General features: G+C 42.8%; 3 protein-coding genes across 8 annotated transcripts in view; all 3 read left to right on the top strand.

The window, feature by feature from the left end:
* The window catches only part of pkp4 (plakophilin 4), a 109,832-nt gene extending 62,375 nt beyond the window's left edge, over positions 1 to 47,457 (top strand). For all 3 annotated transcript variants that reach the window (XM_079518251.1, XM_079518249.1, XM_079518250.1), the window contains exons 8-22: positions 15,619 to 15,792; positions 19,689 to 19,899; positions 21,850 to 21,982; positions 23,645 to 23,858; positions 30,389 to 30,572; positions 32,004 to 32,121; positions 33,991 to 34,179; positions 37,127 to 37,300; positions 37,724 to 37,874; positions 39,312 to 39,504; positions 40,000 to 40,084; positions 42,231 to 42,348; positions 42,627 to 42,767; positions 44,761 to 44,840; positions 46,298 to 47,457. In XM_079518251.1, the coding sequence (XP_079374377.1) occupies positions 15,619 to 15,792; positions 19,689 to 19,899; positions 21,850 to 21,982; positions 23,645 to 23,858; positions 30,389 to 30,572; positions 32,004 to 32,121; positions 33,991 to 34,179; positions 37,127 to 37,300; positions 37,724 to 37,874; positions 39,312 to 39,504; positions 40,000 to 40,084; positions 42,231 to 42,348; positions 42,627 to 42,767; positions 44,761 to 44,840; positions 46,298 to 46,543 (2,411 nt within the window). In that variant the 3' untranslated portion in view covers positions 46,544 to 47,457. The remainder of the gene's footprint in view (positions 1 to 15,618; positions 15,793 to 19,688; positions 19,900 to 21,849; positions 21,983 to 23,644; positions 23,859 to 30,388; positions 30,573 to 32,003; positions 32,122 to 33,990; positions 34,180 to 37,126; positions 37,301 to 37,723; positions 37,875 to 39,311; positions 39,505 to 39,999; positions 40,085 to 42,230; positions 42,349 to 42,626; positions 42,768 to 44,760; positions 44,841 to 46,297) is intronic.
* Positions 47,458 to 50,278: 2,821 nt separating this feature from the next.
* dap1b (death associated protein 1b) lies at positions 50,279 to 55,987 on the top strand. The gene is made up of 4 exons (XM_079518543.1): positions 50,279 to 50,437; positions 51,408 to 51,507; positions 54,197 to 54,260; positions 55,446 to 55,987. Exons 1-4 carry the CDS (start codon positions 50,371 to 50,373, stop codon positions 55,563 to 55,565), a joined length of 351 nt encoding a protein of 116 aa, XP_079374669.1. The 5' UTR covers positions 50,279 to 50,370; the 3' UTR covers positions 55,566 to 55,987.
* A 3,312-nt stretch (positions 55,988 to 59,299) lies between these two features.
* On the top strand, positions 59,300 to 213,329 carry LOC306935277 (protein TANC1-like; the record flags this gene model as incomplete). 4 transcript variants are annotated; one of them, XM_079518246.1, is made up of 27 exons in its annotated part: positions 59,304 to 59,532; positions 73,033 to 73,126; positions 101,624 to 101,827; positions 116,190 to 116,294; positions 135,918 to 136,054; positions 139,869 to 140,070; positions 143,521 to 143,877; positions 161,036 to 161,158; positions 165,406 to 165,687; positions 166,978 to 167,135; positions 177,783 to 178,014; positions 181,797 to 181,963; positions 185,030 to 185,308; positions 185,632 to 185,960; positions 189,840 to 189,948; positions 190,263 to 190,385; positions 191,776 to 192,012; positions 192,649 to 192,834; positions 195,319 to 195,397; positions 202,656 to 202,789; positions 203,633 to 203,756; positions 203,961 to 204,136; positions 205,809 to 205,941; positions 206,982 to 207,073; positions 208,625 to 208,771; positions 210,078 to 210,178; positions 211,102 to 213,329. In XM_079518246.1, exons 2-27 carry the CDS (start codon positions 73,066 to 73,068, stop codon positions 212,630 to 212,632), a joined length of 5,808 nt encoding a protein of 1,935 aa, XP_079374372.1. In that variant the 5' UTR covers positions 59,304 to 59,532; positions 73,033 to 73,065. The 4 variants fall into 4 exon arrangements, with proteins under 4 accessions (XP_079374374.1, XP_079374372.1, XP_079374373.1 ...); XM_079518245.1 differs by having other exon boundaries at positions 59,305 to 59,532; positions 101,621 to 101,827; XM_079518248.1 differs by lacking the exon at positions 211,102 to 213,329 and having other exon boundaries at positions 59,300 to 59,532; positions 101,621 to 101,827; positions 210,078 to 210,182.
* Positions 213,330 to 238,429: the final 25,100 nt, after the last annotated feature.

A 238,429-nucleotide genomic window follows, 5' to 3' on the forward strand; every position in this document is an offset into this window, starting at 1 on the left:
TAGAGACGTACAAATAGACACTTCTATAGACAGAACAGGAATTCATCATAAAGGAGGTAAAAAGGGAAAAGAAATATATACAGTGAGGGAAAAAGGGGGAGGGCGGTAGGGGGGGATTCAGATTTTACGGGGGCCAGTTTCGAATTGCAGCCGTCCGTAGGTGCCCTTTGAGAGCGGTTTTGAAGGAGTCAAGGGATTTGCATGTCTTAATGACTGTTGGTAGGGCGTTCCACATTTTGGTGGCATAGGAGCGAAAAGAATTTAGTCCCTTGTTTGTGCCGAATCTGGGTTGTACATGGTTCGTTGCACTCCCTCTGGTGTTGTGGGTGTGGACTTCGTTAACATTAAGGAAGTATCTAGACAGGTACATGGGTATCTTGGTGGTGTATCGAATCTTGTGGACCAGACCCATTGCAAGATGCTGTACTCTGTCGTCGACCCAATGGGAATTTAATGTTTGTTTAAGATGAAGTTTGTGGACGGTAACCAAAACCCAATGGGAATTTAATGTTTGTTTAAGATGAAGTTTGTGGATGGTAACCAAAAGCTGGATGTAGGAGGGGCTAGCGCCCCTCAAACATTGTGAAAATAGACGATCTAAGCTCACAACCCGTCATGTCACTCATGACGGGTTAGGTTAGGGTTTGGGGTAGGGTGTCAGACTAATGACTGTTAGTATGTCGGAACTTATGCCTGTACCCACCCAGACGTTATATTTGGGAGACACTGGGCTACTGTATGTCATAAACAGATCCCTCCACACAATTTGATACACCCTCTTCTCCTTTAAGGATTTTTATAAATAGGAGTGCCTTTCCACTAAAGTTGTAGGAAAACTGTCAACAGTTATATTGGGTTGACATTATTTTTACGGCACAGATCAATTGGGTTTAGTTTATTTCGGTCAATTTTGTAGTAACAAAGTGTACATTTCATAGATAATACAAAAAAAAACTAAATAACATTTCTGACCAAAAAGGTATATGAAGCCATAGCTTAGTTATTTCGTCTGCCCTAGGTAAATGTATGAGTATGACAGCCCTTTAGAAGTATGCCCACAAGACAAGACAGTGGGGCAGCGATATGTTTTTGTTCCCCTGAAAGTCATTTTCTTGTCTCGGTCTGAGCTCAGTGAGCATTGAGCCCAGTTGTACGCTCTTGGAGTTAAAACACTTTGACTGTCACCCACGATTCAGTCAAATGTCCCTCTCCGCCAGCCATAGAAAAGGTGACTTTTTATTTTGAAAACCCATAAATTCTGCCCAAATTGACCGAAAGTAAAGATTGGCCATTACTAATCTGCCGATCGATACTACATCAGTGTTCTGTTCAATCGCCTCAATCTGAGTCTCAATTCCAAGAAAAACGCTGCTAAAGATCGGCGCTATTACAGGAGTCTATCCAGCAGCCATCTTGGTCAGGTCAAAATATAAAAGAGGCTATTCTGGATTCATAATAAACTAATAACTCTGTGACTTTGCTTAAAACTCATACAAACTCGTCCTAGGCTATCTGTGACTTTGCTTAACACTCCCAACGCGGATCGCGTATCAATACGTTATCAATTAATCAAACGTCGGGTGCGGATCACGTATCAATACGTTTCAATCACTTTTTTATAGAATACTTTCATTCATCTTTTTACCCACCCGGACAATGAAGAACCATCGCCCTATCATTGCTGCTTACTCCCGCTCACGTGATCAGAAAAAAAAACAAAAACCCCCCTCCCCTCCTGAAAACAGGAGGGCTGGCCGCTTTACGTGTAGAAGCCAGTTGAACGCTGAACGGAACGCTGCCTATTGCCTAAACACATATGCACCAGATCGGCATTGCAATGCATAACATCTGCAACACACATGGACAGATGCATGTTTCCTTCTTCATACTGTAGCGACCAAACGATCCCCGAGCCTACAATACTACGAACTAACCACAGTATCTATCGAGGGGCCGCCACGACAAGACAGTGTTCCGTTGGTGGATCACGTATCGCCATGCAGAGCCGTCATAATCGGAGATCGCTCAGACGTGTGATTGTAACGCTTTTTTATTCATTATAATTGTAGTGATAAGACCGCAATGAACGCGTCGGGGACGTAATCGACCCGGGTGTAATGTATAACGAACTTTTCCGCGACCTAAACCGTGGTGTTGTCATCTGTGGAAGTCATTTTTTCCTTCTCGTCGACATCACAGCCGGGTGACGCTTTTTTTCCCCTCCATCGCCCCCAAGCTGCATGCCCATAGCCTGGCTTGGCCAGCCTCATAGCGGGGATTCACTGAAGATTCTTCCCCGGAGGAAACATCAGTGAACCCTCGCTATGAGTCTGGCCGTGCCAGGCTAGCATGCCCAGGCATGTTCCCCTACACTAGCTTGAAAAACAAAATCAGCTGATGACAACGCGTCTCACCGTAGTTCTGAACCGAACGGTGGAATGGGACTTTTTATAGCCGTACGGATCAAGACTTTTGCTGCCCAATGTGCCCATGACCCCCCCCCCCAATGTTACTGCGATCAAAACAATGAAAGCAGTGAGATAGATTAGGCGAGGCGGCAATCATCATCAAAAAGAAAGCATAGTTATGAAGGTTTATAGTCAGACATTGACAGGCAGATATAACAATAAACACAATAAATATGCTATACATCCTATACATCGAATGAAAGCCCTGAATGTGTACTTTTACGAGGAAAAGGGTAAACATTGATCCCATGTACAGTTTGTCATAAATTGGATACTGGGTGGATGCACATTGCGCCCACCAGATATAACTGCAGAGAAGACATGGACCCGAACTCAATATTCACAAAATAAGGCCTATAGCGACATATAAATACTATATACCGTATGAAACAGAAGACTCTCTGCTTTCATAAGGAAAAAAATTGTACTGTAATAATAAAAAAATCACACCCCTGTGAAGTGAGCAGTGCAACTCTACTTCTCTACTTATTCACTACAGCTCGCTATATACGGACTGAGGCAGAAAGTCATGTAAACCTTTTATTTACAGTTTGGTCTGTAAACTTCTACTGTAATAATAAAAATCACACCCCTGTGAAGTGAGCGTTGCAACTGTTCTGTACTTATTCACTACAGCTCGCTATATACGGACTGAGACAGAAAGTCATGTAAACCTTTTATTTACAGTTTGGTCTGTAAACTTCTACTGTAATAATAAAAATCACACCCCTGTGAAGTGAGCGGTGCAACTGTTCTCTACAGTTGCACCGCGCAACTATAAAGAACAGTTGCACCGCTCACTTCACAGGGGTGTGATTTTTATTATTACAGTAGAAGTTTACAGACCAAACTGTAAATAAAAGGTTTACATGACTTTCTGTCTCAGTCCGTATATAGCGAGCTGTAGTGAATAAGTACAGAACAGTTGCAACGCTCACTTCACAGGGGTGTGATTTTTATTATTACAGTAGAAGTTTACAGACCAAACTGTAAATAAAAGGTTTACATGACTTTCTGCCTCAGTCCGTATATAGCGAGCTGTAGTGAATAAGTAGAGAAGTAGAGTTGCACTGCTCACTTCACAGGCAGGGCAGGAATTTAACGGCGGCCACGGCGGCCATGGCCGTCGTTGCCCCTCTCTTTGGCCTTGTGCCCCTCGAAAAAGTATATGCCCAGACGGCCACAGTGGCCGCGGTGCCCATGTGCCCCGACCGGCGCCCACAGCAGTTCATTTTACCGTTTGTCCTCTGCGCAATTTTCCAGTCATTACGGTAACCTTCCCCAAACGTCTCGCGCAGACTTGTATTGTCTGTAGGCTATTGTAGTTGTGTTGCCATTTGCCAAGTGGTTTGATTCTTTCGCGTTACTTTGCCTCCTCCCTCCTCCTCCTCCGCTCCATGCACGCATACACGCACTGACAGCTCTCACTCACACTGACACTCAGCGCTTCAGGATTATTATCACACAGAGCCCGTGTGTTAAGACCAACGTGACTCGTCTTCATGGACATATAAACTCACAAAACAACACCACGCAACAGCATAGACTGCAGGACTCCTCCACCATTTACCACGCTATCGTCTGCTACGTTAGTTGACAGAGTAAATTGTTTAAACAGCCAACGCTGGCCACTACACGGCTAATATCGCTAGCCAAACGCTAGTAGCCAAGCACCAGAGCGCGCTCACTGTACACCACGCGTCGCTCGCTTAATAATCATTCATTTCTGTATCAATGCGGACATAACGTGGTAAATGTTCATAAGCACACAATTGTACAAAATGCTTTTTACACTTGACTTATCTCCAGAGTCCTCAGTCCTGCAGCCCCACAATGCCATATGCCAGTCTAGCCTTAACATCTACATTTATATGTTATTCAATATATTACTTTAGCACAAAATATAGGCTTTTCTAAACCAAGCCCTCATTCAAAAGTTATGTAAGTAATTAAGTAAATGTTATTTATAAAGCACCTTTTGAAACAAAGTTAGAAGGTGCTGAACAATTTGCACAGTATAAACAATAGAAGAAAATTAAAAACAAGGAACATATCACACAGTTGTGACTATAGCAGAAGAAAAACAAACAAGGCAGAACAGAAACATAGGGCTATAAAAATGAATGTAGCCTATTTAAGAAGAACTATTCTGAACCAATGTTCGCCTTTAAATTAAAAAAAATGTAATCATCCTTAACCTTTAAGCTAAAATAATGATGACCGGGGACTTAAAATCATTGTTTTAATTGATGGCCAGTCTAGCCTTAACATCTACATTTATATGTTATTCAATATATTACTTTAGCACAAAATATAGGCTTTTCTAAACCAAGCCCTCATTCAAAAGTTATGTAAGTAATTAAGTAAATGTTATTTATAAAGCACCTTTTGAAACAAAGTTAGAAGGTGCTGAACAATTTGCACAGTATAAACAATAGAAGAAAATTAAAAACAAGGAACATATCACACAGTTGTGACTATAGCAGAAGAAAAACAAACAAGGCAGAACAGAAACATAGGGCTATAAAAATGAATGTAGCCTATTTAAGAAGAACTATTCTGAACCAATGTTCGCCTTTAAATTAAAAAAAATGTAATCATCCTTAACCTTTAAGCTAAAATAATGATGACCGGGGACTTAAAATCATTGTTTTAATTGATGGCCTTCATGCCCTGGCACTTGGCCTTGTGCCCTCAAAAAGTTGACCACACTAAAGGCCAAGTGGCCTTGCCCCTAAAAGGATGAAATTCCAGGCCTGTTCACAGGGGTGTGATTTTTTTATTATTACAGTACAATTTTTTTCCTTATGAAAGCAGAGAGTCTTCTGTTTCATACGGTATATAGTATTTATATGTCGCTATAGGCCTTATTTTGTGAATATTGAGGAGTTCACGTCCATGTCTTCTCTGAAGTTATCTGGTGGGCACAAGCTGCATTCAATAACCAATTACTGTCTAACTGTAGATGGGATCAATGTTTACTGTTTTCCTCGTAAAAGTACACATTCAGGGCTTTCATTCGGTGTATAGGATGTATAGGATATTTATTGGGTTCAATTTTATATCTGCCTGTCAATGTCTCTGACTTTAAACCATCCATAACTCTGCTCGCTGTTCAAGATAACCACTTCCAGGCAAATGCAGGTGTTGCAAAAAGGTCAATATCTCCAGAATGGAACATGGTAAAATCAAAATGTATTTTTTTAATTGAAGTGGACAAGTTCAGCTTTCTTTTGATGTAGGCGTGTGATTCTCGCTATAAGAGAACATTTTACTGTGGGCCCCCGAACAAGGCCTTTGTGCAATGTTAAACGGCAGCAACATCCAAATAGGCCTGTTGAGATCTTGCAGCAATCAAAGTGTTAAAACTGGTCTGAACACTGATAATTGTACTGTGTGATGTACAATAGAACCCATCCTATGCGCTAGTAGCTGACAGGTCCTTTGGAGTAATTCACATGTCCTGCAGTTGATTGATGGATGTGTTGTAGTTTCTCTGCGTAGCACTTGACATTTTCAAACTCGTAAATACGAATCGTTGTCCTTTTTGCATTTTGTCTTCCCACTCACTGCCTCCGAAATCAAGTCTCCATCTTAACGCTTCTTCAGTTATCTTAATTTTTCTGCTGGATTTTTGTCACAGTGGTGCCTAGGCTGTAGCACTAAGCAGTTATGAAATTATCTCTTCAAATATCTACCATAGCCTAAATCCCCTCTTAACAAAAATTAAATATGCGTGCATTTCTGGCTTTGAGCACAGAGTGTTTTCACTCACTCACAATTCTAGGATGGTGAGAGATAACAACAGATCGAAATGAACACCAGTGACCGAGAGCTCTGGAGGTCCTTAATTTGTTGACAGCCTATACCCAGGGGTAAGGGTTTCAGGCATAAGTAAGTAAGAATCAGCAAACCCAACATCCAAGATTGTTTCGATGTGTTCCAGTAGGTGGAAATGTATATCGACTGCTATAGTAAGTGGGCTTATTAAGACGTGCGTGATACTGATAACCCCTCATTAGTCTGGTAACTGCTGCGTATATATATCCTATACAGCACTGTTTCCAAAACAGTGTGTCGGGACCCATATGTGGGTCTGGGTCACAGACAGATTTGTATAGGTCGCGAGTAAATACCCCTTTATTTTTTTGTTTCCTACATTTTGTTTTTAATTATCATTATTTCAAAACATTTTCAAAAATTCCCCCAAAAACAAAGAATCTTTCATAAGCTAGTAAAAACAAATTCACTGCAGCTCACATGTTGTGAGATTGTAGATTGGCTGTAGAAGACATTTGGGAACCACTGCTATACAGTATACGTGTAATGCATACAATAAAAATCTTTCTGTGGTGGCAGGCAATTAAATGATACAACAAAACTGTACATGGAACAGTGTTTGGCCACCGAAATGTATTAATAGGACCCGTGTTCTCAGAAAGCATTGTTGTCATGGTTGAGTGCGTTGGACGTCAAACATGTGAATGTCCAGATCGTTTCCAAAGTGGATGGAGCGCTTATGTGTGTAGGTTTGATAACCTACCTAGCCTGAATAGCTAACGGATAACAACATAACGGTACACTTGTCTATGTCAGAAACTAAATCCTTGCGATTGGTGGTCCTCAATGAATATCCCACTGCCTTGAGTAGGGCTTGTGAGTTAGTCTGGTAAACCATCCCGGTCGAGTGAATTCACATTTTCATGTGTCTTACACGAAAATGTGAAGTCACGCGACCGGGATGATTTACCAGACTAGATAGGAGTGGGCTGGTGGGTTTGTTTGTTCGTTTTGTTTTTGTTGTTTTTTTTATACTGTTTTAGGCATTTTTTATTATGACATAACTTCAGAATATCATTGACAGATAATGAGTAATTAAGTGACATAAAATGAAAAAAATAATAGCGACAGGTAGTGTAGATGTTCCAAATACAATACATAATAAAAAAGGTACATAAATGTGATAAACAAGAAAAAACAAAAAACTGTTAAACAGTGACAAATGTGAACAGACAAACAAAATAAAGACAACAGGACAGACACTCTTGCTCTCAAACTTTCCCAACACAACATTTTTCTTTTTAAATGAGAGAAAGAAAATAAGAAAAAACACTCAGTTCCTTTTTTTTTTTGGATTTTTGATTGTTATCTATTCGTTTGTTGATCTTTTTAGTCCTGATTGTTCCTCCATTGACCGGTCAAAAGAAGTCAAGTGACATTCCTCTCTAAATGTTGAACTATTTTCTACGTCTGACGAGACCACTAAAACCCGAGTGCACATGGCAGGAAGGTGCTGGCAGCTCAGAATGTGACACAGCCTTTTATGCTGCCTTTTATGGTGCCAGGCATAAATATTTTGATGTCTCTCACTCCAGACTTAAACGGAACACTAACAACCAGAAGCATTCTTCATCTTGTGCATTTGCTGCTGGTACAGTACCATTGGCCAATAACTAATATATATAGGCTACTACTAGCTGTAATTATCAGCATACTGACATCCAGTATGCACATCCAGTATTCACTCTTTGCAAGTTCTCAGCCTATCTGCCACGAAGCTAATTATTGGCTCTTTAAAACATTTTTTTTTGTATCTACCATAGATAACAATACAGGTCAGGTAGATTAAGAAAATCATTGTTATTGCACACCAGGCGGATTACAAAAATTACACAATTGTTCCCATTTCTAGGCCGCTTTTTCAGTGGAAACGGTAAGCCTGGAGTGGTTATTTTAAAGTTTGCGTGGCATCAAGGGCTTCACCCTTTAAACAAGCAGAATGAAATGTCTTTCTCCCCTCCACACGTTGTGAGCCATCAGCACTTATCCACCAGGTTACCATAAGGTTAATTGAGTGCTTGTGCTTAACTTCAATGCTGCCGTGGGATGCCTTCACAGATGCCCTGGTAGACGACGACCTTCAAGGTGAACTTATTATGCTGTTAAACACCATTATTCTCTCCATATCGTTGCTGTTGGGTGGAAACCTCCAAATCTGTTACTATTCAGGAAATAGGAAAAGAAAATGACCAAAGCCAAAGTTATTATTTAGTCACAATCTCTTAATACTTTACATTGTCTCAATATTTATAAATCCAGGCAGACAGACTTGGAGAGAGACTTATTATTATTATATATTAGGGCATTAATACAAAAAAAACTACATAGAACTACGGAGATGCAAGTTTCTGCCCGTCAGTGAGCATATGCTGTGTTTGGTCTGTGTTGTTGTTGCATCAGTGCATGTACTGTGGTTGTTTGTGGCTACCGCTACATCAATCAGAGCTGATTTCTTCCTATTTGTTGTGACTCGCATTAAACCCATCCAATTCACTCTTAAAGGGCCACAGGGAAATGCCTTGCGCTAGATGTGCATCAGCGCGCCGTTGCGTTGTATTCCTCTGGAGACCAAATGGCAACTGCTGTGTGTTTAACCATTTCTCTGCTGTCTCCGTCGTTTGCTGAAGTCAGTTAGGAATAATCATCTCGGGGAGCCCATTACTCCACTGCCTGGTGTTGGCTCATCATTACACACACTCACATGCACGCGTGTGTCGCGCGCACGCACGCACGCACGCACGCACGCACGCACGCACGCACGCACGCACGCACGCACGCACGCACGCACGCACGCACGCACGCACGCACGCACACACACACACACACACACAGAAGATATGACTGATGATATCATCTGCAGTCACAAATGGGCTTTCAGCAGTGGTGGAAAGCAACTAAGTACTATACTTAAGTACAATTTTGAGGTATTTGTACTTGAGTGTCAAATCTTCAGTGCTTACTTCTACTCCATTACTTTTCTGAGGCAAATATTGTACTTTTACTCCACTACATTTATTTGATAAGTTTAGTTACTAGTTACTTTGTAGATTTTGATTAGTATTACAAAACATACATTACCATTTCAGCCCTATATACATTTTGAAATAGCAGATCTACAAGCTCACAATGCGTGCGACACATTGTGCGCTTGTAGATCTGCTATTACTAAGTTTTTATACATTTGAAAATTTGTGAAATGGGACATTCTGTATAATGAGTACTTCTACTTTTGGTTCTTTAAGTACATTTTGCAAATACCTTTGTACTTTTACTCAAGTACATTTTGAATTTCGGATGTTTACTTGTAGCAGAGTACTTCTACATTGCAGCATTGATACTTTTACTAAAAAAAGTGAGTACTTTTTCCACCACTGGCATTCAGTTGTCTTTCATGCAGCAGGCAGAGATGCTGGGCAGTTCCAACCCAGCCAAGCCAGATGTGCACTGCTCAGCCTCTCTGCATAGTCACCTGTCTGTCTGTACGCAAGCTACTGTACACAAGCTCACAATGCGCTGCGGATGCGACATGCTGTGAGCTTGTATTGTTATTATCGTCACGCGGCACAGTGCAAGAAAGTAGAAATCAGGCTTTCCACTTTCCCTCCCACTGCTCTCTCTGTCTGACACAAACACACGCGCGCGCACACACACACACACACACACACACACACACACACACACACACACACACACACACACACACACACACGCTTTCTTCCTCACTTTATCCTTGCCTCTGACATACAAGTGGTTTTCATCCCTGGTGCTTGACGAGGCTTCACTGGAAGTATCTGGACAGGTCACATGGCCAGCCTCATTATTACTATCACATCATGCTGTTTACGAATGCCACTCAAAATGCCCATTTCTCCTTCCCTCTCTCTCTCCCATAACAATATAAAAACGTCCTCCTTGGCTCTCCTCTCCCTCTTCGCTGATCCGCCTCCTGTCTTTCCTTCCCGTTCCCTCATCATCTCTCCATCCTACCTCTCTCTGTCACCGGCAGGGAAAGGCCTACCTTCCTCCCTCTGTCACTGAAGATGAAGACAAATTGTCCCTGTAATTTGGTCATTATGCCTCGTGTCCATTTCGGTGCACAGCAGAGTAGAAAAAGAGAGTGTCTGCGCCTATGGCTCCATTTTGACACTCTCTTCAGTAAAATGATCACTCCAGACTTTCCGGTAATGGCCATGAAGCCTGTGTGTAAAAACTTAACAGCACCGGCCTGTGTTTTTGCAGGTTCAAAATCTTTTCTTCACTATATTTTGATAATCATTTTCCACAGCATGTAGCCAACCCCCACACTCAGACACTCAGTTTGTTCTTAGAGAGCTCTTTTTTCCTTTTCAACATTATTTTCGTTGAGGAATGCAGTCAGCTGTATCCATTTAAATGTTTGTTTCTTCAGAGCAGGAGAGGGCGCGTGCGCACGCCAAGCCGCCACCGCCCTTCCCTTTCGCCTAGCCTCTGCCAAGTGCAATCTGTTAAAGTCACACACAGAGAGAGAGAGAGAGAGAGCCGAGGGCAAGAATTAAACGACTATAATGCATAAGGAATGTTGTAAGACGGTCTTCTATTATTTCCTGTGACAATTTGCAGATTTGCCTCTTAGAAGTGACTGCCGCATTTTCTTCTGAGGGAGGAGAATAAAGGAGGAGGGGGTGGGTGGGTGTGGGCGATTTGTCTCTTGAGGCTGTTTTTAATGTGCTGCTTGAAGGGAGACTGAGAGGGGAGAGACTCACGGAGGTCTCCCTGCTGCAGCTGGGGCACGACGGTGTTGAGAGGCCTGACGGTGTCACCAGGGTTTACTCAGGAAGAGGAGTCTCTGATGTGGCTCGATTTTGTTTCATTATCTCCCCCCCCCACCCACTACCCCCCCAGCAACCCCCCCCTCCCCGCTCTTATTAGCCCCTCCACCCCCTGAAAAAACGCAAAAGCTTTGAACAAGAGAAGCTGATTTCCTGCCAAGCTGCTCCTGCTATTGGTTATTGTGTGCTCTGTCTTTACATTGAAAGGCTGCCACGGCCATTGAATGAGCCGCCGGGTTGCGCAGCACACAGCAGCGGTCCCTGTCTAGTGGGGGAGAATTGCTTCCCCTCATTTACTGCTCCTTGCATGTACCTGTCAGGAGGATGCATGCCACCTCTTTCTCAATGCTGCCAGCTTCGCTGTATGTGTCACCAAAAACGAGAAATATTCTTCTTTAAATTCTTGTATAATATCTTTTATTCCATTTAGCTACAGTCCATAAAGCATCCCGTCACTCACATTGAACCCATTATACATCACAACTGACTCAGTCACGACTCCTTGACCTGTTGATTTTTTTTTTTTTAAGATTTGTTTTTGGCTTTTCTGCCTTTATTGATAGTATCAAGTGAAGATGGACAGGAAAGAGGGAGAGAGACATGCAGCAAAGGTCGTCATGAACGGGACTCTGACACCTGTTGAGTTGTTTGATAGTGTATTCTGTCTCAGCTCACCATTAGTATCATGCATGTCACAGATGGCGATTTACATGGTCCCTTGACCTAAAGCTGCCCACAGAGAATAGGGTTAGGGTTAGAGGTACGAATAAGGTATATAGGCTGCTTACGGGCGACCATAGCTGAGTGCTTTGTGAGCCCGTCTGGGGTGCCAGAGCCCCTGGTTGTCCCAGGTACAATTCCAGGCCAGGTCAGCAATGTGTCGATGTGTGTCCCTGAGCAAGACTCTTAACCCCGAATTGCTCCCCTTCTGCGCCGGAATGGCTGCTCACTAGTTGTTATAGGATGTGTGAAAAGCAGAGGACGAATTTCACCTATGTGCATATATACTATATATACATGTAAATGTAATGTGACAAAAAAACACCCCAAAGGAGTGGGGGTCTGGGGGAATATTCTTTTTTTCCCCTCTTATCCCTCTATCTTTTTTTGTAGATCTCCTCGCCCTGGCCTCACCTGTCCACTGTACATGGGTATCTGGGGTACGCCCTGGCCTCACCTGTCCACTGTACATGGGTATCTGGGGTACGGGGCTCCTCGCCCTGGCCTCACCTGTCCACTGTACATGGGTATCTGGGGTACGGGGCTTTTGGGGCTCTGCCTTAAAGCCGAGGAAAACTCACTCATCCCACCACCGCCCAAGAGGCTCTCAGATCTTTCTCTCAGGGCAAACGGGCTCCTTTATTCCTTACCTCTATGTTGAAGTGTGATAAGGATCCCTCATTTAGTTGCTGTTGGGGTCATTAAGCACATACCTGAAATTCTGCCCGGGGAGCAGTTAGGGGGTTAAGTGCGTGTGTAGGGCAGGGGGAGGGGGGTCTAGGGCTTTGTAGTTTGTTCTAACTGGGGCTAGGGCTTTGTTCTGACTGCAGCGAATCCCATTTGTTTCTCAAGTACGAGCTTTAGAACTGACTGTTCAACACTGTTATTTGCAAGTGATCAGATCAGATTTGTCATTGTCAAGCGTTGGTCATTGGTTGCTGTGGTAATGACATACGTACATAGGTGTGAGCTTAATGTTTACTCTGTTATATGATGGTCGCTTGCCGAAAATAGCAGATCTACAAACTCATGACACTTGTGTCACGACGTGTTGAGTTTGTAGATCGGCTGTTGTCAGTGAGCGACACTTTTGCGTGATGAAGTATAATTCAAGGCCTCGGTGTCTGAGTGTCCAGACTGAGACACGCCTGTGGAAGTCGGATTTCAATCGCATTTCAAACCACCTATGAATGTGATTCAAATCAGATTTTTTTGTTTGTTTGCTGTTCACACTAAAACAAATCTGATTCCAATCTGTATAGGCCTAAATGTGGAATGCCAGTCTGAACTTAGCCAAAGTGATGTTTGGAGGCTGGTGAGATGAGCACTGAGCAATAGGGTTCCAACAGTACCCAGATCCACTAGGGTTCAGAAATGTGAGGTGACACACATGCACTTACAGTACAAAAACACAGCATGTTCTGTTTTAATCAAACTGAACTTAAAGTCTCATCTAGTTCTTATTAGGTAGGTCAAGGGAAAGAAACCCCAGCTGTCTTGCATTGACCTTACAAGTAAAACTATTTGTCTGGTTTACTTCAGCTTTGATGGGATCACTGTCCACGTTCCATTTACACTTCCATCTGTCCTCAGAAATCTGTCAATGTACAGTGCGTATGGTCACCATATAAAAAGAGCTTATTAAAGCAAGATATGAAACGCATTGGGCCTGCACTTGTCCTTGAGCTTGCTATAATCTGAAACTAATGTAATCATGGGTAGCCTATACATTAATTTGAAAGAAACCATTTGAGCCCTTCCTACAAATGCTGGAAACTAATGTGATGGTTTAATGTTTTGTCTTGAAAGAGGGCACTATGTATTTCATGTTATGATCTCATTATACATTTTTTATAAAAATGTTAATATGTTGAATTTTATCAGTAAATATTATAACCTAATGGACTCTGCAAACAGACGTTATGCAAAGAATCTGAAGTTAGCCAAATGTATCATTCACAACATCCCCAAATAAAACCATAGCAATGAACCATAGCTTCATTATTCTGGGATGATCATTCTCTGTGAAAATAGACGATGATTTAATGTTTGGTGTAGAGGGAAAATAGGAGGGAGCCAGTATAGACTCCTGGGGAGTCGGGGACACTGTTTTTGTACAGTATGTGCAAAAAATACTATCCAACTTCTCTGAATGGCTAAAACAGACCATAACAACTTAGAACACACACACGCACGCACGCACGCATTCACACACACACACAAAAGCAATATGTCTGGCTGAATAGCCTCTGAGCTCTGGGGATGTGTGCAAACTGTGCATGGTAAGAGCCTCCTAACATGATTTACAGTATGTTGCCATACACAGAGCAACAGATGTTGCTGTTGACTCGATCACAGGCCCGTTATTGTTCCACATCTGGACTGCCTGATCCTGAGTCAGACGGACTCGCCACCACAACATGTCGTCATAGTGACCCGTTTGGCAGTGAGGTTTAATTGAAGGAGTCATTTCTCTGGGGTTTCCTACCCCTGGCAGGTGTACATGTGGTTCACAACAGAAGCCCAGACTGTTCGCCGTGCTGCACAATGCCTGACATCTGCTCTTCCTTATCCAATTGGTCCCTGTCCTTGTCTATCTTAATGGTGTAATGGGGATATAAACCTATCAGAGCTGAGGTGTGAACTTTTTCATACCAAGGACCCCCCAAAACCAAGTATTTGGCTAAATGGAAAAAGCAGCAGTCCAAATTAAAAGATGCAAGACTGGCTCAGATGCAATTTCTCATGTTTCTCAATGTTTATTTTGAAGTGCCGCTTTTTCCATTTAGTTGACTTATGAATTAAGTCATTTTCAAAGCTGAGCACCCACTGCCTCAACCAAGGGCAGTTTCCAGAGGAATCGCTAGAGGCAAATTAGCAATTTGCGTTATAAGCAATTTGCGTTATATTTATGAGTAATTTCAGTTATATTTCCTGGGGAAAGCTGAAATATGCTTATTGGAAGAGGCTCATTAAGGTAGGGAAAGAAGAAGTGAGAGAGCTTGGTGGAGTGGGTAACTATAAACTGCCTCTTTAGCTTTGGATAGAACTAGAAATGACCTATAAATATATTTAAATTAAGTCTTTAGAGTGCAGTTGAGCTGTCAACACCTGTGTTGTTTTAGTGTTTCATTTCACTGCATGTTCTCGTGCATGTGATGAATTAATCTGTTGTGTATATTTAGCACAGGTGTCATAACCCTAGTGACATCAGTCTGCAATGCAAATGTCACACCGAGAAATTATTCTGTGGATAGAGATGACATTTTCTAACCACCATATGTCTTACGATGCCTTCCTTTCTCTCCCATTTTCGTTTGTCATTGATCTCACTCCACCTACTTGTTCAGACTATATGCCAGGGGTCAGCAACCTTTAATGTCATTAAAGGTTGCTGGACAAAAATAATAAATACAAAATCGGTCTGGAGCCGCAAATATATGTGAGCCGTATAATGAAGTCAACACTGGCTATTAAGTATATCATTAGCCTATCAAAATACATGTCCAACTATTACATTCTGTTTTCCTCAGTTATCTTAATTTTATTTTTTTTGCATTTGGATTCACCGGTTTGTTTACACAAGCCACATGTCTGATTGAAATGAAATGCATTCATATTTACTCATGACCCATAAAAATGTGTCTGTGACCCAAACATGGGTCCCGAGTCTCCCGACCCACTGTTTGGGAAACTGTGAACTAGAGACACTCACCAGTTGTTCGGTTCGTTTGGGCTAGCACTAGCGGGCTAACTCTGTCTTCTGGTCTTTCCGTCTCCAGGACTGCGGACCTCCTATGCCAGTCAACACAGCCCGCTGGGTCAGGACCTGAGGTCGGCCATGTCACCCGAACGCCACATCGCGCCCATCTATGAGGACCGGACGTACCACGGCCCGCTGTATCACGTCAGCCCCAATCACGCCCCACAGGGCACCCTCTATCGGAGTGCTTCAGGTTGGTCCTGCTATTTTACCATGTCATACACCTGCCGATGATTTTTTGTATAAGTAATCATGAACCTATATACGGACTTAATTGGGTGCCGAGATCGCCTTTTCAAGCCTTTTTTAATATCAATTGATTACGGTTCACAATTGTGTCCTGTACACGCTCATAACATTCCGGTTCTGGTGCGGTGAAAATAATCCGCTGGCTTATGCAGTCTATGGCGACGAAGTTTATAGGATCATAATATTCTTAATACATAATATAATATTAATATAATATTCTTCTGATTCTTCTTTTTGGATCATAGCAAGCTTGATTTGCGTCTCATTACTCTAAAACAGGGGTTTTCAACAGGTGGTCCGTGGACCACTGGTGGTCCATGGAGGTATTGCATGTGGTCCCTGACCATGCATTTAGTAATGTAGGATTTGTTCTTTTTTTTTAAATTTCTTTCCACTAGTTGAGAAACTGTGAACTGAATAACCTGGTGACCTATGATGGCCGTCCATGTAGTAATTTACTGTTGGAGGTCAAGAAATTCAACAGAAAGAGGGAGTTACAATCTCAAGAGGGGGAAAGAGCTGGTTCTCTGGTTGAGTCATAATTATTAGGAAATTCTTAGTAGTCAATGGACCATTGGTTGACAAACTGTGGGATGTATACCCATGGGATGCATAGCAAGTGTTACAAAAGCACTAATCTTAGCCCATGTCCCCACCCAATACAACAGTGGTCCCCAGGTTGATTCTTAGTCATGGTGGTGGTCCCTCGTTCACAATCAGTTGAAAACCCCTGCTCTAAACAATATGATCATCCCTTACAAAAAGTATGTTTTGGGTGGATTAAATGACAATCGCTGGACATCTTACGCGGCAGATTTTTACTTCCTGACTTGCAGTTTCCGGCCAAATCGGCTTTCAATCTAAGAGTCTCGCCCATAGAGTTATGTGGACGGCGCTCTGAGCCACCACTAGATGGGGCTGTTGGCGGTAAATGAGTTAATCAGTACTGCTGTAATTGAAGTGTCGAGTCTGGAGAGAGCTTTGACTTGGAGTGAAATAGCATATAGCTGACGTGTGACTCAACAAATCCTTGGTTTTCTAACTGTTTATTAGTTCACAATCCTACTATAAATGCGGCATGTCTCTGTCTGCGTGTGTGTGTGTAATGCACGTAACTCGAGAACCGTTTGCCCCACCGACTTCAAATTCGACACACACGTTTCACCCCCCCGCAGTGCCCCGTATCGAGTCGGTCGGACCCATAGTTGTCCAGAACCACCACAAAAGGCTCTGGTCAACTCCCCTCACCTGTGCAATTTCCATCCTCTGCCTCAGCCAATTGACTGCCATGGCAACCCCACCATTCCACTTTTCACAGTTATATATAGAACAACAATGAATAAAGAAAATATTCTTTTAAATGAAATTGCTCTTACTGGCCCAATCCTACCTGTGGCTATTGTGTCACTTGCTGTTTGCCTGTTTCACAGCAGAGCACATAGAAAGCAGTGAAGTGGAGAGGTAGATGATGTCTCTTTAGCAGTGAAGTGGAGAGGTAGATGATGTCTCTTTAGCAGTGAAGTGGAGAGGTAGATGATGTCTCTTTAGCAGTGAAGTGGAGAGGTAGATGATGTCTCTTTAGCTGTGAAGTGGAGAGGTAGATGATGTCTCTTTAGCAGTGAAGTGGAGAGGTAGATGATGTCTCTTTAGCAGTGAAGTGGAGAGGTAGATGATGTCTCTTTAGCAGTGGAGAGGTAGATGATGTCTCTTTAGCAGTGAAGAGGAGAGGTAGATGATGTCTCTTTAGCAGTGAAGTGGAGAGGTAGATGATGTCTCTTTAGCAGTGAAGAGGAGAGGTAGATGATGTCTCTTTAGCAGTGAAGTGGAGAGGTAGATGATGTCTCTTTAGCAGTGAAGTGGAGAGGTAGATGATGTCTCTTTAGCTGTGAAGTGGAGAGGTAGATGATGTCTCTTTAGCAGTGAAGTGGAGAGGTAGATGATGTCTCTTTAGCTGTGAAGTGGAGAGGTAGATGATGTCTCTTTAGCAGTGAAGTGGAGAGGTAGATGATGTCTCTTTAGCGGAGAGACTGATGCAGACAGCACTGAGGTCTTAAGTGGCCTCTCTTTTAGAGGAGCACTTCATGGTTAATACAAGACTTCAGGTATCGCTTGGGTGTTTGCTTTCTGTCTGGATCCAAGGCTGCTAGTGTCATCACCAGGGACGTGCATACATAATATATACATTGTATAACGCACTTAACGCAGGCACACACACACACACACACACACACACACACACACACACACACACACACACACACACACACACCAAGTCCAGTGATACTGTACATGTGCTATTGATGCTGTGATGAAGCCCCAGCGACCCCACGGTGTGTATTGGTGGGATGGGGTGCATGCAGTGTGGGGTCTTTGTAAAAAATAAAAATGAATCCAATTAGATCCCAGAACATTCTTTGTTATTGTTTTGAAATGACAGGGCTATTTTCCTTCGCTCAGGATCCATACATTCTTTATCCTCCTCTGGAAGCTTGTGCTGTACTTTGTTCTTCTCGTAATGTGAGTGGGAGAGCCATTCTTTAATGTGAGTGGGAGAGCCATTCTTTAATGTGAGTGGGAGAGCCATTCTTTACGTTCAATGGAAACGTTCTAGAATGCAAATATGACAATTTACTATATATCTTGTGGCTCTGGCGACCACCTCTCTCCACCATGGGTAAAGGAGTTGAAAATGTTTGATGAAATCAAATTTGATATATTTAGGAATTGACCTGGTGTTGCTTGGGAAATTGCAAGCACTGTTATTAAACTGCAGACGTAAGCACGTAACCTTGGCCAAACGCAACGACACATAATCTTTTATTTAGTCTCACCCAGCGTAGGATCACTGCCATTTATGAGATCCCTAAAATCACATTGTGAGGCACAAAATCACCCTACCCTCCTATCACAGGGCAGTGCCATTCAGTGCAAAGCACAGAAGGGCACTGATGTGAGAAATAGTCTTTTTTGGAGCAGGGCTGCTTGTTGACGTCTTGGTTTCTGGTAGGGGGGGAAGCTTCATACGCACATGCCCAGTCTCTGCTTGATGGTAGATAGCAATCTGACCAGAGCAGCAGTCACGCTGCCTCACAGTCACGTGGCTTCTAGGAGCAGGGGAAATACACCAGCTTGTGTGTGTGTGTGTGTGTGTGTGTGTGTGTGTGTGTGTGCGATGCTATGTCACAGTATCTCTTGGAGGAGAGTAATAAGCAAATAGAAGACATTGGAAGATGGCAGGCGGGAGATGCTCTCAGATAGGATGTTTGGCCGCGTACGGAAACATATCCTGTCTCTGTGTGTTGTTTGTTTTCTGGATGGGATTCCACCTGTGGGGAGTCACTGCCTCTCGGTCTGCCTTTTAGACGCGGTTTCGGTTTACTGTTGCTGCACTAGACAAAGTTGGCCTGAGCCTACAACAGTGAGTGGAAAGCAGTGAGAGAGGTGTGAGTTTGAGGGATAAAGGAAGGGATTTTGTGTGCATCATCTTGCTGGTTGAGGCCACCAGCCCCCTTCTGTAAACCTGCAGGATCCTACTGGCTTGTAAAACAAACAACAATGCAAATGGGCCTTTGAAGACGGGAGGCTTGTGCACCGTGGCATCATGGGAGCTGTGTTTTATCATCATCATTAATTGGTTCCAGACGGGCAGGATTTGCTTCGCCTCTCAGAGCAGGCGTGAGTGTGTGTATTTTCTTGTATGCCCGGTGTTTAGCTGAGAACACAAACCCTCGCTGGTTGGTCAGTGTTGTTTGCATGTGTCCTTACTTCTGCCTTAAGTTTCACAGTGGAGGTTTTATTTGGGTGTTATTGTCCTTTTCTTTTCGTCTCTTCCGGCACTAGGTGTGGGCAGCCTCCAGAGGAGCTCCAGCCAGCGCAGTGCCATGACCTACCAAAGAAGCAACTATGCTCTCAACGCGGCGGCCACTTACGCCGATCCCTACCGATCTGCGCAGTATCGGCCGCCTGACCCCACCTACGCCCGCCAGGCCATCGTGATGGACGACAGCGCCACCCGCTCACCCTCCATAGACAGCATACAGAAGGACCCGAGGTAAGGAAAACAATTTAAATGTTGGTGTGTCTCTAAGCGGGCAGGGGATTTAGTCAGGCAGCCAGTGCGGTGTGGTGTAGCGTGAATCAGCCATCCATGAGCGCTTCTTAACGCTTACAAGGCGTCTCTATTCTGCTGGGTCAACACTGGTGTCCTCTTACTATTAAAACAGTGAGCCATCCACAGCCTTAGCCATTAAGCTGCCCACACTACGTCTGGACACTTTACAATGGATTCTCACATGCACTAAAGTGCTGCGTCTGTTTCTGTCACATAGCCATGTGTGAGTGTAGAGAGAGGGGGGGGGGGGTCAGCGTTGACTTAAGAGGTGAACTCCTGACCTTGCACATCAGGAGCTCTGTTGTTCACAGTCTTGTATGTTAGTGTAGAGTGGTAACACCAGTCCAGGGGAGAACAGTGCTGTTGTCCTACACAGTAAAATCCTGAGTGTTCAGAGTGTACAAAATGTACCAATGAGGGGTAACATTCAGGGTTTTATTGTGTATGCTGTGTCTCAAAACATTGAAAACACTACTCCCTACTCACTATCTATAGGGAGTTCTCTGTAGGTGAATATACTGTAGTAAACTCATCTGAAAAATGAAAAAATATGCGTACACTACTTGGGTTGCCATTACTTTTGTCACTGCTGCCACACAGTTAACAGCCCAATCGTCCAGGACAAAGTTTATTGATATGAAAACCGATCGCATCGCATCGCTCCACAGCCTAGGAGCGCCTGTTGTGCAATACTCGAACAGTGGGACGTCATCGAAAGTGTTCCCCCCCTGTTTAGCCGACGAGAACGAAAATCTTAAAACGTTAATAACATGTGTTAGACAGCCCCCCGCTGTCCAGTCATTAGTTGCGGTAGATTTAATCTTACCTCCCGTTGTTGTCGATCGGCTCTAGAGTGTTTTGGCTACATTTAGCTGCTACATCCACATCCGGGATAACATCCGGTCTATCGGTAAAAGTGCTCCGCTGCTATAAATCGCTTGGGCGCTATGATTTAATGGATTAAATAACCCCGGGCTATCGGAGTGTTAAAACATACCAAAACGATGCGCTCTCTCCTCATTTTTCTTTCAGCGCAATACGATACAATATGATGAGTGCTTGGATTCATTACAATAATAATAATAATTCTCACTATACATTTGGTCAGCCTTGCAAACTGTTGAACTCCCTACGTAGTGTAGTTCACTACAGACAGTGAGTAGTGAGTGATTTCTGGCCCAGCATTTCCCAGCATTTGAGGAAGCATGGGCAAATACAGCAGTGTATTTGTATTGTTGATTGTCAAAACTGGGTGTTTTTTTTGTTTTGTTTTTTAAGAGCTGATCTGATTGGACTACACTCATGCTCCATACATCACGCACTGACAAAGGGCAATAGAATATCTGCCCACGCGTTAAACGTCAATACATCCATTTCTGTTTTCCTGGGATATGTTGATGCTAATCTCTCTCGCTCCCTCTTCAGACATCAGCATTTCCCCCATTATCAAACCATGGGACCAAATAGAGAAACTTACACAGTTCACATCCCAGTAGCTATGCAGCACTACTTCCATGTGGACAGCTTTTGTCGGTAAGACAGTGTTCTCCTACAGTACATGACAAATAACTCCATGTACCTGAACCTCCAAATGCCTGAAGTAAACTTCCCTCCCTCCTTTTTTCTAATAAACTGTGTGGAGGGACGGCAATAATTCAACTGTAACGCATGTGGGATGTAATAACAGGATACGAATATCATTTCCTGGGATATACGTACGTGCATGGGTCGGCCCTGCGGGGCTGGAGTCTTACGGTGGTGGTGGGTAGAGGGGGGTGGGGGGACAGGTGCGATGCTTGCCAACGCTGGGGTCGGTGCGGGTGGAGGGAATTTTGTTGTTTCGTCTCTGCTGTCACGCTGATAACCTCTGTGTGCTTTTTGTCTTGGCAGGGAGTTTGCATGGCGGGACCCGGAGCTGCCCGAGGTGATCCACATGCTACAGCACCAGTTCCCCTCGGTGCAGGCCAACGCAGCCGCCTACCTGCAGCACCTGTGCTACGGCGATAACAGAGTCAAGGTCGAGGTGGGTATTAACTTTCGCCGCCGCTCAACCAGTGGTGGAAAGTAACTAATTACATTTACTTAAAGGAGCATTCAGTGATTTGGAACCCCCCCCCCGGTCCGCCCCGGTAACAAGATATGCACATGCACACGCTCTACAGTGGGGTGACACGCAACAGGCCAACAGCACGTGCACGTGCACCAAGGCCCGCCCCGCTCGATCCTGATTGGAGGAAGGCCTCCTCTATCCTGATTGGATGAAGGCTTTCTCACCCACCACCAAAGCCGAAACTAGGGTTTTTTGACCCCTGCGGTTCACTGGGGATAGGGAGGAACTAATTATGGTCAGCACACTAAAGTAGGGAGGATTATCACAAAAAAATAAAAAAGGTGATATTTGAATTAAGTGAAATCACTGAATATACCTTTACAATTTTGAGGTACTTTTACTTTACTCTGGTGTATTTCCAGCGATGTGACGCATGGCCGGCCTGTAGATCGGCTATTATGAAATGGTTCGTTATCCATTTGAAAACTTGAAATGGGACCTTCTGCACAATGACTACTTTTACTTTAAGTACTTGAAGCCAATACTTTTGTATTTTAATGCCGGACCTTTACTTGTAAGTAACGGAGTTTCAGTATTTATAGTAAGTAAAAAAAAAAAAAAAAGTTTTTTCCACCACTGCCGCACACCATGGTCTCTGACCGCGCACCTCTCTCATCGGCACACACACCAGCAAGCACCTAACCTTTCCCCAACACCTCAACCCCTCCCCTGCACTTCCCGCTACGCTCTACTCTTACTGAGCACGCTGATCGATACCCATTATTTAGTGCTTGAGGGTTTCCACAACCTCCCTTAAAAACTCTATTCATCAGTAGCCTGCGTGTGGAGGTCCATTTGTACGATCTCACCCTGGGGGGTGTATGCACGAGTGTGTCCAATTGTGCACCGAAGACTGTAAACCTTAGCGTGGCCACTCAGTCCCCCTTTACCGCACGGGAGTGGTCTGCTGGAAAGAAGAAGACGAGGGGGTAAAGGGGGGGGGGGGGGACCACCAGGGTCCTCAGAGCATTCATAGAATACTGAGATACGGCTGCAAACGCAAACAAACTGACACATAGATAATCACACACAAACGTTGTATTTTACGCAATGCCGCAGATGCACATACTGTATACACAAATGCACACACGCGCTCAAACACACATCGCTATTCGCTACAGCCCTATTCTTGTGTGTGTGTGTGTGTGTGTGTGTGTGTGTGTGTGTGTGTGTGTGTGTGTGTGTGTGTGTGTGTGTGTGTGTGTGTGTGTGTGTGTGTGTGTGTGTGTGTGTGTGTGTGTGTGTGTGTGTGTGTGTGTGCGCGCGCGCGCGTGCGATTTCTCACAAGAATAAATACTTGCCTTCACTCATGATTGGGGAACCTTTTTTTTTTTTTACATTCCTACTTACTTCCTAATCTAAATGCCTAAATTGTAATCTATGCCCAATTCTTATGTGAGAATACAGTATTGATTCTGAATTACCGCCCAGACCTTTATCTCCTGCCTTTCAACTCTCTGCGCCGTCTGCAGTGTCTGGGCGGGCGGCCAAACCGCTGCGTTGGCAGTCTGGGTTCTGTTCCCTGCATCGATACCAGTGTGTGAACTCATGGCTCTCGTTTAACCCCGTCCCCAGGTGTGCCGATTGGGGGGCATCAAACACCTGGTAGACTTGCTGGACCATAAGGTCCTGGAGGTCCAGAGGAACTCGTGTGGAGCGCTGAGGAACCTGGTCTACGGCAAGGCTATGGACGACAACAAGATATCCGTAAAGAACGCAGGGGGCATCCCTGCCCTGCTCCGCCTGCTGAGGAAGACTGTGGATGCAGAAGTGCGAGAACTTGTCACAGGTAAGGATTCCTGCGTGCGACATGTGATAACGGTGGAAAATGAAACCATCTCTGAATGTGGCTCAAGTCGGATTTGTAAAAATGGGATTCCATGTGACTTGTTTGGGTTCAGACTTCATAAAACAATTGGGATTCCAATCTGGATTTGGCACAGATCTGATTTAGACTGGATTTGGCTGCCAGTCTAAATGGGGCCTAAGATACGATTGTCCTTGTGTGTGCATGAAACATGCATGTGTATCTGTTAAGCATGCACACTGAACTCTCTCCGAGTATCAACCGTGCCCTCTCCTCCTCTTTGAATATAAATAAGTGAGTACAACGTTCACATAGTTCCATAAGCCCATGTGGAACCTCTGTACTGTGTCACCACTCTGTATAGTAGTATCTTCCCTTTCCATCTGGCGCTGGGAAGTGAAGTGAGGTCGCATTCCAGCGCACAGCTATCCAGCACCATCTCACTGTGCATTATTCAGAGGCCTGTGCCCACATCCTACTCCAGACTTCTGCCCACGGGGAGTGTTATGCAACCTGGGCAGGGGATGACTGAATTATTAACCTTGCAGAAGTGCAAGTATTAGGGGGGGGCTGCCAGCAGGTTAGAGCCATCACGCTTTAGCGAGACAGTCATGAATCTTGATTCTCATTTCTCGGTGCAGCTCTTTGAGATTGTCATGTTGGCCGTATCGTATAATGGTCTACTCTGGACTAAATCTTATGTGATACCTCAGGTCTCATCACGTCCTCCATGATATCACCAGCCGTTCTTCCTTCCCTGCATCAGCTGATTGAAATCATGCCAAGCAGACAGCTTCTGCGGTCATAGGGAGTACATGGGAAAAAAGCATGTGCAGCTCAAACAAAGTTGGCCATGGAAGTAGTTAGGAACAACACGTCGATGTAAGCAAAACATGCATCCCTTTTACAGAGTTTAGAACTGTTGATTCAGTTTGGGGCAGTGGTGGCCCAAACAGTGGGTCAGGACCCATGTGTGGGTCATGGACCAATTTCTATGGGTCACGGACCAATTTTTATGGGTCACGACTCGAGTAAAAATCCCATTTTCTTTTCATACATTTAAAAAAAAATCACACCCTTGTGAACTGAGTGGTGCAACTCCCCCCCTTACTTGGTTTTTTTAATATCTATGGTCCAAGCTGCTTCTTTTCGCCTGACAGGGGGAATTTCCCTGGTTGGACGTAGCACGTGGAAGGAACACGTTATTCCAACCAGTTCCTTTCCCCTCCATCAGGCGTCCTGGCTGGCCAGGGGGAGGTATTTTAGAGACAGACAGACAGATTACTGCATGTTTTTTGTGAGGTTACCTAACCTTTAATATAAAGACATCATTTAGTTTGTTCAAGACAGGATGTTTAAATTTAGGCCAAAAAAAAGCTTGCCACAAGCTTGTATGATATGACTGTAATTTCTAGTTATATACTACTGTCTTTATCATTGCTCATATTATTTTCAGTAATTTTCTTTAGTATTGTTCTCATTTTGTGAAATGCACCGAGCCGCGGTCACTCGCAGTGCCTGTAGAAGAAGAAAGAAATCACTGTCCTTGTGTTTGTGTGTTGTCTGAGCTCTGCAAACAGCGTGTAAATCAGAGTTGTTTAGGATTGGGGTAGAGAGTTACAGAAAATAAGCCACGCCAAGACGCTTGGCTCCCAGGTGCCTGAGTCAGCTCTTCACATTTGGCTCCGGCCTCCCTCACTCTAACATGGTCTCAGATTACAGCCCAACAATCCCCGCAGGCACACATAATACAGTGGGAGCACGAGCGCAGGGCAAGAGGCACAACCATGTTGTTTGTTGTGCTAGTGTAGCATCGCATCCCCTCCCCCCCGGTCTCCTGTTTCAATTAAGTTTCTGTTTTCTCCAGCTTGATGCAAGCCAGAGGAAAGAAATAATCGACTGACACATTTCCAGTGAACACATGCTCACCGATTTCAAAGTTGGAATGTCACTGTCTTATAATGAGAGTTCATCACAGTCGATTGATTATTGCTCCTCCTTTCCTCCAAATTCTGTCTTTTAAGGCAGAGGTTTAAAGACTGAAACGCTTCACATTGTAAGCCGATGGCGGCAAATTCTTCTCTCCTTCAAAGGCCACTCGAACAGAGGGATGTTTGTAGTAGAGTCAACAGCCGCCCCGCCCCTCCCAGTCAGTAGCCAAACTGTGGCTAATTGGTAGTTTGAGACTCTGAACAATTAGGAAAAGGTCAGTGCCGCCACATCACCTTTGGATAATCGCTAGCGATGAGAACAATTCACATGAAGAGTTTTCAGCTGGCTGATGAGGGGTGTCCACCATTAGAGTGCTAATTAAAACAGACAGAAATCACTCCCCAGTGCCCCGCCATTGTCTCTCCCGTTGTAAAATGCTTGTTTGGGCCGTTGTCGTCTTTGAAAATGAAACATGCCTTTGGGCAGCAAACACTGTTGTACAAGCCTAACCGAGACGCTGTCTGTTGTCCCTGCATCACTGGCCCTTTTCCTGCTGCCCCGGGTTCCTGAGTTCCACAGAGCATTCGCTACAGGAGCAGTCTGTGCCTGTCCAGGGCTCTAGGTTAGGGGGTCATGTTGTGGGTACTTGTGACACACTCTCGGGTCCTGCCCCATTCAGCTGCTGCTGTTGTTGTTGTTGTTGTTGCACTGTCCTTACAAGCACCCCCACCCATTCCCCCACCCGAGATCAAAAGTTCACACCACCCTGTGCTGTCATCAGCTGTTATGCACGGTACACCTGGCCACTGGCCAGTACAGAGGGCCATATATGTCACCGGAGGATGACACACACACACACACACACACACACACACACACACACACACACACACACACACACACACACACACACACACACACACACACACACACACACACACACACACGAGAGTGGCTTCACTCTCAACAAACATAACCAACCACCTAACCAAGGTGAGATTCAATTTAGCTTATGAGAGCCTATTTGATTGTGGGACATTTCTGCAGTGTGAGTCGTTTTCTCCGCTATACTTTTTCTATATAGTCCTTGGCCGCAGTTAGATGAGGCATGTTTTGGCAATTAGCCAAAGGACAAACCTTGTTTTGTGTGTATTTGTGGATGGCCTGTGGGGAAATAAAGCCCACAGAGCTAGGCTCAGTGTTTGGAACAGAGTGTAGGTCCTGAAGCGAGACGCGCTACAGCCTCTGCAAAGCCTCATTTCATTCTCTGCCATACAGAACATCTTGCTGATTGTCATCTAGCCTCTCTCTGAGTCTGCATTAACCATAAAAATACTCCAATGCACACACAGTAGAGCCAGACCCATATATACTGTATGTGCCAGTAATGTACTTTTTTGATCTGCAGTTATGCAGCCGATGTGTCCCCAATTTTGAAACACTTTCAATTTAGCATCCCTATTTTGGTCATTTTTGGTGAGTTTTCAGATGTTTCCAAAAAATAGCTGATCTACAAGCTCACAATGCTCACGTTTTTATTGTTGAATAAAAAAAGATTGTGTTTATTTTATTAGTTTGCTTATAAATTAAATGTTGTTAAATTACTTTAATCAAATGTACGTTTCTAAATTGTGTAGACAATGTTGCACTTTTTGTGGGCTAGGTCAAAATCAGGATCGGCATGGGACCCACAAATCTGGCATGACTCAGGCTCCAACATGGTTACATTTATACTGTGCTACACCCTAAAGCAGAGGTTCTCAAAGTGGGGTCCCTTAACGGGATTCCTGGGGATCCACAGCTAAATTAAATAATTTGACATCAAAATAAGATAAACCGCGTCCTATGTACAGACATAGGACGCTAATGCGAACAATTTCGGAATATTTTTGAAACAACTCATATCTTGTATGGGTGGTCCCTGGCATGAAATAGTTTCAGATGGGAGTCCACGGCCAAATACATTGGGTGTCCGCGACAGGAAAAAGAAGCATTGCGCTTTAATAGGTAAGAAACATTTTAGTCTGCACCATAGACGCCAAAGTGACGCCATTGGTTTCTACAGAACCCGTTTTGAAGCCTGTTTTTCAGCAATTTCAAATCCACCATCTTTCTATGTCCGGTCAGAATTGCAACCGGACGTTAATAATTAATGCTATTGGCTTCAACTGCAGAGGGGGCGTGTCTTCACTCACTAGAACCAGTAGAAACCCTAGAAATATACCCCTACTTAATCATACATTTCAAAATGAATGGACCAAAATTTACTAAACGCATGATAATTCATGTTTTTTATCACTTTAAACTAGCAATTAAAAACATTAAGTGTTAATGAAAAGTTGTGTTAAGGTAATACCAAATTACAGTATAAAGTCAGTCCAATACCTCATTGACTTCTTTTGAGATTATAATTATTGTGACTGGCAGTGGTGGAAAGTAACTAAGTATATGTACTCAAGTACTGTACTTAAGTGCAATGTTGAGGTATTTGTACTACCTACCTTGGGCCAAAGTACCATTGTACATTACAACACAGAGCGGCACATGAGAGCATGCGCTCTCTCCCGCGTGCACACACATGCATAAACACTAGTACACAGCTGTACTCCATCTGACTGTCAAATGTGACTTGCGGCTACTGGCGACTGCTGGTGTAGCACTGCAGACATTGTCAGTCACATGCGTTTTTGACTGGTGATTTGTCTCCTGCGGCGTACGACAGCCTCCGCAAGCTGCAGGAGGACTTGTTTGTCCCAAGTTTAGCTTTTAAAAAGGTGGTACGGACCGGAAGATCTTTTAAAGAAGTAATTGATAACAGCTGGGAAATTAGGAAATCTTTGCACAGAGAGGCTTTGTATTATTATCACTGCATTAGCTGTGTGTGTGTGTGTGTGTGTGTGTGTGTGTGTGTGTGTGTGTGTGTGTGTGTGTGTGTGTGTGTGTGTGTGTGTGTGTGTGTGTGTGTGTGTGTGTGTGTGTGTGTGTGTGTGTGTGTGTGTGTGTGTGTGTGTGTGTGTGTGTGTGAAAATAAGCGACGGTACAGTCGACAGCCAGAGTCATGACCAAGGCTCCATCCCATCTGAAAGGTTTGATTGAAATGAATCCCACAGCCTGAGTGGAGACGTTAGGCTGTGCCTCGGCCTGCAGCCCTATACACACACTTACACATGCGCACACACCGCTGTTAGGCAGAGATAAGAGGCACATGCTGCATGTTAACTGAAGAGAGCCAAGTGGCATTCCTTTCCGTTTTGATATTCTCGTCAGAATGAAGACTAGGAATCTGAAGCTTTTTGCCCTCGTTTAAGCGATTTTATTTCTCTTATTTCTCTGGCCCACAGATATCCGTCTGTCTCTGGCATGTTGTTGGCACTGGGGCTGAATGGGGCCCCCTGAGCCACATTAGGGACTCTTATCATCTCTATTGGTTTAATTAGAGAGCGTGGAGAGGAAATAAACGCTGAGGGTTGAAAGAGGACAGTTCAGGAAGGCTACAATTCCTTTAGGATCTCTCTTAACAGACACGTACACGCACACAACCACACACAAAGTGCAATGCAATAATGTGCCTCCACCCATGCTATACTTTCTGTATTTACAACAAGGCCAGGTCGGCAATTGCAATAGAACGAAGGAAAGAATTCGAGATCTGTTTCTCCCTCTCTCTCTCTCTCTTTCAAAACCACATGCGGGTGTGTGGAGAGTCGAGACATTACTGTGTCATTCTTTTCATTTTGCTGTGGCAGCACTCGTGATTAGCTCCGTGGCTGTGCCTGTGTACCACACATCTGAGCTCCAGCAGCATTGGCGCCTGCCAAGGTTAACTTGTGCCCGGCAGGAACCTTGCCTGCCTGAGCCTCGCTATCAGCTGAGAAGCGTGGTGCCATCTAATTAGAACAACATGCTACATGCAGGAGGCTAATCCCTCACAGATGCAGAATAAAAGGCTAGTGCCTGCCCTGGACTGTGTGCAACTATCAGTGTTTGCTGTAAATGCATTTGGAAAATGAATGAAATTATTACATGATATTGGGGAGACTTTGCATGTTTCATTTAAAATGTCTGAGCCAACACCCCCTTTCTATTTTCTTCTTTTTTTTCTCCATTTCAAGTGAATAATATTCGCCTGGTCAGGGTATTCTGCTAGCATGCTATTTGATGCAGATGCCTGGACCTGGACGCATGCATGCTGCATTGCTGCAAGACTGGTTTCATTTGGAGGACTATTATGTTCCCCAGGGTTCAGTTTGTGTGTGTGTATTATGTGCTTTTGCACGCACGCACGCACACACACACGCACGCACGCACGCACACACACACACACACACAGCTGTAAAAGGACCCATCTCTATTGAGGTCTCAACTGTGTGTGTGTGTGTGTGTGTGTGTGTGTGTGTGTGTGTGTGTGTGTGTGTGTGTGTGTGTGTGTGTGTGTGTGTGTGTGTGTGTGTGTGTGTGTGTGTGTGTGTGTGTGTGTGTGTGTGTGTGTGTGTGTGTGTGTGCCATGTATGTGTGAATGTGACGGTTTGCGTCCACGTGCCTACCTGCATGTTAATGAGTGTGTGTGTATGTCTTCACAGGGGTGCTGTGGAACCTGTCGTCATGTGACTCTGTCAAGATGACAATCATTCGGGACGCCTTAACGACCATGACCAACACTGTGATTATCCCTCACTCGGGCTGGAGCAGCTCCACCTTCGATGACGACCACAAGCTCAAGTTCCACTCCTCCCTGGTGCTGAGGAACACCTCGGGCTGTCTGAGGTACGGCATACACACTGGCCTGGCCTCTAGCACCCCACTGTGGACAGTTGGAGTAGTTGCATCCACGTACAGTATGCATGTGTGTCTTTTGAGACACGCATAGGCATCCACGTAGGCAGTGTGGTTCCCAAACGTTTTATTCCGTGACCCAAAAGAGAAATTACTGTACATGTTTGCCCGGGTCCCAAACTAGTGAAAATAGCAGATTTAAAATAGTTTTTTTTTCTAGCATACTAGCACACTTGGCTTGTTTGTAGTATACTCAACATCATGCATTATGACATCAAATTACATTGGACCTTATTGCGCAAAGATGGCGTCTACACCAGACCTTGTTAACACCCTGAGCGGCATAAACGGAGTTCTCCGTCCTATCAAATAGTAACGCTCGACGCTCAGGACGGAGATTAATAAAAGGACGGAACTTTATTGATATCAAAACCGAGCGCATCGCTCCACAGCCTGGGAGCGCCTGTTGGGCAACATTCGATGTCATTCCGGTTGGGACGTCATCCAAAATGTTCCCCCCCATTTTAGCGGATGAGACCGAAAATCTTAAAACGACGGGCCATCGCGGTCCCGTCGCTAGTCGCGTTAGAATTAATCATACCTCCCGTTGTTGTTGATCGCCTCGGGGGTGTTTTGGCTACATCTAGCTACTTCAGCTACATCCGGGATAGCGCCTGGTGCGTCGCTAAATGTGCTCCGTTGCTGCAAATCGCTGGGTGCTCTGATGTAATGGTCCTAAATACCCCCGGGCGTTCGTGGTGTTACCAGATGACTGGTATTGATGACTGGTGTCATATTTTAAAGCCACCATTCCCAGAGAAGTACCAATACAGTCCTAGTGCAGGAGCCATGCTAAGGACAATGCATTGGGCCAGCCAGCCAGCCTGTCTCCTGGGGCTCTTTCCTTTGAAGACATGTGCTCAATATGGAGCTCAGCCGCCTCTAATTGATAACAGTCAATTGAGCTCTGTGTGTGTGTGCGTGTGCGTGTGCGCGTGCGCGTGCGTGTGCGAGATGAGCACGCTCAGTTAGTTTCTCATTTACTCAGCAAAGCGCTTATAATGGCTTCAGTCCGACCACACACACACCTCATGTATTATGGATGGAGCCTTTGGATAGTAAAACCCACACCACACTCTCCGGTGCTGGGTTAGGGGAAGCACACACGCACACAGTACGCCCACACAAGGTCTGTTTCATAAACAATTTGTTTATGTACATTTCAAACATTTTCAGACTGTTTTCTATTGACAAACGTTGACGTGTGTGTGTGTGTGTGTGTGTGTGTGTGTGTGTGTGTGTGTGTGTGTGTGTGTGTGTGTGTGTGTGTGTGTGTGTGTGTGTGTGTGTGTGTGTGTGTGTGTGTGTGTGTGTGTGTGTGTGTGTGTGTGTGTGTGTGTGTGTGTGTGTGTGGTTTTGAAGGAACCTAAGCTCAGCTGGTGAGGAGGCCAGGAAACAAATGCGTACTTGCGAGGGTCTCGTGGACTCACTCCTCTACGTCATCAAAGCCTGTGTCAACACCTCCGATTTCGACAGCAAGGTACACAAACAACACATACACGCACAGCAAGGTACACACACAACACACACACGCACAGCAAGGTACACACACGCACAGCAAGGTACACACACGCACAGCAAGGTACACACACAACACACACACACAACCAGTGGTGGAAAACAAGGACTCAAAGTTTTCACTTAAGTAAAAGTGAAAGTATCAATACTGCAATGTAGAACTACTTTGTAAGTTACTCAAGTAAAAGTTTACTTGAGTAAAAGAACAAAAGTATTGAAATGTACCAAAAGTAGTAAGTACTCTTCATGCAGAATGTCTCATGTCAAGTTTTCAAATAGGGCTGAAGTTGATTTGTGTTTTGTAAGTAAGTAACTAGTAAGTAATTGTAGAGTAAAAGTACAGAAGATTTGACATACTCAAGTAAAGTACAAATATGTCAAAATTGTACTTAACTACAGTACTTAGTAACTGTACTTAGTTACATTCCACCACTGCATACAACACATGCACAGCAAAGTACACACACGACACACACACAGCAAGGTCAGTGCACGCTCTCAGCAAGGTACAAAACGCACGCTCTAAAGGTACGCACAGCACAGCGCATGCACACACACACACACACACACACACACACACACACACACACACACACACACACACACACACACACACACACACACTACACTAAGCTAAGCTAAGCTAAGCTAACAGGAAAACATGTTTCCACATGATGAAAGGATTTGGGGAAACATCCCGCCCAGCCAGTTTGAATCATTGTTACCTCTGGCTAATTTGCCCGCCTAGCAGCACCAGCTATGCGATGTCTTTTGTCACCGCAAACTTGCAACCCGTAGACACACCGTGGTAAACATTCAGATTCCAGATAGCTCATTGCCCTACCTTCATACATGTATGTGTCCCTGGGCTGGAGGTAGAAATTGAAATCTCCCAGACATGCACCCATGAACAGTAAAGTGACAAAGGAAAGAAAAAGGAGGGGAAAAAAGCGTTATTTGTAATATAGAAAGCGACCATATGGGAATTGGCCCTCATAACTTTGTCATGCCTCTATGCTCCTAGACGTCTTGTGAGGCATACCTACATGCAAAATTCAAACGCTGTGGAATTAAATCCATTTGTCATGGTCCAGATCCTCTTTTCTAAGTGGCTGTACATGCTGTGGTGTACTGGGCTGCATTCACACTGTAGTATTAACCTCCTTAAATATACGAGTGGTCCCCAAACATTTTTGGCTGTGCACCCCTGTTAACTCCTGACCTAGCTGACGCACCCCCAACACTCAGTCTTGTTGTATTTGACCGAAAATGATGTAATATTTATTTTAATATGATTATGGCAAATAATCACAGAATGTCACTGCACTTAGAGACAAGCAGCTGCTGTATACTCCCGCAGCTGCTCTATACTATACATCTCCTTACAACAGAGTTTTTTTTACCGGATTTTTCCATTTGTGTTAAATAACACCATTAAACCGCCATTACCCTTTTCATGTCACACCCCCCCCAGAGGCCTTTCCCACACCACAAGGGGTGCACGCACCAGTTTGGGAATCCCTGCTAATTAAACTCATACTTAGTTGGCTGGAGTCAGCCACTGCACTTGTAGCTTGGAGATTTGCTATTTTTGGCGAATGTTCCCCCAAAACAGGGGTTTTTATATTAATGCATCTTTTATTGTTTTGTCTTTGCCTTTTTTGTATTGCCACCTGGCTATTCTACGTTCTTCTATTCTAAGGACCACAATGGAAACAAGCTTCCAGGCTTTATTTTGTTTTTATCCTTTGGATTTTCAAGAAAATGTTCAATCAATCTATCAATCAATAAATCAATCAATCAATCGCCTTCTCCACTTCCCTGCCCTCAGATTGTGGAGAACTGTATATGCACTCTGAGGAACCTGTCGTACCGTCTGGAGCTGGAGATCCCATCTCGACTGACTGGGGGCCAAGAGCTGGACGGTCTGATGGGCAACGAGTCACCCAGCAAGGAGTTGGACTCTAGCTGCTGGAGCAGGAAAAAGAAGAAGAAGAAAAAGAGTATCACAGAAGACACGGTGAGTGAGCCTACCGTGGTGTAGTTTAGACATGAGTGAGCCTACCGTGGTGTAGTTTAGACATGAGTGAGCCTAATAGTGGTGTAGTTTAGACATGAGTGAGCCTAACAGTGGTGTAGTTTAGAGATGAGTGAGCCTAACAGTGGTGTAGTTTAGACATGAGCGAGCCTAACAGTGGTGTAGTTTAGACATGAGTGAGCCTAATAGTGGTGTAGTTTAGACATGAGTGAGCCTAACAGTGGTGTAGTTTAGAGATGAGCGAGCCTAACAGTGGTGTAGTTTAGACATGAGTGAGCCTAATAGTGATGTAGTTTAGACATGAGTGAGCCTAACAGTGATGTAGTTTAGAGATGAACGAGCCTAATAGTGATGTAGTTTAGAGATGAGCGAGCCTAATAGTGGTGTAGTTTAGAGATGAACGAGCCTAATAGTGGTGTAGTTTAGACATGAGTGAGCCTAACAGTGGTGTAGTTTAGACATGAGTGAGCCTAACAGTGGTGTAGTTTAGAGATGAACGAGCCTAATAGTGGTGTAGTTTAGAGATGAACGAGCCTAATAGTGGTGTAGTTTAGAGATGAGCGAGCCTAATAGTGATGTAGTTTAGAGATGAACGAGCCTAATAGTGATGTAGTTTAGAGATAAGCGAGCCTAATAGTGGTGTAGTTTAGAGATGAACGAGCCTAACAGTGGTGTAGTTTAGACATGAGTGAGCCTAATAATGGTGTAGTTTAGAGATGAACGAGCCTAATAGTGGTGTAGTTTAGAGATGAACGAGCCTAATAGTGGTGTAGTTTAGAGATGAGCGAGCCTAACAGTGGTGTAGTTTAGAGATGAACGAGCCTAATAGTGGTGTAGTTTAGAGATGAACGAGCCTAATAGTGGTGTAGTTTAGAGATGAGCGAGCCTAATAGTGATGTAGTTTAGAGATGAACGAGCCTAATAGTGATGTAGTTTAGAGATGAGCGAGCCTAATAGTGGTGTAGTTTAGAGATGAACGAGCCTAATAGTGGTGTAGTTTAGACATGAGTGAGCCTAACAGTGGTGTAGTTTAGACATGAGTGAGCCTAATAATGGTGTAGTTTAGAGATGAACGAGCCTAATAGTGGTGTAGTTTAGAGATGAACGAGCCTAATAGTGGTGTAGTTTAGAGATGAGTGAGCCTAACAGTGGTGTAGTTTAGAGATGAACGAGCCTAACAGTGGTGTAGTTTAGAGATGAACGAGCCTAATAGTGGTGTAGTTTAGAGATGAGCGAGCCTAATAGTGATGTAGTTTAGAGATGAACGAGCCTAATAGTGATGTAGTTTAGAGATGAGCGAGCCTAATAGTGGTGTAGTTTAGAGATGAACGAGCCTAATAGTGATGTAGTTTAGAGATGAACGAGCCTAATAGTGGTGTAGTTTAGACATGAGCGAGCCTAATAGTGATGTAGTTTAGAGATGAACGAGCCTAACAGTGATGTAGTTTAGAGATGAACGAGCCTAATAGTGGTGTAGTTTAGACATGAGTGAGCCTAATAGTGGTGTAGTTTAGAGATGAACGAGCCTAATAGTGGTGTAGTTTAGAGATGAGCGAGCCTAATAGTGGTGTAGTTTAGAGATGAACCAGCCTAATAGTGGTGTAGTTTAGAGATGAACGAGCCTAATAGTGGTGTAGTTTAGAGATGAACGAGCCTAACAGTGATGTAGTTTAGAGATGAACGAGCCTAATAGTGGTGTAGTTTAGACATGAGTGAGCCTAATAGTGGTGTAGTTTAGAGATGAACGAGCCTAATAGTGGTGTAGTTTAGACATGAGTGAGCCTAATAGTGGTGTAGTTTAGAGATGAACGAGCCTAATAGTGGTGTAGTTTAGAGATGAGCGAGCCTAATTGTGGTGTAGTTTAGAGATGAACGAGCCTAATAGTGGTGTAGTTTAGAGATGAACGAGCCTAATAGTGGTGTAGTTTAGACATGAGCGAGCCTAATAGTGGTGTAGTTTAGACATGAGCGAGCCTAATAGTGATGTAGTTTAGAGATGAGCGAGCCTAATAGTGATGTATTTTAGAGATGAGCGAGCCTAATAGTGATGTAGTTTAGAGATGAACGAGCCTAATAGTGGTGTTGTTTAGAGATGAGCGAGCCTAATAGTGATGTAGTTTAGAGATGAACGAGCCTAATAGTGGTGTAGTTTAGAGATGATCGAGCCTAATAGTGATGTAGTTTAGAGATGAGCGAGCCTAATAGTGGTGTAGTTTAGAGATGAGCGAGCCTAATAGTGGTGTAGTTTAGAGATGAGCGAGCCTAATAGTGGTGTAGTTTAGAGATGAGCGAGCCTAATAGTGGTGTAGTTTAGAGATGAGCGAGCCTAATAGTGATGTAGTTTAGGGGTGAGTGAGCCTAACAGTGGTGTAGTTTAGAGATGGACGAACCTAATAGTGATGTAGTTTAGGGGTGAGCGAGCCTAACAGTGGTGTAGTTTAGGGGAGAGCGAGTGGCTGAACAGAAGGAGGAATAATGTTCTTACAAAGTATGATGTAGGACATCATTGCTATTGGGAGGAAACCACCTAACTCCACATCTGTGTGTTAAAAAAATATTGAACCAATAAAAAGTAGCACAAAGGGCTTCGGACAAAACCTCTTAACTCCATTGGACCCTCAAACTGTCTGCTAAAGCAGCTAACTCCACCTCTCCCCCCCTCTCATGCACATAATTGACAATATATAAAGTCACAATAATAACTCTGATGAGGCAGTATTGCTTTGTTTTAATTTCCTGAAAAATGGGTTTCTTCCCAACAGCCGAGATATGTGCTATGCAAGTAAACCTGTCTTGCAGGTGTAAGGCCAATTAGTCCATTTTAAACGTCAGATTAACATAAAATACACACAGTGAACCCACAGTCCTGAAAAGCTACAGCAACCGCCATCAGATTAATTAAACAAACCATTTGTTTCGTGTCATCCAGTGGGATGGGGTAGGGCCAATTCCTGGCTTCTCCAAGTCTCCCAAGGGGGCAGAGATGCTGTGGCACCCAGCGGTGGTCAAACCCTATCTGACTCTGCTAGCTGAGAGTTCCAACCCAGCCACTCTGGAAGGCTCTGCTGGGTCACTGCAAAACCTGTCTGCTGGCAACTGGAAGGTAAGCATGCCCTTTTCATTTAGCAGAGGCTTTCATTAAGCTCTGTTACATTGCACTTTTCAAAGTTATATTCGACATCTTAAGTCGAAGCAAATGGTTTGAAAGACTTTGCAAAGGACCAAAAATGACTCCATAACCTAATTTCATGTCAAGCACCAAGTATTTTTTTCTATTCTCTATTTTCTGACTTGTCTCGTTAATCTGTGCACTGCCATAGCATTGAGGCTATAATGACATGCCTAAAATAGCAACACCAGGTTGAAAGTGGTTAAACGTGTACGCCTAAACTCCATTCTCAGCAACGTGTGTCCCACATGGCCTGTGGACCTTTTTGACGTTTTAATGCCCTCTGTGCGTGTTCTTGTGTGGATAAATATGTGCGGCAATGTGCATTTATTTTCCGGTTTGTGTGTGCGAATGCAGTTTGCATCATATATTCGAGCAGCGGTGCGTAAGGAGAAGGGACTGCCGATCCTGGTAGAGCTGCTGAGGATGGATAACGACCGCGTGGTGTGTTCTGTCGCCACTGCCTTGAGGAACATGGCACTGGATGTCAGGAACAAGGAGCTCATAGGTTAGTGCTGCTGTAGGCCTACTGGTTCACTTAATTTGAGCCGAGTCATAAGTTAGTGCTGCTGTAGGCCTACTGGTTCACTTAATTTGAGCTGAGTCATAAGTTAGTGCTGCTGTAGGCCTACTGGTTCACTTAATTTGAGCTGAGTCATAGGTTAGTGCTGCTGTAGGCCTACTGGTTCACTTCATTTGAGCTGAGTCACATGAAACGCCAACATATTGATACATATTACATTACTGACATGAGTTGCCAGACAATAATAATTTGCTATTGCCATTTTTGAGCAGTGCCTCACGCAGCTATGTGTGTCCGTATGTATGTACAGTATGTGTATGTGTACGTGTCCGAGCATGGACACCCCCACACCGTAAAGTGGCCAGTAGAGTACAGTACAGTAGAGTACAGTACAGCACAGCGTAAAGTGGCACAGAGTACACTACAGTACGAGCCTTGGGCACGTTCTGGGGGACTGGATGCTCCGGGGAGTGGACCCCCCGGGGACCCCCACATCGGTATTTCTCGACTGTTTCGGACACAGGGCGACTCGCCGGAAAACCAGGCCAGCACCCTGGGTGCGTTCCTGGGGATCTGGATGTTCCGGGGACCCCCCCCCCCCCCCCCCCCCCCCCCACACACACACGTGTATGTGTCCGAGCATGGACAGCTGCAACACCTAAAGAGGCCAGTAGAGTACAGCACAGACTAAAATGGCACAGAGTACAACCTGTGCAAGTTCAACCTTGTAGGGACGTTTTTCCCTTCTTTTTTCTCCCAATTTAGTCATTCTGCCAATGGTATCAGGTACCATCAGCCTCCTGTCTGTGCTATGCTCTCATTCTATGAATGAAATAATTAATTTGGAAGTCAGAGAACGCATACAGAGATCTCCATATATGGCCATACAAGGGACACGGACAGACAATATTGATAAACCTGCAACCTAATCTACCCTAATCTCAATCTGTCAGCACCACTGCCCCTAAACATGTACAGGTATGCATCATTCCTGATTCCCGAGTTGGCTGGTGACCAATCTAGTTATTAAATTTAAAGTTTAAATTGAAAGAAATGTAACTTCTACTACCAGCCTGAACATCCAGACCCCGGCAGGAACGCACCCAGGGTGCCGCCCTGGTTCCGGCGAGCTGCCCCATGCCCGAAACGGTCGAGAAAGAGTTACCGTGTGGGGACATCCAGGAACGTGCCCAGGGCTCGTACTGTAGTGTACTCTGTGCCACTTTACGCTGTGCTGTACTCTACTGGCCACTTTAGGGTGTGGGTACACATACGCGTACATACATAAGGACACACATAGCTGTGTAATGAAGCGGAGGCACCGCTCAAAAAGCAATAATTATAAAAAACTATGTATGCCACTATAATTCACGTTCGTATTATTTCGTATCACTCAACTCTCTCTCACTGTCCCTCCCTCAGGGAAGTATGCAATGAGGGACCTGGTCAACCGCCTCCCGGGAGGAAGCACCACGCTCTTGTCTGACGAGACGGTGGCGGCCATCTGCTGCACGCTACACGAGGTCACGAGCAAGAACATGGAGAATGCCAAGGCCCTGGCCGACACGGGCGGCATCGAGAAGCTGGTCAACATCACCAAGGGCAGGGGGGACAGGTGTGTTACAGCAGCACGTGTCAGTTTGAGCGGAACCCTGGTCCAGAGGAGAGCTTAATGAATACACAGCAGACGTTGATAGTGCTCCGGCGACATTGCACACTCTCACACAGACATAGGAGCATATGCATTCACGCACGCACGCACGCACGCACGCACGCACGCACGCACGCACGCACGCACGCACGCACGCACGCACGCACGCACGCACGCACACTCACACTCACACTCACACTCACACTCACACACACACACACACAGAAGCCATAGCCAGAGGGAAGGTGGTATTATGTATGCTGAGGTTACACCTCCTAGTGGAATGGTGGCATGGTAGCTATTTCTGGCCTCCTATGTGTTCAAAAGGACTCCGAGTGCAACCACTCTTCCAAATTCTTCCTTCCACCACTAACATGCAATGTGCTTTTATGACTGGAAATGAGGCTCATGTGATTCTGGAATACCTAAAGACAACTTGTTATGTATCCGTTTGCTTAGGTACTCCATGAAGGTGCTTAAAGCAGCTGCTCAGGTGCTGAATACACTGTGGCAGTACAGGGACCTGCGTACCATCTATAAGAAAGTAAGAACCTTAACCACACTGCAATCATGCAATCTGTCTCCCTTCAACAACATATAGACGCACGCACACACGCACGCATGCATGCACACACACACGCCACATGGCATAATTACCAGCCCAGTGGCTTCATGGTTTGTGTGTCCGCCCTGAGACTCGGAGGTCGGGGTTAGATCCCCGGCCGGGTCATACCAAAGACTCAGTGCCTCCCTGCTTGGCACTCAGCATCAAGGGTTGGATTGGGGGTAAGTCCCTGCGACATACTAGTGGCATGTCCAGGGGATGTACTACCAGGGGGTGTACTACATCAAGCTGCCTCACGCTACAGAAATGAGAGATAGGCTCCTGCCCTTTATTCTTTATTCAGATGTGGGCCTCATGGCTCGGCAAGGCTTAGTTGGCATTATGAAATCTTCACGTGTGTGAGTGGTGCCAATGAGAATGGCCAATGAGAATTAACATGGAGCGGAAAATGATCAGCATCCATGCGTTAAATGACCACTTCACCACTTTTCAACCTATCTTCATATAATAGGTCCTCACTAATAATCATGAAAAAATGGTGAAATTGTTTTTCTACTCGGTCTGTGCTGTGGGCTGTTCAGAAACCGTCCTCCAGTGACATCATCAATGGGGAATGCAAGCTAATAGAAACTGCAGGCTTTCTCGTCCTGAAAAGTTGCAATGCGAAAATGGAAGCCATCGTTCTCACGATAATGGAAATCTAATCATTTTTGTAAAAAAAATCTTGTTTAAAACAATAATCTGCCTAATGATGTCACTGGAGGACGGTTTCTAAACTTCCCACAGCCCTCCTATGAGACACAAATCGTGCCATTTTATCATGATTATTAGTGAGGACCTATTATATGAAGATAGGTTGAAAAGTGGTGAAGTTGTCCTTTAATGCTTGCGCACACGTTAGCCAGCCTAGTTGTGTAGTTGGTTTACTGTAGTAAGTTGGTATAGCTGTATCCTACCAAACAAAAGCAGATATTATAGCTTGTAGATAAATCACTCCATCCTGACTACATAAACTTTGTTTTGGTAGATGGGGGACATTTTTGGGCTACCAAAACAAACAATGAACACACCGAAATTCAGTGAAAGGGCAATGGGTTTCTGCCAGGCCGCAAGAGCGGCTGGCAAACGTTGAAATGCTGAGAAACGTTGAAGCCACCCCACCTACTGGCCAAAGCTGGAACTGCAGGCGGGTGAAGCACGAGCAAAAGAGCTTAACACAGATCGCTCTGGGGTTCAGGGGTAGAGTGGCCGGATGGGAACCGGCCCAGTTCGATCCCGGGATCCCCCAGAGTTAGTATCGAAGTGTCCTTGAGCAAGACACTGAACCCCTAATTGCTCTGTATTACATTTGTTTTGCTTTAATCCCTGGGTGCTTCAAACGCCAGTATGCAACTTCCATTGAAATGAATAGATGGGAGTCCGCCCTCATAACTCTATGGTTTCTGCAAGTAAACACCATAGTACTCCAGTAGGCCAGTCAATCTAAGATAAAAAGGGGTGTTGCCCAAAGGAAATAGGGTCATCCAAATAACATACTTGCCCACATGTGATGACCTCATCACATTTGTGACTGGCCGTTTTTCGTGCAAAATGAATGCTTGCAATTTATTCAGAATCATGAATAATCCCTAGTTTGTCATGTCACATGCTACTTAAAGCATAATTCAAATTAAATTGAATCGTTTTTAGTTTTCAGTGGTACCCCAACATTCAACCCCTGAATTTACCATGTTCCAAAATGTATATTATAATCCATTTTTAATATTATTTGGATGACCCGAAGGATCATAAAAAACCTTGAACGATTACTATTGCAATTTCTTTTTGGTCCAATCTTAGATTGACTGCCCTACAGTGCCTGATAACGGCTGGTATAGAGGGAAATGATGGCCCTTGGGTAGAAGAATATGTATTGTTCAGGACAAACTTACACGATACTATGCATGCCTTTAAATAAATTGCATGTTAGAAATCGGGGTGCACAACAACATGACGGTGTTGCTGCACACCTCTGCATCTCCATCATAGCGATGTTCCAAACAGTGCTGCTTTGTACCAAAAACATAAGGAAACAACTGCAACACAGGACTAACACATAACACGGTTCTTCTCTTACTCTTAATAGGATGGATGGAACCAAAACCACTTCCTCACTCCAGTGTCTACATTAGAGCGAGACAGGTTCAAGTCCCAGCCCACTCTGCCTACTGGCTCCATACAGATGTCCCCTGTCAACAACCCTGGTAGGTAGAAGAACATGAGTTAGAGATGTAACGAGGCGGTGCTCAGCACCTGCATATCCAGGTGAAAGTTTAAATTAAAACTAGCTATATGACATACAGTACAAGAATGGGAATGAGACTACTAGGGCACAGATGAAGATCAGCAGCTTAGTCTGAGCAATGGGAAGTTGGTCCGGCTCTCGTATTTGAAATTCCTGGTCCACTGTTTCCAACATTCCCAGATCAAGTTGTAAATGTCCTATAAAGGTATAAATTGTGCTTTTTGTTTCCATCCACAGCTGGTAGTGCCACCTCGTCTCCTGCCATATTGGGCATCAAAGAGAACCGCTCAGATTACCAGAGGGCATCAACCAAGTCATCAACTATGCAATTTTATAATTACCAAGGGGACAACAGTGTGCATAAAAACCAATATACAGGTACAGTAATCTTACTGCGCACATGAGCTGATCATTGAGCTGCGTATAGCTTGCATATCAGTAAAGTCTTTGAAATATGATTTGAATCACATCGGCCATGTGCACCAGACTGTAAAGAGGATGCCCTCAGGGTCTGTGCCTGTGAAGGCTGTAATCCATTTTATCCCCCCGCTACATTCCAAACAGACCCCATGCCCTCTCAATATCCCCCTGTACCAACTCTGCCATCACCGACATATTTTACTCCAATACTAGGGCCTGCTAGCTCTTACAGAGTCTACTTTGAAAAGAAGCATTCACATTCCAGTTCCATTTATTGTGATGGAGGGTGCGTTACTTGCGGCATAGTCTACAAGTGTTAGGAGTCTCTTTGCTGGGCATTCTCTAATCTCTACAACAGGGGTTCCCAACTTTTCTATTATCACGGACCGGCTGACAGTTAATTAAGTGTTGCGGACCGGCATGGTCCGCAAACACCTAACCCACAGAAGACAGTTGACTGGCCTAAGTAGCCTACCCGCCGCTATCACAATATAATGTTACATCATTGACCCAAAAGGCTTTATATCAACAATGACAAAAAAAAATGTTAGGCCTATGTCTTTTTCAGTAATGACATTGGAGTCTGGACATGTGGAAAACTTTAGTTAAACATGCAGTTTAAGTGCGTACTTTACCTAGGTTACATTATCTTCTGATACTTGAATGTTTTGAAATGAAATTACAATCACGTACCGTGTAGTGTTTTGTTTCATTAGCGCGAGTGTGACAAAATAGGCTACAGCTTGTTGTTATGCTGCTGGTGCTGCTCTGAACACGTGAACGGTAAAGATACCAAGGAATCGACAGTGACGTCACTGTTATGCTACGCAACACGGAAGTAACACAGACTCGCAGCAGTTTATAACCTACAGTCAGTGACACGTCGCTGACGAATCCTTAGTATTTTCATTCGACCGGTCTGAGTAAACTTTTCACCGCTGTTTGGAAAATCCTGGTGACGGTTGTAGGATTCCCTTCTCGTGTACCGGTGGGACATGTCCCGCGGACCGGCACCGGGCTGTGTACCGGTGGGACATGTCCCGCGGACCGGCACCGGTCTGTGTACCGGTGGTTGGGAACCTCTGCTCTACAACACTGCCACTGCAGGCCCAAAGTGGACTATGCGGTCGGGCGCAGAAAGGGTACCTAGACATACTACAGCGGCACAGCCACATGGGGAGCTCTTTATGAGCCACCTGCTTCGAATGTTATCAACCGATAATCACCAGTATGTTCTTATCAGGACCATTCAATGTATGGACATTTCCACATACTGCTTAGGCGACTAGGAAATGCGGAAGTGAAATTACTGCGGCTGAAGCGAAAACATCATGAAACTGACTTACAGGGTCGGTTGTTGATATGAGTTCATGGGAATTACGGCTGAGATTACGGTTAGGGTTAGATTTTGCCGTTACGGTTAGTAATAGTCGGACAACGCGACCAACGCCAAGTCGGACAATGGCTGACAACAAGGTCAGTATGTGGAAATGTCCATACTGGCTGCATTGAATGGTGTTCATAAGATAACTGCTGATGACGGAGATTAAATCATCTGATAACATCCAAAGCCGCTATCTGAGCTACCCAGGCTGCCTGGCTATTGGCTGGGTCAGACACTGGCAGGGCAGACTAAACTAACTGAGCTGCACCCTGGGCCTCAACATTCCCAGCCCCACACAGAGAAGTGGAGAATTGAGTTTCAGGATTCCACTGCTTGGAAAATGTGCAAAAAAAAGAAGAAAAAAATAACCATGACATGTGTTTTGTAGATGACAATGCATTGGTAGCTGGCTTCATAACCTGGTGTTATTCTTCTCCCCTGGCAGTGCATAGAGCATAGCAGTGCTTTTTCCCTCTTTATCAAAATGCAGACACCAGTCCTAAAGGGATTCATATCATGGATTTGTAAGAGCATTTGCTGTGCATTAATACCCTTTTTCTCTTCTAGGGTCTTTAAAACCTCAACCTTCTCCGTATTACATAGGGTCCTATTCCTCACCCACAAGGGAGGAGCCAAGAAGAACACAGGTACAATATAAACTCAATTTATACTCCCATCACACCACTGTGTCGTTTTCCGACAAGATCCGTTTCCTTTCAGCAAGTGACAGCTAATTAGGCAATAGCCATTGGGACACAGGCCCATTTTTATGCGTTGCAAGTAAATATCCCTTTTTTACACTTTCCTGCTGTTATTTAAAATTATCCCCTCTCCCTAACTTAAAAGAATATATATATATATATATATATATATATATATATACACACACATTTGTCAAAAGAATTTCAGAATTATTATTGTATTCCTTTTTATTTACAAGCTCGCAATGCTTTGCGATACAACCTTGTGGATATGCTATTTTGTTAACAGCATTTTGAGGTTTCAAGATAGTCATAATCTGTTTATGTATTCACTAAACCTGTGTTTGACCCAGGGCTATGCAGTGTCTAGTGGCAATTTGATCAGAAACCAAAAATAATTCAAAAATCTGTCTGTCCGCGGGTCTCAATGGACACACCAAATATCTGTCTGTTTGGCTTCACTGATTGGCTGAGCTTTTCATCACATTTGTGCTGCTTCGCCAGCATGTTTGTGGCCGCATGTTTAATGGAACAAGCACCAGATCTGTGTTCATGGGTGAAGGAAGCCACAGCGAACGAAAGAAGTGGTGCAAAGCAAAATGTGTTGGTTGGTAAACATTGCTTGCTCAGAGCGGGACAATGTCTCTGCTCCATTATGTAAAGTGTCTTCAGACAACTTGTTGTAATTTGGCACTATAATAAAATTGAATTGAGCAGTATTGCTGGTTGGGGTGAGTACTTACGTGGCCCCTGAGTAGGGGGCACGTCTAGTTTTAAGAAAATCACACCCGTGTGATGTGAGGGGCACTCTTTATTTATCATCGTACATCATCAATCATGACGTAACATGTTGATTTGCTCAGACACATATGACGTAAATTCTCCATTCATTGTCAATGGGAATTTAACAAAAATACCGATTTGCTCAGACACATATGATGTAAATTCTCCATTCATTGTCAATGGGAATTTAATTTTGTGTAGGACGAAAATAGCCGATTTGCTTGTCTACATATGGCGTAAATTCTCCATTCATTGTCAATGCCATTAAATGTTTGCGTTAGGACAAAATAGCCAATTTGCTCGTCTACATATGGCGTAAATTCTCCATTCATTGTCAATGACATTTAATGTTTGTGCTAGCACAAAATAACCGATTTGCTCATCTACATACTGTATGACGTAAATTCTCCATTCATTGTCAATCAATGGCATTTAATGTTTGTGTTAGGACAGAAATCTACACTACAGCTGAATATAGAAGGGTCTAGCGCCCCTCAAATGTACAAAAAAACAAAAAAGCTGTTTTCTCTACATTACATTCTGCCTCACGACATGCCTCACGACATGCCTTATGACATTCCTTTTGGACATTCCTAAAATCTTTGCTTGTCTTCCTGCAGCCAATGTACTACGGTGAGGAGCCAGGCAGGAGGAACTATGACACCTACAGAATGTACCTTCAGCACCCCTATGGCTATGATGAGCCCTACATGGATGAAGTCATCACCTACCCTCCCACGGCAGACTACAGCTCCCAGCCTCATGGACTCAAATCCACCACCAACTACGTGGACTTTTACTCTAGCACACAAAGGCCTTCATACAGGGCAGAGCAGTACCCTGGCTCCCCTGACTCCTGGGTATAGACCTAGGGGAAACCCTGGGGGGGTGGGGACAAAGTGCTTTTAGGTTCAGATGAGAAGACGTCGAGATCTGTATCTAGAGGGACATCTTCGACTTGTAGTAGAGGTGTGGGGTTCACAACCCACTCTCCCAACAGATGAACTATTTCATGAACTTTTTTTTTTGTGTGCGAGTTTATTCTAAAGTGAGTGAGTGAGTGCGTGCGTGTGTGTGTTGGGGGGGGGGGGGGGGAGGGGAGTTCAAACAAGCGAAAGACAGATGGAAAGAGGATGTGAGCCAAAGAAGGAAATTTAGGAATGTTTTTTATTTTATTTTTTATTTTTTTGAAGATGGAATAATGCAGTGGATCTGTTGATGGACGTTACGGGACACTATCATGAGACATGTGCGCCCTGCTCTGTCTAGATGTTAGTTGTTGTTGGGTTTTTTCGTGGTTTCTTTTTGAAACCCATAGCTGTGATAGCATGGTGAAAGATGTCAGTCATGTGAGGAAAGGTACGCGGCAAAGAGTCTAGGTGGGGAAAGTGTATGTTGTATGTGCAGAAGCCAAAATGGATTGTGAACTCATACAGTATCTGTAAAAAAAGAAAAAAAGGAAAGTAAAATTATAATAGTAAACTAAAGATGTTAGTTTGTACAGAGGGATCAAACTGTATTCATACGTATTGTCAAAATTGTGTATGCCATAGAGTCGTGTACATTTCCTTCATTTTATTGTAAATACAGAACAAAAGAAAACGTGTTACCTGGTTTACGCTCATCAGCACTGGTAAAAAAAAACAATTAAACAAATTGTGCCATGTTAAATCTCTATAGATATATAAATATATAAAGAAATTATGAGATGTGGAGAAATATGGCATCAAAACTCAAACGTGCAAAGATAATAAAGGTTCACTTTTGTTTTTTAAATGAACTGTGTAATCGCACAATTTTTTGTGACTTCACAGGTACACATTTTCTGTCTCGCTCCTCAACCTCTTATTCACATATTGTAATAAGGGACCAAGCCAGAAGGGACTTCTTGGTCCCTTATTGTATTTATTTGTCTGTTTTTTTCTTCTTCTCCTTCTTCTTAAGCCAAAAATAGCAGTTCTAACTTAACCGTGCAGTCGGTTTTCGCAAAACAATATGGTAGAGAGGGCTATGCCAACGGTGAGGATGCGAAGCCCACGACCAAGGGTGGCGCTTTAGCACTCAATTGAAATTGCAAACTTTGTACAGGCATAGCTCATGTCATGAACAGTTTGACCATTGGTCCCTAATATATACATGCAGAGTCACATGTTTATGAAACTTTACAATATGGTAGAGGGTCATGCCAAATAGCGCTGAAACCAGTCTTACTCCAATTGGCCAAAGGGGGCGCTATATCAATCGCTTGAAAATGAAAACTTTGAACAGGCATAATTCATGCCTCGTTTGGTCAAAATCCATGGACCTTGTTTACACATGTTTAAACATATCTCACTTTGGCCAGTAAGTTCCGACCATCATTTTGAGCAGTTGAAACTTTGAAAAACAATTAATACCCGATTTAACCGTGCAGTCGGTTTTCGCGAAACGCGGCAATATGGTAGAGGGCTATGCCAAACGGTGAGAGCCCACGACCATTGGCCAAAAGGTGGCGCTATAGCACTCAATTGAAAATGCAAACATTGAGCGTGCATAACTCATGAACCGTTTGACCGTCAGCAATGACACTTCGATACACATATACCGGTATGTCTCCTCATGCCTCATAAGTATCGTGTTTTGACTTTTGACCTCTAAACTTTAGATCACCTGCCATTTTGAATTATATGAAAAACAGTTAAAATCTATCTCCTCCCGGGATCTTTGATCAAAATACACGAAATGTTCTACACGTGAACTTTGGACCTATACAGACAAAAAAATCCGAAGTAAAAAAAATTGAATTGGAAAAAATGTAGGTTTTATGAGCCAATGAAAATTGCTGTTTTGTGAAAATACTTCTTCTGCCCATAATACATACTGTCACTTTGACCAGAAAGCTCCGCCCTCAGAGTTTCTGCCATTTTGAGCAGTTTGAGAAATACTTAATTTTCTGCCTGGATTTTTTTAGCAATTTGCGTGAAACGTTCTACACACAAATTGCAATCTATGGACCATTGTCTGAAACCCAGTTGAAGAGAAGTTTGTACGTGAAAACAAGAACAGCGAACATACTGTGGTAATGCCCAAAAGCAGGACACACATAAGGACACACATAATTGTCGTCAAAAACACTGAATGATTTTGCTGTTAACAAAGAAACAACAGATTCTGTCTAGCTCAGTAGGTAGAGCTCTTGCCTTTTGAACACAAGGTCATGGGTCCAAATCCGGGCACTGCCAATTAACTCAGCATATGAGTCTTCAAGAACCCCCCACACACACACACACACACATACACACACACAATTAAAACCGACCCTGTCACAATACAATTACATGGTCTTCTTTTTCTCAAGTTCAGTCTTCCATGTTTCTATGCCTTATTGTGCATATTGTTCTTATTTAGTCAAAGACTAGACTAAAAAAAAAAACAGTTTGAAAGGATCATGAGGACAACAAAAGTTTGAAAAACAGGATGTCATGAGACCATTACCTCAGGCGTGTGTTTATGTTAAGGAGCTGCTGAGATGTTACACTTCTCTAGACAGAGCATGACATGATTTATGATTATAATATATATTGACTGTAGGCCTACTTATTTTTCCTCAGGGGATATTATTAACTCAGGAATATCTTTCACGTTAATCACCAGATTGTTAAACCTACACGGCCTACAATGTTTCACTTTATTTTACAGTTTTCACGGTTCCTTGTCATAATCATTGTATTAAGTTGTTAGTGTTTTGTACTTTTTGAAAAGCATATTGTATTGTTTATCAAATAATGTGAAGTGTGTTGGTATAAAGTTTTATCTCACTATCAGAATAAGTGATATCTGGTTGCTAGGGCCGAACTTACCAGTGCTCCACTTGCCTCCACACTTCCACAGACGATAAGTACTCTGCCATAAGGTTCTAGAATTATTATCCAGCCCTCAATGTCTCCATATAATGTGTACAGTTAATATAAAACGCATTATTCAGGCATATTTCAGCATTTTTTCCATTAGGACCATTACGCAACATCGTCAAACAGCAACGTGCACCCTATGGTAAACATCATTCTACAGGCCACAGGTTTCTGCTTTACACTTTTTTGTATTATTTTTCCCGTGCCATGGCGGCGCTACTTGTAGTTATCATGATTTAAGTGAGGGTGTGCATTATTGTCAAGTCAACCTAGTAGCCTAACCTACTTTAGGCTACTAGTCCAATAACAATCTTTTGGACATTTTATGTCTCAGCTATACGGTCGCCTAACAACCAGCGCTCTCGGGCCAGTGTCTAGCCAGTAGCCAGCCAAAAACGCTTTGATCTGGGGTGCTATGGGCTATAGTTCCAATCATTGGAACTATCCCATTGAGATAGAATGAGCACTTCCGCATCCTTAGGGCGCATCGCTCGGCGAGCTCATAGTGGGCGAGCTCGCCAATCACAGCACGATCGCTCCTCCGGGCTATGGGATATATGCCCTACCCTCCTGCCGCCTGAAGCGTGCGAAAAAGAACGCTGATCTACAAGTTAAAAAACGGGTCACGTGATCCATAGATCACTACGGGCTCGTAGCTTGCAGATCTGGTGTCTTTCTTTTGTTTTCATTTCAAGCGACGGGACACTCTCGCTGTGACGTCATGTTTGTATTTAGGATAAAAACTAGCGACTGTGGGCGTTTGAGATCGATGTTGAGCTGTTGTTGTTGAAAGAAAGTTCAAAATGGTGCAAATGTCAAAGTCTGGTTTGAAGGAGAATCCTTTGCTGAAAGCTGGTCACCCTCCTGCAGGTAAGATTTTATTCCGGACGGTACATTTATACACAATTGTATAAATGTGTATATTTGTGTATATTTTTTCAATCGAACGCGAACGATTGCTGCGTGTTTTGTTCTCTCCGGGATAACAAACAATGGGTTCTCGTCTAATAACCTGTTTGATCAAATCAGCGAAATTATGTTCAGCACAACATCATGAGTACGTGCATGAGAAACATTTTTTCCCGTGTATTGTTCAATTGCTTTTATTCGGTAAATTCTTCTTTTAAAACGGATTATTTTGTTGTGTTGCACGACGCGAACGATTGTAATTTAAGTTAATTACAACAGTAATAGTAGTGGTTTGGTTTATTAGCGTACAACAAATTGCTCTGCAGTATTCGTTTTTGGAAGAGCATCATTGTGAGAACGACTGGCTGGCTTTGTGGCACAGATCCTCCTATTAAGTGCAGAAATAGTACACTGTGTGCTCGCATCACTGTCAGAGGGAACAGATCTCTGTTCGGTTTTCAACTGATGCCCATTCATGATAATTCGTGATTCTGTGCAATAAATTGCTTGCCCACAAACGGTGTGTTCATCGTTTGGGGAAATATTCTAACGTTTACAGCGTTTTTCCTTATTTATGAGCCCCTTAGCCTTATTTGTAGGCGACAGTGCAGGCCAGGGCTGCAGGGCAACATTTCTATCCTAAGTGGCACAATATATGGCCCCACCTTTGAATGGTATTGCACTTCAAACTTTATTTCATACATAAATCAAACCCGTTTTCCAGACAAGTCTTGTATGTAGGCAGGCAGTCAATCATAAAGCTTGCTTCACTTTCCGGTAATCTCAGTTATTAAGCCTGGGTTAGATGATTTGCCTTTACATCTTTATCAGCACTGATTGGATTTTTTTTATACTTAAGCAAAATATTGGCTAATATTGTGCGTTTTGTATTTTAATTAACATTTTCTCAACTCTACTCCTTGATTGATAGTGAAGGCTGGAGGCAAACGAGTGGTCAAGAGAAACCTGGAAGATAATTCCTCCCATCATGGAACATCAGACAAAGTGACCAAGAGCCCTGATAAGCCCAGGTAAAGTATACATCTCTAAACAGTGAGTGTTATAGTCATGTCACTCAACAAGTCCCAAGTAAAGTCTCTGGTTCACAAGTCCAAGTATCCTCATCTCAAGTCGACATTGAGTCCCAACAAGTGTCCAGCACACAAGCCAGGGTCGCACAATCAATCACCATTGGTTGGAGATTAAAAAAATCACACCTGTGTGAAGTGAGGGGCGCTCTTGGTGGACATTTGCCAATCAGAATTTGCGTCCTCACCTTCGTCTTCAATTTTTGTGTTATGCAATGTTTGTGTTTACACAAACACTCAAAATTGTCCAATGTCATTTAATGTTTGTTTTAGGACAAAATTTGGGGTTCACACACACCAAAAGCTGGACATAAGAGGCCCTCAAAATCACTGTAAATCACTCATGTGAGGGGTGCCTGGAAATGTTTGTTAAGGGTGCTGTAAACCAACATTAAAAGTACATAGATTTGGCTGCCACATGATGTCACATTTAGTGCTCTAAACAAAGCCACTCTCTGTTAAAACTGCTCTAAACAAATCCATAGACTTGGCTGCCACTCTCTGTTAAAAGTGCTCTAAACAAACAAACGTCCATAGACTTGGCTGCCATATGACCTTATTCCGAAAGTCAGATGTTGGAACCGAAAAACCAAAAAGTCACACAAGATTGAGTCAAAGGCAAGTGATGGGTTATAGTAACTAGTCAAAATATGTCCTGGATTCAAATAAGAAATGTATAGGATATTGAGGCCTGGATGAAAATGCAGCAACAAATAAGGCAACAGTAGAAAGTGGAACATACACAGGACGGGTGCAGTACTCTAAGATAAATAAAAAAGGTAATCATGTAAGCAAGCAACCGCTTTTATCAGGATATAAAGGTAATAACTTTATATTGAGTTGAGTGATGAGTGTGTACCCAAACCATTGCAACCCTACCATAACATCCCTTTCCGCATGCAGTTATTGAAGCGAGATCATGGGACTGTTGACACAGTCTGCTCACATCCTGCTTTGACATGCTTAGCAAGTTGAACAGTCTTTGTGACTGAGGCGCTTGCCATCCGTGCTCTATTAACTACCCTCTTTTATAGTCTTGGATCTTTTCCTCTTGCCTTCTAAAAAAAGGCATTCCATGCTTTATTACAAAAGGGTGAGTGTAGCAACATGGGAAACAAGGGCCAGAGAGAGGGAGTGCAAGGCAAGACCAGACAAGACAGGGGTTTGATCCAAACCTAGGTCATCACGCACACTAGTGTGCGTGATGTATATGGATTGTGAATTAACCGGTATATGGATTGTGAATTAACCGGTATATGGATTGTGACTTAACCGGCTGAGGCAGCAGGCTCTCCTTTCTCTTGCCATCTTGATCCATTTTCTTTAATGCCACAGAGCATCATATGATGTTAATTGTGGAGGGAGACTGCTGTACAAGGCAAAATAATCTTACAGACTACTTTAGTGCAAGTACAAGAACTCTTCTTCAGGCAGTAATGTGAAATCATGTCTTGTCAAGCCTGGGAAGGGTTCACATTAGAACACATTTCCTGTCAAGGACATCCTTTTTAGGTTTTCATTGATTCAGAATGGTCTCGCTGATATCCACTTTCAAGCAGCGTCCCTGTTGCTAGGTAAAGCTCGGCTGCCTGTGGTCTGTCAATGAAATGATTCCCTGCCGTCCACTGCCATGTTAACTGCAATCTTAAAACTATATTAACGCTTCGGATGACTTGTAAAAAGACGGTAGCTACATTATCTTTAGCTGATTTTTCTTCTGGTTCATTTTGGGGTGAATATTGGGGTCTTCAGTCCCGGCTGCATCCAGAGGCAGTGAAGGGACTACAGACTGACTCAATGCTGGCAGTAAATGAGATAATCACTACAGTGGTCTCCCTCATCAATTGTTTTTGCATTGGATTTATCCCCTTAATTGTGCCATATTACTCCAGTTGATTTTCCACTACGCTACTTTTTGGAGACAATTTTACTGAGGTTAAGGTTAGGTTGTTAGGTGTAGTTGCAAAATCCCCCCCCCCCTCCCCCTCTCTCTCATTAGCAGGCAACAGTGCGGCAATATCTCTCTCTGTTTCTGGCACAACAGTGCCACTTTTGCCCCTACTGGTACTCATAGTCACACACATGGGTTAACACGCAATAGGTTAACACAGACATTGCTGTTCCTTAGAGTGGTTGCACCACTCAAAAATGCCTTACTGGGTCTTCCTCAAATTAGTGGTAACGCCACTAGTCTATTACTACAGTATACAGCGACTATGGGCCCTATTTTCGTCACTGCCTTACTCCTAAAAGTTTTTATTTTACTTTTTTGAAAACATTTTTTCAAAATATTGTTGTAGTTGGGGTAGATTGGCTAGTTGTAAAATGTTTTTCAAAAAAGTAAAGGCAAAGAAGTTTCGGGATAAGGGGTATAGGCAGTGATGAAAATGGAGCCATATATCTTCCATGAGGTAGAAGGAATACTGGCTAAAGTGGATTCCATATAATGTATAGTAAAATACCTCATTAATTGATATATAAAAGGTGAGACTGATTTGACTCATTCTTGTTTGATTTTACTCATACTTGTTTGAAAATGTAACTGTCAATTTGTGTCAAACGGTGATTGACTGTCTACTCTAGGATGAGTGGAAAACGTATTGTCGTCATTAAACCTGTGATTTGGTTGTAGGTCTCTTGCCACTGCCAACCGAATGCAACAAGTCAGCATCCTTGTAGCAGGAAGCTTGGACAAGGTAAATATAAATTATATTTATATTGACTGCATGTGTTTTTCACTAACCTTTGAAGAATCACCCTCATGTTGTACGTCGTTCCATTCCACCCACGGGTGCCTTAAAATAGTGCACACTACTGTCCTGGACTCGGAAGATAATCCATGATCGATCGGTGAAAAAAAAGTTAGAAAAACTGAGCTGATCGTATTGCGGGGTCCATTGTGGGGACTTTTTGGGGTTTTTTTCGGTCATGTGATCCAAACATGTGACAAAGAACCTGTAGAAAACGTATGATTTCTCATAAATTATCAAATGTGCCCTCCAGGCTCAATAAAACAAAACTCAGGCTTCTCTTATTACGCAGGGAAAGACTATAAAATGAACTCGGGGAAACTTTGGTTTAGCAGTCTTAAGTGTTGAAATGAAAACTTGGGATGCACGATTAATCTGACAGTCATCATAACTGCATTAAAAATATCAGTATCGAACCAATATTACTGATATTTAGACCCTCCAGAAAACGCAGGCAAAAATCCTTGATTATGCAAGCTAAAGTTCTTTATTATGGGGGCTACAATCCTTGATTGACAAGAAATATGCAGCCTTTTAAATTGTGAAATATGTGTAAAGTTGTGAAATATTCTAAATATGCAAAAAGTAGCAAAATATGCAGTTTTGCATGATTTTAATGTGGTGAAATATGCAGGATTATGCACCCTTTGGGAAAAAACGGACCCCTGCATAATCTGTGCCAGTTTGGCTAATTATGCTGTAAATTCTGCCATCGCATAATCACATTTTTCTGGACATTCTAGATATTTTATAATGTTTGACTGTGAAGTGGAAAATGCCTTTTGAAGGCTACATATTCAATGAGTGTTTCTAGGAAAGCTTTCAAAGGGGTCAACAATTTGGAAAAATGCTACATTTAAGTTGTTTGAACTAATGTGTGCATCAGTAGGCTTAATAAATCGGGTAATAAGAATCCACTGATTTACTAACCTGTGTAAGTTACAAGTTTCCTACTGGAAATTTGTATTACATAATTGGTAATCGGATATTGGCCAAAATGTCAAATCGTGCATCCCTTATGACCTTCACAGCCACTTCGCAGAATGGGTTTTCTATGGTGTGTTGTGTGACACTTCACTTCACTTTTGTGTCCTAATCTCTGTTAAATGAGTTTTGTATGCATCTTTGCAGTTTGGCCATGACTTTCCAGAGACACCAGTGAGTGTGAGGCACAGCAGAGTCCGCCCTGCCATGGAGAAGCTTCACTCTCCCAGGGCTTTCCCCATCCAGCAACCTAGGAAGTTGTGTTAAGATGCCCTGAGGTGGACCAATGTGATGTAGTGTGACAGACAAACAGGAAGTGTTAGACATGAGGGGACTGATATGTTGTCTATGAAGAGTTAATGTTAATTCTGAATAAAAGGAGACCTAAAGCTTTTGTCAAGCATATTTGTAGACTTTGCTAATTTTACACAATATTAGATAAGCTTTTACAGGGTTGCTTAACTTGTTTTTCTATAAACGAGCATTTAATGTGCCTTGAGTCTTACTAAGAGAACCCTGTTTTTGTAAGCACCAGTGGACTAAAACTATATGGGCATTTTGGTATTAAGTATGTTGCTTGAGGAAAGTAAAGCTTATGAGTCTGTACTCTGTACTGTTTCAGTAAAGTCTTTTGTAATCAATTTCTTGGCACTTGTCAGTAGTTTGAATAAATGAATGCATGCCAGTAACAGGCAGCTTGTATTGTTTTCTTTTTCATGGAGAAACTAATCAATTTAGCCTTTCTCAGTAACCCATCATATCCACTGGGTGGCGCCAAATGTTTAAATTTGAAGCATAGGTTTGAAGGTCCATGGCTTCAGAAATTACTACACCTAGTAGTAGATATGCAATTATACTTTACTGCTACTTTTGTGTTTTTATCCCCTTTAGTACTTATGTCACATAGTATCAAATAATTGTTCTAAGTTAACAGTATTATGTAGGTGATTATAGTCATCATTCAGAAGTTACTGTATTCTATTTACCAATGTCATCACGGTAACTTTGTTTTTGTACACATCTTTGAACTGAATGCGTCTTTGTAGTTAGTCTCTGCAGTCTGCATGTTCAGGCTATTATTCAGACTTGCCACAAAAAAGACTATTTTGAGATGACTATTTCAAGTTAACCAAGCACTATAGACGCAACTCTTTGAGAACTGCCATTCAATAAAATGTGGGTACAAAATCTTAGCCTGGCTAATAAGCCAGACCGAAGGTGTCATATTAGTCTGGCTTATTAGCCAGGCTAACAAACTCTAGCCATTCGGACCCATTAACCATGGTTTATTATACTTTGTCTGGGTCTTCCAGACAGAGCAAGTTCACGACGTAACTTCGTAACATGGTAGCTTCTCTATCCTGGTGTCTGAAAATGACCTACATAAATCTACAAGCTCAATGTGTTCTGGATGCAATGCCTTGTGAACTTGTAGATCTGCTAGTTTTGGTGTGTGACACCGTATATGAGGAATTCTAAATTAGGCATGGGGGGGGGGGGGGGGGGGGGGAAACAAGCATTTAAATTAAGGTGACTGAGCACTGCTCTGCTTGTGGAATGTAACAGCTGAAGGTTGGTTGAGAGAGAAAATAACTAATTTACATAAAAAACTAGTGCTGATCTGAGGTCATATGGCAGTTTCTCGTCACATTATTGCAGTTCTGTTACTCTGCATATTAACACCATTTGGTTTTCTAACACTGAACAAATAGCCCTATGTGTGTTTGGTTGAGCAACATGAACCGACTAGCCTGTCATCTTCCCAGGACTTTTGTTAAAGTTGGCTAGTACCAAATGTGGCTTACCAGCATGCTTCTATAATACCCATATAAAACTGAACAGTGGGGTGCACAAAACATGATGGAAAATCACACTTTGTGCCAGTATTGGTGCAGCACTGAAAAAGACACAGTTGTTCAGCTCACAACAATATAGGCCCATAAGGCTTACAGCAGGTAAACTAGTCCCATGTCTGTAATCATCTTATAGGAGGTGCTTTATGAAAACTACTGGAATGCATTGTAAATGATGTGGGAACAACCCAGAGGTCCCAGACAGAGGACTGAAGGAGGCAGACCAGATTATAAACAATTTCATCTGCTCTCCACTTTCCATGCTTGGGCCTACTTGTATTTCACCTTTTGTTCTGTTGCCTGTGCTGTGCCATGTTGTCTGTGCTACAGAATGAGCCTAATGGGTAGCAAGAAACACAAAGATGGACTATATATACTACCCCGAGGCATTTTGAAAGATGGGGAGGTAGAGTAGAAAACTGAAACAGACGTTTTTCAACAGCTGCCAGACTCCAAGCCAACATCCGTTTCAACCATATGGTGGGGTTGGATAAACTAGAGATGCTGTTGCCTTTGTTCTTTTTTTTGTCCAGTCTATGCGTGGAGCTCTTTGATCTGAAAAGGGTTGAGCTATCTGTACTGGACAGGTATAATGAATTCAAGCAATGCTACGAGTAGGGCGCTAGGCAGACTGCATAATATCACCAAATCGTAAGTGTTAATATACTTAAATGCTATATACTGTAAATAGTTGACTGGAGGCCCCCAAAGGTCTATACTAGTCTAGGCCCCATCCCTTTTCCCTCTACACTAAATATCTTCACCAAAATAGCAGATCTACAAGCTCACAATGCGCCATGTGTCGCAGCGTGTCACATGTTGGAATGTGAACAATTCTGAGCTTGTAGATCTATTTTTGGTGAATGCACACCCCAAAATAGGAACGCTTGGGTTCATGTTGTTAACTCTGACAGTGTAACCAAATCGACCGGGTTACATTTGTATACTGGTAATTAAAATAGATACATTAACCACAGGATTTTACTGCGCAGGTATTGACTTTGCTGATCATCCCAAACATTGTTCTGTGTACAGATGGAAATGAGCTTCTAGCTAAATGTTTACATGATGTGTTCAATTGATTTAATTATTGTACATTCTTGTGTATTGTTTGGCCAAAATGGTCACAAACTATCTGTTTGTCTTAATGCCAAGAAAATACTTGATTTTTACATTGTAAACAAAACACGCTGACCCTAAGTTGCTGTGAAGCCTGTTCTGTTCACACGTGCCTTTGAGACCATCTGTGTGTGCAGCACAGAGGCCTTAGTTTGCAGCTCTATTTCAGAAACAGAGCAGTTGGTGGTCTTCAGAGTTGCAGACATGGTGGATTTGGCTGCCAATGACTGCCCATCCAAGCCATCTGAGGAGCTGAGAAAACACTGAAGACCCACTGCACAATCTTGCCTCACACAGAGAAGAGGTGGGGCCCTTCATTGCCTTCAACAATGTACTATAATCAGTACAATTGAGCTTATGTAGGCTGTGAAGCCATCCTATTAAATGCTATAAGGTTATGTAAGTTAGATGTTTAATAATACTGGTTGTTTAAAAGGGCAAGTTAACGATGACTTTGCTACATCAAAACGTGTTAGTTTCATGAAAAACTAGCTAAAATCTAATTGACAACTAAAGAAGCTGCAATTGCCATAAAACACTTTTGCCTCGTGAGGGCGCTATAGACCTTTGAGCCAAGTTTATATCAACAGTGCACTGTGTGGTCAGTGCCCGGGGGATTCGAGGCGAATACAATTAATCCAGTTTATGTGTCGTATAGTTTAATCTAGTGTATGCGCCCGCCGGCCTTGGATAATGTTGTATTTATTTCAGAGAGGTTACAATATTTTTCCGTAATGTATAATTGGTCGTTTGGTATCGTAATTGTTGTGGTTAGTTATGTGACCACAAAGAGACAAAGCAGTAACACAAAAGGCCTGTATTGTACATCCTTGGACTGGAGTGAGTCCTGTCCTTTCACACATAGGCGCGCAGGACGCGGGGAGGGGAGGGGGTGGCTGTATTCCCCAGCCTTGTGTGTGTGTGTGTGTGTGTGTGTGTGTGTGTGTTGATGGGCGTGCACGGCGCATGCATGGAGGGGGGGCAAGTTGTGGTTCCCCAAGCCCCCAAGTGTGTGTGTGTGTGTGTGTGTGTGTGTGTGTGTGTGTGTGTGCGCGCGCGCGCGCGTGCGTGCGTGCATGCGTGTGTGTGTGTGTGTTTTGGGCCGGCGCTCCCTTCCAGTCCCAGATGACCTCATGAAGTTTAGTCAGGAAGGAGGAGCCCCGGCATCGTCCAGCACCTTGGGTTCATCAAGGGATTCATGTGGAGATAAGCGTCGGGGAAAGTTTTAGTTTACTTTCTTGGATATCCATGAAATTTATCAGGTAAGACATTTACTTGTTCATTATTCACAGTTGTATCGACATACTCGCCTCTGTCGCCTTATCTTCTTTTGGTCTTGTCCGCCGGGCTTCACAGTGTAAAAAGTAGAGGAAACTCGTTAAAGAATTCCGCCTACAGACTCCAGAGTGTAACGAAGAGAGGAATGTTGAGACATGTCTATCGAGGAAGCGAAAATCACTGTCTGACAGCAGCGGTCACTGTTACTATTTTCTGCATTGTACGTGTACAATTATTATAGAGAGTCGGGTGTCGCGTTATCAGTTATAAAAACGTGTCAACTTCCAGAGTTTTTCCAGTTACTGTTAATTTGCTCTGAGTGTACAACTGTAAACAAAATATGACTTACATTTGTAAACTCCCGAGAGTTCAAAATGGATACATTGCCATTTGCCAATGGATACATTGCCACTTAATGCTGTTACTGTGTAGCTTTACTAGCTTATATACCAAGGGATGTGTTTCTTTTAAAGCCACAATGCGTCCAAATAGTTATAATAAAAGTTTTGTGAAGACTGCATTGGTCTTCAAAATGTCCTGCATTGGCCTCATAATTGTCTGCTTCCAGACTGCCAATCATCTGGTAGGCAGGGGTGCTGTATTGGGGTGGGGAGTCGTGGTAGTGAAATGTTATCTGTATAAACATGCCATTGTTGAATGCCATTGTTGAATAGTCTACATGTGTCAAGCTTGTTGCTTCCTTTTGTAACATTCAAAACAATGAATAGGCTTCACTCAAGAACTTTGATGACAAATTCTACTGACCGTGGGGGTAACATCCTGCTCCATAAAGAAAAGTTTATTACACTTTTAAACGATACAGTCTTTTTGAAGCCTAAATTAGGCTGTATTTCCAGATTAGATGGATAGTGGTGGTTTTGAAATCAGGCTGGGCCCTGGGTCCAGGCTAACCTACTATAATCATGTGCGCCCACAGGATTTAGTCATTGCAATTTGACCAATGTTTACATAAGATGCTTTAATACTTAATTACAGTATTGTGATGGCTACATTGAAAGCCTCTCTACCCCTGGAAGTCTTTACCTGACACACTGCCCCAATCACTTGTCTGAATCAGGATACTGGCTGAGTGTCTTGTCTTCATATGTTTACCTGTCCTACACGTATGCTGTGTTTACATGTTCAGCCCATCCTCAGCTTCAGATGGAACCTATTTTGCTGTGCAGACAAACATGTTTTTGGATGCTAGCAAGTTGCAACGTTACATTCCTAACAAATCTATGCTGCTTATGGTACCATTATCACAGATTAATGTGCTTATCATGTGCCAAAGCATATGGCTACTTATAGTCGTATCAGCTGCAATGATGTAAGAAGTTGACATTGCTCAGCACTCATCCATTGAAGTGACACTGCAGGGCAGGCATGTTGGCCTTAATGGTTCCCAGCCTTTTTCTTTTGCCAGTTGGCCAGTAACAGGTGCTGCTGCCGGCTTGAGAGTCTGAGTCATATTGTTATGGCTGAAGAGTGAGTCTCATTGGAGCCAATGACCTGACAGCCAGCCCTCACACAGTGTTGGTGATGGATATGTTCTACATCTGACTACTGTCACTCAAGGAAGACAGTCAGTACCTGTAGCATGGAAGACAGGTTAAGAAGAGAAGTGTATAGTTCAGTTTAGGATTGTCATCAGCATAAATTGATGTAAATCAGGCTTTCTTTTTGAATATGTAGATGGTATTGTTTTCAAAGTAAAGACATTATGCCCGGATGGTGGTAACATAAGCTGACCATTTTTCAGAGGATCTCTCGGCTACCAGAAGCTTACCAACCTCTGTTACTTGGAAGTAGAGAATTGATGATGTTCCGCATAACACTCAACGAGGCTGTTGGAAAAGGAGACCAAATGTATTTAATAATAAGTGGTTTTCCTGCATCATTGCTGAGCCATTTTCATGTCATCGTTGTCAGAGTGGTTTTAGGGTACTGTTGTGAAACGGTTTAATAACAGAAGCAGAAGTAATTGGCCCCCAGCTCTTGGAAATGGAACAAAGCAATGACTTGTTATGCACTGTTATGTGTGTGTGTCTCTCTCTCTCTCTCTCACACACACACACACACACACACACACACACACACACACACACACACACACACACACACACACACACACACACACACAGACTACTGAAATAACAATACTGATCACAATAACCTGACATGGCTTCAGTTGAAAGAAAGGGAATATATTTTAACCATATCTGGTCTAGTTCACTACCACAAGTGCTTGTATCAGGAGAGAGGACATACTTGGAGCTCCCAAAACTCCAAAATGACTAGATGCTACTCATCATGCCTTACAACCATGTACTTTGCTTCTTAGCAGTGGCTGTTTTTGTTGCCAGATCATACACATTAACCGGTGTCTAGCCTGTTGGCTATGTTGCATTGTGTAATTGCATTAGTGCCGTTTTCTCAAGGGATCAAGACCGTCTCTGTATCAAAATACTTGCCTTACCATTTAATTGCCCTGGTTCACCCCCAGGCCATCTATTAAAATGTAACAGAATGATAGCCATGCATATTGAGTTCCATTTGTATTTGGGTGTGGATTTGAGGCTACGTTCCGCATGTGTGCAGTGCTTGAGTACAGACTACTGCTAAGTACAAACAATGCTGCTATATACCTGCTATACCCTGTGAAACGTAGAGCGACCTCATTAGCTCCAATGAGAAAATAGAGTTTAGCAGCACTCCAGTTATTTTGACCTGCCAAAGATGTTTTATGATTACCCACATACACAGTTTAATTAACCTATTCTCAGCCCAATGAGGCATTCCGCTGAACTGACGCGGCAATAATTCATTCACGAAAACCACTCCGTTTTTGCAACAATGTGTGTATATGTGTTGGAAGTGTGTGTGCTTGGCGCTTGCTTGTCCTTGTTTATGCATTTGATTGACACATATGTATTTTAGAAATACCTTTTCATAGCGGCTGCCATTGATTAACATTTTTTGTTGGGCCTTTTGAGAGCCTGGAGAGCTGCAGACGTCAGAGCTTGGAACTTGTGTTTATGTTTATTCAACTTTCAGCATGATCACAGGTTTTAGACAGAGGTGCCATTAAAAACACTGAATTATTTTGCCGATCACAAATGTAAAACTTCAAATCCAAATGGTGTAAAACTCAAATCTAAAATCCACTATCATTTAAAAGTCTGCACATATATGGATTGGTGATTTTCTGTATCTCTCAGTTCTGCATGATGGGGTGTCCAGGTCGTCTCTATTTCTAGTTTGACGTCCAGAGATCTCTTTTCCTGAGGGGAGGTAGCCAGTTCCTGAAGTTAGATTTGAACAGATTTGAACAGGATCTGTCCCGATAAAACCTGCACATGTGGAGGCTGGGCTCAAATGTAAAAAAAAAAAAAATACAAATAAATGCTAGCAGGATTCACTATACAATTCTGATAACTGCTCACCAACTCTGATGTAACCTATGAGTTAAAAGTGACACTGAGTGTGTGCAGTGCACTCATCCTAATTAGTTCTCATTGGAGCCACATTTTCTTCTTAGGTTGTCGATTAGACATATCTAAACCTAAGTTGTTTGTACTTTTTGGTTGCCTAGTCTTCCTCTTCCATACTTGGCTGTCATTGCTATGCTGTCAAAAGAACACTTTCTATGAATGAATTTGCCTGTAATGCAATGGTTCTCAAACGGTTTGGGCTCAGGGCAGCCATTACATATTATTTTCATCCTCGGCACACTACATTTTACTGTTATTTTTGTTGTTATTGTTATTTGACTACTTTGGCATTTAGCATAACAGTATTATAGGCTCTACTATACCCTTTTGTACAAGTCTAATGACTAATATTATTATTATTATAAGATGATCATGGTGACCACAACTGTGACAAGCAAAGGGTCACACTCAGAATGACAGGATCAAAGTTTATTTTATTTCTCCGTTTCATCTCTGACAAAGGCTGGAAAGCTGAAATGTTTGTTAACGGTACGAGATGTAATTACACTAACCGGCGGTATCATTGTTGAAGGTTAGCTGTCTTGCGCATGTGCCTGTATACTAGTATATTTTATGTTTTCCATTGACGGAAACTAAGCGGTACTGATCAATTCTCCAGTGTTTGAAAATGAGAGCTAGGCTAATAATAAACCTGTACCCTGGCGTTGAGTGGTGGTGAGCCCTTATCTGTAAACTGTCTGGACTGAACACCTGTGGAATGTTTACCGGCCAGAACCCTGGAGTGATTTACTGGTTATGCAGTATGCACATCTGCTTTGAAAATAGTCAACGGGTTCAAGACCCCATGTTGCCGGCGGAGTCCTATGATTTTATGACTTGACTTTTTCCCCAAGTCTGTTTTCTCTTGTTAAGATAACTCATTCAAAGACCCTACCGTCTGACCTACAAATCCCAGTGTAAGAAAAACTGTTTTCAAAAACTTCCTGTAGACTTTGAACCATGCCTGTTAATGTTTTACCCCTAGTCAAATAGTAGACTACTGGGCTGCAAAACATTGACTTGTGTCCAAAATATGTACAACACATTCAAATACTCTATTACTTTATTTGTCATATACTCATACTGTATATGGATGAGCTGTATGCTATGATCCTATGCCCAAGTTAATTATTCAAATATAGATTATGATTATCAGAATACTTGGCATAAGACATCAATACCATTCAGTTAGGAGCAAATGAGTAGACTCTTCCAATGAGTTATTGTAGCTAACCTGTTGTCAAGGAGTCTGACGTCATAGATGAGAGGATGTAATTGTTGTCTAGTCTGGTAAGGAGGATTATAAGACTCCCTGATTATCAAGGAAAGACAATAATGTATTAATAGACCCAGACAAGTTGAGATAGAAAGAGGCTGGGGCTCATGAGAATTTATAAGGCAGACCTACTGTGTATTTAAACTCATAACCTCACTCACTTGATAATGGTGTTTTTCTTTGGAGCTAAATATATCAACACATGAGCTTGTGTCGCATGTTGATTTAATAGGTGTGAAATAGGCATGGGAGGTGTTTAATGGGTGAAGGATGAGCAATGTCTTGTCTGATTCCGACTTTCTCAGGGATAGACAATTATGTCAGTCACTTTCCACAGCCTCGGGTACAACTGTAAATTCAGAGTAATGGTTGTCTCTCTCAAACATGCCTCAACGTTGAAAAGCTCCCGGGTAACCCTGGTGGAGTAAAAGACAATGTTGCTCTTGCTCACATCAGAACTGCTGAGCCAGCAAGTTCAGCAACACTGTTTAGCCTAATTTACTACATTTATTTTGAAAATCAGTTATTTATGTGGTAGGCTATATTACATATTGTTCTTGTGGTGGCAAAAATGTAATAAAATCACAGCTAAGCTAAGTAATAAGTATGACGTCTTTTTAAGAAATTGGGCCCCTGTAATCGGTCATTTTAATTTTCTGATATGAGAATGTGTTTGAGAGCAGTAGTTTAGGTAGGAACCAAAATTCTCTAAGGCGGAATTCTCTACTAGTCGTTCGTTTCCGCCCGGACATATTTGCGGTCCGCACATGCATCAGCCAATGAGAAAACCATCTGGCCTAGAGGACTACTGGACTACCTTGCACATCGATTATAGATTCGGCTTGCTATTCGGCCTAATTTAGAAATTAGAGTCTGGAATGATGTATCACTGTCAATGTCATCTCTTTTCATATCTTTTGAATAGCAGTCATTCTCCCATGGTCACTACTGTACTCGCTAATTAGCAGCTCAGACATATTATCTGTGTGTATCTATAATGTGAATATTCAGCCTTGATGAGAAACTAGGTTACTTTGCCCCAAGTTAAGGAATCTACCTGGGATTGAATGACCTCATTTTGCCTCTAGGGTAAAGGTGAATAAGCACACATGTCTAATGTGTGAGAATGACAACCTGTTTCCCTAATCTTAGACAGATCTGAGTTTATGTAAATACCGCTCAAAGCTTTTTTGTTAGATGTGCCCAAACTACATGGATGAGCAATCAGTGGTGTTTATATAGAGTTCATGGTGATCAAATGCCACATCAGTCACCTGATTTTAATGAATACAGAATGGCATTATTAACACTCCCAGGATTAGGTGCCTGGGTCCACACACACATTAAGAATGAATGCAATCATGGCACTTTAATGTGGTTTGGGAAAAGAATGTCAGCCATATGGAATATTCTAATTAAGAACCCTGACGGGTAAAGCAGAATTTTGGCATGAAGAGGTACTCTCTTTCGATGGTCTGATGCGCACAGTTAGCTATAGTATTATAACGGAAAAGTAAAACATTGGCCTTTACTACTGGAGACTGGGAGAAAATCATTAAGCACAAGAGTACAGCCTTTTTTGCTCAGTTAAACATTAGGGCCTACAGTCTGTGCCTTATATGGACGACGGTGTCTTAGAGAGAGAGTATAAAAGTGAGTCTGGTTATAAAACCGGGACTACCTTTTTTGCAGAGCCTGGGTTACGATGGGCGCTGATGGGACGCTTGTTGTACAGCGCCTGCTACAACTAGTAGGGTGGGGTTATATAACCTCACAAAAACTATGCCTAAACCTAACCCTAACCTCACAAAAACTATGCCTAAACCTAACCTCAGTAAAACTATGCCTAAACCTAATCCTAACCTCACAAAAACTATGCCTAAACCTAACCTCAGTAAAACTATGCCTAAACCTAACCCTAACCTCACAAAAACTATGCCTAAACCTAACCTCAGTAAAACTATGCCTAAACCTAACCCTAACCTCACAAAAACTATGCCTAAACCTAACCTCAGTAAAACTATGCCTAAACCTAACGCTAACCTGTAAAACAAGCGCCGCCTCAGCGACCATCAACACCCAGGCTCTGAAAAAAAGACTCTCCCTAAACGTCTATTCATTGCCTACATTTGTAAACAACATGACCGTGTACAATGGCTGAGACATTGTTACTCCATACCTGCTCCTCCACTCGAGCCATGTTGTTCGCTAAATTCCCATTGTTTCATTGAGCTCTTAGTCATGGGCAGGCCTCTCTTATGAATGGACCACAAAAGAATGGATGTTGTTAACCTGTCAAAAGTTCATGGGAGAAATCTTTTTCATCTTTGCCATCTCTTCAAATTAGAACTCATCAGGCATTCTTTGTGTGATTCTGGCTATGCTTATTAAACAAAACTTGAAGGTCGGGCCCTGGCGTGAATCTCGATGTCGCTATGACAACAGTGTAGAAATTTGAGAGCAATCATTCATGCAGAATCGGTTGGTCGCCAGGGCTGTTACTAGGCAAGACAGAGAGACAAGAAAGTGGGGAGGGGGAGGGGGGGTGGGGGGCTGTAAGCGCTTCCCAGCTATCGCGGACAAGTGGTGAAGTCAGACGATGTTGAAGGTTGCTGTCCCTATTGTTTGCCATTCGACAGAGGACAAAGCAGCTTCTAAGTCTCCCAACCGCCAATATATGTTTGTGTGTGTGTGAAACTCTTCACTGCCAGAGGCAATCAGGAGAAACAATCCCATTTCCGTTCTATATATAGTCAGGGTTCTCAGATGACAGCTGTATAGCTACATGGCCCCATTAACCGCATGTCACGTCCTGCATTGTGCAGGTGAGGCTCTTTTTTTCTCTTCAACCTGTATGGATTTGAACTCCATCAACTGATGGAAGACCCGTTGATAACCTGAGCACCCCCCCCCCCAGTATCCAATTTCTCTCAGCTGAAAGAGCACTTTCACTTCTGGGTCACAGGTCATACTATCATAGACTGGAATAATCTCCTTTCTATTGTTACAGCAGAGGTACCGGTCATCATGGTTCTAAAGGTGGACACAGGCCAAGTTGAACAACATGGGGATGTGTCTCGTGACCCATTTGTTGTATTGTGGTCTTTGGCACCGTATGGAATGGAACACATCCTATTTATTTCAGTTATTTTCTCTATTTAGAAGCATGAATGCAGTGTGCCCTGTTGCTCTTCTCCGCTGCGGGGGGGACCTATTACTTTCTCTGGGATCTCTCGCTGAGCAAACGTGAATATTGAGCGCCTGCTCTCTGTCTATTTAAGCAGTGTGTCCACAAAGCTCTGTCAGCTTCACTGCGACTTTGGCTGCTCTGTTCCAATATGAAGAGGCCCCTCCGAAGGGGGACTTCTTGCATTGAAGCAAATACCCAAACTCGACTTGGATGCCACGGAATGGACATGCTCTGGGTCTTGATGCCTCTCCTGCCACATGCAACGGAATGGACATGATCTGGGTCTTGATGCCTCTCCTGCCACATGCAACGCAGGCCATAACTTATCTCTGAAGAGAGTTTCTCGCAAAGGTCACTATTATAATCCCCACCACGACTTATCGCTGTTTGATGTTGATTTTGCCCCTTTCTTCTGGTAAGAGCCACACGTTGATTTCATTAGCCTAACTTTCTTAGGATCAGATGTCCAGGGGAGCTCAGAGGGTAAGGAATAGCCCCTGCTGCATGCCTCTCTCATCCACCTCCAACAGAAGTAGCCTGAATAGCCCCTGCTGCATGCCTCTCTCATCCACCTCCAACAGAAGTAGCCTGAATAGCCCCTGCTGCATGCCTCTCTCATCCACCTCCAACAGAAGTAGAATAGCCCCTGCTGCATGCCTCTCTCATCCACCTCCAACAGAAGTAGCCTGAATAGCCCCTGCTGCATGCCTCTCTCATCCACCTCCAACAGAAGTAGAATAGCCCCTGCTGCATGCCTCTCTCATCCACCTCCAACAGAAGTAGCCTGAATAGCCCCTGCTGCATGCCTCTCTCATCCACCTCCAACAGAAGTAGCCTGAATAGCCCCTGCTGCATGCCTCTCTGTCTCATCCACCTCCAACAGAAGTAGCCTGAAGCTCAGGATGCATCCAAATACTTTGCCCATATGTGTTCTTCAAATATGTCAACCCTGGCTGCGTAAATAAAAGGCTTGATTGGGGAAACTCCAACTAAAATGTTAAGCCTGCATGGCAGGTGTGCATGTCTCTGTTTGACGTGGTCTGTGATGAATTCCAGCGTGGTACATTTTGCTCTTAAGTGTGCCGGCACAATACCATACAAAGGAATGTGTGGATCACTGATTGTAAACACGTGCTGTTCGCTTTCCTTTACAGAATAAGGCTGTTGGGTAGGACAAAGAATTGATATGAACATAATATTGAGCCATGAGAAATATTATAGTTATATTATAAGTACAGTAGTAGTATTTAAATTCTTCTCAACTACTTTAGATTTCTGACATCAAATCATACTTCTAACAGCGTCACTCATTTCCGCCATGAACACTCTTTTAGATGTGGTGGTTTAGGAAGATTGGATAAAAGAGGAAATGGGCAGAGATATCAATGTCTAGGATCAACGTTCCAAATTACATGAAAGCTGAAACTTAAAAATGATCTATACAGGCAAGCTTGGCTGGCCAAGGCTGTCATATCCATCATTGCCTCAATGCCTTCTTCCACTGTCATTGTGAAGTCTTATTGAAAATGGATAGGGATAAAAGTATTGAATTTCATTCAGATAAAGACTCTGGGCAGGTGGGCATACTCTATACAAGAGATTATGCATATCTCAGAAAGTAAGTGTGCGTGTGTGCGCGCGCATGTGTGTGTGTGTGTGTGTGCACTGTGCAATGTGCAGGGGAGTGAGGGCAGGAATTTGTCATGTTGGCTTTTGGAATAATGGGTAAGGCGTTTCTCATTTCCTATGGGTTAACACGGGCTGTGTTTATTGTTGCTGTGGTGATGAGCAGCGAGCTCCCACACAGCAGGCGAACTGGACACACCATTACGCCTGACCAGGCCAATGTGCTACACTGGGTGATTTGAGAAGACACTGTAGGATCCTCCTGTATGGCTTTGGTTAGTAGCCTATAATTATAGGCTACTTTGTTGAATAACCATGTCGTATGACAAAAGCTGTAGAAACTAGAACATATTGATTGAATCACATTTTAAGTTAGCCTAAATGACAAATTAGCCTGATGACAAATTAGACTGATGATTCCTAAGTAGGATTTACTCATGGCACATTTAATTGATGACTGTTTGTCCTGACTGTCCTCATATTGTGTTTAGAAGTGGTTGCCAGATGGTAAGCGACTAAGCGTTACACATCCTTGTTATCTATGAGCAGACCCAAACAAATACATAAAAATCAAGTGATAGTTGGTTTTGGAAATACATATTGAATATTATACGGACAATCTTCATTTCAGTCTACAGTTTTAAACTATTGAGAGAGTTACAACACATTCAATTCCCATTGAATTTAATTGAATTTACGTCATATGTGGACAAGCAAATCGTCTATTTTCGTCCTACACAAAGATTAAATTCCCATTGACAATGAATGGAGAACGTCATAAGAGCGCCCCTCACTTCACACACGGGTGTGATTTTTAGAATATAAATTATTTATTAATTCCAGAGGGGAAATAAAAACAAGAAATCAAATTACACAGTCATATATACAGTATCAGCTCGCAGCAAGCTAAACCCCTTATTAAGATAACAGGGTAGGTGGTGTAACATTTTGTCCAAAATGTAAAACAAATAAAATATTTGGGAAATGTTTTTAAGTAAAGTATATGATTAGAACATGATTAACATTCGACAATTAAAGTCTAATATTTCGACAATTGCTACAAAACCTGTATATCCACAGGGTGCACAAGTTGAAGGATAAAATTAAGTCTGATAATGATGTAAGGTGCATGTTCACATTATTACTTAAGTTACATGACAAACGTTTCGGCTATCCAGCCTTATCCCATTCTGGGCGGGAACCCCTTTTGGTGTCACCGCACTGACGAAGTGTGACCATTTCCTTGCCATTGTTCACTAATTTCGCCATTAAACATATTAAGCTTACAAGATGCCTTGAAGCAAACTAAACTTGCAATCATGAGTATTAATCATACCACCCTGCCTTTACATACTCTCATATTTCTTTCATGTACTGTAACTGTTACTTTTAGAATGTACTTATATGTGTTTTGTTGTAGTACTGTATTGTGTGTTGTACAATGTATACTAGTACACCCATTTTAATAAGCTGCCCAGTGTCCAGGGAGGGACTATAGATTCAAATGTATTAGAAACGCATTCAAATTGTGACTCTGCTCATCTTTCTTAACGTGTGGAGCCGATTCAAGGAGTGCTGTCGTCTTTTGTTTGATTCTGGATGTGTTCGAGAGTTGAAAGTTGATCTGTCAGCTAGAAATGCGATCCTAGGCTGGTATACTGGCCAGAGCTGTGCAGAGGAAGTGGTTTCTGTGCACCACTGCAGAGATGCATGGAAAGAGGGATGGGCCTGAGTTTGAAACAGTGCGACTGTACAAAGTGCTGAGCCGCATCAGGATGACTGTAGTCTATTGTGTTGGATACGCTCGAACGTAGCTCTAATCTGCTCTTTTGTGCTGTCATTAGCAGTCGTCTTCCTGTCTTGTGAAAGGGGGATTGAAATGCCACAGTGTTTACAATTGATGTTGTACATTGCAGAGGAGAGAGGATATGGCACGGGACAGAGTGGAATGCACTGTAAACTGTAAAATTGTCTGTCGATAATCTTGGCTAGATTTAATTTATGTGTAATTTATTCTCTTAACCACTTTCAATCAGATGTTCCCCCTTACCCATTTATTTGGGCATGTAGACACAGACTTATAAATCCTTTTCAGAAATAGCACATCATGTTGTGAGCTAGTAGATCAGGCCCGGCCTATCATCTATGTGACTATTTAGAGAACCCTTGTAAATGAAATGAACTGTGCAGATGGTTGAGTTATCATACTCGCCGCATGACACAAGAGGCTTCTTTTGTAGAGATACTGCCTTGAGTACAGTAGGTTGCATAGTACTTCATGAATAACCCAATAATATTTAATGAAGAGGGAATGCACTGTGAATTGTCCATCGGGCAACCTGATAGCAAACTCCACTTGTCTAAATGTTTTATTTACTTATCACCGGCAGTCGTACAACCGTTATATTTACTCAAGTAAGCTTGAGATCTTGAGTCTACCTTATCTTCCTCACCATCACAGGTGTGTGGGTATGTGAGCTATAGATTCAACTTAATTAATTCATGTGATGATTTATTTCATAGCCTTAAAACGTTATCATCGCCTGAGTTCAGCTATAGAGAGAATCAAGTGAGGTACTCACTGGACTATTTTACCTTACGTCTGATTTCTGTGTTCAAGGCACATGCGTGCACATATTCAATATTCATCAGGGACATTCTTCACTTTTACTCCTGATCTACACCTGCAGTCGTAGCTTCACCATGTTTCATCTATGAACATCAAGGACGGAACGGATCAATAGCCTCTCCCCCAGCCCTAGCAGTGAGGTCTAAATATTAGACTCTAGTCGACTCAACTCTGTTGATGCCAGAGGACTGTGTGGTTTTACGAGTGTTGTTAATGGGCACTGACCTTGCTAACCGGAAGCCTGGTTTCTGGGGCTCAAGCCCCAGTGCATTGCTGTGCTTTGTTTGTGTGATGGGACGCCCTTATTTGGTCTTACCCATTCCCTCCGTTTGTATTATTGCGATGCATTGCAACAACCTGAGTGAGTTGAGGTGGTCTGAAATAGAAAAGTTCCAGGCAGGGTGCCTGGTGACCCAGTCAGTTAGACACAATGCTCCTTGTGAGTTGAGAGAACCTGAGTTTTGAATTGAACTTGCATCATGTCTTGCATGTTAACCTGTCTCTGACGAGTCTGACCACAGTTTGTCTCTATACTGGACTATCTAACAAAGCAAAAAATGACAAGAAAAATAACTGGTTCCAAGCAATTCATTGTCTAGTACTACATATTTATTTCTTACTTGAGGTGATAGCTCTGTTAGCCGAGTGGCTTTCATACTTAGTGTGACATAACATTGCTAAGTAAACAAATGAAGGCAGGCAAAATTAGGCTAGGCTTTAGAGTTTGACTTCACTTTTTACGGTGTGTTGATCCTGAGGGTTCTGCCAGTGTAATGCCAGCTTTATAAGAAACTGGAAGAAGTGGTCAGAAATGTCCCAAGTTCATCCTGTAGCATTAATTAGATGTGGAATTCAGGGAATCCGACAGAGTGTTTTCCTGCATAACAAGATAGCAGAACTTGTCGTTCTGTTTAAATATTGGCGCATTCTTTCCACGCCACCCCTCCGCTGATGACCTGCAGGATTGGGAGTGCTGTGGGAAAACTCCCAGCCGGGTGCCAGGAGGGGAAAATGAAATGCAGGGGACATGTTGTCGTCGACATGCAACCTCTGGGGATTCTGCCTGCTCTGACGTGTCCCCTTTGAGCAGAAAATGACTGCTTATTTATTTTCCTTTCTATTTTTTTGCAGAGGGAGTTAAGTTATATTCGCATGAGTCAGTTTCTGACATCGAGTAACCTCCACCATTGAACTGTTGAGTGAGAATGGATGGTTTCTCACTGTCTCTGCCTGGCTGCGAGTGATTGAACACGTCTGTGTTTCTTGCAGGGGAGCTGGCGAGAGGATTCCAGGAATCTCACCATGTTCAAGGCCGTGCTGAAGAAGAACAGAGATGGAGGGAAGGGGAGCAAGAAGGAAGCAGGTATGTGAGAGAGGAGGAGACAAACGAGTTCACTTTGGGGTCGCTGGGAAACAAAAAAAAACCTCATCACTCCTGCCCACACGCACAATCCCTCACAGCGACACACAATGTTCTCAGATCCTTTCCTTTTGTGTTTGTGTACACAAAGGCAAATAATGGGCAGCATGTTTATAATTTCTTCTTGACCTTTTATATGTCCCCTGAAGAACTTCTTGTGGAACCAGTCCTTTGTCAAGATAATGTGATGCGCAAAGTGAGTTGAAGTAAGCTAACGCTAGCTAAAGAGACACCTGGGATGAAAACGTACAAACTCTGCAACATCTGTCACGCTCACTTGGTAAACATGCCATCACCTAAGCCAACATTCGTGGCAAGAGGCCTGAACATATATGGTCAATAAACCTGTGTCAATGCCGCTGTGCTTGACAAGGTTTCTCCTGGTGAGCAGTTTGTTTAGTATTAAACTACAAAATTCCCATGCACATTGCACACAAAGTATAATGGGGCAATGGTAACCACACCCTGGTGATAAAGTAAATATGACATAGGTTTTTCACACAGTACAGTAAACAAGAATATAATGGTAAAGTAGATGGAATGGCACATGCTAAAGACAATTAAATAGAATAGAAAGGAAAGGACTGACTTTTACATGTCAGTGCCATCTTAATCCTCCATCTTTTTTCCTGAATGCGTTCGGAAGCCATATTGGTATCTAGCAGTGCAGTACCATCAATCTGACATCACAGAAGTTTGTTTTGGCTGCTTATACCGGGCCCTCTGTAGGACTTTCCGTCTGCCGTGACTTAACTTGAGTCATCCCCACCAGAAAATTGCTGACTTCTCTCCTTTACATACAATGGCTTCCTCTGATAGTCCGCCCTGCCATAACAGACGGGATCATGTGTGCTAATTGTACGTCCACCAGCCTAAACTTGCCTTCCCACCTAATGTACTACTGGTAGCAGCAGATAATCTGCTCTCAATCAGGTGGTCGGTACAGTTGTTGAACTTCTCACAGATCTGCTCTTGCCAGCTTTGTCCAGGGGCTGTTTCACAGAAAACTCCCTCTCTTTTTTTAAGATACCATTTCAATCAGGCCATGACTTGTTTCACTCCACAGTATACGGGGTGGGTGCAAATACAATTCAGTGGGAAAGAGGTCTGGCTTGCCTTCCCATTTGGGAAACTGCATTGCTAGCTTATCTGTCTACACGTGCACACTGCACGCACGCACACACGCATCACACACACACACACACACACACACACACACACACACACACACACACACACACACACACACACACTACTGCCCTACCTCATGTCTGTCTTTATGACAAGCCTCTGCTGACAGACCCGTAGCTGCCCCTGATCTCTATGAGGAATTTAACATCTTCCTTGACTTGTGATGTAATATAGAAATGAATCATAGATAGATTAGCAGTCCCTTCACCCCTGACCCCCCCCCCACACACACACACACACACACACACACACACACACACACACACACACACACACACACACACACACACACACACACACACTAATATAACTCCAACATATCTGTGTTGCGTTAGCAGTTTGTATTGCAGGTTGACTCTGTGTATTGTTCCCCATTGAGCTGTTGGAACCTGTCTAGCATGAATCACTCTGAGATCACAGCATCACCGTGTAGTTACGTTGGTCACCCGCCCATACTGTATGCTTGCTATTGCTATAGACAAAGGTTAGTCATCAGCACATACTGTATGCTAAGAGTACAAACGTACACATGCAGGGGTTGCTGTGGAGGATGGTGGGGGAATCCATACCCCTGCTTTTGGAATCTCTCCCGGTCATTCATTCATTAATTTTAAGCTTACAATGCATGGCGTTTTGACATATTGCATTGCTGTTTTTGTATGACAAAATTATAGGATACGTGGTTAGGAAAATGTATGCTTACAAATCGAACCCTGTAAACATGCTTTAGTAGTCTCTCAGAAGTTACGGCAAGCACGAGGGTTGCACATCAGGGAGTTTATGGTGGACCACACAACTCCTTGTTCCCGGCCCCTCACCCAGTTGAATCCCATCCATCAAGCCCAAGCAGGTCTTTCTCCCTTTCTCATGCTGGGACAATAAAACCCGGCCACTCCTACTCCTCTCTGTCATTCAGGGAACCTTTGACAGATAGAATGCTCTAGAGATGGGATTTCCATTGGTCGTTGGTAACAATTGTTCCTAGAGAGTTAACAAGTGTATAACACTGTATCTCTGATCTCTCTTTAGAAGCGTTAATATTCTAACGGATGCATGATGCAGTCAGAAATGAGAACAGAATATCGCAGTTATGATCAATCTGCACGGAGGCAGCATAGATTCAGAGGAAATAAGGAATTTTGTCGGCCCGTAAACCAGGAAGTGAATGGCTGTGCGTGCATCAGAACAGGTCCGGGAGGGGCTGAGCAAGGCGTTGCCTAGCAACGGCCGCTGTCAAAAAATGGATTTTAGCACTCCCGTTTTATATTGATAAAAATGACCTTAAGACGTGTCCACACGTCACAGGCACCCTGTTTAAAGTATTTACCAAGGGCATTTGCACATATTGTAACTGGAATGTGTCTACAACGTTGCATCATGATGAGCTTGTAGAGCTGCTATTTCTGCTATTTCTTTTAGATTTTTTTCTTTTAGAAAAATGTGTTCTATAATGATATGCCCTTATTAGGCGCACCAGTTTAAAAATGCTAAGGAACAGTGGGCACTGGGAAGCCACAGAGCAGTCAGTGCCTGACTGCTCGGGTTTCAGCTCCAGCTCTTAAGGTCAGTCAATGCCTTGCCCAAGGGCCGTGGCAGCAGTATGTCGTGGGAGGGAAGCGAACCCACAGGAACACAGGGAGAACATGCAAACATCACACAGAATCAAGTTCAATTTCAGTTTGCTTGTTGTTAGTAACAGCAGAGACCTGCTAGGGGAAAGGCATTGTTAATGAAACTGCGTACATCATAGTTAATTCTCCCTGAGAAATGATGTGACCATATTGCACATAAAATATTCACTGCACCTTCTGTTGGTCCTGAATAAAGATTTCATTAAATGTTATTTTTGGATAGAAATGGGTACATTTTCACGTTATTTTTGTTGAGAAATACTGCCATACTGAGCAATACTGCCGCGCAATGAAGTATAAAACGCTTAAGGGATCAAGTCCTCATAAAATCTACTCTGCAATATGTAATGGAAATTGGTTAGAGGAAAGACCTTGATAATGGTATAATTGCATGATAGCTCAGCATATGTTGCTCATAACATGGTGGCTACGAGCTGGAGGCAGCTTTAAAGGAGACGGGGAAACTTGGCCTTCATGCCAGATACCACCACAGTCATTAGCTTGCCCCTGAGATCCCCACATCACCAAGACCCACAAACACACACCATTTGCTAATTTAGTCTTTCTCCATTCTTTGCTCCTAATTCCTCCTCCACTCTGACGGTCTCCTCCTAGTCCAAATCTGTAAGGAATCTGTTTGGAAATGGCCCTTTTAATCCTTTTTAAGTACACTTTTTCTTTTTTAATAGCCCAGCATTCCGGAAGTGGTATACTAGTTTGCTTGAGACCTGCTGGCTTTGATGTGAACAGTCTTAGAAAGGTCACATTGCCAGCAGGCTTCACTGATATTAATGGATTTCAGGCTCAAGGCACAGGGCGCTCAGAGGATTATATATCGTAAAAAAGAAAAATAATAAACTAGTGTGGTGTAATTGGTATTCTCTTTGAGGATACAGCTTCCTCTGGTTTTATTGAGCGTTTCACCTATTAGCTCTTGTTAATTCTCAGCAATGTCTCGCTTGGAGTTCGCTTGCAAACATTTGAGACAGCAGACTGCTTTCATTACATGGCAGGTCTGTCTTTTTACACTGTAGTTTATTTAAACGTGCTTGTTTTGAGGACACAACGAATATCAGTGCCCTTAGAAAAATGTGAAGCACGTCAGAGTTCAGGGTAAGGTTTTACAGCCAGCCGTATTATATTTCATGTTGATATTTCACCTTTGCTACTAGTGCCAAATACATTTTTCTCAATCATGGCATGCATAGACTTTTGACAGCCTGTGAAATACTTCCCATCCCCTGCTTTTGTCATCAGTCACAGAAAGGAGGCCTTAGTTGCGTCTTGGGAGATATCAGTCACGGAAAGGAGGCCTTAGTTGCGTCTTGGGATATATGTTAATCCATATATTTCCAGGGCCTGGCTCTGATGTATCGAAGATTTTTATGCATTTTATGAGTTGGAAATTGAGGGAGGCTAAACTATAGGCTTTATCTTGTCTCTGGTAGACTTGAAACAGATTAAATGAGTCTAATGTTTTTATTTTTTTCAAAGATTTAGCACTATGTCTTGGGGGAGAGCTTCCCTTTGCCTTCCTTCCTCTTACAGCTTTTGCTTTCTTCCTTTGCTGAATGGCCCTCGCAGCATTCCTGTGATGTCTCTGTATCTAGCTTGGCCTGGGCACCTACCCTTTTGAGAAAAAGTTTACCTTTCACTCGGTGCAGCAGATGTCCTGGGAGCATCGCCAGTTTAAAACCCATTAAAACCGGGTAGGCATCTGTGCCATTTTAGATTTCTTTGGCTATTAAAAAATCGTGCAACATTTCTGCAAATCTTAGAATTATACTAATATATATTAATTGTATAAAATCTTTAACTCAAATCTGGTTAAAATTTTAATTTTGTTCAACATAACAACATATTTTCAGATGCGGGTCTGGCCAAATACATCATTTTGGGGGTCCTTGACATGAAAACATTTTGAGCACCACTGATCTAGCAACACAAGTATTTCTTAAAACCTTTAGGATTTGGAAGACATTGTAGGCTCGGCCTCGGGTCTTATGGGTTCAAGTAGAAATGTCCTTGTGAAAACATCACACACAAGGCACAGACAACTTGTGTGGCTGAGTGAGATGTGTGGGCTGCCCGACGCCTCCTGAAGCTTTCTGACTCTTGCTAGCTACTCTGTTGGCCAGGCAGTCTGCGGCAGCTGCCAGACAAAGTTGTCCGTCTTTGTGGGTGACCCAGTGTTAATCACACTGACGTGGATTGCTTCTTATGCTTACGCTTAAGAGGCCAACAACGGCTTCAGCTGTTCACCCACCCTCCCGATCCAAAACAACCTCCACGCACACACACACACACACACACACACACACACACACACACACACACACACACACACACACCACTACTGCCAGTTGGCGGGGCTTCTTAGAACTTGTTTGTCGGTATGGAGACAGAAGCCATGCACCTGGTCAAACGGGAAGCATCAGTACTGTCGCTAGCCTGTCAACACGACAGGGGATCAGCTGCACCATCCTGCTTTAAATACAGCTCATAACAATGAATCCATTATGATAATACTTGGCCCAACGTGCAGTGACGGCATTCATATTTCACATTAGCCACGAGTGTCTGTGACAAAGGAAGGAGGCGTAATCATTCCAGCATGAGAGAGACAAAAAGGAAGATGTCATCTTCCCACTGACAGGTTTAAATGATGTGGATGACTGGAGCTCATCTGATAACACTCGGGCATGTGCACATGCAACCGCCCTATAGTGGCTTCCTCTGAAGTTACTGTGATCTCATCAAATACAGCATTGCATCCAAATGAAGAGTGAACACACAGCCACATTGCCCTTTCCATCAAAGATCTTCCACAGCGGGGAATGGCTTTGCTCTTTAGACCAAAAACCCATCAATATAAACCACATTTAATTGAGAAACGGCTGGAGATAAGTAAACTCAGACAAGAATGTGGTGCTTTATTGTGTGTACTGCCTATATAGAATTTTAATTCTCTAATCTTGCGTTTGGGTAATGTTCGATAAAGGATGCCCTCATTTAGTTTCAGAAGGTGAAAGACTTAAAAGAATATTAACAACTTAGTGTGCATGACGTCTGACTGACTGACTGACTGACTGAGAGACTGTTAAAGCCTACACTGTTGTCTCAGCTGTCCCAGGACGGCTGGTATGCTATGCTCTCTCAACAATTTCTCCGTTTCTGGGTGTTGTCATGTGAAACCTTGATTTGGTTCCAAGGATCAGACAGCAGAGGTAATTGATTCAAAGTTTTTGTTTGTACTGAAGGTCGTCTGCTTGATAATGTCAAGTCGTTTTTTGTTATAGCCCAATATCACAAATGATGTCCCAAAGGGCTGCACATAAAGACAGAACAATATGAAAGTCTCAGAATGACTGTACTGGTTTCTCCGCCCTGGAGAAGTTTGGAGTAGGACCCCACAGCCTCAGGCTGTACTACAACAGCTCAGTTGAAAGTGTTCTATCGCAGGGGTAGCAACCTTAGGCACCAGGGGTAGGCAACCTTATGCACCAGGGGTAGGCAACCTTATGCACCAGGGGTAGGCAACCTTAGGCACCAGGGGTAGGCAACCTTAGGCACCAGGGGTAGGCAACCTTATGCACCAGGGGTAGGCAACCTTAGGCACCAGGGGTAGGCAACCTTAGGCACCAGGGGTAGGCAACCTTAGGCACCAGGGGTAGGCAACCTTATGCACCAGGGGTAGGCAACCTTATGCACCAGGGGTAGGCAACCTTAGGCACCAGGGGTAGGCAACCTTAGGCACCAGGGGTAGGCAACCTTAGGCACCAGGGGTAGGCAACCTTAGGCACCAGGGGTAGGCAACCTTAGGCACCAGTGTTCTATCGCAGGGGTAGGCAACCATAGGCACCAGGGGTAGGCAACCTTAGGCACCAGGGGTAGGCAACCTTATGCACCAGGGGTAGGCAACCTTATGCACCAGGGGTAGGCAACCTTAGGCACCAGGGGTAGGCAACCTTAGGCACCAGGGGTAGGCAACCTTATGCACCAGGGGTAGGCCACCTTAGGCACCAGGGGTAGGCAACCTTAGGCACCAGGGGTAGGCAACCTTAGGCACCAGGGGTAGGCAACCTTATGCACCAGGGGTAGGCAACCTTAGGCACCAGGGGTAGGCAACCTTAGGCACCAGGGGTAGGCAACCTTAGGCACCAGGGGTAGGCAACCTTAGGCACCAGGGGTAGGCAACCTTAGGCACCAGGGGTAGGCAACCTTAGGCACCAGGGGTAGGCAACCTTAGGCACCAGTGTTCTATCGCAGGGGTAGGCAACCTTAGGCACCAGGGGTAGGCAACCTTAGGCACCAGGGGTAGGCAACCTTAGGCACCAGTGTTCTATCGCAGGGGTAGGCAACCTTAGGCACCAGGGGTAGGCAACCTTAGGCACCAGTGCCAACATTGGCACAAAAGAGGGTGATCACTGGCAAGTGTGTGAGAGAGTATTTTTGGTTTTAAATAAACTATTTAAAAAAACGAGTCAAATCCCTCACATTTGTGTGTAAATTACAACCTGCATTCCACATTCATTAAAACTGAACTCTGTTATTGCCCTGAGTATAATGATCATTATAACAACGGGCAAAAGCTGCTGAAGGACATATACGTACGTATGCTGTTTGTGGACTACTGCTCAGCATTCAACACCATAATCCCAGCAAAACTTTACACAAAGCTCAGAGACATCATCACTTCTCATTCCCTGACCCTCAACACTGGGGCACCCCAGGGATGTGTGCTGAACCCTCTCCTCTACTCCCTGTACACGTATGACAGCACAGCCACACATGACTCCAACACCATCATAAAGTATGCGGACGACACAACAGTGATAGGTTGAATCGTCAACAATGATGAGTCTGACTACAGAGATGAGATCCACTCACTGGCACTCTGGTGCTGGGAGAACAACCTCATCAGGTTCATGAACAGCTTCCACTTGCTACAGTCAGACTGCTGAACAAGGCATGATCACCACCTGTCGTCAGGCTGGCCTGGGACTCTTCCTCTTGAACCTATGTGGATTATATCAATTCAATTCAAAGGAGCTTTATTGGCATGAGAAAACAAACGTTTACATTGCCAAAGCAAGTACAATACAATAAAATCAGTTGAAAATGGGGAAAGTACTGTATATACAGTTGAAGGGGGTACAGCATTTTGTAAACAGAGCTATGTCACATTGCATCGTTATGTTATAACGGGGTATAAAGCTTTTTTTGAAACAAATAGCAGCAATTCTTTGCAGTCACTTTGGGACAAATGGCAGCATTTTATTCTCAGGACTATTTAAATAGTATACAGGAAAAACTCAGATTTAAGATCTGTTTAAAGCAGGGGTGCCCAAAAGGTAGATTGTGATCTACCAGTAGATCACAAAGGGTGTGCAGGTAGATCACATGACATGGCCCTAAAAATACATCATTTAAATATATTTCTTTAAATGGCATCTGCCACTTGAATTACGTTGACTTGAGTGATTAACATCAAAAGGGGACTGTCAGCTGAAACCCACAAAGCACTCTGTTTTCAATAGTGTTGCGCACAAACGTCAGTAGCATTACGAAGTTACTGTATATACAAGAAAACCATTCCAATTCCATCACCCCCCCCCTCTTGTTTTCAGCAATGGAATAATACTTTTTTGATGGGTAGATCTTGTTGAGCGGGTCATTTTGAAAGTAGCTCTCAAGTCAAAAAAGCGTGGGCACCCCTGGTTTAAAGGTAGTAGCTCTGTTTACATGTGCAAGGTCCAGCGGTCTACTTGGTACAGATAGTAGTCCTTAGGGTGGTTGTATTCCATTGGCTATCCTTCTTTTGTCACAACGGTTCACTGCCGTGTTTGCACATTGTTGTATTTCTCCCAATAGGTATGGGAGTTTTTTGTCATTGGTCATAGTTTCAAACTCACGTTGTGTGTGTGTGTGTGTGTGTGTGTGTGTGTGTGTGTGTGTGTGTGTGTGTGTGTGTGTGTGTGTGTGTGTGTGTGTGTGTGTGTGTGTGTGTGTGTGTGTGTGTGTGTGTGTGTGTGTGTGTGTGTGTGTGTGTGTGTGTGTGTGTGTGTGTGTGTGTGTGTGTGTGTGTAATCTGTGGGAAGTATGTGTCTCTAATCTCTTGGTATATATATCATTGACATTGAGACAGGGGGCTCGGTAGGAGAATTGTATTTATTTTGTGGATGGTTAAGAGACCAGTGTTATAGTCTAGTAGTAGTATATGGTGTAGGTGTAACTAGCTGTGATAAGTAGGACTGAGCAAGGTTGTATATTATTTTATAAATTAACAGTAGAATCCTGAAGTTGGATCTGGTGTGTATAGAGAGCCAATTAAGGAAATGAGCACAGGCGTGATCTGGCTGACTGAAATTCTTCCATAATTTGGAAATATCATGATGATGATGATAAAGTACGTTCAACTTTCACGTGTGGGTCTGTGCCTTTTGAATGAACAAAGGTATGACTGCAGAACAGCACAGTTGGACATTGCATAGATTCCTTATTGTCTCCACCAGGCCGAAGGCATGGGGAGAGAGTATGTTTTGCACTCCGTCCGTGTGTGTGTGTGTGAGAGTGTGTCGGTCCGTCCGTCCGTTCGTCTGTTAACATGGTTCGTCTGTTAACACGGTCTCTGCCAAATTTTGCACGCACACTCCCTGTATGCGAACGATGAACCTCTGCCCCATATTTTCCAGAACGGCCTGTTATAGCGCCACCAGGAGGCCGACTTTAAAAGAACACATTCTTTGCTATTACTCCTCCAGGTTCTGTCCAAAAATCCCGCAAATCGTTACACACTATCTCTATACTCATGTGTTCAAGACGGATCTGTCCGATATTTCATATTCCATCATAATTGGCTAACATTGGCTTTCAAAGTTTGCAGGATTGGCCCGTTTTGAACAAAAAGCCTCAAATCATGAACGCAGCGTGCAATTTATGTGAAATCTTTCACAGACTTTCCTACTAGGCTGAGGAATATATCCCACCCTTTTCACATTGGCCTGTTATAGTGCCACCAACAGGTGGATTTTAGCAAAACACATTTTTGGAACAAAATGCCTCAAATCATCCAATTGCCATCCAAGGCGTAAGAAGAAATGGCACCCTTTTCACATTGGTCAATTATAGCGCCACCAGGAGGCCACATCCTGACCTGCCCTGGTGGAGATCTGTGCCCCGAGGGGCACTTTATCTAGTTTCCTTCTGTGTTTTCCATATTCCCTTTTTGTCCCCTTTTTTTTCTTTCAACTATCTGCAGGGGTTTAACGTGAGGATTCTTTATTGTTGCAGAAGACTTTCCTCAATAAACAGAAACAGCAGATGGTTTCACTATTGTTTGTCTAAACGAACACCACACAATTCAAATAAATACAGTTGATTGGGTTGGTTATCCAAGCACAAATGTAAATTGTATTTATTATTTTAAAGGTGACGATAGATGTCAACACAGCATATGTTCCTTTAAAAGATAATTGCACTAAAGTCTTATCTCAAACTTGGCGACAACTTTTTGGGATTTCTGCTTTCTGACATTTATAGCAGTAGAAACACAAACGTGTCATCTTGGTCGCTCAGTGAGATTAACCCAACCACTTCCCATGGGCATAAATGACAATCTTTGATCTTTGCTGAGCGTTAGTTCAATATGTATATCCCATTTGGGGAAAGCACCATCATTGAAATACCAAACCACCCAGCAGGTTTTCTTTTCCCCTGAAAGGTCCTCCTGACTTCTGAAAGCCATAAGTCTTCTTCATGTGTGTTGACACTTTAAAGGTTCAGCAGGACGGCATTCCCTCCTGATTAGCTAATGAAGTGCCTGGCGTTACTGATGCATGACATGAGTTTCTCTGAGGCATTTTATTTCAAGGATGAAGCATCGAGGTAGAGTGGCGGTGCCGATTGCATTTGAGTCACTCATGATTTGAGTTTAAGGTAAAACCTCTTTTTCAGACACGGGGATGGACCATCCCATCTAGAATGGTGGTCTGAGGTGATGGACCATCCCATCTCGAATGGTGGTCTGAAGCTGTTTTCTAGGCATTGAGAATAGAGTTGGGCGATACGGACAAAATCAAATGTCACAATATATTTGTCTGGAGACCGATATAACATCGTATTGTGATAATATTGTATTCGTATTGTGTTGTTTTTTTTGTAATTTGTTTTCTTCACACAATAGAAAATGCAAGCTCAAAACATCAAACCCCACATCAAATATTAAGATATCCAAAATCCCTGCCTACTTTAGGGTGACACGTTGCAGATCAGGTATTTTCACTATTGTTATAAGTAAGGGATAATATCTGGCTAGGTGGTCATTGTCGGGAGATAATTCAGTTTTTTGCTGAGGTGGTTAATCACCCTGAAGGTGAATTATATCCCGACAATGACCACCTAGCCAGATATTATGCCGCTTGGCATAATATGGCTACCTAACATAAATGAATAAATTGACCCATAACACAACAAAAATAGTTGCAGCTGGGCGTCTGCCCAGCTGCAACTCTGCAGGGCTGGAGCACTGTCGGAAAACAAGGACGTGAGTTGATCAAATAGAATCCATTTTCGGGTACAACTACTACTTTATCTATTTATCGCGCAATGTTTAGCTGTAAATGACATTGTGTGTCACAGTGTGTGTGTGTGTTTACATGGCTGTCATGCTGGAAACAGCAGTAAATCAAGCGGGGCGCAGCCGCACAGCTGGTGCTCAGAGGGTTTGATTAGGCAGCGGTCTGTTTTAGAGCGGAGCGGTCTGTTTATCAAGAAATAACACACCGCTGAATTCAGCGATTGACCAATCAGAATCAAGCATTCAACCAAGCCATGTAATAAGGAAGTATAAAAGAGGGCATAAGTGTTTAAAACCAGAAAAGACAACAATTATGCCAAATCATCACAATATTACAATATCCAATTTCCCAGACAATATCTAGTCTCATATCACGTTATCGATATCATATCCATATATTGCCTAGCCCTAATTGAAAGGCTGTTGGACATATCCATCTTTCACAGTCTGCCCACAGGTACCATTCTAATGCTGTCAATGTCAGCCCAGTTTCTTTTCTGCGCACAGCTGTGTACCATCCTACTCTATAACCACCTCCACCACAGCCATTTTAAGAAGCATTCCCTCCTTCTCCGCGGCTTGTGAGGAAAGTTTGAGGAAAGCTCCTCCACAGTGCCCTCCCATGTTAGGAGGAGGTTACAGGGAACATTTTCATGTGTTAGTCAAATGTTTTTTTTTTTTTTTTACTTAAGATTAGTCTATAGCCCAGGTTGAAACATGAATGTATGGTTTGGTTTCCTGGTAGGCCTATATTACAGACTAGACTTCATGCCTATTTCTGTTATTTGGGATATTTGTTATTTATAGAAGTTTATCTTCACCACAAAACATTGTGATTCTGACTTCATATCAGAATTCAGAGTTATTCAGAATTACTGTTGACACAATTCTGAAGGAAAACAAACTTGGATATCAACAATTTTTAATGTTATAACAGTGACAAAAATGGGCTTCCATAGTTATTAATGCCTGCTGTCTCAACGAATACTAATACAAATACAGGCACTATATTAGCTGGATGTGTGGTAACAGTAGGGGAGGAGAAAGAGGCCAGGTATGTTGGTGAAAGGGCATGCTTAGGTTCCCATAAAACCCTCATTCCTGGGATGGAAGAGGAGGAATTTGTAAACAAACCCAAGGTAAACTGTTCATTAATTTGGAAGTCACATAACTCAGAGGGCCACAGGATGTCTAGACCACAGACATACATACATGAACCACACACACACACACACACACACACACACACACACACACACACACACACACTCACACACACAGTCACACACACATGTGCATGCACCTTGTGTACTGCACATGCACACATGTAACCATACATCTTTCTTTAGTACAATCTGTATATTTTCGTTTCATTAGTTCATGGTTTCCTTTTTGAAAAATAAATTCATCAAACTCAGATTAGCCTTTTGGTTGGTCAATTTGAGCTCCTAATTAAAATTATGTTGCTAGGATTAGAAAGATTTTCTAAATCAATTAATCTTGAACCCAAGCAGATTTAGGTCTATCTCATTACTGCTGCACCTAACCCCACCTCCCCCCAAATGAAAAGAGGAAAAATACTGCTGATGTTTTTGACAATATTTCCAATGAATGGGTAGTTTGCTTGGTTGTTTATGTAGATTTTCAAGTCCAGACAGTGGCCCGGTTTAAAATGGTTGGAAGTAAAGAATGCACCTGATTCACAAAGGAGACCATTGAGTGCAGCTCAAGTCCTACACCAGTATCAAAGCACTTTGCAGCCAGAAGGCAACGATTAGCGGGGCGTAGCTCAAACCACATCTCTCACAAACACTCGTACATAGACACCCACACTTTTGCACACAGCGCACACGCTTACACAAACACATGAGCGCGCACCCTCAAACCTCAGGTGCGTCCATATGAGACGCACCCTGTCTCTCCCCTCTCATCTGTCGAAAAGCAAAATATGGGCTCCTTTGGAAAGCAGTGAACCTGGCCAGCAAGTCTTGCTGTTTGTTAAAGCTCTAAAAACAACAACCCTTAGGCCAGAGCTCCGTTTCCCTTCACGTCACATGGCCAAGGGTTCTGTAAGGAAAGACATCGAACGAAGCTGTGTTAAAGGACCACTTCACCACTTTTCAACCTATCTTCATATAATTAGCCCTTCACTAAATCCCACCCCAAAAAGCGATTGTCCAATGCCAATCCAAATAGTTTAGCAACGGTTGCTATGCAGGTCAAGCTTTCTTCGCTGCTAACGTGCCTATTGGACAAGGATGGGTTGGGGAGGGATTTAGTGAAGGGCTAATTGGTTCTCACTAATGCTCATGATAAAATACCACATTTTGTCCTACTCTGTGTCTCATAGGAGGGCTGTGGGCAGTTCAGAAACCTGTCCACCAGTGACATCAAAAATATCATATATTTGGATTTTTATTATCGTGAGAACGATGGTTTCCTTTTTTGCATTGCAACTTTTCAGGGTTAGAAAGCCTGCAGTTTCTATTAGCTTGGATTCCATATCGATGATGTCACTTGTGGACGGGTTTCTGAACTTCCCTCCTATGAGACATAGACTGAGTAGAAAAAGAATTGGGCTATTTTATCATGATTATTAGTGAGGACCAATTATACGAAGATAGCTTGAAAAGTGTTGAAATGGTCCATTAATATATTTTAGCACTATTGAATTGACCTTTAGTTGGCTATATCACTATGTGAGATTAAGTGTTGTTGCTGCACAACTCAATTGTACTTATCTAGAGAGCTGGGGCCTTATTTTCGCCTTACCCCCTATCCCTAAACTTCTTTGCCCTTTGTTTTTGTTTTAGATTTTTTTGTTTTTTAGCCGATCTACAAGCAGACTACGTGATGGGTCGATGTAGATCAGCTAGTTGAACAATTTTGAAATGTTTTTTTTTTAAGTAAAAAAAAGATAAGCAAAGAATTTTAGGGGGTAAGGCACTGATGAAAATATGGCCTGGTCTTTGGACACATAAGGTGATGTTTGCAGATCACCTGTTCCATATTGTTGTAATAAATAGTACAGTACATTTTCTCATGATTTATTAAATTACCGTTACCTGTAGGGAGTTTAGTACTATTGTTTCAATATCCATCACCATGAGATTGCCAAAACCAAAGACCTGTTCTACAATGAAATTGGTCACAAGAAGAATCATTTGATTCTCTAAATGTCCCTTTTAATGGTAAGTAAACGGAAACCTTAGAATTTTTCTTCAGCTGACTGGGGGAGATGGGTCAAATGACAGTAAAAATTTCCATTTCCGACTCCGTAGGGGAGATAAGTGAACTGTTGCCGGGTCAGATGCGACACTGCTTCCTGAACAGTGGCTTCTTGCAGGGAAGAATCTGGAGCAGTACCTCAGATGGTTCCCAAAGGCATGCGATCTGCCAGAGAACCGGCTGGTGAACCATTCTTCACACCCCCCCCCCCCCCTCCCCCCCCACATTTTACAAAGCTGTTCATGACCTTGGAAGTGCTAGTGAAGGCATGGAAAATGAAACCAAACAAAATACATCACTACTGGCTGGGAACACAGAGTGATGTCATCTGAAACACAACTGGCAGCGTAGTCGAGAGCGTTATCTGTCCCCCTCTCCCTCCCTCGATCCCTCAGCCAGCCATGGCGCTGATGAATTCTTTTGATACTTCAAAGAGACGTGAAGAGGACAGTCTATCAGTTAACAACCCTGGGTGTTTTTGGATGGCTTTTAAAATGCGATAGTGGCTGTTATGGCAGTTCATTGGTGGAAGAGGTCAGCAGGCCACAGCCTTTTCTAATTACACCATGACCTTCCTGGGCAGGATGCATTCCTTCTGTCTGATTTCCATTTGGTTTTATACCTGGAACATATTCCTCTGTCTGCAACTAATAGTGCCATGCTCTGCCTGATGCTCTGGTTGACTCACGATTGATTCTGTGACCCATGAGCCGTGCCTGCGTCCCAGTTTTTCATGAACTTTTCTGGGTTGTCACTTATTTAGCGGCGGGGGTTGGTGGATTTCTTGCTTAATCATCCCAGCACCCGCACTATAGATGTCACCGTGTTTGACTATCTAAAAAGCATGTGTGGGTGTTTATGGGGGAACTTCGGCTCACAGGCTTTGGCCATGGGGCCCCTGCTCTCTCCACTTCCCTGGTTTGCTCTTCCCTGCTCTGCTCCACGGCTCTGAATAGCACACAGCATCTACAGATGAATGCCCTGCCATCCCTGGCTCAGGAGGGCTTGAGACTGGCTGAACTAATGACCCCGGCTCCTTTGTGCCTGGCCTCAAAGGAAGAGGGGATAATGCTTTCTGCAAGGAGGAGCAACCCGCCTGCATGCTCCCTCTTCAAATTCACTTCTTCCTCGCCCAAATGATGATGGCACACAGCGTCATACTATGTTTTATTTGAAGGCCTTGCCGCCCTACTGATAGTTGTGCACATCCCAGCTCTGTAACATGAAGTATAAGGAAGCCAAGAGTGGTTGGGGCATCATGGAGGAATCATCCATTCATCTTTTGAAAAGTATATTGATCAACATTGTCACACTCTGACCAATAACAATAAATCCCTTGGTGCCATCTAAGCCTAAAGTAACAACTGGAGCGAATTGGATACCTGCTGAAAGTCACAAGGGGTTTAATCATAAAAACGATTTTTAAACGTGACACAAAAGAACAAGATTTGCCCTGGCCGTTGTTTGCTTATGGGATTAGGCTCTGTAGAAAGAATCGGATGGCCGGCCTTTTCTGCCACAACCTCTTCCATTTAACAACACTGAAAAGGCTGTCGGCCGAGACGTCCAGTTATCCAGCGGCTAGTGATGTTCTCATGACCTCACCTGGCCCCAGCAGAATATCTGCCTAATGGTCTGTACTAATGGCTAATCTAAATCTGTTGTTAAACCTATCTCCATGGCAACCCGCAACCACTGACCAGTGACCACACTGCGCTGGGAGGTTTCACACGTGGAAATTAACTCTTGCTTTTAGCTCGGAGCTTTTCTACAGTATATGCATATGGCGAGCAGCAGGAAGTTGCCAGTCTGGAAGCATTGGGCGCCTTCTAGAAGACGTTCCAAGGTTGACGGGGCAAGACCAGAACATGGGTGCTTGGATAAGTCATTCCCAACCGCCCCTTGACTCTTTTGTCCACTCCTCAGAGGAGCCGAGTTGCGAACCCTGCCACCTGCAAGGCACACTGGCCTCAGGAGCACTGCTCACAGTCACCATATGATTGATCACAGTATGGAAAACTGTTCAGGGTCATCTATCATCTATCTGTCCTCAGCTTGAACTGTACCAGTGTGTCCATGGCAGAGAAGGTTGCACGAAAAGAATAATGATACAGTCGGGGATGGCAGTAGAGGACATTCATGCTTAGACTTGGATCATATCGTAATTGCACTTTTGATTCCAAACTATGAAGGGTGTAATTTGGTTTTAAGAAAATGATAATGAAGCTCCCACTCTGGCACTCACACATGTTAACACTGACAGCGCTAGCATTTATTGAAATATTAGGATCTAATTCACGCCAGCATTTTTCCCATTTGAGCTCTTATTTTGAAAAGGCACATTTCCAGTCTACCGGAAGTAGTATTATCCTAGTAAGCTCTGGACAGGCCTTGTTTACAATATGAATCCAAACCGGGGCACTGGAGAGCTCCACATCGTCGGCTCTATGCCGTCAAAGAAACATTGTTTTGACCAAAAATGCCATTTGGGACAAGGAATAGGAGATACAGGCGATTTAAAGAAACTGATAGATTATGGCGACGGCGATCTAAGATGGACGATCCAGTGCTGTGACAATAACATAGCTAGCTAACCGGCTAACATAAGTAGCATTATGGCTCGATCGATCGAATGCACTATAAAAGCTCAATTGCCATTAATCAACGGCAATGGCGGTAAGCGTAGTATTAAAAAAATCACACCCGTGTGAACTGAGTGGTGTAAGGTCTTATATAGACTGATCAGCTGTGGTCTGACGTAATGTCTGACGTAATGAAATCACACCCGTGTGAACTGGGTGAGCATAGCAACCATGCTCATTTTTTAGCGAACAGACAGACAGACAGACAGACACGTAAACTAACAAAGCCAGTCGTAGGAGTGGTTTACACCACTCAAAAAATAGGCTTCAATTGACCTACATCTATGTCAATGGCGCTGAAAGAATTTAACTGGCTTACAGATGTGTGCCCTTACTTCTTGGGATACTCTTCTTTTATATATTAGCCCTTCTTTAACTGGCCTCTCTGGTTCTTGTGTAGCCTACACATTAGAGAGTTTACTGTTTAGAACATGTCTGCTTTGTCAGGTAGTACAGTACTTCAGCAGACAAACTTCAAGCACGTCTGACTCCACTGTCACCAATCAGTGGGCTCCAATTAGGCTTAACTGTGTGAATGGTAATGAATGGGAGGTGAAAGGGTTATGTTCCCCCTAGCGTGGCGTGGGAGCGAATTGGTGTACCTCACTTGACCAGAGTCTGAGACTGAAGAGGCTTGTGGAGAGGCATTCAGACTGGGAACACTATAACACAATAGTGCCTGTAACTATGAATATCAATAACATATTTTGTTCCAGAAGTAGATACACTGTAAGACCATGGCTTTCATTAAAGTTCATTCCGGGCCTCATGGTATGACATTTAATTCAATTAAACTCAGTTTCATCGTAGTGGCAAATCAAGTTATCTCAAGACACTTTACATAAAGAGCAGAGACCCAACGTTTTACCCCCTGAGAGCAAGTATTTGGCGCGTCTACAGTGACAAGGAAAAACTCGACTTTTAACACTGAGTGCCGCCTGGTGGACAAAAGTGGTGGTGCTTGGGTGCCGGGTGTTTTCAGGCTATTCCACTATGACTCGCGTCCGGTTTTAGCTTCCATCTTGAATGCTAAAGTATTAGCGTTAATGCTACCGAGCTAAAATAAGGCCAATCCTTGCTCTAGAAAACACCTATGTTCCCATCGCGCTCACCGGATAATCAGAAAAGACCTCCGAACATCGCCGTTCTGGTCAACAAATAAGTGAAGTGACCACAGATTTACTTCTTATTACCTTGTCAGCGACTCTGACCGTAATGCCTGGGGACTTGCTGAGTTTACTTTTGGACCTTAAAAGAAAGGATTCTGTTTGGCAGGTGTAATGACAGTTTATCGGAAAGCCATGTGCACAATATTGCTGTGCTCAATGCTCAGTGGGACCGTGATGTCTTGAACACGCACAGTGCGGCACTCCATTTTCATGATCGGTGGTGTTTCAGAGCACACCTGTTCTCCTTTTGTGTAGGCTCTCCTTGGGTAGAGCAGATGCCTCATCAGTATTCACACTTATATCCTCACATGGAAATCATGGTTTAATTAGTGTGTGTGGTATCAGGTGGCATATGACATCGTTCCCCATATCTGTATCCCCAGTGCCCTTTTGTGATGCCTCCCCGTTAGGAAGCAGCCTGAAATAAAATGTGGTAGAGCTATTGCTTCGCTCAGATATTTTTCCCATACCCACATAAATTGGCCATTTATGAAGAGGAATGGGAAATGTCAGCTTCCCTGCCCAGTGCTGCCCTCCTCCCTCTCCTCCCTGGGCCCTTCTCCCAGAGACACACACACACACAGTCACACACACACACACAAACCCCTCCCAATCTGTCTCCTTTCCCCTGGGGCCAGTGGTAAAGACATTCCAGGGCTCGGACTGCTGTGAAGCTTTTGCATTCGAGAAAAAAGAAAGAAAGGAAGAAAAAAGAACTGAGGCAGAGACAGAAGAAGGGAAGCCAGAGAGACGGGAGAGAAATGGAAAGAAGAAGAGAGAGAATATGGGAACCAGTGTGAGATCAGACCGCTGGACACAAGAGACGGAGAGAAAGAAACGATAGTGAGGGGAATACATGAGTTTTGGACACGATGATTCTGCAGTCTTGTCATGCATTCATGCAGCAGCAGCTTAACTTTACGTTAAGTATCTAATTGTCTCCACCAGGCCAAAGTATGTTTAGCACTCTGTCCGTCTGTCTGTGTGTCTGTCCGTCTGTCTGTCTGTCTGTGTACAGCTAATCTCTGGTCCGGCCGATGCCAAACTGTGCACACACACCTAGATGCCAAGGACAAACCTCTGCCTACATTTTTCCACAACGGCCTGTTATAGCGCCACAATGAGGCCGACTTTTGCAAAACACATTTCTTTATATTACTCGGACACATTGTATCCATCTCCATAGTCTTGTCATCAGCACGGACCTGTCCGCTTCCCCACATTCAATCCCCATTGACCTTCCCACTAGGCAGAGGAAGAAATGCCACTTAAAAAAATCAAATCAGCCTCATGGTGGCGCTATAACAGGCCAATTTATGTTTTCACATATAACTGCACCGATCTGTGTACAACTTTGTATGCACACAGTAGTATAGTGGCCAAGGAAAAACCTTTGCCCTGCATTTTTCATTTTTCACCATGAGGCTGATTTTATCCCACGATTTTGTAACCCATTTTTCACCCCTGTGTCAATTATCTAATGTGATCCTGGGCTCTACACACCCTCCGCCAACCTAGTCCCCATATATGGGGGACATGGGGAGAGCAACGAACTTGAACTCATGCTTCCTTCATGCCTGAGTGTCCAAGTTGCTCCTTTACACCTGACAGGGGGGAGTTTCTCTGGTTGGATGTAGCGTGTGGAAGGAACACGTTATTCCAGCCAGTTCCTTTCCCCTCCATCAGGCACCCCGGCTGGCCAGGGGGAGGCAGTTTAGAGACCAGGATTACTGCATGTTTTTGTGAGGGTACCTACCCTAGGGGACACGGGGAGAACATGCAAACTCCACACATAAAGGCCCTTTCGCCAACCCCGCCTCGGGTATGGGCACTGATGACGCGGAGGAGGAAACACGCCGCCAGCACCCACAGCGTCCCAATCGGGAATCGAACCATGGACCTTCTAGCTGTGAGGCGACAGCACTACCAACTGTGCCACCGTGCCTCCAAAACACATTTCTGGACAATACTCGTACACATTTTATCCATACATCTCGCAAATCGGTATACACTATCTCCATAGTCATGGTTCCATATTGTAAGTTAACTCTGTGTTATTTGACCGCTTTCTATTTTTGTTATGATTTTAAGTAAAAGCCCAGGGGCCCAAAATCTGAAGAGAATAAAAACGTAAAGAAAAGTAAGAACAGCCTTCAAATGTGCTAATGCAACCAATATTACTGTATATCAAGGTCACATTTAAGTCAGACCAATTTAAAGTGTCCGTGACATCAGATATTAATTCTGATTAATTGATGATGAATTTGAAAAAACAAGTATTAGTGCTTTTTCTGGTTTGCTCTCATTAGCCAGTGTGTAGATTTAAGCTGAGACTTTCAGAGCTTCAGGAACCATCCTTGTTCTAGTAAAAACTAAACGCCTGCCAGACTAGTGCAGTTTTTCTCGCCACGGGGACCACCAGCAGACATGAGGGGAGTCTGTTGTGCCAGCAAGGAAATGCTGGAATGTAATGTGATGAGCTCGTAACATTTCAGCTTGGAAAGTCTGTCTATCCTTTTTTTGTGTCATTTAAAAAAAAATCACACCTGTGTAAACTGAGTGGTGTAAGGTCTTATATAGACTGATCAGCTGTGGTCTGACGTAATGTCTGATGTAATGAAATCACACCTGTGTGAACTGGGTGACCATAGCAACCATGCTCATTTTTGAGTGGTGTAAACCACTCCTACAACTGGCTTTTGTGTGCATAAAAAAATGACCATGGTTGCTATGTTCAAAATAATTTCTGACGTAATTAAATCACACCCGGGTGAACTGGATGACCGTAGCAACCGTGGTCATTTTCTCTGCGCAGAAAAAGCCAGTTGTGAAATCACATCCGGGTGTGATTTCATTACGTCAGATCAGAGCTGATCAGGCTACATAATACCTTACCTTATTTCATTACGTCAGACATTACGTCAGACCACAGCTGATCATTCTATATAAAACCTTACACCACTCAGTTCACACGGGTGTGATTTTTTTGGTACGGACAGACACGTAAACGGACAGACACGTAAACTAACAAAGCCAGTTGTAGGAGTGGTTTACACCACTCAAAAACAGGAGAATGTAATAAAATAATGTGAAATATGAGGCCTTGTGTCAAAGAGGACAGAATATTGAACTGTGATTGCCTCTTTTCTTTGGTCCGTATTGAATCTTCAGTCGTGGCAAGAATGTGCAAGTTGATCTCACTGCATGGCTCTTGATGTTATCACATTTAATTAGACTTAGACTCAATGCAGGTGGCATGTTCTGCAGAGTGGAACGCATGGAATTTCCCTCATATTATTTTAGTGACTGACATCACTGTCTTTTTATGTCTTAAGTCTGACGTTCTATTTTATTTTGACTGTTACTATGGCTACTGCTGATGAACCAAAGTGATCTGAAATCAAACTGACCCCCATGGGCAAAACTGATGACCCTCGCAGGAACTTTGGATTGGCTATTAGACAGCGCTGAAGGCGTGACTTTGAACAATAATATCTTATCTCATCTTATTAACCTTTTAAGTCAAATTAGTATTAGTATGTTATTGATAATGAACACCCTCCCCCACTCTGTACTGTCTGGCTCGCTCTCTGCTCTCTCTGTGGGCTGCCTGCGTGTTAACCATGACAGCTTTTGTCAGGCTGTCACCCAAGTCTCGGAAGTACACAGGGGATTCACATTGGCACTCAGTCTAGCGGGAGAATTCCCCCTTTGGTGGATTGCTCCGTGGTCATGCAGCTTTGTGTGTTGACTAAAAGAATCTGCATTAATTACGGCCTTTCTTCACTTTCTCTGTGGTTCATCAAATCAACTAGAGAAGCTATTAGAGAGTGGTTGCTTACGCACACACATGCTCGCACACACACGCACACACATACTCGCTCGCGCGCGCACACACACACACACACACACACACACACACACACACACACACACACACACACACACACACACACACACACACACACACACACACAGTGGTGTCCACCGGCCAATCAAATCTTGATGACGTAACTAAGGTATGTTTGGTGATTGGCTGGGTATGTATGTATTGTGTGCAAGGTGCAAGTTGGCAGCTTGACAGAGTGCATTTCTAGTTTTCACTAGAACTATTATTATGTTTGAGTAATTATCACTTGATCAGCGTTTTCTACCATTCCAGACTACAAAATAAGTGATGAAAAGTAAAGATGAAACTTATGCTGCTGATATTATCAGTCAGTATAGAGACAGAAATATGTGCTGTATCAGCTCGTATATCGGTCTGTCTGTCTTATCTGTCTATTTCTCCATCTATTTCTATATCTATCTCTCTATATCTATCTCTATGTCTCTCTCATATCATACTGCATAAGTATACCGTATATTGAAGTCACATACAATCTCATCTATGCTTAGCTGATGCCCACATGGCTGGGTTCTATAGTTTTCAACGTTTGTGCCAAGCGAAGTGGCACAGTTTGAATACCAAGTGTCCCTTTGTTTGGCTTAAGCTCATCCTAGCTCAAGGTTACATGATCCACTGGTGGAACACACTTGCTTCTTCTGGACCATAGAGGAAACTCTGCTTTCGCTAGCAGTGGGGGTGGAGGGTTCTTTTTTTTTAACATTCTCTCTCAGAGTGACAGATCACATTCCACTGCTCAGATTTACTTGAGAGGCAGACACAATCCAGAATTACACCCCGATAAGCCATTCTGAAGCATTCAGCTGTGGTACCATACCACCATCTCCTCACATACTAGCAGGGGCAAAATGGGACTCATAAACCATGCATGGAAAAAAAGAAAGAAATGGGCTTAAATTCACTGTGGTTGACTTGTATTTGGAGTGGCTGGACAACCAAAGAGGCTAGCTGGACTACCGTTTACTACATGTTACTATATTCAGCAAGCAAGGAAGGATGTATTTCATCACAACACTATTTACAGTATCTATCTATCTATTTATTTATTTGTTTGTGCAAAGTCTCATGCGTTTAGATAACCCCTCCTCAAAGTTTATTCTATTCTTCTAACTAGCAATACTTTGAAATGAATACAGTATTTAATTTAACTTAAAGCTCAAAGGCCAAATGTTCCATTCCCCCATACTGTTACTGGCAGGGCTTGAAAAATGGGACATGGCGTTTGACTTTAAGGATTTCACTATGACTCAAACTGGCCGAGTCAGATAATCAATTTCCAATTTAATATCTATTTAGCTTAATCAATGTCTCAAAATAATATTCTGCATTTTTATGGGCAGGGCATGTTGGTCGTGGGCTCTGGCCCTTCTCTTTGATGAGGAAGAAAGAGCATGCAAGAGACTGTAATCATTTTTACATCATCTTGGGGCAGTGCTGTATAATTAGAAAGGGTTGATTTCCTTGACCACAGCAGGGGCTGAAATTGCAGGCCTTGCCCCAATCGGGAGTTTAGGAAAGCAACTGAAATAGCGCTGTTGACTTTCCATCCTTGTGTCCCTCTGTGTTCTATAGCACGGGTCAGATGGAAGTGAAGTTACTGTAAGGATAACTTGTACTTCACAGAACAGTCTTCTGTAGAATATGCATCGTTTTTGTCAGTTGATACTTGCTTGATACAAGTATAAATGTGCCTATAGTAACACACTGCATCCTGTTCAGCTGTGCTTGGATGACCAGCTTTTATGTGGTGCCTCTTGTTTTCAGAAGCATCGCCCCTAATTACAACTTTGTCATAATCTCTTTAGCATGTATTATGGTCAAAACCTGCATCGCCCACGAGCTGGCATGGAGTGGACACGGCACACGAAGGCAGCTTTTATGATTTGATACTTGGTGTAGCCAATGGTTTTATGAGTTTAAAGATATGGTGACAATGAGGATATATTGGCACTGTTAAAATGTTCAGCTCTTGAAATGTTAGAATAGACTCAGGGCTGTGTAGGTTGAACTGTTCACAAATGTACAGTCTGACACAAGAGGTGAACTCTGCATTGGTTCTTTTTACTGTGAATTCACAGACGCAAAGGTTTTCTCTTTTCTGTCTAATTGTGAAGGTGACTTCACTAGTTCTGTGATGCATACATGGATTATTTTCTCTTTGCAACACAGATAAAGCATAGCTGTGCAACACACAGCTGCTGCAAAGCTAAAGCGAGGATTCCTATTGAAACTACTCAATATGAATTAAGTGAAGAGCCTCTGTTAACTTCAGAATACTAAACTACTAAACTTGTAACCAAATCAAAGAAATCAAAGCAATGAGTGTTATCCCAGTTCACTGTTTACTTGTGTTTCACATACATTACTTTGACTTTATGGAGAGTAAGTCCTTTACCACATCTAGTGGATTTCTTTGGCAGGAGTTTTAAACATCTTAGGCAAACTGGCAAAGTAACTTGAAAGTCCAATAAGCACCATAACTCGATACCCTCCAAAGGAAGTAAGACTGTAGTATAGGATTTCTGTCCGAAAGATGATCAGATGTTTTATGTTATTCTTTTGGAAGAATAGAGAATTCTCATACAGCTTTCTCATTAACTGCCTGTAGACGGCATCTGTTTTTGTCTTTATCTTTTGTGAAATATTACGTTTGTGTTGTCAATTTATATTCCCTCATTCGTGGTTGAATTCTTAGTTTGTGAATTCCATCCAATATAACACAATATTCTGTTGTGCTGGACCTGCTGATTGTGGACACAGATCTCTTGCCAAAAGGTTACAGGTCCCACAGGTCATGGCCTTGGCTGAGCGACTGGCGGACCACTTCACAAGGTAGAAACCAACTGGGGGTATGCAGAGAGGTGCTGCTGTGACCTTGCCGCTTCCTGCCTCTGGCATTCTCCTTTGTTTAGGAGCTCCTTTAAAAACACAGGACAGCTTTGTGTCCCCTGTGGCGAGGCAGAGACTGGACGAAAACATCTCTCTCTGTTTCTGATTAGCCCTGTGGCCAGCAGCACTCGGTTCCCCTGAGGAGAGGAGCAGAACAGTAATAGTAGCCTCTACCACTTGCACTCCTGTCTTTTGCGATTGGTTCAAATCTTCGGCTGCAGACAGGCGTCGTTGCTAATCTGAACAAGTCTCCCCAACGAGAGAGACCCGTACAAGCAATGGTCCTGAAAGCAGAACCAAAGCTAATTGTCATTACTGTGGTTTGCCACAGCTGCGATTATGATCTCGCTGGGCCTGGTGACGCAGAAGCTGTATTATTAGAGGTTGATAATTCATACATTTTAATTTGTGGCCATGATGAGTGGACAACTTTAATGCCACAGAATAGATTACCTCGCTCTGCGCTGGCTCCATGACTGGAATAGTCTTTCCATGCAGTATTGGCTTTCAATGGTGCAGGACCTGTGTTTTTCCCATCTAGACTAGAGCTAGGGTTCTGCAGAGCGACCTAGCAGCCAGGTGAAATCATTTGCAGGTCTCGGGCTAGGTCATGTACGTAGCTCAGGGGAAATGTTACGGGGGGAAAAGGCCTGGAATGTACAGACCATCACACAAAGGAAGAGTGGACTTGATAGGACACAGAGAAGGAATGTAGGCATTATCCAGACCGCGGCTCGAACCTGATAGCCGGAGCAAAGAAATAATAGTCTTTCTATAAAGACTGATAATTTGAGAGTACAGTGTGCATAGGAGAAACATTGCACAAACCTATCGGCTTGAATGTCAGGCTGTATTAGATTCCACACCCACCAGCACAACCAGCTCAGCAGGTTCCTATGTTTTGAAATTCTTTGACGCCGCTGTACAGTTTCATACAAAGGCAGGCTTTTCCATGGGAAATAGGAAACAGTGCTTACCCTTATTTTGCTATAGATTGGAAGCGGTGTGAAAATATACTCTCCTGAACGTATCGTCAGGTTTCATGTTTTATAGGTTACTGCCGGGAGCTTTTCTGATGGCTTATCAGGCCACTGCGCTCATAGGAGATGTGAGAGTGCACATTCCCATAGGTTAGGTTATCTGTTTTAAGCCGTAGCCTTGTGATCACACTGCACAGTGCCAAACCACTAGGAACTCTGGGAAGCAGGTTGTGGGAGAGATAAAATTGGGTCTTTTGCCCTTGGCATCATTAGTTTCACCATTTGTCTAAACCATACATGGGCAACTGGCGGCCCGCGGGCCACATGCAGCCCCCACCTTCACTTAATGTGGCCCTCAGGTTAATTTCGGAAAACTGATATGTTATTGATTTCAGCTGTTACAATTCCAAACATGCGAACATCACCTGCTTTAATTACTTGCAGTCTAAATTAGTAGCTTGCTGAGTAGTATTACAAATAATTGTATTGTCTTTTTTATGTCCAATATATTTGTATTTAGTTAAAATGACTTTTCAGGATTCCAATTAATAATAGCAAAACATTATTCAGGATTTCAATTCAAATATAGCAAAAATAGCCGATCGACGCGTTTTGAACTTGTAGATCGGCTATGCATGCAATGTGGCCCCTCTGGAGTGAGTATGGAAATATAATAGCCCTCTCCATCGTCAAAGTTGCCCACCCCTGGTCTAAACGGTAACCCGTTGTCTTGTTTGGTGAATCAGCCTTCACAGTTTGGAATCAGGGCTGCCTGCCAGTGTGCAGAATGAGTCACAAAATATTATCTAAGCTCAAGTGGTCAATGATAGAACCTTTCTTTACTCTGCTAACTGAGTGTCCTTCCCCATGTACCCCTGTGGCATGAGAGAAACTCACTGGCTCATGACCTTAGGTTTAAATACACACCATGTGGCTGTACATTCTCATGATGACCGCACGCACGCACGCATGCACACACACGCACGCACACACACACACACACACACACACACACACACACACACACACACACACACACACACACACACACACACACGGCTGGCTCAGATTTTAAGTTTATTGGGTATTTCACTCTTCTAGACTAGTCTGGCTTTTGTGGGCACCACAGACAGTTTTTAAATTGCTTGATTTGATATTCAAGCTATTTGATATTCATTTGATCAGACTTCAAGCTTCATGTTAACCATGTTAGACTCATTGAAAACAGGGACGTGTGTTTTCAATATGTCATGACTCATGGTTAACATGGAATTTGAAATTGAATGGGCTTTTTTAGGAAGAGGACGTGTCTGATCCAAATGAATATCAAATATCTAAATATTGTATTAAGCAACTTGCACCACACAAAAGTCTAAGAAAGGCATATAGTGAATTCCCATATCCACATACCAATTTCTCATAGCTGGGTTTATCTCAGCGAAGCACAAAGAAGTAATATATTTTTTAATATTGAATAATGAGTTTATATAATCCAGTCTTAACTTTCACCTTCATTGTCAATTTATGAGCAGGCTATATTAAAACAGGCTAAAAAAATTGTCAGTGATGTTACCCATTAAATTTGAATTTGTACTTCTGCCCTCTGGGAGAAGGTACAACGAACCGAAGTGCAAGTACATCAGGTTTAAAAAATCGTGTGTACCGGCATCAACTAAAATGTTGAACGAAGCTCTGAAACAGCAGTGACTGTAAGAGGTTAGATTTTCCACACTATGTGTGCACTTGTATAATGTTGTATTGTATTTTGTTTGTCATTGAAATCTGAATCCCCCCCCCCCCCCCCCCCTTTCCCCTCACTGTATGTTTCTTTTCCCTTTTTACCTCCATTAGGATGAATTCCTGTACTGTTCTTTGTCTATATAGAAGTGTCTATTTGTACGTCTCTAAATGTTTTGATGAATTGAACATGGTGGACCCTGTTGTAAACAAGTGTAATGCTTAATTGGGTCGTCCACTCACAGTTAACAGCCTTTGTATTGAGTTTGTGCTTGAAATGTACTGTAATTCTGCAAACTGTTAATACAATTTTCAATCAATCAATCAATTGTGAGTGGCTGCAGCAGGGGTGAAAGCCCAAGACAAATTTCCCTTGTGGACAATAAAGTTTACCGCGACCTTTCACAAGCCCGTGTCAATGCAAAGTTGATTTGATATAATTGTAAGTGATATCACATACTAAAAGTTCTCCCATTTCTCTTCAGCAGGTGACGTCCACAGCCACTATGCCCCGAGGAAAGGCCCTGAGGTAATCCCTCAGCCCCATGAGCCCGGCAGTGCTCACCCTTACTCCCACGATGATGTGTTCAGGCTGAGTCTGGCCAAGGGGGTGTCCATGTCCCTGCCCTCTTCACCTCTCCTGCCGCGACAGTCCTACATGATGCCTTTACGTGCTAGCAAAAGATCACCAGGTACCTGTCTATTAACATCTCCCACCTTTCAATTACAAACTATATACAGTTGGAGGCCGTCGATATTGTCCTTTTCTTTTTGCTGAGGTTTGCGTGATCTGCGCAAAAGGACAGTTAACCCATTTTGGGCGGGAACCCCTTTTGGTGTTTTAAACATTGTTATAATTTAGCTATTGAAAAATAGCAGATCTACAAGCTTTAGAAGGATTTTTTAAAATGTTGAGGTCAGGCCTAAATGGGTCAAATGATAAGGGACAATATCGGTGGCACCCAACTGTAACATCGCTCACTATCCTAACCGGGACACTGGGTTTCACAAGCGGCACCTCAGAAACCTGGAGTGAATGTGGCAACAGATGAGGCAGAGCAAGTGAAAAAGATCTGATACCCTTCATGATCCATTTGAAACCAAAAGACCCCCCCCCCCCCCATGTCTAGGTTGGCTTTGAAATTATGGTTAAAAAAAGAAAATTAAAAGGAAGGGGGGAAAAAAAGAAAATATGTCTGCACAATTAGTATAGCATTGCTCCACTAGCTCTGATTTATCATGGCATGTTCTTTATCAGAGCAAAGGGCAAAGTATATATTTTCTTTTCACCGACAACCCATTGATTGTACATACACACACAGCACACGATTCCAGGTATTGTCATTTGGTTGTGGAATGTGCACGGCTATCTGTGGTAGTGAGACGTCTGCATTGGTCTCTCACCTGACCCTCAAGAACAACTGCCGAGAGGGGAAGTAGAGCTCTCTGGTTGGCTGTTGAGCCTTGTTTAGCCAAAGCAAATAATTTACCCCTCTCTTCTGCTTCGGTCTAATATTCTCAATTCTTACTTCCTATCCTGAGCACATAGGATTTGCTTGAGTCTTTTTATTTTTTGTTCCCAATGCTGCTTGAGCTTTTGATTCAAGACTGCAGACTACTGCTACGCCCTAGCATGGAGAATTATTTCACCTTATTTCCTCTCATGCAGGTGCACAACTGTACTATTGCGGTGTGTACAAAATGTGCGCATAAGCGATTCTGTTAACACCCGGCATCTGACCAGGCTGATCTCTCAACAACGTTAGTATGTATACACTTGTATACACTTGTATACACTTGTAGTATGTACATACTTCAAGTGTGTTTGGTGTGTAGGGGCTTTTAAGCTCTGCAACTGTACATACTGTAACACCACCTCACTCCCTCAGCCTCGCCTGAACTCTCCTTAGCTCTTCATCCACACTAATGCATTTTTGTTTTAAAACACATAACTCTTACAATGCTTGCAGCATCGTGTGTCCACACACTACTCATCTTTTGAACCCCTAAAACCGAGACATTTCAAAACGCTGCTGACGTTTTGTTGCACCTTGTTGTTTTTGTGAGTTTATACATTGCATTTTAATCTGGATGGGCGAGAACGGAGACCTCTTAAATGATGACACCGACACACCCACGTTCACTTTCTGATTGGGTTTATAATCAGTCACAATGTGGCCTTCCCTGATTCCCCGTCCCTATCATATGACCCGGAGAAAACAAAGTTTGAATTTTTTGTTGTCCATGCTAGCAGTTATTCTTCAGTTAGTTTTACAATGCTACTACTGCTTTTGTGCAGGAGGCAAATGTATTTTGATGTCCACATGTGGAAAGAGCAACAACAAAAAGTAGGGACTAGCCTATAGTGCCAGGGATCAGGGAGGAGTTTCGCTCAGAACGGGTTATTCTGGTTGCCATTTTCCTGCCTTCCAGTAGGCTAGTAGGCTATAGTAGTAGGCTGCTAGGCTACATTTTCCAGACATATACCATTGTAGATATAAAATAATTAAATAAACACTGTATGGTTTGGGTGTCAGATGACAAAATAACATAACCTTGATCCACAACAGTAATGGGTCTGCCCTGTCCGTTTTATGCCCTAACTTGTCCGTTCCACCGCGGGCCGTCAGAATTATGCTTCCATTGTAGCCTCGCAGTCCGTTGACTGTCGGAGATATCAAATAATTAAATACACACTGTATGGTTTCTTTGATTTGGGTGTCAGCTGACTGCGGAGAGAACACATGTTTGACTGATCACTCGTCACTCTTGTGGTGTTTTTCCCTCTCTCCCTGGTTCCATAAGGATATGTCCACATGTCTTCTCGTCAAGTAAGATGTAAACTGAGAACTGTTTTGACGTGAGGGGAGGGGAGGCGGCTATCGGATCAGACCACCGAACATTTTCTAAAGGCGAATAATAATAATAATACCACCGGCGATCCAGAGCCATATGGTAGAAGAGATGTGACAAGTCAAAGATAGTAGAGAGATGGAAGATGGTGTACTGCAGTGACAGTGTACACACCAGCGTCACTGACAAGCAAACTTACGAACTACAGACTGGCAACCAAGTAGCCTAGCATCCTACTAGCCTACATGTAGGCAGGAAGATGACGCTCAAATAAGCCAAAACCCTACCGAACGCGCCCCTATACATCACCAGGAAGGGTCATAATACGTTGTGTTGTCAATGGTATCAGATGTAATATGCGTTTTAAGTATGTATTATGGGACTTTTCATTTTAGAATGTGTTTTAAAATGAAAACACATTAGTGTGGATGTAGCCTCAGACTCCCTATTTCAACGGTTTTATATTTAACAAAACCCTCAAGTGAAGTGAGACATCCCAAGGCGCATCCTCTACATCATAATTCAACAAACTCCTCACTTTATGCTCAGAATGCATAATGCATTTTCTATTCCACACCATAGACCCTGTATCTGCCATCAAGCTCAGAGTGCTGTGAGCACTTTGTGAAGCTTTTTCAACACTTAATCCCATGCCGGGACTGTATCTGTCTCTGTGGACTTCCTGTTAAAGTGAAGTTTCCTGTCTACCTTCAGGTGCTATTGTGTCAGCGTTGAACATCTGACAGCATTCCATGATTGACAATCCCCTCTTAGCCCTAAAACACTGTTGCTTTCAGCCTAGCGTTTTCAGACACATGTCAAACTGCTCTGGTTAGTTATCAACCTTGGAAAATACCAAATATACTGTGCTAGACAAAATAGTTGGAGACAAAATATAGTGATTATAAAGGACAGCGCGAGACCATCCTGTTTCCCCTACAGATGGAAGACTTCATGTAAACACCATGTTTCAGGGGTTTTGTTTGTCTTATTTGCAGTGTTGTAAAGTAACTAAGTACATTTACTTAGTTGTACTGTGTACTGTACTTAAGTAAAATGTTTGAGGTATTTATACATTACTTGAGTATTTACATTTGCCAGTACTTTTACTTCTACTCCACTACATCTCAGAGACAAATTATTTTACTCCACTACATTTATTTGAAAACTTAAGTTACTAGTTACTTTGTAGATTTACAATATTATTACAACACATACATGAACCACTTCAGCCTTATATACATTTCAGAGTATAGTTTGGGCATTTGAAAATAGTAGATCTACAAGCTCACAATGTGTCGTATCGTGATGCATTGTGAGCTTGTAGATCTGCTATTTTAAAATTAGTATTATACATTTGAAAACTTTAAATTGGACAGTCTGCACAATGATGAGTACTTTTACTTTTGGTACTTTATGTAAATTTTTAAGCCAATACTCTTGAATTTCCGGACTTTTACTTGTAACAGAGTATTTCTAGATTGCAGTATTGATGCTTTTACTTAAGTAAAAAATGCGAGTACTTTTTCCACCACTGCTTAGTTATTTGGTCAGCTTCCGTGAGGATGGCGGCCCACGCGACGGCCGGACTTTATTGGCCCTTAAATAATGGGCATGTGTTTATGCTGTATCTAATTATCAGTCCTTCCTGGCTCGCTCTCTTCTTCGCCATGTTGAGAATGTCGCTCATCGGCAGCTATGGGGCGCTCCGTCTTCAAAGCAGAGGGCACGGGTTGTATCTCCACTTGTTTCAACCTGAGCCTTTTGTATTCTGATTCTCAAGACTTAGCAAAGAGGGTAGAAATCTTTTAAGTGGTCACTCGGCTCCCTCTCACATCTGGGAGTCATCTGGGGGCTATCTCGCCTTTGTTTAGAGTGGCAGAGGCTTTGATCTGTCCTTTAGTGTAAGATGTGTTGAAGTGTAGGTTTGGGCCATACACGGTGAAGCATCTGGTATGGTTTGGGATGTTGTAGGTCTACTTGGCCTGTCCAAGTTCATGTTCATGTTATTTTGAGCCGGTCCAACTGGATTCACAATTTTCACATTAATTTGAGCTTATTTTGAATGGAGAAGAAACCATTTCAACATTCAGCTACAGAAAGCTGTCAAGTAGACAGAGGTCGGATTCTTATCTCAATGCCATTTGGGTTCACCTGCAGTGCACAGTCAAGTTAAACACATATTCACAACACACATTATTGTTATTTGCAACGACTGTGTTAGAACTCATCTAAGTGAACATTGATGAAATGCACATTTACAGTGACAGGGAGGGGAGGAGGATGGTGTGTATATAGAGAGGTGGACTAGGAAGGGAAGAGGGAAGGGTGTGTGAAGGTGGAAAGGCCCCCGGAGAGAGAAATGAAGGAACACTCATTAAAGGTGCATTCTCATGAGGGAGCACTCACTCCCATCAGGGTGCACTCGGGCAGAGAAGAGGGGGGGGGGGGCAGGGACAGACTTGACAAGATAGGATGACGGCCGGACGTACAAGGCAGGAAGGGCAGTCGAGGCTTGGGGGGAGGGGAAGGGGAAGGAGGGGTCGACTGTAGGCACTGTTCCACTGTCCTCGGGGGAGGGGAAGGAGGGGTCGACTGTAGGCACTGTTCCACTGTCCTCGCAGGTGAGTGTGAAAACCCGCAGGGAGAGAGATCACACCTCCGCTTAATAAACACATACTCCAGGAAATGTCTCGGCTCTCTGACGAAAACAACTCGGGCTGCAGTCAGTGCTGTGCTTTCTCCTGCTCAGGCCTTGCTGTGCTTTCTCTTGCTCAAACCATAGACGCAAGCAGACGCCGCACAGTCACTCCCTTTTACTGTAAAACGCATCACGGCCATGTGTGTTTTGTTTTTATGCGCACGCACATGCGTGTTTATCTTTCAGCCTGGAATACATGGTAAAGCAAAGTTACTATATTTACCCAGGGTATCTGGGCTAAGCTCAAGAAGTTGTTTCCAGCCAGGCCCTGCTCATAGAACATTTCATGGTAGTGGTTCAATGCCTTGCTCAAGGGCACTTCAGCGGTGGTAATTTTAACGTGTCGGACCGCTGATTCGAACTGGCGACCTTCCGGTATCAAGACCGCTCCGCAATCCGTTCGGCCACCGCTGCCACACATGGTGTGACACAGCATCTTGCCATTGTTATACTTACTGTTTTGTTTGAGTGTATGTGTGATCCAAGCAGCTTGAATGCATCCAGAGTTGCAGTGACTACAATCCTGTAGAAAAAGGTCCCAGGGCATGACCACCATCCACAATCACCTGGTGATTGGTTGATTTCTACTCGCCAACCTATCTATCCGTATTACCTTCCTCCCCAGCCACCCCTGCACGGGCACACTGACAGGATGTGGTTTCCGCGCCTGCAAACGCATTTTGCGGCCCGGCCTTATTTCCTGACAGATTGGATAATGTACAGCGTTGTGGAAGGCCCCCCTGACTTAATGGGTGTTCTTTTCCTGAAAACTTCACAGGGGGACAACAGAGAAACATTGAGTTAATTAGGAGTGTGACGGATGCCCAAGCCACACAGGCCCCGACGCTGTAGGCTGCCACAACTTTGATCAGCTAAGCCCAGAGCTTAACCATCAAACACAGCCCCCTGACATGTGTTGAACAGGACCCAGCCTTTACAGTTGAGTCCACACAAGGCCCCAAAAAGGAGGGGAGGATACTAGAGGAATGTTGTCTATAATTGTCCAAGATAAGTTTCTCCGTAGCATAGGGCCAGGGGTCAGTGTAGCTTGTCCAAAACCTGAACCTCAATTATAGGTGGGGGACACATCAAACTGGTCCCAAGATGAGCTTTAAGAAGCACCTTTCTCTGATATCTCGGGATATAGTGCTGCTGCTCCCCACATCTGTACTCCCAGCGTTGGTCTCTACTCTCTTGGGCAACTCCACAGTGACCCCGTCTGGTCATGACAGGTCACTGTGCTACCCAGTGGAATTAATAGCGTCTGTCCTCCTCAAGGTCGCACTGCTATATAAGCTCTATGGTGTGCTTTGGAAATGACGGCTCCCCTGTCGAGACTGTTTGGTCTTATAGGCTTCAGAAAAGCCTATAATTTCCCTTTAACGATATATTCGCATATTTACAATCACCCTGCCTGTGTATGAGATGAGACCCGTAACAGTGCCGCTGTCAGTTCTGTGTAAGTATCTATGAATTTCCACTAAGCGAATGGACATGGGTTGCTGAACTACCCACTTAAACCATATCTATATACATATGCTGCCTGCAACGCGATCCATTATGGGCTTGTAAATATGCAATTTTTTAAAACAAATATTTGCCTATTTTTGGCAAATGTTAAAATGTTTGCAGAATGTTCACCTGTTATGGAATTCCCTGAATAGGGACACTATAGTTCATGTGGGTAACACATCCACCACTGATGTGACCATTCTCAAGTCACGTGGGCAACAATTAGCCCTATATATCCCTCCCTGTCTGCCTTCAAAGGAGCATAAAACGGCAGTTCATATAATATTTATTGCTACCATGGGCTGCTTGTCATTTTAATTGGTGTATATATGCCATGAGGCGTGGGGAAGATCAGGTCTCGGGTAGACCATTTCACGTGGAAATAATTTCAACTTTCATACTTTGATGGGGGGTTGGATAGGGGCTTCGGCTCCCTTTGGTTCAAAGGCTGATTATATTTATCTGTCACCCGAGCAGATGTGCACATCAGTGAAAGAGAACACAGCTCAGTGCTTTAGACTGATATCTCTGTCCAGAGGATTTGAAAATGCCCCCCCAAACGTCCTGTTGGCCATCCAGGCGTGGAGGTGACCCTGCTGTTAATGCTATTAGACTGGATGCCATCCTGCTGTGGTGGAACACAGTGCGGATGCTTCCACTTAGTAAGTCATTCTCAACCTCAAGGAAAATTCAGTGAACCTCCCCCGCCACCCCCCGCCTACTCCACAGTCCTTGGCTAGCCGGAGCCAGCTGTGTTTGCAAGTTGGATCGGGTGGAATTATTTTTTTGCTCACAATGGGTTGATACATAGATCTCCTTGTTGCTTATCTTTTCCTTTGTGGCTGGTATCGGTTCAGTCGAACGTTCCTTGGCTGGCATCCATGAGTGATGATGAACTACCTCCATTATCGGCCAGGATGAAGGGCTACCACATACATAGATGTCAGCTTAGCCTCCCCCAGAAACACCTCAAATAGAAGGACTCCCCCAGAAACACCTCAAATAGAAGGACTCAAGAGAGGTCATGAGGAAGATAGAAATGGAGACACAAATGGCCCTATGGTCACTTGAAACGCCCTTTTTGATCATTTAATGCATCGAGAAAATAAACCATCTCGAGCCAGAGGTTCATGTTGGTTACTGACCTTTTTCCCATTTTGATATGCCAGAGAGACACCTTTTCTAGAACAAAATATCAGAATTGGCAATAATTGGATTTTTAATACAATAGCTATGCCTGCCGGGTTATTGATTTGGCGAAGCTACGGGAATTCATGAATACCAAATATTGGAAATGTTTCTCTGAGCAAAGCTTGAAGACGGATATTAACACAATAGGCAGTGTGACAAAGATCCATATTCATATCAATGTAGAATCGTAGGAAAGTCATGTCATGGTTAATAGAACTTGATGAAGTACTAATGGTTTCGCCACAGCTGTTTTTCATCACATCTAATAATTAAAGTGCAGCCATTCATTAATGTGAACTAGACCTGTGCCCATCGGGCACCGTTCCTACTGGGAACAATGAAGGAATACATACCCCATCCCTGTTTTAACTGTCTGTCTGTGTAAGTCCTTGTGCAGTGGTAAACGTCTGTGGTGTGGAGTGCAAACTGACTGTGAAAAGTGGACTTACTAAGTAATCAAATGGCAGGTTTGGTGAATATGGCTGGGATTTCCATGGCAATGTGATTTCAAAGAACAGTTTATACTTGAACTGAAGCAAAAGAAATCTAGACATACTTATTTCACATGAGTGATTGTGATAGGAATCTTTTCATCACCCTGGCTGTGTGACTCATTTCCACACTCATTTCTCTCAGTAATAATATTACCTTTATTATCCCCGCTGAATAGTTTTTAATTTCCCTTTCAAGTTACAGATGCAATGACCAAAATGATACAACATTTTCATAAAACTGCCAGAGCGATCTACGAAACACCTCACTCTTTAAAACAAGAGTAGTTGAGTCTCTCTTCAACCCCAGTGGCGTCACATTTTGATGTGCATTCTGCCGCTCTCCCAAAGTCCCCTCTGGGGTACTCGCAGCAGAGCCACAACTCCCTGGTGGATATTGATGCCTCTCTGCAGCGCTGAGCTTTAAAAGGCCTTGTGATGCTGCAGAGGACCCATCTTAAAAGAGCCCTGATGGAGGCTGCCATTCGAAGTGCGAAGTTCTATTCAATTCTTCACTTCAGTACACATTGGCTTCTTATCACGTGCAATCCCCTTTCTCATCCTCTGTGAATCCCCAACTGGCCCACCGCCTCAATGACCATCGCTAAACCGAAACGTTTGTTTTATACTCTTTACCAGTGCTCCCAGTAGATTTGGAACACTGTTGAGGTGGATGGTTCATTCTCTGGTGGTGTCTCTCATGTCGATGTATAGGATTACGACCATCTAGCTTTATGTTAAGATGTTTGAGCTTGAGCTCATCTTTAGAAAATGCATGACCATGTTCTTCTTAGAGATCAGTGGATAATTCATAGCTGCACATACAGAAGAACAGCATGTGTGAAACGGCACACGGCCATCAGGCATAGTGTTTGTTGAAAGGATAATGAATCTCTCACAGTGGTACATTTGGAAATTGCATGAGAAAACTGGATAATAAAGCCCAGTCTATGAATAGGCAATAAAATACAAATTTGCATTCATAATTATGGTTAATTTTACACTCTGTCATGCCAATGTATGAGGCAACGAATAAGTATAATTAATACCATGTCTCAACTATTTTAGAAATGTAATTAAAAAAAGACGCATTTGCTTAAAAAGATGAGGTTTAGCTCATAATAAGAAGATGGGGTACTTTCATATGTTCCCCAAGAGACAGCCAGTGAATTATGACTAACTGGTAATAGTTATGTTGCACTCGATTTGGGAATCCATTTCAACATTCTCTTATGCCTGAATACATTACGTTTCACTTTTTAGATGTGGAATGACATTTGGGTGCATAAAGGAGGGTATTGTCGGCGTTGTTAGCGCACAGAGGACACTCTGTGTCCCATTGAAGAGTTGAAATGTGAAGAAGTCAAGGGTCCACGTGGAAGAATGTTGGAAGAACTCCTTGATCATCTCCCGTACATGAACAATCCTCCTTTTTTCCCCTCGCATCTGTGTGATTGACATCAGCTGGACGTCATTAGCGTTTGTCCACAGGTATACTGTGTGCGTGCGTGCGTGCGTGCGTGCGTGCGTGCGTGCGTGCGTGCGTGCACGTGCGTCTGCTGGTTGACAGCTCACAGTGGTCATGGAGTCTTGAACTAGCCAATATGCAGAGCATCCTCACCACTGCAGTCACATCTCGTCAACCTGCTCTTCCCCCGAGACCCCCCTCCCTCTCCCTCTCTCTCTCTCTCTCTCTCTATCTCTGTTCCCATCACTCATGTCACCTTTTCTTTTCTTTTCTTTTCTTTTCTTTTCTTTTCTTTTCTTTTCTTTTCTTTTCTTTTCTTTTCTTTTCTTGATAAATAAAAAAAAGGTTAGGGTTTTTCCTTGGACTAAAGAGCCCGCTGCTGAAACAATGCAGACAGATTAGTAGAATAGTGGCAACATTTCACTTGGCATATAACAAGAAAGGAGTGTGTCCTGTCTTGTTTTTATATGCCTATAATGAGCTTTTTAAATCCACCCAGTGGCCCATTGATGAGAAACCTGGCTTATTTGTCCTCTGTCATCAGTGACATAGTTTTGTTGTTTTTCCAGCCCTATGTGCGTATGTACGTACGTATGTCTCTGTCTCTGTCTCTGTCTCTGTCTCTGTCTCTGTCTCTGTCTCTGTCTCTGTCTCTGTCTCTGTCTCTGTCTCTCTCTCTCTCTCTCTCTCTCTCTCTCTCTCTCTCTCTCTCCTCTCTCTCTCTCTGTGTTCAGTTGATGATAAGTTTCAAGCATTATGCCGCCTTTTCCTAGCTTTGAGGAGTTCAGAGTTGCTTTTGGGAAGACGTCATGTTGTGATAATCCTTATTTGTCCTCTGTGTGGGGCATGTACAGTATAAAGAATACAATCAAATAATAAAAAACGGGGGGCCTCATGCATTTTAATTTGTTGGGATTTGCTTCTATTATCCTTGCCAATATTCAAGAAACATCTAAAGAAATATCTTATTTCTTCCGCTCTGTAGATTACATGATTTAGTTTGATGTGTTATATTTTCTTTTGTGTTTTCTTTTGTATTGTTAATTTCCACATTTTGTGCAGTCTCTGTGTTTTTATTTCTTTATTGCACAGCTGCTCCCTTTGTCAATTTGTAGTCTTTTGTATTGTTCTTGATGAACTTTTAATCTGCTTAATCAATGACGTCTTCCATACAGGAAAGGATTCCAAATAAGCCAGCTGTCTTCTTCCTTTCCTTTCCTTGCATTGTATTTTTGCTCATTGATATGTATTGTCTATTTCTTTAGCTATGTGCTAAATAAATAAACCTAAATAAACCTAAACCTAAGTCAATGTGGTCCTGGCAATGTGAATACTAAACTGATAGCTGGGGGAACATCTTTCATGAGGCCGTCGAAGGTAGAGAGAGCGGTGGGGAGGTCGTCCATTATATATTAATAATGTGAGATTGTTGTTCATTCTAATCTAGATCATATTGTTTCCCTCCTTCCCTCATGGTTCTTCAAGAGTCTTGGCTGAACTCAAGGAACTAATAAGGTTGAATGAGCGACTACTGAGCTCACTGTGCACGCCAGCCAAGGTCTTTAATTGTAGGCAGAAGACACGATGCGCACACAGAATGGATTTTACGTTCTAGATTATGCAGCCTGAAGTCTAAGGAAATTACAGAAGCGTTTGAGCATGTGTAACCTCTGCTCCCCTCCCTTTGTCCTTCAGGTTTGTGACACCATTGACACCCCCCCCCCCCCTTTTCATGCCTGTTAAAGATTGTAATTTGGCACAGTGGTGCCTATGGGTTCAAATCCACCTCTTTGTCGAGCGTCTACATGAACACAATTGGCCCGTGTTCGGAGGAGGGAAGCTGGTCAGGGAGGGTGATATTGCACGTAATCTTACGGGCTGGGGCGGCACCTGTCAGCAGGGAGGACGAAGGCCCTACAGCCTCCCCGTGGGGATTCACATGATTCCCTAGATAAACCTTCATTGATCCCTAGAGGGGAATTCAGGAGAATCTCTCCCTGATAACCAGCCATGTGTTTGTTATTGCATGTGCGTATCCTGTGTGAATTCCTCTTTAGTGCCTTGTGTAAGCCGAATCTGAATTTGAGCATATGGCTTAGATTACTCACACCACACGCCCTCTTGTTTTCAGATGAAATACTTGCAGTCAAGTGAACATATTCGTCAATGTGCAATTGTTATGAGATGTTTACCTGGACTTAAGTGTGTCTCGCACACAGCCCCCTCTGTTCTCATGTAGTTGCACTATAATGGGGTCTGTATGACCGGCTAATGGGTTGTGCCTGACTATCCTGCAGATGAATGGAGGTTTTCAGCGCAAACTTACCGTATCTGACTGTCAGGCTGATTTGGCCAACTGGCTGGAGGCTGTGCTGGTTCCTCTACTACTGCACGGACACCCATCCTGACAGACATCAGATGGGTTTTAGAGTGGTCTTAAGAATCAATGTTTGATAGCGATTCAGGTCTTGGACAAAGTGTGTGCGTGCGTGCGTGTGTGTGCGTGTGCGCGCGTGTGTGCGTGCGTGGCATGCGTATTTCTTTTAACACTTAATCACTTTCTAGTCTGGGCACTTTATCCCTCTTAATGGACTACTTTGCTCTTTGAATCCATCTTTTGAACATTGCATCTCACAGGTTTGCTCCAGGCTACACGAGAAGAATTGGCTTTTAGAAGGACAGAAAGGTGGCGTACAGAACGTGTGCAGAGGGACTTATTCTCAGGCTCATACAAGGAACCAGCTTAGACGTGATCATCACATGTTTGTCATGGCATCAGGTCATGGAGAGCTGCACCCATCACTGTGCATTTCAACAGTGTCATATCATCAGGTCATGGAGAGCTGCACCCATCACTATGGATTTCAACAGTGTCATGGCATCAGGTCATGGAGAGCTGCACCCATCACTGTGGATTTCAACAGTGTCATGGCATCAGGTCATGGAGAGCTGCACCCATCACTGTGGATTTCAACAGTGTCATGGCATTAGGTCATGGAGAGCTGCACCCATCACTGTGGATTTCAACAGTGTCATGGCATCAGGTCATGGAGAGCTGCACCCATCACTGTGCATTTCAACAGCGACATCCATAGATGGCAGTGTGCATCAAGCTGAGCTTGACTCTCCACTCTCATGCCTGGCATGTCGTGCTAACACCCGCCAAAACGCTGCCACTACACCACCATCCCGTTCACTCTTCTAACCCTGTATCCTAATGGTATCTCGGGCCAAGATCACAGCTGTTGGGCTGAGGTGTGTGTGTGTGCAGTGTGTGTGTGTGTGTGTGTGTGTGTGTGTGTGTGTGTGTGTGTGTGTGTGTGTGTGTGTGTGTGTGTGTGTGTGTGTGTGTGTGTGTGTGTGTGTGTGTGTGTGTGTGTGTGTGTGTGTGTGTGTGTGTGTGTGTGTGTGTGTGTGTGTACGTGTACTAGTGGGTTTGGTGCTGTGCTACATTAGGATGTGGTAATGGGAAATAGCTATCTGTCCTCTCCCATCTAATCTTTATGTTATGGCTGGGGTTACACATCCAGCCATCTGATTACAGGAGACTGGAGGAGGAGAGTTGGATTGGGTTACAGTAGGTCAGGGCCAGAGCAGAACCGGGGGGGTGGAGCTCTGCTATCTGGACTTATGGAACTTGGACTTTATTCAACCTCCTATTTTTAGATTATTCTCCACTGTTTTGTATTTTTTAGAACGTTTTATTTTTATTTATATTTTATGCCCGGAACCCATTAGGCCGTCCCTCTGCTTTTGTGATTTGTAGACGTTTTCCATCATTCAAAGGAAAAGCATTATTTACTAGTATTTATCTATATACTGTATTATGTATTATCTTGCATAACTTATTTGGACTGCAGTTAAAAAAAAGTGATCACTTTAAAAAATGTATTATGTCAGAGAGGTTTGTTAATTAAGGTTTTGCTTTCAACACACTCCCACAGACAGAAAAAAAAACAGTGCGGTGAGCTATCACATACTTTGTAAAGCTTCAGGATCATTCTAATCCCGTGCAGTGCAATGGAAGGCAGTGCACTAGGATCGCTAACCCGCTGGAGAGAAACTCAGGAGTCATCTCCTGTCCTGTCCCAGATAGATCACCTGACTCACTCTTGGACCTCGATTCATCCACAGCTCCTCTTCTCCTGACAGCAGGAGGAGGATACTCTTACAAGGCACTGCAATGCAAACATTACAAAAGCTCTCTCTGTATTCACACACACACACACACACACACACACACACACACACACACACACACACACACACACACACACACACACACACACACAGGCAAACCCATGAACGCATGCATGCACACAGACATTTAAAGTTCGCTAAGAGGCTAATTGCTGTGGTTTCCTGCTGTAGTTTACATTCCCCAAGCTGGTTAGCAATATTTTTTACTATGAGCCTCCATGCAGTCGGATGATTCTCTGGGCTATCAGACAAAGCAGAGCTGCTATCAGCGCAGAGAGCTGCCTGGGGGGGGGTATGTGTGTGTGTTTGTGCTTGTGCGCGTGTGTGTGTGTGTGTGTGTGTGTGTGTGTGTGTGTGTGTGTGTGTGTGTGTGTGTGTGTGTGTGCGTGCACGCGTGCGCCACGGAGTGCCGCCAAAGCCTGTCCCACTAGGACGCTGCCGCGTCTCATCTCCAATCCCATCTGGAACACGTTAATCCAGCCAGAACTCTCTCTTTCTTTTTCTCTGCTCTCTCTTTCTCTCTCTGTCTTTCCCTCTCTCTCTCTCTCGCTCTCTCTCATTCTCGCTCACTTGTTCACACACTCTCTTGCTGTCTCTGTCTCTCTCATTCCCTCTGTATCTGTGGCTGGCACTGGCAGGACCAATAAGGAAGCCGAAGTATGTGGAGAGTCCGCGAGTTCCTCCCGATGCCATCGTCTCAGCATTGAGGAAGGTTGCTGATAACAAGGATTCTGCCCATAATGGTGAGTTGGCTTACAGTACTTACTGTGTGTGTGCAGTGTGTGTGCAGTGTGTGTGTGTGTGTGTGTGTGTGTGTGTGTGTGTGTGTGTGTGTGTGTGTGTGTGTGTGTGTGTGTGTGTGTGTGTGTGTGTGTGTGTGTGTGTGTGTGTGTGTGTGTGTGTGTGTGTGTGTGTGTGTGTGTAAACATCACCTTCCTCCTGTGACCTGCCTACACAGCTGTGTGCGTATTTGTATGTTTTAGAATGTGAGCTTTTGTATTTATGGGGTCAGGCGTAGGAGTTTGTTGTTACACAAAGTGAGCAGCCACAGTCTATGCAAGTATCTATGCCTATTGGAGTCGTGTTCAAGCATGCAAGTCTGTCAAGTAAACGCTGTTCTCCCTGTTTATGCTTAAGTGCATGTTTAGATTGAAGATGAAACACTTTTCCCCAGCGTGAGATTGTAAGAACGTGCTAGCTTGGTTTGCTCGGGAAATAGGATATGAGATAGAGAGAGGTTGAGGAGATTAATTTAGAACAACACTTACTTTCTTTATTCATTGTGTGTGTGTGTGTGTGTGTGTGTGTGTGTGTGTGTGTGTGTGTGTGTGTGTGTGTGTGTGTGTGTGTGTGTGTGTGTGTGTGTGTGTGTGTGTGTGTGTGTGTGTGTGTGTGTGTGTGTGTGTGTGTGTGTGTGTGTGTGTGTGTGTGTGTGTGTGTGCGCGCACGTGCCAGTTGTCTTCATTGTTATTGTAGCCTATTCGCTCCCGTGTCGAGTCCCATGTGTTTGTGTGTGTAGGGGTAATGTTCCACTAAGTGCTCTGTTTTGATTTTCAGCAGAACAGGGCGGGGTTGAATTCCTCCCATAGGCTTAACTGAAGTTGTGGGTTGCGTTATCTTTAGCAAAAAGGCAACTCGGCGAGGTACCCCCTCATTGTAGACCCGGCTCACATTGCAGAGTCAGAGGTATCTCAGTGGTTTCAATCACGACCGACTGTTACATACCAGAGCAGGAGGGGCGCGTCCGACACTGAGCTGGCACAGAGCGGCGTCGAGGCTTAGAAGGGGGGCTACCGGCGGAGGGCGGGCGCCATCTGAAAACACTGCCTTGTGCCAGCCGGCGTCCTGACACAGCCACTGATAGCTGATATTATGAGCTAGCTCTCAGACTAGCCCATTCATTCTGCTGGAACGCAACTTTGTCGCCGTGGCTTTTAACCACTTTAACCATTATTTTAAACTGGCTATTAGAAAATAGCAGTTATGAGCTTGTAGTACTGCTGTTTAGAAAATTGTGAAAATGAGTGCAAATCTTTGAATATATTCTTTCACAGCAAACGGTTTTAACAAAATATTCTGAGATGGGGGTCGGCGGCCAAATACATAATACATTGTGGGGCTCCTCCTTGACATGAAAAAGTTTGAGAACCACTGACATAGAAACATAGGTTTTTCAGGAAACTGAAGATTAGTTTTTTCCAGAATCGGCTTCAGCTCTTGCACGTCAGGTTTCTCTGCACACATTACACTAGGCTTCTACCCTGGTTGGAATTTATCAAGAAGGTTTCAGAACCAACGGAACAAATCAAAATCTTTTGGAACGTGGGGGGGGAAACGTGGGGACTGGGGTCAGTTCTGGGCTCAATGACATCAAGCAAGTCCTAAAATAAACCTGCCACGGTTTCAGCCCAAACCCTCTCTGACCCTCCTCTCTGTCTACATTTTCATCATACCTCCCCAGTTAGCCTCTCCCAGCAGGTCTCATGACCCCTGTGAAACATGTTTACACACACACACACACACACACACACACACACACACACACACACACACACACACACACACACACACACACACACACACACACACACACAGGCACACGTTGCATGCACATTCACTTACATACACTGTGCCTTCATAGCTGCATATCTGCCCGCATTATCCCCAGACACACATCGTATATCTGACGTGTGTTTACAGAAGGGCCCTCTCCGCCATGGTTGTTTTAACCCTGCCTGTTCCACGGAGTCTCCTCTAGGATTTCATCCCCAGTCTAAAATTATGCCTCAGCTGATGGAGCAGACCTATACACATAGCTGGGGCTAGCCTACATGCATCACTTTGCCCGCCCCAGACCCAGGGGAGCAAAGCCATCTGACCTCCGCGGTGCCAAGCACGCACGAGTACTGGAAATACAATTTACATTATGTTATTTTTATTATCTCGGAAATAGTCTTATGGCCAAGAACCTTTTTGATGATGCAATCAAGAGAATATCTCTGGATCTGCCGACTGTGGGGGCGAGACTGACTGGGGGGATTCAGGGCCAGAAGCCAGGGTAATTTTAGGGAAGGTTTCCCAGTCCCAAATTGTTAGTGCTGAAATGAATGTCAGTCTCTAATTACAATTGCAACAATTTACAATTTAGGCATTTAGCAGATGCTCGTATCCAGAGAAACGTGTGTTAGTAGCAGTTAGTCATTGAGCAGCTAGGTGACATCACAGATTGAAGCCTTATGTGAGATTTGTGCGTTAATATATTTGAGGTCATGTTCTCTAACAGAGTGCTCACACATAGTATATATGAGGTCATGTTCTCTAACAGAGTGCTCACACATAGTATATATGAGGTCATGTTCTCTAACAGAGTGCTCACACATAGTATATATGAGGTCATGTTCTCTAACAGAGTGCTCACACATAGTATATATGAGGTCATGTTCTCTAACAGAGTGCTGCCTCACACATAGTATATATGAGGTCATGTTCTCTAACAGAGTGCTCACACATAGTATATATGAGGTCATGTTCTCTAACAGAGTGCTCACACATAGTATATATGAGGTCATGTTCTCTAACAGAGTGCTGCCTCACACATAGTATATATGAGGTCATGTTCTCTAACAGAGTGCTCACACATAGTATATATGAGGTCATGTTCTCTAACAGAGTGCTGCCTCACACATAGTATATATGAGGTCATGTTCTCTAACAGAGTGCTCACACATAGTATATATGAGGTCATGTTCTCTAACAGAGTGCAGCTCACACATAGTATATATGAGGTCATGTTCTCTAACAGAGTGCTCACACATAGTATATATGAGGTCATGTTCTCTAACAGAGTGCAGCTCACACATAGTATATATGAGGTCATGTTCTCTAACAGAGTGCTCACACATAGTATATATGACAGAAATAACCAATATATTTGAGGTCATGTTCTCTAACAGAGTGCTCACACATAGTATATATGACAGAAATAACCATTATATATGAGGTCATGTTCTCTAACAGAGTGCTCACACATAGTATATATGACAGAAATAACCATTATATATGAGGTCATGTTCTCTAACAGAGTGCTCACACATAGTATATATGACAGAAATAACCATTATATATGAGGTCATGTTCTCTAACAGAGTGCTCACACATAGTATATATGACAGAAATAACCATTATATATGAGGTCATGTTCTCTAACAGAGTGCTCACACATAGTATATATGACAGAAATAACCATTATATTTGAGGTCATGTTCTCTAACAGAGTGCTCACACATAGTATATATGACAGAAATAACCAATGCAAGTTCTGTCTTGCGATTAATACGATAATTCAACTTTGTGAATATACTAAATGTAATAGTTAATCACTAATCGATTAATAAGAAGTTCTTCAATTAAATCTAATGCTTGGTCCCCCACCAAGCATTTTTTATTTCATTGTATTCCTCATACAAAGACGCCATTGCCTGACCCTGTATCTCAAATGGTCAAATTAATATTTGATTAAGGAATATAATATGCCTTATGTCAATAAATAAATGCTGCTTTTCAACTAACCGGTTAATCGATCGATAAGGTTATCAAAACGTATCGATTATCATTTAATCGATAATTCCCACCCCTAGAATATAGACTATTTCAGTTGACTAAAAACAGTCGCTGCACAGTTTTACGTGGCCTCATCGTCGTTTAATTTACTTTATAGTACTAAATCAGATACACTAAAACATTACTCTGAATGCTATCTTGCCTCCTCTGGCCAGCTTTCTCCTCCATCACCGCTCGGTAAGGGGTGGTGAAGTGTTCTGCTGAGAAATAACGGCGGCGTGATGCATTAGCCAACTTATTTCACTAATGGCATCAAATCACGTTCATTTAGGCGCTGCGTGAAAAAAAGACTAAATTAAAGCTAATTGTTACCAGCACAGCTGTCGGTGTAAGACCCATGTATATAGCTGGGTAATGACCTTTTTAAATGCTCTCTCTCTCTCTCCCTCTCACAATCAGAATGAACTTTTTTTTACCCAAAACAAAGGGATAGAATAAGGAGTGCAAGAAAGAGCAAACAACGAGAAAAAGAGCATAATGACATTTTGCCTTACACTATATAGGTTGTTAATGGTACCCCAACTTTCAACCCCTGAATTTACCATGTACTAAATATTTCATTCACATTTTTTATTGTTATCTGGATGCCCTAAGGATCATAAAAAACCTTGAACGATTACTATTGCATCTTCTTTTTGGTCACGCCCCTTTTTAGCTTAGATTAACTGGCCTATTTGTCACATCTCAGTCTACTGGTGTAAAATGTGGGTGAAATCAGTTTTTGTGCAAGCTCCATCGTTTTTGTTACTTTCAGGAAAAAGAAAAGAAGAGGGGAGCCCGGAAGATGGGACATACTGTAGCATAGAGACCAACTCTCTCTCTCTCTCTCTCTCGTACTAGTTAGGGCATTAAGCAACTAGTCGACTAGTAAATCCACTAGTCAACCTTGTTGGTACTTTGATAAGAAAAATCCTGATTTTGTAGGCCTCAAGATCAGGTACATTATAGTTATAGTCACCAATGTACAAAAAACACTTTTTACTCTTATTTTTTTTTAACATAATACAGTAGGTAGTTAAACAACTAGTCGACTAGATCGACTAGTAAACTAGGCAACTAGTCAACTAGTACAAATGACTAGAAGTGAATGCCCTAGTACTAGTACATTTACATTTACATACTGGAGCTGCATGCTAGCTACTTAAGATTTGTATGTAGGTTGTAATGGGTATAAGGCCCTTACATGAACAGGGCTCGTTGGTATGAATGAGGTGTCATATGGGTCTCATGATGACAGCAAAGGGTGTGTGTCCATTCCAGCATTCTTTTAGCAACAATGAGTGCCTTGGTGTTGCTCTCCCACTTGACCAAAAGAAAAATCCCCAGCACAGACGTGAGGGACGATTGTGACATTGGAGTGTGTTACAACAAGGTCGGTGTCAGTCAGTGTGGAATGTCGACACAACGCCGGAATGCCACCAGGAATCTGAGCCGGAATATCCATTGGAAGCGCGGTTGCATGAGAACCCGGTGACATTTAGACCCCTGGCCATGTCTGTTCTGACTGAGGGGTCCTGAAGAAGAGTCTTGTTTCATGTCAGGCTTCACGTCATTCACCACCGCGATGAATGGATGGATAGATGGATGGATAGATAGTGTTAACAATCTTGAGTGCAACCAACAAGGCTTTTTGTTTGTTTGATGTTTGTCTGAACAGTTTACACACACCAATGTGTCTAAATCCCTCATTGTCATTCCAAACATGGTCTCATGCTGTGTGCTGCTTTTGTGCTTCATTTGACGGCCCCCAGACACATGGTTAGAGCCCCATCGTGGATGTCTAAATATATTCAGTAATCAGTTGTTTCCCGTTTGGATTTTGGGTTGGGCCGTCAGCTTTCTAATGCTCTCTATTACTGAACACTCACGATGGGCTGGAGACTAAGAAAAGAAATGTGTCGGTCTGTCGGGGCACAGAGCATCTCACTTTGCTCCGTCTTTGAAAAAGGATACAGTTTCTTGCATGCCAGTGGTTTGCATGTGTGTGTGCATGCGTGTGCGTACTGTATGTACTATGTATGTAGCTGCATACTGTATGTGTGTTAGTGCGGGAGCGCGTTTACGACAGACAGCGGCTGTGGTTGGTCTCTAAACTCTGTTTCTGTCAATCAGAGGGGAACCGTGGGTCTCTAAACTCTGTTTCTGTCAATCAGAGGGGAACCGTGGGTCTCTAAACTCTGTTTCTGTCAATCAGAGGGGAACCGTGGGTCTCTAAACTCTGTTTCTGTCAATCAGAGGGGAACCGTGGGTCTCTAAACTCTGTTTCTGTCAATCAGAGGGGAACCGTGGGTCTCTCTTCTCTTGCCGTCATAATGTTCTGTTCTCCCCACGTCATACTGTAGCTGCAGTGGGCGCTTCATATCATAATGGTTTTGAACTTTTGACATTGAATCACTGGCTATTGTCGATTTAAAAAAGCTAGCTGCAATCAAGACATTGAAATGAAGTGATGTTTAAATACAAAGCTAAAATACAAGCTGTCTAAACATTTTGCTATGAGCATTCGTATTCTCTATATATGACAATCTCCAATACATTTTTGGAGATACCTTGTCATTACTAGAGACGTATGGCATTCTGTAATGCTGAGCATGTGATTATTTCCTTGATTTGTAGAAGGTGAGCATGAGAAAACTATTTTATGTGTGATTGCGCTGGTGAGCAACCTAACTAAAGGTGGCCTTACACTAGCCGATAATCAGGCATTTTTTACGCTCGGGGGGTGCCTGACCGCTCAAAGCGCGATCGGGATCGGCCCGATCAACATCAAGAATGTTTGATATTTGCTCTGCCCCGCTCCGATTATCCTGTAGTGTGTGGTGCTATCAGATTTCAGATTGAAAAAAATCGGCTAGTGTAAGGCCACCTTAAATGTTACTATATCGTACTAATTGAACATCGAGCCAATGTCTGTTGTAGCTGTGAGAGAGAGGTGTGAATGTTTTGTTTACATTTCTTAACAAGACAGTTAATTGTAGTAGGCTACTGTATTCCTATGAGGCCGAAATGTAACCAAGCCATTAGTGCACTCTCAGAATGCCTGATGAAGGTCAATGTGACTGAAACATTGTGTGTATAAGTGAATTAAAGTTAATTCAGGATATTGGCCCTTCTTTATTGTGTACTGTACCTAAACATAGTTGGGTTAGAGATGCACGCCACATTCTTTCAAAGGCCCAGCCTTCTATTATCAAAGTGTGCGTGGCCATCTGTATGCGATTGGACTGTTTTGTGTTAATTTAACCTCCTCCGTGACCCAGTTCTCATTTCCTGAGAGTCACTCATTAGACAGAAGTAAGTGATCAGAATCAGGATTTCATGGCCACCGATGGGGCTCTGGGGAGAAAAAAAAATCGGCCTTGACGGGAGCACTTTGCAACTGTTATATGATATTACTGGCTAAAATATGTCATTACTGAGATCTGAAACTTTTAATTGGCCACAGCTAAACCAAGACTAAGCAGTCATGAGTGAGATAAATGCAGGCTATCTTCATATAGCTTGTTTCAGTTTGAACACAGTCAAATCCTCAGTAAATGAACCCAAAGGATATTACTGTTTTAGCAGATTGAAATATCCATTCTGTTCTCAGAAACCTTAGTAATTACATATTCAATAACCAGAGCATATTCACCCAACAAACATTGCACCCAGTGGTGTTGAACGGCACAAAGCAGCTTTAAAATGAAGCAGCATTTACTATAATCAGGACTCAACGCAATTGTGTAATCAAGCCCCACTGTAGAAAACAATGTATGTCTGCTTTTCAAAAAGACAGAGACAGACAGGCTTTAATTATTGTTTGCTGTGGCAGTGTGATAGTTGAATCCCAAATGTATGGGATCTTGAGCCCCTTTGTTGCTGTCCTCTTTTAATCAACAGCGACAAGGCTGCCTCTTTGTGCGCTTGTTTGTCTATCCTCTTGTTAAAAGGATGAGGCTTCATCAATCTCTGCTGCTCATCTGCTGGGATATCTACAACACAAACTGCTGTGTCCCTGTCACAGGGCTGAATGACTCCATGAAGCATCTTTAGCTCTGCCAAATCGCTCTAGCTATTCAGGAATTGCCATCTGTGGCAGCCGTAACGGCAACAATAATCGTTACGTGGCAATTCCAGACATCGAATGATGACCACCGCCCTTTACCGTGCTGTTACAGGCTGTTGTTTGTCTGACATGTGGATGTACAGCGCTTTGCCCACTACCTCCAGCGCCTCCGTTTAGGTCTCCCCTCTGACAGTATTTAACTGCCCAACCTCTCGGTCGGTCTCACCCTCTCAATCTGTAAGACAACTCCTGTAAAAAGATTCTCTAGATGTTCCAGCTGTGGAATGTGTAATAAAAATCGCTCTGCATGTTTCAGGGAGGCACGTCACCCCCACCAGCACTCCTGAACTCTTTCTTGATATGGATGGCTCCTCAAGCATTCATTAGATGCGCTCCAGCGTCGGGGTAATGGAAGTCCAGCTGCTAATGAGCGCTGGCTGCATCATTTTCCTCGGCAGACTGCTCCACAGGGCCGGTCTGTTGGCAATGCTCCTCTTGTCCTCCTCTCCCTACCTTCTTTCTTCTCCTCGTGTTTCTCTTCTTCCTCCGCCCACTTCCATTCCTCCGTCCGCTTCACACCTGCTCGTAAACTTCCTGACGTTGTAGCTAATGATGTTTTTTGTTTTGTTTGTAAACCCCATTGCCCTCCACTATTATTAGAATAGCAAAGTGGTTCCAGCTCCAGTTAGTTCTATGTTTCCATATCTCCAGGCTAGTGTGTGATGTACAGAACTAATCAGGTATGTAACGGCAGTGGGAACTAATTCTCTGCCTGGGATGTTCTACTTGAGATGTCCTGTAGCAAATAATATTGTCTCCCAACCAGATACATACAGCAGTTTGTGTTTGCTAGTTGTAGAGCTGCTATTATTGCAATTGTATTTTCATCATAATATTATGATCACAATATCAATATCAAGGTATTTTGTTCAAATGTCATATTGGATTTTGTCCATATCGCCCAGTCCTAATTGATGAGTCTCTCTCTCCACGACAGTAGACCATTCTGCTGATTGATAGGCTCATTTGTACAAGATACGAGTGTTTTCAACAAATGGAAATAGGTTAGGAAGAAGCCTACCGAATATGAGCTGAATTGTACTACAGGCCCTGTCCAACACAATGGACAGGGTGCCTTTTTAGAATGTGGGGAAACAAACTGGACAGAGAACCTTTTTAGACTTTGGGGGAGAATCTGTTCTAGTGATTGATCCATAGATCACCAACAGTGCTTGTACTACTAGTTGAGTCTCAGCGTTGACACTAAATTCTATGCTGTATTTACATGCATCTGCTGGCCAGGGAGTACCAATGTTGAGAAGGTTCACAGAGGTACAATTGGAGGCCATCAATATTGTCCTTTTCTTTTTGCTGAGGTTTGCGTGATCTGCGCAAAAGGACAGTTAACCCATTTTGGGCGGGAACCCCTTTTGGTGTTTTAAACATTGTTATAATTTAGCTATTGAAAAATAGCAGATCTACAAGCTCATAGCGCGCCACCGAGTGGCGCGCTACGAGCTTGTAGGTCTGCTATTTTTGAAAAATCGAGAAAATATTTATTTCAGAAAACTGGAGGATTTAGAAGGATTTTTTTAAATGTTGAGGTCAGGTCAAAATGGGTCAAATGATAAGGGACAATATCGGTGGCACCCAACTGTATGTACTATGTAGCCCTCTCCTTTGGTAGCTAGCGGTACAATCTCACCTATCAGGTACAGTATATTGTTTACAGGCATTGCACTATGAATCAACACTCCTTTTACAGTATAGTTTAGTGTCACACAATTCGGATACATTCAGCATTCATTGGTGGGTTCAGAAAGGTCAGGCGTACCTCCGCTTCTGTTATTAATTTTATAGGACAGTTAAAGCACTTGTCTGGGGCCCGGCTTTTGGAGCTCATAACAGATTTCCACTCGGTGCGTCTTTATTTGCCAACTCTATCAGGACTTTATCCCTTGGTAACTCTGTCTGCGCCCCGCTGCCTGCATGAAGCGTGAGAAACATTCCACCTCATATTGAGACTGTCAGCAGAAGCATAAACCTGACATTTAAAAAGGCATGAAGCAAGCATCTTTATAAGTCTTGAAGGTGTTGAACCCCCAGGAAAATGATGAAGTGGACTGAACAAACAAAGAATAGGCAATTCCTTTAAAAGAAAATCTCTCTCTGTATGATGTTGATTTTATGGGCAGGGTGTTGTTTTTCAACCTAATGCAGAGCCCTATGCATACAGAAGATTTCTGGATATGGTTCATTATTGTTATGGAATGTGGATGGCACCGCGGCGCAAACGAAAATTCACGACATTGAATAACAATTACACGATGAGCAAAAACTAAAATGTTCACACAGCTCTCCGTTGGTTTTATTTGCGGCTTAGTAATGAGGAGGAGTGTCACTCTCTCTCCCCACTACCCGTGCATGTCTCTCTGATTAACTGTGATTTGTTGTCATAGAAATGATATAAGGACAGTGCACGTCAAACTTAATGTGCATATTTGTTGTCATTACAGGTGCTTTACGGCTAATAAATGCTACCAGCTGTCAGGCTGGCCTGGCAGCTGCATCATTATAACAGCCAGTGCTCGACACAGTGCTCTGACCCCAATTTCTTTTGGCACACAGAATATGTCATTCGCCCCAACTAACTGGACTGCAAACTTGTTTGTGAATGATAACAAGTTCCCATTTCCATTAGCAAAGGTAAATTAACTGTTTGCATATGAACACAGTCCATGTCAAAATGTAATCCAAGCGTATTTCCTGTTTGTGTCAAGAATGCTAAATGGGCTCTATGCACACAGAATAAGGTGATAGATATAGATGGTACTAATTAAGGCTCTGTTCCATTTAGTGTGCAGTGGTTCTCAAACTTTTTAATTTCAAGGACACCCATAACTCTGAGAGTGTACAAATGCTTCCATTTGTACACTCTCAAGAGTTGCACACCTGTACGGGGCCATTTGGAACTCACTCAAGGACACGTTGTGACCCACTGGTGTAGCAGAGTGTTTCCAGTGAGCCAACATGCACAATAGCAGCACCCTGACTCTGTTTGACCAGAATGGAACAGAGCCTTCATTAGTATCATCTGTAACACCTGTGAAGGAAGTAGGGAAGTGACCAAAGGTTCTTTCCAAAATGCTGTGTATGCATACTGTATATAGCCTATTGACTTTACAGCTCAATTTATCACTTAAACGGTCTTAAATGGTAAATGGTAAATGGTGCATTTATATAGCGCCTTTATCCAAGGCGCTTTTACAGAGATTGTGCATTACATTCACCCATTCAAACACCCATTCATACACCGATGGCAGCGGAAACCATGCAAGGCACCAACTAGCACATCGGGAGCAATTAGGGGTTCAGTGTCTTGCCCAAGGACACTTCGACAGTAACTCTGCGGGAGCCCAGGTTTGAACTGGCAACCTTGCGGTTACCATCCAGGCACTCTACCCCTGAACCACCGCCGGTCTTAAGCGGTTTATGAAATTCGTAGAGCAAGGGATGTTTTGTTTTTATCGATATTGTCAAGATAACAAGAGGATTGAGTCTGATCTGGCCAACTGTGTTATTTAATCTCTGAAAGTGTTCAAACTGATTACACTTTAAGAGTTGAATTAACACCGAATGACCTGGTACTGTACCCACCTAGTTTCTCTGCTCTTATCTATGACGTATGCACCTACAGTACTACCTACTGATAGAGAGACAGCCTCTAATATCTCCTAATTCCAGTGATATTATCTTCTAATACCAGTGATATTATCTTCTAATACCAGTGATATTATCTTCTAATACCAGTGATATTATCTTCTAATACCAGTGACATTAGTGTCACATTTGAAAAAGATATAGGCCTATTTTACTTCTGGACAGTAGTAATATTTATTACTATGGGCATAAAAGTGACACAGACAGACGAGACGGATGGGTACAACAGGTTTGTATGACCGTGTGGTGCATGCACTCCCCATTTGTTTCCGAGTTGTTTCTGAGTTTTATGTATGCAACTTTGCATACTGTACATTTTCCACACTGATGTATGAATAATAGGCTGTAATAATAACACAGTTCACAGCTGTGACTGTTCCACCTCTGGCCCGTGGACAGCCCAGAGGCTTTGCGGGCTTTAATCACACACACACACACACACACACACACACACACACACACACACACACACACACACACACACACACACACACACACACACACACACACACACACACACACACACATACAGTGTGAGAGATAGAGAGACAGACCAGTGTCCTCACGCCCATTATTGTCCCCGCAGTGGTAGAGACGAACAATGAGTGGACTTGTCACTTCAGCATTCCTGTGTGTGTGTGCGCGCGCGTGTGCACGTGCGTGTATGTGTGTACATCTACGTGCCTGTGTGTGAGCTGAGCATGCATGTGTGCATCTGCTTGTTTGTGTGTATAGGAGTGAGTAACCTGCAGCGCCCCGGGGTAAAAGAGCCAGTGAGCATTAGCAACGGAGTGAGAGCAGAGCCACAATCTCTCTCCAGACTGCAGGGTGAAAGCCAGCTAGGAGCTGGCCCGGCACTCAGTCCACCGTCACCTTATCTCAGGAGACAGGCAGACCAGTCACAGTCAGTGAGGAGCCCCGCTGCTGATAACATTGTGAATCACCATACCGTAGCAACTAGCAACCCTCTTTCATGACCGTCGTATTCACAGCCTACAGAAAGGAGGACCACATAAGACCACTGATAAAAAGCACTCATTGAATCCTATCTTAGGGATTCATGTGTCAGCGAGGCTAGGCTGAACCTCCTGGCCAGACTTCGGAATCCCTTTTTGCCACACGGATGGTCAGAAGGTCAGAATCAGAATCATCTTTATTGTCTCATCACCGAGTGATGTCACAAAGTAAAAAATAGTGGGTGAAATTAGTTTTTGTGCATAGTTCCCATGGTGTTGTTTTTCCAAGAAACAAAGAAAGGGAAGAAGGAGATCAAGGCAGAAGGTAGAAGCTCGTTCCCCACACAAAGAGCACACTCGTAGGATCTCTCATAGCTAATTTACAAACGGCACAGCCATAGGGCAGATTCATACTCCTATTTTACCGCTGTTTCGGCGCTGTAGTGCCGAAATTATTTCGGCTCGTCAGAAATTTTCTGTAGCACCGAAGAGCCGACTTTAGGACGGTACCCGCCCCCCCGAACCTCAAATGACGTCACATTGTAGGCTCTACAGAGCCGAACCGACTTTTATTCGGCTCTAAAATAGGAGTATGAATCGGCCCATAGGGTCTCTCTTGTCTTATTTACACAATACAAATTAGGGGTTTCCAGATATTAACAAGCTTGTTTCATCGATGAGGGATGAGATACGGCGATGTGACTGTGTGACCGAGGCTCCTAACCCTGTTCCTGCCCTAATGTGTCTGTGTGGCTGAAATTGAACGAACGTCGGTGGCAGAGGAGATCTGAGAGGCCTTTTACTATAACCCAGGAACACAGTGCTCCTCCATCGACTGTCTGGGATGGTTGTTTAAGAGGCTTCTTACTGAATTGTACCAGTGATTTATACCAGCCAGAGGGCTCCATTCCCTTAAGTGTACCATGCAGCTGTTTTAAAAGTGGAGGTCATCTAATAAAAGGTCCTTGGTGACATTCATCTCCTTACTTTATTGGAAGAGAGACGCTACACACAATACTAGGAGACGTGCTCTGTTCAAAATCTGTGAGGACAGTGTTCGGTGTTTAAAAACTGACAAAAGCAGGGACATTTTCCTATAAACGTAACCCTATAAAATTGACAAATAGCGGAAATAGCCAATGTCCGCATTGCGAGCTTCTACATATTACTATTCGGTATTTAAGCCGTGACGTAAGCGCCTCCTCCAGAGATACTTCCGGGTCCGTCGGAGCGGTGTTTGAACCGGTCTGAGACTATAGAACACCCACTAAAGTCTCATTTTACCGCTTTCCTTTCCTTGCAACAACAAAGCTACTGGTCTCCCAGATCTGGCTGTGACAGGCTGTTTGCCCCACACTGAATACTATCGCCTTTCTATTGAGTGGTGCAAACCACTCCAACAACTGGCTTTGTTAGTACCTGTGTGTGTTTGTGCCCAACAGAATGAGCATGGTTACTATGGTCACTGACATTACGTCAGACCACAGCTGATCAGGCTACACCCTGACAGTTTTCTGAAAAAGCTATGTTTCTATGTCTACAAGCTCATAGCGCGCCACCGAGTGGCGCGCTACGAGCTTGTAGGTCTGCTATTTTTCAATAGCTAAAGCATAACATAATGCTTGCACCACTCAGTTCACACGGGTGTGATTTTTTTCATTGTGTCAACTAAATCCACCATTAGAGATCGTATTAATGCAAATGCAAACTAGACCCCCCCCCCCCCCCCCCCTTTGCACCGTAGGCTTAGATAATTGTCCAATCAACACTGATTGATTCAGCCTTGCCTTAATGGATATAGAAGAAAGCATAATGAAAATGTATGAAGCCCCCCTACACACATACACACCAAAAAAAAAAAATCTGTCCTCGTTTATGGACACATGCTTATTATTTGCTACTTTTTCATATCTCACCTATTTTAATAGCTTCTTGTATTTTGCACCTGGACATATTTTGCAGGCAAGGTCAGGAATTATTCCTAAACCCTTCCCCCTGAAAGTTCTATAGTATAGGTTAAGTAACTCGCAGAGTAACTGCTCATACAGTATGTGTGCGCCGTGTGGATAGATTATTGTTTGTATGTGTGTGAGTGAGTGCACAGTGTGTGTATTTGTATCCACACACGTAGCTTATCTCAAGCCTTCTATTTATCTAGCTGTGTAATATCTATCTTGGAGATCCTTGGCTGTCTTGCAGGAGATGACTCCATCCCCAGCACACATCTACTGATTGCCCCTCAGAGCCAGGTGGGTTTAAGTGGTTTAGAGAGGACCCAGTGATGGAGTGACCCTGTCAGGACCTAGTAATAAAGACCAGTTTGATGGATCTAATCAGCTGTCCCTCGAAACCGTCTCTCTGTTGGTCAGGTGACCGGGATAAGGGGGGCTGTCTGTACATTATGTTTCTGTGCACGTACACCAGGTAGGCCAATGGGAGTTTCAATCTGTGACGACGACTATAATATTTACTTTTAACTCCAGGAAACAATTGCTCAGTCAACCTTCCTTGGATTTTGGATTTTTTGGATTTTGGAAAAATGTTCCATGATTCAAGAGTATAATTAATTAGTTATCAAATGCTGTTTTCCTCATATTTGATAATCTACTTAAGTAATTAATGTAAAGGGGGCATGGTGGCACAGCCGGTAGTGCTGTCGCCTCACAGCTAGAAGGTCCTGGGTTCGATTCCCGCTGGGGGCGTGGTCTTTCCTCTGTGTCATCAGAGCATCAGGTTTGTGAAAGGGCCTTTCTGTGTGGAGTTTGCATGTTCTCCCCGTAGGGTAGGTAGCCTCACAAAAAACATGTAGTAATCCTGGTCTCTAAACTACCTCCCCCTGGCCAGCCGGGGCGCCTGATGGAGGGGAAAGAAACTGGTCGGAATAATGTGTTCCTTCCACACGCTACGTCTGGCCGGGGAAGCTCCCCCCTGTCAGGTGAAAAGAAGCAGCTTGGACTCCTCATGCATAGAAGGAAGCATGAGGTCAGTCCGCTGCCCCCCCCAGGTTGGCAGAGGAAGTGTAGCACCCAGGATTACATTAGATAATTGACACTAGGGTGAAAAAAAAGTAATTTGGGGTAATTTTATATAGTGATTAATTATGTTTTCAGCCGATGTCTTCACATCACTGGCATGGATTATCCTTCCATCCTAAACAGCACCGACTGCAACTATTTCTTTTTTTCCTTCTTCTTTTTTGAGGGGCCTACTGTACAGTTATGTCCAGCTTTTAGTGCATGTGCTAACAGAAACTTTGTCCTAACACAAACATGAAATGCCATTGACAATAAATGGACAATTTTGAGTGTTTGTGTAAACACAAACATTGCATAACACAGTTTTGAGAAGCCCGTAGAACTTTCCAGTGTTTACTATAGCTTATATAAATGACTTTTTGTCACACTTTTGTTTGTAATCAGACAGACTAAGCCAGCTTCTAACTTAAACTGCTTATTCTGAAAGGCTGTTGAAAATAAACAAAACGGTTAGAATTCTGATGTTACTGATGTTGGTGGACATACACACATTGGGGTGGCAGTGACTCAGGGTTAGAGTAGCCGCTAATCATCACGCAAGTTACACTTTGTCTTTCTCTGCTGATCATGGGTCTCCTCGGATCCACTTGGTACTACACATAGTGATAAACAGAGTAGATCTGGGGCTTTTGATAATAGAACGGGACCTGACCCAGCCCAAATGCGAGCTGGGTGGATCTCGGGTCTCGGGTATTGTCTCGGATCTTAAGTTTGGGTGGACACATGAAGACCTCTACCTCCTAGCGTCTTTTGGTACCCACATACATTTCATGGCTGGAGGGGTGTAGATATTAGTCTGGAACTTTGGTGTAGCACATTTATTTCCAAGGGGCAGAATGCAACGTCACCTAAAAAATGGGCCAAAAAATGATTGGTCACCCACAACACTCTGGGGTGAGCGAAATGTAAAAAAAGTGACAGACCTCCCCATGGATTTATTTTTCTTGTGGCAGATCTGTCTGGTTTCCAGGCTATCTTCTGTCAGCCACCAAACCGCATGAAACTCTGATCATGACAAGATATTCAATATGCATCAAATTATAAGGCTTGCAAGATGAATGCAAGTTGCGCTCACCAGAATGCACAGATGTGCCTTGTGAGTTGAATGACTAAACGTGGCCTGAGGGCGGCTCATAATTGCTGTGGATTCTAGACTTCATTCATCCTCGTTAACCACCAGGTAACGTGGTTTTGTGAATGGGGGGGGGGGGGGGGGTTGTAATTGGTCTCTTGATTAATTCTTATTGGGAGTGGCTGAGTAATGATGTATTATAATCATCATTCACAACCATATCTCCATCAACTCTGCTCCCTGCTGGCCCTATCATGGACACTGGACAGATATTATATCTGTTCATTCAATTTCATGAATAAATAAAATAAAAATTAAAGAAATTCCATAAATTAGAAAACAAATGTTTAAGAAGTAGTGAATATAGCAGATCTATGAGCTCACAATGTGGTGCGAAGCGGCGCGTTGTGAGCTTGTAGATCTGCTATTTTCACTAGTTTGAGTCCCAGGCAAACATCTCATTTTAGTAATAAAAAAATTCTCTTTTGGGTCACGTACTAAAACGTATGGGAACCACTGTCATAGCCTATTGTACGTGTTTGGAGAACCCCTTCGAGGAACAGCTGGCATTCCTTTGAAATTCACACAGAATGGCTACAGAAGTTTTAAGGCTCCCAAAGGCGAACACACTGTAAGCGAATACATCAACAATGCAATGCAATCAACACAGCGTCAGACTGCACCCATATAATAACATGAGTAGTTGGTACTCAATTTAAATGTGCTTTTTGCATACAGTTGCACACTGCCATCCCGAGTTATGACTTTTCCGTGTGCGTGCGTGCGTGCGTGCGTGCGTGCGTGCGTGCGTGCGTGCGTGCGTGCGTGCGTGCGTGCGACGCGTGCAGGCCTGCACTTTGCGAGGTGGCTTAGTTTGGACCTCATTAGGGGCTTGGCAGTACATTATGCTGCTGGACTGGTTTGTGTTTAATCAGATGGACTGCCAGCATTATTAATAACTGTGGAAGAGAGAGAGAGTAAAGGATAGATGGAGGGAGAGAGGAGTGCTGACAGAGAGCTACACTATATAATAACTTATTGTATCCCAGACCTCTGCCCCCCCCCCTCTCTCTGTCTGTCTCTGTGTCACGCACACACACACACACACACACACACACACACACACACACACACACACACACACACACACACAGTACATTTACTTAAGTACTGTATAATCTTGAGCTATTTGTACTTTACTTGAGTATTTCCAATTTCCAATACTTTTACATCTACTCCACTACATTTTGGATCCAAATATTGTCCTTTTACTCCACTACAGTTATTTGAAAACTTTGGTTATTAGTTACTTTGTAGATTTTGATTATTATTACAAAGCATACATTAACCACTTCAGCCCTATATACATTTCGGCCATTGAAAATAGCAGATCTACAAGCTCACAATTCAAAAGATTTTTATACATTTGACAACATTCTGCATAATGAGTACTTTTACTTTTGGCACTTTAAGTACATTTCTATTCCAAATTGCCAATACTTTTGTACTTTTACTCAGTATTTCAATGTTGCAGAATTGATACTTTTACTTAAATAAACCACCACTCACGCACGCACTCACGCACGCACGCACGCACGCACGCACACACGTACATACGCACGCACGCACACACGCACGCACGCACGCGGGGTACACACTAGCCCTCCTCAATCCCTCCACTGTTGCAGACGCATCGCTGCATAATAGTCTTGATGTAAGCTCATCAAATGGGTAGCGAGGAGGAGAAATAAACTTTGAAGACTCCGCTGGCCAGATGATGATGCAATACAAATGTTACAAAGATATCTAACAAAGTTGGGTTTGACTTGTGGATGACTCCCTGAAATCTGTGTCTCAACAAGTGTCCAGGGAGGATACAACCTCTCTCCATCTCATTGCTATTCAGAGACTGTGAGTGAGAGATGTAAACAACCACAAAGATCACCACACTAGACGTGTTGACACACACACTCTCTCTCTCTCGCTCTCTCTCTCTGTATCTCTCTCTCTCTCTCTCTCGCTCTCTGTATCTCTCTCTCTCTCTCTCTGTATCTCTCTCTTTCTCTCTCTCTCTGTATCTCTCTCTCTCTCTCTCTCTGTATCTCTCTGTATCTCTCTCTCTCTCTGTATCTCTCTCTTTCTCTCTCTCTCTCTGTATCTCTCTGTATCTCTCTCTCTCTCTGTATCTCTCTCTCTCTCTGTATCTCTCTGTATCTCTCTCTCTCTCTGTATCTCTCTCTCTCTCTCTCTCTCTCTCTGTATCTCTCTGTATCTCTCTCTCTTTCTCTCTCTCTCTCTGTATCTCTCTGTATCTCTCTCTCTCTCTGTATCTCTCTCTCTCTGTATCTCTCTGTATCTCTCTCTCTCTCTTTCTCTCTCTCTCTCTCTCTCTGTATCTCTCTCTTTCTCTCTCTCTCATAGACTTTTGGGGGTTCTTAATGAGGTTGGCTGCTGGACATATATACACTTGCACTCACACATTTGCGCTAGCGCACACACACACACACACACACACACACACACACACACACACACTGACACAAGCTTTAGCCCATGCCCCCCTTATCTTGCGTTCTCCCTCTCGTCTCTCTGTCTCTGCCCCGCACTAACGCTCGCACACACACAACTCTCTCTCTCTCTCTCTCTCTCTCTCTCTCTCTCTCTCTCTCTCTCTCTCTCTCTCTCTCTCTCTCTCTCTCTCTCTCTCTCTCTCTCATTCTCAATCTGTCTCGCCCTCTCTCTCTCTCACCCTCTCAAGGTCTGCACAGCAGCAGTTGGCGAGTAGTGCAGCATATCGGAGTGGAGCAGGGAAGGGAAGGGCATACAGAGTGGCCCCTGCGCCGGGCGCACCGCGGTACGCTGGAACACAGGGGGGAATGATCGCTGTGCTCACGTTGAGTCGTTTCTCTCCACAGAGCTGCAACAAGCGGACAAACAGCCAAGCCCCTCCTCTCCCGCCACTCAGGAACTGATGACAAGGCTGGGCTTCTTACTGGGAGAAGGGATCCCGGGTACGGCTCGCATACCTATGGACGACAAGAATGAAAAGAAGGTATTTGGCAATTTTTTTGCTCCCCCCCTCCCTCACTGCCTCCCTCCCTCCCTCAATCTCCCATCCTGTCTTCGCACCACCACCACCTCCCACAGCATGCAGCTGTTCTCACTACTGCAGCATGCGCATAGATACATGGATAGATACATACGGTAGACAAGGACAGAGAAGGGAGGGGAACGGGAGGAGGGAGTTGAGAGAGTGCAGGAGAAGTGATGTTGGACCGCAACAAACCAGGGGTAACTATCTCAAAACTGCTGTTAGAGACAAAGCAAACAAGGGGATGTTTCCAAACCATCTTGACTGCTGCATGGTTTGTTTTCAGCGCCATGTCTCCAGTGTGACATGTCGCCCTCCCCTTGTCTCCAACACACACACACACACACACACACACACACACACACACACACACACACACACACACACACACACACACACACACACACACCGACCGCTCAGTAACTTGAGTGCTGTTCCTGGAGCTCTTGAACATGTAGAAGAGTGTGTCCAGAAATAGTTTATGTCCTCCTATGACTGAGCCTTCGCTTGTTTGGCCGTGCTAATTAATCTGGGGCTGTGTTGAGAGCAGAGAGCACAGGCCGGCTCACTTTGATTCCCTCATTCGTCGTGTGTGCGTTTTGGACACATTTTGACACATCTGGTCATTTTGAGGAACCCTTTAAGAGGCTTATACAGTATTGTGTGAGTCACTTTCGTTAGGTGGGATGTCAAATGAGCACGTTTGGGCTACATGTCGTGATGTTAGTTAACTACTTATGGGTCTGTTTTTACAGTAAAATTGCCACCCGAGATTTTAGCCTTCATGTTGGGTCTTCAGAACTCTCACAACGAACGCTACAGGGTCATCTGCCAACGATTTCACTCATTCCTCCTCCTCCATACTGCTGTTTTACAACACAGACCTAGTCTATATTGCTAGAGTAAATTATTAAATGTCATTAAGGTGTAATGCTATCTGCCCGGTATGTTGGGCTGCAGGCTTCCACCTCCTGTAGTTTCTGAAACCGTCTGAGTCACAGCCTACACACTTCTCCTCCAAAGTGTAGCAACACGTGGGAGAGATGAAGAATAAGAGTTGATTGGAAAAGTTTTACACCCTGATGTCCTCTAGTGTGGAGCTGTTTGCAAGATTCTAAAAATGTCTTCTACATCCTGACAGTTTTCTGAAAAAGCTATGTTTCTATGTCAGTCGTTCTTCGATTTTTCAAAAATAGCAGACCTACAAGCTCGTAGCGCGCCACTCGGTGGCGCGATATGAGCTTGTAGATCTGCAATTTTTCAATAGCTAAAGCATAACATAATGCTAACACCAAAAGGGGTTCCCGCCCAAAATGGGTTAACCACTTTAACCATTATTTAAAACTTTAGCTATTGAAAAATAGCAGCTCTAGTAGCTCATAGGTCTACGAGCTCTACAAGCTTGTAGATCTGCCATTTTCTTTTAATCGTGAAAATGTGTGCAAATCTTTGAATGTATATTCTTTCACAGCCAACGTTTTTAACAAACAAAAACATTGCTTCTGGAACAACATATTTTCAGATGGGGGTCGGCGGCCAATTACATATAATTCTTAGGGTCCTTGACATGAAATAGTTTGAGAACCACTGACATAGAACCGTAGGTTTTTCAGAAAGCTGTCGTGATTTGAAAGACATTTGTAGAATCTGGTGCTCAAATATCAATGGGATACTAAGGGGCCCAGGCCAAGTTCTCTAGCTATAATAGGATAGATAACCGCACACGTTCAGGAAGCACTCAACCTATTTACTGTCTGGCACCAGTGTACTGCAGCAGGACAGGGGGGCGGCGGGTAAAGTTTAGTTTAGTTTGGGAGTGTAATGGTTGTCATCTAGCTTAAAGGAAGATGCTGCCATTGTATGGCCGGTCAGAGAAGCATGGTAATGCGACAAAGGTACGGAGAACATCTATTGTGCTTGGTAGAGTTGAGAGTTGAGAATATCTATTGTGCTTGGTAGAGTTGAGAGTTTTCCTATATAGAATATCTATTGTGCTTGGTAGAGTTGAGAGTTCTCCTCGCCGGATTGTCTATAGTCTTGTTGGCCCTTCCCGATGTGAGTGTACAGTAAAGTACCCAGCATATGCCTTTCATGTGAAAAGGCTAGGTTTTTTTTTTTTTGTGAAGGAATTTACATTGCTTTCACATGGTCAGAGTCAGTTGTTTTGGGATAAAACAAGGGCAAGTGGAATCAAATCATATTTTACGGCTCTCCTCCCAAATAAGGTGAAAAAATGCTGTTTGGACTGCACGGCTAAAGAATGTGCACACGAATGCCAGTTGTTGCTGAACGTGAGGTGATTTCTGATCCTGTTGGATTCGCATACAACACGTTTTTAGGTGATATCGGATGTCAGACTGATTATCACTGAAAACTACTACTGTAAATGTACTCTGTACAGTCCGGAATTCAAAATGTAATTGAGTAATTTAATTACTCTATGCAGAATGTCCCATTTCACAAGTTTTCAAATGTATGAAACTCTTTTGAAAATAGCAGATCTACAAGCTTTGTGAGCTTGTAGATTGGCTATTTTCAAATGACCGAAATGCATATAGGGCTGAAGTGAGTGAGTTTTGTAATTACAATCAAAATCTACAAAGTAACTAGTAACTAAATGTTTTAGTTTTTACTCAATGTAGTGGAGTAAAAGTACAGGAAATTGGAAATACCAGTTAGCTGTGCCACGCAGAATACGGCAGATTACGGCAGATTACCATGTTTTAACATCCAGGTTACTCACTCGCAGACCATTGCAAGAAACGGTATGTGTTACTGTTAGCAGTAGCCCACGCTGTTTATCTTTAGCCAGAAACAGGTAATATGTCGGGAGCGATGCGATAAAAAAATCACATCACTTCCGAACCTAGGATGGATGATGATCACCACGGACAGTGCTCCCTAGTTTCAGAGATACGAGGCCAGGAAGATCCTACTTTGAATGGGAGCCCTATGGGGCCGTGCACAAAAATCCTGGTGGGTGATGAAGGCATTGCCTAGCAACCGGGTCAGTGTTGCATGTTGATTTTCAGCGAGACAGTTTCATATCGATAAAGTACATTCATTCTTTTTCTGCCATCTACGAACATATTCGGACCCCCCCCACTAGGGTACGACAGGTGCCAACTACGTATATGTTCGTACCCCCCCCGTATACTCAATATATGACAGCGGGGACCGTCAATTTACCTTTTAACGTTGATCCGGTTGCTATGCAACGCCTCCGTCCCCACCAGCTATGGGTTCTTTACATCCAACTCCATTTAGACTCCATTAACCCATTTTGGGCGGGAACCCCTTTTGGTGTTAGCATTATGTTATGCTTTAGCTATTGAGGCTTTAGCTTGTAGGTCTGCTATTTTTGAAAAATCGAAGAACGACTGACATAGAAACATAGCTTTTTCAGAAAACTGCCAGGATGTAGAAGACATTTTTTTAATCTGATCTCAGGTCAAAATGGGTTAAAGCAGGATTTTCAAAGCCCTGTATCTCTAAAGCTTCGAGCGCTGTCCATGGTGAGCCGTCGCGCATCAGATGTTCGGATGTCATTTGTAACTTTGTCTCGCATCGCTCCCGACATAGAACCGTTTCTGGTGAGAGGTAAAGGGTGTGCGACTGTGTGCTAAAGCTCATGATGGATCCTCCCAACAACAAGCCCCTCCTCCCTGATAACGTTCCACTACTGGTGATTGATTATCACTGATTACTTGATTATCACTGAGTGAAAACTCCTCCTGTGACCCCCCACCCCACCCCACCCACCCTCTCCATCCAGTGCTCTGTGACCAGCCAGGGGGGTATCAGTCCCTGCTCCACCCTGACCAGCAGCACGGCCTCCCCCTGCACAGACAGCCCGTGTTCCACGCTCAACAGCACCAGCAGCAGCCACCGGCCCCTCCCTCTCAGCCGCTCCAGTCCCTGTGGGACCATCACCAGCCCCAGCTCCACACTCGAGAGCAAGGACAGTGGCATCATAGGTGAGGGTGTGTGTGTGTCTGTGTGTCTGTGTGTCTGTCTGTCTGTCTGTCTGTCTGTCTGTTGTCTGTCTGTCTGTCTGTCTGTCTGTCTGACTGACTGACTGACTGACTGACTGACTGACTGACTGACTGACTGACTGACTGACTGACTGACTATCTGGACTAGTGGTGGAAAATGTACTCCAATGTTTTACTTAAGTAAAAGTATCAATACTGCAATATAGAACGACTACAAGTAAAAGTCCGGAATTCAAAATGTACTTGAGTGAAAGTACAAAAGTATTGGCATCAAAATGTACTTCAAGTACCAAAAGTAGAAAGTACTCATTATGCAGAATGTCCCATTTCAAGTTTTTGTATATATATTATTTAAATAGCAGATCTACAAGCTCACAGTGTGTCGCGATGTGATGCATTGCGAGCTTGTAGATCTGCTATTGTCAATAGGCAGAAATGTATATAGGGGCTTAAGTGGTTAATTATTGTATAATAATAATCAAAACCTACAAAGTAACTAGTAACTAAAGTTCTCAAATAATGGTGTAATAGTACACCTCTGAGATGTAGTGGAGTTGAAGTAAAAGTAGTGGAAATTGAAAATACTCAAGTAAAGTGCAAATACCTCGAAATTGTAGTACAGTACATGTACTTAGTTACTTTAGTTTACATCCACGCTCTAATTTTTAACAGTGCATTAGTGTCTCATCACCAATCTCAGCCATTGCTTCTCGTTTAGATCGCAATTTTGCCAAAACAATCCCACAGGTTCATGGTTTTCCCGTGCAACTGACAGCTTCTTTGTGGGGTGTTGAAAAGCATTTGGTGTCAGATGGTATTCGTCCACAACAGCGTGTCAGTGATATGGTTCACATTGAGCTGTTTCCGCTATGGGAGAGCACTGGGGTGACAGTTCCACTGGTACAACGCTGTACAGTATCTCCAGTAATAGGCCTGTAAGATAGCTGGGGATTTACACAAGCTGACAGGAAGATGACTTTGGCCTATTACTGCATTAATCCCTAGGCGATTCCTCCTCGCAAAGCTTCCGATGGCTTGCGAAAATGTTTAGAAATTCATTGTGACAATGGATTTGTAATGTTTTCTGTTGGGGATTCAATGGAGATTTGTAGCATGTTGTCGCTACCCAGGATACGCAATTATTCTCTTTTTGGCGGTTTAAGTTGCAGCAAATCTCTGGACATTGGTTGATTTAAAAAATAAAAAGTAGGGCATGGAGTAGCTATTAACCTTTTCATTTTCCCTGGGCAGTGTAACTAGGCCATCACAGTTAAATTGTTTGGTGGCAAAAGAGAAATTATTTCACATTTTGGTCTTAAGCCAAGAGTAAACCTTAGGCTTTAGTCCGTGTTCAGTATGTGTGTGTATGTCTGCTTGTGTGCAAAAGCCAGACCTGGCTCAACAACTTGCATTTCCCATAGCGTGAATGCGATGCACTTGACATAGCTGATAGCCATGACTCATATTCAGGCCCCCCAGAGCAGTATCATAGCTAGCTGCTCAATAATTCATGTAAGCCTTGATATAGTACCTGCCTGAGTAAAGAATTGATGTCACGCCATGCCCAGCGCCACCCTGGTTAAGACGTATAGTCCCCCGCCCCCCCGTCCCCCGTCCCTCCAAGGGAAACACGGGACTAAAGGACACACAGGGTTGAGAGATGGTAGAAAGAATCTTCCAGTCCTGGGTGGGAAGGCAGAACCTTTGCTATGAGCTGAAAACAATTCACACTGGCTTTGTAGCTGAAGTTGAAACCAGCTCACTTCTTTGTAGCTTTGTAGCTGTCGGATGTATCTTTGTACCTTCATGTCGCTGCAGGCTTCCATTGAAAATTGATGGTAGACTGTATCTTTGCATCTTCCCGTGTGAACGCACCATTACAGTACATTTGCTTTCCAGGTGTGTTACCTCATAACCTGCCTGGAGGATGACCCTGTAAGGCTTACAAAAAAGGGCGCATCCAGATAGTCCTACTTGTGTTTAGGCCCATCATGAGCAAGGATGAAATGTAGCCTATCCCCTGACCAGTGACCCCAACAAAAGTGTCCATCAAAGTGCTGGTTCGATTTATGCTACCAGCATTGGACTGAGACTGTCTGTCACGAATGACTAAAAATTATTTGCACTGGCAAACATCAGGGGGTAGGTTTCTGGGCCTTGGATGTGTTTTTTTTTTTTTTTTTATGTTCGTATTTATGATGAATCGATGATGCAATGCACCGCTGCATTGTGAAATCCAGATCAGCATTGGTATACAATATGTGATGCAAGCCCAGCCCAGCCCAGCCCAGCCAGTCGGTCTCAATCCTCTGGCTGTGCTGATCGGCCTCTGCATCCAGCACCCTGCCAGCGTGTGGCTTTGGACCTCTGCTCAGCTTTTTGGATAGCACTATAGCATGGCCAGGGTGGCCCAAGGACAGTATTAAGGGATTTGACTTCACGTTAGCCACAAAATCCAAAACAATTCGATGTCATTTTCCCCACAAGTCCTTCCTCTCAGACTCTACGCTTGCTTTTCTGGGATACATGGAATTATTTATTTTGCAATACAGAATCCAAACACAAAATGGTTACAATGAGCATATTATGCCTATTATTATGTTTTTATGCTTTATTCTATACAATACTGTGTCCTCCAGTGAAAAAGAATGGGATAATAAAATATGTGATCGGGCGAGGCTAGACTATGGAAATGAATGCCATAAATCTACCCCATCATATAATAGCTGGCTAGTTCTCATTAGTGCCAGCTAAATGTAGAGTGTTGATAAGGTCAGTGAGGGACAAAAGGCACTTTTGTAGCATTAAAGGTTCATTATCCGTTCAGAAGCATTCTCATTCTAGAGATGACAAAGACAAATGTTCATAAGAGAATTGACTCATCGTTGTCCGTCTCGTAAAAGTATCAATACTGCAATGTACAGAAATACTCCGTTACAAGTCCAAGACTGGAATCCGGAATGTACTTACTACTTACGAGTAAAAGTACAAAAGTATTGGCATCAAAATGTACCTAAAGTACTAAAAGTAAAAGTACTCATATTGCAGAATGTCCCATTTCACAAGTTCAAAAATATCTTTTGAAAATAGCCGATCTACAAGTTCACAATGTGTCGCATCGCGACACATTGTGAACTTGTAGATCGGCTATTTTCAAATGACCGAAATCTATATAGGGCTGACGTGGTTAATGTATGTTCAAAGTAACTAGTAACTAAAGTTTTCAAATAATTGTAGTGGAGTCAAAGTACAATATTTGCCTCTGAGATGTAATGGAGTAGAAGTAAACCTATTGGAAATCGGAAATAGTACAAATACCTCAAAATTGTACTTAAGTAAATGTACTTAGTTACTTTACACCACTGCGTTTCATTCATTGTTTTCTCTCTTTTTTTTAAATTCTCCCTCCCTCGGTTCCGCTTTTTTTTGCAGCCACCATCACCAGTTCCTCTGAGAATGACGACCGCAGCGGCTCCAGCCTGGAATGGAGTAAGGACGGCAGCCTGAGGCAGGGCAGCGCAGCGGGGGGGCACCATGGCCTGGCACCCAGTGGGGCGCGGGCCGACACCTGCTCTCCTGTGGCAGAGGAAGACTCGGGCGGTGCCAGCGGTGTCCCGCCGGCTGAGTCCTTGTCCAGGACGGAGCAGCAGCAGCCGAGCACATCGGCCGCAGCATCGGCAGGCACAGCTGCATCGCCTCCGCAACCTCCGAGTCACCCGTCCGAGGGCCCTGTTCAATACATGCACACCACCTCATCCCTTATGATGCCTCGGCCCAACTCTGTTGCAGGTAAGAGCTGTTTATTGCTTGTTGATTCTGCAAAACAAATGCAGATGGAGAAGGTTAGCTTGGTATAGAAGGCCTTTCTCCCTCGTAATATTATTATCATAAGTTCTGTGTTTCATACACCAGCTAAACTTTTTTGCACTCCCTGCAAATTTGACCGTAATCCATTTTGAGCCCACCTGGCTGGCTTGTTGGTTGCGGACCTCAAAAAAAGAATTGCTGCTCTGTTCTGATTATGGCCCGTGACTTAGTCTGACAAGAAGTGTGTCCTCTCATTTCCCGGCTGAGCAAGTTGAGAGAGGAAGATGGAGTGGTTAGAGATCACGGGCGGGCACATCCGTGACGTGCCAATTCAGCGGGCTCGTTGAAGCTCGCAGCACAGGCGGGAGAGTGGATGGGAGAGTAAGCAGTAGATGGAGGGGGGTTAAAAGAGAAAAGAGTTTTGTTATCGAGGGGTCGAGGCTGCCGCGTTTTCTGCGTGGAGGAGGAGGGATTAGGCAGCTGTTGGGTGTTGTGGCTTGGCACTGTCACGACAAGAGGACAAGCCGATGTCTGGCCCAATCCGTCATGCATTCCTTCTCCAGGAGCCGATGCCTGTTATGGCTCAGCCCTGCTGTATTCACACAGCTGTCAGTGTTGGGTATAGCCCTCCTGAATGGGCCTATATCACTGTTTCCCAAACACCGGGTCGGTCGGGGACCCATTTGTGGGTCGCGGACACATTGTTATGGGTCCCCTTATTTTTTGTTTCCTGAATTTGGTTTTTAATTATTGTTATTTCAAAACATTTTTGAAATACGTTCCCATAAAAGCAAAGCTTTTCATGAATTAAAAACCAAAATTCAATGATTTGTTTTCAGTAACTTGAACTTCATAACTTCATAAAAGAAAAATCTAAGAAATTCCATAAATTGGAAGAAAAGAAGGAGTGAAAATAGCCGATCTACAAGCTCACGACGCGGTGCGAAGCTATACTTGGCTATACTTGGCTATTTTCACTAGTTTGGGTCTCAGGAGAATGTCTAATTTCTGTTTTGGGTTATGGGCTAAAAGGTTTGCGAACCATTGGTATTTGGTTTGTATGCTTTTAGCACAAAGCTCCTGTTATATTTTTCGTCCTGTGTTACCTGAAGTCTGGCTGGATAGCCACAAATGTAATTTAGTGCAAGTATGTTGCTCCCTATGAATTTATTTTTCTTGGCTTTTGTTCGTGGTAAAATAAGTATTAATTTGCCGGTCTGTTGCCTCTTGATATTTTGGATGCAATGTTTGCCAGATATACCCACTGACTTTTTGTTTTTGTTTTGTATGCTTCGCCCAATAATACTTGGAAATGGCAAGCAAACATGCCATTGTTTGCAGTGCACAAACCTGCCCACGGTAGCATTTCACACGCTGTTTACCTCTGGTGCACAAAACGTTAATCTTTATAACCTGCTGATGAATCTATAGCCGTATTGTAAACCCTAAAGAAGTGCACACATTGCATTATGCTGAAGACTCCTGCTGGATTGTTGAAAGTTAAATGAATACATAAATAAACAGTCCATCAATACCCCTTTTTTACATTCCTCGTTAATATTATTATTTTTTCTCTGACATGATGAGCTCTGGCAGTGTGGAGCGAGACCGTCCCGTAAAGCCAACAGCCCAGGACGTCTTTGTGTGTGTGTGTGTGTGTGTGTGTGTGTGTGTGTGTGTGTGTGTGTGTGTGTGTGTGTGTGTGTGTGTGTGTGTGTGTGTGTGTGTGTGTGTGTGTGTGTGTGTGTGTGTGTGTGTGTGTGTGTGTGTGTGTGTGTGTGTGTGTGTGTGTGTGTGTGTGTGTGTGTGTGTGTGTGTGTGTGTGTGTGTGTGTGTGTGTGCGCGCCTGTGCCTCCGTCTGACTCTGTCTGAACCCAGTGTGTGTGTGGTATTCCATTCCATTCCAGGAGTTTATGGGCTGATGTCCAGTGGTCTATTACAAGTAAAAGTCTGCAATTCAAAATGTACTTGAGTAAAAGTACAAAAGTATTGGCTTCAAAATGTACTTACAAAAGCAAAAGTACTCATTACACTGCTGCATTGTTTGGATTTTCAGTGGCATTTTGCTCCGTTAATTCTTTTTTTTAAACGCATCCAGTCTGCAAGGACCTTAATTCTGCATTAACCCATTTTGGGCGGGAACCCCTTTTGGTGTTAGCATTATGTTATGCTTTAGCTATTGAAAAATAGCAGATACGAGCTTGTAGGTCTGCTATTTTTGAAAAATCGAAGAACGACTGACATAGAAACATAGCTTTTTCAGAAAAGTGCCAGGATGTAGAAGACATTTTTAGAATCTGATCTCAGGTCAGAATGGGTTAAAGGTCTTATAAAACTACACTTCCGGGTCTGAAATCAATGTCACTACTAAATGATGTCATCCTGTACGTTGTGTGCGACGGGCTCAGATTGAGTCATTCCGTTCCGTGTGTGTATTGGCCCAGGAGTTTATGAGCTGATGTCATGGCTCCTCGGCGGCGATGCCCTCTGGGGTCTGTCGGATTCACACCTCAGATTTTACGCTGGACAAAGTCGCCCCCGGGGAGAGAGGACAGCAAGGACACGGAAAGACAACTTCATTTATGGCTCAGGCCAATATATGATCCTGTCACACCACGGGGGCCAGGGACGGTGACTTCGTGGAGGGGTTGGGGTGGGGTGTTGCCCTGTCACACCACGGGGGCCAGGGACGGTGACTTCGTGGAGGGGTTGGGGTGGGGTGTTGCCCTGTCACACCACGGGGGCCAGGAACGGTGACTTGGGGTGGGGTGTTGCATACAGCCGTGTGTGTATCCCAGCTCCTGACCTTGGAATTGTATTCAATTCAATTCAGTTAGAAACAAACAATTTAACCTTTATGCGATTACTATCATTACATTGCATTCAATTTAAATATATAAATGAGACCGGTGTGGGACAAAGTACCTCAATAAGTAATCACTGCAGTCAATAAAATGCAGGGTGTCCATTATTGGAATGTCCTTAATGGATTAACCAATCCGTGCAATGCGGCATATTCTGGCACCTGATGAAATCCATCTGTAGAGGTAGGCAGTGTCACCTTAGCTTTTAGCCACTTTAACCATTATTTTAAACTTTAGCTGTTGGAAAAATAGCAGATATACTACTATAGATCTGCTATTTTTGAAAAAATCGTGAAAATGTGTGCAAATCTTTTTGAGATTGAGGTCGGCGGCCAAATTGTTTTAATTCTAGGGGTCCTTGACCATGAAAAGGTTTGAGAACCACTGCCATAGAAACAGGTTTTTCAAAAAACTGCTTTTGAGTTTTTTTCAAAGTCTTGAGGATCAGGATGATTGATGCACAAAATGCGTTGCCATGGACACGCCTCAGTGTCCAGCCCCACGCTGCCCCAGCAAGTGCCCAATTACAGCCAGCCGATGTCACACTGTGCCCTGAACTAGCTTCCATAGGAGGGACCTGTCATCATGTGATTGGCCCTCTCTCCTGCCCCTCTGTCACACTGATCTGTCAGAGCAGAGAGAGAGAGTGTGAGTGTGTGTCTATGGGCCCTATTTTCGTCAGTGCTAAACCCCTTATCCCTAAACTTTTTTTTTACTATTTTGGAAAACATATTTAAATTGTTAGCTAGGCACCTCAACACGTTGTGAGCTTGTAGATCAGCTATTTGAACTATTAAAAAAATCACACCCGTGTGTGCGTTTACAAAACAAACATTGAATGAACTAAAGACAAACATTAAACCTGTGTATAGGAGGGGCTAGCGCCCCTCAAAAAGGCAAAGACATTTAGGGATAAGAAGTTTAGCACTGACGAAAATAGGGCCCCATGTCAGAATAAGAGACGGGTAACTAGTATGGCAGAGTGTGGTACAGAGTTGGCCTGGAAACCAGACAAATCTGCCATTGCAAAAGGAAAAAGATCACACACGTGTGAAGTGAGGGGTGCTCTTATCATCGTACATCATCATGACGTAAAATGGACATTTGCTCAGACACTATGTTTAAGATGAAGTTTGTGGACGGTAACTAATAGCTGGATGTAGGAGGGGCTAGCGCCCCACAAAAATGCCCCCCCACCCCTTGGCCTGGCACCACTCAGTTGTGATTGGATTTCACTCCCTCCATATGCAAATATGGGGCAAGTTTATCACCAGGCAGAGTCATTTTAAATCCGCCCCTAGGTTCCACTGTACACAGAGATTCCAGACTAATACCGTATCTATACGCAGTGATAATAGTCTGGCCAAGTACAGACTACAGAGTAGTCTCGCGTAGCCAGATGATCGGTGATCTCCACCAACCAATTATGTCTGGGGTAATCTAAATTCAATGTATGGGCTGGAACAGCGGAAAAAAACGGCTGCGACAAACCTACACCCACTGCTTTAACCAATGCTGATACGGTCCAAATGTGAAGGACCACCTTAAAGTCTTAATATTGGTTCTACAATGCAGTTATTATTTTTTATCTCAGAATTGTTTTCACCCAGCCCCTACATGAAATCCCCAGATGTGTCGGTAGGCTCATCACTATGCAAGACTATGTACAGAGAGTTGGAGGGCCGGTAGTGGAGTTTATTGTTTATTAACATTATGACTGCGGCCTGGTGGTAAATAGCTTGCACAGGGCCGGAATTGCAGAGATTACTACTCAAGTGCTTCTGTTTTCCCTGCTCGCAGACCTCCATTGTAAGAAAAGGCGAATGTTAGCATTACCTCATGATAGCTATCTTTCTCGGGAAACGTTTATATTGGGATCGAGATTTGATGAAAAATCTGAAATCACATCCGAACCTCGGATGTCTGATCAGCACAACGGACAGCGGTGTAGTTTTTGAGATAAGAGCCAGTTTTAAAAAGTTCCTATTTAAAACAGTAGTCTACGCATGCGTGAGCACGCTCCGTGCGTGCAGGGGAAAACAAAGGGTTTGCCTAGCAACCGACTCATTTTTTTTAAAGCGATATAAACCGTATATATACGTCAATCACAGACAACAGTTGGCTATTAATTCACGTATATATAGTATACATCAATAGCAGACAATGTGTTAAATGTTAACATCGCTTTAAAATACGTAATTACAATACATTCTACAAAATTAAATCCAAAAAAATTGGAGAGAGAGAGAGGACCAAATGAATATCTGGATGTCTAAACCCATTGGCACTTACTGTCCAACATGGTAAACCACATCTACCACTAAGTAGAATACACTATTATGACTGTACTGTATGCTGCTAACTTCAATTAACTGCAAAGAGACATCCCAAACAGACATTTGAGGTCCCAAACTAGTGAAAACAGCCGATCTACAAGCTCTACAAGCTCTATTTTCACTACTACTACTACTACTAAGTATTTCTCTAAATTTATGGAATTTCATAGATTTTTCTTTAATTATTTCTTCATGAAATTACTGAAAATTGTAGAAAAAGGGGAAAAAAAGGTTTTTAATTCATGAAAAAGGTTGCTTTTTTGAGAATGTTTTTGAGAATGTTTTGAAATAATAATTAAAAACAAAATGTGGGGAAACAGGAAAAGAAAGGGACCCATAAAAATGTGGACGCGACCCAGTGTTTGTGAACCAGTGGTATAAGGGGTGGTATAAGGGGAATGTTGTCACAGTGGTATATAAGGGGAATGTTGTCACATAAAGCTGCAGGGAGCGGAGGCACGGCAAAAGGCCCCATGTGGGTTGTGTGCATCTGTCTATTGCCATCAGCTGCTGTGTGTGCGTTTAGTATGTCAGCTATGCATTAGGAATGTCCACACGTTGCTCAGAAGTGTCGTTTGCGCTGCCGTAGCGATCACACACAGTGACTAGCTTGTCATCAGGCTGCTATGAGAACTCAAGCAGCGTTCCTCTGAGCCTGCATCTGCTGTGGCTGCTTGCACAAACGTTAACACACAGCACCTGTCTCACGGGACAGATCTGAATTCAAAGTTAGTCTCTTTCTCTCTCTCTCTCTCTCTCTCTCTCTCTCTCTCTCTCTCTCTCTCTCTCTGTCTCTGTCTCTGTCTCTGTCTCTCTCTCTCTCTCTCTCTCTCTCTCTCTCTCTCTCTCTGTCTCTCTCTCTTTGGGTCTCTGCCTCTGTCTCTCTCTCTCTCTTTCCCTCTCTCTCTCTCCCTCTCTCTCTGTCTCTCTCTCTCTATCTCTCTCTCTCTCTTTCCCTCTCTCTCTCCCTCTCTCTCTGTCTCTCTCTCTCTCTCTCTCTCACTCTCTCTCTCTCTCTCTCTCTCTCTCTCTCTCTCTCTCTCTCTCTCTCTCTCTCTCTCTCCCTCTGGACTGTTTAATTCTATTGTTACTTGATAGATGTCTGAAGGAGCTGGTGTCTGACTCTCTGTCATGCATAGTAAATGTTTCCGCCAGCGCTGAAATGCAGCATTGCAGTTATAAAGACAGCACTGTTGGAATGGTGCCATGCTAACTGCCGATGTCTGCCATGGCACATCTGTTCCTTTAAAAAAAAGACAATGCCGCCATGAAGTGAGAACTCCACTGACAATGAGATTGTTGAGAGAAAATTAGTTAAACACAACATTGTCTCCTCTTTAATTAACATGGATTCTTGCTCTAATCTGATAGCTGTCACACTCCGGCCACACATTGTTATGGCTAGAGAAGTGGAGTACATGTATAGTATAGTACTGGAATCATCCATCTGTGCCAAGTTTGGAAACTTACAGTAGCGTTACAGTCAATCACTGTGTTGAAAGTTACAATCACTGTGTTGAAAGTTAAAACAAGCGAGTTGGCCACCTCCACAAGAATAAATATGTCACCTATCATGTTCTTTCAACAATCAATCTGGTTGATTTCAGGATCTACTCCAGTCCCCCGTGAACTAACAAAGGCAGAGTAAAGTGTGCTTAAGATGTAGTTTTTATATTTGAGAAGGTTTTTATCAACTACTCACTAATGTAAACACACAAAGGCAAACACAAAAAGGACTAAAGGACTAAATTTAAGTAATTAAAAAATAACTTTAATGCTTATATTGTACAAGCTGTCTCCATGCAGTTGAGGCTATGGTTGGGATCCTCGTAGTAGTAATACTACCAAAACAGTAGCCTCTGTACCCAGGCTTTTCTTTCCGTTCGCATTGGGCTCAACAGGGACTCGGCTGATGAAAGGTGGACAGTATTTTCCCCAGTGCAAACATCATCACAGGTGTCTTGACATATCAAACAGAAATTGCCTGTGACATGGGCCCAGTAATGATATATGCAAATGTTATTACTGTATGTAAAGTGGTGTCTGCCCAGGGGTGAATGAATACCAAATGAGATGACGGAACAGAGCAAGAGACGGACACTGATTTTGACAGACGGCTCGCACGTTCCCTTTTGCTATCTGTCTGTAGTCACTGATAAGATGTATGTGTTTCACACACTGTTTATCTTGGCTCTGATCTAAGTCATTCTCATTTCACTGAAATTTGACTATTCGACACCTTCATAGAATTTCAAGGTGGATTTCCTTCCACATCTGTTATAGATTTAAGCCATCCATGACAAAATCTGTCTCAAAGGTTCCTAGGTTCCTTTTGCCACTCTTTGCTAGGCTTAGATAATAAGATTTCTATTTTTAATTCATCTCAGTTAAGCTAAAGACTTATGGAGTCTAAAGGGCCACATTAAGTCTGGCCACTGGAATTCCATGGTTTTGAAATCCTAGCTTGAGCTGCTTGTGGTTGGGCTCTTCAGACAGTGAGATTGAGTTAGGGTCACTCTGGCCGCTGAACGGTGCCATAGTGCACTGCTACTATGTGCTGGTCGACATTGTTCAGCCATGCAGGGTTGGACTTGTGGTGAGTTTCAGCCCAATTCCAGCGCTAGTTTACACTCCCAATTCGCCTACTGTTCCTCCTTCTCCTCATCACCCATGCTCCATGAGAGGATCACTGAGGTTGTGTCCACAGTTATATGATGGCTCCACATGCAAGTCTGTACCCTGTTGATTAAGTGAGACGGGCGGTAGGGAGCGCTCCGATGTGTTCATTGGGGGGTGGATTTACTATTCTGTACTATATCGGGTCACAACTCGGACCAAGCAAGCTAAAGCGAGCGAGTTGCCGTGTCGAACATTGCGAGACGGCGCCCCTACGTTGCGGTCTTAAACTATAAGGCAAAAGTCTGGGGCATAAAGCTGGTTCGCTTGATGGACAGCTTGGCGGTTCTGTTGCTTCTCTGCCCAGGTCCCTGGTAGAATCATTAAGGCCTATTCATAGTCCAGTTTTGGGTGAAGAGGTGACCACAGAGAGGTGTGTTGTGTGAGCGGTGATCACCGCAGCGTGACGTCACGTTGTAGTTTTCGGTGGCCACCTCTTCACCGAAAACTGGACTATGAATAGGCCTTTTTACTGTACAAGTTAAGTTGGAGTAAAGGTTCAATCTGTGTCTCATTACGACGGGGTGATGTTATCTTCTCCACCTGGTTCACATGTAGACATTTCTCTGTAGGTCTGCCTAGAATGTTTCACAGGTTCACTTGGGTTACCCAGTAACTGTCTGAAATGATCACATCCTTCACACTGTGGTGAAGAAACAGAGCATAACACGTCTGGCTTCCATCATGTACACTGTACTGTAAATTCATGTTTTATTTGGTACATTATTTGACGATGTGCGCTGCTGAAATGACTGGCTCTTGTCAAGTCGGCCTTCGGAGCGACGTCTGTAGCTTGTTCAGTAGTTGTCACTAGGTACCTTTACTTAAGTACTGTACTTAAGTACAATTTTATACTTTTATACTTTACTTGAGTGTTTCCAAATTCCAATACTTTTACTTCTACTCCACTACATCTCAGAGGCAAATATAGTACTTTTACTCCACTACAATCATTTGAAAACTTTAGTTACTATTATTATTATTATTACAAAAAAATACATTAACCACTTCAGCCCTGTATACATTTCGGCCAATTGAAAATAGCCAATCTAGGAGACTAATCTTGATCAACTGGAAATCGCCCACTTCCCCTTCTCACACTCACTGGATTAGGGACACCTTGTACTGTGTAAAACTGGAGAAGATTAGACTCTCCTTAAATGGTTCTTCCGATAAGTTTGGGAGGATATGGGGTCCATTCTTTCAATTCATTCAGAATTTGAATGCGTCTCTGCTTGAGGATGTGTGAGGTCTGCTGGACTTTTGATTTAAAAGTAGCCTATACTGTGATTGGATTGCTGTGATGTAATGCGGATTATGGATGTATCGTGTACTTAGGATTGTTTATAGGATGTTGTGTACTGTTTTGTCTGTTTTTGTCAACTTTTATTGATCCTGTATTTAAGGTTTGTTTGTCTTGTTTTCTGTTGTCCTTTTTCTTTGGGGTGAAAATTCAATGTATTTATTCTTGTACGTTATACTTGTGGGGTTTATTAAGAGAAGCTGTTAATGCCACCATTTATTATTTTTCAACTCCAGTATTTCAATAATGCTTCTGTGAAAAAAACCAATAAACAAAGTTATAAAAAAGAAAAGAAAATAGCCAATATACAAGTTCACAACGCGTCGCAATGCAACACATTGTGAGCTTGTAGATCTGCTATTTTCAAAATATTTGTATACACATTCTGCATAATGAGTACTTTCTACTGTTGGTACTTTAAGTACATTTTGAGGCCTTTGGATACTTTTGTACTTATGATGTCAATACCTTTTGTACTTTTACTCAAGTTCATTTTGAATTCCGGACTTAGTAGTTCTACATTGTAGTATTGATACTTTTACTTAAGTAAAACAATTGAGTACTTTTTCCATCACTGCCATTGTCACCTGTGCCTCTGGCCATGTGTAGACATTGACTGCCTCAATGTGGAGACTGAATAGAACCAGTGATTGACAGCGATACACCTTCATGTCCTCAGGGCGCTCTCTCAAAAGGTCACGTGACACCCGACAAAAATGTCCATTCTCAGAGTTGTCGATGCATGAAGGTCACACGCAGGTGCGAGATTAGAGATCCTCCCGAGGAATCGATCCGCTCCGATTTTTAAGGGCCACTTAACATTCAGCTCAGTGGAGCTCATTGACGGATCAAGAGCTGCCAAGATGCAGCTGAGTGCCAAGTCTGTAAAGCACAGTGTGCTAGCTATCTACTATCTTGCAACCGCCACGCCATCTGTCTTAGATTGATCGACAGTTCCCCACCAATGAGAATTGTGTAATTCGCTCTCCGGGAGCTATAATGGCATGAACAGACCAGTGGACGAACTGGGGATGTTGAATACATCCAATAGAAATCTACAAATCAACGCTAATGACTTCTGTCTATTGTTGCACATTGCCCTTGCCTTAGAGGTCCTCGGTCCGTGTCACTCTCTGCAGGTAATTAGGAGTTTAGGACACCTCTAAATAGAGTATGGAACTACTCAGAGACGTCACCTGCACCCGCTTGGCCCACCAGAGCACATGAATGGGAACTAATCTGACCCTTATTTCTGGCACTCATCCTCTGTCTTTGCACGTCAGAGTGTGTTCTTATTCATAGCTATAGTCATTGTCACGGCTTGTCTGCAACGAGCAGGGATGTGCTGTGGGTTTTTTAACTATAGTGGGGCTATGTCACTGAATGATCACTGATTGAAATAACCTCTTCAATCTAGACCTATTTATTAACCCACAACATTCTGTATATCAAATTGTGTTCTATTTACTTGCATAATGGGGTAACTTTAGTGTTGTCATATTTATGCATGTACCTAGAAAATGTCACCTCTACTTACAGTAGCAGGTCGACACAATGGACCATCACCATTGATATGCATCCAAGGTCGCTCATTCCTGTTATTTCAAGCTGTCACACTCGTTTTGTTAGCGAGGTTAGCGAGGTGCGAAAACGGCGAATGGCTGTGCTGTGCAGGCTTGCATGGATCTTCAAAACTACTATGGCAGCGCCCTCAACCCTGGCGACCAGACATGATTTGTGTGTTGTACACAGCGCTCCTCTATAAAAGTGTCTTGTGAAGCTGCATGCATTCTGCCACGCCCTGGCTACAGTGTCTGCGCAGCAGTAGTGGGATAGATGAAGACTATCAAATATCTAAAGGTCTGGACCTCCTGGTTCCATTAGCACTACCAAATATTATTTTCTTTATTTCATTTTGTGCTTTCTTTTTAATGCATGCCTCATACTAAAAACTATGCCTATACTGTACTTGCATACTGCATCAGCTTTTCTTCCCAATCACAGTTATTTTACTTAAATTGCCATTTTGTCATCCGTCATTGCATGGCTCCCACAATGCGTCGCAGATTTAGCTGTTATGTCTGTGAATATCACGTCAAAAACGGTAGCATAGCGAGCTAGCGAACAGATGTTCTCTGTGACAAGGGAATAGGAGACACTTGCTGTCTTTACAAGGCCAGGAGAATTGTAACACAACAAGAAAAAAATAAAACAAGACAATAACCACATACACAATATACACCATATTGGCACTGTTTTAAGATACATATAGGAAACACTATAAACCAAAAACCTGACCTGTGCAGGTCTCTAAGACCCCTCTATAAAGACAGACTCAGATTTTAAACCATTCTATGAAAGATAATTGGAAAAGGTATTATAAAACACATCCTAGTAGTAACTCCTCATTGAGCCCTTTCGGGTGTTCAGTTTGTAAGGTGTGTATACAGTACACCAATACAGCCTCTATACCCTGGAACCTAAGAGAGCACACTTTATGTCCCACCTCGTTAAAGTGTCTAGCCACAGGAGATTTTTCATCCCCGTTTCTAATATTGCTCTTATGTTCTGTAAATCTCTTTTAGTTTTGCCTACATAACACAGTCCGCATGGGCACTTCAGCAGGTAAACCACAAATTTAGTCTTGCAGGTAATAATACTCTTGACATCAATCTTTTTACCAGAATGTGGATGTAAAATATGATTACCTCTGTTCATTGCATTGCAATGAACACAGTTATTGCATGGACAATTACCCGCAGGTAATTCTGACAAAGTGGGACGGAGGAACATAACAGTCTGCTCTCACTACAGAGTCTCTTACATTCTTGGCACGTTTATGTGCAAAAATGGGAGGCTCTTTGTACATGTGCCCCGCATGAGGATCACTCGTTAATATGTACCAATGCTTCTTTGTCGCATTTTTAATATCCTGATTCCTGACATAGAGGAGAATAAGCTGTAGACAAAACCATTTTAGACTCACCTGCCTGAGCAGGTTTGGGAGTCAACAAGCTAAAGCTTTCTCTTTTTCTCTAGCTCTCTCTAAGTTGGTGTTCAGAACTTTGTCACTATAACCTTTGGTTTTAAATCGCTCACACAAGTCTTTCACTTGTCTCTCAAAAGCACTGTTGGAACTACAGATTATTTTTGTTCTATATTTTTGTTCTATACTGTAAAGTAGACTCCTCTTTAATCCCGAAGGATGATAACTTTATGTAAGTAATTATTTCTGTCAGTTTGTTTTCTATAAACAAGTTAGGTTAAGTTGTTAAGTTATCTCCCTCTCTCTGTATTAAAACATCCAAAAATGACACCGACTCTCTACTGTACTCCAAAGTAAAGGCTATCGAAGCCATTCTAGTATTGACATAGTTCTTGAACTCTGGGTTAGGGTTCTGCTGACAAGGTGTGTCATGTCAACGAGAAAAGCAGTAGGGGGGTCTGAACCTCTCTCTGATTCAGAAAATAAGCCAAGGCTTCCAGACCCTCTTTATGAGCCACGTTGGTATATAAACTAGTGACATCCATAGTACACAGCAAATCAGAGTTGGTCGTATTCTGTACCGAATCTAATCTATTTAAAAAGTCTGTGGTGTCTTTAATGAAAGACGGGAGGTTACCAATTGTTTGATTTGTAGATCAATATATTTAGACAAAGGCTCAGTCAACGACCGAGTTCCTGCTACTATAGGACGCCCAGGAATGGGCTCCACCAACGTTCTATGTATTTTAGGGAGGGTATAAAAAATCGGCCGCACAGGTTTTTGAACCATAAAGTCATGTTCATTTTTCGAAATCAATTTATTGTCCAACGCTCCCTTGAGAAACACTTGAATTTCCTGTGCAAACTTCACAGTAGGGTCACTACTTAAAGGTGTATAAAAGACACTGTTACTTAACTGTTTTAGAATCATCTCTGTAAGAGAGAACACTATTGCCCCTCCTTTGTCAGCATTACATATCACAATATTTCATCCATTGATAAGTTAGCCAAAGCTTGTTTCTCTTGTACAGATACATTAGAATACACTCGTTTGTTACGAGTGTAGTACGAAAAGCAGAAGAGAATAAAAAACAAGAATCCCCAATTGGCTTTTATTGATGTGTAGCTCTACACGTCATCGCGCAGCACGTTTTCGTTTTAAGGAAGTAATTACATTTTTATTTTTATAAACACACAAAAATTTGAATTTTTCCATTTTTTGGCATCCATTGTTAGGTATGCCCATATGATGACCACGGATATGGTCTAAACATGTGAAAAACGTATTTTTCATTTCACTACACCTTTAACATTTTATACAGGAAAGTCAAGGCAGGTGAGAGGGAGAAAAACAAGAACAGTGGCATTACATTCTATCTGCAGTCCAATAAAGCCAGTGTTGGGGTGGTTGAGTGATGCGCTATAGCTAGATTGCTGCATGGACTTTCAACTTGATTTCTCTCTCTCACTCTGCCTGTCTGTCTGTCTCTACTCTCTGTGGTGCCCTTCTCTTGCATGTCCCCTCTCTTCAATCTCTCTCACTCTTACATCATGCCCCACTCTCTCCCTGATTTGCACTGTCCCTTATGCCTCTCTCTCTCTCTCTCTCTCTCTCTCTCTCTCTCTCTCTCTCTCTCTCTCTCTCTCTCTCTCTCTCTCTGTGAGTGTATGTGTATCTGTCAGAGTGGATCTTTGATTAATTTCTCTCCGGCTGCCCAGTGCAAACTATAATCAGCGACGTTGGAGTCCAGATTGCCCAGCATTCATTTGATTTTCTCCTCTTTTACTTCCCCTTTTTTTCCTCTGTCTCACTCACACACTCTCTTGCTCGCTCGCGTGTGTGTGTGTGTGTGTGTGTGTGTGTGTGTGTGTGTGTGTGTGTGTGTGTGTGTGTGTGTGTGTGTGTGTGTGTGTGTGTGTGTGTGTGTGTGTGTGTGTGTGTGTGTGTGTGTGTGTGTGTGTGTGTGTGTGTGTGTGTGTGTGTGTGTGTGTGTGTGTGTGTGTGTGTGTGTGTGTGTGTGTGTGTGTGTGTGTGGAGGGAAAGGCATGGGCATTGGGCAGGGGGAGCGCGGCGGTGCAGAGACAGGAGGAGAGCTACTCCTCTCCCGGCGGAAAGCACTGCATTCATTTAGCGAGCGCCTTAATGCCGTGGGCGCTGTGACTGTGTGAGCCTCTAGTTAGCGGGGCTGCCAACCACAAGCCCCTCTCTGGTTCACCAGTTGAATGCTGCCAGTGTGTCTGGATGTGGGAGCACTGGGGCGGAAGGATCTCTCGGGTGCCCCCGGTGAGCTTGTCCACGGGGTTGAGAATTCTTCCGAGCTTTTAGCTTTGGGGCCTCCACTGTGCTTGCTTCCACTAACTAACCTGCTCCATGCTGGGCACCGGGCGAGGGCTTTCACTAACTAACCTGCTCCATGCTGGGCACCGGGCGAGGGCTTCCACTAACTAACCTGCTCCATGCTGGGCACCGGGCGAGGGCTTCCACTAACTAACCTGCTCCATGCTGGGCACCGGGCGAGGGCTTTCACTAACTAACCTGCTCCATGCTGGGCACCGGGCGAGGGCTTCCACTAACTAACCTGCTCCATGCTGGGCACCGGGCGAGGGCTTTCGGAACACCCTCTGTCGTGCCCCGACACTCTGGTTCCACTGCTGCAGCTGGACACACTGTAAGTAGTCGCTATAAGCGCAGCTGGCATTTTCAGAAATGGATATATTCGTGTGTTGGTTGCAGTTGTGGTGTTTTCGTGTGTTGTGTTTATATATTTTTTTCTGTGTTTTGGGTTTTTTAACCACATGAAACCTAGCGTCCTTCTGTCATTCTGACCCATTGAGGGTAAAACAGGATAGAGCCTATAGTATATAGGCCAGCGGGCGCCTCTGGTCAATGCACTATATACTGTACGGTTTAAGTGGTTAAATGAACTGGGCAGTGTACATTTTAGTTCAAAGTAGCAGTTATTACAGTGAAAGTGTCCAAGAGGGCTTCCCGAGGCTTCTTTTATCCCTGTAAAAGTTGCATTGATGCTTGGGGTCATTCAGTTGTCAACAGATGGGTTCTAATTAGTGGGACATTCCAGGGAGGACGTTAGTGAGCGAACGAGGGAGGGAGCGAGTAGAGGGGGAAGCATTGGAAGAGGAGAGAATGTATCTGTGACTGTCCCTTCCAGCTGAGTCTCACGGCTTGGATTCTCCTCTTCAACAGGACTAGGCGAGCATATAGGTCTCCATGGTGATGCTATTGTTGTACGGAGAGCAGCAGTCCAGAGGAGAGCTTGTTGCACTAATGTATGTAATCTCCTGTATGTTGACAGATTGCTTTGTGATCACTGGATCATTGCAATTTGAGGAACTTTGAGAAAACGATCGGATGCACACATAATTGAAAAAGACAAAACAACGTAGCGATAGTTCAGGTAGAGACGGAAGGCAGGAGGTGTACATTGCTAGGTCACTCTACCCGGACCCCTCCATTCATTTATTCATTCATTCATTCATTCATTCATTCATTCATTCATTCATTCATTCATTCATCGTTCAACTCACTCAGCTCCTTCATTCCCATTTGCTAACAAGCTCACACATACGCCCTCAATCTAAAAGGTTCACTTACTGTAGGCGGTCTTTATAAGCAGATCACTGTTGTGTTCACACATTGTTTGTCTTGATCACAGCGCTGTTCTGCTTTTCAAACTCCCTCCACCACCCCAGCCTCCTCCTCCGCTGGAAGAATCTGCAGTCTCTCAATGTTAATAGTATTTGTAGTAGATAGCAGTAGCACAATTTGAAATTTGCACCCTATGGCCAAAAAACTAATGAAGTCTGTGTGTTTGACTAAGTTTTGACTGGATTGCTGAATTCCTAAATTTTTGTCTTACCTGCTGTCTTAATAAAATATTGGCACTCTGGCTATTGGCGTGTGCGGTCACCCTCTTGTTTTTTCAAGATTTCCTCTACTGAATTCCTACAAGGACATAATTAGGGATGTCCCGATCACGTTTTTTTGATCCCGATCCGATTCCGATCATTAGATTTTGAGTATCTGCCGATACCGATTTTTCCGGATCCGATATTTTAACACGTATGCCATATCACAATAGTAAAATATCCAAAATCACAGACAATGTCCAGTCTAATATCATGATATGGATATAACATTGATACTCTAAACATAATGCTTTGGTGCACTTCCCCTCCTTGTGGATGGGTGAAATGGGGGTTCACTCCATAAATGGACGTTCGAAAACAAATACTTTGCAGCATACTTTTTTCTTGTTGATCTGCATTGATATCCAGATCTGATGTCTAGCTTGCAGAAAAGGCTGTGGCACTGAGTAATGAGGCTTCTATCCTGTAGTAATGAGATACTAGTGTGTTTTGCAATGCGTGCACATGCATGCTGGTTGTTGGATGTTTAATCATGTGGCGGTCTATTGTCTAAAGCCCAAACCACATCAAAGGCATAGTCGATTTTTGAATATGCATATGACTTAGAGTTCTAGACTTTCTAGACTTACTGTATACATCTAGAGATTTATGTAGAGTACTCATTTTGGACCATACTGTAGCCAATCAGCATGTGAGTCATCATCTGTAGTTTTATCAGTTTCTTTGGGTTGTTGGCCCATACAGTAGTAGTGTCCACAGTGCCAAACCTCTCACTGCCATACTCTGCCTAGCTGTCAGCTTGGATCAGTAGAGATTAGAGAAGTAGTGTTGCTTTCCTCCTGTCTGCCCTACTCATACCTGCACACACACACCACCTCCAGGGAACTACAAATGCCAAGACAACCTACTCCACCTCTCCTCCACTCTCCTCAGTTAATTCAGTGATGGCAAATGCCACGTCCAATCTGGTTCTATCTGGCTTCCGTCTTTCACTTAACAGAAGTTTGTTCTCGCCCAAAACTACATCTAATACTTCCCTAGTCTGACTATTAACTCTCTCTTTGCCTTTCTGTTTTTCTGTCTGCAGCCACCAGTTCCACCAAGCTGGAAGACTTGAGCTTTCTTGATGAACAGCGCAACACACCCCTGCGGACGTCCATTCGCCTACCCTGGCATAACACCGGGGGAAGGCCCCCTCAGGACTGCAAAGGTAAACAAGGCCATGTCTTCTATCTCGACAGATGGCATGTTGGGCAAACACACTTGGGCTGCTGCCACACTTCTCCCCAGTTCTAGAGACACTTGCGGGACACGGTGGCGCAGTCGGAAGCGCCGTCGCCTCACAGCTAGAAGGTCCTGGGTCCCGCTGGGTACACTGTGGGCGCTGGGGAACATGTTCTCTCCTCCACGTCATCAGTGCCCATACCCTAGGTGTGGTTGGCGAAAGGGCATTTCTGTGTGGAGTTTGCATGTTCTCCCCGTATCCCCTAGGTAGGTGCCCTCACAAAAAACATGCAGTAATCCTGGTCTCTAAATTGCCTCCCCCTGGCCAGCTGAGGCACCTGATGGACAGAGGGGAAAGGAACTGGTTGGAATAACGTGTTCCTCCACACACAACGTCCAACCAGAGAAAATCCCCCCCTGTCAGGTGAAAAGGCTTGGACTCCTCATGCACTGAAGGATGATGTCAGTCCGTTGCTCTTCCCAGGTTGGCAGTAGTGCTGCCCTAACCTGACTCTGCCAGATTGCGGCAGTATTGAGTTCACAAGTTCCCTCCTCCTGCCTGCATCTGGGCTCTCTCAAGCAGAAACGATGAAACGGAAGCAGCGGGACAACAATCTGATATCTCCATAATAATTTCGAGTTGTAGTTTTGTTAGGTTGTGTTTACATTTGTGCTGTCATCAGTCTCGTGTTGATCCCGCCTCTAGCGGCCCCATATGGCTGCATATCGCTCCGGTCTGATTTGGTCCGGAGTACATGGTCTCTGCCCGAGAGACACCAGACTCTCCCTTCTGGCAGAATGCAAATGTTGGGGGAGTGGTTTTACCAGGCTAGTAGTGCCCAGGATTACATTTGATAATTGAATTAGACACTGGGTGAAAAAATTGTGTTGACGATATCGTGGGATCGTAAGACTGTCGGAGCTCCGCAATGCATACAAGTGATAAAAGGAGCCTGGAGTCACAAGTTAGCTGTAGGCGATAAACCTCATACCAACTGCAGACCGTTTACAATTTCCACATGACATTTAGGTAATGCTCTTATGCAGAGCAACAGTTATGTGTCTATGCACCAACAGTTTGCATTAACATGCATCTGGGATGATTAACATTGTATAAAGATTTATAACCCAGTCTAATTTGACCTTATTAGTAATAAAGTGCAAACTGTGCACTGCAGGTCATCTCCAGTGCACATACAACTTTTTGAAAGGAAACAATTGTGCACAAACTACAAAGTACACCTGAAGTAAAGTTGTGACTGGTGATACAAATATTTCATGTTTTAACATTAAATATTACTTGGACGTTAATTCAAATATAAATATATGTTTTGTTTTGTTTTTTTAACTGAATAGTAGGGAATGTTTTGGTTGTCCTTGTTTACCCTTTTGTTCACAGCAAGAAATCCCACCGTTAATATTTGATTAGAACATGAATAATTTAACATCGCACCATTAGATACTAGTATTTGACCCTCTTCTAAAGCCTCCCTCAGAATAGCACTGTTAGCAGTACATCAGTGGTTCAGTTTTCACATCCCCGAGGATGGATCAAGCACCACTGTTGTTCATATGTTCACAGTTTATGCATGGCCTACCAGACTGTGTTTTTGTACTGTATGCATGCATAGGTCTTGCTACAAGTACAAACCTCTGTTGCTGCCTTTGGATAGGCAGAAGCTGGATGCTGCATAATGTGCTGGTCAGCTAGTCCAGTGGTTCCCAAACGTTTTAGCCCGTGACCCAAAAGAGAGATTAGATGTTTGTCCGGGACCCAAACTAGTAAAAAATAGCAGATCTACAAGCTCACAACGCGTTGCTTCGCGCCACGTTGTGAGCTTGTAGATCGGCTATTTTCACAAATTCTTAAACAATCGTTTTCTAATTTTGGAATGTCTTAGATTTTTATTTGATTTCTTTGTGAAATTATTGAAACAAATCATTGGAATTTGTTTTAAATTCATGAACATTTTTTTACTTTTTTAAGAATGTTTTTTGAAAATGTTTTGAAATAATAATTAAAAACCAAATGTAGGAAACAAAACAAAGGGTCCCATAAAAATGTGTCTGTGACCCACAAATGGGTCCCGACCCACTGTTTGGTAACCACTGAACTAGTCAACTCTGGGCTGGAGACTGTCTGTAGTCTCTAGTCTGTCTGTAGTCTGTAGTGTTGATTTGAAGTGTGGTGCCGTTTTCTACATTGTTACAGAAGAGCGAGAGACCCCTCTGCTAGCCTCTATTGCCTAACAATGTAGGCCGTTTGACAAGCTTTGCATGAAATCTTTGAATTTGTGGGTGTAAAAAAAGAAAAGAAAAACACACACACACACACACACACACACACACACACACACTGTATCTGTCAAGATAAAAAGTATTTTCTATTTGCCTGGCCTTCTAGAACAACAATACATTTTATTGTATAGGCCAAGGGTTGGTCTGTTAAAAGAGTTTAATTAAATACTGTCACACACATTTTACACAGCTGTAAAGAGGTCAAATCAAATCAAACTTTTATTTATAGAGCACGTTAAAAACAACCAAGATTGACCTAAGTGCTGTACAGATCGGAAGTAAAACAGAACAAGCATGAAACACAGTATACAAGCAAGAAATGTGAGAAATGTTGAAATGATCACAGGAATAATGAGAGATAAAAACAAAGAAAGCTAAAGTAAAAGGTGGTGCCTAACCCACTCTTTGTTGTGGTATTGGTAGACAGTAAAATCCTGAGCATTCATTTAACTGAGTTGAATGCCCAGAATGTACATTTTCTATGTAACCTTATTTTAACGTATTGTGGGTGTTTTAGTGGCACAAACGGCATGAATATTATTTACCATCAATTGAGCATAGCATGTACACTGAAGCACATTTTGTGTCATTTTGCCGTGGGCTTTTTGGGTGCACCTCCGACAACAAAAGGTGACCAAAATAGCACAAAGACGAGGGCGTCGCTAACTCGCTATACACTGTTTGACCTGGTCTAAGTGGGTGGGCGTCTGGGCGGCGGACATCGCCAGTCATGTTTCTTGTTGACACCAAATGAAGTGACAGTGTGTGCCGATTCCTGCAGGCAAGGACAACAGAACATCAGTGTGCTTCAGGAAATTGATCCATTATTTCAACAGCAAAGCATACGAAAAGGTCACCAGCATTTCTCCACCCAAAGCGACGCCCCTTCATGCACCTTCATGCATCCACTCAATAGGAGTATACAGTTGGAGGCCATCGATATTGTCCTTTTCTTTTTGCTGAGGTTTGCGTGATCTGCGCAAAAGGACAGTTAACCCATTTTGGGCGGGAACCCCTTTTGGTGTTTTAAACATTATGTTATAATTTAGCTATTGAAAAATAGCAGATCTACAAGCTCATAGCGCGCCACCGAGTGGCGCGCTACGAGCTTGTAGGTCTGCTATTTTTGAAAAATCGTGAAAATATTTATTTCAGAAAACTGGAGGATTTAGAAGGATTTTTTAAAATTTTGAGGTCAGGCCTAAATGGGTCAAATGATAAGGGACAATATCGGTGGCACCCAACTGTAGCAAGTGGGCAGTAATACACAGTAACATTCTCAGTGTTCATTCTGAAAATAATACAAATGTAACCACATTGGTCAGATTTGTACACTCAGAGTTACAAATGGGTAAAGTAACACGACTTTACTGTGTAAAATATATAAATGACGAAACGATTTCAGAGATAAATTAATGCGGGTATAGGCGACTCAGCGAGAGCCGGCATGGCTATCAGTAGTCAAACCTCTTCCTCAGGTTTTCCACCCTGAGAAATGTCGAGTGTCCTGTCAGATTTATTGCATCATTCATTTTGTTGAAGCCCCCTCCTTCCGAGGAGGCAGAGGTGTAAACACATGAAAGGTGGGCATCGATTAATTCCATGCCCACCACCGGTAGAGTGGCCGGATGATGGTAAGCATAAGGTTGCCAGTTCGAACCCGGCCTCCCCCAGAGTTAGTGTCGAAGTGTCCTTGAGCAAGACACTGATCCCCGAATTGCTCCTGATGTGCTGGTTGGTGCCTTGCATGGTTTCTTCCGCCATCAGTGTATGAATGGGGGAATGTAATGCAAAATCTATATGTAAAGCGCCTTGGATAAAGGCGCTATATAAATGCACCATTTAACATCTAATATCTCTTTTGGGTCACAGGCTAAGAAGTTTGGGAACCACTGGCTTACATGACTTGTGTCCTTTCCCTTCTCTCCTCCTCAGCCCGCTTTGCCCCCTACAAGCCTGTGGACATCATGCTCAAGCCTCTGTTGTTCGAGGTGCCCAGCATTACCACAGACTCCGTGTTCGTGGGCCGCGACTGGCTCTTTCAGCAGCTGGAAGACGTCTTGAAGGCCAGCGAGTCCGTAGACAACCGCGGCGCCATTGTGGTGGGCAGTGTGGGCTACGGCAAAACAGCCATCATCTCCCGCCTAGTGGCGCTCAGTTGCCATGGTGGCCGCATGCGTCAGATCGCCTCCAACAGTCCCAGTGCCTCCCCCAAAAGTAAGCTATTAATGACTTTGTTTTCATACTTTAGCCATGTGATGTAAAGTACATTTACTCAAGTACTGTACTTAAGTACAATTCTGAGGTATTTGTAGTTTACTTTAGTATTTTCGATTTCCAATACTACATTTATTTGAAAACTTTAGTTGCTAGTTACTTTGTAGATTTTGATTATTATTACAAAACATACACTAATCACTTAAACCCTATAGACATTTTCAGCCATTTGAAAATAGCCGATCATCGAAGTACATTTTAATGCCAATATTTTTGTACTTTTACTCAAGTAAATGTTGAATTCCTGACTTTAACTTGAGTATTTTTATGTTGCAGTATTGATTATTTTACTTAAGTAAAAAATTTACTTTTTCCACCACTGACTATAGCATTGTTCTGATGCAATACCGCAATAGTTTATTGTTGCAGTTTTACATACTGTACTTGTCAGATGCCTGTTAAAGCTCTGCAGGAACATTAATCTGTCCTCGACCTACAGTATGTGGGCTCATCTGCATTATCCTCAATTCACTGATTCATGAGCAACATACCTACTGTACGTATAGGCCTACAGTAAAATGAGTAAGCTAAAAATATAAGCAGGGAGTTATATAAATCTGATTTAATTGTTGCATCATTTAAAATGAGGTTAAATCCATCTGAAATATTCACTGAAGTTGAGCTGGAGCAGCAATACTCTGTATAAGCACATTTTAGCAGCCACATGTCTAGAAATAACTTTGTGATTGATTGAATTATTGCATGAGTCATCACTACATGTTGGTAAAATGGAGATGCACATTTATTCCTTTAAATTTACAATTGCATGTCACACTGATATAATTCTAATATTGAGCAGTAATGCACGACGAAATGAGCCAATACCGGAAAATAACCAACGAGGTGGTGGACACCTTGCTGTGCATTTTCACACCAAATGTACAAAAATGTGTTTGTATTTATTTAGTTTTATAATTGAGAAATTCAGCAAACAAACACTGTGTTGCCTTGGCAATCAACTTCTTGACTAACAAGTAGCAGCTGCTATAGCTGTAGTTATGGTTACACACAGTTTGTGATCATTTCTTTTAGAACAGTGATCAAACCGTGACTACATTTGAGGTATCCTGATATGGGATATATAAAAGACACCTATCAGCTAATCTGACACAAGATATTTCTGTGGCCATGGTATAATCCTGTTGTCATCATGGCCTCCTCATATTATAAGTTTTGATGTTTTGTGCAGGGCACATGATATGACTCATTGTTTTTCGGTATGTTTGCAAGGTGTAGGAGAGCCAAACTTGGAGCTCCCTCTAAGCCAGCCTCCACAGCCCACTCCACCACCCAGTGCCACGAACACCCTGAGGAACAGCAGCAGCTGTCCCGGGACCCCTGAGATCCAGAGGCGTAGGGAGGAAGCCGTCAAGCGCCTGGCTGCCAAGGTAGGACATTATTAACCATTATTAAACCCTATATACTGTAAAGCAGAGGTTCTCAAAACCAGTTCATGTCAAGGACGTTGGCCGTGGACCCCCATCTGAAAATATTTTGTGCCAGGGTTCTTGTGGTTAAGGCCACCCCCCAACACACACACACACACACACACACACACACACACACACACACACACAAGCCCAACACACACCGTCTGTGAATGCTGCGCGTTTTCAATGAACCTATCCCACACCGGCGGCGTCAGACGTGCGCTGGCGCGCGTTCACGCCTCGCCTGCCGCTCCGATACGCCGCTGTTCTATTATCCAGGCGTTGCCGCGTGGCCTCCATCCGGGATACCGTGGGCGTGGCTGGCCAGCCGTGCGGTAGCGCGCCGCGTCCTGTGAGTGTTGCTGTGCGGCTATGACGCGCGGCAATACTGTGCCGCGTCGCTGCGCACCCGCTTCACAGACGGTGTGTGTTGGGCTACACACACACACACACACACACACACACACACACACACACACACACACACACACACCTACTTCCAAAAGCATGCTTTTTTCTGATACTTTAGATCCTTTGGTTGTCCCTGTGTGTGTGATGCAAGATATAAAATAGTGTAATCTGCTTTGTTTGCGTTTCTTTGTGTTACAAGTGTGATTTTGACACCTGTTTTGCCATACAAAGAAAGTGAATTATGGAACCACTACCTCTGGTTGCTCCCAGAGCACAAAAACAACAGATAGAAATTATCCACAATGAACCTCATTCTCTTCAACATTTTAGTCCAATTTGAGGCAATTACAATTTAAATCAAGGATTGTACAGGGAAAATCATAATCTCTGCATTGTATTACTCACTCTACTGTATATCTCGGTACGTAAACGTAAACAGACCAATGTCTATGTTTGTCTTTGGAAAAGATCACTTACTCTATTAAGGGAAAACTTAATGAGTTATTCCCTTTATGAGAGGGTCCCTTTATTAGCTACGGTATTTTGAAAGCACTGATTTGGAAAGGACACTGGGTCAATAGAGTAACTTGAGGACTTACAAGCCTGTCTACTATGTACAGTATGGACTGATATGCCTTGTGATGTGGACTGTATGGTAGGATGGAGATGGACCTTTGGAATTATTTTGTTGTCTTTATTCATGTTGCTTTATTTGTGTCCTTTACATTGTGGGTTTATCTTGTGTCATTATGCGTTTATTGTGATTGTATATTGTCTTTATTATAATTGCAAATGCCCCTACAACACAAGGTGCAACGTCACTTCCTTTGTGCACCAACTGGTTTTATAACAAATCTGTATTATTTCCCATGTCTGATGAAATACAAGCTATTTTGTGTTGTTTTTGTGAGAGTCAATCAGATATAGACTCGGGTGGTCCGTTGTCCACTTTTCTCAACATTTCCTGGGGAAATTAGGTGCTTTACTTCTCCCACACGGTTTCTTCATCTCCTCCCCGCTGACTTGAGTGTGCAGCCGCCAGCCGTTCATGTCGTAGAGTGTTGCTTTTAGTATGTATGAGATGCATTGCAGAGACGTGACATGAGCCACACTCGGGTGATTTACATTTGTTTATATTCATTTTCGTTTCCATATGAAGCCACGTGAATTAGACATTCCGTGGGGATCTGCTGAGTTTATGAAAGACAATCCCTGTGTTTAAGAGACTTCCATATCATGGGGGTTGTTTGATTTGTGTGGCAGTGTGCTAAGTGCTTAGTTAAACGGCAAATATCAAAGGCTGCTGCATCAGCCGCAGAGTATAGCGTGAGGGAGTGGTAATGATGAAATCCTCACTTAGTCTTGTTCATTCACAGAGAGGCACGTCACATTTTGTACTTAGACCCAGACTCCCATAGTCTACTTGTCAGTGTTGCCAAGGGAACGCTAACAGTATGGTCAGGACGACCTCACCTGGAGTCACACACTGTTCCTTTCACTTGAACGGTGGTTTTCAGCCAGTGGTCCTTGAAGGGGTTCCAGGTGGTCCCCAGCTCAAGAGTTAAATTATTGTTAAACAACTGCATTATTCTACATAAAGGTCTACATAATTAGAGCATGTAAAATAATTCTTATTTTGATAAACGTCTGCCTTATCTCTCTTATGGTACCACATCAATGCAGCATGGAATTGTGGACAAAATCTTATCCAAGGACAACAAAATATTCTTTAGTTTTGTGTCTCCGAGGATAAATCTCATCAAATGGTGGTCCGTGGCTTACATGCTGAATATATATAATGGGACTTGATATGAAATAGGTTGAAAACCACTGGTTTAGAACATAGCTTAAATATTATCGTATTTTACACCTGAGCAAGCACTTTTGTTCTTTATTCTTTTATTCATCAACAACTTTTAACACCATTTTGGACATGTCATTAATAAGTGAAATATTTCAAAACATAGAAACACAAAGATTTTCTACATTTAAAAAAAATAGCAAATCTACAGCTATTTCAGCTATTTGTCATGTGATTTAGCATTTCCCATCAAGCCAAATGACGACGTTATGATGACGTCCTCTGATGACTCCGGTGACGTTCAGGACTAGGCCAGATCACAACACATATGGGGATGATCTTTACGTCATTTCCAGGAGGTCTTCACCAGTTGAAATAATATAGCTTATTCTGGGCCAGATCTGACTAGTTATGTTATGACTTAAGTGGATCTGGCCTCGATCGGACTCTCTCTGATTCATCCAGGGATGTCCGTCTTAGTGGGCAGAATGTATGTTGGTTGAAATCAGGTGATATTCTGTGCCAGATCTGACTAGTCTTGGTTTGACGTGATCTGGCCCCAATCAAGACGTCACTAATTCGTCCAGGTCCTGACCGTGCTTGCTGGGATAGCATAAGTACTGTAGGAACAGCACCACAGGTTGCAATAGAGAACACAGTGTACAGTAAAGAATACAATACTTGTCATCAAATGGTGTGATTAAATGTCAGTACATATCGAGCTACAAGAACAAATTTCACACCCAATTTGATTAGCATTACCTGTTGTATTATCAAGCACAGCAGTGCTCCATCTTTTATGTGTTGCGCTTGAAATTGCCATCGAGGTACCCTGCAGTCTTAATATTATCAGGTCACAGGCCTGATCTAGAGGCAGACCGAGTTACTAGTTGCCACTTCTCCTCACTTTTTCATCATTGGCTGGCTGCCTAGCCAATCAGGGCTCAGAATATGACATGAATTTTTAGCAGGCATTTTGGAAAAAAGCAGTCCTAGTAATGTAGGTCCGTTTTACTGACAATAGAGGGTTGTCAGTTGAATGTATGTGAATTACATAAATAATTATGATTGATTGTGTAATTATGACTAGATTCATATGGCAGAGAAGGGTGCAATGTATGACAATAAAGCACAGAGATGTGTAGTCTTTTGGGAGCCCACGTTTGTATGTGAAACTAGAATTAATAATAATTCTTCTCATTTATTATAGTAATTCATTATTATGCTATTCTTTAATATGCTCACATAAGCTATTCAGATGGGGTAAACATTGTTTACAAACACTGTTTACCCAAATTATTCTTGCCATTCAACCACAAATGTTTACATTTATTGCAATACGAGCACATTATGTCTGGTCGTTTGTTCTGGATCGTTCTGGCTCACTGAAAGAAAACGACTTGATATGTATGGCGGCGGCGGTGGCTCAGGGGTAGAGTGGCTGGATCAGTTCGATTCCGGGCTCCCCCAGAGTTAGTGTCGAAGTGTCCTTGAGCTAGACACTGAACCACTAATTGCTCCTGATGGGCTGGTTGGTGCCTTGCATGGTTTCTTCCGCCATCGGTGTATGAATGTGTGTGTGAATGGTGGGTGAATGTAATGCACAATCTATGTAAAGTGCCTTGGATAAACGCACCATTTACCATAATATGACATCATTTTTTTGGTTTTCTTAAACATCAGTGCAACGTCCCTGGCATCATATTGTATGCCATGAAGTTCCCTTCCTGTGGCATCATCTGCCATTCACTGATACCGGAGAACTCGCCAGTTTACAGACTTGCCGCGATTTAGTGCATTTTAGTTTTACTTCACCTTCATTTAAATTGCATTGCATTGAGAGAGAGAGAGGATAGTGGTTTAGAGTTTACACTAGATGAAGTAGGAATGCTAAAGTTTAAACACCAAAGTACCGAAACAATGTAATTCATTAGTAAACAATATCCTGAATTGGTAGGCCTACTATCATTGGTATTCACATACTTTTTATCATTGAATAGCTGACCATTTAATTGCACAAAATAATTTGATCACTTTGGAATTGAACATCTGTGGGTTTGACATACTACACTGATGAAGACAGCATGTTAGCATAACGATGAAGACATTGATGAAGAATGTTCGATGCGGCGAGTTTGTAAAGTGGCGAGTTCTCCGGATACCGTTGTTTATATCTATTCTCTTGTGCTGCTCAGCTTTCTGCCTGATTAATAATATAGCTGTATACCTTTTAGCAATTAGCTGAAACTTTTGGGGAAATTTTATACCTCCTGATAACTGAGTAGAGAGAAAGGTAAATTGTATTATAGGACTTTAGCAACACTGGGCTTTCAAAGCTAGCATTCAAAATTGCATTCATGTGATCGCCTCGTGTGGCTTTGGCATGGAGCTTCAAAATGGCAAACAACTGCAGTTTATACTCTGTCTATCCGAGCACTCTAATATGCTTTACAATGTAATTCACATTAATTCATCAATGGCGGAGATTCAGTTACTGTACATAGCGACAGCGGAGGCTGCTCATCAGGAGCAGTTTTCGCGTCTTGCTCAAGGGCAATTCGACAAGCAGCCAAGAGGAGTTTGAGAACCTTCTGTCTCCCAGATAGGCACGTGCACACATAGACATCAAAGGGGGCTGCGCTGAGGCCCTGCCCTTTTATCTGTCTGTAAAATACTGCCCTCTCCAGACCACGAATGGAGGATTTGTTTTACTATGGTGAAATAAATGCAAATGGCCCCATTTCCATGCCTTATCCGAACGCAGCATTCAGAAGAATTGCCTTTTTCTGAACTCGAATGCAGCATTTTGCATTGAGAGAATGTGTCCTCTCTGTAGAAGTCCATGTTGTACGCCTTCAGTAGCTAAAGAGGTTCGCGCCCCCGAAAATAGCGGATCTACTATTAGATCTGCTATTTTGGCCAACTTGGGCCAAAAGTGCCCTTTTAGAGAATTTCAGCCCCTGCCTCTCTAGCATTCTCTGCACGTCCCTGGACTGATGATAAACCTTCCGTACAGTGAGATCATATGAAATACTCCATGGATTTGTGCTATACATTGCGTTTGAAGTTGAATGTTTCTGGGCTATCCTATAGGGCCACTTCACCCCTTTTGCAACCAGATCTTATTTGAATGACACTAACTAAAGTTTTCAAATAAATGTAGTGGAGTAAAAATACAATATTTGCCTCTGAGATGTAGTGGAATAGAAGTAAAAGTACAGTAGTTGTAGGTAAATGTACTTAGTTACTCTCCACCACTGGTAGTTGATGTGCCACTGCCAGACAGCTCGCTTTGCTTTATGCCACTGAAGCACATCCAAACATTTCTGAAACCCAAGCAGCATCCCTGTAGCCAATTATTCTGTAAACGGCATCCATCCAACAGGCCCTCGATCGTAGGAGCTCTGTTCCTGTGATGTGTGAATACTGATGCACGGAGCAGCTTCTCTCAAATGAAAAGGGAAGTGCTTCATTTTTTTTGGAGGGGCATGCATGGCTTTCCGAAATTAACCCAGTTAGGCCTGACCTCGAAATTTAAAAAAAATCTTCTAAATCCTCCAGTTTTCTGAAATAAATATTTTCACGATTTTTCAAAAATAGCAGACCTACAAGCTCGTAGCGCGCCACTCGGTGGCGCGCTATGAGCTTGTAGATCTGCTATTTTTCAATAGCTAAATTATAACAATGTTTAAAACACCAAAAGGGGTTCCCGCCCAGAATGGGTTAAGCCATAGGCCAGCCATGGAATTTGAATAGTTTGTTTAGAGCCTATAATTATAAATTCCCCGTCCCCAGCCAAGTCTATGGACTTTTATGTTTGTATAGGGCAGCAAATTACAAATTACAACATCTCATCTTGCTTGTAATTCATTTATTTCATTTTTCACAGACATGAGAACATGCCTCCCAAAACACAAGTGTGAAATTTGAAATTGCCCTCATAACTGGGGCAGTGAGTGAAGCACTTATATGTTATGGTATATTGCAAGTTCAATATCTCATTGATATTGCAGAGCCAGATTCTTTTGTTGTTTTCTCAATGACAACTTCATTGCAAGCACAGCAGGCGAGGAAGTGCTGTACTGCAGTTGCACTGCAGAAGTTTGCACTGCAGAAGGTATTTGGTGTCTTTCACCAAATCCTTCCAGCATGGCTCATTGATGAGGTAGTGGTCTGTATATAGGTCGGATCTGAAAGTAGCCTTTCACTGCAGTGTCTCTGATATCCCTCTGCTGGGACACTAAGTACTGTATATGCAAATGCTAAAACCTAATTTAATCCATCACTCTTGCATGATGTCACAGCCCCACATCTGTTGCCGTTTTTCAGTAGACATTTTGCATCCTACAATCTGTATTGTGAAAGTGTTCAATTCAAGGCCAATTCTGTTTGTGACAGAGGCCATCATTTATAAAGGTAGACTGACATCTCCATACAGTATATGGGCACAAAAGGGACACGGACAGACAACTTCATTGCAAGCACAGTAGGCACAGGTGTGATGGCGGCAAAGCGTCCCGGAACTCTAGTTTGACTCAATGCGTTGTCTGTTGTTTAGCCAACTTGCCAGGCATAATTTTAGAAGTGATGAATGAGGCCCTGTGTCTCCATGATTGTACAGTCCCCATTTGGGACTGTGGTGGTTCCCTCAGAACATCCACCCTGTTAATGCAATAATATCCACCCTGTTAATGCAATAATATTATCACAATATATTGTGTACAATAAGGCCAGAATAATGTCTGACACTGTACCTATAGTGCGGTACACATACAGTATGCAATGCAGGCAGTCAAGTCCTCCCTGGTCCAAGCAGTGAAGCCCGACAACGCATTCCACCGTGGCACAGCCGTGCATATTTTTGAGGGGCGAGCATGGGATCTTCAGCATGTTTGAGTAGATGGTGCGCTGTGATTACTATATTTACCCAGGGTATCTGGGTATCTGGGCTAAGCTCAAGAACTTGTTTCCAGCCAGGCCCTGCTCATAGAACATTTCATCGTAGTGGTTCAATGCCTTGTTCAAGGGCACTTCAGCGGTGGTAATTTTAACGTGTCGGACCGCTGATTCGAACTGGCGAGGGGGGGGGGGGGGGGGGGGGGGGGGGGGGGGGCTTTGCAAGGACCCGGAAGAACGACGAACCCGCTGAAGATAACATGCAAGCTTTTGAGGGGTGCTAGACCCTCCAACGTCTGGTTTTCAGAAAAGATGTCAAACAGGACCCCACTCGTGACGTCATGTGGCAGCCAAGTCTATGGATTTTTAATGTTTGAAAATAAATAAACCAAAAGACATGACCAAAGCATTTCCAGGGGTCCCCGGCCAAAACCGTTGAGAACCCCTGATCTAACCTAATGTGATAGATTGTTTTTAATACTTTGTTTTTAACATGTAAATCTCGTAATTGCAACTACATATTTATGTTAGGGATACGCAGGATTGTTAGATCAGATGTTAGGTTACATCATTTTAACACAATTTGTGCCCAAGACGTCTCCAGACGTCCTAGGAATTATGTGAAGAGTAGTGGCTGCTGCATTTGTTCAGATTCCTGTCAGATTGTCAAACTATGAGCTGCACTGCAACTCTACAATTGAAAACGGTCATGGTGTTTGGGGACCAGGGTGCAGTGTCCAGCCAGTTAGAAACGGTCGGCTGAGGCAGCAGCTAGAGCCTGGCAGTGGAGCAACTTTGACAATGGAGATTGCCACTATATTTCCACACTCATCCCAGAGAGGCTCAAAACGTGTCGCAGTGCGACACGTTTTGAGCTTGTATTGTTTCTATATTTGAATTGAAATCCTGAATTATTTTTTTGCTATTTTTGAATTGGAATCCTGAAAAGTAACGTTTTTATTTAATTTCAAATGCATTTAGTTATAGTTAACTTTATGTACTAAATTCAAATACATTGGACATCATTTTTTTTAATACTAGTCATTAAGCTACATATATAGACTGAAGTCAGCTGAAATTAATCATGTATCAGTTTTCCGATATTAACCTGCGGGCCGCATTGAGTGATGGTAGGGGCCACATGTGGCCCCCGGTATGCAGTAGAGGCTGCTGGTCACTGGCTCCATCTATCTCCTCCCGCTGCCCCGGGGAAGTGTGTCAGCTCCTACAGGTTGGACTGTAATTAGACAGTGGTGGGAAAAAGTACTCACAATTCTTACTTAAGTAAAAGTACGAATCCTGCAATATAGAAATTCTTTGTTAACAAGGAAAAAGTCCAGAATTCAAAGTATACTTTAGTAAAAAGAAGTATTGGCATCAAAATGTACTTAAAAGTACCAAAAGTAAAAGTACTCATTGTGCAGAATGTCCCATTTCAAGTTTTCAAATAACAATCTTTTGAAAATACCAGTTCTACAAGCTCACAATGCATCACGTTGCGAGTACAATATTTGAGATAACAATATTGGAAATTGGAGTAAAGTATAATTGTACTTAAGTACAGTACTTAAGTAAATGTACGTAGTTACAAAGTCTCCTGTCCCCAGGTCACCTCCTATTCCTCTCCTCTGTCCTCCCCATCTCTCTCCCTGCCTCCGCTCAAAATCACATGTCCGTGAAACGGCCTAGAAACCTGTTCCGTGGCTGTAGTAGCTGCTGCTTTTGGAGCTTGGTCTGGGACTCTTGGGCTGCGTTGAGGCTATCTGAGGTAGCTAGGCATTGCTTGGCTCGTTCGTCATCCCCGTTCTGTGATGTGGGGGCGGAGGAGGGTGGATCAAAGCCGGCTCAACCGGGCCGGAGGGAAATTGTGAGTTTGCGGAGGTTGTGAATTATCAATGGTCACCACCAGACAAGGTCAAGCTGCAGCAGTCTTAGATCTATCCCTTTACTGAACTGAGTTTCCTCACAGTGCATATAGATTTCCATAGTAATGCTGCAATGGGATGAGGTTAGACATGGCTTATTCCGTATACAAGGCTGCTGTATTGCATGAAACGCCCGGTTTAAAATAAGCCTATATTTAGAAAATCTTTAATGGCGCAGCACTACAAACAGCTCTGCAGATTATTTGTTGCTAACGCCAATAATGAAGCAAACTACACAGTTATCTTCACTACTGTGTGTGTGTGTGTGTGTGTGTGTGTGTGTGTGTGTGTGTGTGTGTGTGTGTGTGTGTGTGTGTGTGTGTGTGTGTGTGTGTGTGTGTGTGTGTGTGTGTGTGTGTGTGTGTGTGTGTGTGTGTGTGTGTGCGCGCGCCTCGTTTCGGACTCCTTGACGCAACAGCTGCATTGCTGCCGTTTGTTTTCATTGACCTTCAACGTGTTGACATAATTTGTCTCAATTCTGGCAACAGTGGAATTGCAATTGTGTTTGTTTTAGCTCAATTTGGGAACCCATCGACCAAAAAGAAATAAATAAACACCATTCTTTTCACTGGAACCTCACAGTGAAAAGAATAATTCCCATTCCCATCACTATTACCTCAGTCTGTGTTCACTCATGAGCAGCTCAGCATATTTTTCTCCAGGGGAAAGAGAACCACCAGTGTGAACGTTTTTATTGTAGAAATAACTGACAACGTCGTTTATAAAGGGTAAAGTACGTGCTTACCACTGAGTCTGGGGGTTTGAATCCACCGCGGTGCATCCGGCTCTGTCGAGCATCTATTCTATACGAACATAGTTGGCCCGTGTTCGGTGGAGGGAAGCCGGTAGGGGGGTGGGGGGGTACGTCCTCCCAGTGGGGGCTCCTCACTGGCAGGTGTGTCAATAGGTTACAACAACAGTGACAACACAGAGATGTGTGTGGGGAGGAATTAATAATAATAATAATAAGCATGACTATATTGAGGTGAAAAGTGGGTAAAAAGCAAAGAGAATTCTTTACAAGGACCTGCTCTGTCTATAACTCATTCATTCAAACAAATGTTTGTAATAACCTGATAATTTAATATTCTGAATTCATAACAATTCTCTAATGGGGCGGGGCGTGACATGGCCAAAGCATTTTCGGGGGTCCCCAGCCAAAAACGTTGAGAACCCCTGCTGTAGATTACACACGGATGGACCAGATACAAAGCATACACTCTCCCCATGCCTTCAGCCTGCTGGAGACATTGGAACGCGTCACATCATGAAGCTTTGTGTCCTTGTAGATGTGCTATTATTATTTTATCGTGAAAACGTGTGCAAATCTTTGAATATGTATTCTTTCACAGCGAACGTTTTAACTGAAATCTTTGCTTCTGGGGGGTTCCTGGAACAACATATTCTCAGATGGGAGTTCTCAAAAGTTTGAGCACAAATGATACAGACTCATACGTTTATCAGAAAACTGTCAGGAATTTGAAGACTTTGTAGAATCGACCTCAGGTCTAAATGGTTAAAGTGTTTAAGGCTACATGTTTAACAAAATAATCTTCTCCCTTTGTCTCCCAGGTGGTGGCATATCACTACTGTCAGGCCGATAACACCTACACGTGCCTGGTACCTGAGTTTGTGCACAGTATCGCCGCCCTGCTGTGCAGAGCACACCAGCTCAGCGCATACCGAGAGCTGCTGTTGAAAGAGCCCCACCTACAGAGCATGCTCAGTCTCCGCTCTTGCGTCCAGGACCCGATGGCTGCCTTCCGGAGGGGCGTGTTGGAGCCACTCGCCAACCTCCGTAAAGGTACAACACAGTGCTTTACAGCTTCCCAGGATTTGACCACTGTAGGAGGTCTTTATTACAAGATGTTTTATTAAAGGTTATGTCATTTACGCTCTATATTTGATTGGAATCATTATTATAATAAATGGTTAATGGTGCATTTATATAGCGCCTTCCAAGGCACTTTACATAGATTGTGCTTTACATTCACTCATTCACACACATTCATACACCGATGGCGGCGGAAACCATGCAGGGCACCAACCAGCACATCAGGAGCAATTCGGGGTTCAGTCAGTGTCTTGCTCAAGGACACTTCGACACTAACTCTACCCCTGAGCCACCGCCGCCCCACAGCATATAGAATGCTTGCTCCGTAACAGGGGTCCCCCTGTCTCTCTTAGGTCTTTAGTAAACAGAAAAAATCCACTCTTTTTTTCCCCATCGGTCTCTCTCCTTATTGGATGAAATTGGTATCCTGACCTGAAAATGTATTTCTGATTACTAAAGAGCCGGAGAGACTTGTTACACCGGTTACGGATGAAACTATAGCAATCAGAATTGCTATAAATAAATCACCTTTAAATTCACAGATCACGTCATTGTGGCTTTTCTTCGAGCAGTGACATGCTACGTATATACAGTACAGGAAAACGTGGAATGTTCTTTAGTGTAGCCGAGTTTTATTTTGCTATATTTCTTAATTTTATTTTTTATTTTGTGATTTCCTCACAGGCCTTTTGTAAACTGTGGCAGTTACTTAGCAGGTACTTGTTGAAGTGTCAATACTAACAAGAAGCCCTGAGTCTTTGTTTACCGTTGAAGGCTGCATACATTTACAGTCACCCTACAAGTCATTTAGTGAGGCATTATTAGAGTTCCAATCAGTGTTGTTTTTGGCAGCAAATTTTTAGTTTAGTCAAAGTCTTTAGAATAAAACTTCATTTAGTTTTAGTCATATTTTAGTCACCTGGAATGTTTTAGTGTTAGTCTAGTTCTAGTCTAAATATCATAACATTTTAGTCGACTAAATCTACAGTTAATTTAGTCGACTAAATGTATTTTGTCAGGCCTTGATGCCGCCGTAATGGCTGATTTTACACGCGCTGAAAATAGCCGATCTACAAGCTGATCTTGTAGATCACAAAGTGGTGGAAAGTAACTAAGTACATTTACTCAAGTACTGTACTTAAGTAACAGTTTGATGTATTTGTACTTTACTGGAGTATTTCCAATTTACAATACTTTTTTTTTTTTTTTACTCCACTACATCTCAGATCCAAATATTGTACTTTTTCCACTACATTTATTTGAAAACTTTAGTTACTATTTACTTTGTAGATTCTGATTATTCTTACAAAACATACCCTGGCCTACAACATTAACCACTTCATACATTTCGGCCACTTGAAAATAGTCGATCTACAAGCTCACAATTTGTCGCATCGCGACGCATTTTGAGCTTGTAGATCTGCTATTTTCAAAAGATTTTATGAAAACTTGTGAAATGGAACATTCTGCATACTTTGAGTACTTTTACTTTTGGTACTTTAAGTACATTTTGATGCCAATACTACCAATACATTTTGAATTCCGGGCTTTTACTTGTAATGGAGTACTTCTACATTGCAGTATTGATACTTTTACTTAAGTAATACATTTGAGTACTTTTTCCACCGCTGGGAATACAAAACCTCAAGCCACAGCTTGGCTGCGGTCACGGTGCCAAGGTAATTGCTTTGTGTTGAGGCGAGCAGTGTGGATTATTTTCTTTTTGTACTGATTTTAATTGACAGTGCACATGAAAATGGAATGCGTTTGCTGCAGCTATGGAGTTAGTTTCTCTCCAAGCTGAGCCAGGAGGGAACATGTAATTCAGGCAGCTGGAGTGAACATCCCCTCTAGAAAAGATGCATACAAGATGAGGCAACCTCACAGTAAAAAGTCCTGTCAATTTCTCCATTTGTAAAGTCGGTGGTAAGCAGCCGAACACATCTCTCTGTTTTGGTGGTCACCTACCTTATCACCTAAACTGGAGTAATAGACCTTTATGGTTGCATTTTCACACTCTGTGTTAAAGCAAAGTATAGTACTGTACTTATTTATTGCAAGTTCACTGGGTTGTTCCCATTTACATCATTCACAAGAGTGACTAGTAGAGTGATCCTAGTATAGGGTAGGTGTGCATGGTCGACTGCTTGTCATGACCCACTAGGATGAAACATGATGGGTCCACATCCTCACCTCGCTCCCTCCACTGCATGTGTCATGGGTGAAAATATTTTAAATGTGTAGAGAAATAGAGAAAATACCAGATCCATTATGCACACAACATGTGTCGCGAGCTTGTAGTTTTCTCCATATGACACCATTGTACAACTGGCAAGATAGAGCTTAAGTGGTTAACATTTTCCTTCTCTGCAGAGCAAATCTTGAATGTGACATTCCAGCAGGCGGTTGAGTTGTGTGTTGAAGCCGAGTGCTAGATCCGCCATAGAAAAGGCCCCTGCTGTAGTGTGCACACTGTTTGCCCGTACTGTAGACTCTACCGTCCGCTCCTCTACAGTGTAGAAGAGCGCCTAGTTTGCCTAGTTTACTAGTCGACTAGTCAACTAGTTGTTTAACTAGGCCTACAAAAACTAGTCAACTAGTACCAACAAGGTCGACTAGTGGATTTACTAGTCGACTAGTGGATTTACTAGTCGACTAGTTGACTAAAGCCCTAGTAGCCTAAGTATAATATGGAAACAAAAAATAAAACAATTCCTCTGTGGACATTTAACTAGTCTCTGTGCTTCGTAGTCTGTCATTACTGTAGGTGTGTGTGTGTGTGTGTGTGTGTGTGTGTGTGTGTGTGTGTGTGTGTGTGTGTGTGTGTGTGTGTGTGTGTGTGTGTGTGTGTGTGTGTGTGTGTGTGTGTGTGTGTGTGTGTGTGTGTGTGTGTGTGTGTGTGTGTGTGTGTGTGTGTGTGTGTGTGTGTGTGTGTGTGTGCGCGCGCGTTATTATTATTTGTTTTATGATGAGATACGGTGAGACACTGACTGTAATGGACACCTTATTAGTTTTTTCTTCTGTTGCTCTGTATTGCTGATGCTTCTTATTTTTCTTTTTTCCTTGTATTGCTGTACACAACTAGCCTGACACTCAGTCTGAATTTACATTTAGTTTCACTTCATTATTCAGACTGAAAGCCCTTCCCACGGCAGCAGTTTCTGGAATGGGCGTTGTCATTGGTTCATACAGTACCAACCAATCAGAATAGTAGGACGAAGGACGTTGTTGTCAATAGTTGTGGCTATGGCTAACCCGGTTGCTAACCAAACAAACACAGTCAACGAGCACCACTAGCATGTAAACAAAAGCGATGAAATATGTCGGATGATGTTTATAAAACCTGTCGTTTCTGTAAAGAAACTATTCATCATCGGTCGATTTAATAGCCAGATTGATACGGTCGCGAGTTACCGCAGTGGGGGCAGCCATGTTTGTTGTTTGACACTGTTGAGTGATGGGGCTGATAGCCAATCAGCTGCTGCAGATTTTCCATCGATACTGACACCACCATAAGCCGAGTCCACAGACCTGAATTGCCAGGACATATTCTTTTTTAATGGTAGCGATTCAGGGCTGGTAGCCAGGCTAGTACACAACAGTACTCTTTATTTTCCTTACTCTTAGTCTTTACATAATTATAACTCTGTAACTAACTGCTATAACCTTAACCCCAACTGCTTGTCCATGGGCTCTGGGCGACTGAATTTCCCCTGTGGGATAATAACGGTATCTATCTTATCTGTGTCCAGAGAGGAAAATCCCAGAAGATGACCACATCATCTTGATAGACGGGTTGAACGAAGCCGAGTTCCACAAGCCAGACTACGGCGACACCATCGCCTCCTTCATCACCAAGATCATTGCCAAGTTCCCCTCCTGGCTCAAGCTGGTGGTCACTGTACGAGTCAACTTGCTGGTAAGTTCCCCTCCTGTCTAAATTGATTATTATTATAGTTGTCACAGAATATTTATCTCCACTACGATCACACCCCCGGCCGTTAATAATAATCAATGAGCATTTTGCTGTGTTAAAAAAAACGGTTCTGTTATGTTTCGTAGAAAATGTAATGGTGGTGGACGAGGAAGTGGAACGATTGAGGAAGGGAGATATGTTGGCAAAATTTTTTAAGGGCTTATGTTGTTATGGAGTTGATGTTGATTTCGTCGACTAAAACTATGACGAAAAATGGTCATTGACTACCTTTTTACACTGAGGAAGACTAAATAAAAACAAAATAGAAACTAAGCTATGATGACTAAAACTAAGACTAAATATTCTGACAATTTCGTCAATTAAAAACTAGGCTAAAATGTCAGGGAGGGACTAGTGGAGAAGAGATCCAGTAGAACTAAAAGACAAGTAATGTTATGCTTGGTTGCATGCTGAAAATAGCAGATCTACAAGCTCACAACACGTCGCAGTGCGACGCGTTGTGAGTTTATAGATTGGCTAATTCCAGCAAGTGTGAAATCAGCCATTACGATGCCATCAAGGCCCGCCAAAATACATTTTAGTCGACTAAATCACACTAAAACATTCCAGATGACTAAAATGTGACTAAAACTAAATGAAAATTATTGAAAAGACTATATCTATCTAAATCAATCTAAATTTGCAGTCAAAAACAACACTATAATGGACTATCGGGCATCTGCTCAATGAGATTAGATTGACTCAACAAAAATGTGACACTGCGGTTCCCAGACAGTGCCAAGTGAATGAATCTCGCTAACAAACCTCCAGTGGAATCTGGCATGGATCTTTGATGTTCCCCCCTCATTGACTGACACCAGGCTGGGCAGATTCTGACACATGTAAAAGATGAAACCGCTTCATGTGGCATGCATGTGTGTTCCTGTCACAATTTGGCCCTCTGCAGTGTATTCCCTCAACAAAGTGTGCGTTCTGAGAACAATCGGAAATATACTGTACGGTAGTAGCGTCGTCAAGCGGGTAAAACGAGACGGCTGAGTAACACCAGTTCTAACCAGTCAAAGGAGACGGGAGGATGGGACTATACGTTGAGTCCACATGGAGGACATGAGGACTGAGAATGTGTCAGCTTGGCTGACAGACAGCCAGAGATGTACAGTTGGAGGCCATCGATATTGTCCTTTTCTTTTTGCTGAGGTTTGCGTGATCTGCGCAAAAGGACAGTTAACCCATTTTGGGCGGGAACCCCTTTTGGTGTTTTAAACATTATGTTATAATTTAGCTATTGAAAAATAGCAGATCTACAAGCTCATAGCGCGCCACCAAGTGGCGCGCTATGAGCTTGTAGGTCTGCTATTTTTGAAAAATCGTGAAAATATTTATTTCAGAAAACTGGAGGATTTAGAAGGATTTTTTTTTAAATTTTGAGGTCATGCCTAAATGGGTCAAATGATAAGGGACAATATCGGTATTAATGCCCATTCAGAAGCCAGGCCTGGTGCACTGCCCATCAGTATGCACAGGACGAGCCAGCCTACTCTCCACCATAGATGGAGCAACAGCTCCATTTGTTTATCCCCGCGACCGCAAGAGAGAATTTAAATTCTTTGTGGCAAGGTTCCGTGGATAAGATGATTCATCACAGTGGTTATATTATCCACATTTCACATTCAGGTTTTTTATAACTAGTTTAATTAATCCTCTCATATTATTTGGGCCATGTCTGTCATGTAGAAAATAGTTTTCTTTTGATCGTTTTCACCTGTCTGTAGAGTGTAACGCCCTGCCATGGTAAAGGGATGTCATAGGGCTACGTTGGAGAGCAACTGGCCTCAAAAGTAGTTAACCACGTGAACCCTAGGGGATTCTGGGAATGTCATAATAACCGAACATACCGAACAACGTATGTTGTGAGCTTGCACTGTAGAGGAGCTATTTTTGACAAAGGGATTTGGTGTAGCGGGAAAGAAAGTATAGGGCCAAGTACAGACCCCTGGAGGACCCCGTTCAACCAAATACAGTGTATAACGTATATACTGTATGTCACAATGTCAGTCATGTACGTGGTGGTGGAAGCAGGGCAGCAACTTTGCAATACACCAGGTGGTTTTTTTTTTTAACATTCCTCAATTCATAACCATATACTGCCCCAGCAAGCCCGGCAGGCGAGGTGATTTGGTGTTGATTCACAAATCCTGCAGAGATACGTATATGATCCCTAAGAGGTGGAAGGCTCCATCATATTGGATGTTGCACCTGTATCCTAAGGTGTTATTGACACCGTGGGCCATCTCGTAGATTATACCATGTGTGCCTGCGTGTGCACGTGTCTTCGCACGCGCGTCTCACCCCAGCCGTCCCTTTTTCACGATGACGAGGAGGAGAAGGTGTTATCTCACCGTGGCAATGTTTCTCTATAGCCCCAGACAGGCCAGGAATTGGAGGATTATGGCACATTGATTTTCCTGAACCCTAGGATGGAGATTGAAGCGTGGGGCTTCAGGGTTCATGCTGCTGCCTGCCCACTGCACGAGTCCCCATTAATCCCCATAAATCCTGGCGGCCAAACGGTACATTTTGATGCCAATACTTTTGTACTTTTACTCAAGTAAATCTTGAATTCCGGACATGAAGTATTTCTATATTGCAATATTGATACTTTTACTTAAGTGAAGAATGTGAGTACTTTTTTCCACCACTGCACATGGTGTCTGCAGTGGTTGGATAACTCTCTGACGCAGTAGATGCTGGTGACCGCCCTTCACCAGATAACAATGGGACACACACTAGGAAGGCCTCACGAGTGCTGACTTTTACTTTGAGAATCCAATTTTGTACTGTGTGTGGTCAGACGAGATACGATTTTAGATGGTCATACGGGCGTTTAAAGACACGAAGACCATTAGCCTTTGACGAGCCTCGCGTATATTTTTGCTTTGAGGAGAAGATTAAGCACGGTGTTTGCTCCTCGAATTTAATTTCGGTTTATTACTGTCCTAATCTCATGACCTTGTTTTTTTGTTTATTTATTTATTTTTCCTCCTGCAGGAGATCACCAGCCTCTTGCCTTTCTGTAAGATCTCCCTGGACGACTTTGTGGACAACAAGGAGATCGACGACGATCTCAACGCGTACATCCAGTACAGGATCAACGGCGGCAAGGAGATACTGAACAACATCAGCCTCAACGGGAAGGCGGACCCCGTGGTGGTGGGCAAGCTGAGCAGCCACCTGATCTCCCGCAGCCAGGGCTCCTACCTGTACCTCAAGCTCACCTTGGACCTGTTTGAGAGAGGCCACCTGGTCATCAAGAGCGCCGGCTACAAGGTACAGTGTTTATTTTGAGGACTAAAACTATGACTTTAGATATTGACAAGTTCGTCAAAGAATAAAAACAAGACTAAATATGAACTCATTGAACGCCGGGGACTTAATTAACGTGTTTTTCATGAAATCCCATGGCACCACGAATGCCTTTTACGCTGAACTCACTGTTTTGCCCTCCCAAAGATGACGGCCCGCACACAATGCTGGGGCCGCTGATCTTTATAGCCGTTTTCCTCTGAATTACGGCTCTTATTGACTTTCACTCATAAACGTTCAGTCATGAGATCTTATTTTGCTTTATTCCACGACCACTTACTACACAGGTGGTGCCCGTGTCGTTGGCCGAGCTCTACCAGCTGCAGTGCAACATGAAGTTCGCGAGCCACGCGGCGTTCGAGCGCTCGCTGCCCGTGCTCAACGTGGCGCTGGCCTCGCTGCACCCCATGACGGACGAGCAGCTGCACACGGCGGTCAACGCGGGCTGCGTGCGCGGCACGCTGCCGTGGGAGGACTTCACGCAGCGCATGGAGCTGCTCTCCTGCTTCCTGGTGCGACGGCGGGACAAGACGCGCATGTTCTGCCACCCCTCCTTCCGGGAGTGGCTGGTGTGGCGCGCCGATGGAGAGAGCACCGACTTCCTCTGCGACCCCAGGTACAGATTTCCCATTTGCACGATTTTTTTAACGCATTTTTTTCACCCAGTGTCAATTGTCTTAAGTGTAATCATGGGCGCTACACTCCCTCTGCCAACCTGGGGAGAGCACCGGACTGACCTCATGCTTCTATCAATGCATGAGGAGTCCAAGCCGCTTCTTATCACCTGCCAGGGGAAAGTTTCCAACGCACGTTATTCCAACCAGTTCCTTTCCCCTTCATCAAGCGCCCCGGCTGACCAGGAGTTTTAGAGACCGGGGTTACTGCATGTTTTTTGTGAGGGTACCTTACCCTAGGGGACATGGGGAGAACATGCAAACTCCACACAGAAAGGCCCTTTCGCCAACTCCACCTAGGGCATGGGCACTGATGACACAGAGGAGAGAACACGCCCGCAGCGCCCACAGATTTCCCATTGTCACCTTGCAGCGCTGCAGGCGATAACATTGTGTGATTCCTTTTTCTCGTTCGAGTTTACGGCATTACGTCTTTTTCCACATACAGACCCTTCAGCAGTGTACACAATGTCACAGGACAGATTAACAGCTGCAGTGTCCATAAAACAAAAGCACTGACAAAATATGGTACTGTACATAAGACAAAAAAGGCATTGTAAGAGTGATTGGTTGTAGGTCCAGCAATAATTCCGAGGGTATGTAGTTAATCACAGGCACACATAATCCCCCATGGAAAAATGTATTACAAATGTTGGCTTAAAGGAAAGCGTTGCTGATTTTCAACCTAAATCTCATTGTTTGTGATGAGAGCAGATCAATAAAATGGTGTGGCAAAAAATACCCTTTAGAATGAAAATCAGCAAAGCTTTCCTTAAACAATAATTACCGGTATGTAAAAGATATAAGTTAACCTAAAGAATCCTTAAAAGTCTATAATCATGTGCGATTGGTGTCTTTCTAAAGTTGATGTAACTGATTTTAATGTTGTTCATCTGTTGGAGAGTTGGTTGAGTGCAGGGTTGATGTTGTAATCACAACATTGTTATAGAAAATGGAGGCTGTGACGTGTAGTCCTGCTGTTTCAAACTCAGCATGAGTGGAAAAGAACAAGAAGGGTTGCCACAGGAAGCTTAGAAAAAAGAACGAGGCATCGTATACCACTTAGATGTTGATGATTCACCTTGTTGGGCTGAAGATCTTGTGTTGTCGAGTAATAGGATGACTCACTTCTGCCACAATTTCAATCAGCAACAGCAACAGGTTTTAATTTGACCTCCCGGTTAGCATATGAACGGTTCTATCGCTAGATCACGGCGACCCTGGCTCGAAAATGGCCAATTATCACTTCTGGTTCACGCGGCCCGATTCCGGATCTTATTCTCTGCCTTTTTTGTGCATTCTATTTTGGCCCCAGATCGCCGTCTAAAGGCTAAATTATTGCTAATGGGAGGGAATGTTAACTGAAAGAAATGTCAGGCAGACCCAGCCAGGCTCTGATAGAACAATGGCAGCCACACACAGATGATCCTGAGCATCCATTCTTGTGTGCTGGGTATTTGCTTTTCGTAACTAAATCACTTATCTATTCTAATCTTCTGGTTTGTTACCAGTGCTGAACTCATAGCCTTTGCTGCAAGCTGCATGGCTGAAGTTATGTTCCTATCAAGTCTTCCTTTGGTTCTAAGCTCTGGTTATTTGTCAGCAGCTCAAGGAGTGTCATTGTACATCCTGCTAACAAAGTCTTCTCAGGTTTTTGTTTTGTTGGTATTGCTTTGCAGTGAAATGAACAGCTGTTAATAGTCATACAATTAGTTTAATGTCAAATGTAATAATGGGAGTATGAATTGACTGAGAACAATTGGGTTACACTTGTTTCAACTTATCCACCCCCCCCACATGGAAATATAAATTGCATAAACCGGTAAGCTATATAGAGACATACATAGACAACTATTTATCCACATGCATGTATATGAACCTGAATATGGCATATATATGCAGCATAGGCTATATTCTGCATATACTGTACTTGCATAATATGTTAATATATTTTAAATAAAACCATAGCACCACCATTAGCCTTTTCATGTCGCGCACCCCCTAGAAGGCTCCCGCACACCACAAGGGTTTACACCACACCACAGTTTGGGAACCACTGGGTTACACTGTATAGGCCTAGGTCCTTAGTCGTAGCAGTGGGTTCCCTTTTCTTTTTTTCAATTCTTTCTTCTTTTTTTTTCCAAGTAGCAAACTCACTCCACTGTTTTGAATAATTCAAGCACTGCACCCACATGAAATTTGAACAAGTACTGTAATTTGCTTTGCTTTCCACATGAGCTTCCATGAGTTTGCGCTGCAGGGCCAGCTTGTTTTCCTCCACACGCTGCTGGACAGGCTAATGTAGTTTAGCAGCTTAAATAGTGATTCTGTTAGCGACTGTCGTCATGCACACTCTGGATGACATCACTACAGATTGCATCTGTCCTCCCTGCTGTGTCCTAGTCTCACCTGAGTCACCTCTCTCTGAATGGCCCTGACTCATCTCAATCTTATGGCCATTCGCATCATTAGGTAGCAAGTTGCTACTAGCAACGGCTAAGAGTTGAGGCCGAAGTGGAAAACATTGCCACGTTGCCTTGTGGTGTTCCCGTACACGCACGCAGGCACGCACGCACGCACGCGCGCACGCACGCGCACACACACACACACACAAACAAATAAATACACACATTATGTGTTTAAGCACTAATAGAGAATAATTATTATAATAATAATGAATGGCGTTCTGTGTTAATTAACCACGTAAACACTGTGCTTTTTAACTGGTGTTCCCCAGGGGTCTATACTTGGTCTCCAGCCTTTTTCCTCTCAACATCAACACTATTTCGCTCAACGCCAAGCTCACAACGTGCCGCAACATTCGTTCTGAGTTTGTAATTGTCTCCACCAGGCCGAAGGCATGGGGAGAGAGTATGTTTTGCACTCCGTCCGTGTGTGTGTGTGTCCGTCCGTGTGTTTGTCCGTCCGTCCGTCCTTCCGTCCGTCTGTTACCAGCTAATCTCCAAACTTTGCACACACACTCCCTGGATGCCAACGATGAACCTCTGCCCCGCATTTTCCAGAACGGCCTGTTATAGCGCCACCAGGAGGCCGACTTTTGTAAAACACATCTTTTGATATTACTCCTCCAGATTCTGTCCAAAAATCTCACAAATCGTTACACAGTATCTCTATGGTCATGTGCTCAAGTCGGATCTGTCCGATATTTCATATTCCATCCTAATTGGCTATAATTGGCTTTCACAGTTTGCAAGATTGCCCCGTTTTGAACAAAAGCCTCAAATCATGAACGCAGCATGCAATTTACGTGAAATCTTTCACACATTTTCTTACTAGGCTGAGGAATATATCCCACCCTTTTCACATTGGCCTGTTATAGCGCCACCAACAGGTTGATTTTTGCAAAACAAATTTTTGGAACAAAATGCCTCAAGTCATCCAATTGCCATCAAAGGCAAACATGTTTATATTACTCCTAAACATTTTGCCAAACATCTCACACAGTCCTATCCTCCTGGTGGAGACCTGTGCCCAGAAGGGCACTTTTTCTAGTTTGGCAATTATTTTGCCTGATGTTAGCCTATTATCGTTGAATGTTCGTACATTACCATGTCAAGAATAGGGATGCTGGGTTAACGCTCTGGAAGTCATAGAGTAGCTGGTAAGATTATAATTTGCAGCCTTTAAAAGACTAGACCAGTGCTTGGCCTACTACGGGAACCAATCGATACAAGTCAGGAACGATGCAAGTGGGGAATTTAAAAGGTCTAATGGCATGATCAATTGTGGGTAGGAGGAATAGTCTCTAGATTTGGGAACAATAACCTGAGTAACCTTTTGTGTTGTTGTTTCCTGAGCAGAAGTGGACATGCCCTCATGGCTTTCATGCTGTCCCGCCAAGAGGGGAAGCTGAACCGCCAACAGACCATGGAGCTGGGCCACCACATCCTGAAGGCACACATCTTCAAGGTACTGTACAACTAGCCAGAGAGGTGGAACACTGTACTTAAGTACAGTTTTCCGGTTTTCAGGTGTTTACACTTTACTGGAGTATTTCACATTTATTTTTTTAAGATAATAAAAAGAGTTAAATTGACATTCAGGATTCTGCATTTCATGTACAGTATGTGCATAAATATGCTTGGGTGCATTGCGTTAACTGTGTGTGTGTGTGTGTGTGTGTGTGTGTGTGTGTGTGTGTGTGTGTGTGTGTGTGTGTGTGTGTGTGTGTGTGTGTGTGTGTGTGTGTGCGCGTGCGCGTGCGTGCGTGTTATCATTTGTAGGGCCTGAGTAAGAGAACAGGTGTGTCGTCCAGCGTGCTCCAGGCGCTGTGGATCAGCTGCAGTGCTGACGGCCTCTCGGCAGCGCTAGCATCACTGAGGAACCTGTACACGCCAAACGTCAAGGTGAAGCCCAGCAATGTTTTTACTGTTTACGACATTGTCGCTTGCCAAAAAGGAGCTGACCTACGAGCTGAACAACACGTAAAGCGGCGCGTTGTGAGCCTGTACACTGGCTATTTTCACTAGTTCGGGTCCCGGGCAAACGTCTAATCTCTCTCGACCTGAAAGGTTTGGGAACCACTGTCTGGAGCTTGTAAAGCTAATGCCGCTGATGGTTGTGGGCTGATGGTTGTTGGCGCTGATGGTTGTGGGCTGTGTGTTACGATAAGTATTATTATGTGTGTTGCTGGAAGCACTCAAGGTATAGCGTGCAATCCTGGGATTGATGAACGCCGCCACTGAGTCAGAGCCACATGGAGATACTCACTGGTTTCAAATGGATGCATCTTGCTCTGTTGCCATTAGCTCCATGATCCATGGATCATCCCTGGTGCTCTCTACAGGGAGGATGAGGCTATTTCAGACTATCGGTAATTTAATAAACAAATGTGACGTTAATGGTAGAGCCTGCAATTTGTTATTCCTTTTTTTTATGTTTAATTTTGCTGGCCACATGTGTACCTCCCCACTTTGTTGCAGAGGGGAGAAAATCATTGGCCTTTTCCAGGAAAAAGCCATTAGTATGTCGTAATGATGTATTCTGGCTTTAAGCGAAACGATGATATATTTTTCTTTGTCATTAACATTAGTATTACAGTGGGGCTCCATCAGCTGCTGCCCACCCCCACTCTGTGAGTTATGTTGGAGGCATGGAGCATCACTCACAGAGCGGCCTTATTTTGTCCTCCTCGGGGAACACAAGGGAACAATATTGTTAATTTATGCCATCCCAGTTCCACTACATACAGTACAGCCAGTTCCATTTGCTGTTTCTAATGCTCAATTGAATCCACAGCTCTGCTTGATCAAGCAAGCCAATGTACAGGCTCATTCGTTTCCCAGTCAATAATACATGGAATACAGTATTTACTGTATTCCACGTCACAATGTCAATGTCACACCTTACTGTGTGTGAGCTTTGAAGAGATTTCAAGACCAGTATGAAATAATGCATCACACTTTACAAAGCTATTAGAGAGAAATAGCTGGTGTAGCCAGACGGCTGGTGTAGCCGTCTGGGCTGCTAATCCGGCCTGACGGCGTGTCGCAGGTTCGAGTCCCGAATCCCGATCCCGACAACCTTTGCTGCATATCACCCCCCGATCTCTCTCCCCATTTCCTATCTACTGTATCAATAAAGGTTTTTTTGTATATATTTACTGATATAATTGGCATATCAGTAATGGATCTGCACTTGAATCTGCATCAAAAATATGAAAAGAAGAAAAAAAAACAACATCTGGTTGTTTGGCCATGTGTCTGTGTTGTCATCGCTTGTCGTTCTGACAACCAGGTGAGCCGTCTGCTGATGCTGGGTGGAGCGAACGTGAACTATCGCACGGAGGTGCTGAACAACGGGCCGGTGCTGTGCGTCCAGTCCCACCTGGGCCACCAGGAGATGGCCGCCCTGCTGCTGGAGTTTGGAGCCAGCGTGGACGTGCTGTCCGAGAACGGCATGAGCCCTCTGTGTTTCTCGGCCGCGGCCGGCCACCTGGGCCTAGTGAACCTGCTGTGCAAGAGGGGAGCCAAGGTGAGACACATATACCTACACACTTCACCCGCTCTAGTGATTTTTAAGGCTCAAGGTTCCTCAGGCTCAGACAGAGTTGGGCAAGACAGCTTTTTCTGTCAATGGCCCAACCGCCCAAATTCCTTAAAACTGAGCTCCCTGCCATCCTTCGGTCAGTTCAAAGGAATGCTCCAGAACATTTTTCACCGTGATTGCTCCTGCTTCAATTGATTTATTTTACTGGTTGTTCTGCATTTAAGTTCCTTTGTAATTGTATCCTGATTTATGTTGTGTTGATGTATTGTTTTGACTGTATTTATGTTCCGATTCCCAAATGGCCTCTCTACCCACTCAGTTATGAGTCTATGGATGCCCCAAATCATGATTTACTTTAACTCTGAGAGTGTACAAATGTAACCAAAGCAACCCTTACTGGTCCCTTTTGGTTACATTTGTATACTCTCTCAGAGTTACAAATGGATAGATTACAGTAACAGAGGGTTTTTTTCTCTGTGGGTAATTAAGCAAATTACAAACACTTTCCCATAATTCACTATTTGTACTAACCTATTCAACCTGATTTGGATGACAGCGGTTGTGGAGTGGGTCCTACCGTTACCGTGAAGTAAAGCCATATCATACTGTATATTTGGCCAGATTGACCACGTGGACAAGAGTGGCCAGTGTGCGCTGGTCCACGCCGCCCTCCGAGGCCACCCAGAGATCATGGAGTACTTGTTGGAGCTGGAATGGAGCTCCGAGGGCGAGCAGCAGGACTGCAGTCTGAAGAACAAGGCCCTTCAACAGGCGCTGATAGCAGCCTCCAGCATGGGACACACACAGGTCAGTGATAGCAGCCTCCAGCATGGGACACACACAGGTCAGTGATAGCAGCCTCCAGAATGGGACACACACAGGTCAGTGATAGCAGCCTCCAGCATGGGACACACACAGGTCAGTGATAGCAGCCTCCAGAATGGGACACACACAGGTCAGTGATAGCAGCCTCCAGCATGGGACACACACAGGTCAGTGATAGCAGCCTCCAGTGTGGGACACACACAGGTCAGTGATAGCAGCCTCCAGTGTGGGACACACACAGGTCAGTGATAGCAGCCTCCAGAATGGGACACACACAGGTCAGTGATAGCAGCCTCCAGAATGGGACACACACAGGTCAGTGATAGCAGCCTCCAATGTGGGACACACACAGGTCAGAGATAGCAGCCTCCAGAATGGGACACACACAGGTCAGTGATAGCAGCCTCCAATGTGGGACACACACAGGTCAGAGATAGCAGCCTCCAGAATGGGACACACACAGGTCAGTGATAGCAGCCTCCAGCATGGGACACACACAGGTCAGAGTGACACGACGTAAAGACTCGTTTCGTTTCCCATGTGCCTTTTTGTGTCTTGCATGGTGATACATGCAGTGGTGGAAAAAGTACTGACATGTTTTACTTAAGTAAAAGTATCAATACTACAATGTAGAACTACTCTGTTGCAAGTAAAAGTCCAGAATTTAAAATGCACATGAGGCAAAGTACAAAAGTATTGGCATCAAAATGTACTTAAAAGTACCAAAAGTAGAAAGTACTCACTATACCAATATCTCAAGTTTTCAAATATATACAAATCTTTTGAAATACAACAAGTATCTGTGAGCTTGTAGATCTGCTATCTTGCAGAGCAAGCCGGCTCCACTGTGGTGGAGGACTGGGGAGGCTGCAGGGTCTTTTTTTGACGCTCGGAGGACTGGGGCTGCCTTGAGGCTTTTTACACACTTTATTTTTTTTTAACTAGTAACTAAAGCTGTCAAATAAATGTAGTGGAGTAAAAGTACAATATTTGGATCTGAGATATAGTGGAGTAGAAGTAAAAGTATTCGATTTTGAAAATATCGAAAGTACAAATACCTCAAAACTGTACTTAAAGGACCACTTCACCACTTTTAAACGTATCTTATATTGGTCCTCACTAACTAACTAACTGATAAAATGCCACAATTCTTTCTACTCAGTCTGTGTCTCATAGGAGGGCTGTGGACAGTTCATAAACCTGTGCACCCACTGCACCAGTGACATCATCATTAGGCAGATTTTTTTCAAACAACATTAAAGAATATACAGTATACAGTAGAATATATTTAGATTTTTATTATCGTGAGAACGATGGCTTCCATTATCGCATTGCAACTTTTCAGGAATAGAAAGCCTGCAGTTTCCCAACGATTATGTCACTGGACGGGTTTCTGAACTGCCTACAGCCCTCCTATGAGACACAGACCGAGTAGAAAAGAATTGTGGTATTTTATCATGAACATTAGTGAGGACCGATAATATGAAGGTAGGTTGAAAAGTGGTGAAGTGGTCCTTTAAGAACAGTACTTACGTAGGTAAATGTACTTAGTTTCCACCACGGGATATATACACGCTTGTTCTTGTACATATTTGTCGGGTACAAAAAACAAACTTTCTGTCGGCCCGTGCAAGCATGCATGTCCAATAATCACGTTAACCCATTTTGGTGTTATCATTATGTTATGCTTTAGCTATTGAAAAATAGCAGATCTACAAGCTCATAGCGCGCCACCGAGTGGCGCGCTACGAGCTTGTAGGTCTGCTATTTTTGAAAAATCAAAGAACCACTGACATAGAAACATAGCTTTTTCAGAAAACCAATTATATGGCACGTGCCTTTCTTCACAGCGGCAGTGCATCTCTCCTCTGTGCTTTCATAACAAACATGTTGCTCAAAGAAATTCAAAGAAGAGCTTGTTTTCACAGTTATGTCACATACCATGACATGCCCATTGGAAAAAGCATGGGGAAAAGAGATCGATTTTAACGTTGCACCCTCCAGGCACCCAAGCAGTATAACTACTGGACTTATTCAGACGTCCTCATTAGCTGGGGTTTGGGATCCCCAAGCCCTTGTCCTCCTATGCACTGCAGGATAATAGAACTGAGCTGAGCCATCGACCTACATTCTGTGGCCAGTGTAAACGAGAGACCCTCCAAACGCTGGAGTATTAATCAGAGTTGGCCTCGGCTCACAACGACGCACCAGAGTCTAGGAATGAGCACTTCTGCAGTCTTTTGTGATTAATGTATCATCTGCTAGAGAAGCATAATTTGCCTGGGCAGCTCCGTATCGATCAGCTCTGTATCGGCTGCCCCCCCCCCCACCACACACACACACACACACACACACACACACACACACATAATATTAGTTTTATGTTATATAATCCGCTCAGTGCTATATTTTATTATATCTCATGCTGAAATCCTGCGCCATTAATCAAAGTTTCTTGTTTGGCAGGTTGTGAGTGGCCTGCTGACGTTGAATAATGAACACACGGTGCAAATTGATGGCCATGATACTCTGTGGGGAGAGACAGGTATGTGTTCATCCATCTTTTGTATTATCACCCGCTGCTTCATCTTGCTGGACCCTATGCCACTGTAATTTGGTGCTGCCAGAGAGAGCAGCGTCTATCTTTGTCCTTCACTTTAATGTGCTCTCTGTGATGTAGAGTACTGGTGCACATTCATTATGAATATGTAGACATTTTTTATTGGTACTACCAATTCGCCCTACACTCTTCTTTCCTGCTAAAAGCATGCCTTTAATGCCCTTTATAGAGCACCGAAGTCTGACGTCAATATCGGTAGACGGGTTCATGTACTTTCTATTTGCATTTGCAAATCATCCCGGCCGTTTCACTCATATTGATATGAAGAATCAACTGACTGAGAGAAAACGCTAATGTTACTGAATTAGTTACATTTTCGCTAGAAACGGACTGTATCAAATATGAGGGACTGACTGTCATAAACGATACAGAGACACCTCCCTGACAATATCGCTGAGGCAGTTTGTTTATTTTTGGACCACAATGCTTATATGAGACGATTTTAAAGTTTCCCACTCTATATACTGCATATACAGCTCCATCTCAATGAATTAGAATATTGTGTAAAAGTTCATTTTCTTACGTAATATAATTCAAAAAGTGAAACTTTCAGATATTCTCAATTCATTGTGCATACATTTAAGTATTTAAAACCTTTTTCTGTTTTTATCTTATCTTTTATCTTTAGCTCATGAAAATCAACAAATCCCATCTCAACAAATTAGAAATGTCGACCTATTTCATCAATGGGGCGTGGCATGGAGGTGATCAGCCTGTGGCACTGTTTAGGTGTTATGGAAGCCCAGGTTTACTTTGATAACAACCATCAATTAATTTGTATTGTTCTTATGTCTCACACCTTCCTCTTGATAATACAACCTAGATTCTCTGTGAGGGTCAGGCCAGTTGGCTGGTCAGTTAAGCACAGTAATACCATGGTCAGCACACCAATTGTGGCCAAATGACTGAGGGACTGCCATTGGATTTTTTTTAATTTTCGTTTTTTCATATGAAGGCAGGGAATCATAGCTTCAAATTGACATGGTTGTTCAGATTGACCCACCAGTTTTGGAGATATGGCATATAGACCAATGTCTTGCTGAAAACAGTGAGTTGAGAAAACAGGCTTGAAACTTTTGGCTCTGTGGGCAGGTGCCAAGTGCTGCCTGAAAAGGAAGATCAGCATCAACATAAAGCTTGTCAATGTACGGAGGCACACGGTGCTGTATAATATCGTTGTGTTGAGACTGGACTTGACAAAACACAGTGATGATTTTGGCCATGTTATCTGCTGGTGTTGGTCCACTGACACTGACAGTGAAAACTTAACAATGGTTTCAACACAGCCATCTTTTTAGAGTACTTGAGTATGTTGACAAGCTTCATGGATATGCTAATTTTCCTTTCCAGCTCGATTTGGCACCTGCCCACAGTGCCAAAACTACTAGTATACTGACCATGGTATTACTGTGCTTAACTGACCAGCCAACTGGCCTGACCTGAACCCCACAGAGAATCTAGGTTGTATTGTCAAGAGGAAGGTGTGAGACATAAGACCTAAACAGTGCCACAGGCTGATCACCTCCATGCCACGCCCCATTGATGAAATAATTTGTTCAAAAGTAGCCCAGACCAAGTATTTACTGCATACCTTAATATACTTTTCAGATGGTCGACATTTCTCTTTTAAAAAAAATATATTTGGTGGTCTCGTAAAATATTCTAATTTGTTGAGATAGGATTTTTTGATTTTCATGAGCTGTATGCCATAATCATCAAGATTAAAACAAAAAAAAATGTTTTAAATACTTCACTTTATGCAAAATGAACTTTTACACAATATTCTAATTCATTGAGATGGAGCTGTATGGACCGATTCCGTAACGGGTCTCATGGTCGCAGCCTATGTATTTCCTGTAGGCTGAGACGACACATCTGCGGTTTCCCCGCACCAAGCTTCTGAATGTAGTAGAAGCTTGGTGCGGGGAAACCGCAGATGTGTCGTCTCCGCCTACAGGAAATACGTACAGTAGGCTGCAACCATGAGACCCGTTACGGAATCGGTCCATATTGTAGAGGCAAAACACCAACGGAATTGATTTTTCCAAGAGGACTTTGGATGCGGAGTAAGTTTGGCGAGCCGTCGTCTAGCCCGTCTGATAAAAGCAGAGTGATGACAGAAAAGTGCGAGACAGGGAGAGCTTGCCAATTGGGAGCAGTTGGAGGAGTCGTTTGCCGTTTGAGATTGATTGTGGAAATGGTGCAGAGAGCCAAGTGGAGCAGCAGCAGGCAATATAAAGCGTAAAAGCATGAGCAAGCTGTCATCCCTTCCTTTGACTCACACGGCTGGTTATATGAATGCTGAAAGAGAGACCAAGGTCTGTGGCCAGTATAGAGGGTATGCGTGTGATCATCATACCAGGAAGTTATGCAGGAATGTGTAATGTGTGGAAAAAAACTACTTTCTGGCCTTGACAGCCCATACATCCAAACAGAAAAGTCCTATTTAATTGCATGAAATGACTTTAAACAACATTAAATTCACTTTGTCACTCACTTTGCCACTCGATCTGCCATTCACTGTATCACATACCCTCTATTGAGCTTGAATGCACAACAATCAAGTTTGAGGATCTACAAGATCACAACGCAGCGTGAAGCGACGCATTGTGAGCTTGTAGATCTGCTATTTTCACTAGTTTGCGTCCCGGGCAAACATCTAATTTCTCTTTTGGACCACGGGCTAAAAAGTTTGGAAACCACTGCTCTACCTGCACTGTGAAAGTACAATAGGTGAATAGGAATGACTTTGTTCCCCAATCCAAAACGTTTGTACTTATGTCACTGAAAATGATTTGCCATGGTCATTTGTCCAAAGTTGCATGCCATAGCATAGCGGCAAACGTGATTTGCGCCATAGCTCTCAGCGCACGGCCCCTCAGACATAACCATTATGATGAATAATAGCAGCAGTGCTCTCGTATGTCCTCAAAGTCATACGAGCCACCTGTAGTCCAATATTTACCTCCCAGTTCAATTTACCTAGTGGATGTGAAATCACAGCCATGTCCCCCCTTGGCATCCATTATAAACTAATGAAATGGCAGGTCACAGGTGGCAGTAGGGAGGCACTGGGCTGCAACACCACTGACCTGAAACAAACACCCTCTCCCCATGAGTACATATTCAAATCTGATTCCACCCAGCACTAATTGAGAACAAGCTCAGCAGAGGTCATCTCTATTGGAGGAAGCGGCCATAATTATGATAGATGATGTTGTGCATGGAATCATCTTTGAAGCTATACTCTACTTCTCTGATGTGAAGAACAAAACTGATAGACACAAATGCTTGTCGAGGTATCCCCTTGAAAACTGGAGCAATCACTGGAGATCCAAAATAATTCCCTCCGTTAACAGCCTGTCTCTGAGAAATATCACTTTGTAATTAAAATTCTGTGGAAAACAACATCCCTATGCAAATTGCCCCCTTGTGTTGTGTGTTTGAACAGTAGCAGATTGGACTTCACATCTGTGCGGTCGGTCTCTCAGCTTATAAAATCCCTCTTAGAATTCAAGCGACGCTCCTCTTGGGTGAATAAAGGCAATTTGACTCTGTATGATACAGTGGGCTATGTTTTCCTAGGCAGTAGGCATCTGTGAAGGAATACGAGAACAGGATTTAAGGGAAAGATGAATAGATTGTAATCCTTTTGATATAGAAATATTAACACATTCCACGCGTTAGGGACAAGATACCGTGACTGCCGGGATTTAATTACATTTGGAGCATACGCCTAAGTATTTGCGCCTTTGACCCATGAAAATCCATTTGAAAACAGTCCCATGATTTGTTATTGTCCCTATCCCCTCGTTCACTTTGCATTGGACTCAGTTTCCCAGAAGCCCTTGCAAGCCGGCGGTTGGTTGATTTCCGGTTACGTCATCATAACGCGTCCGCCTCGTCTCAATGTCCACTACATTCATAATAACCATGTAACAACAGCGAATTAAACAAATAGCAGCTTTAGCGTATTATGCGTGGAAAGACAATGGAATAATTCAAAGTGTTCACAGTATCTCACAAGGTGCAGGACAGAATGAGTTGGCTTTTTGCCGTTTATGTGTGCCTAAGACTGTTTTGTTTTGCCAGTAGAATAAGCTTTGTACATTATAAGGTGAAATATTATCATAATCAGACATTACAAATATAGTGATCAACTGAAGGTACATTAGTTGTCAGACGTTTACATACAGTAGTGTAAGTATACAATAGCATACACTTCTTATCGCCATGACAAATATAGTAGCCACAGGGTGTATATTGTTTTTGTCTACTGTAATCAATTTAAATGATAAAATCTCCTTCCCTTTGGTAGGCTTAAAGGTTTAATGAATGCAGCGTTTAGTGTTCTGTTTGGTTCTCTTCCATTATTTACAGTGTGGTGGTTGCTTGCAGTGCTCTGGCATCAATCATTCATGCCAGTGTGCTATTCTGTGGCAGGGAGGGTTTTGCACACTAACTTAACACAACGCGTTTCTGAACACACAACAAGAACACACTAACTGTGCTCTGACACCGAGGCCAGCAGCGTTCTGCCCCAGTGGCAGGATGCATTGCTGCTGAGAGAAGCAGAGGGGAGTTCTTTACATGCATGTGAGCATGTCCTCTTCATGTTTTCAGTGGTGGAAAGTTACTGAGTACATTTACTTACATTTTGAGGTATTTGTACTTGAGTACAGTATGTCAACTTTTCAGTACTTTTACTTCTACTCCACTACATTTCAGAGGCAAATTTAGATTAGATTTAGATTATTAGTAACAAAACATACATTAACCACTTCAGCCCTATATACATTTCGGCAATTTGAAAAAAGCCGATCTACAAACTCACAATCTGAGCTTGTAGATCAGCTATTTTTGAAAGATGTTTCTACATTTGAAAACTTGAGTACTTTCTAATTTTGGTACTTTAATTACATTGTGATACGAATACTTTAAATTTACTTTTACTCAAGTAAATTTTGAGTTCCAAACTTTTACTTGTAACAGAGTGTTTATATATTGCAGTATTGATGCTTTTACTTAAGTAAAACATTTGAGTACTTTTTCCACCACTGCTTAAATGTTTAGCTGGTACATCTTGTTCATCACAGAGCCTCACAGAGTCCCCTCCTCTTCAAGACAGCGTCAGTCAGTTTCAAGCTGTGTTGGTGGGCTTGGGATGTCGACAAGGCCTGACATATCGCTTACAGAAGAAACCAATCTGTCCTTCCCGTGTAGAGAGGCAGCGGAAGGGATAGAGCGATGGCAAGACACTGTAGTGTAAAGATAAATATTGAACAGATTAGACCGACAAATCAAATGATAGCTCTCTGAGCAGGCCAGGTGCACTAAACGGGTAAGACGTGAACGGAAATGGGCCCCGTATAGAGCTTTCAAGTACGAAGGGGGATTTTGACCTCAACCCACAAATCACTTCTCAATCACAGGACCTGTCGATTAGTTTGTCCCACGTAACACCAGACAGTCCCAGCTGCTACTGTTCCCCAGAGCAAGATATGGGCCTTATTTATGGCCCTGCTGTTTAATTATTGGTCCCCTATTCTTACGTGTGGGGGGGGATAGTCACATTTTGGCAGAGCAGATGGAGGGCGGGGCTGTTTGGCTACGATGGCTCTCTTCCATCCAGATGGATGATGTCAGTCAGCCACAGAGGCTTGATGCCTTAAATCTCTGGAATTAGAGAGCGGAGTGAAGCTTGTTTTCACTGTGGATATCTCACTCTTCTTGGACACCGGGCATTCATCCTAAGACGGCTCCATCTGCTGCCATTGCTGATAACTTGTGAGCATTGAGCACATTAGAACAGCAATTTTCAGCCAATTCATTTTTGTAATTCAGAATTTTGTTAAACCGTATTGATTCGGGTTCATCGTCTCGCTGAAGCAAAAGCATGTAATTGGTGTTCAGCCGTGGTCTAGCTTTGTTTTCTATTATCTGTCTGGTATTATATGCAGCTGAATGCATAAAATGACTTTGAGTCTTTGAGTACAATGCACTGCTGAAGCTGTCTGACTTGAGGCAGGATGTTAAGGAGTTTAATAAGTGTTACATAATCGTCTAGTATTAAACTAATTTAGCACAAAGCATTAAACTGCATTTCTCCACTTTTGTACAGCATTTGCTTTTAAAGACAAGGTATAGGAACTGTAAGCGGATGTCAGCAGGTCATGAGGGTGTCAGTGTGGTCTGACGTCTTGTGCACTTCCAGACTATTGTGTTGACAATGATGAGGCCTATTCTTAGATCCCTCACCCCTGTATTGTATCCAGTGTTCCTTTCTTTTTTTCCCCCTTTTTAATCGTTGTACCATACATCCCTTCTCCCCAGCTATACTTGTGTACACTGTAAAAATCCTCAGTGTGGATTTTAAAGTGTACAGGTGTTTTTTCGTGATAATGGGTGACGTTCTAACCCTAGTTCACAACTAACTAAAGTCCTTACATTCTTCTCTTCCTTTCTTGTACCATTTAATAGAAGTTGTAGGCACTCCACTCCACGTGATGCCCAAACACACACGCACTTTTTAGACTTAGATAGCATTTGAAACAGACTTATAGCATGTCATGTAGACAGCACAATAATTGCATTGTATGTAGTCATAGCACATCATAGTACATATGTATAGCATAGTATAGTATATATGTATATTTAATATGTATAGTGTCATTATATAGATATGTTCTAGTTACGTTCTTAGCTTACGCATGTTTCTTGATAAATGCATTTTATATATGTGATGTATTCCCATACTTTTGTTCTTGCCTAATGTAAATCGCTCTGGATTAAGAGCGTCTGCTAAATGCCTAAATTGTAAATTGTAAATTGTAACACACTTAGCTGTTCAAAAGTCACTGTTAACTCTCTTGGGGCTTATTGCTTTTATAAAATGGTTGCCAAATATGGCAACGTTATAATAATAGCCATATGACAATTAAAACAGTCTTTAATAACAATATCACAAACTCGGCAGAAAAGTATGCAATATCTGCATTTGCAGCAAAACCTTGCAGATACACAGGACAAGAATTAACTAAAACGAGCGCTCCTCTCCCCCTTCCATCCGATTAGAAACAAAATTCCTAACGGCAATGCATTCATGTAAGGTGAATATTGTAAACACACCATTGCTGCAGTGATATCCCGATACATGCTGACGACTTTGTGTTCCCTTCCACAGCCTTGACAGCGGCAGCAGGCCGGGGAAAGATGGAGGTGTGTAGCTTCTTGCTGGAGCAGGGGGCTGTGGTACAGCAGGTCAACCGCCGAGGGGTGTCCCCTCTGTTCTGTGCTGTGAGACAGGGACACTGGCAGGTGAGACATGCTGAATGACTGTTCTGGCTTACACACCGTGTTTCTCTGTCAAAACTAGCACCATCTACAGCAGAGTCCTGCGACGGGTACACCGTTTGACGGGTGAAAAATATACTTTTGTAAGTTTACGGGGACGGGTGGTACTGAACTAAATGTAGGCGGGTAACACTTTATTGTAAAAATCTGAGCGTACTGTTTCCACCCAAATAATGTTATGGCACAGTGTGTAACTTAACACAGCGCACCGGTGCTTGTGCGCACACCCCCTCTTCTCTTCACCTGTGGTGTTGGATGAAATAAAGTCGAGCGGTGATACGGTAACAGGGCAACCAGTTCATTATTTGATGGGCGTGGCGGGTCTGGTTTGTATTTTTGAGGGGGCGCTAGTCCCTCCTATGTTCAGCTTTGAGGGTTTGTGTAAACACAAACATTGTCCTAACACAAACATTGAATGTCATTGACAATGAATGGGCAGTTTTGAGTGTTTGTCCTAACACAAACATTGAATGTCATTGACAATGAATGGGCAGTTTTGAGTGTTTGTCCTAACACAAACATTGAATGTCATTGACAATGAATGGGCAGTTTTGAGTGTTTGTCCTAACACAAACATTGAATGCCATTGACAATGAATGGGCAGTTTTGAGTGTTTGTCCTAACACAAACATTGAATGCCATTGACAATGAATGGGCAGTTTTGAGTGTTTGTCCTAACACAAACATTGAATGCCATTGACAATGAATCGCCAGTTTTTGCCAGTTTTGACAGAGTACTGTATGTGTGTACCGTTACCGTACAGTGTGTATATTATATGATCTGGGTGTGTCTGTGTCTTTCTGCAGATTGCAGAGCTGCTGTTGCAGCATGGTGCTGACGTGAACATCAGTGACAAGCAGGGCAGGACCCTACTCATGGTGGCGTCCTGCGAGGGTCACCTGAGCACCGTCGACTTCCTGCTCTCTAAAGGTACGTCCACAGCTCGCCAGTGGTGGAAAATACTTAGGTACAGTACTTAAGTAAATGTACTTAGTTACTTTATACCACTGCAGCTCACCCACACTAATTTATCTACACGGTGCCTACAAACCAGAGAACATTAACTACACTATATGTATTGGTATTGTTGATTTCTTTTATTAGATTTTTCCATGTCTATAATTCTTCCCACAGGTGCTTCTTTAACTTCGATGGACAAGGAAGGACTGACGCCCCTGAGCTGGGCGTGTTTGAAAGGACATACGAATGTGGTGCATTTTCTGGTAGAGAAAGGTGCGGTCATTGACCACACGGACAAGAATGGACGGACTCCCCTGGACCTGGCTGCATTCTACGGGGACGCAGATATCGTATGTGATCATTCATTTTAATCTCTTAAATCTCGACTGAAAGATGATCATATGACCCAGTTGAAAAGCATGGGCACACACAAAATGTCTTTCTCTTTCTCCCTCACACTCAAGGCCTATTCATACTCCACTTTTAGTTGATAAGGTGACCACTGAAACGGTGGTTAGTAAAATTGTAAGAGTATGAACAGGCCTTCACTCTCTCTCTCTTACTCTCACTCACACACACACACACACACACACACACACACACACACACACACACACACACACACACACACACACACGCACACACACACGCGCACACACACACACGCGCGCGCACACACACGCGCTCTCTCTCTCGTTGAACCCAGCATCAGAAAAGGAAGAAAAAAAGGTCTCTCTAACATTCAGGGCAGTAGCGCACTGCCGTGAGTACACACACTGCAGTACACACACAGTCAGTGAACAGAAGCTACTGTATGACGGTGCAGACAAGTTGAGACAACAAACAGACTATAAAGAGCAGAAGTGAGCCCCACGGCTTGAACAAGAGAAACACCACCTTTAGTATTATAAAATCGCTGTCTGAGCTTTGTCCGTTGATCAGTTGTTGACTTTTCACTGTCGCGCTGAGCCCTGGTAATGATCCACAGCTGTTCTTGCTGATTCTCCGACGCAAATGCGAATCTGCGTCGAGATCATCAATTTGTAATTAACTAAAGCTTCATGCACACACGTGAACAACAACAACAACACCACAGCTGGGTGTACTGCTTGCGTTTTCAACCCTTTCACAACTTTCCACTGTCCAGCTTTCCCCTGCTGTTCTCTCTGGGATAGAAGCCCCATTTATATTCTGCAGCACAACAGTGTCGCACGCCTAAAATTGCCGATCCACAAGCTCATGGCGCGGCGTGGATACATGGATGTGACTCGTTGTGAGCTTGTAGATCTGCATCTGCTATGTATTTAAAACGTTTTGGCTAACAATTGCATATTGGATTATATTCATATTATAATAATACATGCAGGCCAGGGTCTTCAATGTTTTTCAGGTCAAGCCAAGGACCCCTTAGCTGAGAGTGAGAGATCAAGCAGGGACCCCCACTATACATAGGCTATTATATGTATGTTAATGTTAGTAACATTAATCGATTAAACGATATTTAATCTCTTACACCTTCTATACTCAAAACCTCAAATTGACCTTTGAGGCATACAGTGTATAATAATTATATACTATTATGATTAGTAATCTAACAATTCCACAATAACCAGCAGGGAGCAGACCCTTTGTTTATAAATTGGGTTGTTTGAGATGCAGAGCTATAATATGAATTTACAGTAAAACAATAAATTCCTTTGAATTTAAATGTAATGAATTTTTACATGTTTTGGGAAATTAACAGAGCTTTAATAAAATACTTTCTATTGTGTTGAATCGCCATCAAATCACACACACACACACACACACACACACACACACACATACACACACACATATACACACACACATATACACACACACACACACGCGCACACACACAAACCTACTTAGCCTTAACTGAAAGCATCACTCCATAATTATTGAATGCATACTGCTTTGGATTAGCCCAGCGCTCTACCACAGGAATGACATTTTATTTGAATGAGTTCTTGTCTCGCCTGGCGTGTTGCTCTTTTGTAGGTCCATTACTTGGTGGAAAAAGGAGCTGTGATAGAGCATGTGGACTACAGTGGGATGAGGCCTCTGGACCGGGCCATAGGCTGTCGGAACACCTCCGTGGTGGTGACTCTGCTGAAGAAGGGTGCTAAGCTAGGTAAGGACTCTGCACATCATTACTAACCATGCTTGTATAGTCTACTGTAGATGCTTGTATTGCTTTTCGATAGAGCCTGCCGTACACAGCAACATTGTGTGTGTTGATCTAAAGTTAAATTAACACTTGTGTGCGCATGAATACTGTGCCTATTGTATTTTCTGCACCCATGCTACTATATACAAATAGGTTTGGGCAATGTTTAGGCAACGGGTTTGTCGCTCAGTTATGAATGCCCACAAAGACAGCTGTTAGTCTGTGAGTCCCTTGAGGGTGAGTTTCCCAACTTCTCTTGGTCTTGGAAGGATGGGATTCTTGCCTTCACAAGTTACTAATGTACTGTAAGTGTACAGTAGTTCAAACTAAGATGAGGGTAATGTCAAGGAATGAGCTCATCAATCGTTGTTCCTTCCTACTCTTTCTTCTGTTAAATGTCAATAGTACAGAGCGGAGTGTGTCCTTCCACTCCTGCCTGAGGTGTGCCGCTAAAGCTAATTAAAGAATGTGACTTAGTTATCACCTTAATGGCATGCGCTGGCCTATCTGGGCCTGCAGCTTATCTGTAGTAGTGCATTCTGCCATGTCACCAAATTGCTAATGGGATACATCTCTTCTCATTTCCTCCAGAGCTCTGTTAACAGCGTATGCTGTGTGTGTTGTTCTAAGAATATGTGGGGATTTTTCCTTAAATCCTTAAGTGCACATACAGTACAGTAACTGCAAAATGGCCTCATTGTGTATGACTCTTATACTGTAATATAATATGAATTCATTCATACAGTATATGCATGACCCTTGTGTCACGTTCCCTTTTCTTTACTGTGACTGAATACTTTTCGCATGCATTCCTTTTCAATCTCTTATCGCTTTCTTTCTCTTAACTGCTTTCAATAACACTAAGGCTACAGAACGTCACCTTATGATCGATCAGGTACAATCTTTAGGTAACTCTAATTCGTACCAATTTCCACTGAATATAGTCATTGTCATGTGAAGAGACCCCCACTGTAACATGGCCTCACTGTGTTCTCTCTGGACAGGGAATGCTGCGTGGGCCATGGCAACATCCAAACCTGACATCCTCATCATCCTCCTCCAGAAGCTCATGGAGGAAGGCAACCTGCTTTATAAGGTACTGTACGCCAGTGTTCCCTAGCCTCGGAAACCTAGACGTTTTATTTCCTAGTGGTTCCCAAACATTTTAGCCCCTTAACCCAAAACAGAAATTAGACCTTCTCCCGGGACCCAAACTAGTGAAAATAGCAGATCTACAAGCTGCGAAGAGATGCGTTGTGAGCTTGTAGATTGGCTATTTTCACTACTTATTTTCTTCTAATTTATGTTGCTTTTATTTCTGCATGAAGTTACTAAGGGGACCCATAACAATGTGGGTTGACAGTGTTGAGTTCAAAGCTTAACTACGTTCAACCTGTTTTTGGTCATGTCTTTATAGGCGAAACATTTCCAGAAAATAATTTTAAAGGATTTTAAGAATCTAGATCAGCTATATTCACAATTTTCAAAGGTAACTCCCGACATAAAGTGATGCGAGCAAGCAAGAGAAATTAATTCAAAAGTGCTGCATGCGACAGCACACAGTGCAGCGATGACGTTCCACCCCTCATATTGTTGGCTCTGTCTCTATTTGAGCAGGTTTTCATGGCCCTGTCCCACCAGTGCACCACCAGACTATTTGTATTGGTTGAGATGTGCTATTTTGATTGTCGAAAGCAAAGGAAATTGGATGTTCAAATGGCAGTGATGAATGGACAACACTGTAGCTTTTCTAGCTTACTTTGCTTCTGACACACTTCATATTTTTATTTCAGGTTTGTTCAAACAGTTTAGTGAGATCCTTGTGGAAGGGACTTATAATAGTAGGTCTCACATACCATTGCTGTCGGGCAGAAACCTTGTATCCCAATATTTCAACTTTTGATGTTTTTTCATAAATGAATGCCCTACCTCGTCGTACCACAGTCTTGCAAACAGTAGCTAAAATTGCTAATCTACAAGCTCACAACGCGTCCAAAGGATGCTGTGTATGCACGCACGCACACTGTAGCTTGATGAAACCGAGACATTCCTCTCCTCATTAAAGTCATAATAATTAGATGTTTACAGCCCCTAGTTATTTTGATTTGTTCAGACTAGTGTCATTGTGACAGGCAACGCTACATATCAGGACAGTTTTTTGCAAAGTTCTGTCGTCTTGGCAGGCTGTCAGGACACGGAGCATCATGTTCCTGTGTACCATCACAAAGACCCAGTCAACAATGTGGGTTACTTATTCAAAACCGATATGATAAAGCACTCAGTGTCATTTTATTCGGCAATCGGCACAAAAAAACAAAAACAAAGTGATTGTATTCTTTTTTTAGCGCCACGATGAATGGATGTGTGTGTCCGGCTCTGGAGCCATGATTGATGCCTGACATTTAGCAGATTTTTGTGGCAGAAAGGGCGATACAGTCAGGTGTGTGTGTACGTGCGCGCACGAGAGATGTTTTATTTGTTGTGGTGCATGTTGGTGTGATGGATGGGGAGGGAGGATTTGAGCTGAGTAGCTGCTCAACAAGTACCTGCCAAACGTCTTTGCCCTCCTCCATCCCCACCTTTGCCACCCTCCTATTGGCTGTAGCCTTTCCTCACTAGTTGCTTTGTCCTCCGTGTGTCCTTCCAGAAAGGGAAGATGAAAGAGGCAGCCCAGAGGTACCAGTACGCCCTGAGGAAGTTTCCTAGGGAAGGCTTTGGTGACGATCTGAAGGCGTTTAAAGAGCTGAGGGTCTCCCTGTACCTCAACCTGTCTCGCTGTCGCAGGAAAACCAATGTAAGCCTCTCCGGATCCACTCCACTATCCATCGGTCAGCTGGACCTCTTCTCCCACTTGGTGTAGCACATGAAACCCTAGCGTTTATTCTTGCCATGTCATAATATGCAAACATTCTGCAAAAAAATATGATCTACAAGCTCAACACGTTGCAATGCGTTGTGAACAAGTAATAGTGCGTTGTGTAGTAGGGGGAAAAAAGGAAGGGACCGATTAGGTCAAAAAAGTATAGGGTTTAAGTGGTTAATCGCTTCAAAAGTAAAGACATTCCACTGTCAACAGTTATTTGATTTGTCTCACCAGTGTCATATGAATATCACGGGACAACAGTAAATAAGGAAAGCCTAGAATAGACCAGCTATTTCACTGGCTGTTTTGAAGTGTTGCACATAAACACAGACATCAGATCAGTAAAATGGTTGAGCTGTGAGGGATTAAATGGGCTGGACAGTGGATTCTAAAGGTTATTCTAGACTCAGTTGCACAGCCCTTGAGTGCCACTTGAAAAATAATTATGTATCAACCGAAGGACTGAGTAGAATAATCAAGCAACTCGGAGATGTGGTTCTGAATTAAATATCAATTGTTTAGAGTAGAGGCAAAAGACCACTCTGTTTCACAATTTTACAGCATATCATACATTTATTGTTGTAAAATTTGTACTTGAAACTGAAAGATGAACAATTTTACAGCATATCCATGGTCATCTTAAGGGCATACCTAACAATAGGTGTTATTTTTTGAAAGAATGGAACTTTCTGATTTCAGATCGAACCTCCAAAATAAAATGACCGAATGACATTTCAGTGCCACTTAAATAATTATATGCTACAGTCTGGTGAGATCATCAGAGAAAAGTGTTGCAATTTCTCATTTATTTACTACGTCATTATGTCAAGTGACGATGTATACATTCCAATGGTGTGCAGCAGCTCTGGCCTAGCAACTAAACAGATACACAGTAGTAACACTTCCCAATGCACTGGAAACCACGGCAGGTATAAATGTTGGATCAACGTATCGTTAATAAGTAGCTAGGCTCTTGACACACAAAACAATGTGTTATGTCGGATAAAACAAATCAGACTGTTGTTCATGAAATTCAAAGGCAATGCTGTTTTTTAGGGAGTTAATCACTAACCATTAGTCAGTATAATAGCTATTGAGCCAATTGTTTGCTATTACAAACTGAAGCCCTGTAGAACGCCATGCTTTGAGGCAAAGGGGTAATTCGTTTTATAATAGCAGACTTGCTTGGATGGATGGGTCATTTTATTGTCATGTATTGATTGTCTTCTCCGTGCAGGATTTTGGCATGGCTGAGGAGTTTGCAACCAAGGCACTGGAGCTGAAACCCAAATCCTACGAGGCGTACTACGCCCGCGCCAGGGCCAAGAGGAGCAGCAGGTAAAGCCATCTAGCACACTGGTTCCCAAACACTGGGTCGGGACCCATTAGTGGGTCGTGGACAAGATTTTATGGGTCCCTTTATTTTTCGTTTCCTACATTTTTCATTATTATTTCAAAACATTTTCAAAAAATATTCCCAAAAAAGCAAAGATTTTCATGAATTAAAAAAAGATTTTTTTTCCCAGTAATTTAAACTCAATGTTAAAAGGGTGGCATTTGTTCCTCAACGTATTGCAAATGTTGTCCTCCTGGTGGTGCTAGAAAAGGCAGATTTCCTCTAGGAGACAATTATTAGGCGACACTAAGTAACTACACCCTAACATACTTTATTAGCAGTACAGTGCACACATTAGCTTGTTGATCTGTTACGTTTGGCACGCAACACGGCTCCTTTGCATTGACTTGTATGTAATCATGCCACTCTAACGATCCTAGTCTGAACGCACCTTTACACTCAATTCCTCTTCCTTGTTTTAACAGTGGTTGGCAGTCAATTAAAAAAACATACAGTACATGCAATCGATGTCTGTGCAGTGTGCACCAGTGATTTGATGTAAATGGCAGAACTTGATGCATCTCGTTAAGGTGATATAATTAACTTAATGAACTCATTCACTGGCTCATAAACGACACAAGCAAGAAGTCGGTGAGAGGTTCTAAACATTTTAGGCTTTTCTTTTTTTTTGCTATTTTGAAAATAGCTGAGCTCTAGATGTAGATCGTCTCTATTTTCATTATTTTTCAAATGTTTTTCAAAAATGCCTAAAAAGTTCAGCCTGGCCTTACCAGCTCCCCAGGCAAGATGGGGCCCTTAATGTCGGTTTCAATGCATTTTCGGGTGATTGCCCAGCCATAATAGAACAGTGGATGCTATCGGTGTGAATTATTATCCACAATGTTTACGTCTTCTCCTCTTGCAGGCAGTTTACGGCAGCCCTGGCTGACCTGCATGAAGCGGCCAAGCTTTGCCCAAATAACCGGGAGATCCGTCGTCTGCTGGTACGAGTGGAGGAGGAATGCAAGCAGATGCAGCGCAGCCAGAGCAAACCTTCGCAACTAGGAGCTGCAGCTACCTCAAACCAGGCCACGGGGGGGCATGACTCTGACCAGGAGGAGGAGCAGGAGGAGTGCTCGGAGCACAGCCTGGCCAGGAGCCTGGATGGCCAAAGAGACATCTTGGAGGAGAACGAGGAGGAGACCTCGCAGGCATGTTGGTCACAGAATATCTACTCCCTCAACAGGGAACTGCCCTCTGACCCTCCTAGCGGCAGCAGCAGCCAGGCTAATCAGAATCCAAGTCCCAGACCTGGCTCACCGCCGACGGGCCCGAGCAGGCTGGCACTTCACCGTTACCCCCGGGAGCACAGAGAGGCGCTGGCCCAGCAGGGTCTTGTTCTACAACCCACCAAGCAAGCCCAGATAGTCAAGACAAACCAACACATGAGCTCCATGCAGGTCGGGGGAGGTGTTGGCCGCTCAGTAGGTGGGAAGTCTCAGTATGCTCCCTCGAGCCCGCTGCCCAGCAGACACATGTCCAGCATGCTTAAGGCTGGCCCGGGCATCGACATCAGCCCTTTACCACCAGCGACTGAAGAGCCTGTTTATGGGGACCGTATGTCACTGGCAGCTGCTTCCACTTCCATGGGTCACAACTGTGATGAGAGCATACACTTGTCCCAGGCCTCCTACCCCTCCTTCAGCAGCTCCAAAGGCCAAGAGAGACTGTCTGCTCATTCTGCGTCCTCCTTGGACGGGTTGGTCTGCACCGGCCCTGGGCCTCAAGGTAACCACGTGGACTTGGGAAAGGAAGGTGGGTGTGGTGCGGCGGCAGCAGGCAGCAGCATCAGAGTGTCCAGCTCCACCAGCAGTCTGGCCTCCAGCAGTAGCTTGTCGGACAGCGGCAAGCTGGGCCCCGACGTCCGCACCAAGACTGCAGACAAGACCAAGCACAGCCAGCAGGCCAACTCTACCGCAGCAGAATCATACAAACCTAGACCCTTCATGGGCCTCAAGGACAAGACGGCACGTTTTCATCCGCCGCCAATCCAGCAGCACCAAGGGCTGCAGAGTCATCCGAGCTTGCATGCCTCCGGCCGCAGCTGGCAAAACCACTCCACAGAGGGACTGGTGTGTCATAACATGGGCCTGCAGCCGGTCAACTGTGAGCTGCCCTATGGCAAAATGGTGAGCTCATACCAGGAGCAGCACAAACCTCCACCACCTCAGGGTGCTTTGGCCATGGGCAGCTTACAGAATGGAATGCATGTCAAGGAGTTCACAGAGAAGTTCTGCCAAGCCGCCACCTGTTACAAAGAATCCAAGCCAGCCATGGCGATGGCGCACACATTTATGGACGGCAAGCCCAAGCAGCCTGGCCTCACACGAGATAATCCCAACATCCACGTAACGTCAATGAAACCAAAGCGATCGTTTATAGAGTCCAATGTTTAGTGATGTTTATCAGCAAAAACACATAACTGGAGGAAGATTTTACCAGCCCTAGAAAGAATGTTTTCGTTTGAAGCCTTTCAAAGAGAATGCAAACAACGTATTCTGGAACAAAGGCATTGTGGTGGTTGCTTTTCTCTCCTCCTTCAACTATCGCTTGTTGCTGTCTGCTTCTGTCACAAGACAGCATTCTCCCTCATTCAGCCAAGCTGGAGACATTGCACTGACGAGTGAAGACAGTCATATTCAGACAAAACAGCGACGGCAAGCACTTTATACGCATTTAGGCCTTTCAAGTGCTTAAAACGTATTCGATTACAGCGAATTGTTATTATGAATATATTAAGTGAGTAAGTGGGGTTTGAAAAATGTTCCTTGTGCCCATGGTGCTGAGAGATGAGGAATAGAAGGTGTTCTGTTCACATGGGAGATGAATGGATGGGCATTCCTGTGTTCTTATAAGGATGAAGATCCTCATGTTATGTACATTATATAAATATGTATTTTTTCCCCCTTCTTTTGAGTGAAGGTCTATGTCAAGTGTATTGACCAGTTCAAAATTCTGTGTATTTTGAGTTTTATTTTATGCACATTTTGTTTTTCCGGATGTTGTTAAAGTTTAAAAAAATGTATTTGTTAAATATGTTTGTACATTCTATAAATCGGCCATATTAACAATGAAAACTAAATCCTCTCCGTACCTGCTTGTTGTTGCTGTCTAGTTTAATTTATTTACAGCGCCCGCCGCCTATGGCTTGGTTTATTGTAAAAGCAATATATTTTATATAGTTATTTTTGCACAGCTACTAAGACATTTTAAGATCCTCTCAAAATATTGGTTTAGTGCATGCTACAATTGCAGTTTCTAATAAAGAGTAAAAAGAAAATTCTATTAAACATTTTTTGGCCACAGTGCCATCAGCTCTATTTTAATAATGTATGTAACTTGCAATTGTTGCCCTGTTTTCAGTATTGTGAGCTGTATTAGCTGTGATCACATACTGTTATAGAACATTACTGCCACAGCCATCATTGGGGAAATAAAGACCCACAGAGGAAATAAACAAGACTGCTGGCTTTCATTCTAGCATACTTGCACATAATTCAAATTACGACCATTTTTAATGTTAGGAGATTTATCATTATTCACATAAAGGTAAAATGGTAAATGGTGCATTTATATAGCGCCTTTATCCAAGGCGCTTTACATAGATTGTGCATTACCTTTACCCATTCACACACACATTCATACACCAATGACGGAGGAAACCATGTAAGGCACCAACCTGCACATCGGGAGAAATTAGGAGTTCAGTGTCTTGCTCAAGGACACTTCGACACTAACTCTGGGGGAGCTCTGGTTCGAACTGGGAACCTTGCGGCTCTACCCTGAGCCACCGCCGGTAAACATTATATAGCTGTTTGGCTTCCTAATTAGTTACTGTACATGCCCGCAGATCTTATTTTATGCATAGGAATGCTGTTAACTCATAGCGCCAATGTTTCTCTATATACATGACGGGCAGCGAGGCGAGCAGGGAATATTTTTCTTATTGGCTTTCCACACGTTTGTTTTGTCGTATTCCGGTTCTTCATGTCGTAACATCGGGGCGTTTCGAGACGGTGTGATAAATAAGAAATGATAAGTCATCACAGACTGGTTTGTTATACATCTTACTCTTATACCAAGATCATGGGGCCAGGTGTCAATCAACCTGTTATAAACAAGGAGCTGGGCTTTCACTCAGTATATCTACCATAACCAGGCAGCTGAGCTGACATTACTAGCTGTGCTGTGGGCCTGTGGCCACTGGCTAGTCAACAAACATGCTAGCCTGGAGAAGAGAAGAGTGTGAGAGATATTTCAACATTTGCTTCTGAGTGAGTATGGATGCTATCTGAGAACTGTAATGGACATTTATAGTTGAAGGATAGGATGTTTGTTGTGGTGTTTTGATTGGTGTGCATATGGTATGTTGTTTTTTCATGTTTTTCTTTTTTTTTAAATCCTCCAAAAACATGAACAACGACATACTATAGTACAGGCCTATGTCTTCCGAAACCATGAACTATGTCGTTTTTTCATGTTTTTCATCATTTTTTAAAAATCCTCCAAAAACATGAAAAACGACATAGGCTACTATAGTATGTCTTCCGAAACCATGAACTATATATAGTATGTCGTTTTTTCATGTTTTTCATCATTTTTTTAAAATCCTCCAAAACATGAAAACAACATACTTTAGTATGTCTTCCAAAACCATGACCTATATATGTCGTTTTTTTCATGTTTTTCATCATTTTTAAACGCCCAATGCATTCTCAATGGCAATAGCACAAACTTTGGCATGCTACTAGTCCTACATACTTACACCTAGAAACCCCATTCAAACCTATTTAGGTTCATCCTACGGTACATTTCAAAGACGCCTGAAAAGGAGTCTTTGAAATGTTTCATAGTTTTAGAAATATAGTGCTTTCAAATTTGAGACATTTATAATGGGGCTCAATGGCAGCTCTATGGCACTTCAAAAAGTCACTTTCACCTAGAAACTCCATTCACACTTTTTATAATTCAGCTTACTGTGGGCACACATGCTGGAACTTTTTACTTTTAAATGTTTTGTAGTTTCTGAGTTATTTAACTTAAACGCCCAATGCATTCTCAATGGCAATAGCACAAACTTTGGCATGCTACTAGTACTAGTCCTACATACTTACACCTAGAAACCCCATTCAAACCTATGTAGGTTCATCTTACGGTGGACATGTTTGCCTGAAAATGAATCTTTGAAATGTTTCATAGTTTTAGAAATAAAGTGCTTTCAAATTTGAGTAATTTATAATGGGGGTCAATGATTCATTTTTGTTTAAATCCTCCAAAAACATGAAAAACAACATACTATAGTATGTCTTCCGAAACCATTAACTATATATAGTATGTCGTTTTTTCATGTTTTTCATCATTTTTTTTAAAATCCTCCAATAACATGAAAAACGACCTACTAGTACAGTATGTCTTCCGAAACCATGACCTATGATAGCAGCTTATTACAGAGAGCCACCATGCTCTCTGAGAATCTCCTCAGCTTAATTTCCATTGTTCTTCTGGGTGTTATTCTCCAAGATGTGGTCCACAGTGAAGAGTAGAAGGAACTCAGCGTGACGAAAAAGCGTGACGAAAAAGCGAAAAATCCTCAAATCCTCCAAATTGAAACGGTGTGCTATATAGTATGCCGTCCTAGACCATGGGCTATAGCCCAAGGTCTTGGAGTGATTTTCAAATCCTCGAGCTGCTTCCGAGGGTTGTGGAAGGCGATTATCCCTCAGGTAACAAGCGTCAAACCCAGGACTGATCTGTGCTGGCAGTGCTACAAAAACAACTACCACCTGAGCCGAAGTGTGAACATAAGCGACGAGAAGATGGCAGAAAAGCACCAGGAGCAAATCGATCACCTGGCACGTGCTCAGAGAGAGCGTCAGTTGTACCAGGAGATGTCAGCTGCCGCTAAGAAGATCTGTGAGGATGAGGAGCTGTCTCTAGGCCCCTCCACACATGCAAGCAGGAACATCACAATGCACTACAGCTTTGATTTCGCAGGTAAGAATGATTCTCATCCTCACTATTGTTGACTGTGTTTGATTTGATGATGCCACTACATTTCCACACTCACTCCAGAGGGCCTTGCATGTTACTGTCGTAGCAATGTCCATTCTGTATTCAGTCAGGATATTGATTTTAATGTATATATTTGTTTTTTCTATGTTTCTTCTCTCAGGTGCACTACCCTTCATCTGCTCTCCAGGTTAGCCCATTGTTTTTCGTCACTGCACGCAAGTGTGGCCTTTTCGGTATCCACTGTGAAGGATTGGCGAAGCAAGTGAATTACCTGATTGATGAAGGCATGGCATCAGGAAAAGGCAGCAATGCAGTCATCAGCTACTTGCATAATTATTTCAACAACTATGGAGTTGGAGAAAAATACGTTGACCTTCATTGTGACAACTGCAGTGGCCAAAACAAAAACAACTTCATGCTCTGGTACTGTGCGTGGAGAACCATTCACAAGCTCCACTTGAAGCTGGGAATCCACCTGCTGATTGCTGGCCACACCAAGTTTGTTCCTGACTGGTGCTTTGGACTGTTCAAACAAGTCTACAGGAGGAGCAGAGTTGACAACTTGGCAGACATCGCGACAGTGATGGCTAAAAGCTCTGAGGAGAAGGGAGTGAACCTCTCCCAGCTTGTTGGACATGAAGATGGGACAGTGCTTGTTGAAGGCTTCGACTGGCAAAACCACCTGACTCCCTACTTCCGCAAACTCCCACAGATAAAGAGCTACCAGCACTTCAGGTTTGACACCACAAAGCCTGGTGTGGTGATGGCCCAAAAAGACCGTGACTCAGAAGTAGTGGAGTTTCAGCTGCTCAAAGATCCCACTGTCTTACCCCCAGTACGTGGTCTTCCAGTACAACCCCCACCTGGACTGGACACAGCCCGTCAGGAATATCTTTTTAAAGAAATCAGAAAATTCTGTCGTGATGATGCACAAGACACAACCAAACCAAAGCCCAAACCAGACACAACCTGCCCCAAACCAAAGCCCAAACCAAAGTCCACAGCACCAAAGAAGACTGTCCGAGTGTAGTTATTCGTAGTAATCGACGCGATCAGATAATTGGATTGTGGATGTTTTGATGGCCGGTTTATTTTATTTGCGGTGGGGAACATTTATATTGTGTTGCATGCCTGAACATTCATTACGTGTGTCATATTATTGATTGAACATTGTTGACCACAATGCAATTTTAAACTTTATATTCTGTATACTCTTTAGTCCCAGGCAAAGTGCAATTTTAAACTGTATATTCTGTATACTCTTTAGTCCCAGGGAAAGTGCAATTTTAAACTGTATATTCTGTATACTCTTTAGTCCCAGGGAAAGTGCAATTTTAAACTGTATATATTTCTTTAGTCCCAGGGAAAGTGCAATTTTAAACTGTATATATTTCTTTAGTCCCAGACAAAGTGCAATTTTAAACTGTTTATTCTTATGCCACTCTTATTTGTCATGTATGCAAATTTCAAGTATGTGAAAATAAACAATCTAATCTAATTCTCATCTCTATTTATTCTAAGAGTTCTAGATTACCTTATTCTTCTCTTTGGGAATTTTGTCCAGCTGCCTACAGATACAATTATACTGCTTTACAGTACATTTAGCAATTAAAAGCACTACAAGTAACTTCATGGAATAAATTATAGCCTACTTGGTTTTACTCACATACTTAGAATAGAATATTAAGTGTCCACTCAAGTCATTCTGTGCAGTTGACAGCTAATTGACAGCTAACCAAGTGGGGGGAGTGGTTAGTGGGTGGGGGAGTGTTTATGCAAGCCATTAGGGGTGGAGACACCCATTCCTGGGCTCAGAGGTGCTAAAATCACTTAGAATCTTTGAAGGGGAAATTCTCTAGTTTGGGATTTCTGGTTCAACAAGTTTCAGATGGTCATATCTTCTTCATTTTTCACCCAATTTCAATGAGCAATACATCATATGAAAGGTTACATTATGCAGTTTCATAATATGTAAAAAACTGAAAAATGACCATGGCCCCCTTGTATATCAAACTACTGTGAGGGGTCACAAATGATGAAAAACGGCATGCTGTCCGAGCATGGGCTATAGTCCATGGTGTTGGAGTGATTTTAGCCTTTTTTTCAAATCATCAAAAATGATGAAAAAAGGCGTGCTATAGTATGCCGTCCGAGACCATGGGCTATAAATGATGAAAAACAAGGATTTGAAAAAAAGACGAAAATCACTCCGAGACCATGGGCTATAGTCCATGGTGCTGGAGTGATTTTCGTCTTTTTTTTTCAAATCCTCAACAATGATGAAAAACAGCATGCTATAGTATGCCGTCTGAGGCCATGGACTATGAGCTGAACTTGAACCCATGACCTGTGGTTCACATAGATAGCAGACCTATAGTAGGCTATGTCGTTTTTTCATGTTTTTCATCATTATTTTACAGAGAGCCACCATGCTCTCTGAGAATCTCCTCAGCTTAATTTCCATTGTTCTTCTGGGTGTTATTCTCCAAGATGTGGTCCACAGTGAAGAGTAGAAGGAACTCAGCGTGACGAAAAAGCGTGACGAAAAAGAGTGACGAAAAAGCGTGGCGAAAAATCCTCAAATCCTCCAAATTGATGAAAAACGGCGTGCTATAGTATGCCGTCCTAGACCATGGGCTATATAGCCGGAGTGATTTTCGTCTTTTTTTCAAATTCTCAAAAATGATGAAAAACGGCATGCTATAGTATGCCGTCCGAGCATGGGCTATAAATGATGAAAAACAAGGATTTGAAAAAAAGACGAAAATCACTCCGAGACCATGGGCTATAGTCCATGGTGCTGGAGTGATTTTCGTCTTTTTTTTCCAAATCCTCCTATGCCGTCTGAGGCCATGGGCTATGAGCTGAACTTGAACCCATGACCTGTGGTTCACATAGATAGCAGACCAGGGCCGGTCCTGAGCAATCTGGCGCCCCAAGCAGGATTTTTCGCGGCGCCCCCAAAAATTGAGGAGACACTGTGGAGGCACTGGGGGGACAGTGGGGACACTGTGGAGGCACTGGGGGTCCATTGGGGAGGCACTGTGGGGACACTGGGGAGGCTCTGTGGAGGCACTGGCGGGACACAGGCACTGGGGAGACACTGGGGAGGCACTGGGGAGGCACTGGGGGGACAGTGGGGACACTGTGGAGGCACTGGGGGTCCATTGGGGAGGCACTGTGGGGACACTGGGGAGGCTCTGTGGAGGCACTGGCGGGACACAGGCACTGGGGAGACACTGGGGAGGCACTGGGGAGGCACTGGGGGGGCACTGGGGGGGGCACTGGGGGGACACGGTGCAGACAGGGTTGGGACAGAGTAAAAAAAAAATATATATATATATATATGTTTTTTTTTTTTTTTGGCGCCCCTCCCCCATGGCGCTCGAAGCCGTTGCTTCGTCGGCCTGTAGGATACGTTTTTCATCATTTTTAAACGCCCAATGCATTCACAATGGCAATAGCACAAACTTTGGCATGCTACTAGTCCTACATACTTACACCTACCGTACACCTAGAAACCCTATTTAGGATCATCTGGTGGACATCTGGTGGAATCTTTGAAATGTTTCATAGTTTTAGAAATATAGTGCTTTCAAATTTGAGACATTGGGGCTCAATGGCAGATATAGGCACGCCAAAAAGTCACTTTCACCTAGAAACTCCATTCACACTTTTTTTTATGGAAATTGGAAATACTCAAGTAAAGTACAAATACCTCAAAATTGTACTTAAGTACATTACTTAAGTAAAAGTACTTAGTTACTTTCCACCACTGCATACATCCATGCAGCTGACCTCCCCATTGGTGGATGTGATCCTGGCAGTGGCAGACAGCCCAGGTGTGTTCTGGTCCTGTTGATTGAGCTGAGAAGGACCTAGAAACTGGCTCCTGCTCAGCTCAATCAACAGGACCAGAACACACACTCGTTACTTTTCTTCCAGTTTATTATACTCGTCGTCAGATCTCTTGGTACTACAGACTACCACAGAGCGCCCCCTTGTGACTGTGGATAATAAACGTGTTCTTCTTCTATGATGTTGCATTTCAGGGATCAAATAATTAATGCATGCATTTATTTTGCCTACCACTCGCTGACCAGTGTTGTTCAGAGCGCAGATGCTTCTATCGTTTTAGCCTGTATAGTTAGGTTGTCCTTTGCTGTTCTTAAAAGGCCGAATAGATAATGACAGAAGAGCCAGAGACTTGTTTCCATTGTGGTTCATAAACATTCAAACGTCTAGAGATAAACAACAGCAAAAGAAACAATAGACAAATGTCCTGTTATTTTATTTTTTGTATTTCATTTTTGTATCAATGTTGTACTCAAAGGGAACAGCAGACTGTGTTGTGGCAGGTATCAAGTAGATCAGTGACTTAGCACACTGGCTGCATGATCTGGAGATTGTGGGTTCAAACCCCACTCAAATCTTGACTTGCCAAAATCTGCCATTGACCCCCATTCTGAATTTCTCAAATTTAAAAGCACTATATTTCTAAAACGATGAAACATTTCAAAGATTCCTTTTCAGGCAAACATGTCCACCGTAAGATTAACCTAAATAGGTTTGAATGGGGTTTCTAGGTGTAAGTATGTAGGACTAGTAGCATGCCAAAGTTTGTGCTATTGCCATTGGGAATGCATTGGGCGTTTAACTTAAATAACTCAGAAACTACAAAACATTTCAAAGTAAAAAGTTCCAGCATGTGTCTCCACAGAAAGCTGAATTTTAAAATGTGTGAATGGAGTTTCTAGGTGAAAGTGATTTTGACGTGCCACTATCTGCCATTATAAATTTCTCACATTTAAAGCACTATATTTCTAAAACTATGAAACATTTCAAAGATTCCTTTTCAGGCAAACATGTCCACCGTAAGATGAACCTAAATAGGTTTGAATGGGGATTCTAGGTGTAAGTATGTAGGACTAGTAGCATGCCAAAGTTATAATTTTTTTCGGACGGCATACTATAGCATGTCGTTTTTCGTGATTTTGGACTATTTGAAAAAAAGATGAAAATCATGAAAAAACGACATACTATAGTTCATGGCTTCGGACGGCATACTATAGCATGTCGTTTTTCATGATTTTGGAGGATTTGAAAAAAAGATGAAAATCATGAAAAAATGACATACTATAGTCCATGGTTTGGGACGGCATAATATATTATGTCATATTTTCATGATTTTGGGACACTATGTCAGAGCCAGGACTTGAACCTGCAGCCTCCTGATTACCAGGCAGGCTCTGTACCCAGTGAGCCACTGTGCATGCTGTTCTTAAAAGGCCGAATAGATAATGACAGAAGAGCCAGAGACTTGTTTCCATTGTGGTTCATAAACATTCGAGCGTCTAGAGATAAACAACAGCAAAAGAAACAATAGACAAATCTCCTGTTATTTTATTTTTTGTATTTTATTTTTGTATCAATGTTGTACTCAAAGGGAACAGCAGACTGCATTGTGGCAGGTAGCAAGTAGATCAGTGACTTAGCACACTGGCTCCATGATCTGGAGATAGTGGGTTCAAACCCCACTCAAATCTTTACTTGCCAAAATCTGCCATTGACCCCCATTCTGAATTTCTCAAATTTAAAAGCACTATATTTCTAAAACTATGAAACATTTCAAAGATTCCTTTTCAGGCAAACATGTCCACCGTAGGATGAACCTAAGTAGGCTTGAATGGGGTTTCTAGGTGTAAGTATGTAGGACTAGTAGCATGCCAAAGTTTGTGCTATTGCCATTGAGAATGCATTGGGCGTTAAAGTTAAATAACTCAGAAACTACAAAACATTTCAAAGTAAAAAGTTCCAGCATGTGTCTCCACAGTAAGCTGAATTATAAAAAGTGTGAATGGAGTTTCTAGGTGAAAGTGCTTTTTTGACGTGCCAATATCTGCCATTGAGCCCCATTGTAAAATTCTCAAATTTGAAAGCACTATATTTCTAAAACTATGAAACATTTCAAAGATTCCTTTTCAGGCAAACATGTCCACCGTAAGATGAACCTAAGTAGGCTTGAATGGGGTTTCTAGGTGTAAGTATGTAGGACTAGTAGCATGCCAAAGTTTGTGCTATTGCCATTGAGAATGCATTGGGCGTTAAAGTTAAATAACTCAGAAACTACAAAACATTTCAAAGTAAAAAGTTCCAGCATGTGTCTCCACAGTAAGCTGAACTATAAAAAGTGTGAATGGAGTTTCTAGGTGAAAGTGCTTTTTTGACGTGCCAATATCTGCCATTGAGTCCCATTGTAAAACTCTCAAATTTGAAAGCACTATATTTCTAAAACTATGAAACATTTCAAAGATTCCTTTTCAGGCAAACATGTCCACCGTAAGATGAACCTAAGTAGGCTTGCATGGGGTTTCTAGGTGTAAGTATGTAGGACTAGTAGCATGCCAAAGTTTGTGCTATTGCCATTGAGAATGCATTGGGCGTTAAAGTAAAATAACTCAGAAACTACAAAACATTTCAAAGTAAAAAGTTCCAGCATGTGTCTCCACAGTAAGCTGAACTATAAAAAGTGTGAATGGAGTTTCTAGGTGAAAGTGCTTTTTTGACGTGCCAATATCTGCCATTGAGCCCCATTGTAAAATTCTCAAATTTGAAAGCACTATATTTCTAAAACTATGAAACATTTCAAAGATTCCTTTTCAGGCAAACATGTCCACCGTAAGATGAACCTAAGTAGGCTTGAATGGGGTTTCTAGGTGTAAGTATGTAGGACTAGTAGCATGCCAAAGTTTGTGCTATTGCCATTGAGAATGCATTGGGCGTTAAAGTTAAATAACTCAGAAACTACAAAACATTTCAAAGTAAAAAGTTCCAGCATGTGTCTCCACAGTAAGCTGAATTATAAAAAGTGTGAATGGAGTTTCTAGGTGAAAGTGCTTTTTTGACGTGCCAATATCTGCCATTGAGCCCCATTGTAAAATTCTCAAATTTGAAAGCACTATATTTCTAAAACTATGAAACATTTCAAAGATTCCTTTTCAGGCAAACATGTCCACCGTAAGATGAACCTAAGTAGGCTTGAATGGGGTTTCTAGGTGTAAGTATGTAGGACTAGTAGCATGCCAAAGTTTGTGCTATTGCCATTGAGAATGCATTGGGCGTTAAAGTTAAATAACTCAGAAACTACAAAACATTTCAAAGTAAAAAGTTCCAGCATGTGTCTCCACAGTAAGCTGAATTATAAAATGTGTGAATGGAGTTTCTAGGTGAAAGTGATTTTGACGTGCCACTATCTGCCATTATAAATTTCTCACATTTAAAGCACTATATTTCTAAAACTATGAAACATTTCAAAGATTCCTTTTCAGGCAAACATGTCCACCGTAAGATGAACCTAAATAGGTTTGAATGGGGATTCTAGGTGTAAGTATGTAGGACTAGTAGCATGCCAAAGTTATAATTTTTTTCGGACGGCATACTATAGCATGTCGTTTTTCGTGATTTAGGACTATTTGAAAAAAAGATGAAAATCATGAAAAAACGACATACTATAGTTCATGGCTTCGGACGGCATACTATAGCATGTCGTTTTTCATGATTTTGGAGGATTTGAAAAAAAGATGAAAATCATGAAAAAACGACATACTATAGTCCATGGTTTGGGACGGCATAATATATTATGTCATATTTTCATGATTTTGGGACACTATGTCAGAGCCAGGACTTGAACCTGCAGCCTCCTGATTACCAGGCAGGCTCTGTACCCAGTGACCCACTGTGCATGCTGTTCTTAAAAGGCCGAATAGATAATGACAGAAGAGCCAGAGACTTGTTTCCATTGTGGTTCATAAACATTCGAGCATCTAGAGATAAACAACAGCAAAAGAAACAATAGACAAATCTCCTGTTATTTTATTTTTTGTATTTTATTTTTGTATCAATGTTGTACTCAAAGGGAACAGCAGACTGCATTGTGGCAGGTAGCAAGTAGATCAGTGACTTAGCACACTGGCTGCATGATCTGGAGATAGTGGGTTCAAACCCCACTCAAATCTTTACTTGCCAAAATCTGCCATTGACCCCCATTCTGAATTTCTCAAATTTAAAAGCACTATATTTCTAAAACTATGAAACATTTCAAAGATTCCTTTTCAGGCAAACATGTCCACCGTAAGATGAACCTAAGTAGGCTTGAATGGGGTTTCTAGGTGTAAGTATGTAGGACTAGTAGCATGCCAAAGTTTGTGCTATTGCCATTGAGAATGCATTTGGCGTTAAAGTTAAATAACTCAGAAACTACAAAACATTTCAAAGTAAAAAGTTCCAGCATGTGTCTCCACAGTAAGCTGAATTATAAAAAGTGTGAATGGAGTTTCTAGGTGAAAGTGCTTTTTTGACGTGCCAATATCTGCCATTGAGCCCCATTGTAAAATTCTCAAATTTGAAAGCACTATATTTCTAAAACTATGAAACATTTCAAAGATTCCTTTTCAGGCAAACATGTCCACCGTAAGATGAACCTAAGTAGGCTTGAATGGGGTTTCTAGGTGTAAGTATGTAGGACTAGTAGCATGCCAAAGTTTGTGCTATTGCCATTGAGAATGCATTGGGCGTTAAAGTTAAATAACTCAGAAACTACAAAACATTTCAAAGTAAAAAGTTCCAGCATGTGTCTCCACAGTAAGCTGAATTATAAAAAGTGTGAATGGAGTTTCTAGGTGAAAATGCTTTTTTGACGTGCCAATATCTGCCATTGAGCCCCATTGTAAAATTCTCAAATTTGAAAGCACTATATTTCTAAAACTATGAAACATTTCAAAGATTCCTTTTCAGGCAAACATGTCCACCGTAAGATGAACCTAAGTAGGCTTGAATGGGGTTTCTAGGTGTAAGTATGTAGGACTAGTAGCATGCCAAAGTTATAATATTTCTCGGACGGCATACTATAGCATGTCGTTTTTCGTGATTTAGGACTATTTGAAAAAAAGATGAAAATCATGAAAAACGACATACTATAGTTCATGGCTTCGGACGGCATACTATAGCATGTCGTTTTTCATGATTTTGGAGGATTTGAAAAAAAGATGAAAATCATGAAAAAACGACATACTATAGTCCATGGTTTGGGACGGCATAATATATTATGTCATATTTTCATGATTTTGGGACACTATGTCAGAGCCAGGACTTGAACCTGCAGCCTCCTGATTACCAGGCAGGCTCTGTACCCAGTGAGCCACTGTGCATGCTGTTCTTAAAAGGCCGAATAGATAATGACAGAAGAGTCAGAGACTTGTTTCCATTGTGGTTCATAAACATTCGAGCGTCTAGAGATAAACAACAGCAAAAGAAACAATAGACAAATGTCCTGTTATTTTATTTTTTGTATTTTATTGTTGTATCAATGTTGTACTCAAAGGGAACAGCAGACTGCATTGTGGCAGGTAGCAAGTAGATCAGTGACTTAGCACACTGGCTGCATGATCTGGCCTGGAGATAGTGGGTTCAAACCCCACTCAAATCTTTACTTGCCAAAATCTGCCATTGACCCCCATTCTGAATTTCTCAAATTTAAAAGCACTATATTTCTAAAACTATGAAACATTTCAAAGATTCCTTTTCAGGCAAACATGTCCACCGTAGGATGAACCTAAGTAGGCTTGAATGGGGTTTCTAGGTGTAAGCAGAGTTGGGGTCCGTTACTCAAAAAAGTAATACACTACATATTACACATTACTTTTGAAAAAGGTAATGCCTTACTTTACTTGATTACTCCCTGGAGAAAGTAACTTAGTTACACTACTCGTTACATTACTTTTGCGTTACTCCATAAAATCGCCTGAGATGCATTGTCACATAATTTACCACCACTTAACAAATCTTTAAAATCCTAATAAGGAGGATATACACAAGATCTTTCTTTATGCTCTTTACCAGGTTGTGGAGGAATAAAACAAAATGGGCCTTTCCAAAACGGTCTAGTGCAGTGGTTCTTTTGACCTTGTAAAACGTTTTCTATGCAAACTTCTAATTAATTCTTTAAGTACATTGTACATGTTATGTAACAGTGACAGCAGTGGCTTTCAATCAGTGGTCCGTGGACCACCAGACACCAGTAAGCCTTGAGGGTGTTCCAGGTGGTCCCCAGCTAAATGATGGAGAGTTGGTAACCAAATGGACACTCATTAGATATTTAACGCTTATATCTTTAACTCTTGATAGTGGAAAATGAAACCAAATCCATTTGGTATGATATATGGTATGATATGAAAATGGTTGAAAACCACTGTACCACAGGTTCTCTAGGCAAATATTAACCCAAAATATATTCAAATAAAATAATGAGACTGAGAGAAATCAGTAGCCTATATGTTCACAGTGCTTTAGGATCCCTTTCTTTATGATGTCGAGTTCCCTGCTCCATTGCTCATTAAATGTAGTTTTTCATTTCGGCATATTTGGTTTATTCATCTCTGCATTAACTAACTAGCGAGTGATTGTGAGAGCACACATTCTACAACAAACAAACCGACCCTCCCACTGGCAGTGTTGCCAAACTTGCCAGGTTTTGGGAGAGAAACAAGCAGCCATGTCTATGAAAACAAGCCCAAAAGAAGCCTGACTGGGCTATTTTATAAAACAAGCCCAAAGTCGCTTATATAATAAGCGGACATGGCAACACCCCAACGTCTGCTCTGTCTCTGTTTATGACAGTGGGAGTGAGTGTGGCCGGCTCGATGTGGAGCTGAGCAGCGCTGCGGAGATTTTAATCCCGAGACGACGTAAATGACAGTTATGACACAAGCACTGTATATCACAAAAAACGGGCAATGATGTGTCCAGCCAGAGGTTGAGGTGGGAGGGAGGACGACAGGTGGGTCTAAAACCGGACGTCTGGCCACCCTACGAGTCCATGACAGTAACAAAAAGTGCTGTGCTGCTGCTGATCTGACACCGGTTTGAAATGTTCTAGTCCGCGACTCCGCTAGTGCGTTGCCAGCACACCATTAGTGTTCATGTTCAACTCATCCCGTTGTGTGCATTATTCTCCAAAGCAACACCTGGCTCGCTGATAACAAACTATCTTTACACCTGGGAAAAACTGAATCCATTCTCTTTGGCTCTATTAGTAATCTCAGCAAGGCAAATGGCTTCTTGGTTAGAGTGGGTGACAATGTTATCACACGTAAAGATGAAATTACCTACCTAGGTTCCATCCTGGAGGCTAATCTTTCCGGTGATAAAATGGCCACCAACGTAATCAAAAAAGTCAACCATAGAACAAGATTCCTCTACAGGATCTCCTCACTGGTCAACAAAAACACCTTGAAGACCTTAACAGGAGCCCTTGTACAGGGTTTCTTTGACTATGCATGCACCTCCTGGTACCACAGCACCTCAAAGGCCCTTAAAACCAGGCTCCAGACTTCCCAAAACAAACTGGTCAGGCTCCTACTTGATCTAGCCCCCCGAACCCACCTCACCCCTGCCCACTTCGACAGGCTGGAATGGCTTAGGGTCGACGACAGAGTACAGCAACTTGCAATGGGTCTGGTCCACAAGATTCGATACACCACCAAGATACCCATGTACCTGTCTAGATACTTCCTTAATGTTAACGAAGTCCACACCCACAACACCAGAGGGAGTGCAACGAACCATGTACAACCCAGATTCGGCACAAACAAGGGACTAAATTCTTTTCGCTCCTATGCCACCAAAATGTGGAACGCCCTACCAACTGTCATTAAGACATGCGAATCCCTTGACTCCTTCAAAACCGCTCTCAAAGGGCACCTACGGATGGCTGCAATTCGAAACTGGCCCCCGTAAAATCTGAATCCCCCCCCCGCCCCCCCCCTTTTTTCCCCTCACTGTATATATTTCTTTTCCCTTTTTACCTCCTTTTTGATGAATTCCTGTTCTGTCTATAGAAGTGTCTATTTGTACGTCTCTAAATGTTTTGATGATTTGAACATGGTGGACCCTGTTGGAAACAAGTGTAATGCTTAATTGGGTCGTCCACTCACAGTTAACAGCCTTTGTATTGAGTTTGTGCCTGAAATGTACTGTAATTCTGCAAACTGTTAATAAATTCTTCAATCAATCAATCAATCAAACTGCTGAAAGCAGCCACATGACGCAAGTAACGAGTAACTGCAGCGCTACAGCGACCAGTAACTGTAATGTGATTATCAATTTGGAGGAGGAGTGTCGTTATATTACTCGTTACCGACCAAAGTAGTGTGATTACAGTAACGAAATATTCCGTTACTCGTTACACCCAACTCTGGGTGTAAGTATGTAGGACTAGTAGCATGCCAAAGTTTGTGCTATTGCCATTGAGAATGCATTGGGCGTTAAAGTTAAATAACTCAGAAACTACAAAACATTTCAAAGTAAAAAGTTCCAGCATGTGTCTCCACAGTAAGCTGAATTATAAAAAGTGTGAATGGAGTTTCTAGGTGAAAGTGCTTTTTTGACGTGCCAATATCTGCCATTGAGCCCCATTGTAAAATTCTCAAATTTGAAAGCACTATATTTCTAAAACTATGAAACATTTCAAAGATTCCTTTTCAGGCAAACATGTCCACCGTAAGATGAACCTAAGTAGGCTTGAATGGGGTTTCTAGGTGTAAGTATGTAGGACTAGTAGCATGCCAAAGTTTGTGCTATTGCCATTGAGAATGCATTGGGCGTTAAAGTTAAATAACTCAGAAACTACAAAACATTTCAAAGTAAAAAGTTCCAGCATGTGTCTCCACAGTAAGCTGAATTATAAAATGTGTGAATGGAGTTTCTAGGTGAAAGTGATTTTGACGTGCCACTATCTGCCATTATAAATTTCTCACATTTAAAGCACTATATTTCTAAAACTATGAAACATTTCAAAGATTCCTTTTCAGGCAAACATATCCACCGTAAGATGAAACTAAATAGGTTTGAATGGGGATTCTAGGTGTAAGTATGTAGGACTAGTAGCATGCCAAAGTTATAATTTTTTTCGGACGGCATACTATAGCATGTCGTTTTTCGTGATTTAGGACTATTTGAAAAAAAGATGAAAATCATGAAAAAACGACATACTATAGTTCATGGCTTCAGACGGCATACTATAGCATGTCGTTTTTCATGATTTTGGAGGATTTGAAAAAAAGATGAAAATCATGAAAAAACGACATACTATAGTCCATGGTTTGGGACGGCATAATATATTATGTCATATTTTCATGATTTTGGGACACTATGTCAGAGCCAGGACTTGAACCTGCAGCCTCCTGATTACCAGGCAGGCTCTGTACCCAGTGAGCCGCTGTGCATGCTGTTCTTAAAAGGCCGAATAGATAATGACAGAAGAGCCAGAGGAGACTTGTTTCCATTGTGGTTCATAAACATTCGAGCGTCTAGAGATAAACAACAGCAAAAGAAACAATAGACAAATCTCCTGTTATTTTATTTTTTGTATTTTATTTTTGTATCAATGTTGTACTCAAAGGGAACAGCAGACTGCATTGTGGCAGGTAGCAAGTAGATCAGTGACTTAGCACACTGGCTGCATGATCTGGAGATAGTGGGTTCAAACCCCACTCAAATCTTTACTTGCCAAAATCTGCCATTGACCCCCATTCTGAATTTCTCAAATTTAAAAGCACTATATTTCTAAAACTATGAAACATTTCAAAGATTCCTTTTCAGGCAAACATGTCCACCGTAAGATGAACCTAAGTAGGCTTGAATGGGGTTTCTAGGTGTAAGTATGTAGGACTAGTAGCATGCCAAAGTTTGTGCTATTGCCATTGAGAATGCATTGGGCGTTAAAGTTAAATAACTCAGAAACTACAAAACATTTCAAAGTAAAAAGTTCCAGCATGTGTCTCCACAGTAAGCTGAATTATAAAAAGTGTGAATGGAGTTTCTAGGTGAAAGTGCTTTTTTGACGTGCCAATATCTGCCATTGAGCCCCATTGTAAAATTCTCAAATTTGAAAGCACTATATTTCTAAAACTATGAAACATTTCAAAGATTCCTTTTCAGGCAAACATGTCCACCGTAAGATGAACCTAAGTAGGCTTGAATGGGGTTTCTAGGTGTAAGTATGTAGGACTAGTAGCATGCCAAAGTTTGTGCTATTGCCATTGAGAATGCATTGGGCGTTAAAGTTAAATAACTCAGAAACTACAAAACATTTCAAAGTAAAAAGTTCCAGCATGTGTCTCCACAGTAAGCTGAACTATAAAAAGTGTGAATGGAGTTTCTAGGTGAAAGTGCTTTTTTGACGTGCCAATATCTGCCATTGAGCCCCATTGTAAAATTCTCAAATTTGAAAGCACTATATTTCTAAAACTATGAAACATTTCAAAGATTCCTTTTCAGGCAAACATGTCCACCGTAAGATGAACCTAAGTAGGCTTGAATGGGGTTTCTAGGTGTAAGTATGTAGGACTAGTAGCATGCCAAAGTTTGTGCTATTGCCATTGAGAATGCATTGGGCGTTAAAGTTAAATAACTCAGAAACTACAAAACATTTCAAAGTAAAAAGTTCCAGCATGTGTCTCCACAGTAAGCTGAACTATAAAAAGTGTGAATGGAGTTTCTAGGTGAAAGTGCTTTTTTGACGTGCCAATATCTGCCATTGAGCCCCATTGTAAAATTCTCAAATTTGAAAGCACTATATTTCTAAAACTATGAAACATTTCAAAGATTCCTTTTCAGGCAAACATGTCCACCGTAAGATGAACCTAAGTAGGCGCTAATGGGGTTTCTAGGTGTAAGTATGTAGGACTAGTAGCATGCCAAAGTTTGTGCTATTGCCATTGAGAATGCATTGGGCGTTAAAGTTAAATAACTCAGAAACTACAAAACATTTCAAAGTAAAAAGTTCCAGCATGTGTCTCCACAGTAAGCTGAATTTTAAAATGTGTGAATGGAGTTTCTAGGTGAAAGTGATTTTGACGTGCCACTATCTGCCATTATACATTTCTCACATTTAAAGCACTATATTTCTAAAACTATGAAACATTTCAAAGATTCCTTTTCAGGCAAACATGTCCACCGTAAGATGAACCTAAATAGGTTTGAATGGGGATTCTAGGTGTAAGTATGTAGGACTAGTAGCATGCCAAAGTTATAATATTTTTCGGACGGCATACTATAGCATGTCGTTTTTCATGATTTTGGAGGATTTGAAAAAAAGATGAAAATCATGAAAAAACGACATACTATAGTCCATGGTTTGGGACGGCATAATATATTATGTCATATTTTCATGATTTTGGGAAACTATGTCAGAGCCAGGACTTGAACCTGCAGCCTCCTGATTACCAGGCAGGCTCTGTACCCAGTGAGCCACTGTGCATGCTGTTCTTAAAAGGCCGAATAGATAATGACAGAAGAGCCAGAGACTTGTTTCCATTGTGGTTCATAAACATTCGAGCGTCTAGAGCTAAACAACAGCAAAAGAAACAATAGACAAATCTCCTGTAATTTTATTTTTTGTATTTTATTTTTGTATCAATGTTGTACTCAAAGGGAACAGCAGACTGCATTGTGGCAGGTAGCAAGTAGATCAGTGACTTAGCACACTGGCTGCATGATCTGATCTGGAGATAGTGGGTTCAAACCCCACTCAAATCTTTACTTGCCAAAATCTGCCATTGACCCCCATTCTGAATTTCTCAAATTTAAAAGTACTATATTTCTAAAACTATGACACATTTCAAAGATTCCTTTTCAGGCAAACATGTCCACCGTAAGATGAACCTAAGTAGGCTTGAATGGGGTTTCTAGGTGTAAGTATGTAGGACTAGTAGCATGCCAAAGTTTGTGCTATTGCCATTGAGAATGCATTGGGCGTTAAAGTTAAATAACTCAGAAACTACAAAACATTTCAAAGTAAAAAGTTCCAGCATGTGTCTCCACAGTAAGCTGAATTTTAAAATGTGTGAATGGAGTTTCTAGGTGAAAGTGATTTTGACGTGCCACTATCTGCCATTATACATTTCTCACATTTAAAGCACTATATTTCTAAAACTATGAAACATTTCAAAGATTCCTTTTCAGGCAAACATGTCCACCGTAAGATGAACCTAAATAGGTTTGAATGGGGATTCTAGGTGTAAGTATGTAGGACTAGTAGCATGCCAAAGTTATAATATTTTTCGGACGGCATACTATAGCATGTCGTTTTTCATGATTTTGGAGGATTTGAAAAAAAGATGAAAATCATGAAAAAATGACATACTATAGTCCATGGTTTGGGACGGCATAATATATTATGTCATATTTTCATGATTTTGGGACACTATGTCAGAGCCAGGACTTGAACCTGCAGCCTCCTGATTACCAGGCAGGCTCTGTACCCAGTGAGCCACTGTGCATGCTGTTCTTAAAAGGCCGAATAGATAATGACAGAAGAGCCAGAGACTTGTTTCCATTGTGGTTCATAAACATTCGAGCGTCTAGAGATAAACAACAGCAAAAGAAACAATAGACAAATCTCCTGTTATTTTATTTTTTGTATTTTATTTTTGTATCAATGTTGTACTCAAAGGGAACAGCAGACTGCATTGTGGCAGGTAACAAGTAGATCAGTGACTTAGCACACTGGCTGCATGATCTGGAGATAGTGGGTTCAAACCCCACTCAAATCTTTACTTGCCAAAATCTGCCATTGACCCCATTCTGAATTTCTCAAATTTAAAAGCACTATATTTCTAAAACTATGAAACATTTCAAAGATTCCTTTTCAGGCAAACATGTCCACCGTAAGATGAACCTAAGTAGGCTTGAATGGGGTTTCTAGGTGTAAGTATGTAGGACTAGTAGCATGCCAAAGTTTGTGCTATTGCCATTGAGAATGCATTGGGCGTTAAAGTTAAATAACTCAGAAACTACAAAACATTTCAAAGTAAAAAGTTCCAGCATGTGTCTCCACAGTAAGCTGAATTATAAAAAGTGTGAATGGAGTTTCTAGGTGAAAGTGCTTTTTTGACGTGCCAATATCTGCCATTAAGCCCCATTGTAAAATTCTCAAATTTGAAAGCACTATATTTCTAAAACTATGAAACATTTCAAAGATTCCTTTTCAGGCAAACATGTCCACCGTAAGATGAACCTAAGTAGGCTTGAATGGGGTTTCTAGGTGTAAGTATGTAGGACTAGTAGCATGCCAAAGTTTGTGCTATTGCCATTGAGAATGCATTGGGCGTTAAAGTTAAATAACTCAGAAACTACAAAACATTTCAAAGTAAAAAGTTCCAGCATGTGTCTCCACAGTAAGCTGAATTTTAAAATGTGTGAATGGAGTTTCTAGGTGAAAGTGATTTTGACGTGCCACTATCTGCCATTATAAATTTCTCACATTTAAAGCACTATATTTCTAAAACTATGAAACATTTCAAAGATTCCTTTTCAGGCAAACATGTCCACCGTAAGATGAACCTAAATAGGTTTGAATGGGGATTCTAGGTGTAAGTATGAAGGACTAGTAGCATGCCAAAGTTATAATTTTTTTCGGACGGCATACTATAGCATGTCGTTTTTCGTGATTTAGGACTATTTGAAAAAAAGATGAAAATCATGAAAAAACGACATACTATAGTTCATGGCTTCGGACGGCATACTATAGCATGTCGTTTTTCATGATTTTGGAGGATTTGAAAAAAAGATGAAAATCATGAAAAAATGACATACTATAGTCCATGGTTTGGGACGACATAATATATTATGTCATATTGTCATGATTTTGGGACACTATGTCAGAGTTAAATAACTCAGAAACTACAAAACATTTCAAAGTAAAAAGTTCCAGCATGTGTCTCCACAGTAAGCTGAACTATAAAAAGTGTGAATGGAGTTTCTAGGTGAAAGTGCTTTTTTGACGTGCCAATATCTGCCATTGAGCCCCATTGTAAAATTCTCAAATTTGAAAGCACTATATTTCTAAAACTATGAAACATTTCAAAGATTCCTTTTCAGGCAAACATGTCCACCGTAAGATGAACCTAAGTAGGCTTGAATGGGGTTTCTAGGTGTAAGTATGTAGGACTAGTAGCATGCCAAAATTTGTGCTATTGCCATTGAGAATGCATTGGGCGTTAAAGTTAAATAACTCAGAAACTACAAAACATTTCAAAGTAAAAAGTTCCAGCATGTGTCTCCACAGTAAGCTGAATTTTAAAATGTGTGAATGGAGTTTCTAGGTGAAAGTGATTTTGACGTGCCACTATCTGCCATTATACATTTCTCACATTTAAAGCACTATATTTCTAAAACTATGAAACATTTCAAAGATTCCTTTTCAGGCAAACATGTCCACCGTAAGATGAACCTAAATAGGTTTGAATGGGGATTCTAGGTGTAAGTATGTAGGACTAGTAGCATGCCAAAGTTATAATATTTTTCGGACGGCATACTATAGCATGTCGTTTTTCATGATTTTGGAGGATTTGAAAAAAAGATGAAAATCATGAAAAAATGACATACTATAGTCCATGGTTTGGGACGGCATAATATATTATGTCATATTTTCATGATTTTGGGACACTATGTCAGAGCCAGGACTTGAACCTGCAGCCTCCTGATTACCAGGCAGGCTCTGTACCCAGTGAGCCACTGTGCATGCTGTTCTTAAAAGGCCGAATAGATAATGACAGAAGAGCCAGAGACTTGTTTCCATTGTGGTTCATAAACATTCGAGCGTCTAGAGATAAACAACAGCAAAAGAAACAATAGACAAATCTCCTGTTATTTTATTTTTTGTATTTTATTTTTGTATCAATGTTGTACTCAAAGGGAACAGCAGACTGCATTGTGGCAGGTAACAAGTAGATCAGTGACTTAGCACACTGGCTGCATGATCTGGAGATAGTGGGTTCAAACCCCACTCAAATCTTTACTTGCCAAAATCTGCCATTGACCCCATTCTGAATTTCTCAAATTTAAAAGCACTATATTTCTAAAACTATGAAACATTTCAAAGATTCCTTTTCAGGCAAACATGTCCACCGTAAGATGAACCTAAGTAGGCTTGAATGGGGTTTCTAGGTGTAAGTATGTAGGACTAGTAGCATGCCAAAGTTTGTGCTATTGCCATTGAGAATGCATTGGGCGTTAAAGTTAAATAACTCAGAAACTACAAAACATTTCAAAGTAAAAAGTTCCAGCATGTGTCTCCACAGTAAGCTGAATTATAAAAAGTGTGAATGGAGTTTCTAGGTGAAAGTGCTTTTTTGACGTGCCAATATCTGCCATTAAGCCCCATTGTAAAATTCTCAAATTTGAAAGCACTATATTTCTAAAACTATGAAACATTTCAAAGATTCCTTTTCAGGCAAACATGTCCACCGTAAGATGAACCTAAGTAGGCTTGAATGGGGTTTCTAGGTGTAAGTATGTAGGACTAGTAGCATGCCAAAGTTTGTGCTATTGCCATTGAGAATGCATTGGGCGTTAAAGTTAAATAACTCAGAAACTACAAAACATTTCAAAGTAAAAAGTTCCAGCATGTGTCTCCACAGTAAGCTGAATTTTAAAATGTGTGAATGGAGTTTCTAGGTGAAAGTGATTTTGACGTGCCACTATCTGCCATTATAAATTTCTCACATTTAAAGCACTATATTTCTAAAACTATGAAACATTTCAAAGATTCCTTTTCAGGCAAACATGTCCACCGTAAGATGAACCTAAATAGGTTTGAATGGGGATTCTAGGTGTAAGTATGAAGGACTAGTAGCATGCCAAAGTTATAATTTTTTTCGGACGGCATACTATAGCATGTCGTTTTTCGTGATTTAGGACTATTTGAAAAAAAGATGAAAATCATGAAAAAACGACATACTATAGTTCATGGCTTCGGACGGCATACTATAGCATGTCGTTTTTCATGATTTTGGAGGATTTGAAAAAAAGATGAAAATCATGAAAAAATGACATACTATAGTCCATGGTTTGGGACGACATAATATATTATGTCATATTGTCATGATTTTGGGACACTATGTCAGAGCCAGGACTTGAACCTGCAGCCTCCTGATTACCAGGCAGGCTCTGTACCCAGTGAGCCACTGTGCATGCTGTTCTTAAAAGGCCGAATAGATAATGACAGAAGAGCCAGAGACTTGTTTCCATTGTGGTTCATAAACATTCGAGCGTCTAGAGATAAACAACAGCAAAAGAAACAATAGACAAATCTCCTGTTATTTTATTTTTTGTATTTTATTTTTGTATCAATGTTGTACTCAAAGGGAACAGCAGACTGCATTGTGGCAGGTAGCAAGTAGATCAGTGACTTAGCACACTGGCTGCATGATCTGGAGATAGTGGGTTCAAACCCCACTCAAATCTTTACTTGCCAAAATCTGCCATTGACCCCCATTCTGAATTTCTCAAATTTAAAAGCACTATATTTCTAAAACTATGAAACATTTCAAAGATTCCTTTTCAGGCAAACATGTCCACCGTAAGATGAACCTAAGTAGGCTTGAATGGGGTTTCTAGGTGTAAGTATGTAGGACTAGTAGCATGCCAAAGTTTGTGCTATTGCCATTGAGAATGCATTGGGCGTTAAAGTTAAATAACTCAGAAACTACAAAACATTTCAAAGTAAAAAGTTCCAGCATGTGTCTCCACAGTAAGCTGAATTATAAAAAGTGTGAATGGAGTTTCTAGGTGAAAGTGCTTTTTTGACGTGCCAATATCTGCCATTGAGCCCCATTGTAAAATTCTCAAATTTGAAAGCACTATATTTCTAAAACTATGAAACATTTCAAAGATTCCTTTTCAGGCAAACATGTCCACCGTAAGATGAACCTAAGTAGGCTTGAATGGGGTTTCTAGGTGTAAGTATGTAGGACTAGTAGCATGCCAAAGTTTGTGCTATTGCCATTGAGAATGCATTGGGCGTTAAAGTTAAATAACTCAGAAACTACAAAACATTTCAAAGTAAAAAGTTCCAGCATGTGTCTCCACAGTAAGCTGAACTATAAAAAGTGTGAATGGAGTTTCTAGGTGAAAGTGCTTTTTTGACGTGCCAATATCTGCCATTGAGCCCCATTGTAAAATTCTCAAATTTGAAAGCACTATATTTCTAAAACTATGAAACATTTCAAAGATTTCTTTTCAGGCAAACATGTCCACCGTAAGATGAACCTAAGTAGGCTTGAATGGGGTTTCTAGGTGTAAGTATGTAGGACTAGTAGCATGCCAAAGTTTGTGCTATTGCCATTGAGAATGCATTGGGCGTTAAAGTTAAATAACTCAGAAACTACAAAACATTTCAAAGTAAAAAGTTCCAGCATGTGTCTCCACAGTAAGCTGAATTATAAAAAGTGTGAATGGAGTTTCTAGGTGAAAGTGCTTTTTTGACGTGCCAATATCTGCCATTGAGCCCCATTGTAAAATTCTCAAATTTGAAAGCACTATATTTCTAAAACTATGAAACATTTCAAAGATTCCTTTTCAGGCAAACATGTCCACCGTAAGATGAACCTAAGTAGGCTTGAATGGGGTTTCTAGGTGTAAGTATGTAGGACTAGTAGCATGCCAAAGTTTGTGCTATTGCCATTGAGAATGCATTGGGCGTTAAAGTTAAATAACTCAGAAACTACAAAACATTTCAAAGTAAAAAGTTCCAGCATGTGTCTCCACAGTAAGCTGAACTATAAAAAGTGTGAATGGAGTTTCTAGGTGAAAGTGCTTTTTTGACGTGCCAATATCTGCCATTGAGCCCCATTGTAAAATTCTCAAATTTGAAAGCACTATATTTCTAAAACTATGAAACATTTCAAAGATTCCTTTTCAGGCAAACATGTCCACCGTAAGATGAACCTAAGTAGGCTTGAATGGGGTTTCTAGGTGTAAGTATGTAGGACTAGTAGCATGCCAAAGTTTGTGCTATTGCCATTGAGAATGCATTGGGCGTTAAAGTTAAATAACTCAGAAACTACAAAACATTTCAAAGTAAAAAGTTCCAGCATGTGTCTCCACAGTAAGCTGAACTATAAAAAGTGTGAATGGAGTTTCTAGGTGAAAGTGCTTTTTTAACGTGCCAATATCTGCCATTGAGCCCCATTGTAAAATTCTCAAATTTGAAAGCACTATATTTCTAAAACTATGAAACATTTCAAAGATTTCTTTTCAGGCAAACATGTCCACCGTAAGATGAACCTAAGTAGGCTTGAATGGGGTTTCTAGGTGTAAGGATGTAGGACTAGTAGCATGCC

The sequence above is a fragment of the Electrona antarctica genome (assembly GCF_951216825.1).
Source record: "Electrona antarctica genome assembly, chromosome: 13".
NCBI lineage: Eukaryota > Metazoa > Chordata > Actinopteri > Myctophiformes > Myctophidae > Electrona > Electrona antarctica.

Excerpts from the sequence above, each read along its gene's own strand:
- dap1b (XM_079518543.1), top strand. The coding sequence starts at position 50,371 with ATGGTGCAAATGTCAAAGTCTGGTTTGAAGGAGAATCCTTTGCTGAAA. Across the intron at positions 51,508-54,196 it reads AAGAGCCCTGATAAGCCCAG|GTCTCTTGCCACTGCCAACC; the intron begins GTAAAGTATACA and ends ATTTGGTTGTAG. Across the intron at positions 54,261-55,445 it reads TAGCAGGAAGCTTGGACAAG|TTTGGCCATGACTTTCCAGA; the intron begins GTAAATATAAAT and ends GCATCTTTGCAG.